At 39.2% G+C, this 288,358-nt stretch overlaps 6 protein-coding genes across 11 annotated transcripts; 3 read left to right on the top strand and 3 right to left on the bottom strand.

Annotated features, from left to right (window-relative positions):
- Nucleotides 1-86,163: 86,163 nt before the first annotated feature.
- On the bottom strand, nt 86,164-95,154 carry RAD51AP2 (RAD51 associated protein 2). Its single transcript, XM_048297209.1, has 3 exons — nt 91,662-95,154; nt 90,034-90,114; nt 86,164-87,349 (listed from the first exon to the last, which is right to left on the bottom strand). Exons 1-3 carry the CDS (start codon nt 94,684-94,686, stop codon nt 87,231-87,233), a joined length of 3,225 nt encoding a protein of 1,074 aa, XP_048153166.1. The 5' UTR covers nt 94,687-95,154; the 3' UTR covers nt 86,164-87,230.
- Nucleotides 95,155-97,076: 1,922 nt separating this feature from the next.
- On the bottom strand, nt 97,077-121,074 carry LOC125323643 (serine/arginine repetitive matrix protein 1-like). The gene is made up of 4 exons (XM_048298796.1): nt 120,978-121,074; nt 119,762-119,950; nt 117,830-118,445; nt 97,077-97,353 (listed from the first exon to the last, which is right to left on the bottom strand). Exons 1-4 carry the CDS (start codon nt 121,072-121,074, stop codon nt 97,077-97,079), a joined length of 1,179 nt encoding a protein of 392 aa, XP_048154753.1.
- VSNL1 (visinin like 1) lies at nt 117,932-204,765 on the top strand. 2 transcript variants are annotated; one of them, XM_048297213.1, is made up of 4 exons: nt 117,932-118,007; nt 157,702-157,868; nt 202,677-202,892; nt 203,785-204,765. In XM_048297213.1, the coding sequence occupies exons 2-4, from the start codon at nt 157,707-157,709 to the stop codon at nt 203,980-203,982; spliced, it is 576 nt and encodes a 191-aa protein (XP_048153170.1). In that variant the 5' UTR covers nt 117,932-118,007; nt 157,702-157,706; the 3' UTR covers nt 203,983-204,765. The 2 variants fall into 2 exon arrangements, with proteins under 2 accessions (XP_048153170.1, XP_048153171.1); XM_048297214.1 differs by lacking the exon at nt 117,932-118,007 and adding an exon at nt 118,793-118,902.
- Nucleotides 204,766-209,330: 4,565 nt separating this feature from the next.
- Nucleotides 209,331-250,262, bottom strand: SMC6 (structural maintenance of chromosomes 6). Of its 3 annotated transcripts, none has more exons than XM_048297205.1 (28): nt 250,179-250,262; nt 247,054-247,206; nt 244,402-244,550; nt 241,456-241,573; nt 239,415-239,520; nt 235,733-235,869; nt 235,115-235,176; nt 234,176-234,256; nt 232,340-232,441; nt 232,030-232,149; nt 231,845-231,940; nt 230,562-230,708; nt 230,109-230,197; nt 229,450-229,614; nt 228,560-228,738; nt 227,357-227,558; nt 227,123-227,237; nt 225,616-225,776; nt 224,485-224,620; nt 223,501-223,581; nt 222,657-222,827; nt 219,901-220,038; nt 219,005-219,150; nt 218,189-218,314; nt 215,789-215,894; nt 213,799-213,951; nt 212,005-212,102; nt 209,331-210,680 (listed from the first exon to the last, which is right to left on the bottom strand). In XM_048297205.1, exons 3-28 carry the CDS (start codon nt 244,543-244,545, stop codon nt 210,572-210,574), a joined length of 3,288 nt encoding a protein of 1,095 aa, XP_048153162.1. In that variant the 5' UTR covers nt 244,546-244,550; nt 247,054-247,206; nt 250,179-250,262; the 3' UTR covers nt 209,331-210,571. The 3 variants fall into 3 exon arrangements, with proteins under 3 accessions (XP_048153162.1, XP_048153165.1, XP_048153164.1); XM_048297208.1 differs by lacking the exon at nt 250,179-250,262 and adding an exon at nt 249,741-249,959; XM_048297207.1 differs by lacking the exon at nt 250,179-250,262 and adding an exon at nt 248,411-249,220.
- A 67-nt stretch (nt 250,263-250,329) lies between these two features.
- On the top strand, nt 250,330-270,165 carry GEN1 (GEN1 Holliday junction 5' flap endonuclease). 3 transcript variants are annotated; one of them, XM_048297210.1, is made up of 15 exons: nt 250,330-250,652; nt 253,341-253,462; nt 253,550-253,747; nt 254,906-255,092; nt 256,469-256,645; nt 257,779-257,889; nt 259,839-259,912; nt 260,402-260,493; nt 261,315-261,465; nt 261,583-261,619; nt 261,716-261,796; nt 262,586-262,716; nt 265,559-265,620; nt 266,152-266,295; nt 266,520-270,165. In XM_048297210.1, exons 3-15 carry the CDS (start codon nt 253,587-253,589, stop codon nt 267,917-267,919), a joined length of 2,808 nt encoding a protein of 935 aa, XP_048153167.1. In that variant the 5' UTR covers nt 250,330-250,652; nt 253,341-253,462; nt 253,550-253,586; the 3' UTR covers nt 267,920-270,165. The 3 variants fall into 3 exon arrangements, with proteins under 3 accessions (XP_048153167.1, XP_048153168.1, XP_048153169.1); XM_048297211.1 differs by lacking the exon at nt 253,341-253,462; XM_048297212.1 differs by lacking the exons at nt 250,330-250,652; nt 253,341-253,462 and having other exon boundaries at nt 253,671-253,747; nt 254,956-255,092.
- Nucleotides 270,166-285,111: 14,946 nt separating this feature from the next.
- Nucleotides 285,112-286,570, top strand: MSGN1 (mesogenin 1). Its single transcript, XM_048299522.1, has one exon. The coding sequence runs from the start codon at nt 285,299-285,301 to the stop codon at nt 285,812-285,814; it is 516 nt and encodes a 171-aa protein (XP_048155479.1). The 5' UTR covers nt 285,112-285,298; the 3' UTR covers nt 285,815-286,570.
- Nucleotides 286,571-288,358: the final 1,788 nt, after the last annotated feature.

Genomic DNA, 288,358 nt, shown 5'->3' with positions numbered 1-288,358 from the left:
TCATTGTCTCCTTTGCTTAGGATAGGTTTTTTTTCAGAAAATACCATGAAAAAATATCATACCTACTTTAATTTCCCCAGTTTAATCTCTTTAATCAATAACTGAATCACTTTATTGAAAACAATTTAAAATAGTAGATAGCTAATGTCAATCAATGGTTGTTCAGAAGCACCCTCACTGAATCAAATATACTTATTATGTAAAAATAGTAGTTGTTTCTCTAGCAAAAATGTCTGAAAAATATTCAGAAAAAAAGAAAACACGGCCCAAAAAAAAGTGTAGATACATCATATCACAGAATCCAAAGATAATACAAGGTACACTTAAAAGGAAGTACACATTTATTGCAACAATACTGAGGTTTCCAATACTCAAGTTTTCTGAAAAAATATGGCCATAACCTGTCTTTCTAGTGCCTGATTGTGGAAAAAAAATGTTAGTATGCAGGTCCTTTTCTGTGAAATAATCTAATTTTGGATATAGATTTGCTGTTATTTCCCGTTGTCAAAGAATATAGATGTCTAAGGGAAAAGCAGAGGCAACATGACAGGCAACGTCATGAGACCATATGGTCTACACAAACTATGAAAGTCAAACTGAGATCTGTTCCAGTATTTTAGGCTGAAAACAAGCTGTGTGCTGAGATTTCTAGCTATTTTCAAAATGATATCACATTTCAGCAAATGGAATTATGTTGTGAATAGAGTGATGAATCTGACTACACCATGAAAATCTGTGTAAGTGTGCAGGAAATGATGTGCTTTAGGTTATTTTGGGCCAACTTCTTTTCTCGGTTCTGGAATCAATGCAGTTTTATTGTACTTTCCCTAGCACACCTCATTTTTCCTTTAGGGTAGTTCAGGTGTTTTGAACAGAAGCAAAATTCGACATTCTTTGTAACCTGAAACAACTTTTCCCAGGGATGGATTGGGTGGGATTCACTGGATATTATCTAGATGTCACTAATGTAAACCTCTGTCTGAGATACACAGGCAGCTTCTAGAGAATGGCTCATGTCATGCTAAGATAGGCATTTAAAGAGGCCACGAGAATTGCAGAAAACTTAGTTATGCAGAGATGTGCCTTCCTCTCCTGGTTAATTACAAAGACAACCTAGATCATGGCTCACCTTTTGACACTGTACACGTTTATTATACAAGACAAATGAGAATCATTGCATCCATAATGCCTGGCACCTTAATGCAATCATGAATGGAGTTCTTAAAATGGAATGACTAGGTCAGACAGGAAAAAACCTGTGCTTTAAACATCTGTAATTAAGTGTGACTCATACAAGAATACTAAAATTTGGAAAAATTCTTAAAATAGGCAAATTAAATCCCAGCCTTAATATGCAAATGAGCACCAAAAATTGCTGTAGTATGAAATTGTAACTGAAGTGGAAGCCTCTGTGTAAGGACATTATCTTAGGTATATGTCCAGCCATCATAACTTCTTACTCCCAAGTGTGAGATCATCAACTTTTTTTCTTGACAAAACTAGAAAGAACTAAAGGTTTCCCATTACTGCCAATAGAAAATCACTGTGTGGAAATAATTAATTGTGCATTTTAGTCCAGAAAAGAGGCATTTCATATGTCATCTGTAAATAACAGAATCATTGTGGATAATTTGAAATAGTATCAATAATAAAGAGCTCTATGAATTCTTCTTATGAAACAGGGCAGCTTCTGGTTTTATTCTTATCAAAACTAAGGTGCACCCTTTATATGATGCCACTGACTTAATCCATCCATTTTAAACACCTCTTAATGGAATTTAGCAATGGAAACAAAATGGTATAAAGGCTTCTATAACTAATACACTTCACACAAGGTCACTAGTGGATCAAAACACACTGCTCAATTTGATAGATGAAAGACATTTAAAACACAACTACATATATATTTACATGCATGCAAAAATGTATGGCACGATTTTAAAAGTTCATAACTCAAAATTAATAGCTACACTGCAAAATATCAGAAAATTAAACTTGTGTTTGAAAGTACATCTCTAAGATCTGGGAGATAATTTCTAGTGGAGGCCACTAAAAATGATCTTGTGACATAAACTGCATGTGGGATCATTTATAGGGATATAAATGCTTAATAATGCTAATTTTTGGGTTATTTGCTCTGGGTCAATAGAAGGACAGAGCTAGCAAAACTTGTAAATGAGTAGATTAGTGAGAAATTGTCAAAATGTAAAAGAATCAAAATATCTGAGAAGAATTAGGTGTCAACAAAGAGAAAATGCAGTTAAAGTAGATGTGGCATGCAAAATTAATCAATTTACTCACAAATTAGTTGAGGGTGCAATTGCTCTCACCAAATACAGACATCTACAGTGTAGCATCCATAGCAGATCTCAGCTACTTAAGGTCCCTTAGGGTCCCTTAGAGAAATCCGGTGCAAAAATGTCTTGTCTTAAAGTAGACATCCAAAATAGGTCAAAGGAGTCATTCCCTCAAAGAGTGATTAGATCAAATACAGGCATCCACATTGTTGATATATAATATTAAGATGAATTGAACCTTTCAGTATTGCTTTAAACCTTATTTAGGATCAAAAGGCTGGGTGAAGAATAATATCTTCTTTCTAAGTTCTAAGCAGGTTTTATGCTATGACCTATTCCCTTGGGTCCTGGTATGCTTTATCTGGCAGTGAAGAGAATATTTGAATTTATGAACCTGCATTTTTTTTTTTTAATTGGTCATTTTTTGGTTTGATTTGGGTTTGGTGTTTTGTTTTGTTTGCAGTTGGGGGGTGGGGATTGAAAGAGGGGTTTGCTTTTCATGGAAGGCTTTAAAAAAATAACAGTTTCATAATGTGGAGCTATCAGTGTCACAATTAATCTGGAGTGAACAGATGGGCATTCAAATTCACATAACGGATGTTATGTGGATCAGTGCTCATATAATTATTTGTGTATCAGTGACTGGACATTAGGTCACTGGATAATTTTGCCCTCTGCCAGATCATTTGCCTGCTTTCAGAATGAGCATCAATCAAAAAACACTCATTCTGCTAAAAGGTATAAAAAGACTCCAATAGTCATCAGCTAATCTTTGAGTTGCAGAAATAATACTATTTTTTTTTTTCTTAAACAGTAGCAAAGAAATGAGTTGTTAGCTCTGCAAGGTTTTAGATGCTAATGTATGGCTGGGACAGAAGACTCCCTTTATCAAGGACCAGAAAACATCACCAGAGTGATGTTTTCACAAACACTAATTATAGGAAGAGTTCTCACCTCAGATGTCTGTCATCATCTTTTTCCACATATGAGGTAACGGTAAGAAATAAATCAGAGACAGTAGTGGTTTCCCCTAGTGCCAAACATGGACTCTATGAGAAAAAAGGAAAACACTCTTATGAAATTTCTTCTTTCCTTTCACAAGTTTCTTCTTGAGCCACTCTTTGCTTTTTGATCAGAAAAATAAATATATTCCCCACAACCCCTTCTGGTCCCCCTTTCTCCATTAAAAAAGCTTTCATTTGAGTTAATATTTCATGCAATTTTTGGGAAAATTCTTTCTTAGAGGAAGGACATTAGGTTCCCTTAACTGTGTCTGGCAATAACCCTTGGGAATGTCACAATCCTGGTCAGTAATATCCAGATGGGTTCTCAAGCATTAGCAGCATTTTCTAAATGGACATCCCAGGCCTCCAGCCTTGTCCCAGAAGAAAGGAGTCCCACAGGAGGCAGTTAGAGGACTGTCAGGAGCTTTAAGCAATGGAAGGTGACCTGGTGCAGGTCCTGGCAAGCAGCAGCTCTCTCGTGTGGCTTGGCACGTACTTTGCTTTTCCATAGTGGACAGTGACAAACAAACGTAATGTTGTGGAAACCCAGCAGTGTATCCAAACACCAGTCTTCATCCAAGGTGACTTTTCTTCCTCTGACCCCTCCTCTTTGCTGCATCAGTGGATAAATTCCTGCCTTCCACCTTCACCCAGACTGGGCCAAAAGTTGCCTGAAAACTCGATATTGCCCAGATAAATTCATGAATGGTCAAATTACAACATGGGCACTGGTTTTCAGTAGTCTTAAGGTTTTTCTGTACTATGACTACCAGTAAATTAACTACAGTCAGGATTCAAGCCCTTAAAACTTAGTTTGAGTGTAGGTTTAGTTTCAAATATGACATTAGCATTGCAGTTTCAGTATTGTAGATTGGATAATCCAAATATCTTCACAAAAAGTGAAGTACAAAGCCTAGGAGACAGACCCCTGCTCTCCTCTCAGGGATCCTTTGGAAAGTTTATTCGATATATAAATGCCTATTTTGTGTTTCCTGTCACTTTGCAGGCTGTAGCTGTCTCATGCTGTCCTTGTCTTCCATCAGCTACATTTCTTCCAAGGACTGTCAGAGTTTGCAGCATCATATTTAAAGGGGAATGAGTTCTTAGCAAACCTTCATCTGTTTGCAGCCCTGGGCTTTCAGTACTTCTTTACGGTCTTGCAGGTTCAAAAGATCACAGTAGCATCCAGGCTGAAACATTAGCACCCAATAGTAGCTCAAAAAATGTGCAGCTATTTCAGAGGCTTCTCTCTTAGTTACTAGTTGTTCTTTATATAAAATGCTCCTCTTCATACTTATTAGAAGCAATGTATTCTGTCAATACAGGATACTTTACAAAGTTCACATGTTCTCTCACATTATGCACTGTTATAACAGCATGTCTGTTCTTATAGAACAACTCCTTTGGAGATTATTTATATTTTTCTATTCTGATAAAATTAAATAGAATTTAATTTGACGTTTTCCTCTTTGTGCCAAGTTTCTAGTGGTATCAAATTTGATGAGGTGCTGTGTGTACTCCCTCTGGGGTTGTCCAGTCTTTGTGGGAATCCAGTGACTGCTGGATTATCAAACCACATGTCTGACCAAAGGCTACATTTTGGTATTGTTTTCTTATCTTAAAGACTTTGGTTTGAAATTAGACAATACTTAAAAATGGTACATAGAAACATGAAAGAGTCACAGTAAGTTCAAATTATTCTCATATTAAAACCCTTAAGAGGGTCTTAAGGTCTTAAGAACCAAGCTGTTCCCTTCCTCAAACAAATCTGCTCATCTTCAGTGTCAAACTAGCCCTAGCCCTGTGGGACACAAGTTCCATACCTACAGAAACACACATTTATTTGTTAACACTGAATGCAAACCTCTGCAGCAGTCCCTGGTATAGACATCCAAAGGTTTAATGCACCTATTTCTACTGAATTTGGGGGGAAGTTGATGTTTTAAAAACTTAAAATATCTGGCCTTCTTTCTTTTTATCCTCACTAGCAGAGATTTCAATTGCACACCCTCAAAACCTTGCTAATCCACAGATCAGATTAGGAAACAAGAGTTCTGAAAGAATAATACCTTCTCACACTTTGATTTTTAAGTTTACTCTATTTCACAAGCCTGGACCTGATAACTGTGTGTTCTGATCAGGAAGTGACAAATTAACACACTGCAAATAAGGCATACAGGGTTAGCTGGCAGTGAATAAAAGCTTCCTGAACTTGGCTGTCAATTAATCTTAAGAAGCAGAGGTCTTAACACAACAGGTAACTTTCTTGCTATCACATCCTGAATGATTTCTATTTTAAATTAGTAAGTAAAGCTTAAGCAGAGATAGGTGGAGATGGAAAGGATAGAAATGAACAGTAAGTATGGACAAAGATTTGCTTTTGTTCTAGCAAAACGGAAATGGAAAGACAAGAATATTTTGGGGTATTGTTTTTCACTCAAAGGTGCAACTTCCCTTTCAAAGTGAGCTTGTTTTTCTGAGATTCAGAGAGGAAAAAAAAAGAAGGTAAAATATTTTGTGGATTTTGCATCAGATGTGTGGCTGCTTTCCTCTCCTGAGAAAGCTTATCATGTCAGAATGAAATCTCCTAATCCCTGTGCTGCTTTGCCTGCACAGGGGAGCAACCATGCTGCTTACACTGTATTACCAATCCAACTGTATTACCTGGATCTTTGTTCTATCCCTGTTATAGCTTGCCAGGAACAGACCCCTAAGGCAGAATGTAAGGATAGGTTGGGCAAGTGCAATTTAGTACATTTGATTGGAATTGCTTTTAAGCAATTTTTCTGCTATACAAGTGTAACATTACCCCTTGAAAGGAAGAAAGAACTCACAGAAACTACTCTTACATATAATGTCACCTATTTTCTGAGTTATGGTTCCCAGGAGTATTCTTGAGGTTGTGTGATTTATGCTCAGGGCTGTACTTAAAGTTATCTGCAGAGGTACCTGCAGTGCAAAACTCTCCTTAGACTTGCCAGCTTATGCAGCTCTGTAAGTAATAACATCATGGTCCCTAAAGACATCGACACTCTCCACTTTATTACTTTTCAGGAGCTCTACCTCAGACAGGGGGTCTAAAGAATATCATAAACAGCTGTCTGAGAGAATGAATTGGTGGCAGTTTAAAAAACGCTGCAGGCAAAGAGGAAAGCTACTGGCCCTTTCAGACATCCTGTCTGCATGCCTTACATTGGTAAAGAAATCTTTGTTTCCTTGATCAAATTTTGTACATCTTCCCATGTAATAGTCATGGATGCCTCCCACACCTGGTATCATGAGGCTGAATTTTTCATGATTACCTGCAGAAGCATGGGAGAAACTGCAAACAAGGCAGAAAGGGGTACTGAGCTGTGAAGGCAATTTGCTTCAACATTGGTTACTTGATACTTTTCATTCATGAGTGGAGCAGGATAGAGTGTAAATATTTACTCCCTTTCCCTAGGTGGATATTCAATATAAAAAAAAATAAAATCCTTGGTGCTGTAAGACCATCATCTGTAAAGGAGTACTTTCTTGGGTTGACCCTTGCTTTTCATGGAGCATTTCTGCCCATCAGTTCACTCCATGTCCCCTCGTCCAGGGGAATTTCCCTGGCATCTCCCCACACAACCACGCATATTCCTGCTGCCTGAGGGATTACTGGCAGGAGGATGCCAACAGCTTTGTGTTTCTAGGCCAGATCTTTTCCACAGACTGCATCTACTAGAAGATTTGAAAAGATCACAGTCAAAGGGGAGGGAGAGTAAAGGAAGTAGAAAACTCATGCCCTTCACTTGCAACCAGAGGGGCTTGAATGTTCACAAAAATCCCCAACAGCTCCTGTGATCATTACACAGATAAATAAAAATTGTCAATTTTTTTAACTGTTGGGTTTGGTTTTTTTACAAACTGATTATTATTGACTTCCTGCTTCACCTATATAGAAAAATTAACTGGAAAAGTTGGCACAAGCTTTCCAGTGAGACTTCTGAGACTTTTCCTGGTGAAACTTAACCATTTCTAAAAATAGCTTGGTGATTGTGCTGGTGACCAGAGGATACCTGTGCAAATGGGTTCCTGGAGCAGGTACCACACATGTTACCTGCCATAAGGGTAGGGTAGGAGGTTACCTCTCCTCTTTCCTCAGGCTGGGTCACACCTGAACAAGCTCCAGCTTCACTCAGGTGAAATGCTTCCAGCTTGAAATGCCATGCAACGCTAAGATTATCAAAACATTATTTAAAAATTTTTTTAAATGCTTTCAGTGGGGCCTAATGCCTAAACTGATAGTTTTCTTAGATTTTGAAGAACACATGAACAAAACCATGATTTTTACTGCCATATCACACTTCCTAAATTTGCTCAGACACTTTGTGATCATTTGTTATGTAATTTTGTCACTGTATTTATGGTGATAAAATAATGTTTTCAGAGGTGAATATTAACCAGAACACATATGTTAAGTGTGCATTCTCATCACAGTGGCTAACTTTGCATGCAAAAAGGTCAGGATACTGGGTGACTCCAGTGATAAAGGTGTTGTCATAGGTTAGCAAGCATAGTCCCGGAAGGGATGTCCTTGCTAAGGGGTGCTTACAGTTTCCTCTGTGACCTGATAGAACCTATCAGCTGGCCAGTTTGAATATGGACAATTCTCTAAGCCACTTAAAGTTGTGATCACCTCTGTTATCCACATTTAAGAATAGACAAACTCCCCCCCCAAGCTCTCTCTCGTTTCCGGCGCTGGGACAGGTGGCTGCGGGGCCCATGCAGGGACCAGCGGGCCCGGCCCAGGCCCTGCTCGGGGCAGGCCGGGCCGAGCCCCGGCCATCCTGGAGCCGATGGACCTGTTCCAGCTGTAGAACCCCCCAACAGCCCTGCTGTGGGCAGCCGGAGTGGCTTGGCTCCCCCCCCTCCACTGTGATAAGCAACATTCCAGCTGCAAGGCCGAGGTGAGATTAACTCTTTTAGTGCTGTGAAGAGCTGAAAACCTGAGGGAAGAGAAAGAGGAGATGCTTAAAGCTGAAAGTCTGTTGTGAAGCTATGATATATCAGAGTATCCTGTTGTAATTTCATGAAGATATGGGGGGTGGAGTGTTCAACTTGTGAGCAAAAGCACCTGCACTGAGATAGGCAGATGCTGACGCAGCTGTAATTTCATGAGAAGTTTGGACAGGGAGAGATGGACCAGATGAGGACTTTTGCTCCAAATGGGAAAGGAGAAACCTCAGTTCCTAGAGATGCTCCCAGAGATAGTCCTAACGATGAAGATGATGAAGACCCTTTGCTCCCAGAGAAGAAGAAGGGCCTCTGTTTTTGTTTCTGAATGGCTCAACCTTAAAATTGTACCCCAAAAAACTTCAAGAGTGGACCCTCGAAAGCAGTTGCAGGAAAAGCTGCAAGTCGGGGGAAGGGACTCACACGCAGGCAGAGAGACTCCTCTTCCTAAATGGACTGAACAATATTTGGAAGTGGGCGGCTGTCTCGTTGTGATAATGTTTTCATAGCACGAGCAAGAAGAGACTTCTCTTTCTAAATGGACTGAACAAGGTTATTATGGAAGTGGTAAACAGACTGAACATCTCAAGGGTTGTCTTTTTACATTGTCAGTGGGAGAAGGGAGGAAGGTGGGGGGGAGGAGGAGAGTTCTGAAGGTATGGTATAATTTTTTTTTTTCCTCTTTTAGGTCTGTTAATAAACTTCTTTATATTCTTTCAAGTTTGGTGCCTGCTTTGTGTTTCTCCTAATTCTTATCTCACAGAAGATAAACAGTAATGAGTATTTTAGACCAAACCACTACACTAAATTGGTGTTTCCACCCGGTTACAAACCGAACCTGCGACAGGTGTGTAGTGCGAGTTGTTGAAAGGTGACATTTCTGCAACCTTTCTTGCACTGGCATATTGTTACATGCCCTGTGTCATAATGTTCTCTGTGCTTCAATTCATCATTCAAACAGGTCAGTGCAGCTCCTGACATTTGGAGCTACCTTCCATTATCCCACAGGTTCATTGATTTGTTAGCTCTTTTCTCAAAAAACCATCTTTCCCTCTTCTTTACATCTTCATTTCTCTCCCTTATATTGTGTTCTTCCTTTGATATTTTAATTCCATAATGTGTTTAACAATACTTTTTACAAAAAGGCGATAAAAGCAAGAATAAATAAACACTGTTGTATTGATTCAATTTTTAATTTTTCATTACACCATCCGTTTTGTTCCATTGATAGACACCAATGCTGTAATGTCATTCTGTGTACAACCTGCATGACCTAATGTATACCGTTTTAAAAATCCTAAAAATGGAATATTAGTCCTCACCCAGTTCATATCATCAGATCAGCATAAAGTCAGCACCTGAGACAAGGCAGGATTATTTAGAGATGTAGTCAGGTCAAACTTTGTACATAATGCTCCCAAAGAGAAAGGACATCTGAGTAAAAATCTGTGAAAGATCAGAAACAGGTGGGCAATGAAATGGAGTTTCAGGATTAACTTGTGTTATCCTTACTCACATAATCCATAGAGATGTTGAATCACAGTAACCTGCTATTATGCACCTAAAAATACAGCAATTCAGCAAATCTAGTTGCTCAGAAGGCACTACAAAGATAGCACTGGAAATAATTCAGACCTGATGTCATGAGAGTTTGTGCAAAGACTGTTGAAAATTTTCCACCAAATTGCAGGTCTTTTCCAAATAATCGTTTTTAGAAGAAAAAAAAAAAAAATTATTTTACAAATTAAAAATGAGATGAAAATGGAATTAGGTTATCTCTGGACTGATACCTCTGTTCAGTTTAGCTCAGGCCCTGTCCAGGCAGGGGTGGTGAAGCTGCCAGCCCATGCCCTTTCTGCACAGCACCAGGGCTGGTCATGGCCCAAGTTACTGCACCTGGAATTAACTCCTGAACAGGTTAACAGTGACAACCACAACCTCTCTGAAGCAGCATAGCAACACTTCAGAAAGGAAGTATTTAATCTTTGAGAACAGGAAAAGGAGATTCCCTCCCCACAAAAGCCTTAATGAGAAACTGGGACACAGGGAAAAAAATGAAGCATTTTCTTAAACAGCTCTCACACAGACTGTCCTTCAGCTTTCCCTAAAGATGGAACAAGTTCACTGCTCAGCTCTCCTTGTAGGAACTGCCCCAAATGCTGGAAGATATGAGGTCTTTGGCATTGTGATGAATTTCCAGCCTCTGCTCATACAGAACTGTGCATCAGTTTGGGCATCATCTAGGCACAGTGAGGGAAAACTGCAACAAGCTATGATTGTTTGCTATTTGGCATTTTTTTCTACCCAATTAACCACATATTGAAACACATGCTGTCCACACATTCAAATATTTTATAACATACAGAAAAATACTCGTCTCAGTTTTAGATGAACTCATCTTCTCATTCAGACTATAAACCTGTAATGTGACTTTGCTCACAGACATCAAAATGCAAAGTGCAGTTGTGAGACATAGTTCTCCTTCTGTTGTTACTGAATCTAAAGATAAAAATCTTATTGACTCTGTTGGAAAAGATTTGGGACAACTAAAATATTAACTCTTCCTCCTGATCATACAAAGAACAGAGTATGAGAATTAATGGGCTATAACACAGCGCTCATTTAAAAAACCTGCCAAATAAATAATCCTCCATCATTTAATAGCAAAGTGCTTAAGAGCTGTCCCAATATGTGGCAGCAAGTGAGGTTCAAGATGCTAGCACAAAGAAACCTGCCAAGGAACAAACATGTCAACGGGACAAGTGCCTTCCTCCAGTCCTGACCTCAAACACAGAGCAGCAACCCTCATGGACCCTCCCTTCCTTCGTACAGCCACACTTAGCAGCCCGAAGGGAGGAGATGAAGAAATTAATCAAATTTGTCTTAGATTCCTTCCTTGCTGTAATAAGTAAAGTGGCTTTCACTCTGTTTTAGAAAACAAAATAAATAAAACCATTTTACTGAATGAGTTCAGAGCGAGGTGTTGAAGCCTCTCAATAATTGGATATAAAGTGCTGAATTAATTTATATGTTTTTTCACAGAGTTTAATCCCAAAGCCACTTCTGCATGGTCTTGGTCATTACTGGTGCATATGCCTTGGTCTTCCTCAACTCCCACTTCATTTCAGAAAGATGAGATTGACAGAAACAGAGAAGCTGTGACAGTCAGCTCTTCACAGAATGCTGCTATCAACTCTTGCAGGCAGCACTGTGCTCCCCATGTTAGATTACATATGTAGCTACTGCAGAAATGACCAACAGATGCCTGATGCATAAGGACAGTCCTTAGCAACTACCAGAATACAGCTGTCCTCTCCCAGCACTGGAACACCTGCACCCCAGAGACAAAGGCTCGGTTCCAAGTTTAGAGCGGAATGTAAGTATCTGTGAGCACACTGGTGTAGTCTGGAGATCCAGTAAAGATTGAATTCATCTGCCACTGCAGGTGAATGAGAAGTTTACATGTGAAACAGTGACAGGACCCAAGGGAATGGGCTGAAGTTGTGTCAGGAGAGGTTTAGGTTGGATATCAGGAAAAGGTTCTACCTCCAGAGGGCAGCTGGGAACTGGAACAGACTCCCCAGGGAAGTGGTCACAGCACAAAACCTGGCAGAGTTCAAGAAGCATTTGGGCACATGGTGTGACTCTTGGGGATGGTCCTATGCAGGGGCGGGAGTTGAACTTGATGAGTCTTGTGGGTCCCTTCCAACTCAACATAGTCTTTGATTCCGTGATTCTGTGATCTCGACTCCTGTGTTTAACTGTCTGAATCTGCAGCTGAATCTCACCCAAAGTGTTCTGCAAGCATGTGGCAGAAAGACAATGATGCACCTGTATAACCCCTCATTCAACCCCTCCACTTTCCTGGATGGTTTTCTCATTTCTTTACTCCTTCTCCATCAGCTGCTCTCTTGAATCTGCAGAAACCAGCACAAGTCTTTCTCACCCCTTCTGAATGTGGAAGGTTTCACCTGTCTGTCATGAAACCATTCTGTGTGGCCACCTAAAATTCAAAAAATCCTTGCATGTTTTTGGTAGCTGGGAGAGTCTTTTGCTCTACACATCAAAGGTGTTACATCCAGGTACATTTAGAACTGTGCTTTGAAACAAGAAGATTGGCAAGATTGTATGAGTGGAAGACCAAATTCTCGTCTCTCCAAGAAGTTTAGTGTAAAGTGTCTCTTTTAGATAAATATCTGGCAGAGCCTTCAAATGTTTTTCTGTTGTGTTACATTGTACATTAGCCATGTCCAAGTAATTGGTTATGACAGTTTTTATTCAAATCATTTTATGTTCCATCAGTTATCTAGAGATAACTGGGAACCTGGAGGTTTCTCAGATGGCTCTTTAGCAATTATGAAAGAACTAATAGCAGCAAAGACAAACAAGTGCATGATCTTAATTATTTGAAATATTATTAAAACTTATTTCTCCATTTTATTTGAGGCTGTTATTCCTGATGCTAAATGTAAATTTCCTTTTGCCTCAGGCAAAAAAACTTTCAGCTACTTTCTGTAGCTCAAAGCAAAGGTCAAGACATAGGCATTAGGCATAAATAATTTCCCTAGAAAATAATTAAGCCACCTTTTTGGTTACTGTTACGCTTGACCTACCAAGAAAACATATTTTCATGCTATGAAATACGTGAATGCAGTGGCATAAAATTCACAGAATCGCAGAATGGTTGAGGTTGGAAGGGACTTTTGAAGGTCACTGTGTCCAACCTCTCCATTCAAGCAGGGCCACCCTCAGCCAGTTGCTCAGGACTGTCTGGATGGCTTTTTGTCTCTCTTCATGCAGCTGATCACAGGGCAAAGACACTACTTCAGCTCACGTGTTGCTGCACAAGATTCAGCAAAAGTGTCTTAAGGTTCACAGGCTTATTCTTTTTCTGGTTCCCTCCTGCTGACTCCTGAAAGACTGTGGCTGCATTAGTGAGGAGCAAAACTCCTCACACCAAATAAATCCCGCTGAAACGTGGGGTTTGTTAACTCCAGCTCAGTGGAACACTACTGATGTTTCACAGGCTCTGGCTGGCTCAAGGAATGAGCAAAGCAAGCTAACTTTGACTTGGAAAATACTGCTGGAGCCAAAGAAAAGAAGCTGGGAAGAGCTGTCCTAAAGACATGAATCTAAAAAAGTCTGGAGAAATGAAACTCAGATTTACCCATTTCTATGAAGTATTGTGTACGTAAAGAAAAGTGCAAGATAGGAAGGCATATGTGTAAATGAAAAAAAAAAATCTATAGAAAAATCCTGGCAAATCCATATTCTCATGCAGCCAGTAAATAAATTCCCTATTCAGTAGTAAAGGGAAAAAATTACTGTTTCTCTGCTTCTTCACCATAGTTATATATATACGTATAATGGAAAGGTTTTGTAGCTGTAACACTAAATAAAGAATATCAGGCCTATCTTTTTCAATGTTATGAATTTTTTTAATTTTTCTTTTTTAGTTTTGCACAGTTTTAGTCTGTATACATGTATTGGAAATATGAATTAAGAAAAAATTTGTTTTCTGGTACTACTTATAGAAAGGGCTAAACCTTCCTAACAACCTTTCAGACAGAGAAGGTATACAAAGAGTATTAAAACATAAACCTAACAATTAACTTCAGAGATGAATATTACTTGTTAAATGTTAGAAATGATGAGCCCACATGTGAGCAAGGTTCATGTGCAATGCAAATTCTACTTCCAAAGTAAATTGAAAGGAAAAGGTACAGGGAAGATCTTATTGCTGCATACTTTAGCATAACCCAGGAGATGAACACACACCATAGGATTTAATTGCCGTTCCTGTATGGAAAGCTTGCAGACAATGGAGAACACTGACACCGCCTCTGCAAGCACCTACCTTTGGTGCCCAGGTTCCCTCTACAGTCAGCAGAGAGAAGTGTGTGCTGCCACACAGGAATTAGGACACCCAAATTAGAGACCTAACTACTGTCAAATTTCGGCAGCCTGATGTACCTTCCAGAGGCCTCTCTGGACCATACAGGCAGCTTCATCCTTCACCTTAATATCATCTAAATTTAGGGATTTGGTTGGACGTGGAGGGGAAAGAATGTTCAGCTGTCAAAAAAGAGTGTAAGACAAAGTTTGGTTACTTCTGTCCACAGTCATAATCCAGAAAACATTTGCTTGGTTTTTGAATAATTTAGAGAGAACTTAAATTCACTAGGTACAACCCAGCTGAAATTGAAATTCTCCTCAGCATTGTTTCAGTCCTGCTCATGTCTAGGACTAATACACCCAAAGATGAAAAACTGAAGCAATATGAAGACAGCAGTGTGATACATGAAATAAACTCAGTTCACAACACATGAGGATTTCCAAGAATGCTATTGCAGATTAATTTTTTTTTTCAACAAGTCCATAGAACATACCTGTTCTTCACATATAGTTTTGGGATGATGCAGTTGACAACTGAGATATAAAGGGAGATTTGTCCTCAATGTCTCCTTAAAGAAATGAGATTCGCATACAGTCTCCAAGCAACTGCCCTCACCACTAAGTTGCCACATGGTTAACTGCCATCTTTCCCTTTTTGCTATTTTCCCTCCCTCTAAAGTTCCTTCAGAAAAGTATCATACACAGAAATACAGATAGCTACAAATACAAGAATATAGTAATTAAAAAATAGAAGGCATTCATGGCTCTGTTTTTCAAAGATACCTAGCATCTAGTATATATATAAAAGAAAAAGCTTCTCATAGATATGACATGAAGGAATCTCATGGGGAATAATCATGAGGAATTAATCTATTATTATACTTATATTTAATATATTTATAATAAATAATAGCCATAATTAATAAAGGTAATTTAAATTCCAAGCAAACCATCTCATATTGATTTTTGGAGCTTTACTTGCATATCAGCTTCCTCAGGGAAACGTTATTCTTCAAGAAGTGGTTCTGGATTAATGCACCTGTATTTCATTTGGGAAATAATTTTCTCTAGAAAAGTCTGAATTGAATACTATGAGTTGACAATTAAATAGTTGGCAGTCTTTCTGAAATGAGTACAGAGGCTTTCCAGAACTGATATAAACATGAGATCCTCAGGAAGAATGAGGGTCAGAGAGGTAGACGTATCAGAAAACCATGACTGCTGAGTTCTGTTAAGAACATTTTCCATGTATCTGGAAGCAAAATATTTGGTGCTTATATTTTCCAGCTCCATGTATCTGTAAGGCACCAAGTAAAATTTTTGCTACAAAAATATGATGCCAACAAATCACCAGCTACTATTAAAGTTACTAGAAATGTATCTTGGAAAATTAAATACTCAAAATTTCATGAAATATGGTTGTCATTTGAAGAATGAGGTATAATAATTGTACAATAAATGTTCACAGGTGTCACTTAAGATAGTTTCCTAAATATTTAGAGTTTTATTTGAGAGCACATAAGTTTTTTTGTCTTGATGCATTTTGCTTCTTTGAATTTAGTTACATTTGAAACAGAATTTCAGTTTCTACTTCTCCCTCCAAAGACTGAGAAGACACCTGAGGAAAAGGATTGCACAACACGTTAAAACTAACCATAAGGATAATGGTGGAAGGTTTCTTATCACAAGTACAAAAGCAATTACAACCCAGCTCTATATGAACAAACGAATATGCAGGCCATGAATACACAAAAGAACCTCCCATAGAGGTGTTTATTCAACTGCAGATGACAAGAGCCAGTATCTAAAACTAAACCACTTAAAGAGATGTAATCAATGTGGTCACACAGAGCCATGTGCAGCTCCTCCAGCAAAAAAATAGGAGCAGCAGCAACCAGCCTGCTCAGACTGTGCTCCCATCACCTCTGCTAACAATCCAGTGCTGTCACAAAGCCAGGTAACACAAGCAACATGCCAGTAGGAACAAGCGGCAGAACTGGATGCTCAGAAGTACTATTACAGCTCTGTGCTGCCTCATCCTATCGAGGCTTCTTTAACCTCAGCAAATGGATTTTGTAAAAGCACCACCAGCAGTCCAGATTTCAGGTTTTCCTGCAATAATTTTAAGGAGTTCTTGAAATGCTATTGACATTTAAAATACCAGCAGCTTTCCTTGTTAGCACCAGATTGGGTGGTTTCTATATTCCTGGAAAGAGAAGATTAATCATGATAAATAGAAGGAAATAGCAGAGTAATGGTGTTTTGAATGTTTGTAATGGTGGTTTGAATTTATGATTGTCAATCTTTAACACTTTGCCTGTGTCAAGGCCTCTTTTGAAAAGGTATTCTTTATGTTATAGGCTAAAAGGATTCTTCAGTTTCAAAATATCTAGGGTCAAGGTTATTTACATTTTATAGGTATTGAAGGTATTCGTGACAAAATATATGGATTTTTTTTTTAAGTCATAAGAATTTTTTCATAATGCCATATAAAAATCTCAATTTTGCATGGTTTTCACCTATAATGTCCTGAGGTAGGATTCTTCCTTTCATATGCGAAAAAATTTGCTTTCTCTTTTGTTCTGCATACCCACAGTTTAATATGGAAAATCCACTCCCAGTGAAAATTCTTTTTGAAAGTTGCACAGGGAAATACAGAAGAGATTCCTTCTGCCTTTATCATGGTCAAATATTTCCTTAACAAAGTCCTTAAAGTCATTTTACCCTGGTAGTCCATGAAGAGAAGTTGTTCTTTTGCAATAGAGGAAATTCTCTTGCCTAAGTTTACCTGGCCCTGAAGAGACTTTCTCTTCCTACACAAGAAAGTGAGGTACTTCAGGATTATTTTACCAGGCATATAAGAATTAGGAATAAATTAGATGATGCAGTGAAGTGGCATAAAAAGAGTGTTATTGGTTTAAGTCTTCCTTTCACTAATCCTTAATCTCTTTATCTAATGCAGGTGTAACAGAAGTGTCTTTCATTTCCCTTGTAAAAGAAATAAAAGAGAAACTTTAAAATAGCAGAAATTAAACAACACTGGAGGGGCCAAGATACATTTACCTTTAATTTCATCTGGGGATTTTCCAAATAAATGCCATAAAAGATGCTATTTCCCCAGAAACACTGAAAGAAATTAAGATAGAGGGCAGCTAATAGGTTCTAGGAATATCCATAGCAAAACAAGGAAAGAATCTCCAACTATTTTACTGTTTTCCTGTATCTCCTTTATCTGTATTAGAAGGAAATGATTTTTCTTTTTCAACCTCTAGAAAGCTGGAGAACTACCAGCTCATTTATCTGCACTGTAGTATTGTAGATAATGTATGTTGTACTGCAGGAAACATATTTCTGGTAAAGTACAAGAAGCAAGCATTCACAAAGCCATTTAACTAGACCAAGACATGGCTAGGATGTCTTGCCAAGGAATTTCAATATTTTGAAATATGTGCAAAGTGCTCACCCTGCAGTCCTGGCCAATCCCTACTTGCTGCTTGAACAGCCACCACGCTGCCATGGGCTGTGCTTGAAGGAATCAGCCAGGCCCCTCTGTGTCAGGTGGGGATGGGCCTGTGGGAGTGGAACTGTTGTAAGGCAATTTTTTAAGCTTTTCAGGAGTTCCCAAATTATATTGGAGAGGTAGTTTTGGATCTAGGGTTGTTGCAGTGCCAGAATGGAGACAGAGAGATGCCAGCTCTTTCTCAAGTAGGTATAAAAAGTTTTCAGGTAGATAAGAAAAGAGTTGCAGGGATAAAGGCATGGCCAGTAATTGTAGGGAGGAAGAAGTAGATCTCTTACTTACTCCCATAAACTAAGACCAAATTCCTGAGATTTTTATTTCCTAGAAGACAATGAATGGAGGCTAATGGCTTGGGCTGTATTCTGTGAGATTTGCGTGCTTCCCGTACACATGGATCCACATAAATTCCCCTCTAGCCAAACTCCTTATTTCAGGAGATTCAGCAGAAGTCTCAAGTTTATAGCCACAGGATAATCTACTTAACCTTTCTCCTTAAAAATGCATTTCTTCTCTGACAAATAGAAGATTTTTTTTTAAAATCTCAAGCGAAATATCCCAAGCCTCGAGCAAGAATTTTTCTCTGAAGAGATATAAAGTATTGCCAGATGCTCTCTAAAGTCTGCCAATGCCATATTAAAAAAAAAAATATATTCAAGATGCTTAAATGGATAGTGGTAAAAATTCTCAAAGAAGAATAATAATGAACTCTTTCCTCCTGGCTCTGTCATGTTCTATTTCTGACCAACACAACAGAGCTCCATTGCTTAGGAGGACAGCAAAAGGTTTTCTCTGGAATGGCTGTGCCATGCATTCATGCAAATTATCCATATTGTACCTTTTTCATTCTTTAATAGGCATGGATGCTACAACCACTCTTTTCTCTAAGATTCCCTGGGAACAGAGAGGGTTCAGTGGGGGTGAGCAGAGTGGTAAAGCCAAAAAGCACCAGTGGCAGAGAAGATATTCAAGGCTGCCTTGAGGTTTTATACTGATAATTTATTTTCCACTCAAAATGTGGAACCTGTGGGAGACTTAGATATCTTAGTCACTCCAGGCAGAGAGCTGAATGGACTCTGAAGTTAAAAGGGAGAGATGTAAAACGTAAGTTGTTGCTAACTGGGGAGATTACTCGAGGTGATGTGTGGGGCTATAATTAGGACGGAAGGAAATAGTACGCTGTCTATCAGGGAGCAAGCTGAGAAGTGTTAGACCAGAATATTCTACCCACAAATCAGATTGGAAAACCCTGGAAAACACATTGCACATAGTGTTACCATTTCCAAGACTCCTGTGCATGTCACTGTGCATGCTGGGTTTCTCACAGCACCAGCTCCTGGATCCCTATCGGGAGATCTCAGGCAACATCTGAGTGTTCATTTCCAAAATTGGCTTTAAGTAGCAGAGCACTGAGTGTTAATCAAAAAGTCTTGTACAGGCAAAGCAAATGAATGATCTCAACTCAAAAACAAGAAAACACAGATATTATTGTTAAATATATGATTTTTTAAACACCATCTATGATTGTTGTGAGTGCTGAGAATGTGGTGTCAGCAGTGCAGCGTGAGCAATTGTGCTGGGAGGACAGCCTCTAACAAGCTGGAAAAATCCATCCCCTTTTTCGTGAGGGCAAACTGCTCACGTAACTTGCCTCCCTGGGCAGAGAAAACCAAGTGAAGGAAATGATGCAGAGAGCTCAGCCTACAGCTTTATTTGGTTTTGCAGAAGTAAATAATGATACAGAATTTCTGATGGTTTAAAGAGTTAAGTGATTTGAATCATCATATTTAAATACAGATAACTGCAGGTTGCACACAGATGTTCCAGTAAGAAAATAGATGGTTAGAGCTGATTGAATTTTTTTTTAAAAATTTATTTTTAATAAAAATTTTCCTGGTCATTTCAATGCAAATGAAGTTTTAGAAAAGAGATTTCCAATACAGGCAGGGTTTTTTGTTTATTTTCATTTCATCTCAGTTCTAATAGATCTGTAAAATTGAGCTTGCATCAATTTTCTGCTGAAAAATTGTATAAACCATCATACTTTTTTACCTTCATGATGTTTCTCAGCAGTGAGTCTTCCACTTATCAGCTTCCTAAAAAAATTTCAAGTCAATGGAGCTGCACTGTATTTTATTATATAAATAGGTCTGCACTGTATTTTGTTATGGACTCAGACAGTTCATTAATCTGAATTGAATAAAAGATTTTCTCTATTTATCCAATATCCATCTTATCCAATAAGATCTCAGTCCCCAAATACAAGTAGATTTTTACCATGAACAAATGTTCTCTCCCTTTATTCAACAGGAAAGTCTGAATTCCACTCTCTATTTACTATAATGATAAACATAATTGAGATGTAGAACAGATTATTGAGTCAGGTTATAGAATATTATCATGGGTATACCATGATAATGGTATATGGTATATGGTATACCCATAATAATTATCATGGGTAATTGATAAATATTCAGTGAAAATATACTCAGTATTCCTCCACCATGAAGGTTGGACTGGAATGGACTTGAGGACCATGATAGGCCCTAAAGTGTAGATCACTCTTACCTGTAAGTTTTTACTTAAAAAAAAAAAACAAACTAACAAAAACAATCAAGGAAAAAACCCTCACGATAATTTCATATTTTGTAATGCTCCATTCATAGAACTTCCTATGCTCAAGGTCATTTATAACACTGAAACAAACTTCTCTTGATATGTGGTCTTTCACCCCGGAAAAAGGGAAGAGTAGAGATAGACACTTCTAAAATAAGAAATTAATTTTAAAATGAAAAAAACCCTGTAAGGGTTATTTTCAGGGACTAGAATTGTACTTACTTGATTTCACTGTTGGTAAATTATTCGACCTCACTTTGAATTCACTTATTACAGTGTTTCAAAATGAAAGGCAAAATTTTATAAGGTCAATATTGATCAAGGCTTCATTCTTAAATGAATGGCTGGAGAGAAATTTCCTTAAGTACCTAACTGCATAATCAAAATCTAAGAAGAAAAAGAATGCTTCTACACAGTATTAACTGAAGGTGTTCAGTGGTTATTGGTTTTAAAAGAGACCAATATTAGTTAAAGGTCAGTAGAAGAATTTTAGATTGAAAATGTGTTTAACAAAGATAAAAGATTTTTTAGACCTACAGTAAATTTCCTGATGTTTTCAATGTACGTATTTCAACATTCCTGATTCATCTCACAGCATCAAAAGACTTTGTAAAGGACTCAATTCTTCTAATTCTAGATCCTTTGAAGTTAAATATCTAACCAAAATTAACTATCTTGGGCTGATATTTGTCAGTCCTACTTGCAGATAATGTGGGATTGAAGCAGACTTAAGAGTGTGGGTTTGTACATTTGAAAAAATAATCCAAGGTTAACATTATAACTTCCTGTCTGGAAACAAATACTTTCTCAGTAAGATCCCCTCTATTCATACAGTAATGAAACACATTATTTTCAAAATCAGAACTTTCTAGTATTTCTATTACATGTTAAAATTCTTAAAAAGAAGGTATTTTTTCAAAGTCAAAAAATATTGTGTTTCTGGCTATTTTAAATACCAATTTTACCTGAGAAATAGGAATTCAACCTTTAAAGCAAGCTCTGGTACAGTCTATTGGTGCTTCATATCATGCTCACATATTCTTCCTATATTTTTCAGCTTGTCTTCCTCAATCTCACACTCAGGACACACTGCATGAGAATTCAGCTTTCAGTGAGAGAACAGTCATATGCTTGGTTTTATACAAAATATAGCATATACACCTATGTAAAAGATAAGTTAAGATCTGGGGGGTTGGGGAGAAGAGCTTTTATCCTAAACACAGAAAGAAAAAAAGAGTAATAGAATAATAATATTTTTTAAAAGATAAGGTAATAATATAATTAATGTACAAAAATAATAATATAATTAATATCAGTAATATGGTAGAAGAAGTGAATATATAATATGGCTTAAAATGTGAAGTCTTTATGACCATTTGGCAGGCAAAGCTAAGGAGCAGACTGGACCTTATTTCTTAAACACCAGAATACTCAACCATCTAAAAGCCAAAAGAATTCTTTTTCCTTCTTGAGACATTATGACAGATCTAATACTGGAGTTAAGCTGATGCTGATATTTGTTCAGCATAATATTAGCTCCTAGTTGTGTCTCACAGAGAAAATCTCTAGACATACTATTACAAAAAAATCACTTTGCTTTTTTTAATTTTCTGTATATTAAATAATTTTTTCTTTATGGTATTTTTCTTTTATTCAATCTTCTTTAAAAATACTTTCAATTTTCTAGATATTTTCATATGTTCTTGCTCACCTTTCCATGCTTTCCTTTGCTCTGACCTCATGTTTTCAGACTCCTGACTCAGAAAATCAGCTTTTCCCACTCCGAATAGGAAGTTAAGTAGCAGCAGGTCTGCTTGGGGTGCTGTGTTGCCTGTGTTAAACACCCAAATTGGCCACAGCTGCTTGTGAGCTTAGGTGCTCTCAATAACACTCCCATTTTGTTACATTTGTGAGGAAAAATTTCCAGCAATGTCCTGTGGGATTGAGGTGTAGAAGAGCTGCAGTGCTACCACTACTGTTTTTTTTAGTATCCATGGGTTTGGTGGTTTTGTGCAGCACACTGAATGGATGTAAAATATAGTAATATCATTAACTTCTCATGAGGTTATCTTTCTCCTTAAATGAACTGCCAGCTGATAAACCACTCTTCAACAAATGCAAGTGGGAGAAGGTCCAGTATATTATCTAAATGTGATTTGTGAATAAATCAGGACTCACAATCCCCCCTTACTCATCATATGCCTGGCTTAAATGTGCCCCAAACTTGTGCCTTTATTTTAGGACTTGAAAGTCACTGCATTGATGCCTGTTGTGCCACCAAAGGGAATCAGTCGTGAGGAATTACTTTTCATTTCTGTTCCATTCCCAGATGCCTTTAATCTTGCTATGTGGCAAATTGTCCAGATGGCCAGGGACCAGACTCCTTCCAAAAAGCAGGTGGTTTCTAACCCATGGTCTTGGCAGAGATTTCTAGGTATAAATAAAATACATCCTAGTTGGTAATAAAGATTCAAAATAACATATTACAAGGGTATAATGAAGTGTTTAACAATGCCTTTTACCTGCATACATGTGTGCTTAAAGCTACTTTTTAAGATGTCTGTTAGGAAAAAAATTATCTGTGTCTGATGCTGGATGGACATCCCAGAAATAGTGATTCTGCCTTGCTATTGTGGGAAGAGAAAGTAGAAGAAAGTAGCAAGTTTGCATTTCCATTGCATCATGAGGAACAGGGGGTTGGCAGAGCTTTCTGGACACGGCAGTTAAAGTGTGGATGTGCTTTAGTGGGGCTTTACTCTGATCCCAGCCCTACCTGTGACACAGCTGTGACCCCGATGATGCTGTGAAGTCAGGGTTCAGGTCATACAGCTATGCATCACTCTGATGCTCACAGATGCATTCTCAGATGCAAGCTCTTCCAGAAAACTTTGTACCAGAGTATAAGTTGAGAAGGGGGTTCAAGATGCCAACTTTGGAAATATTTTTAGACAGCAGTAGAAACCTCAGAGGTCAGGAGATGAAGACAACCCAGGTGCAAGGGTTTGATGTTTCTCTCTGCTGGTGATAGAACAGCAAGTACAACTTAGAGCAAGGGACAGCTTTAAAGCCTTGGGCTTTCGAGTCAGGCATGGATGAGGATCAGACTCCCTGCTTATGTGAAAGTCAAGAAGGTGAACCACTTGAAATCTATCTTTGGAGGTAATACCTCTGGAGTCCTCTGTATTGTCATTAATGTTGAAGGATTTCATTAGATGCTCAGTAGAGAAGGGTAGCCCAGCAGGTTTCATTTATAGTCTCCCTTACACAGTGTGAGAAACACAAAATGAATGCAATTTTAAAGCTCTCCTGAAGACTTGTTGCCAAAGAGAGCTGGGCTGGTTTTCTACTGTATTTGCTAGGCTTTAATTTCTGTCAGGCAAGAATGGTAGGTTGAGGTGGAATACTTTAACCACTGATCTTCTCCTGGAGTAAGTTGCCTGAGTTAAACCAGACCCTTCTTATGAAAGTAGGAAGACAGGCACTCTAAAGCCAGTGCAGTCACAGGAGCTTATAAAATAAAATTCAAGTCCAAGCACAGAGATATAAAAATCAGCTTCTCAAACCGAAAGCCTCATCCCCTCAGCCCTTCTACTTACATTATGACACATACCCAAAAAAGTCTTATTTCAACCAGTTTGGTTGGCTGATTTGCCAGCTGAGGGCTGAAGATCCCTATCACACAGAGCCCTACAGGTGGTATCACAAAATATTTTGAGTTAGAAGGGACCCACAAGGGGCACCAAGTCCAACACTTCAGTGAAGGGCCCATACAGGGATTGAGCCCACAACCTTGGCATTATTAGCACCCTGCTCTGTCCAGCTGAGCTGATCTCAGAGTCTGAGAGCAAATAGTCTGCTCTGAGAAACTGCTGAGGTTTTAGGTCAAGTTTCATGCAGTTTTTTGACATTGACAATAACAAGAATCCACTGTAAATGAGTTTAAAAGACTACAGTAAGTTTTAAATATTCTGCACAGGTGTTTAAAGTAGCAGTTTGGGCTGAATAAACAGCGGAACTTTTGTTCCTTTGAGCTCTAATTCCTTCTTTACAGTGAAGACTCCAAAAGCTGCAGATATTAAAGTTCAAAGACCATGGGTTTCCCATTTCCCTTTGGAAAAGGTTGTTTATTCATCTGTATTTGCTCATATAATTTAGCCAGGCTGCATCAACAAAGTTTGGGGATAAATAATGTATTACACTTATCTGTCAATTAATGATTAATGTCAATTCAAAATAAAGAAAAAGGTTATGTATCATCAAACTAATGTTTCAATTTAATTATAAATAATTCAATACCTATGTAAATCACACACTCTTTTTTGGAAAGCTTCCAGCAAGAAACAGAAGGCAAAACAACAACATTTTCTGGTTTCAAAAAGCCAAATATGATACATGTGCTTCCACTGGACACACCTGTAAACTCTATCCTGCTCCTTTGCTCCTCAGTTCAGTGACTGCACAGAGATTAGTTGTATTGAAATAAAGGCATAACCCACTGTGATATATACTTCATGTGTATGTCAGCTGATTGTTCCCCCCAAAAGCCAAGAAAATGACCAAGCTACACAAGCGAAGTGGATAATGTGATCTTCCCCTTACAGCCAGAAAACTGAATCAGGGAGCAAAATTAAAAGATTGTATAGAAACTTGATAATAGAGTTAGAAACTGAATCCATGTTTCTTGAATCCTACAATACTGTCTAAAAGTGACAACTTTCTGTGCAACTGGGGCAAATATACATAGTATTTTTTTAATAGAAGTTTTAATAAATTATAACATACATACATATATAAGAATATAAACAGCAGTTTATTTATACATGTTAGCATCCTTTTATGCTATTTGCATAAGGACTGGAATCAGAGGAAAAAGGCAAATCATAAAAACAGAAGATGGAACATAATTACGATGCCCTACTTCGGGCCATGAAAGCATTTTGGCAAATGTGAGCAAATGGTTGTAAAGGTTGTGCCTATAATGTTCAAATTAATTTTCAATAATAAAATGAAATCAATTTAAAAGGCATCTTGGGAGGTAGGTATGATAGCCAAAACCACACAAGAACAGCAACAGCTGAGTGGCTGCCAAGCTGTATGCCAGTGTGAAGTACAACAGAAATGTGTGAACAACAGATTTGGGAAAAAAGGTAGGAAAAAAGACACCTGTGATTATCATTCTAGCAAAAAGATAACAGCATAAGATATATGAAAAGACCTTGTTTGGCCTATTTCACTAAGTATAGAACACAGCTTTAATGATACTCACAGACCGTATAAAACCATGAAAGATTTCTTCTTTGTTCATAAAAAAAAAAAAAAAAAAAATTAGCAAGTTTTAGAACTGAGAAATAAACAGGTACAGTTTTACTGTCTTGTTTTGGCAGCAAATCATCTCCCTTTCACAGTGAACCAGCATGGATCTCTTTAAGCCCCCACTGCAACTGGAACTAATAAAACACCCAACAGAAAGCACATGAGAAACAAATTTTATTTAGAAATCAAGGAGAAACTACCATGGAGGGTTTGCTTTACCTAAATCCTGTGGGCTCAGCAGACTCCCAGCACATATCCCAACTTTGGAAGCTGTTTACTAGGAGAGACTTGTATCCCTCCAGAATCAGCTTGACTGGGCAATCTTACTCTTTTTTCTGCTCTTATCTGTGAAGATCATCTCCTTTTGAATGCTTGACAAATAACATGATTTCTCCCTTTGAACTGTTACTGGCTAGCAGCAAGTGGGAAATACATTTGAGTTATTGCTCATGCAAACAGTCTGGCTGTGGGTGGCATCAAGTCACTGGCCTCAGGAGAACATCAAGCAGAGTTAAAATCGATACTGGTGTTTTAAGAGAATCTCTCTTGAGGATTTCAGCGCTGTCTGCCAAGGCATGGGAACACAGCAACAACCCCACTTGCTTCTGGGACTGCAAAACATTTTCACAGAGCTGGTGATGGCTCAGGAACAGGCAGTAGTGTAGCTCAGCACCTACCTGCCTGCCAGACAGACTCACTGAATGGTGTCTGAGTGAGCTAGGCTGAAGCAAGGTCTAGCACAGTCCCGTGGCAATGCATTAGCCATAGCTATAGGCAGCTGCCCTGGAACCTTCTGATGACACCAAACTGAAGGCTGGGGTTGACACATCTGAGGATGCCATCCAGAAGGACCTGACAAGTTCAAAAAGTGGGCCCATGGGCATCTCATGAGGCTTAACAAGGTGCTGAACGTGGGGTGGGGCAGCATTCAGTACCAACACAGACTGGAGAATGAACAGATGCAGAGCAGCCCTGCCAAGAAGGACTTGGGGGTGCTGTGGGTGAGAGGCTGGACATGACCCAGCCATGTGCCCTTGCAGCCCAGAGTGCCAGTTGTGTCCTGGGCTGCATCCAAAGCAGCATGGGCAGCAAGGGGAGGGAGGGGATTCTGCCCCTCTGCTCTGCTCTGGTGAGACCCCACCTGCAGTGCTGCATCCAGATCTGGGGTCCCCAGAACAGGAAGGATATGGATCTGTTGGACTCCAGAGGAGGCCAAGATGATTAGAGGGATGGAGCATCTCTCCTATGAGGAAAGGCTGGGAGAATTGTTCAGCCTGGAGAAGGCTTAGGGGTGACCCAAATGTGGTCCTTCAGTACCTGAAGGATGCTTACAAGAAACATGAAGAGGGAGTTAATAGAAGAGCATGTAGCAACAGGAAAAGGGGGAATGGCTTTAAAATGAAGGAGGGCAGGTTTAGATTAGATATTAGGAAGAAATTCTTTACTCTGGGGGTGGTGAGACAATGAACAGGTTGCTCAGAGAAATTGTGGTTTGCAGGGATGCTTGCACATCCCTGCAAGTGTTCAAAGCCAGGTTGGATCAGGTCTTGAGCAACCAGGTCTAGTGGAAGGTGTCCATCTCCATGGCAGGGGGCTGGAATGAGATGATCTTTAAAATCCGTTCCAACCCAAGACATTCTACGATTTTATTGCAAGTGATAACAACCACCACACAAGTATTTGTCCAGCTCAGCCCCAAGTGACTATTCATTTACACGATTTGTGGGTAACAAGTAGCAGGGATTTGGTTATGACCATGAAACAGCTGGAATTCTTTCCTGTTACTTTGGTAGTACAGGCAATGGGAAACATCACAGAGCCTGCAATGTGCAAAAATGTCAAATGTGTATTTATGGCTCTTTAACTATTGAACGACACTAAAAACCATACCTAGGAACCAAAAATGGGGAAGGCATAGTACAATATAGTTCAATACTTCTGAAAAATTTTATTATTTTTATAGAAGTTCAAGTTTAATTAAATACTTAAGTGATTTTTTTTTTTTCATAATTTTGCAATTTCTTGCTTGGTTTCTCTTGGCTTAAACATAAGAGATATCTAAGATCCCCAGATGAGTATGTGAGATGAAAACAGGGAAGAACTGAGGTAGGTGCTGGGCTGCCTAGCGCTAAGTAACATCTGTGGAAAAGGTTCTTGCCATGTAAATTCCACCCATTTTTATCTACTTACAATTCAAAGCTCTGCAAAAGTTACGGAATTCTTCTGCAAACTTCATATATTACATTTGTAATGAATATCTCACTCTTCATACAGATCTGTTCGGAAGACAAATTTTGCCACTGTACTAAAAATTTTGCCTGTATTGAATGACTAGACTTTTATACTGAGGAAATTGTTTTCCAGTATCTTGATACTATTGATCTTGTTTCTGAAGTAGTTGTTTAAAACATCCTTGATTTCTACTGAGTTTTGAGTGCGCACAGTCTTAGTTTTCTTTGATCCTTTGCCCCCAAGCACTACATCTTCCATCTAGATCACATTAGCAAATCCCATTATACTCCCATAACTAAAACTCTCTGCTCTTCCTTCCAAAGGGCTGTGAACTCAGATAACTTCCCACTTTGCTCTCTGTGCATCCTCCCAGCCCTTCAGAGTAAAGGCCTAGATGGAGAACATTCATATTTCAGCTTAGCTTACAGCCCAATAGCTTGGACCATTTATGACACTGGTTTTGTTTTTCTGAATAAAAAAACATGAGTTTGAGTCCTTTGAATCTGTAGCGGGTTGGGTTTGTAACTGGGCGGAAACATCAGTTTAGTGTAGTGGTTTGGTCCAAAATACTCATTACTGTTTACCTTCTGTGAAATAAGAATTAGGAGAAACGCAAAGCAGGCACCAAACTTGAAAGAATATAAAGAAGTTTATTAACAGACCTAAAAGAAGAAAGAAAAAAAATCATACCACACCTTCAGAACACTTCTCCTCCCCCCACCTTTCTCCCTTCTCCCAGTGACAATGTAAAAAGACAACCCTTGAGATGTTCAGTCTGTTTACCACTTCCATAATAACCTTGTTCAGTCCTCTTAGGAAGAGGAGTCTCTCTTGCTCATGCTGTGGAGAAATTATCACGAGACAGCTGCCCGGGTTGGTTCTCTGCTCGCATGTGAGTCCCTTCCCACGACTTGCAGCTTTTCCCACAGCTGCTTTTGAGAGTCCACTCCTGAATTACTGGGGTAAAATTTTAAGGTTGAGCCATTCAGAAATAAAAGTTCTCTTCACCCATCTCTAGGAGCATTTCATCTCTAGGAACAGAGCCCTCTTCCTTCCCTGGGAGCAAAGGGTCCTCGTCATCTTCATCTCTAGGACTATCTCTGGGAGTATCTCTAGGAACTGAGGTTTTCTCCTTTTCTCTTTGGAGCAAAAGTCCTCATCGCTTCCATCTCTCCCTGTTCAAACTTCTCAATAAATTACAGCTGCTTCAGCATCTGCCTATCTCAGTGCAGGTGCTTTTGCTCACAAGTTGAACGCTCCACCCCCCATATCTTCATGAAATTACAACAGGTACTCTGATACATCATAACTTTACAACAGAATTTCAGCTTTAAGCATCTCCTCTCTCTCTTCCCTCAGGTTTTCAGCTCTTCACAGCACTAAAAGGGTTAATCTCACCCAGGCCTTGCAGCTGGAATTTCGCTTATCACTGTTGGTCACATGATCTCTGCTGGACAGCAGGACAGCTTCAGCTGAATCTTGGCTGCACTGGAGATGGGGAGCCGAGCCGCTCCGGCTGCCCTCAGCAGGGCTGGGGGGGGAGGTTTGGGGAGGGTCCGCGGGTGGAACGGGGCCCATCGGCTCCAGCATGGCCGTGGCCCAGCCCAGCCTGGCCCAAGCAGGGCCTGGCCGGGCCCGCTGGCCCCCGTACAGGGCCCGCAGCCACCTGTGCCAGCACCAGAAACAAGAGAGAGCTGGGCGGGGGGGGGGGGGGGGGAGGGGGCAGTTCTATTCTTAAGTGTGGACCACAGAGGCGGTCACAACTTTAAGTGGGTTAAAGAATTGTCCATATTCAAACTGGCCAGCTGATAGGTTCTATCAGGTCACAGAGGAAGCTGTAAGCACCCCTTTGCAAGAACATCATTTCCAGGACTATGCTTGCTAACCCATGACAGAATCTAAGACCTAAAACTCAGTTTCTGCACTTTTTTGGCTACTGCTTTAGCCCCTGTGAAGTGCAGGAGAGAAGGGCTTTCAGAAGCACTTCTCCCTTTTTCTATTTACAGTTTATAGGCTTAACTATCCTCATGCTCTACAGTTGTGCATCCTGACCCAGGGAACCCAGATAAATCTAGTTTCCATGCACGGCTTTTAGGCATGAAAGTTAACATGAAAGTTTGAATTTCCTGTTTTCTTTCTATAGCATCTGTTTAATCATGATGCTCCACTTAGCTGAACCTTTTTCAAGAGCTGCTCCTAACTGTGACTTTGTTTTGTACTATGTAATGATGATGATATATGACAAATATAATTTTCCTATGAAATTTCACAACAAGAATGATAATTACTTTCCTTTTTGTTTTTCAGCACAGCAGATCAAGAGTTGTTATGAGGAACAAACATCATAGTAATTATATCTCTGGATACTAGCTGTGAATGTAAAATTCAGTATTAGAGAATATTGATCTCTTAGAGATTTTAATTGTTTCCAAATTCCCCACAAAAATGAACTTCACGGGCTATTTCATATACTTTTTATCCTGTCTCGAATGTTCTGATACAGATCACAGCTCCCAGTATTGGTAATCCATACAAATATTCATCTTTGCTTCAAAGACAAAGGATTGATGGCTAATGTGAAAAAATAAGGGTAATTAATAGCAACAGAAGTGCCACTAATTTACAGCAGGCCTATAAAAGGAAAAATAAACAGAAGCAGGTAAAAACACCTGCTCTAAAATGCACCTTGCTCTAAAAGCTTCCTACCAGTACAGTGTCAGAAGTATGTATTTGCTGTGACCCTGAGGAAATGCAGGAACCTCTGCTCCTGTGTCCCCAGTAGCTGTAAGGACATGTCAGAAAAATGAAGATGCAACTGATGCAGGGACTGTTTCTGCACAGCCTGAAGCTGCACCGTGGCTGCTGCTGCCACACCACAGGTGTTCTGGGGGTGCTGTTGGTGAAATCCTCAAAAACTTGCAGAAAAGCAGGCATCTCAAGAAATATCCTGTGGTTCAGAACCACTGGCATGTGATTGAGAAAAGAGGCTATTGCACAGCATTGAACCCCCAAGATGGAGGTTTTGTATCAATGGATCTCTCTCTTTCCATACTAGGATATATGATTTGTGCCCAATATCATCCAATGCTAATTGCACCAATTTTGTAGAAAACAGAAAAAAATACAGGAGTAATACTATGTTCGAGCCTACACATAAAGAAATGTGTTTAAATATTCCTTTAGAGTGAATAGAACCCTTTTCCACTCTTTTTTTTTTTTTCAGCATTTGGAAGATTCTGTGGTTGATTTTTTAGATGATTTTTTTCCCTTTATGTTCATACTGTTCAGCTCTGGTAACATTCACTGTCCTGTAAGTATAAAGCCAATTAAGCAGACTGTCTGCTGTCAGCCCTTCTCTTTTCCCCTCTTTCCCTTTCCCACAACATCTTCGTTTCCCTGCCTTGCTGCCCACAAGCTGCAGGCTACCAGAGCCCATTCATTTCCAAATATACTCAGCCCTGGCCCTTAGTTTCTTCTTAAAGTGTTTCCACTTATACCAAATTTGTCATGTTTGACATCTCAAGTCTTTGTTTTCAACAGCCGCCATTGGCTGTGGGTCCCTGGAGAGGAGAGTAAGAAAGAATATCAAGGGTTGTTCAAGTCCTTTAAAACAGCAGTAGGATGTCCTTGGGTGCTACAGGGCTGAAGGACAATATAAGAACCCATACAGACTCAGCAAAGCACAGGCACATTTTCAGCAGCAGCAGCAGCAGTGTGCATTTCATTCCACATTCCAGGCCAAGGAACTCAGCTTACTCTACACCAGCCACAGAGTGCTCTTTACTGGTGGTAATGGGGTGACACACAAGAGTTCCTCAGTGAAGATTTGTGTTTTACTGCAACTACCTTAAATATTTTGGAGCTGGTTAAATCTTTGGGGTAAACAGTGCACATTAAAAAACACTAATTGCATAATTTAGTTTTAAATACATTGTAATTTTAAAGTATCCCAGAATTAGCATATTTAAATTATGTACTTTCATGAACTCTAGTAGATAATATGAATTTTAATTAGGAAATTTTTTTCTGTAATGAAAGAGAAAATACTTTTCAAAGGATGTAACTTTTTACTAATTTGTTTTCTTCATTCTGATTTCTCAGCTAAATAATGAACTATATTAGAAAAATACTTTATTACATATTCCCTCAAGAGACCTGAATGGTTCAATAAGAACTGCTTGTTCTTTCAGAGAATAGCCAAGCCAAGCTAATTAAATTCCAGGCTCAACTAGCTCATTCAGTTCAACTCCAGCTGAATTTCTTCTCAGAAGTTCATTAATTCTACTGATTCATCAATAATTTCCCATAAATATAATTACTTAACTCAATGACATGAGGCTGTTCCTTAAAATGCTGTGAAGAATATGAGTTCGGGTCCATCTGACAGATCCCACTACTAGACCTGGTCCAACCGAATTCCATGTTGATTGTAACAAAAGTCCTAGATGGCATCTCATCAGTTGTCTCCATGATAAAAGTGGGCAGAGCAGAGAAAAGCCTCCGGGAGCCTGACAGGAAACAAGCAATGACTCAAGGTCTGTTCTCACCTTAGGTGAGAGCAACACCATTTAGCACGGATGGTTTTCCACTCCTTTTGATTCCCTCCTGGGAAATAATGATTATTTGAATTCCTGAATGCCCTGGTCTCAAATGATAATCTTTCAGAATTAAGTTAAATACACATAATACAATAGTTTAAGGACTTGTATACCAGGATGCAAACAGCTCCAAAATATCTATGCCTAAACTCTGAAATATTTATTTTCATGTCTATGCTGGGTAAGTCCTGATTTCCAACTCCTGTAGCATCCTTTCCTTTCTCCTCCTCACACCAGAGATATATCCAGAGATGTAATTACTATGATGTTTGTTCCTCATAACAACTCTCGATCTGCTGTGCTGAAAAACAAAAAGGAAAGTAATTATCATTCTTGTTGTGAAATTTCATAGGAAAATTATATTTGTCATATATCATCATCATTACATAGTACAAAACAAAGTCACAGTTAGGAGCAGCTCTTGAAAAAGGTTCAGCTAAGTGGAGCATCATGATTAGGAGCATTCACAGTGTTAGCCAGAGGGAGTTCATCCAGGAAGGATGCAGTTGGCTGAGAAGAAGTCTGGGACTCCCAATAATACCATAACACAGCCTCTTAGCACAGTGTAGCCAATTGTGCTTAAGACAGTGTTTAAAGCTGTTCTGAACAAGGATTCTTAAATTTGTTGAGAAGGATTGCTAAGGGGCAAAATCAGTCTCTGCCTTCAAACTAACTTACTAAAAGGCAAATTCACAAAAGCTCAACTGGGCTGAGGCAACGAAGCATTCATTCCTGCAAGCTCTCACTTCATACAGCAATACTCGAAATGGCGATGAACTTTAAAAAGGATAAAAATAGTAAACTTAATGAACCTGGTGGCATTGGAGGTTTTGAGGAATGAGTATTACGAAAGGAACTTCAAGAACACTGCCCCTTGCTTTATGACTTCTGATTTCTGAGCAATATAGTTGCTGCATCATTAGTGTGACATAAATATCTCTTCAGTTGACCTGTGAGATTATCTACTGTGAGGATACACGCCATTTAGCACAGCAGCTGCAAGTCTGAATGTTTTGACCAGACTAAAGCAAAAACAAAACAAAAAAACCTCAAAATGACACTTTGGATTTTGCCTATTTAAATTCAGGATCTGGCACAATGTTCTAAATCAATGACAAAGCCCCAATTATCTTCTATCATGAAGCATCAAAGTCCTAAATTGTAGAAACTGTTAATAGGGTGGAAGAATCTCAATGTGTTGAGGTATGCGTTATACAAGCCAAGACATTTCTCTAAGTCTGATGCTGCTGAGCTTTTATCTTTTCAAAGTTTAAAATTCATAGTAATCAAGTTAAGCAATTTCTGGTTAAAAAATTAATGCTGTAGATGATTCATTGTGCTCTGAAAAGTCTTTCAAGAGAGAAGTACAGCCCTCTGAGCAGGACAACAGTAAAGATCTGTGTATGAAGACCAAATTTTTTAGACCATATTGTTGTGTCACGTGGAGTAGCATGGAGACTCCATTAGCTAGTTTCTATAGATTTCACGTTTTTATTACTACTGTGTCCCATTGATTAGATTCATTTTTGTTCTCTCAAAACAGAAAGCATACTGGACAGTTCTTGCAGCCTGATAAATGTTGCTTCTTATGTCATAATCATGTCATTAGGGGAGGAGTGGTGACCATAATTACATTATCTAGTCTGAGTATGTAAATGTTTCTAGAGAAAATCTTTACTAATTCCTATAGTGTTTAAAATAAAATTAGTAACCCTTTCTTTTAGTAATTAAAGTCAGATGAGATAAGAATTAATCCTTGATTTATATACAGGCAGAAGGGAGAAATGAAACTAGGCGAAGTTACAGTTCAACATAAAACATTGCTTTTAAGCTATTTATTTTCCTAAAAGTTTTATCCTCAAACATCTACTAATGCATCCAGCTCTCAGAGAGTAAACAGATATTGACATATGTGGTGGGTTGACCCTGGTTGGATGGCACCAAAGCCACTCTATCACTGCCCACCTTATCTGAGCAGGGGAGAGAAAATATAACAAAAGGCTCATGGGTCAAGATAAGGGCAGGGAGAGATCCCCCACCACTGACTGTCATGGGCAAACTGGACTCAATTTCAGAAAATTGAATTTATTGCCAATCAATTCAGAGTAGGGTAATGAGAAATACAAAACAAATCTTAAAACAACTTCTCCCCACCCCTCCCCTTTTCCCAGGTTTAGCTTCACTCCAATTCCTCTCCCTCCTGTCTCCTCATCCCCCCCAGCAACACAGGGGACAGGGAATGGGGGCTGTGGTCAGTTCATTACATGTCTCTGCCACTCCTTCCTTCTCAGGGGAGGACTCCTCACACTCTTCCACTGCCCTAATGTGCATCCCTCCCATGGGGTTCAGTCCCTCAGAACAGGCTGCTCCAGTGTGCGTCCCCCACAGGGTCACAGGGGCTGCCAGCAAACCTGCTCCAGTGTGGGCTCCTCTCTCCACAGGGCTACAGGTCCTGCCAGGAGCGTGCTCCAGCAGGGGCTTCCCACAGGGTCACAGCCTCCTTCAGACATCCACCAGCTCGGGGGTGGGGTTCTCCATGGGCTGCAGGTGGATCTCTGCTCTGCCGTGTGCCTCCATGGGCTGCAGGGGCACAGCTGCCTCACCGTGGGCTGCTGATGGATCTCTGCTCCAGTGCCTGGAGCACCTCCTGCTCCTCCTTCTGCACTGATCTTGAGATCTGAAGGGTCTCTTCTTTTGCAGTTGCACAGGGCTTTTTCCCTCCTTCTTAACTCTTTTATCCTGGAGGTGCTACCACCATTGCTGATGGTCTTGGCCTTGGCAAGCAGTGGGTCCATCTTGGAGCCATCTGGAATTGGCTTTATCAGACATGGGAAAGCTTCTGACAGATTCTCACAGAAGTCATCCCTGTAGCCCACCCTCTACCAAACCCTTGCCATGCAAACACAATTAAAAATACAACATAAGAAATTTGACAAAGAGTCTAGACAAGGTGCATGGACAGTTAGAACAATTCTTTTCCCTCAGCCATGCAGACAAATCTTCACCATAAACTGCTGGAAAACCTCAATGGTTATACCACTTTCAATTTAATAAATTACCAGATATATTCTTAGCAAAACTTGCCATCAATCTTCTGATTCACATGTATTAGTAAGCATTCATTTCATACATCCTCCTCCTGAGCACTGTTTTATTCTTGGCTTGTTCCAAGGTCCCATGGACTTCTGGCTGAATTTCTCACAGGAAAATTCAGCAAGAAAGGTTGCAGAACCAGGGTATCAGAATCCAGCCACAGAAAGAATAAGATTAAAATTAGCAAAACTATGGATAAAAGAAACTTCTTAGAAATTAAAATATTAGAGCTATGGTCTCAGTCTGTAATGTCTCTACAGATAGTTGTAAAAAATTCTTTCTACAACTTGGTAATGTGATATGTTATGCCATAAGATGTGTGTTCACCATGTTCCTTGAAGGTACTTTTTTTAGAACCTGATGGCACATGTTGTACAAGGACCACCCTGAGCAGCAAGAAATAGCTGGCAGCAGGTGAGACTCGTGCTCGGAAAAGCCATCTGTTCCTGTAACCTGCCTCAGCACTCCCCAAGCAGCATCCTCCTGACTCTGCAGCCAAAGGTGTGTGAGGTCTAATCCTCCACCAGAACACCTCCCCATGGAGAAGCTGTAAATGCCCTACCACCCATCTGCTTAATGATATCAGATCGTTCTTCCAAATTCACCAGTGATTGGTTATTTAGTTCTCTGAAGGATGAAAATAAACTAAAACTGCTTCATTCAGGAAGGGAGTATCTGTGGGTAAAAACCTGGTGCAACTTCACTGAAATATATTAACCTACTAATAATTATATGAATTCTTGAGAAGCAACTTTCATTTAGGATTCTTTTCAAAAAGAAAGGCACAGAATACAAATGAGGTGGTGAGAAAGGATAATGAACACTTGCACCCTCTCTGATATCAGAATGATGTAAGCGATCATGCCTAGATGTCATACTTTGGAAAATTTGAGCTGTTGACTTGATTTCGTCTATCATTCACCAGTAATAACAATTATATATGACAGTCACAAGCATCTTAATTGAAACTAATTATTGAAACTCAGGCATGTTTGAAGAATCCATGTTAGTCAATTATCAAGATCATTCAAGATAAAAAGAGTCCTGTACATGATTAATTCTTTTAAGAAGGTATTTTTAATTAAATTATATTCATGGTCTAATTAGCAAACACACTTATAAATCTCTTAAATTCTATTCTGTTCAAACGATAAGAGCTGTAATTTGGAGGATGCTATTGCACTCTGTGACTAGTAAAGACATTGAATGCTGTTCTTGCTTACAAAAAAATCAGAGCAACCTTGTAAACAGAGAAGCAGAGTCTCCCTAATAGTAAACACAGCACAGAGGTTGCATAACATTTGATCAGATGAATAGATATGTGTTACAATCTGACAGCATTACAATTACTGGAACACAGCAAACTTGTCACTTCATATTGCTCGAATATTTTGAAGCCCTGGAACTGGTGTTGTTTTATTCATTCTTTTTCCTTACCTTTTTTTTGGAGAAAACCGCATGAAATCACTATGGTTGCATCATATTCCTGTTTCTGTGATGCGTTACAAATGTCAAGTAGGAAATCTGAAGTTTATTAAGGACACTAGTCGAAGCCCAGATGTAAAAATTGGGTTGTCATACAGGCATGAACCACAGAAAGCCATGTCATGTAGCTTTAGGGAATGCAACATCCACAACTCAGGAAGAGAAATCTTTGAGCCGTCAGTGTCAGGTCTCCTGGTCTGTGTGCAGCAATAGCTGAAATGAGACAACAGAGCAGTGAGCAGTGTGAGGAAAGCTATTCAGATGAAAACATATATTGAATAAAACTGGGATGCCCATATCTTGATTATGGTGTGTAGTTCTGATTCTTTCCTTTTTTTTTTTTTTCCCTCAAGAAAGACAAAGTGGAATCATAGAAACTACAGAGAAAGGCACCTGAAATGTTTAAGCAGATGCCTTAGGAAGAGAGACAAGATATTTTGAAACTTCAATTTGCCAAGGGGAAGAATGGAGAGTATATGGTTAGGATTTACAAAAACCATGAATAGCACAATAACTTAAGATGGAAGATTAACTATATGGAGACCTCAGGAGATCACCACCTTCTGACCTCAGAAAGTCATCTGGTCCTACTTTCTGCTCATAGCAGGGCAACTTCAAATTTGGAAAGTTGTGTAGACTGAGTGCGGAACCAGCATTCACCTAGTCCAGCAATATTACAAATAAGGAGAACTGAAACTGATTGGCAACAAGTTAAAACAGATAAGAGAAAGTCCCTTTTTACATACAGAGTAATGAGAATTTCTGTTAAGGTGGGTTTTGGATACTGGTAATTTAAGCATGTTCAAAAACTGTTAGGCAAGTCAAGGACAACAGATGCACAGCCAGATTACTAAGGTGTATGAAGGAATGGACCTTGTAATATCCCTAATCTAATTCTGGGAAACAGCATGGGTGAAGGCCTGTAGAGAGTGGGGTTGCTCATGCTCTCTTCCCAAAAAGCATCTCCGACAGTCATTCCTGGGAATAGGATAGATGGAGCATTGAAGTCACATCACAGGTAATTCCCTATGTTCCTACGCTTCCTCAAACAGCTGAACAGCTCTGTTGAAAAGCTTATGTGCAAAACAGAAACTATTTTGTTTGGTTTTGTTGGTTTGGTTTGTTTTCTTTCTTGCCTGCCATGTCCTACTTTATGTCTGAATCACTATTTATCCTGGAGCTTTAGAAACAGAACAGGCTTGCACGGGACTGTAGCATCACAGGTCCATGTCCTTTCCCTGCATTGTTCAGGGCACCAAAAGCCATGAGGCTGGGATGATGTAATGCTGTGTTCTCAGCTGCAGGATGTGCAATGTCTCCCTGTCTTATGTAAGTTAGAAAAGACAGTGGATTCATCCCAGCTTTGCTATTTCTGTGACACACTCAAGTACCTGGCAGATTCTAATCCTAAATGAAAAGTGAATGGCTCTTCTGTAAAGATTGCCATTTCCTGTTATTTCCAAAATAATATCTTCACAATTACTTTCCTAGAGGATTCAGTGAATATTTCTTAATAGTATGAGATTTGTTCATTTCAATTTACGTACATAAACCAGATCTGCTCCTTTTGGTACAGCCTAATCCAGACTTGGACTGTCTTTTGCATATGCATTGTCTTGCATCTTGATCGATAAGATTAAAGAGCCTGTTTCTTGCCTTCTTGCAGAAAAATACTTAAAAATCTGTGATAAATGTTCTGTGTCTCAGACTAAAAATTACATCTCTCCTACATGCAGATAAACTATTTCCTAGGCAACTCACAAAAAATGTTACATACAGAGATATTGCTGAAGACTTTTAATCTCTTTAAGATATTCATGCTTTCTTTTAAGTACTCAAAACTTATTTTAATTACATATGGGGTAAAGAACCAATTAAAGGACAAACCTTGCAGGAATTCTCAATACTGGCATGTGATTTTTAATGTAGTTTTTTTTCCCAAATTGTTATGATGAGTTAAAGTCCACAGTACTTTGTGCTTAACATCATATGAGTAGAATCATTAAAATAATCACCTACTTACTAATAACTCTTTTTAACATGAGAAGCTAAGTTCAATTACTGGCTAATGAAACAACACTTCTATGCTGGCCAGGGGAATTGACAATTACTGTTTAGTGATCTCTTGGTAGATATCTTCAAAGGACACATGTACTCCTCAGAACACAGAATATATGGGCATTCCCTGAACGTTGGAATCTCTCCTTTCTCTTTTCTCTCCTTCCCTTGTTCTGCTGATCTTGCTGGAGAAGAGGAGCCTGTTGGTTACAGGAGTCTGCATTTGGGTTGCCAGTGACCTACTTGAAACAGATGGAGAGAGAACAGCCTATTCTTATCCTTGTGGTTGGTGTTCTCCTCTCTGTAATAGGCACTTTGAGTTCAAATCCTGCAAGTTCTGTGTATCAGACAAAAAAAGACTCAGACTCAAAAGTGGTCTCACATTCCAGTAAGTGCTTTCAATAGCAGGCTGCACACCCCCCTCTTGGCTGTCACCACCTTATAGGTACCTGTGGAAGTTCAAGCTGTGAATCCCACTTTCTCCTAAGCTCCCACTTCCAGGCTGCCGGCTGTCCAAGCCCAGCAGACAGCTGGGTGCCTGGCCACTTACCTCAGTCCTGCAATGCCTGCCAGACCTTTTAGCTTCAGTAGCTACCTCAACAGCACAAATTCTGCTCCCAGAGCTCTTAGCTGTCAAGTCTGAAGACTTTGCTACAACAGTGCCTACATCTCTGTTTGAATATAGCCCATGGGCTTTGTTGGTTTAAGTTCCCTTCTAAAACATCAGAATAACATCAGGTTCCTATCACTGAGATTAACTACACTAAAGATAGTGAGACATGCAGCCATTCCAGTCCATTCCTGCACAGTGATGTACATCCTCAAGCTAGGCTGCTGGTCCATTCCTTTCTTTTGTGTAAAAGCTACCAAAAAAGCCCTCAGTCCAGCTATGTGAGGCATCCTCAGGCACCTCTGTGAAAGAATAAGGAGCCCATTTTCTGCAGGAAAGCTTGTCACAGATGAAGCAAGAGGATGTGCTTTCTTCAGTGCTAGGCCAGCCATCTCCAGCAAGTTTTTAGCAAGCCCTGTGCTGCTGAAGGTGCCCTCTGGAATTACGTCATTGTTTAAATCATATTTCACGTGTTGCTCAGTGCTCATTTTTTGGGTCAGTATAATGCTGTGGGGTTGGGGATATTTTCCCCTCTGTTATATCTGTATTTTGAGTCCTCCTTTTATTCTTATTGGCTCAGCCTTACAAAGCCACAGTGTGCACTTTTATAGCTCTGCAGATGTTACATGATCCAATCTCCTCTTCTGCCTCCTACACTGCAGTTTCTACTCTGACCAACTGTTCTTGTTCAGTAATGTGTATCCTACAGCCCTATGACCAAAATCAAAGCAGTAACTCTGAGGTGGGGTGGCTGTTCAGTGAGTGCTGCATCTATGGTGGTGGTCTTCTCACCCTCTCTGCCATCTACCTAGGACTTGGGGAAGAATGATAAAGCTTCTCGTAACTTGATAAATCAATGATCTGGGAACTGGTTGTTACTTTGTATTTTTAATGTTCCATTGGGAAAAGGGGACATATTGTGGCCAGTTCTGCTTGTGTTCCCCTTTGATTTTTGTTCCCTTTGACCTCTGTCCCAACACAAAAGGTCACTCATAAAATATCAGAACAACTGAAGTTTTTCTTCTCTCAAGATAAGCAGAAATATATATATTTAGAGAGCCTGCAGTTTTTACCATATCACAGACGGCTTTTCATCTAGAAGCTCTGTTTGGACACCTGATATTTCTAGTCAGCAACTACTTATTCTGAAAAAAATTTATATGAATTAAAGATGAAACAATTCTGAAGTTTGGTACTATCTAATGTGAGGATAGAGAACACTGATCTCTGTTTTTACAAGAGCTTTCAGGGAAAGTCTTGAGATGGCTTCCTGGACTGCCTGAAAAGAGCCAAGGAAGCTATGCAGCAGAACTATCACCTTCCTTAGGTTTTATTCAGTTCATGTCACCAAAGAACCACCAACCCAGCCCATGTAAACTCTCCTGTGTGTCCTGAGGTACCTGCTCCTCCCAATGACTGGAGGGGCAGAGAAGCTGATGACAGAGTAGAACCTGAAGGGCCTAGAATTAAGAGAAGGGAATCCATGCCTTAAATTTCAGAAATATATTTAAAAAGATCTCTCAAACTTAATTTGCAATTCGAGGCTACATTCATTTGCAACTGCATGATTGAAATTTACTTGGCACTAATTCTACTTGAATGGCCAATATTTCAGAGCAGAGCCAAGGCAAGGAAAATGCTTCTTCTATTTCTCTAGGAAAAAAAAATAAATTAACATCCTTTCAACAGTTTTATGGAAAACACTTGAAAATATTTATGCTATGCAGCATGTTTGTTGCATTAGCCATGAAAAAAAAATGAAATCACTCTCAAAAGAAATCACTCTCAAAAGTTAGCCACAGAACAGAAACTGAAAAGAAACAGGAGAAAAGAGCTAAGCAAACTCAGTTGCTAATTGTATATTTCTTCCTTAAGGCCCAGGCATTAATTAATTCAAGAGATGAAACAGTTTCTGCAAATATGTTCCTGCCGAATTTTAAAATGAATAATAGCTGCTGCACTGGGAGAAACTACAAGTTCTGATTATGGAAACTTCAGCTGATTTGAAGGTCTTTCTGATTATCCCGGTGCCCTCTCTCATGAACAATGCTATATGTTAAAGAGGTTAAAAACTGGCTGTTCCTGGTCTTTGCCACTCTGAGCTCCTGCTGGTCTGGGCAGGTGGACTGTCCCCAAGGATGTCACTGCCCTCTGCCATCACTTAAAACACAACAGCAGCCAAATGGCTGCACTGAATTTCTGCAGGGCTCAAAGGAGGCATAGAGCCACTTCCACTCAGAAAGATTCATTTTTCTGCAGAAGAAACAGAGACCCTGTGCTTCTGCCTGCTAAAAACAGAGTCGGGGGTAGGCAAGGAGAGGAAAAAAGGACAGGAAGGTGTCGGGGGTAGGCAAGGAGAGGAAAAAAGGACAGGAAGGTGTTTCCTCAAACTGTCCCTTAGCTTTGCTGCAAAAGATTGCAAGGAAATTCATTGCTATACGGCAATTGGATAACCAGAGTCTTATTCTTTGTTCAGTCGAGTGAAAATTAGAAGCCCAGAGGCAAATGAGAAAGATAGCATCTGTCTTCTTCAGAAGCTTCAATTTCTGTAACCAGGACAAAGCTCTTCACAACTTTCTAGCATGGGGAGCCAGGACATTCAAACCAGCCAGGGCTTTGTAGGGTTTTGCTGTTCTCTTCAGCTGAAAATACAAAAATACAAAGAGAGCTATGAATTGCTGGTTCATGATTTATGACTTTTTTAAAGAGAGAAAAACCAAAGTAGGACAAACTACAAGAAAAAAGAAGTTTGAAAATAAACCTCTTCCTCTCTGCATCCTTGGAAGTTGTGTCTGTTTCTCCAGTATTCTGAGTACAGCAATTTTTGGAGGTTTCCTGACCTGCAAAGAATTTGACACAGCCCAATCTGTAGCCTTTGGAAAATCCCTGTGGTCTGTCTATGGCCACCCCCAGATCTTCTCAGAAGTTCCATGGTCTCTGTGTCCCAATCTATTTTTTCCTGTGAGCCATCCCACCCTCCTATCACTTGCTAAACAACAAAAGTTATTTGTTCTCTCTGCAGAACAGAGGTCCAAACCTTTGTTCAGCAAGTACAAGCCTGACATTGTAAAAGCTGGCAAACTGTTCCCAGTTTTATTCAGGATATCTGTCTCCTCACCTCATGGTTTATGAGCTTTTCCATGCAGATCTCTAGGTAAGTTTCACCTCATCAAAACACACATGCCGCAAAGAGATTTCCAAAGCACCAGATCTTACATGACATGAAGTGCCATCTTGAAGTGACTCTTCCTTTCCACTGACTATAGAGGGAGACACAGATAACCACACTTCTGGCCCAAGTGGTACACTGCTTTGTCTACCATTGGAGAAGACTAATTTGTGCCATATTACTTAAATATTTCATAAAGACACCTCAGCATTTTGTGCCATATCAGCTACCCATCCCTTAACCAGTCATTTTAAAGTCTGGAGATATTCTTCCAGATACATTTATTGTCTCAGAGGTTTAAGTAGAGGCATAATATCTCGGGGGGGTGGGGGGGGGAAGAAAGGGGAGGGAGGTTGTAGCATATGGCTTTGATTTGCACATCTTGCACGTATCCTTGAAAAATCCTGTCTAATCTTGAACAATGAGGTGTGAGGAATGTGGTAATTTGAGGGTACATATACAAGAATAACAATCTGTCGTGGCACCTGTCACTTCTCCTTTTGACCCATGCTACAAGGGCTGGTCCTCAGACCATGCAGAATGTGGAATGAAGGTTCACTACACAGGACAAATTATGGCACCATCACCAGTACAGGTACCTAATTTGGTCTGATGGTTACTCCCAGGGACAGAAATTGCATCTAATTCCTCACTGAGCAAATTCACTTTTCCTCAGGAGCAATGTGTCTTTGAAACTTGAGTTTTATGTCATCAGAATATTCTCCAGTAAGGCCAATTTTTTTAAGTCAGTAGAATACACCTGTAGGATGACCAGGATTAGTCTCTAAAGGCTAAGTCCAACAGGAATTTTAGTTCCTGATATGGAAAAAAAAGTATTTCAAAATTTGCACCTCAATGTAATCTTCCACTTGCAACTTTCCCAAGTGTTCCTGCTGCCTGTGTCTATGCTATAATCACAGACATAATTAATCTCGTTCTGGATTCTCCCTGTCCTATTCCCCTGAGAATCCAGATCAATTGGATTAAACTCCAATTAAACTCCTTAGATTAAACGTTTTGCAAAAGGTCTTGATGATTGACCTTCCAGGACCACAGCTGTGTCCATTTTACCCAGTTGCTAGACTTCTTACCTGGCAGGTAGGTTTTTATTCCTTTTCTTCCTGGTGGTTTCAAAACAGACACTTGGCCACACACATCAGAACAGGTTTCTAATTCTCCAAACTTTTTTTCCTGTGAAAATTACCCTGCATCTTTCATTTTTATATTATTTCAGTTAATTTCTTTATTATTGATAGAGCCAGAGAGAAAACTTGTTTTTTAGGGCTCTTAGTCTAAGTATTGTTAGAACTGAGAAAAAAAGAGTAAAATTCAAGTTGCTGTTCCAGGGTTTAATGAAATATCCAAAGCAGAGCAATTTCCATAGAGGTAGTGAGTGCTGCACATCTCTGCACTTACAGCACTTCCTTTAATATACTTTTTCCAGCTCTACAGAAAGTCTGTCCTTAATGTGCAGAGGTTTCTTCCCATCCCCCCTGAACTCCCTCACCACTAGCTGCGTACAGATTCTGCTTGAGGGAAGGTTTGTTTTCCTGTTTTCTGTTGTTTTTGTTTTCCCTGCTTTGAAAACTGAACTCTAGAAGAATCTTAAACAGCAGCACTAAGCAATTCTGGCCAATTTTCTCTCATTTTGTTGGTTTTATTTTGCCTAGACTTTTCTATGTGGAATCAGGCATCAGATGCTCATCAAGGTTTGCACAGTCAAGGGCTAAGCAATTTCAGCACTGAGCTCTGTAGCACTGAAGTTCTTTTACAGATTTATCTTCAGGCAGAGTGAACTCGAGTTCCCTACAGCCTTTTCTAAAAGGCTGTAAAGGACATGGAGTTTGTGAGATTCAGATAAACAAGAAAAGCTGTGTATTAAAACCTGAGCCATGAGGAAATATGAATGGAATGGGAATACCATTAAAAAATAAATCTAAGAAAAAAACCAAGCAGTTCTATAATGCTAAGATATATGTTCTCTCAACACAAATAAAACTTTTTTTTCAAAACTCTGGATATGTCTTTTCTCGGTCATGGTCTTCTGTAAGAAACACTTGAGAAATAATTACCACAAAAATTAGGTGGTCTCTGATGAGCCAGAATATGGAGATATTGGTCCCCTGCTCTAGACAGTCATGCTTTTAAATACACCTGCTCAAACAATTCTTTAGAGATAACAGTGTAAAAATTTTCCAGCAAGCTCTGTGATCAGCTAGAACAGATGGGACTGCACAGTGATTTTAGCTGATGCCACACAAAGGCACTGCTCCTGCTTCTCCTGAGCACAGAGCCCAGGCTGCTGCACAGCTTTGCTGATTTGGCTTCCAGGTGGAAGCGAGGAAATATTTCTCCCTCAGAAGAAATCCCAGCCACTCTCATTTCAAAACACTCATTAATAAGAAGATACAAAAAATCTCTTTGCAATGAGTTTTGGTGACTTTCCAAAAGAAATTCCCAAAACTTTGAGCAATGCCATTTGGTTTTTTTGCCTACTCTGAACAAAACAGCCGTACATTTTACTTTCAGACAGCACTGGACAGACAGACAAGGCACAAGTCAAAGCCAAATAACTTCTCAAATAATTTAGCTTCTGTGTTGCTACTGCTTGATGCAGAGGTCCCTCTGACCCCACTCCATTTTATCAGCTTATGGGGAACACACAGAGGAGAGGTGAAAAGAGAGGTCATGACCTAGGGGCTTCCCTCCACCCTGCCTCTGTTCTCATTCATTCCTCTGCAGAACTTTGTTCTGTCAATAATTTTTTCTATAAAAGAGATGAATCAAACTAAAATCCTTCCAGCTTGTCTCCTTCCCTCCCATTTTTGCATCCCAGATTTTTACATTTTGAAGGGACATCAAGAACAATCTTTCATTCGAGCTATACTTCAATTTTTAATGCTTTAACACCTATACTTCAGAACTTGAAAGAAAATATTTTGAATTAAAATGGAGGACTCAAAGCGAGTATTCCAGTGCTTGCTTCTCCTCCCATTTCTTTTGATGTGATTCAGGAATAATTCAAGGGGAATGGAACTGCATTTTATTAAAGTTAGCATAAAAAAGGTCAGAGTCAGAAGGTCTGAAACAAATGTATTGGTGCCTAAAGTGTCTGGGAGAAACTGTCCAATGGATTCAGGTTATTATAGCAGAAAGGCCTGTGATGACTGTAGATTGTTTGAAATAGAGAATCTGTCAGAATTCTGTGCCATGGTTTTAAAGTGTCATTCCTCTCTTTAGCCTCTACTTGTGTTCCAGCTGCCTCTCCAATCACACAAGTGTCCTCCTCACCACAACACACTAGGTAGTCAAATAGGTACCTTTATGTACTTCAAACTCTGGGACCAAACTCTCTACTGGAAGTCAGATTTTGTTGTAATAACATCCAATGTGAGAAAACACAGCGCAGCCACAAGGCTGGAAGGGCTCTGTGGCTTCAAGCCCTTCAGAACAAAACAAATCATTTCATTTACATGAGCTGAACTTGAATAAAACGACTCTTAATGGAAGGCTTATTTCCACACATCTCCAATTTGTGAGTTGATGATATATTTTCTGTAACAAAAGCCTGTTTCTTCAGATTTTTACTGTCATACATGCGTGAGATCAAAGGCAGAATCTGACCTTTAGATGTTGATTGACGTAACTGTAGGAATAGGCTGTGAAGAGATATTAATGAGCATCTCCTTTATTTCTTCTGCTACAAAGGGTAGGGCAGGCATGCAGAAACCTTTCTGCTAAATGCTGATTACTGATGACACTGAACAAGCTAATACACACCCAAGATAATTCTCATATCCCAGATGAAGCTTTTATTCATGGCTGTTATTTAGACCCTGAGGGTTCCTGGGTGGGGCTTTTTGTCCTGTTGAGACAGGACAAATCTGAACTCAGAAGTGCTGGTTATCTATCCAGGATTGAATTCTTAGTTACTTTTCACCTTGCTTGCAAGAAGTTTGAGATATCATACCTGCCTCAGGTCCCCTTACACAGGCAGGGATATTAAAGGCACCATAGAGTGAATATGAATCTAGTCTTCTTTTTTTAATTAGTGCATTCCTTCTCACAGAAAAGACATATTTAAGGCAGCTCAGACACACTTTGCTATGCCTGCCTCTCCAAATGCCTTCTTTTTCTCTTTCTCCTGCAAAGTTTCTAAATGCACTATAAATACCCGCTGCCTTTTCCTTTCTATTTCATCCCAGTGTCTCTCCAATCCATCTTATTCCAATAAAATTTGAATCAAATTATTACTGTCAATAGAATCTCCCTAAATATCTGTTTTTCAGGTGTGGTATGAGGTAGGTGTCTAAGTTCTCATTATAGACAATGAATCTAATTAGTACGGTTAGTGGAGCCTAGAGAGAAATTCAGCTGACAGGAAGCTTAATTCAGTTGACTAAAACATAGGTACTGAGTGCTATTTTAGATGCCCTAAGGAACCTGAGACATATTGTCATTAGGCTGTCAGATATGACAAAGTACCTACAAGATACCCTTTTATCCTTGAGCACAAGATGGGGAACAGGTAAGACACCATAGAGCATCTCAGATAGCCCTGTATTCCAACATCTAGGTAGCTTTACCTTGCCCTTGGTGTCTGTTTCACAGAGAAATATGTTTTTAAGCCATAATTACAATTGCAGTCCAACTTTTCAGTTTTCTTTTAGGAAAAAAATATTGCTGGTATTCTAATTGAATTTTTATGATATAATTTTGTAAGGAGGAATCCCTTCACATTAGTGAAGAGTTGACTGAAGGAGGCAGGAAGAAAATGTTTTTGCCAGGATAAAAACTAGAAAAATCCATCTCACATCAGTTATTCAGAAGAAGGAGAAAAGTTAGATATTGGATACCAAATGCAAACTCCAGGCAGATTTGTTCCAACACAGGACCGTGAGCACAGAACCATTTACATCTCTTCTGAAAAACAAAGCTGTGTCCTGCCTGGTCCTTTAACTTACTGATCCAGCATGATCATCCCCATAGAGTATCTTACCATGTATAGCAGGGTAACTCCCTCTAAAATATGGAGAAAGTTCCTGTACTGTGTTACTTTCCAAGTGATGCCTGAAACTGTGGGAGTTGCTGTCTGGCTGTCAAAACCAATCAGACACTAATGGTTTAAATGTGATCAGGTTCCTCTGTTTAACTGAATAGTGCTGATGTCCAAGGCATAAAAGGAACATTCAGAGATGACAAAACCGTTCCAAAGAATCCCACCAATTTTTGCCATAGAAGGAATTAGGTACATTCCTGCCTGGGAAACTTTGTGGGGGATGGAGGGACTGAGCAGTGAATTTCTGTGAAATTGAAGGAACAGAGGAAGTGAATATAAGTATACCAAATGAACTCAAATAATTCATCAAAACCACAGAGAATTCATTAGGGTATTTTAAAAGATCTGAAGGATGGAACAGCTGAACTACTGAAAGCTGTGTGTAAACTCTCACCTAAAACTTCCTTGAAAACTGAAAATGACGGTGAGCAAACAAGTGGCCAATCTTTAGAATTTTTGGAGAAAGTTGGGAAAACTATGTGCATGTTAGATGAGAATTTCTATTGAAAATCAATAATAATAATAATAATAATAACAAAAACTAAATAAAAACAGATGTGAAAAACCTCTTTGAATGAGTCAGCTGAGCTGGCACATGGATAAAGATGAATTATCTGAATTTCTTCAATCCTTTTGATAAAGTCTCTCATCCAAAGCTTTTAGAGAAATTAAGTAGTTACAACAGGAGTGAACAGTTGGTAGGGGAAGAAAAAATGTGCCAGCTATTTAGAATGGTTAAATAATCTGCTAAAAGGTAAGAAACTCTTAAGGTTTCTTAACAGTGAAGAGAGGTCAACAGTAATAGAAGGATGTGCTGTTTACTGTTTTATTTTAAAAAATGGAGAAACAAGTGAGCAGAGCCATGAAAAAAGTTTTGTGAAGTTGCAAAGTTATTCATGCTTGGAAGAACAGGATCTAATTGTGAAGAATTACATAGGCCTTGAAAAATGTACAAATAGAATTCAGTGTACACATGCATAAAACTCTGAACACAGAGAAAAACAATCCTAGATTCTCAGAAAAAAAATAACAGGCTTTGAGCTGAGCATTACTGCTCAGGAGTGAGACCTAGAGATTATGACAGATAGTTCCATTAAAACATCATCTCAGGACTTAGTGACAGCCCAAAAAAAAACAACCCAGACCAAAAAAAATCCTTCTCCCAGATGTTAAGAGTTACTAGAACAATGAATTACAAAAGAACAAATACAACTATGCTACTATACAAATCCATTACTCACTCACTGTGTGCGTTTCTGTCTTGTTAGTCCAAGGAAGGACATATCAAGACCAAACATTTCCAGAAAAATTAAAAAAGGATGATCAGCAGTGTGAAAGAGTATCCATGTGTAGAATAATGGAGCAGTCTGAGGGTCTTCAAACCTGGAAAAGAGATTACCTAGAAGCATATGACAGAGATGTACAAACCATACTTGGCATAGAAACAGGAGAGCTGAATTGGCTATTTAATATCTCTTCATACAGTGTTTAATTCCAAAAGAAACTCTGTCTTTTGGACTGAAAGATTATACTGTTTATATCAGACAAAAGAGTTAATCACTGTAAAAAGAGCTGCCTAATAGTCTTGATTTATTTTGTCTTTTTAGATCTCAATTTTGCAATACTAGAAGATGTCCATTTTATTTTTTGTGGAAAGATAAAATTAACATATAATCCTTTGCATATTCCTTTTACATATAGTCAAATATTGGGCACTAGGGATCATAAAATGTGCTACATCAAGCTTTTTTTATAATGGAGATCCACTGAGTTATATAGAGAAATGGGAATGGTGAAGAATTGTTGCTAATAGATAATAATAATTCTTCAACTTTTCATATCTCTGAAATAATTCTAAATGTAGAAATAAACCAGGAAGAAATATAATATTTGAGAAAGAAAAAGTACTGAAAAAATATGTAGTATAAGAAAAGAGGAAATAATATGTTGGTGAGTGTTCACATCTGCCTTTGTGGGTAGCTATAGCTCTGTTATTGCTGTTGTATAACTGTGTCACAGAGGGACTCTTGACAAGGCCATGCAGTGACAGGACAAGGGGAATGGCTCTAAATGGCTCTAAACAGAGAGAGGAGAGATTTTAATTCGTTTTTAGGGAGAGATTCTTTCCTGTGAGAGTGGTGAGGTGCTGGCACAGGCTGCCCAGAGAAGCTGTGGATGCCCCATTCTTGGAAGTGTTCAAGGCCAGGCTGGATGCGGCTTTGAGCAGCCTGATCCAGTGGAAGGTGTCCCTGCCCATGGCAGGGGGTTTGAACAAGACAATCTTTAAGGTCCTTTCCATCCCAAATCATTCTATGATTCTGCTGCTGTATCTGTGATGCTCCAGGATAAAATAATTACAGACAGACCTAATAGTTTTTATTCGACCAGCAGGTATGCTCAGGAAAAGTCAGAGAAGCTTTCAGGCACGTAAGACCTATGAATGCAAAAGAAGCAGACAGAAGTTGGTTTCCAATGCTTTAATAAAGCTTTGAATTCCTATGAGCTAAAATCCAGAGTCCAGCCAGACTTCTGTAGCTCAACTGATGTACACAAATGCATCTGGGGACAGATGCCCAGTGTGGTTATTTCCAAAGCCATAAGAAAATGTGAAGGTAAAAAGAATGATGATTTCATGAAATGGAAGGAGAATCAGACAAAAAATATTTCCTCAAGACCTCCCATCCTAAACTCATCCCTTCCATACTTTTTTTTCTAGCAGAAGGTATCTTTCATTTCCCAGTAATCTCTCCGAGATTGTCCTGGAGACGAGGGACACCCACTCTCTGCTCTTTCAAATATGACTCTGCTGGAGAGAACACAAGAAACCTGAACACTCTCTTAAACAAATTGCAGGGTGGCCAACCAGCAACCAAGTACCATGCAGGCACTTGGTCACTTCCCCAGCAGCAGCATTGAGGAAAGAATCCGAAGAGTAAGAGCTGGAAAACTCATGGGATGAGGAAAAAACAGTTTAATAGGGAAAGCAAAAGCCACATGTGCAAGTCAAGCAAAACAAGGGATTCTTTCATCAATTTCCATGGGCAGATAGGTGTTCAGCCTTCCCCAGGACAGCAGGGCCCCATCACATATAACGGGGACTTGGGAAGACAAACTCCATCAATCCAAATGTCCCCGCCTTCCTTCTTTACCCACCCTACCCCACCCCTCTCATTTTATATAGTGAGCATAACACCGTATGTTCTGAAATGTCCCTTTGGTCAGTTTGGGTCACCTGTCCTGGCTGTGTCTCCTCCCGCCCTCCCACGTGCCCCCAGCTTTCTCCCCAGCACGGCAGTGCAAAAACTAGAAAAGGCCTTGGCTCTGTCCAAGCCCTGCTCAGCAATGACAAAAACATCTTTGTATTATCAACCCTGTGTTCAGCACAAATCCTAAACATAGCCCTATGCCAGCCACTGTGAAGAAAATTAACTCTATTCCAGACCAAACCATCATACAGGGGGAAGAAAACCCAAAATACGGACAGGGGAAAAAAGGCAAAATAAAATGTATTTGTGCTCAAGAAGAACAACAGCTTCTGTACAACAGCTTGGGTTTTGTTACAAAGACAGTTGTAGATGAGGATTTAAAACTCACAAGTAGATCTGCAGGAAATCTTTTCAGACAACAAGCACCACTTCATGATTTTAATGTTCAGTTTTATATATTTCTGCTACAGAATTAAATTTTACTACTACAAGTAGTCATTATATTCACATTTCTAAAGCTAATCCTTTGATTTAACATAAAATGCATGAATGCACATTGTATACAAGCATGGAAACTCATACCAAAAAATGCTTGTCAGATGCCATGAGAAATAAACAAGAACATCATTATTTTAATACAGATATTCAGCACAATTCTTTTTCATAAGATTGTCAGGTGGGATGATGGTTATGTCACACTGATGGAAAGGGAAAAGCACCACCCCTGATCTGAGGAACTCACTCTAAGCACCACATTTTCACTGCAGATAAGTTGTTTCACATTTCACATCATTAAACTGTTGAAATTAACCTTTGAAGTTTCTTTGCACATATTTGTCCATAAGCTGCTTAAGCTGCTACAGCTCAATGCTGCAATGAAAGGCAGAACTGTTTTACTGTAATTTACTGTCAGCATTTCCACTTCATCTAATCCTGTAAGTTTTTGTTACCTTCCACCCATGTGAATAACAAAGATTTAGCCCTTTCAGAATTACATTATGATGTATAATAAAAGCCATGTACTAAAACCCAGACAGCAATACTTATTGATTTTTATTACTTTGATGCTTTCACTCAAAATACAAAATTTACATTATTCCAGATCAAGAAATTCTGGCACCAAAATGCAAGCCTGAGGAAATCTAGTCTTCATTTTTTGTGCCAGCTTACTCAACTCTGTTTCTTCAGCCAGATGGTGGAACAGGCTCCCCAGGAAAGTGGTCACAGCACCAAGCCTGCCGGAGTTCAAAAAGTGTTTGGAAAACAGTCTCAGGTACATGGTTTGATTCTTGGGGTGTCCTGTGCAGGGCCAGGAGTTGGACTTGATGGTCCTTAAGGGTCCCTTCCGACTCAGGACATTCTGTGACCCTATGATTCTATGATTCACGCAGATGAAGAGAGGATCTTCCCATAAGCATCATCTCTATACTACAAATGAAGACAGACTTCGAAAGAAGTCTGGAAAAGTAAAACTCTGCACACCACTTTTGATAAAAGTTGAAGCTCAACAGCTTTAAATAACTTGTCTGAGGTCAGAATGAACTGAATTTGGAAATAAGGCTAGTGAAATGTCAACCCTAATTAGGGGTTGTCATTAAAATAACAGCACCACAGATGAGAAGTCATATTGAAAGAGTTCAGTGATAAATACTAACCAGGAAAAATATATATGGATACTATGATGTTTTGATGATAGCATTTAGAGATAAATCTTGGAGAACAGCTGTTTTCAGAATAATTATCTTGAATATTAAGATTGTTTTGTGTAAGTACCACTAATGTCACAACAAAAGATAACACAGAAGATAAAGAGGCTTCTTGCTATGAGCAATTTGCATACTAAGTGCTAAAATTAATTTCTAAGTTTCCATTTTTCAATTATGAGTAAAATGAATATAGAAATAGTGAACAAGGGCACTGCCATATTTGTTTAAAAGCATTTTATTTTGTCTTGATTTTCAGAGCAGGCTAAGAAATTAAATCAACAAAACATTGCACAAAACCTCAAATGGCATTTTGTGTTGTTCTGTAAATGGATGCTTTCATAGTTTATTTTATTTTAGGGTTATTTCAAAGAAGAGTCATTGGTTAAATAATTGAATTACATGCTCTTGAATTATATGGCATATTTTTATCCTGGTTTTGTAATTGCCGATTTGTGTATATAGCTCAGGAGTACTTTTCTGAAAACTGAACCTGAAGTATCTAATTTGGTGCCCTGGATTAGCTGATAACCAAACTGTTTCCTCAAGCATCAAGTCTTCCTGAAACTTCTCATGCACCGCAGGTTCTTCCATTCATTTCAACGTTAATCTTCTTTCTCAAACCATGGGAAGAAATCTGGTTTTCAAGCTCACTGAGAAAATTTGGTGATCCAAGTATCCTCAACCACATACTTGGGGACAGAGCTACAAACTGTGAGGGTAATTGGGTGTGAAAAGGTGGTCACATCTCTCTGGAGCCTGGGTCACTTTGGGATGTCACACTCTAGCCCAGAGCCAGAGCACTGGATTAGTGAACACTGACAGTTGTTACTTAACAATGAGGGTTTTATAATCTGGGGGTGGGCACCAACAAATCAGCCACATGTTGGTGTTAGATTCTGTAAAGGACACTCTTTAACCTCCAGTTGCTGTAACATATTCCTCTTCCATTTAATGCAATGACTTGACTAAACTGCTTTTAAGGATAAAATTATTTGATAGTACAGACATGGGTTATTCTGTGCTGTCCTCAGTTGTTTAATTTCTTAATAAACTAATGATGTAGCCACAAGATCTGCTGCTCTCCCCTCCTCCACATCTTGATAGCTAGATGGTTATTTTTCTATACATTTAACTCCCTCCCCCTCATTCAAAATCTCTTCTGAAAGTTGTCAAAATGTGTCTTACCTGTTTAAAATAGCCTTGAGACCTGGACTCATCACACTGTGGTTAGTTTTCTTAAAATGGCAAAATGAGTATGAACCAGAGTGCAAGGAAATGAGCTCAATTGCTATTGTCATGAATGGTGTTATTTGAGACTGAGCAAATTAATCAGATTATGGGTAAAACTTGTGTGGAACAAGATAAACCTGAAAAGAGGTTATACTCTTTGTGCATTTCATTTGAATAAAATACACTATATTATCAATATGCATTGACAGCATTAATAATACATGTGCTATTAAGAGATGAGATTTGCATTAACATATTAAGCAATCCTTAATACTTTTAATGGGTTTTTTTCTCATTTGTTATTTTCTGGACTTAGAAAAATATAACATTATTATGATATAACATGCCTAAATTAACTACAAAAACATTTCAAAATTTGGGAACCATTTAAACAGCTGTACTAAGACATTTCTTGGAAGAAATATTTCAACGATCTCCAAAAGAGAAGAAACAGGATTTCATTGATCTAAACTCCATTGTGTTGTTAAATTCTTTAGGAAAAATCTTACATTGCTGGTGAAAGATAATCTACTACTTAGCAGATGGTTCTAGCTGTGGCTTACAGACAATCTCTCTTAAAATGCATATATTTTTCCAAGTCTGAAATTCTGCACCTAAAATTTCAGTGAGACGAGTTTGTTTTGCTTATTTTGTGTCTATTCCACAGTAAATTAAAATATTGAAATAATTAAGGCAAAACATACTTATGCCTGTTTTGGTGTCTGAGGTGTAAATCCAGATGCCAAAAATCCAGCTGTATAGATTCCTCTTGACACTAACAAAACCTACACCTGCAACTGGGAGAGTTGAGCTGAACCTTTGTGACAAGAGGAGAGAAACTGTATTGATATCTATATGAATTCATAGAATTATAGATTGGTTTGGGTTGGAAGGGACCTACCTTAAAGATCATCTTGTTCCCAACATCCCTTCCATGCCCAAGGACACCTTCCACTAGATCAAGTTGCTCAGTCCCATCCAACCTGGCCTTGAGCACTTCCAGGGATGGGGAATCCACAGTTTCTCTGTGCAACCTGTGCCAGTGTCTCACCACTCTGTGAGAAAAGAATATCTAATCTAAATCTCTCCCCTTTAAGTTTAAAACCATTCCCCCTTATCTTATCCCCATCTGTCCATGTAAAAATGCCCTGGCATGCAGCCTCCGTTCAAATGAGAAACAGAGGTTTTCATTTTCTAGCGCCTGTCAACCTTCCACAAACACAGATAATGCCTTTAAGGATAAAAAACTGAATTATATCATTTCAGATAATGCAATCAATAGCAATGCCCTAGTTCCAATCTTTCATCCTAAAATCCAAGTAATTTTTTTTGTAGTAAAAGACAATGAAAAAACCCCAAGTTGACTGTAAGAATTTTTTAGTCTTGTGGTTTGTTTTCTGACATTATTGACAGAAGAGAATGCCTTAGAAATATCACTGTAGCTGCTGGGCTTGCAGTTGTTTTCCAGATCACCTGGAAAATCAGTAATTGCAGAGCAAACTTCACAGAGAATTAATGGAGATGCTGGCGGTGATGGTGAGGCAGCTGCCAGATATCCACTGTAACCATAACGTATGGTAAGTGAAACTATTACTGATTATCTATTAATGTGCGTAACTGGCAACCAGTTTATTAGATTCAAATATCATAGATAGGAAAAAAAAATTTGATAGCCAGGTACAAATTTTTACTAGTTTCTTTCTCTAAAAGTTTGAAAATCTATAAGATACTAGCTAAAGAACTTCTTACTATGATCTATTGTAGTAAAAAGTTTGCAAAAACTTGTGGACAACTTATGGCCATTTTAAGTACATGTTTTCTAAAAAAAAAGGGAATCTGTAGTATCTTTTGCATTTCTATGCCCATCTTGCTTGGTAATATTTTTTGCAATTTCCATGGGAAAAAAAAGAAGAGAAAGCATTATCAGATAAAGCTGAGACCTTCATATCATGCTGGCATAGGGCAAACCAATATCCAAGAAAAAAATCAGAACTAGAGGTAAAGCTGGTAGGTTAACCTAGTTCACCCTTTTTCCTGTGCTACAGGGCAGGGGAAAGGAGAATGGGTGTGGGGGATGAGAGGGAATAGAAAGGAATGTTGCAAAAGCCAGGCAAAGGACTGTATATGCCAAACACCTGGATCTCAAACATGGATGCAAATAAACAATGTTGTGGGTCTTTTACAGCCTTCCTGAGCTCTAGTTAACAAAACCTTAAAAGCAAACCAAGAAGAGTTTTGACATTCCCAGTGCTTTTCCCTGATGTTAAACTGGAAGAGTTCTTTGAAAAGCTGAAATTTGATGAGGCAGGATCTTTTGAGTTTACACCATGGATGAGGAATTAGCACCTGGCTGTGTTTTTCACTTTTTAACATGCAATGATCAACGTATCATTTCTGCTTTAGTACAAGTGCAAATATATGATGAGTATAAACTGAGGTTTCAGAGCAGGAAACTAGTACTTACAGCAAAACTGGAGTGAGGGAGTAAGGTAATTCAAAAGCTTCAAATGATAACTCTACAGAAATTAAGAATGGGTATAAAACATAGCCTTTATAAAATCTCCCTGGTTTCACATCTTTTCATGATGTTTAAGAAGTAGTGAATATTTACATATATCTTCACCAAACTGGATTCCAGTATATAGATAACCAGAATGTATCACCATAATTTATTTAGCTGAATCAGTCTTTCTCAAATCACTCTTATCCAACTGCAAATCCCTAAGGACAGGGGCTGTGGTTTCTGCTCCTCATTTACTTCTGCAAGACATAAAATATAGTCCACACACACAATTCTACTACATTTCCTTTCTATTTAGTCTTTTCAGAGGACCACCAAGGTTTTCTTTCCCACTTGTGGTGGCTGTGCACTAATGTTATTTCCCTGGAGTTTGGTGAGTTCTGGGTTGCAGTGGAGTTAGCCAAAAGCCAGACCATTAATCCCAATGAACTGTTTGAGGGAATCATTTCTCATACGCTCAGACAGTTCCTTCCATTTTTAAAAGACACATTTTAAATGTCTCATGTAATATTTTATTTTCATGCAAAAGATGAAATTTCAGCAAATATAGAGGATCTAATGAAAACCTGCTCTAATTTAACTTAATACACCAAAAGCTCACTAAAAGTTAATTTACTTTTTATCTTAAAGTACTTAGAAGATTTTGGTGTGATTACATAGACGTACATAACGGAAAAAAAAAATCAAATTATATAAGTAAATTACATGTTTATTCTTGCATTTTAGCATACATTGAATCAAAAAAGCAGTTTAAAAGTTTTGGGCTTTTTTTCCAGAAAATACTGGTTTATTTGAAAAGAAACTTTTTTTGCTGGGTTTTTTTCAGCCCTTTCTTTAGGACAATTTTCACAAACAAAAATTTTCATTACACAGCTCACAACATAAAAACCTATACAACACTTAAATTTTTATTTAGTTGAACACTTTTTGGAAATGTTAGAAAATCCACCGTAAGTCAACTGCTGTTACATCTACATGAAAGAGGATTTGGGCATGGTGTCTCTTTTTTCCCTTTAACACAAAATGAAAATAACCTGGATTTAATCATAGTGAGGAACAGGACTCTTTTTGAAACACAAATATTTTGCCAGATGACTTTCCACTGAGACCAATAAGCAACATGAAAAGTTTTAAATAGGAAATTAATGATATTACAAAAATACACGTATCAATATGTGGAGTGTTTATACTGGGGGAGGATAAGTTTCTCATTCCCTTCACCCATGTAGTGTATTTGTTGTCCATGGAGGATAGTAAGCTAATTGGGATCTCACCACTCTTGCTGACTAGAGATTTTTCCCTTTTAGCCAAAGTTTAAAATGTATCATGGGAGCAAAAGCCTTAGACTTGGGAGTCTACATTTTTCATATATTCACAGTAAAATGGAAAACACTGTATACCTTCAGCTTGAGACAGGCAAATACTGATCAGGTTCTTCCTGTGTCTTTGAGTCAGAGAAGATTTCCACCTGTGCAACATGGAAGTTTCTTGCACTAGGAATGTCACCTCAGAATTTAAATACCCATGACATTGGTATAAATGTTTGAAGAACTTCAGCCAAAAAATTTTATTTCCCATTTTCAGGCTTCTAAAATACAAGTGATTATAGTAGACAGACAACTGAATAATTATTTTACAAACTTTTTGTGCACCTGGGATGCCTAACTACAGAAATTAAATGTATAGCTAAATCAAAGGGAAAATATGGGTTTGGTTTAAGGCTGTTTTCATCCTAACAGCATCAGTATATATCTTTTCTGTGCATTTTATTTACTGAACTGGGCAAAGAATTACCATGTAATGGTTGCTGGGCCATGCAGTCTCATACATACAGATCCATATATACTCTCCCACCTGCAATGGCCAGACCCAGGGCATTGCTTGATTTGCTTGCACAGACATGTCCCAGTCATTCTCAGGATCTCTGTTAGTGGTGAAAATAAAAGCCCAGTAGGTAGCTGTTCTATGCCAATAAGCGGTCTTTGACAGTCAGCACTGCTTTTGTTTAGAAAGATTCTACTCCAAAACTCTGTAGGGGAACAGAAGAGAAACAAATTTGAGCAGAAGCCAGGAGAGGGAACAGACTTCTGCCACCTACGCACACATTAACCTTGTTACAACTCTCTTCTGACTCACTGATAATTGACATGTCTTATCTTATATTCTAGGATTCCTTTATTACATGGAAATGCATGTCAGAGAAGTTTTTGGAAACAGAGGTCCAGCAAAAGCGCTGCTTTTATGTGTCTGTCCCTCTAGGGCCTCACTCAATACCCGCCTGATTACATTACACATCACATTAGCATGGCAGGTCCTTTCAGGTGAATTGGGATTCTTGCTGTTTACAAATAATTGCAGGAAACCAGGTAGTTCTTAACTTCAGAAGGAAAATAAAATCATCTATCTACCTCGAACATTTACTAATATTTTGCAGCCTCTTCAGAAATTACCTGATTAAAAACCAGGGTATGATAGATATGCCTTTCACCTTTTCATCAAAGTAATGTTCATTCATCCCTTTGAAATCTTCCAGCAGTCTCCTGAGTACAGTACTAGAAAATGAAGGATAGCAGCATGAATCACAGTCAATGTAATCTGAAAAAGACAGCACGGCAAGCTTAGGAATTTTCCTTTTGTTTCAAGCATTTGAACTTCATTTATCCAAAACACAAGGTGATGGACTTGCTGATTTCTTTCAAGGTCTCTTTCAAGGACAAAAGCAAAAGTAAGAGCTTCGGCCTTTAGAAAGGTGTTTATAGTGATACCCCCACCACCTACTTCTGGTGACCTTTTCAGGAAATTTTTAATCCTGCCTGACACTGATCATGCCGTAATCAAATCTCTCTCCTGGTGGGAGAGGGTTTTCAAAGTCCTTGCCAGGAATTCCAGAGACAAACGGGGACTCTCAGCCTTCGCTGCTTCTTGATAGTTGTTTATTAAGTCTTATTAGAGAAAAAGAGTCACTAGCGTGATCCAGACATAGTGCAAAGCAGAGAATGCAGGAGAAAGCCCCCTTATCAAGATTTACACTGCCTTTTAAAGATAAATTAACCAATGGTTACTAAAAATGTACATTATTTTTACTTTTCTGCAAATTATTTAGCAACACAGCCAGGAACTGCGGAATTCTTTGTCCAGTCATACCAAACTACTTTTACTGCAGAATATGGAGAAGTAGAAGAAGAAGAAGAAGGTTTGGAGAACAACAACAATCCTCCATTTTGATGTTTTTTGCTTTTATCTATTTACTACATTAAAAAACCCAAAACCTCTAAATTTTTCACCCTGTGACAATCTTACATAGTAGTCTATCACCTAATTTACACTAGTGTAGTTTCTAGTTCTTTTCTAAGAGTTGGCAGTTTTTTCCACGGACAGAGGTCAAAAGCTGTGTTGTTCAGGGGGGTGAAACCCCTCAAAATAGGCAGAGAAATATTCTCTGCACTCTGGGTTCCTACACTGCCCAGCCAGGAACTGCTGTGTTTTACATTCACTACCTGGACTTTCTACTTCTTTTTTGCACTGGAGGAATCAGAGCTTTTCTAGGAAGAGTGAGTTGCCACATTTCCATTTCTTTGATGATCATTTGGATGTTTTTCCTTCTCAATTTTCAATTATCTTTCCAGAACATTATTTTAAAAACAAAAGCAGCTTTGTGTGTCTGAAACAAGGGCATTCAAAACTTAAAACTTACTAATTTCTCAGAAGGAAAAATTATTATTAAAAAAATTATCTATTCAAGATTCTGGGTTTGAAGCAATTTTTTGAGTAACCATGATATTTTGTTTGGTACCAAATTCACAATAAAAGTGTATGCTTAGATATCAAGGGCATCATGCAAAATGAGAGGGCTTAATTGCTGCACCTTAGTGAAAGTGCATAATATGATGTACCCCAGGACATATGAAAACAAAAATTTCATTATTAAAGAGTGAATTCACTTTTCATCTCAGACATTTCCCATCCTTAAAAATAATCATTTGACCTCTTTGCTCTAATGCTCATCTCTAGCAACTTCATTTGGCATCCCATTGTATTCATTGCTTTTTTCTACAGGACCTCTATGGCTCTTTTTTCTCTGGCCCATTTTGCTCTGTCTCTAATGTAGTAGATAAAAAAGTAGTAAATAAAGATGGTAGGTTTTATTTTCTTGTTGCCTCTTCTGCCCCTTACTTCCATGCTGTGCTCTATTCCTGGGAATAATGATCAATGGTAGTGAGACAGGCTCTCCATTCAAACCCTGGCAATAATGTTTTGTTTATAGCAAAGCTTGCCAAACCCTAATTCATATAAATATCACCTCATCAATTACAATGTTTTCAACTAAGCCCTATAACTCTTCTCCAAGAGCTTTTCTAGTCCCTGATATAGGCAATGAATCTATATGTGTGCTCATGGTGTTATGCAGCTCACTGCCATTGCTTAAGAAATCCAAGTAATTGATAAAATGGATGAGTTAGACATTATATTTATCTCAGCTGGCTTTAGGCACTTGCAGTGGTTTAGTCAGGAGTTTGGATGCTATACATATCTCCTGAAGTCAACCAGGAAATATAGACATCACTGGAAGCAAATCAACTCAACTACAATTTGAATTATCCTCTGGAAACTCATTTCTGATTCAATGTCTAAATAAGATTGGATGGATCTGGATTTGTGAGACTGTTTGATATATTAATTGGCAAGTTTATTGGGAAAATAAATAAATGAAAGACTAGAGTTCCTCTGTCTCAGTTATTGAATCACCTTACTTTTTCTGAACGGGATGAGCAAACCCTCCGTGTCAGTGCTTGGGACTCAATGGAAACCTTCCTGACTTAATAAGCAAGAGGCACAGTTTAAAAAAAGAAACAAAGACAAGTTAGCAGCTAATTCTTGTGACAAATAACTTGCAAGGACATAAAAATCACTGAATTATTTATATAAATAATACAGATACATGATTTCACTATTGGATTGATGATTTCAAATACAGAAATAGTTTTATGTCTAGAAAATTCAGTGGGGGGATAATATGTCTAACATATTTTGCATTCAAAATAAATTGTATCTAATTGAAATATTTCACCAGACTTTATCAATTGCAGCCTAAACAAAACTAGACATAGAATATAGTAGACATCCTGCTTTTATGTTAGAGTTATCTACAGTTTTGCACGTATCCAGAACAGAAGTCTAAGGAAGTCCTGTTTCCCACCCAGGGTTGATTCAGAATTAGATTTGGTCCTGCCCTGCTGTAATGCAGCAGACATGATTATGTCCTGTTTAGAGCACATTTAACACATCTGCTCAATATTTAGGGTCTCAAAAATGAATGTATGGCCACTTAGCAAATAAAATCCAAAGAAAAAAACAGTCTGACTTTTTTTATAATGACTTCATTGTATTTGGAGCACTCATGTAAGATAAGCTCAGTTGCCACTTTATCCTAGGAATCTGAATCTCTCACACAACTCAGGCTCTGCTCATTCCTGGAGTCAAGAATGTGACACCATGCAGAAGAACCTGGACCAAAAAAAGTGCTTGTGAGCAGCAATATCACAGCACTCAACACAGAGTGTGATTTGGCTCCGATCCCAAATCAGGATACATTTCTCAAGTGAGCTCCTAATTTCCCAGCTGAGAGAATTTTTTCTTTATTTTTTTTCCTGCTCTGTTAAAGTGCAATTCGTTTCACTTAAAATCACAGTGGTTTCAGCAAGTAGCACCAATACCTGTCACTCCCAACAGAGTTTGTTCTGCAAATATGCATTTTTTTCTAGTGGTGGAAGTCAAATAGGTTGCAGCTGTAGAAGAGTGAAAAAGGAGAAACCCAGTTAGCAGGTCTTTCCTGAGAGTCAGGAGGACTCATCATCTCTGCTGCCATCACCAAGCCAATAGTGGTGTGTGGCAGCAGGAACACTTTTCTTCCTCTGCTCTACTTCAATTTAAACATATAAATATATAAACCAGCTATATGAAACATAATGACATAACACAGAAATCCAACATTGACTCCATCTGTACCCAGTTATGGTTTCAACACCCCACCTATAAAGAGACACCATTTTACAAGTTTAGAATGCTATCTGTGTAAGGGCATGAGAAGTTGTATCATCCAACTTGGACCCAGGGAAATGTATGGTGTAAGTGTCCCTGGGGTCTGTTGGCTGACTGCAAAGAGCTAGAAGGCTGTTCTGTGTGCTCAAAAGATATAAATACAGTTTATACATTCATAAGCAGAAAGATAAATTGTCCTGATGCCACAAACTCTGTGTTGGTTCTATCCCAACACCACCACTTATAAAATCCAATGAGAGTGACGACAGGATTGAATTCAGACTCAAGAGTTTAAAGGATGAAGTTGTGGTTTGGAAATAAAGGTTCCCTTATGTGGCAGAGCTGAGGACACCTGAGAGCAATTAACTCTTCTGAGCCAACTTTAATGTCAGAATGAACACATACCTTGGTATTTACTATGCCAGCACCTAAACGGGTCCCTGGTGGTGAGATAGCATTTACAGGAATCATAAAATGAAGTTTAATGATTCTCAACACTTCCAAGTTAACTGGATCACCTAAAAAAATTAATCTATTTGCAATACATATAACAATGCGATTTTAAAAAATTTCCTTGTATCTTTATGAGCCACGTATAATAAAGAAGGGGAGAGGGAGGAATTCAAGGTCTTTCCTTGCTCTCACAGCAAGGAAGAGTGACCAGCAGCTTATTTGCTCTCCTCACAAGTTCATTAATCCTCACTTGTAACTTCCTGAAGAGAAGGAAGATACACTGCTTTGGTGATGGGAAGCTACTGTCTTTACCATGTTCCTGAATATGAAGTATTGTGCTGCAGCCCACAGAACAACCTCAATTCAAAGATAATCCCTGTTAGAATTGGTCCAGAGGAGGCCATAAAAGTGATCAGAAGGGTAGAACACCTCTCCTGGGAAGACAGGCTGAGAGAGTGGTTCAGCATAAGGAGATGGCTGCAGGGAGACTTTATTGCAGATTTTCACTATACAAAGAGGCTTATAAGAAAGACAGAGACTTTACTTTTTACCAGAGTCTGTAGTGACAGGACAAGGGGCAACATTTTAAAACTGAAAGAAGTTAGATTTAGGTTGGACATAAAGAAGACATTTTTTTGTGATGAGGTTGTTGAAGCACTGGAACATGTTGCCCAGGGAAGTTGTGGATGCCCCATCCCTGGAGTTGTTCAAGGCCAGATTGGATGGGGCCCTGAGCAACCCTAGCTAATAAAAGATAAAAAATAATTATGACAGGGCATTACACTGGATGATCTTTAAGTACCCAAACCATTCTGTGATTCTATGGAAGATCACTGATGTTTATGCAAGTTATACTAGCCTTAGTACTCTTGGAGTGAAGCGTGTATTGCCACTCTGCATGATGGCCTGGAAAACTGCCCTCCTGCAGGGACAGGGATTGCAACACTCCCTCACACGCTGTCCTCTGTACCCCCTACAGGGAGGCCATCTCAGCTAACAGGGAGAAGATACACTTTAGTGGATGGAGTTTGTTCTCTGCTCCGCATGCTAAAACCACACCTTGTAGAGGGAAGATACTGAGGAAAGGCAACAAACACTTCCATCAGATCCATGGACTTGGTGCTTCTCTTCTGTCCCGGAGAAATTTCTTCTAAGGCTATGTGCTGCATCTGTTAAATATTTTTGATGTTTGCAAAGGGGCAAAGTCACTGTTAAGAGCCAAATGAGTGGTTTTGGGTCCTTCCGTTTTGTGGTTCTTCCTTCTTCTGTTCAATTCATTTGTCTAATGAATTCCCACCTGTAACTGCTCAAACCTCTCTCTGATGATGTACATCTGGTTGGAATTTGACCTGTGCTAACAGTTTCTTTTCGAACCAGGCAGTGAAATGTGAAACTCTCTTAGCAACTGAATACAAAACCCTGAATGTACAGCCTGGCAATAGGGGTGAAATGAGCCCCTCCCAGACCCATCATCCTGCCACAAAATGAGAGGTGCACCTGTCTTCCTCAGAGCATTTCTTTCAAATTTACCTGGATAAATACTCAAAACACAGGAGCAGCATTGTCTATACAAAATTTTTGCATTTAAAAAGGTATTTTGGTTACATTAACTAAATTAGAAATTTTTCCTGCAGTCAGCTGAGGAAAGTGAGGGACTCCTGCTCTGATTCAGTTTTCAGACCAGTAAAAAACCAGGAGTAATGTAATTCTGCTTATCTTTTGGGCATCAGAAGAGTGGTGATACAATGGCTGAGCCCAATGAAGTCAGAAGTGATCCTAGAAACCATTTGGTCTATTGATTTTAAATGGGCTTAAAGTATCTTTTTAAAAGGGCCTTCTGGATCACTTTCTAAGCAGAGCCAAATTGGAGAGGCCTGCCTGTGCTATTACTTGCAGCAGTCTTGAAGTCTAGTGCCAGGCATTTCAATTCTATCAGTTAAATAACACAGTATGTGCCTGAAATATGTCACTGAACTTATACAGGATGCCAAATAATTTGTGATCTTAAGCATCATCACATTACTACACTACTAATTACACACTACTATTGCTTTGGTGCATGGCAGTACTTTCCATAAATATAGCTGAAAGCCAGAGCTCTGAAGTACTCAGCTCAATGAGAATAAAAATTGCAAAATCAAAGATCAAACAAAGATGTTGTTTGCCTGGACTGAAGAGTGAGGTTTCTGACTAATTTCGAGGCAGTTAAAAAAAAATTATATACCTTAATCATACCATAAATAAGGTTAGATATCTGAAGAATTGTTCAGATCTGTACTGAATCTAAGTAGCTTCTAGGTTAATCTGCAGTTCTCCAGCTCCTAAGTTCTCAACAGAAGTCCCCAAAATAAGAATATAAAAACTCTGCTCAGAAGCGGGAGGAGCTATCACTCACAGCTCATAACTAAGTCAAGAGTGGTATTGGCCAAAAAGTCAGACCAAGTTATGGGCCTGATTTTTATTTATTTTTCTTAAAACTTGCCAGTAGTGTCATCATCTGAATAATGATGAATAGGATTGTTTTATCTAAGAGCTGTATCACCTGTGAGCAACCCTACCACTCCAGTGCAGCCTATGTCTGATTTTCTTACCATGCTGTTACCTAGAACATTCCTTGGACTATGGCTCCAGTTCTGTGACAGTCTGGGAATTCAATACTTGTTATTTCCCAGACATGCATTGGATACTTAAGAATATTAATAAGTGCTATACGAGAAGTACCTTAGTTCAGCCACTCTTCTTTCATGTCAGGAATAAAATGTTATAGTAAATCTGCAGATTCAATAAAGAAAGGATAACTTAAATTCCATACATCATAAAATTCATTTATGCTCTCCAGATATGTTTGGGATGATTTAAATAGTAACGACTTTACAATCTTAAAATACTCAGAGGTTTCACTTTGAATTCTGAGATCAATAAAAACGATGTATGGTGCCCCTATAGCCCACAAGCTTTTGAGACATAATCATCATTAAAAAAGGAAGTCAGAAGTTTACTGAAGGAACTTTAGTAAAACTGCCATATCTTACTAACGCAATCTGCTTATCAGCTTCTCACCAAGATTTTAATTTTCTAGAACAAACAAATGTATCAATTGCACAATTAATTTCATTTTGGTGATTTTAAATGGCAAGATTAAAACCCAGGCTCAAAGAGAAATCATTTGCAAATTTAACTGCAGAGAGTGAGTGTATCATTAGAGTGTCCTCTAGGCAAAAGAGTCTGTCTCATATCAGCATGATATATGATGCTAAATTGTTGGATTTCAGTTCACAGAAAGTATTCCTCACTTCATTGATGGGTCCTGAGACAAACAGGAGTTCAGTGCATGTTTCATTTTTAATTCTTCCTAGTAAGGATGTGAAACAAAATAAAACTCAATTATAACTCATAGAATGGGATCTTCCTTTTAAATTACCCCTTCCCACATTAACTGGAAGAGAAACAAGGTAATATGATGACTTCATTTAGAAGTACTTTTTGCTATCCAAAGCTTGTCTAGTCGCTGCCAATTCATGGTTGTTTCTGGAGTGACACTTGGTCACTGCTCTCTGCTATATGTTGAAAATGCGTACTCTGTGAGGATGACTTCGGCCTACGTGGGGCTTATGTTTGGGTTTTTTTTGTGAGGAACGAGACAACTCTTAAAAAAATTAAAATAATTTATTGAAACAGAAAAATTGAAAAATTATAAAAATCAAGAAAATATCAAAGTTTGGGATCCTAGTGGCTCTAGAGATATTCCCGGGAACGCAGGGATTGGAGATCTTTTGGCTTTTACAGCACTGGACCTCCAGTGGAAAACTTGCAGTGCTGGGCTGACTTTTGGCTAACCCAGAAGTCGGAGAAAAATTATTGAAGGCTCCTAAATAGGAGTAAGGCTTAAGTGCCCAGCACTGGCGCCCACCACAGCTAAATCTGCAGTGGTCTGCGCCTGCTCTGAGGCCGACTCACTATTTTATAGTTCCTTTGCTCCGCCCCAGTCCGCCCACAGACCGCCCATGGCACACCCCTTTGGTCCTAAGTGATTGGTGCTTCCCTTTTGACAGATTATCTCTGTCTACCAATAGCTCGTCGTTGTCAGGGGGGTAGTAGCAGCTGGAGTAAGAGTGGTAACATGCCCTTATTAAGATTCAGGTTGCCATGGATCTTACTTACAGACCAACGGCTAAAGGTCTAAAATTAGCTGTTGGCTGTTAGAAACTGGGGTTTGGAGCTGGTTCTGAGCAAGTTAGAAACCCCTAAAATAAATATTGAAATACATCCAACACATCTTAAAACATTTGCAAAAGTATACAGAGAACATGAGAAAAACAACTCTTTTTAAAGTTGGGAGGGGAATTTTAACTGGGACACTTTTAACTAGGGGATTTTAACTGGAACTGGTGCAGGTAAAACTGCTTTGAACAAGTGAAAGTACTAATAGCAGAACTTGGTATTTGTACCTGGACTGATGGGTGAACATTAACACTCAATTAAAGTTGTGTAACCCAAAATTAACTAATTAAAACACTTAACATGCAAAGACCAAGCTAATTAGGGAGTTCATGTATGACATTTTCCTTTTTAAATCTGTATCCAGGCACCAGTGTAAAATTTTCTTTACCCCCTGATGTTCTTAAATGCACATCCTTGTATCCTCTGCATTGCAGATGATTGCTGTAGGTATTATTGATTTTAGCTGATGCTGGTGGATTGGTCTGCCTTAGTTCCCAGTACAAGTTAGAGAAATGTCACCCACACCCTGAAAAATACTTGTCATAACATCTCTACATGCATAAATACAGGAAGAACAACTTTTATATCAGCAGTAGTATCAGAAAACACATTCTTCCTCCTCTTTTTTGTATTTTTTTTTTGTTGCCTCAGTTTTTGTTATCCTTCTTACCCAGTTTCACATATAACAGTTTCTTAATATGATAAGCCATGCCTAGCATTGAAGAAGTCTGCATTTCAATTAGTCTGCTGTTTAAAATGTTAACACTTTCAGCCTTTTGATTAGATTGGCTTTAGCAATTTTCTTGTGAGCCTGCTGCAACTGCTCATATCTTCAATTAGGAAAACCACTGATACCAGCTATAGCAAAGTGTCTTTTAAAATCTCAGCCAACTTTTCTCAAGGTAGAGGTACTATATATACTTGTGCTGGACATCTGCTTTACCTTGAATTACACTCAAAAGCACAGTTTCGTTTATTCACAGTCTTCATTTTAGATGCTGCTTATTCTTGAAAGAACGAGCAATGTGGGAAGTATGATGTCTCTCAGCATGTGAAACTGAATCAGACTGATCAGCCATTTCTTTCCATAAGAGCAGACGCATACATTTTAATTTTCTTTCCCAGCAGACCGTGCCAAATGCATTATTATTTTCAGATACCTCTAACTCTTAAGCGACCACAAAAATCTCTGCCACACTCAATGTAACTAGCACCTGACTCATGTCAGATATATGGGGCAGAATGCACTTTTCAAAATCCATTCTAAGAAGCTGGCTAAATCTAATCTCTTTTCTTTCTTTTTTTTTTTTTCTTTTCCCTCTAAGTGCTAAAAAAAGTACCTCTGTGCATGTCAAGCCACCCTACTGTGAGTAAGTGGATATCAGCTCAGGCCCAAGGTCTCAGAATGAACACACATAGCCCTGAGGGGCCTCTGGGATTTGATCAGCAAAGTTTCTCAGATCATATCGGATGCTGACAGAAGCAAACATCCTGCAAGACACATTTGTTACAGTACTATCTACCTTTTACTCTGCCTTTTCTGTTTAAAGTGGGATGAATTCTCTTTTCAGTAAGAAGTCAAATCTCCATCTCCTAACCACAACAGGTAGCTGTTCCTGAAGTTGAATGAGGATGGAGGATGATATCCTAGTCTTCCCCACTGAAACAGTCTCACCATGAGAAATCCACTCAGATTTCTATAGACCACAGTGTTAATAACATTAAGTAAAATTATGTCTAGGGGATTTGTTTGAAAGCAGACTTTTGTCCTGGTTTACCATCTTACAATTATTTGTGTATTTTTTAATTAAATATGAATCAATTCTAGGAACAAAAACTAGACCCAAAACCATCAGTGGGTCGCTTTGAGTTGAGTGCCTACTTATCAAATTACTTTAAAAATGATAATAACCATTGTAAAACCTTCCTTTCTGACCCAGCGAGCTCTGAGAGGAACCTGTCTTCCTACACATAAAAAGGAGCTCCTCAAGGCTGGGAAATCCTCACTGTTACAGTATTTTCAAGCAAGATGAGAAAAGCTGGTTTAAATCTAAGGCAAAAAACCAAATGGGAATGTTCTCATTATCTCAGTTCTGTATTTATGCAGGTGTATATATGCAAAGCTATGTGGCACCACATTTCAATTTACATTTATTGAGCTGGGAGGAAGGTAAGGGTTGGTCTCTGGGATCCTGTCAATGTACCATGACAGTGGTCATGAGCTGTACCTTTCCTCCTTCAGCCCTGCTGCCTACTTTGTGTGGATAAAATATTTGCTGCACGGCTGATTCCAGAAAAAAACTGTGAGAACCTTTTCCCAGGAATGGAACAAAATGGACAATGGTGTTGGGGTCCCTCCCCTGCCATGTAGCCCTGGGAGAGGGGCCCTGAGGGCACAGACACGGGGTTTCCCTGCCCCTGCTCAGCCTCGTTCCCATTGGTTGGTTTGTGTTCCCTGCGCGGGCAGAAGGACCCTTGGTCCCGTGACTGGAACAGTTCCTCAGCAGAGCTCCGGCCATGCGGCTGGAGAAATAAACATCTCTGAAACAGCTATCAAGAATCTGTCTGTCCATATATATTTCCTTTCCACGGGACTCCTGGTTTGATATATGTGTGTTGCAGGATCCCCACTGCAACAAATGGTAGAGAATTGAGAGCAGAACGATCCCCGATCCCTAAGCGACTGATTTGTGTGAGTAAACCCTGGAAACTTTGGATTCCTCTTCTTGGTTTTGCTTTGCTATTCCATATCTAAACTATGGAGGAACCGTGGGAAGACTCTTGGCTCTCAGAGCCGCATATGGACATTTATCTTAAACTTAAAATGATTCTTGAACAACGATTTGTAAATTTTAGCTTGATTCAAGCTCAAAAAGAACTGAAACACTTCCTGGCATGGTTGTTTAAGAACTTTTTCTATGTTTCTTGGGATTTAATTCTTACCAAGGGCTTTTGGAAAACCGTTTGGACACAGTTAATACTGGAGTCAAAATATATGCCGATGGAAGAATATTTTCGTGAATATTATTTAGTTACCGAGACTGTTGAGCAATGTCAGCTGTGTCCTGGCGAAGGGAAGCCTGGCGCAGGGACCGTGCGGCCCAGGCCACGTGCGCCGAGAGCTCTGCGAGCAGCAGCGAGGCAGTTCCCGCGCGCGGGCAGAGCCACGCGAGCCGCAGTGTCGGTGGCGGAGCGAGGCGCAGCGGGAGCGGCGGGACCCGGCGGTGCCCACCTGGCCCAGCGCAGCGCGTGGTGGAGCGAGCCCCGTGAATGCCCGACCGAGAGGGGCAGCGTGTGGGCGGCGGCTGGCAGCGGTGGCGGTGGAGCAGAGCCGCGCCCAGCCGAGACGCGCGCTGGAGCAGGGCGCGGGGGAGTCATCGCTCGGGGGCCCGGCCGAGACGTGGGTGCAGCGCCCAGCAGCAGCAGCGAAGCTGCGACCAGAGGAGGCGACGCACGGAGAACTGAGCAGCACGGCCCGGCCCGGCCCGCGCGGCCCCGAACGCGACCCCCGGGAAGAGCGCGCAGGCACCAGCAGCCCCGAGAATTCCAACATGGGAGCGACCGAAAGAGAGAGCAAAGACGCAGCGAGACAGAAAACAGCAGCCACTCGGAAAAAGGAAAAAATCATAGCAACTAAGACCTTAGGGATAGTAAAATGGTATAATGTTAAGCAAAATTATGGTTTTATAACAAGGTGTGACAACCAGCAAGACATATTCATGCATAGAACTGCTATTAAAAAGAATAACCCTGAAAAATGGATCCCAAGCTTGGGAGATGGAGAGGTGGTGGAATTTAATATTGTACTAGGGAGAAAAGGGTTACAAGCATCGCAGGTCACTGGGCCTGATGGTGTTCCTGTAAAAGGCAGTATATATGCAAAAAATCGTAGTCATGTTAGACAATATCTCCATTGTAAGCCCTCCCTACAGTTTCCCTTTCCTAATCCCACCTTTCCCTTTTACCCTATGTCCTATTACCCCCAGTGTATTCCCAATCCGTTTTTTCACCCATGGTTTCCCTCACAAAACCATGCTTTTGCCAATTGTTTCCCCAAAAATCCCTTTCCAATGCCGAGTGGGGGATGAAAAGGGGGAGGGAAGAAGTTAAACCCTCTCCTGCCTCAGTTTCCCCACAAAGCATGCTCAGAGAGTTCTGTCTCCCTTCTGTCAGCCTTAAGATGTTCCACAGAATCTGTTTGGACATTTAAAGACTCAGGAGGGTGGCTTGTTTTGTTTTGAAACTGTTCTTGTAATGTTTATCCAGTCATTTTCATTCTCCTTTTATTAAAATAAAACGGGTGAGGTGTTGGGGTCCCTCCCCTGCCATGTAGCCCTGGGAGAGGGGCCCTGAGGGCACAGACACGGGGTTTCCCTGCCCCTGCTCAGCCTCGTTCCCATTGGTTGGTTTGTGTTCCCTGCGCGGGCAGAAGGACCCTTGGTCCCGGGACTGGAACAGTTCCTGGGCAGAGCCCCGGCCATGCGGCTGGAGAAATAAACATCTCTGAAACAGCTATCAAGAATCTGTCTGTCCATATATATTTCCTTTCCACGGGACTCCTGGTTTGATATATGCGTGTTGCAGGATCCCCACTGCAACACAATGGTGGTCTGTAAAGCTATGTGAGACATGTGAAACCAAAAAAGAGGGCCAAGACCTTGTCAGCTTTTACTCGCCAGCTCCAGGTGGTTTTGCTTAGCATCATAACTGTTTTGAGTTTGTTCTAATGTAACATTTGACAGGAAACCAGATTTTCTCTGAAAAAAAGAATAACTAATTCTCTTTTGGGGGGAGTTTTTTTGAGGAACCAGGGCATTTGCAAGCCCAAAAAAACAGTTCTGACAAAAGAATATGATGATTCTCTGTAACTGTTAAGTTTCAAAACCTTTTACCTACCTGTCTTAAATTTCTTTCATTATGAGAGAGAATGGATTCAGCAGCACCCAGTGTCCCTGTGACACAGTGAGATTTCAGGCATCATTGCCAGTTCAGCCAGCAGCTCCTGGCATTTGACTAGCTTGGTTAGCAATTCCACAGCATTTACAGAAAAAAGGTAAGTCTGAATAAGCTGATTTGCAAACTTCAAGTCAGCCACCAAAGATATCAAGAAGTTCTGAATATCAGATGCTGTTTGATTCAAATGAAAATGATCACAAAATCACTTTCTAGATCCAGGACATTGCTCTGCCCAGTGAGAGTGATTAAAATAATAGCAAATTTTTCTCCTGTTCTTTTTGTCTTTCCTATCATTGTTCTTCGTGAATTGGGCATGACAAAACCCTCTGCAGTCTTAGGAAAATCTTCCTGCCAGAACCTTGAAGCCTGATCATGTGCCTGCTCTGCTAAGGAATCTCCCATCTTCTCCTGTGGCAGAATTTCTCCCAGTGTGGTCTCTGCCCCTTCCTCCCTCACCTTCACAAGTTTTTCCCATCCACAAACCCTCACTATCTCCCCAGGAAAGAGCAACCTCACCCGTCTAGGGAGCTCATTTTGAGGGTGAGAACCATGAAAAGATGAGCTGGAGTCTCCCCTTATATATATATATATATACCAGAGCAAATTATAAATAATGCCTAGGACAAAACTCCAACAAAAAGTAAAATACTATCCATTGCTCTTGGGGTGAAATAGTGATGATACACAAGCTTGAGTTAGCAATCCTTAATCGTCCCCTAGGGTTCAGCTTGAACTTTTAAGAAAAGCTTAAAAGCAGCAAGTTGTTCACCATAAATAATAATTTTCTCTTATTTTTAGCCTGAGTTGAAGCCATTCCTCATTATATAATGCTGACATACCCTTTGTGTGCAGAGGTTTCACTTTTTGGCTGAAATGTGAAGTCAGCACAACTTTCTTCCCTAATACTCTTCAATTCCTTGGTTCATTCATTAATTCCTTAATGTTCAAGTGCTACTCCTTTAAATGTAAGGAGTTTGCTGCAGTCTCCTGGCCAAACACCAATTTGGTGCTTGGAAAATTTTTCCCAACTCCACTGGAGTTTCTCTGTGACACAATTCCTTGCTGCCTCCAGCTGCGGCATGGTGCTCTCCACTGCGGCTCACAGTGGGCTGCTCTCCAGGTGTGCTGGTAATTCCTCACAGAAACATAAATTTACAACACTCTGGTGGGAATGTGGATGTGTGTCTGCAGAAGATACAAAGGTTCTAAAAGGTTGTCTTGAAATAAGAGATCTGACAGAGCCAGTAAATCCTACTGCAAATAAGTTTTACAGAAGTAGAAGAAAAAAAATCGGCTTTAATATGTACAGAAAGTTCAGAGGAAAGGTATTCAGTCTTGACACAATTACCTTTTGGCTGACCTTTGCTAGATTTTGGAGAATGAATATTAATGAACCTCCAGCACAAAAGTAATTTAATAAGAAGAACTTATTTAACACAGTATTTTACTTAACATTGGAAAGCTACTTCCTAGTTACCTCATAAACCTATTTGCTACATTTTAGAGGAAGACCACAAAAGTACATTTAAGGTTAAAATTATAGTGGGGTTTTTGTTTCAGATTATGATAAATTGGGAGCTTCAAATTGAAACAGACTTAAAAGAAATTAAAAATATTTCATTCAAACCCCAATATAGATTTTCATTAAGTTTGGTTTACAAATATTGTACCCTGTGGTCTTTGTAATTTCTAATATTGGTTTCATTTTCTCACTCAAAAAACCAAAATCATAGTATCCCCAAATAATTTTCCACTCAAGATATAATTAGGTGATTCTATTGTTTAAGTAGGAATTATCATTAAAAACTTCTGTCATTGTTTCATTATATATTTTTTGTTTTAATTAAAAGAAGAACTAAGAGTTTATAGTTTAATTGCAGCTAATGCTGATTTCAGTCTGTTACAAAATCAGTGAGTGAAGAACATGATGTCTAGAAAGAGGCATCAGTTATTCTGATTAAACATCAGAACAGATGCAAAGCACACAAACTAAACTAGTGGTGTCCTACTGACTTCAAGAGGCCTTGAGAAGACAATCAATAGTATCAATCAGAATTGGGAAGGAATAGCCAAATTAGTTGCTGAATCAAGAAATAGCATTTAAAACGTGTTTAGATGGTTACAGAAAAGTCAAACAATGCCAAGGAATTTGGTAGGTTAACATTTTGATGAGTTGTGTTCCTGTGCTAGAAAAAAACCCTTCTGGTTGTTTTATTTTGTTGATTTTAGAAAAAAAAAAATCTTTAAAATTGGAATAAATTTGTCTTCACTACATGGAGAAAGTGTAGAATTTAAAAGACACTTTACAAGAAATGTGTTGGAATTTCTATGGGTTTAAAAACAGTGGATACATTGTCGTACTGCAGACAAAATGATGATTTATACTGACTGTACTGATAAGATCCTTTTTCCTGGCATTTGCTTGTGTGTCCTCACATACTCTCAGAACAATTTCAGGTTCTCAACCTCCATATTACTTTTCAGGAGCAAAACTGAATTTATTCTTATCAAGTAGATTGCATTAGAGTATTAAAGCTGAAAACAAAAACAAGCTTTTTAATCTGCTGTAAAATAACATGTAAGCCACTCATTATCTATATGAAATTGAAAAAAAAATTACTTTCATCTTAAATTCAAGACTATTATATGACATAACAGGTGAAAATTTTGGTACAATAATCTGCTGGATGATACCAGCTACCTTCATCTGCTCAATACTATTCATTTCTTATTTTAAACATATGATTTCATGTGGCTGACATCTGAAGATTGCAGATCTGAGAAGAGTGCAGATCTGTGAACAGATGAATAATTGCAGAATATTCCTCTGTTTTTCTGGGTTTCAATGTTATGCAAAAAAATATTCCAAACACCGTAAGCAGCTTCACATCTGCTCTCAGTTGGGAAGCACAGCCTGACAGTCAGGCAGGACAGCACACTGCTCTCTTTGGCCAAAGAGTACACCCACAGAAAGCACATATCTTTTGGAAGTTTGGCAAATATGTTGAGTTTTACTCTTCAGGAAAGATTAATAAGAGCCTGCTTTTGAAATCATATTTGCCTGGTATTTGTTTTGCCCCCCTTCCTTTTTTTCAGACTAATTGTATGATTCCCTATTCCCAAATCTGTATTGAACAATCTCATCATCTTGTTATTCACAATTTTCAGACAATGTCATTATTCATGGCAGCAATCCTGTAACTGATATGAAGAAACAGATAAAAATACAGGGACTTCAGTACCCTAAGAAATACAAGTAAGAGCACGTATTCTGAAAGTTCGCCTTGGTGTGGGTGCCTGAGATAATGTTATGTAAATGTTATCACTATCATATTGTGTTGTGTTTCTCCCAAAGGAAGGATGATCCTCATTCAGAACACAGCCTTGGAGGGTGCCAACATTTCTGGGGCAAAGTCCAGAATTATCCACCTCAGCCTTCTTCAACAGGAGACTGAGGTCATCAGTACAAATAACCACTGTCAGTGATTTGGAGATCATTAAATAGACATCATGAATTCCTTGCTTTTATAGAAAAGAACACTTTCTCCTGGGGTGTCTTAGATTCTTAGATTCAGGAAATTAGCAGAAACATATGCTCTACATGACAAATAAATGAGAGAATAAATAAACCAGTCCATCTCCCTCAGTTTCTAAGGAAGGGTCCAGACTACGAAAGTGCTTATCAAGACATTCCAGCACAGCTAGGAAGTGCTGCAGGAACTGCAGTTGCTGACCCTTTCACCTGGATCATAGCCTGGCAGCTCTCCTAAAACTGGCTTATTAAACTGAGAAAATGACAGAGAAGTTTACAAGTTGTTGATAAAATTGACAGTAGGGATCTTGACAATCAGATCACTTTAATCCCAGTCTTCATAACAAAAAGAATGGTCTAAGACATGACCTTCTGTCTGAAAATAAACAAATTATAATAATTTCAGCAATTTCCAAAAGACCAGTTCAAAATCAGTACAGCTTTCAACTGTGGATACAAAAACATTTAATACAGGCAAAAGAATAAAAAAGAGTTTAAAAATGTTTTTAGTAAAAGTGAAATGAAAAGATAACATCCTTCTGGACAAAAATGATAACATAGAGTAAGAAATACAAGGAAGGGAAAAGAGAAGTTGAAGCCAATTTTCTAAATTAATTAAATATGAAGGCAGTGTGAGGGAGAAAGCTTATAATAGACTCAGTTAGTATGATTTCATAGAGGGATATAATCCCAAATGCTGTGGTTTATCACCTGATATTGCTGGACTAAATATAAAAAAGAGGACCTTTACTTCTTTAGACAGCTCAGCTCATGAGAGGGGCAGCTTAAATGAGAATTCTGCTTCAAAACACTCTTGACTAGAGGACTTACCTATCAATGCTAAATTTTTTTCCTGTCACTGAAAGGAAAAATAATGCTTCATAATGGGATTTGTTCAGCTGACCCTTCATCACCTTAGTCTAACCATTTGGGTGGGTAAGATGGTGCTGGAAGAAAGCTGTGGTTTGAGCAGTGAAAAAGTGTTGCCTGTGAAAATGGGTTGGACCACAAATTTCCCCACAGCTTGGGTTGTCAGAAGAAGCAGTTTGGGCAAATAACCTCAAGCAACAAATATCAGAGCATCATGACAGTGAGCAGAAATAGCATGGCTCAGAATATCATCCCCAGTTTAGTTATGGCTAAGCTTAAGAGTTTTTATTCATTTTTTCTACTATCAGACTGAAACAAGGAGAAAGTTTTGGAGACTCTCATTAGTTAAGAACCTATTGCAAACTTTTCAAAATGTTATGTGTCATTATGACACCAAAATCATAACTTTTCTAAGCATATACACTCGGATTTGCTTTCTCTGTGGGGTGGATTTCAGTGAAACTGAGACTGAGTACTTAGTTTCACATACTTCACTTACAATTGTCTAAGAACTGATCAGTCAGTAAGGAGTCAATTTTTTATTCAGGAGTCACAACTCATTACTAATATCATCATGTCAGAAACTAATCCTCCTTCAAGAACTGATGCTAACCTGAGATAAAGATGGAGAACAAATTCTCTTGGTACATGCACAGCTCCTGCTCCAGGGGTCACTGTACTCTCTGCACAGTCTGGAACTCAGTGACACAGGAATATAAAAACTACTTTATTACAAACAAAACTGTTTGGAATTATGTTCAACAAGGTCACATGGAGATAACAGCAGTTTCACAAGTGTGCACTTAAGAATAGGGATCTCAGAAACTGTATCTCAGAGCAAGGTACGTGACCGCTGCAGTGGCTGTAAAGTTTTCTCATGCAAGTGGTTCCAGTTTCTTCTTCTGCAGCTCTTTCATCTTGTGCAAATATTCATGAAGGAGGAGAATTCATAAGCTGAGAGTGATGTAACAGGTTACACACACACTTATTGAGAAGATAGAACAAGCAGCTGTCAGTTCCTATTAAAATAATTACACAAAGTGGAATGTCTGCAGTCAAATGACTGAGTAAAGATACACCCACACAATGTGACATCTAGAACATGCATCAGGCAGACAGAAGGTGAAGAAGTGATGTTTCTTGAGGGAGGATTTGAATGTAAGCCCTCCATATTCTGTGTAAATGTCCTGATTACTCACTGAGGGCAATATTCCTGGCCAGTTTTGCAACTGGTGCTTAACTTTTAGTGACATACTTCTGTTGTTTACTTTTGTTAGCACAATCTCCACTGGAAACAAAATGTTATTCTTGACATTGAATTAAATGTTTCCTTGATCCAGAATGGCTATTTTTCAGTCTTTCATTGCTATGAGAAAAACCTTAAAAATAAATAAATCTACTACAAAAAGAAAATCTTATAAAAACCCCAAAACAACAAAAATCCCTACAATACATACTTTTCAGGTTTGGCTCAGCCACCAATCAAAAAAATAACCTATTGCACAGTCTTAAGAGAGATCACTTTTCCTATAAGGAACCAGTATGACATAAACTGTCAGTAACTCACAGAAGCACTGTAAGAACTGCAACAGTACAAAGGGAGACAAGTGTGGGAGCAACAGATCCAGCATCCTGCCACGGATCCAAAGTCAGTGCCACAACAGACAGCCTGATAGTGTCAGGAGGCAATGGCAGGGTCAGCTTGACAAGCCAGCAGCAGCCCAGCAGCAGCAATGAGCACAGCAAGGATAGATGAGTGAGCAGGAAACAGAAGAAAATAGTAGTTTAAACTTTTAAAAACCCACTGTTTTTTTCAAAAGTAAAGCCAGAAGACAGCAAGCTGCTTACTAACATGGCAATCAAGGGGAATATTTGCAAGGTCATCACCTCCCTGAATTGCAGATGTTAGTGTCAGTGAAACAATATCAACTGTTATCAAATTGGGAAGCCAAGTCTCACCTCCTTTGGTAGTACAGACTAACTGATGATGATAGAAAACCTCTGATACCACAACTTTCCTGAACAAGTTGTTAAGATTTATGACAGATATCTACACCAGTATTGTCCAATAGTGTCCATCTGCTTTTACAGAGACATTCTTGAGCTGTTTGGAAGAGACTGCCAAGGGCAAAGCCACAAATGGCTCTGTACAGATTCTGGTGCAAACACTGACAGACTCCTACTACTCCTGTTTGTGATTGCCCAGGAAGCATCACATACTTCCCTGTCATATAGACAAGTATCTCCAGGAATCCATAAAGACCATGCCTAGGAATCAGGTTGATTTAGATTTTTTCCCAATATTTTCTTAGCCAGAGAAAAACAGTGTGATACAAAAATATACTAAAGATTTGGCCCTAAAATCGCTCAATAGCCAAACAACCTCCCATTTGACTTCACAATTTAAGAAATCATATTGAAGAGGGACTGTTTTCTCTCTCTTTGGCCCTGTTTTCCTCCCTCTCTTTCCTTGGAAGCTTCAGAAAAATAGGAGCTGTAATAAAATAAGTGGGACTGCATGAAGTATTGCTGTACTTGGGATTACTTTGTGCCCTTAATAACATAGTTCATGCAGGTAAAGATTCACTCTAGAGATAAAAGCAATTAAAATACAATTCCATGTTCAATATTATTAGTTCAGCATTTTAGTAAATGTTAAGATTCCCATAATGAGTCCTAACATTGAACTATTTTTATTCCCTGCATAATCTAATTCCATTAACTTATCTGGAAAATGCAGGAAATACATTATGCTGTTGTTATTGAATGTGAAAATACATTCAGCAGTGCGCAGATGGAAACTTGTTTGTATATATTTCTGGGGCAAAATGAAAGGTAGGTGGAGAATGAATATAGTGAAAGACCTGATACAAGATTGGACTGCTGATTTTTTTAATGGAAATTTTTTAATAGAAGAGCACAAACATGTATTTTTAAAAGCTGGATGAACAAATAGGAATAGCTCTGGGCAGATCTAATCTGCATGGCTTACACTTACAGTATGCATTAGAGTATTCAAGCTGACATTGACCTTGGCAGCACTTACAAAGGAAGAATTTTCACAAGGATGAACATGTTGTGCACTGTCTTCAGTTTTGTGAACAGTCTTGAAATTTTTTTCAAATGTTCATTTCTCATGGTTCCAATCTTTGTACCCTATAATTATTTTCAAGCAATAACATACTAAATATATGGGATAAAAGAAGAGCAGTGTAGTGTGGCATGCAAGCGTAATTCAAGCTTTCATCATCTTTTAAAAAAGATCCTCTTCTGAAAAATGTCAATACAGATCCTCTTCTGAAAATATGTCAAAACATATTTTTCTACAGCTTTCCCCCATCCCCCAAAAAATTTTTTTACATATATATTGATAATGGCAGGGATTTTTAAAAACAAATAATAAAATATACATGTAAAACAGAAACATACATGCAAAAAAGAAAATGAGCATAGAAATATTCACAGACACTTCATAGGAAGCAAAAGCAGAGCTATATTTTAATTCTCATAGCACTTGTCTTATGACTATGGCTGCAAAATCAATATCTTGTTCAAATTCCCTTGGCCATCACACCCCACAGGTCCTTGGGAAATGAAGATTTCTAACACTACTGTTTTTAAGAACCATTCCTGCTCACCATCTCAAAGTTGGGCAACTCAGCACCGCCAGTGTTAGCACAGGCTGACAGAAGCGTTGTGAGGGAAGCACAGTGAGACCATTCCACACCCATCCATGGCCAAGGAATCTCTGTCACAATGGAAGTATTGGACAAGACCAGTAGTTCATGACAGCTGCTCAGTTATAGTGCACGTCTGTGGCACAAGCAAGGTAAGTTCACAGCTTTGGCAAGCACAAGCAGGTAAGTTTTGCTGGAACTAGACTGATTGTGGGGAAGCCCAGCTCTATTTGCTTTCTACTGTAGTGGCAGAACCTCAGAAAATTCCAGCATAAAGAAAGTTATGGAGAGGGAAGAAAGTGAGGGGGGAAGAAAGTGAGGCACAAAGAACAAGCTGATATGTTGGATAAGGAACACAAAGAGCTGGCTCAAATGGCACATAAAACATTATTCATTTTCTCAATGAAAGGGTTTCTCCAAAAAGTGTGAGAATGTTTGGAATGGATGAGAAGAATCAAACTCAAGATCCATCACCACACTAATCTATAGGACACTGCATTTGCCATGGACAGTTCTCTGCCTGCTGCATCTCTTCACTCATGAATCCATCAACATCCTCCTCCAAATAAGCAGAAATATTTTAAAATTGAAAGATTCCTTCATCTATCATGTAGAAATAAACCAAAGATTGCTCTCTTTAAAAACATTTTATTTTCATTTTGCTTCCTTTAAATATCATAGTTACAGGCAATAACTAAAGGTACATTTACAAAATTAAAAAAATTAATTGTAAAACCTCTGGGACAGAAACCAAGTCTTTGTTGCAAGATTTTGCAGCAAACAGTGAGTTGTGAGCAGAGATCCTGGATGCTGTTTGAATACAAACCTAAGAATAACAGAATTTCAGTGCTAGAGAACACTTTAAACAGCCAACTCTTCCACCCTTAGCTCCAAGTAACAGATAAAAGAGATTTTTCAACCCTTGCAGTCTGTTGAGAACACTGACTGTGGCACAAGCTTGCCCTCAGTCTCCTCACTGATCAATGGAGAAAGACAGTTCTGTCCCAAAGGCAATTCAAGTTGCCTTAGGGCCTACCTTACTTTACTCACTGGGGTTTCCCAAGTCAATTCAATCTGTTTCCCATCTCTCCACACACATTCATAACCTCTGTTACAATTTCTGAAATCTATCATTGACATTATGGTAAGTTACAGGCTCCAAAATGGCATTGGTAATAAGCATATATTTTGATTGTACTTTAAACATGGTAGGTTATAAATGTGCATATACATACACATACACACATATATATCTATTTCCATGCTGATGAACTTATTTTTCACATTTATTTGGTAAGCTTTGCATATTTTTGTATATTTAAGCTTTGACAGAAAGTGCTTTAACAGAGCATTATTCTATGCATCTTTCTTAGTGCATACACTGAATTCATATTGAATTTTCACTATAGCTCCTGGCTAAAAATATTTTCATAATTGAAGGGGCCTTGTAGTGGGAAAATTTTAGATACTGGAGGACACACTTCCATGGTGGCTTTGGCTCAGATCAAATACCAAATGGTAGCATATATTTTATAAAATAATAGTCTCCTTAATTTTATTACCTCATCAGATCATGATAAACTAATTTTGCTCATGAAATTAACTATGTCAAATTATGTGAATGAATTAATTATGTGAAATTAACTCATTTGTCAATGGACAAATGTTGAAACTAGAGCCATTATTTACATTTTCACCTGAACCATTCTTGACAGAAATAATTTTGAACAAAATTAACTTCATATTCCCAGATATTTTTAAAATGTACTTCTACTTTACCTGAGACTCTGTTTAGAAATGCTCTGGCTCAGCAGGAATACAGCATGTAAAGCGTCCTCAGTGGCTTGGCTAGGTGACAACAGCAGGTACATTCTCCAGTATTCTGTGGGAATAACATGATGGCATGTCTGTGCTGAGAGCAGAGAATTAAAATCCAAACCTAATGTGAACTGTAAGAGCAAAAGTGGAGCTCCTTCCTGACCACATGAAGCTTCTTGGTAAAGTATATTCACAAAGTGTCGTGGCACCATCTTCCTTAATGCAGAGCCTTTTGATAGAAACAGTCATTCAAACCCTTTCTCCAAAGCCTTCCCTGAAATTTGGCATCTATTTTGGTTTTGAAACTGTCTTCCAACAGTAAAAGGAGAAGCAGGACTTAATTACCTGTTTCAACTCAATTCCCTGATAGAGAAAATAGCTATACTTCTATATACAGGTGCTGTAATTAAACTGGATTTTAACAATCTTGCATTTGTTCACTCATTAATCGCCCACATTTATCCAAAATACATTGAGAAGAGCAGTTTTAGTTTTGCATCCAGTCATTTGAAAGGCAGACGAAAAAAATTCATTCAATTACTATTTATTAAAAAATCACATGTATTGGTAGATATAATGGAATTCAAGGCTTTCAGTAGGCTATAATAGAATCCTTTTGTATTAAACAAGCCCAAGCTATATCTATTGTTCTAGCAGCTGACATACAATGATTCAGAAATTATATTTAAGCTTTTCTGCATAATTATTAAAGTATAATGACATTTAACATCTGCATTTCTGTTACAGTCAGCATTTGCAAGCTTAGCTAACTCAAAAAACATCACCAGATACCGTGTCTGCAATGGAAAAATTCAAAATCTATACATATTGCTTCGATCAGATATGCAAAGACATATGGCGGGATCTTTGCTTAGCATTTTCCCTTGCACATCCCAAAATCTATGGAATGGTGCCAGCTTCCATTGCTGCTCTGCACAGCTGAGTGCTCTTGTGCTGCTCCCCAGGAGAATGATGTACCTGAGCTTTTCCAGTTGATGGTAGATGGGGAAGCTGAAGCTGGCAGAAGGCCAGGCAGCATTCCCAGTGCCAACCCTTCCTCTGTTATTTAAGATGAGGGCATGTTGTTAGCAGCTCTCTCCAGATGAATGAGCGTCAGACATAAAGTTTACACAATATCTCAGCTGGACTATTCTACTTCTCTGCATGGTCCAATTTTTGTTGCTCTTTTTGACTTATTGGCTGGTTTTTTGTATTTGGATATTTTCCAGTATCTTTTCCAGGATATTTGGGGACATTCTTGCACAAACTACACCATTAAACACAAGGAAGTTTGCTATTGAGTATAAATTCAGTGAATTAAGACTTTATCTCTTGTCCTGAAAAAGTAGCCTGTGTACCTGTCTTCTGCAGACAAGAATATTGTAGTATTTTCTTATAAAAGCATCAGATAAAGAGGCATATTTTAAAAACAGGTGAGTTCATTGACTCAAAAATAGGCAAAAATATTCTTCAGTGGATAATGCACTGCATGTGTGTTTGTGAAGGGTTCAGCTTTGCTTTTCCCTGAAATGTCCCTGGCAAGGAATCATTCCAGTGGGTGCAGTATAGCACTCTGGCAAGCTTACTCCTTTCGCCCGCGTGGCTGTTTAGGCGAGGATCTCACACACACACACTCAAGCCAGACAGCTCAGCATTACCAGAGGCAAAGAGTCAGGAGGGCTCTCCTGCATGGCATTTCCACGGACGAGCTCTATTGCACCCCGCCCCGAAGGGAGGCCAGAGACAAAAAAGAGAAGACCATCCACGGTCCAGGGTTTTTATGCAGGAGCGGGGAGAGTATCAGAACCAATGGTCTGAGGGCATGGGAGCTCTGGGGGTATGTAAGGAGACAAGTCAATCAAACAGACCAAGTCTGCACACCACCACAAAGCATGACAGGAGAAGCTTTTCCTTTCTCACCATGAGGTCAGGGGGATTTTCTCAAACCTCAGAATCGGTCCACCAGCAGGCCCTTGCTATTTCGGGGCTCTTTGGCCCCTCTGCCATCATAGCTGCTGGCTCAGTGACCTCAACAAGTGGAAGGATGATTTGCTGTATAAATAATGTTGGGGTCATTTAATGGAATCTTTCCATGGTATTAGTTCCTGCAGATTTGAGACTAATCTGAGTTTCCAGGCATCCTAAAATGTAGTGTCAGGCAGAATAAAATTGTGTAGGTATTTCAAGGAAAAGTTTATTCTTCGGTTTCAGAATTACTTATGTGAATGTTCATTACAGGTACGCATTGGTGGGGTCACATCATCTCCATGCACGACTTTGTATTGATGTAACCAATGTCAGAATGACAAAGGCCATTTTCATGGGCCTGTTGGACATTATTAACTAGGAATCTGAGTTATGAAGCCTCCATACTGGGCATTTAAGGCCTTGACCCCTGGACACTACAAATTTGGATCAGTCTGTGGTGTGGAAGCTGGTGGTAGACACACATGCTCTGGTTGCCATCCTTGCCCTGATCTCTAAAGTTCTGTGTTTAGTGGCTTTTTAAGGTGGTTGAGACCTGGTAACACTGTGCTCTGAGCAGTGGGAGCACAGAAGTGCTAGGACAGATATGATATACCTATTTCCAAGCCATGGACACCAGAGCTGCCCCAGAATTATTAAAAATGCAATGTTTTAATCTGTTCCCTATGTCATTAATGATCACAGGCCAATGTCAGAAGAGGATATAGGAAAATCACTCTATGGGATAAAGATTGCTCTCTGTGGGGAATGACACAGAGAGCTTTCCCAAAGAATTCATAGAATGTGTTGTAAATACAGAATTATTACTCCCAAACTGTAAGAAATCCTCCTACTTTAAACATCAGCCTTTACAAATATGAGCTTAAGAAGCTATTGATGAGACATTGTGCCTGACAGCCAGTTCTCATCTGGCAGCACTCAAGAACTGTTCAGCCAACTGTGAGGACAGAACTCCAGGGGGGCATTCCAATGCCTATAGACCAGGTCTCCTTGCTCTGTCCCAGTACACAATAAACAACACTCAGCTAAAGGATTGTGATCAGTTGCTTCTTGCTGGGATCCAGAGAAACTTTAGCTGATGCTTCTTGCAGAGCACTGAGAAACCAGCATCCCTCTACTGACCCTCAGCTAACATTTAGGGGTTGCTATCATCCATAGGTCCTCAAGCTGCTCCAAAGTGTCACCCTGACCTGTGATGCTGTTACCCTGTCTGAGACAGAGACGTCTGCTACTGATGGTGAAGGTGCAACAAAGTCATCCATCCATGCATCCATGCATCCATGCATCCATGCATGCATGCAACCATGCACCCGTGCATCCATTCATCCATCCATCCATCCATCCATCCATCCATCCATCCATCCATCCATCCATCCATCCATCCTTCCATCCAGTACTGTTCAGCTGCTGTGTCATTTGCATACTCCCAAGGGAGTTGACTAATGGCTCTGCCCTCCTAGGAGCTGCTTCTGAATTTCTGTTCTAGTTATCCATTTTCTTAGCCCTTTAAAATTTTTCCATAAATTAGGTGTACTGATAAAGGAAGGATAATGTCTTGTCCAGAACTATGCTTTCCATTAGCATGGACAGTTTTACACTTGTGTCATCAAATTTTTAGTGGGAAAGTTAGCAACTTTTATTGATTAAAATTATTTTTAAACCAGGTGCACAGAATTTACTATAACTTTCAGACAACCTATGGTCAACAGATCAGTTTAGAAACTCTTATTTTAGAAGCAGCTGTGCCTAGAAACAAATTTTCATCTGAAATTCTTACTCTTTCATGCAAAAGGAATTATGAACCCAATTATAACTCTTTTTTTAGATTTTATTGTTTCATTGATTTCTCTTGATATTGTGGACTGAATTTGCTTCTCTTATTTAGATCCTTATAACATAAACATACTGAGATGCTTGCTATTACATATGATATATTCTGAATGTCACTGATAAAGAAATGAAACAGTGCAATTACTTAGTCTTTGCACTGTTGCCATAGATTCTATGGAATAATTTGTCTGCAGATAAATTCCCCATCAGTTCAGCTTGCTCAGTTTCCTTGTGTCAGCTGCAATCATGTATTATTATTTGTATTGGGATTTATCATTATTCCATCACTGTTCTGTAACACTTTTTATACTGGAATTCTCGTATCCACTGCAGGGTGAAATATGCTCTTTCTAAAAAGCTCTGTGCAATCACAGAGGGCTTAAAGCTTTCTTCTGTATACCTGTTATTAGATTACTCTTGTTCTGACACTTCAGGATTTTTTTTCAGACTTCACTCTGGTTTGTATCTTGCTGTGCTTTTATTCGGTTGAAACTGTCCCTATTCTTTACAACAAAAATATCAGTATAATAACAACTAAGAGATGTTCCTAACCAAGATCTGTATGCTCCAGAGCAGCCCAAGTGTCCCCATTTCTTGAGATACATAATCTCCAGAATTTATGTACTGTTATTTTGCATCCACTTATATACAATGGAATCACTACCCTCGGAATGAGACAATCTGTCTGTAGCCTTTATAGCTTTATTCCTTTCCAACTCTTTGTCTAATGGGACAAGTACATGGAACTGAAAGTACCTCAGAGGAAACAACCTCTGAAGCTGAAAACATAATCTTCTTTTAGCAATCTAAACTTAGCTTCCTGAAATTCTCTTGTACATCACTCTAAACATTTGTAACAAATCTCTTTAAAAATACTTACTGAGTTTTTAAAACTACACAAACACACAGAGGATTCTAAGGATGTGTGGATGTGACAGAAAATTTCAACTGTATATTTTAATAGATGAAAAATACATGACAGATTTTATTAATATTACATAAACTTTAGAAGGAATTCACCCTTCCATTAAAACTTCTACTAGTAAACATTCATTATAAATCCCTTTGCTATCAAGTATTCGCAGGAGTATTCCTAAATAAATCACTAGCAAATACTGCAATATTAATATCTAAAAACCCCTTAAACCACAGAGATCAAAGTACCAAAAAAAAAAAAAAAAAAATTAACATTAAAACATTTCAACAGTTTTCAAGTAGAGTGATCCCAGATGTGAAGGCTAGTAAAAGAATCCAGTAAGTCATTTCAGATAAGGATGAAGCTTCTTTGGCTGAGCCTTTCTTGACAGCCCAATCCTGATGGGGCCCTTGCACGTTTTCAGAGGCTGTACTCTTATGACATCACGAGACAGAAAGTATCCTATATTTAAAAGAAAGAATAAAAAATGAAAGCAGACCCATAATTCTGTATCATATAGACAAGAATTACATCCTGACAAGATAAAAAAATTAGACCAATATTCATTAAGCAATCCTTTACTACATCCTATCCCACCGCCATTTTGCTGCAGAGCATCTAATAGATTCTTCTGGGCTGAAAAGGAAATGCTCATGGCTCGGTCATATGCAGATTCCTTCTGATTCCTTCTGAATCCTCAACCCGAGACACTTTCCTAACAGACTGGCAAAGGCATACAAATTAATATTTCAGGACGGAGGGGACTTGGTGAGGTAGATACACTTTAATACTTACAGTTAGTATGAGCAGTTTAGATGCAAAAGTCAAAATTTTAGAGCCAGGCACCACTCTACTGGTGATAATAATCATGATGCCTTGCCCTGTGCCATTCATTTTACATAAAGCAGGATAAGAGGATGTCTATTTTCTGATTCACATTCTATTAGGTAAGGTATGCATCATGTAGTGATCTGAAGCATAATTCAGTTATCCTTTAGAAGCTGTTCTGTTTTGCATAAAATAATACTCACTGGGGCAGAATAGAAGACCATGACCTTGTTAACTAGAGATTAGGACAACGACTCATCTGGAAGAAGAGGGGGTCAAATTTCTCAAGACCTTTTCCAGTTCTATTTTGCATTATTCTATAAAATGATGATGCACTGAGCAATTAGCCAGGACATCAAATAGTGAGTGTATAAAAGAGTTATGTATTCAGCTGGTATCCTATGAAAGGGAGAGAAAAAAATTCTCTAAGACTTTTACAAGAATTTTAAACCATGGGATGAGAAAAAAATCCCAAAGTTCTGTTCTTAAGCCAATGATGAGACAGCTGTGCTGCTATGTCTTTTCTAAGACTCCTAAGAGCTAACTGGAAGAGGAATGGCATGCACTGAAAGTCAGTCAAGTGTTATGGGTTTATACATAGCTAGGAAAGCATGGTTGTTAGTCATGGTAAATTGTAAAGCTACTGGAGTATAAATTGTCTTGTCCCATCTAGGTACCTCCTTTCCAAAGCAGTCACAGATTCTGTGACAAGATGTGATGGCCCAGAATCCTACTGAAAAATAGAGAAAGTCACATACCCGCAAAACATCTGACATTAACTCCTATCAGTACAGAAAGTATGGTATTTCCACTGACAAAACCTGGTTTCACAATAACCTCCAAGGCAACATTCAGTGTAAATGGAAGAGAACTGTCTCTGCCAATGTACCTCCTTAAGGAAACACGATACTCAACAGTTTCCTATTCACTATCAACTGAGAAGGATGATGAGGGGAACATCCAATTTTTTCAGCTTCTTCTACTGTAAGAATATTAGGTTCCTGTTGATTCTGACAATACTCTGGAAATAAGGTATAAAATGCCCTAGAAATATGCCATTGTCCTAACAACCTGCAAAATTCCTCAGCAATCATGGGGGGAAAAAAGGAGTCTCACATTGCTAAGGTCTCTTCCCAAACATTTCTGGAAAAGCTCAGATGGGAATATAGAGAACACAGTGTAAGGAAGCAGTGTAAAGGAAATAGACATAACAGCAATGGAGAAAACATCTGATTTCCTTTGCCCTTGGCCCTGCAGCCCAAAACAGCAAGGTAAAGAAGAAAGGGAAAATGATCCAGGTTCAGGCATAGGAGGAACAATGTTCTACTTAGCAAGCTTCAATTTCATCTGAATAAAATTTCCAAGAAGATGTTAATATTAACCACTGTGGTCTGTTATGCACAGTACAGCATTCTGGAATCTGAATTTCCCTAAGCAATAACATTGTCTACTATGTAAGTCAGAAACTAGAATCCACGTCACAAAAAAATATAAAACAGAGTAATGAAAAAGAGAAAAGAAGTAGAGCAGAATTTTCTGCAACATTTTTGCATTTGGTATATGAAATATTATGACAAGATGACTTAACTTCAATAAATCGTAGGTGAAAAGAACAGCAGAGGTCATTTGTAACTGAGTATTTCAGTCTCATTATTTCCCAGAATGGCCTGAATGAAGGAAACAATTTTCTGAATTCTGAAACCAGAAAATTGTGTAACAGTTTTAAGAGATGCATTGGGGAATAAAAGTTGAAACATCAGTACATGATTTCACTAAGCAAAACAGAAGTTTATCAACAGACTTTTCATGACAAATTTTTATTATTTCATTTCAGAATAAACGAAATGCCTTGTTTTACTAAGCGTTTCCATATTTTGGAAAAAGTGCCAAAACGTGCTTTTTGAAATCCAATAGATCACAATATCCTTCTGAATTTCCTTCCACAATGTGTACAAAACTGCAAACCTTCAAAAAAAGTATAACGAATCATGTTCTCCCTGTAGCATAGCTTGGCTATATCACAATGATTGGAGGCGCAAAGATGTTTGTTCCAAATGGCTCCAAAAGAAGCAACAAAGGAAACTCCATGCTGTTAAAGTTCTTTTCTTCTCTCCAAAGAACAAAAATGCTCATCAGCATGACTTGTTCTGTGAACCAAGCTGAAGACAGGACACTTTTCTGGCAAGCTACAATTAAACCAAATGTGATTTCTATAGAGATAGAAATAAAAAAGGAAGAAAACAAATACAAATGTTTGAAAAATAAGTCTATTAGCACTGGGATTTGTGGTATAAATTGCAGAATAATATAAATATTACCTCCTTCTTTCTGTAAATTATAGCTTTGTTCCTTAAAAAGACTGCCTGGATCCCATGTGTATGGATTTCTATAGGCTGCACCTAAATAGTGTTAAAACAAAAACATAAATACAACATTTAAATTTTTTATTTGATTGCTATAAAAAAATAACTAAGTTTGTTTCATCTAGTTATTAATTTGTCGTTCTTGTGATTAAAACATGTATGTGCACACTAAAGGTAATATTAACAAAGCTACAAAGTCTCATTCTCAGGGGCTTGGCAAAAGCTATTTCTACATCTCATGAAGTTCTCCTTTGCATAGATGCAATAATGCAGGCTTTAATCCTCTGGTGACATATCAGTTGCTCCACTAGGATCTTCTTATTCCAGACTTAGGCAGATAAGTGACCACTTGCTGAGCCATTTACCCAGTATCTGTTAGGTTTTCATCCTCTGCAAGGCATTCAGGTGTAACTTGTAGCATGTTATATTGTTAAAGCTCTACTGAACAGAATTCCTTCTGGCGTTTTTCTGTGACACTTTAATAATATCTTCCCAAGCACTACTTACCTTCATAACCCCTCTGAAATGTTCACTTTATAAATTTAGAGCCAAATCACTGAGAAATTTAGCTCTGATGACAATTTTGAGATGGCTGTATTTTCATCAGATAATTTACCAAATGTGACCAAAGCATATCCCTTACCAATTTTATTTGCAGCTGTGAGAACTCATTACTTCTGCAAATTGAATTTCAGGTCCAAAATCTGACAAATACACTGTTTGAAGGGTGTCTTAATAATTTACTTATCACATTTGAGCAATTAATAAAAGAAGGTACACCATTCGACTGGTTTTCTTCCCAGTACCCTTCCTCTACTCATTAAATACCTCTTGATTATGCAGCAAATGGGGTAGGAGACAGAGTTTACAAATCAGATTTCCTCACATACTGTTTGAAGTGGGGATTGGGGTTCTCTAGGGAAAAATTTTAAAAGTGTTAAAACCAGCAGCATCTAAATTTTGAACAAACATAAATATAGTTATATAAGTTATATGGTTCATATAGTTATATTTAAGATCAGGTTGGACAGGGCTCTGAGCAACCTGATCTACTTGCAAATGACCCTGCTCACTGCAGGGGGTTGAATTTGATGACCTATGAAGATCCCTTCCAACCCAAACTATTCCATGACTCTGAGCTCATTACATCAATTGAAAGGAAACAGTAGTCTCCTTTGGAAACACTGTATTGAGTTTTAATTCTGGTTTTTTCAATGCAATGCATTGGTTCTTCGTTATGTTTTTGACTCTTTTAGGGAATTTAGGGCTCATTATGATGAAATCAAAGACAACATTAATAATCTGTAACAGAATGTGCATTAATACATGTTTGAGCAATCCTGCAGCTGACCAGCTGAATTCTGAGCTACATCTGCTACAGCACAGTGTGCAGGTGGCTGCAGTAGTGTGGGGGGGGTTTGCATCTGGCTGCTCATAGGCAAGTACATTTGTCCAACAAAATTTGAACTCCATGAAAACATGGGATTATTTGAGTTGAGAAATACAGCTTTAAATCAAATAAAATATTGCCTAAAATTTAAATTTTCTTAATTACGTAAGACAAAGTAATTCCATGTGATTACCTTCTGCAGGTGAATGCAACAATTCTTCCCTTGACCATCCTGAAGTAGAATATTCCTTAGATTCTTTCTGGTCTTCATTTTCATTTAATATCTTTTCATTTAATGAACTTTCATTAATGTCACTTATGTGTTTTCCTTTTGTGGTACCACAGATTGGAGAAGAAATACATATCTTCCTTTGAGAACCCCTTGCCACATTTTCATCTATTCCCTCAGCGTTATTTAATTCCGAATAAACGTTGGACAAGTTTGTTTCCAAACTAGATACGTTGTTTACATTTTCTGTGCTAATTTCATGAAACATATGTAGCTCTTCTAGTACTAAATCAAATTTTCTCTTCAGTTTGAATTCATCTGTGATTTTATCTTCTAAGGGTAAATACTTATCTTTTACATCTTCAAGGCATCCATTGTTCGTAGTGGATAAAGGCATTTTTAATTCCTCTTCTTCAGCAATGAATGTTTTAGCTTTATCTTCTGAATATGACATAATCAAGTAATTCATCACAGTCTCACATTGACTTTCATTAGTTACATGCATTTGTTCATAATTTCTCTCCTCCTGTTCTTTTACATATTCAAGATGTTTCAAAGTTCCTGGCTCTGAGCTGCCTGTCTTATTTGTCTGTTCATGTCGTCGCAAAGAAAACTGTGCTGTTTCTTTAGCCTGAAATTGCAAGTATGTATCTGTCATGGCAGGACTTCCCGTGGATGGATACTGTACCACGGCAGGAATTGTTTCACTTGCCTTTTGTTTGTCTGCACTTGAGGAACTCCTGCAGTGCCCATCTTCACTTATTTCTCTGTTGACAAAAGAGCTGCTGTCCAATGGCAAAGTGACAGACTGATAAATATTTGAGGAACTAGGAAATAAATTTTCAGAATTTAAATAAGTGTCTTGGTCTTCTACTTTTTTATTTGCTAAATGTGGGCTACAAGTATTTAAATCTTTGCAATTCTCATGTTTGTTTGTTTGTCTATCTAGCAACAGGAGAGAATTATATTTTTCTGTGGTTGCTTTTGGCTGCTCAGACAGAACTAAGACATCGTTTGATTTAATAGGCAAACACTGAATCTCTTTTGAACCAGTGACTGCACTTTCGTCACGAAACTTTTTTCTGATACAACTGTCTTGCTTTACAACTGGGATCTGGTCAAAGTCTTCAGGATCAGTAGCTAGGGGAATTTTTTCATATGTGTCAAATATGGAAAAGGATCTTTTAGAAAGAAAATTATGATGATTTATTTGCCACTCTTTTGTATTAACACATTTTTCATCAGCATTTATATAACTAGAGCTACCCAAATTTTTTTTCATGGTATATGTTACTTCATTAGTGACTTCATTTGTAGAAGTTATGCAAGTTCTATATCGAGTTGGTTTGTGTTTCTTATTTTCATATAAAACAAAAGGGAAATCTTTATTTAATTCTATATGAAAAGAACTATTAAGCCTTATGCTTGGCTTATTCTTCTCCTGCTTTACAGAAGTTACTGATATTTCCTGACTTGTGCTTTCCTTATTCACCTTTTCAGATTCCAGTTGGGAATGAGCAGGAAAGTAACTCCGATATCTAAGATTGGCTCCTATCAGATACTGTACTTTTGTGACATTGTAGCAGTAGATCTTGTGTAGTGAAGAACAGTTAGAAAAGCCCTGCAGCAAGATCAGGCATTTAGCAGCTAAAATTTGCTTTTTCATACTGTTTTTGTGACTGATTGACCTCAAATCAGTGCTAAACCCTTCACTCATTCTGGGCAAGAGATGATGTTTCCTGACAAGTCTTCTCTTACATAATCTGCTTTTTTGGTTATGAAAGAGGGCACCTCTTTGTAGGAAAGTGTACTCTTCTTCACCTAAAGTTCTAGAAAAGCATCTTCTCTTGCATCCATTATGTAACTCAAAATCAATGCTTTCCACAAATTTAGAACTTAAAAAGCCTGGATAAGTTTCATTTTCATTAAGAAATCCTGTGGTTTGCCTCAAAGACTCATCCGTGCATGAGTTTAACTGATTTTGCTTTCTGCCACATAAATACCATTTCTCCTCTTGCACAGACTTTCCCTCAGTTGTCAGTAAAGTATTTGTGCTACTGAAAAAGGAAGCAAGAATTGTCTCTAGTACCTCTACCTTCATATGCTTTGAAGTAACAGCCAACAAACACATGAATATTTTATTGTCGTGGTTCCTATTTATAGTGCTCTTTACCAACTCTTGAGCATCACACTGCTCATTTAATATGTCACAGCAATGAGACCAAGGTGTAACACTGTCCTCCTGATATGTGGGCATATCTTCATGGAAAGACTCAGTCCACATCCTGACCCATCCAAACAACATGTTTTGAAATGAAAATTTCAATTCAAACATTTTCTTCCCCCTAAATATATTGCAACTCTCTCTCTTATCTGGAAAATCCTGCACAACCTTGCAAGGACAATTACTTTCAAATGTAATATTTTTTGTTACATAACTTTGGAAATCAAGTATTTCCTTTGTGGAGAGTTTTGATTCTGCCTCATACAAACTAATATCTCTGTTGGAATCATGCACACCACAGTGTAGGTTTAACTTATTTTTCTCTAATGCTTCTGTTGTTACTGGAATACTCATCTGTACATTAAATGTTTCCGCATTCTCATTAGTGCTCTTCCTCCCCCTTCTCTGCAAAAGATCATTAGAGCTGACACATTTCTCATTCTGAGCATTTTTAGCACTAATGTAAATGTAAATCTTTGACTTCTGGTCATCATCACCCTCTGAATTCTCCAGCATTTTATCTTTGAAGTCATTTTCAGCAAATATTTTATTACATTCAATGTCAGTGCTGTTGCATCTGAAATAAGTTCCAGATATTTCTCCTTTTGCAAAAGTACTGTGCTCCTGTTTCTTATTTGCTGGGCTATTCTTTTCTTTAAATTCAGAACCAACAGTTGAAGCTCTTACACTTCTTTTATCATTTTTCATTTTTTGTTTCCCTATCTCAGACATTTTTTGCACGCCATGTGTCTGTTTAGATTGCATTAAAGATGGTGTGTTTTCAAAATTCTTCCAATCTGTCTCCCTAGAGTTAGTTGATGATTGTTTACTATTTATTTTATTTGAAATCCTAGGAAATTGAAAATTGGGGATTTCCAGTGGTTGTATACTTTTAAAAGGTTTCAATGCTGGAATAATATACAATGAATTTTTTTTTTCTTTATTGTCTCTTTCTGCCGTAGTTTCCTTGTCGCTACTGGAATAATTTTTATCCTCTGCAGAACATACATTTTCCAGAAAATTATTTTTTTTATTTTCTATGCATGGAAACACAGAATTGGTACCACTCAAAAATGGAATTTGAAAAAGCTGGTATTGTTGCCACCTTTTCTTGGAGACTGACTTTTGACTTAACAATTCAGTCTGAAACAAGTGTCTGTTTAAGGATGTACCTGAAGAATTTTGTTTGAGTTCATTATCCCCATTTCTTTTATTATTTTGTTCTGTACTGTTGTTCTGCTGCTCTTGGGGTCGGTTTAGTCCCTGTAGATTTTGACATGTGTCAGCAGCACTCATCACACTGAGCAGCTCTGTTTCAAGGGGCTGTCCACTTACATTCAGAGAAATGCCATCTTCTATAGGACTTTGGTGTTCATTTTCAGGATTCCATTTTTTGGTGCACGGTTCATTTTCTGATACTCTACATGCCAAGCCTTCCTTACTACAAGATTTAGAACAGAAAAACTTTCTCATACAAGTTTTTCTTGCTGTATCACAACTCTGCTTTTCTAACGCCCGGTTGTTTTGTCTTTCTGATAAATAGAGGAGTTCATGTGGTGATGTTTGGTAAATGCTTCCACAGTGTATGCTTTGTTCTAGCTTTTGTTGCTCCTCTTTCTCTCTGCTTTTGTGATCACTTTCTGCTTTAACTCGCTTTGCATACAGGTAATACTCAGTTTCATCTGGTGATGAGGATAAAAATCTTTCGGAATACGTACTTTTCATGGTCACAAAAAATAAGTACTATATTTGCTGAGACAGTCCTGAAAGTTAAAGAAATATTAAAGTTTTAAGCATAAATGATCTCTTAATGATTTCCAAACTGTGTAAGGAAAAGAAAATCAGTAATTCTATCATCTATACATTACCACATTGATATTTGGTCTGTATACATTACAGACCTGAGATAAAGGCAGGATCACTAAACAACGTTTAAAGCCAAGATCAAGAACTTAAGATAGAAGTGGTTTACCAAAGTTGTAGATATTTGCAAACATAGAATGGATGATATTTTTGATGTGTTAAAAAGTTAAGTAAATAATTACATTTTTAAATGCATTTGTTACAGAGTATTTTTGCCAAAACCCCCTGAATACTGAGAACAAATGTCAAGAAAGTAATGCCCACTGGTGAACTCCTGTAAATCTGAGAATGAATCCTTTAAATTGTTAAAATTTTAATTGTTAGAAGGAATTGCCAGTGTTGTCTTCACTCTGTGATAAGTTATAAAGTGCAACTGTAGGAAAGTTTATCGAAAGCCCTCAGGTGTGCCAAAACATTGTATCAGGTTTTATCCTCATATACAAAGAGGCAGTGGTGTTGCAGGCACGAATCTAGGCTGTTACATGTCCTGGTGCTGGTGATGTTTAGCGCATGTTTCTTCAAGCTAAGTGCACTCATCAGCTTCATTTTAAAAGTGATCTACCTCGTGTGAATAACATAATTTGAATAAAATTAAATTCTATATAGTGTTTGAGAGGATTTATCACACTTGTAGCAGCCCGGCTCACCAGTGTCTCTAAATAACCCAGTCGCAGTGCAGAGCTGATATCTGAGAGGCGACAGGAACATGTTCAAAACCTTTCATTAAGTACATAATTAAGATAATTAATTTTCTTAACCAGGATAATTAATTTTCTTAACCGTGATTCAGCAATCAAGTACTGTTCCTAACTTAACAGGTTTACTTTTTTAATGGCAGAGGAAAATCCACTTTGGCAATGAACACTCCTGTGATTGCGGGAAATACCTGTAAAATTAATCCTCGCGTTCGGGGCTTTTCCGCCTCTCTCAAGGCTTCTCTGACCCTGCTTGAGGTGCTCCCCCCTCGCTGCAGGTGACAGGACTCCCCTGTCCTGTCGCCGAGGTGATTTCTCTCTTGGCAGACACCCACTCTCCTCCCTCTTCTGGGAATTACATGTGAGGGCAGCAGCCTCTCCCTCTCGGTTTGTACAACCTCTTGTAAGTTTTCCTTTCAAGCCTTCCACAGTGATTGTTTATCCGAGAACCCCGATCCCGTACTGTGGCACTTCCTGGCGGAGTATCCCTCAGGGGCGAGGGGCTCCCCCGCAGCCAAGCTGCCTCCCCCCGCCTCCTCCGCCCTCTCCGGGGGTTGTCTTCTCCCGGGGGTCGCAGTGCCCAGCGTTCCCCTGCCTTCAGAGCACGGGGCGCTGGACTGACCCAGCTGGAAGCCGGGAGGCGCGGGGCAGGATCCTCCCGCCGCCCTCAGGGGGCTCCCGCCGCTGCCACCGCCCCAGGGCGGGAACAGCCTCGGAGGCGGGAAAATCCCGCCCGTCGTGAGGGGCGGCCCTGTCCCTCTGTCCCTGCGCCCGGGGAAGAGGCCGGCAGCTTCTCCTCGCCCCCGGGCAGCGAGCGGCCAGCTGGGATTCGTGTGCCAAAGGCCGCGAGTCGAGGCGCCTGGCTGCCAAGAGGCTGTGGTTTGGTTGGAAAATCTTTTATTTGTTACCTAAGCAAGGCGTGCCGCGGAGAGGAGCGGAGCATCCCGTCGCCGATTATTTCCACAAGCGAGATGTGTTTTTCCAAACTCCCTAATTCCAAAAGTATGAGATCTTGCGTGAGTAAAAGGTTATGCCTGCGTTCCTTTCCAGGGCAGCCATTGCTTCCCTGACCTTCCTTTTCACCGCAGCAAACGCTGATCCAGCCAAGGACTTTATTCCCAAAATAAACAGCATCCATATAGCTCCGGGCCTTTGAAACAGACATTTCCTCTCCAAACACTGGAATGCCCAAAACGTTATTTTTCAAAGTTTGTGCTAAACTAGCAGGTCACTGTAATACCATTACAGATGGGCAATAAAAATAGAAACATCCTGAGGGCCTGTTGCTGCAAATATATGGGGTTTTTTTAAGGTTTGTCATCCATACTACAGTGAACAAATCTACTGAAGCCAAACAGATCCATTGTTCCTGGAAGTGAATGTTACACACAGGAATTGTATAGAACTGAGCCTTAAAATAGCTTTCTCTTCAATATTGCTGCTTTTATAAGCAAGGATAGCCAAATAGCTGCTTCTAATACTTAAAAATATTACTAAGTAATCAATCTTTAGTTAACAAGATATAGTTCCTATTAAATCAAGTTTACTTACAAATCTTAAAATACTCAAAATACCATATGGAATGAAGGTCATTGTACAAACCAGAAATAGGATTTTAGGGCATGTAAGAGAAATTCACCCTGCCACTTATGTTTTCTACTCCTCAGCACTGGATTAGCATCTAGGAACTATTCCTGATGCAAAGTATTGTATTTCTCTGAACAGAAATCTTTTAGGTTTCACCACTGTTTCTAACATATTCTGAACTATTTCCCCCTCTCCCATCTGCCTACAGTCCCTTAGTACATTTGGTGGGTTGCAAGTTAACAGGAGCCAGTCTAAAATTACTCAAGTGTTTGACCAGTTAAACCAACCAGAATCACATGAAAATAAAGAAAACTGCCTTTTCTTGCATCTACACAGCTATTAATCAAGATTGTTTATTAAACCCAATCCAGCTGTTCCACATCCATGGCTTACTTTGTAGTATATAACTTAGATATCCAGCATAAACTGACAGACTTCCACTGGAGCATATCCTACATGCTCTGCACTTTCCAATTTGCAACTCATGAAGATTTATTTGTAACACTTGTTTACTGATAATACAAATTGGATGCAGCATATTTTTGGTAATGGAGTAGAAAAAAGGACATAATTGCTTTCCCCACTACTTGGTTCAATAATATATTAATAGGATGTAAACACCATGTTTTCATTGTAGAATTTTGCTATTTTCCAACTGTTAGTTTCTTTCAACTCTTATACTGCGTTTGCAAGTTGATGAAATGGGTTGTAGAGCAGTCTCTTGACAAAGTCATCAAAGAAGTTTTGGATACTGATGCAGCAACCAATTCTCAGAACTATTCCTCCTCTTCAACCCATAATTTAAAACTCTTACAAAAGGTTTTGCAGCTCTCATTATTTTTTTAATTCTTTTTTCTTTTTATTGAAAACTAGAAGAGAAAAAACATTGCAAAATAGTTAAAAAGAAAGGTCAGGAATAAATTTTGTTAAATTAATTTAAATATCCACAAAGACAGCACCAAAATGAATTATGGTATTCAATGTGACCCATAAGACACTAAAATCTGACAATCTTGATTTGTCAAGTGAAACAGTGCAATTTGGCTCAAGTCCTTTGTCTCAGTTTAGCTGTGCTGGCTTAATGACTGCAGCCTTGTGCTTAGAATTCCTTGTGAGTAAACTGCCTTTTCAGAACCTGAAATTTCAAGGCTGAAAGACTGTTGTAATCCATCATGTTTGTATCCTGCACTGTAATGCTAATATTTCCACCCTGAAAGTAGCTCACCTCATAACACTGATTCATCAAAGGTCATAATTAATATTCTAAAGGGAATTTACTGTTTGACTAGGAAAAGTTTCAATTTGATACTAGTCTTATGAACAGGATATTGGTCATTAACCATATGAAGTTGCATTTTACAAATTACCTTTTTGGTCATCTTACTGATATGTCACACAACCACCATTATTATTAAGTAATTATTAAAAGTATTCATTAAAAATTTGGGGTGTGAAAATACTTTCAATCATTTCTATCACAACTGCTCTGTCTGCAGCCTTAATGCACATATTTCCTATGTATCCATGTAATTCTGAAATAGCTTAAATAAAAGCTTCAGTCCTTCCTTTTGTCCCAGAGTATTCCATATTGTCCCCAACAACTAATACTGACAAACATATTTATTGCTAATAAACTTTTTATTTGGTATAATAAAGGTAAAACCTCAACTTTACCCAATGTACTTTAAATCATAAGGGAGCTAATTTTTTTCTGTATGAATTGCATGTATTAATTGCATATTCCCAACAGAGTACCCATACTGATTAAGAAAGAAAAAACATCATGCAGAAGGTACTCAGTGTTATGATCAGCTTCTATGTGTATGCAAGAAACAGTCCTGGAGTGAGTCAGTGATAAGTTAATCTTTCCAAGCTGGGCCTGGAATAAAACTGCCCTGAGAATCACAGACTCTCTGAAAAGTTATTTAGTACAAGATTACTAAGAGCTCAGTAACATTTCTCGAGATGCTATTATTTTAATATTTCGTCCCCTTTTCGTTTTTGCTCCTGCCTTTATAAACTCTTTTATAACCAACACAAAGTAGCTCTCATGAAAGAAGGAAGCTGCTCCATAAATCTTTTTTTTTCTTGTAGCCCCATACAGAGCTAAATTGAAAGAAAAATACTGTTGTAAAACAAAGAGGTTTTAAAATTATGTAAAATATGATTTAAAAGGTGAAGATAGGACGAGATTTTCCCCCATGCAGCATTTTACATTATTCCATTTGAATTTTAACTTCCAATTTATTGTCCTATCTCACAAGATCTTCCTACAGTTTTTCCGTTGTTGTTTTTCTTCCTGTAGTTCTCATTTTTACTCCTCTCAGTAAGTCCGTATCATCAGCAAACTTTGTGGTCTTGCTATGAATTCCCCTTTCCCAATAATTTTTGGATGCGTTGAATTCCCTTCTGGACTAGAACTGGGACATACAAATAAAATTACTCTTCCAGAAGCTTGACACAACCAAAGTACAGTACTTTTTCTATATTGAATTATGGAACAAAGGGTATGAAGAGATTCAGAAGGCACTGTGTCTAAAGCTGAGAGTAACAGGGAAGTACAAGACAAAGCCCCCTCTTCAACTTTCCAGAAAGGGGCCAGCACCTTCTTCTCCCTGCACTGGTCTTCACTGTTGCCTGACTACCACGATGACCAGCTCTGATTTCCACTGGGAACAGACTTTTGTGTTGCTTTCAAAGGGAGTTCTTTTACATCTTAATAGATATGAAAAGAACATGTTTAAAAGGTGTTTAGGAACTTAAGCCAGTTCTATTTAACTGTAGGGTGAATCATACCCCTCCATGACCCCTTTATTTTGTCCACTGCAGTGAAGTCACTGCTTGACTGCCTTGTCCTACTCATTTGACAGCTGACAAGTTGAATAAAAACTGCTGTTTATTGAACTTGATATTTTGGACACATTGTCTTTCACCTGATACACTGCTTGATCATACCACTCCATTGCTGTCACCATATCATTCTCTGTTATATTGAGTCCCTGTACATCTCAAAGTTGTTTTCATTTTCCAGCTGAAATACCTTGTTTGTAGTTTAGTTCCAAAACAGAAGAAGCAAAAAAAGGCTATTTGTATACAGAGCACTAAACAGAGAGATACAAATGTTCTGCATCAAATTTTATCTGTTACTATCCATCTTCTTCATAAAGGGCAGTGAAAATAGTTCTGCCTGCCAGACAGTTCAAAACCTCTTTGTTGAAAATCTGCAGTGCTGCTGAATTCAGGTCACACACATCTAAAGGCACTGAGATGTAGTGTTCTTTTTTTCATGCTAGCAGGGCAATTAACTCAGTCCGTATGATCCCTAATCCTATTTTACTTTTGCTCTAGATACTGCATAGAACATACAGGCTTGTTCATAGAGCCACAGAAAAAAAATTCATTTGGACAGGACCTCTGGAGATCATCTGGACCCCTCTGCTCAGAGCAGAGCCAGGTTTCAAGTTGCATCTAACTTCAGTCCTTCATCAGGCTGCTCGGGGCTTTTCTAGTCAAGATCTGAATATTTCTAGGGTTAGAGATTCCTCAGTGCCTCTGGAGTGCTTGCTAGAAAAAGCTGGTTATAGTGATAAATTTTAAGTAATCTGTCTTCCCTTTTCTACTGTTGCTGTCTTCTTTTACTCTATGCTGATCACATATAGAGTAACTAAACCATGTGTAATACGAGTGACACACGTAGCTCTTCACTCAGTCTTATAGAATTACATATTTCTGATAAAAAAGTTTCAGAATAACAGATTGCATTTTAAAAATAGCTCCTTTTCTTTAAACATGTAATGAAGATGTAAAATATCTGGACTTCTTATTTTTCTCTTCAATACTCTTTACAGCTAAGAAGTTATGTTTCAGAATGAAATAGTAAAGCTCAGTGTTAGCCATATCTGCTTATCAGTAGTTTTTCATCCCCTTGGAAATAAGCCTGGTTAACAACAAACACAGTGCCGCTTCCACCATTGCTAACCCAGGTGTACTGTAGAAGTTGTAGGGCTTAGCTGCTCAAGCAACTTCTCAGACAAGTGGAAGCATTTAAGAGGTGATACAGTAATGCAGAAACTCTCAGGAAGTACAGTTTATGTTGAGAGGTCTGCAGTGTAAAAGCTAAGTATGAGCTGTACCCACAAAACGTTCCTCCAAGGCATATAATCACAGTGCAAAATATCCATGGGACAGCGGAGTAGTTTCACAAAGTACTCTTCCTCACATCCATCGACCTCAGTTTCTGTATAAGAAAAGGACAATGAACATAGATACTCTACTGCCTTAAGGCAGTAAAAGCATTGCAGGTTAATGACTTGGGTCCCTGAACTCTCACAAAAAGGTATTTGGCAAAAGTGTATTATGTATCATTTCATGCTAGTTTGGGGCTGTATCAAAAGCAGGAAAATAATAAACTCTTCTAGTTCTCTTATCAGGGGAATTCTGAAGTCTTGTTCAGCCACTTCCCATCTAGCTTCTTAAAATTATCCAGATTATAATACCTGCTTTGTTGGCAAGAACAGATGAAAATTAAGTGTGCAAGATGAAAGTGCCTTTTGAAGGAGAATATAAAAAAATGAAGTGCACTTTTGAGGTGTGTGTATTTAGTTTACCTTTGAGCATCAAACTTCATATGAAAACAAACTGATGAGCTTGACAAAGCCTTTATCTGTTCTCTCACTGACGTTACAAACTCAATGCCCATTATACAGGTTGAATATCAACCCTTCTTTAAATCTTTTAAAGATTTTTGAATGAGTTCTTCCTGGCCTTTTTGATCACTCCTGTTTGAAATTTCCTCAAAAATTTCTCTCTTCAGTGACAAAAAGAAGATATGTCGATCTTTCAGCAGACAGAACAGCACAATGGTACATTTTGTTCTCATGATAGAAAGTTTTGACTTTCAAAACAATTGGCTGGAATTTGAAGAGCACGCTACTCCCTGGAAATGTTTCAGTGGGAGCTTTCATTACATATTAGCATCCCACAAGTTCTTCAAAATTAAAATCTCTTATTTGGACTACAGAAGCTGTTTCCTGTAATGGGATTACAATTGAAGAAATTGTTTTTCTTACCAAAATCTCTACTCCCATTTATTCACATCCATAGTCCATGGCTAAAGCTCTCCTCCAGACACATGTTCCTTTGTTCCTATATATTAGCAATGACAAATATGTTCTGAATTCTTTAATTTGGTGCTTACACTGTAAGGGAACAGGCACATTTTAACTGATAGATGCATTATTTTTCTTTTTTATTTTCCCACAGCTTCCTGATATAATACAGAGTATTAGTTGTGGGCATAAAATGTGAGCATAAAACACATTCAGTAAAGTACATCTTTTAATGAATTTAATATGGAACCATTGGAAATATATTATGGCCTGCTGGAATAAATTATCTACTGCATTTAAAATTATGACTAAAAGATGAATGATGCAAATGAAATTGACAAAGTTGAAACTCCCTTAACTTCCATAAGCAGGAATACTGTTGATAGTATTTGAGGAAACTGTAGGTTATAATGATGAAATACTCTAAATGGCTCAAAATCAAAATCCAAATATTTTTCCCTGTGAAAGCACAATTCAAAAATAATCTGTCAATAATAAAATTTTGACCTCTTGTGCAGGATTAGTAAGGTGAAACCAAATGACTTGAAACATTTTTTCCAGATCAATTTTAGACATAGTGAATGGCACTTTTCTCTTAGCATCTTTTAAAGTTATCTTGATATGAATAAGATTGTCTGATTATAATAACATATATAAAAATATTTTAGATCAAAATGCATATTTTAATTTGTTAGTATGCAAGACTGAAAAGTCTAGGTGTCTTTGGGTGACACCAGAACACTAGGAAAAATTAATAACATGGTACATTAAAGAATGGGAATGATGATAAAGATTGCTATGTGACCATTAATATGAGAAATCCTTTACCTGTTGAAAACAAATACAAAATAAATAAAAATAAATAAAATCTATTTTCATTTTTAGGAAGTGAATAGTGTAAAATACTGGTGATACAACATAAAAAAAATCCATGATTCTTTGGTTTGATTTCTTTAAAGCAATCTTTTCAACAACCAGACAATAGGTTGTTATAAAAAAAAAATCACTGCCTCTTTCTCATTATCTTGAAAAAATAGAAGCCCTTTGTTCTTGTGTTTTCATGTAGAAGATGCTTTCCTATATATATACCATGAAATCACAGTGCAGCTACAGTGTTAATTTACACACATCTCTTTATTTACAAAGATCTTCTCCACAAACACAGAAAAACACTGGAAGACAGAAAAAGTTGCTGAACTAGACAAAGACAGGGATAAAATGTCCGGTCATCACCACTCAGTTCTGCTCATCTGTTGAGCAGGCTGGTTAGGAGTATAGTTTCCAAAGGGAGTATACTTTCCTGTGATCCCAGGCATTCCTGGCACTGCTGTAAATTGCCAGAGCATTGTGTCTCTCTTCAGCAAGTCCCAGGAATCAGGTGGCACGTACAGGTAGGTAGGCTGCTCCTCTCCACTCTTTCACAGCATGCAGTGATTTGATACAGCTGAAGGTCAACACTATAAATGAGACATCCTAGCAACCGGTAAATGGCTTCCACACTGACTGCCTGCTAAAACAACTGCTACACTACTTTGATTTAATAAGCAGTTCACTTTTAAATTCAGCAATTATTCTTTCTAATCTATTTTAATCTATTCAGGTGCTGCTAGTTTGAAAGAGACAAAATTTCATTAATACTCATGGTATGAATAGAGATCTGTTAATTATGTAAAATAGAATCTCCCTTTTAAATGTTTTTCATGGTCTCAGGAAAAAAAAAATGGGTGGAGGAAACACAGGAAGAATTTAATGTTCTTTTTTCAAGTATATGAATCAGAAATTTATTTGTTGAATAAAAGCGTTAGGGGGATAAAATGCTTTAAGAACATGGAACTTTTTCTCGGGGTTCATACTGAACAACTGCAAAATGAAATAGCTTCTGGCTCCTGCTTGGCTCAGTCTTAAACATGGTCAACTGTTAACATCAGAAAGACTGTAGGCATTTTTTCTAAAGTATCTTGTAAACTGATCATCACTGGTCTCACATAAAAGATTGACCAATTACATATATGCTGGCTTTATACCTGTATGAAATTATCATATCTATTTTTGTATATCACAGTCATGTACATTTATACAATTTTATATGAGGCATTCTTATGTGTAAACACAGGTATACATTAAAAATGACACTTCAGTAAGTCTTTACAAAACCTCCATTTCAACCGTGGATAGAAATTAAGAAGACTCAACATGAGGAAAGAAAGCTGATTAAATATCTATGAAATAGCTCAAATGTCCTTTAAAGCATCTGTGAAACAGCTCAGATATTTTGTTAAACATCAACAAATTGGTAAAAGAGACCAATCCACAGGAAAGCTAATTCCAAATACTCAGCTGCCTAAGAACAACTAAGAGGCAGGTAAGTAGTCAATTAAAAAATTTCTAAACAAATTTTGTAAAGAAGACAAATCATTTAACACATTAAATTTGGCAGTAAATAATGTAGCTTTAATGTGTATGTGTGTGTGTGTGTGTGTGTGTGTAGTTGCATATACACACAAAAATTATGTATATACATTAACCCACATTTAAACAGCTTGGCATATTTTGTGATTCCACGATTCTCTGAACTCATGAGACAAATTTCTCAAGAGAAGCAACAGAATCTCAGTTACAGTACTGCTCATATTAAATCAAATGGGACAAAACACTTCCTAGGACTTTCATTAGTTTGAAATGGCATCAGAGTTAAGGATCATGAATGCATTTGCTTTGTAAAGACAAATAATCTAGAACACCATATGACATTAAAACCTAACCCACCACTTTCTTACGACATTGCCACTGAAAGGGATCATTCTGATACTAAGCAAAGCTGTAAACTCTGGGCCCTTTCACTGTGTAGCTAATTATCACCTCACTTCTGTAATTTAAAAGTTAAATGTCCAATGTGGGAGATTCTCATCTCGGTGGTGATTCCTCTAAGACTCTGAGACTGAAAAGATACATTGACTTGTGGTGATATGTCCCCAGCTACAGAGAAAATGTAAAATGACTTGCAGTAATGGCAATCTCTTTATAATAAAGATTAAATTAAGTACAATTATATTCACCTAAACTTCTGAAATATCAACATGCTGTAGGTCCAATAGGTAAAACTTCATTTCAACTATTATCCATTTCTTACTAAGTTTATCTAAAATTTAAGATTAAAACCAGAGTACTGATTAAGAGATTATTAGATTCAAATGTTGGCACATGGATTGGATCTCCCTATGTGTTCTAAAATACATTATGGCTGCAGAAGATGAAATATAATCTAAATTAATGCAAATCCAACAGTGAAACAACTGGGTCAATGGTGTAGGTCCCACAGATTTGAGCACCAGGACTGCCATTTTTACAATTAACAATATTTCTTGTCAGTCTGAAAACTACAGGGTGCTTTTCATGTAACCTAATTTAGGACATCTGCATCTGAGCTAACCACTCAAGGTTCCCTTTATAGCCAGTGGGAAAAAATAAGCACTTCTGGGCTGACATTAAATATCAAGTGATTTAAATATTAAGACTGAGATAAAAGATTAAAAATGCCTGTTTGTTTCAACTGACTATCCTGGCAAGACAGTGTGTCTAAATGAAAATGCAGAGGGCTACTCCAATGTCTAAATGTCTAAATTCAGCTAAGTGAATCTTAGCCAAGGTACCTGCAATTAGATGGTAATCATTCAAGAAATTGGTAAACTTGCTTCAGAAAAGGCTGAAGAGAAAATAATGTGAGAAAAGATGGTGCAATGAACTGCATTGCAGAATTCGAGGTCATGAACTTTTAAAAAATTTGCATATAGGAAGCTGTTGGATCAGGCGCTAAATAAATTTGGACTCAGGCATGCATTAGCATGACTATACTATTGCTGGAACCTAAGTAAACTCATTCAGGATGAGGTGTCTGTCTGGAATAACATTACGGAGCACAGACATGTCTTCATACAACAATAGAATGGTTTGTGTTGGAAGACACCTAAAAGGTCACCTAGTTCCAATCCGTCTGCCATGAGTGGGGACACCGTCTACTAGACGAGGTTGCTCAGAGCTGCATCCAACCTGGCCTTGAACAGTTCCAGGGATGGGGAACTCACAGCTTCTCTGGCAATATCTACCAGTGCCTCAACACCCTCATAGTATAGTATCTCTTCCTAATTTAAATCAAAACCGAAATCAAAATCGAAATCAAAATCTTTCCTCTTTTAGTTTAAAAACTGTTCTTGCCTGTCCTTTCACTATTTGCCTGTGTAAAAAGTCACTCTCCCTCTTTTTTATAAGTCCCCTTTAAGTACTAGAAGCCCACAGTGAGGTGTCCCTGGAGCCTCGCCGAGCCGAGCCTCGCCTCGCCGAGCCGAGCCTCGCCTCGCCTCGCCTCGCCTCCCCTCCCCTCCCCATTCATTTATTGACTGCTAACCAAAAGTTAAGCTGTCACTTTTCCAGTACGCAAGCTCAGCAGGATCACAAGGGGAAACGTTATCTTCACTGAGACTAACGCTTCCAACATACCTTTAGGCTGAGCCACCCAGGCTTCCTCTTGAGTTTCCAGATTGTGTATGCCTGCAGAATCACTCAACTCAGAAATGAGAGCAGAACATGCTCTGCATTTATTAGTGGACAGCTCTTCAGAGCAAAAGGAATGAGGAACTGCATCCCTCCTCTATCTTGTGCCTTCTTAAGACTAGTTAGGAGCACAGGAATTGTACGTTGCAATCAGCTTCTGGAAAGCTCATGATTAAGATACTGAAGAAAGGTGAAGATGGGATCTCTTACCATGAGTGCCACATGAGCACATACACATCCATGTGTGTGTGCATACAGCCTAACAATTTATTGCAAACTACAGTAAAATAAAAAGAACAGATTTAAATTGCTTTGCTGTGTTCACAGATCTACTCAGTTCTTCTTGTCTAGTTATTTCAAAATTATTTGCACTCTCAGATTATTAACTGGGAAGATACTAGCTCTTCTAACTTAGAACAGCATTCCAGGTAAACCATTCTGTTTATCAAATTATTTTTTAAATTACCCAAGGTGAGGGATGACAAGCTTATTATAAAGATATTTTTCAGCTACTCATCCAATACTTCTGATCTGGAGAGACAAATTACTGCTCAAAAACTCAGGACTGTTGAGTCTAAGGAACCTGAAGGTGCCCAAGTCCATAAAATCTGATGAGATGCATCCACAGATCTGGAGAGAACTGGTGGCTGAAGTGGCTAAGCATCTTATTTGAGAAGTGGTGACAGTCCAGTGAAGTTCCCACTGACTGGGAAAGGGAAAGCCATAAACCCCTTTTCTAAAGAGCAGGGGGAAAGGAAGGGACAGGCAAAATCAAAGCATTTGACTCTTTCCTGCATGACATTGTGTCTCTAAATTGGGCACACGTGGATTTTATAGATAGACCACTTGGTAGAACTGGATGGATGGTCACACTATAAGAGCTGTCATCAATGGCTCAGTGTCCAAGTGGACACCAATGGAGGAGAGGAACAAGTGGTGTTCCCAAGGGATCAGTATTGGGACCACTGCTCTTTAATGTTTTTGTCAGCAAGATGGACAGTGGGATTGAGTGCAGCCTCAGCCAGTTTGCCAATGACACCAGGATGCGTGGTGTGATCAACACATTGGAGGGAAGGGATGCCATCCAGAGGGGCCCTGACATGCTTGAGAACTGGGCCTGTGCAAAACATATGAAGTTCAACAAGGCCAAGTGCAAGGTCCTGTATCTGGTTTGGGGCAATCCCAAGCACAAATATGGGCTGAGTGGAGAATGGATTTAGAGCAGCCTTGAGGAGAAGGACTTGAGGGTGTTAGTGGATGAGAAGTTTGACATGATGCAAGAATGTGCACTTGCAGCCCAGAAAGCCAAATGTGTCTTGGGTTGCATCAAAACATCACGGGCAGCAGGGTGAGGAGGTGATTCTCACCCTGTATTCTGCTATTGTGAGATCCCACCTGGAGTACCATGTCCAGTTCTGGGGCATAAGAAGGACATAGATCTGTTGAAGTGAGTCCAGAGGAGACCATGAAGATGCTCAGAGGAGCACCTCTTCTATGGAGACAGGTTGAGAGAGTTGGGGCTGTTCAACTTGGAGAAGAGAAGGTTCTGGAGTGAACTTAGGGCACCTTCCAGTACCCAAAGGATGCTCCCTACAAGGGAGTTGAAGAGGTACTTTTTACCAGGGCATGTAGTGATAGGACAAGGGGGAATAGCTTTAAACTGAAAGAGAACAGGTTTGCATTAGTTAAAAGCAAGAAATTCTTTGCTCTGTTGGTGGTGAGGCACTGGAACAGGTTGCCCAGAGAGGTTGTGGACTCTTCCCATCCCTGGAAGTGTTCAAGGCCAGGCTGGATGGGGCTTTGAGCAACCTCATCTAGTGGAAGGTGTCCTCCCATGGCAGAGGTGAGGTCCCTTCCAGTCCACACCTTTCTCTGATTCTATGATTACCTGAAGTAAAGTACACTCAACATTTCCCAAGACCCTGTTATATCTGATTAAAAGACATTGTAAATAATGGTAAATTAAAATACCTAGTCTAAGGCCTTTATTAGTTTCTAGATTTATTAAAATTCATCCAACTCAACATGCTTTCAATTTTTTGCTGTTCCTGCTGTGATACAGTGTTGTGTTACAATGTACTTCCCAGTTAGCAGCAGCCTGCAATCATATAATAGAGAACTAGGGGCAATCTTATTTTCACAGTGAGTTGATTTCAAACTAATGTAACTAACTCAATGATTTTTGGTTCACTTCTGTCCTGGGGTGACATTATGCAGCCGCTGTATTCCTTAACCGTCTGCTCAATGCCCAAGGATGCTGTGCCTTTCGGATGGACCTGGGGGGCGGAGCCACGGCACTGAGTGCGGGGCAGTTGAACGGCTCAGCCCAAGGGCTCGGGGCTCTGGGGGGTCTGGGCAGGGCTCGGGAGGGAGTGTGCCAGGAGCGCTGTGCTGCTTTTCTGGGTTTCTTTTGTGTTCCAGCTAGCTGGGAAAAGGTTCTGTTGGGTTTTTTTTCTTGTTCTTTTTTCCCTTCCATTCCCCTTGCCTCACTGCCTCCCTTCCCTCCTCGCTGGTCCGGGGAGTCTGCGGGTGCAGCCCCGGCGGGCCCGCGGAATGGCCCCGGCTGGTCCGAGCCTGGGGGTCTGTTCCCTCTCTGGGAATCTGTTGTATTTTGAGGGGTTCTTTTTATCCTGTTCTACCCTGTTTTGTTTGCGTTAATAAACAGTTTGGTTTCTTTTTCCCACTTTCACTTCTTGTGATCCGTTTGTCTCATTGACGGAGGAAAAGGGGAAGCCCTTTTCCCTTCGGAGGAGACTCTCACTCTGGAGTGTTTCCTCCTGAAGTTTTGCCTCAAAAATGAGACAACTTCCCAAAATACAGACACTGATGGGCTCATTATTGAACAAAACAGCACCTGAGAATGACTTGAAGTATGATGACCAGAACATTAGATACAACATAGAAAATAATTATGGGGACAAAAATCATGATCATTCAGAGTCTGAAAATTGGAGGAAAATTATTCATACAGTGTACAGTGCTATAAAACATGAAATAAACTACCAATTTTTTAAAAAAATAAGTAAATAGCCATGTTGAAAATTAAAGAAAAATACGCACACAGCAAACATTTATTATTGCTATATTATACCTAATTTGGATAACCTAGCAAGTGTGTGACTATTTTTCAATAACCTCCAGAGACACAGATATCTCAGACAGCCACAGACTAATAAATATAACTAGAGGAGTTTAGAATGCTTATTTGAGACAGCAGTTTTGTAAAGTATCTGCTACATTTGTTTAAAATGTTCTGTCTTGCTACATATTTATTTGTTTATGACAGCCACACCAGACTGTTCCTCCTTTCGCTTTGTTTACTTTTCCATCAGTGCTGAACAAGTCACAAGAGCAAGTAAAAATATTAAAATTCTCTTTCTCTTACATGATAAGATACATACATAAGACAATAATCCATATAGTAAATTTAAAATATAATGTGTACGCAGCTACCCTTTCTTACTTTTTGGTAGAATCATCCTCTGGGAGTAAGCAGCTGTTCTGGAAGAGGGTAAGTACCCCTGGTAAGGGGCTGCTCAGTGCAGCAGAGAGCATGGGACATTCCAGGGATGAAGCAGTAAATAGTCATGCAGGATGGTCAGACAGGGACCTGAGGCAAATATCAGAATGGATGGAAATGTAACAATAAGGGCTACCCACAGGGCTTCAAAAGGGAATAGGAGTTATTCAGGAAGGCCCAGGGAAGAAGAAACACTTCAGACAGAGTCTGATGTTTGGCTAAACCATCTAGGATGGTTCTCACAGGTAAATGATCTTCAAGCACATCAAGCTTTAGGAGGTTGGTTCTGAGAACACCAACACTCCTCATCTTCCCCTCTTCATCCTCCCACATCAAATAAATAAATCAATACCCAGGTGCTCCCTGAGGTCTGACTTTGGGGAAAGGCCCATGAATTCTGTAACAAGTATACATGGTGACAGGATATGCTACAGAACACTTGTTTTTAAGCTTAACTTTTTTTTTAATCCAATAGAAAAGAATTAGTACAGTTAGCTCAGTATTAATATCTTATATTTTTATATTATGTATTTTAATAAATATTTATAAATTATCATTTTCAATGTTACTTCAAATTAATATGCTGATATTACACAGCTCTGTTTTAGTGTGGCAGTACATTTTTCACCACTGAATGTGAAAAATGGGTTCTAGACAAATGATATGGGTAAATATTTTTTTCACATATCTAAAACTTAGTTAAATGTAGAACTCACTTCAACAGGAAGTTACGGAAATCACAGATATAAATTCCTTAATAATGACAAACTCATTACTAAGTAATTCATCGGTACCTATTAAGCGTCGTGATCCAAACGTGTACTCCAGCTCTGCATGTTCCTTAACTTGAAACTACTACAAAGAGAGGGGTTCTTGTAAAAGAAACATTGTGTAACTGCTTTGCTTTTGATAAGATTTTCTTAAGCTGATATCTCTGATACCTGCTACAAGACTGGAGGCTGTATTTTGGGGAGACAAGCAGCAGCAGGATTTTGACAAATAGAGATGTTGGCAATTAGAAAGGTGTGGGCAGAGGACTTATGTTAGGGGTTAACAGATGCAGAAAAAGATGCCCTAGCATTAGAGATGGAGAGATTTCATTGCAACGGGAATTATGAAATAAGTTTTCAATGTTTTGTTTAACATCTATTTTCTCTGATGGTTCTTTTCTGTCTGTTGGTTCTGAACTGATTTTATGTCCAGTAGCCCACTTTCTGAGATGCATCTCCACTCTTAGCAGTACATCCTGCTCTTGCGATTATGGTCCAAGAGTGCTGATTCACTGCTGTTTTCTCAAACCAAATCATATTAAAAAGTATTACCTCTGAAATAAAGACTATTATACAAAGTCATCATGTCTCACAGTGCAGTTTAATTACACAAACTACTTATGTATCCACCAAGTTGTGAGTATATTTTGTCCATAAGCAAGTAAACAGTCTGCTTATTCTCCATCTACCCTTCCCACCATTTTTTCGTAGAAAATACACTCATACCACAGCACTGAAGTGTATTATTAATCATACAGATCTGTATGACAAACATTAATAATAAAAATAATAACACAAATGACAAGCTGAGTAAGATAATCAAAAAAGAAAGGTTAGGTAGCATCTTGTTTGCTTTGATACGTGCTGCTTAAACTAAGAATTCCATTATTAATAAATCTGCTAACCTAGCTGCAATTTGTGGCTTTTTCCTCTGTTTTTATTTCATGATTTGCTATTATTTCTACAGTTGTGTTCCAATTTGTCCATGTCAACATTATAATATTTTAGCTAAGAACAATTACTCGCAGATCAAATAAGCAAACGAAGCCCTGTTGGAACATCTCAAGAGCACATGACCAGCGTGACTTCACAGGAATTATTTTGTGTATGTAAAAGTTCTGCCTTGAGCTAAATGGCAGAGGAAGGCTATGTTTAGGACATTTGCAGAAAATGAAATGCTTCTAAGTTTTGTCATTCCTATCCTTCTAAACACCCATTATTTACTTGAAGCTTATATTTCTCAGGTCCAGAATATCAACCTTTTATTTCTGCTTGAGCAAATGCCTCACTTAAGAAGAACAACTGGAACAGCTTCTGTGGGAAGCAGCCTACTAGAATGAAACTTGGCCTCACGCCATTTAGCTTTAGACATTTCATTTAGGCGCCTGAACTTACATATTTCTTTTCTTGACTCTTGCTAGCCAGGTTCCCAGCCTGAATCACCCTATAACAGCTTCTTTGTATTTTCATTGACATGAAAGGAAATGCAAGCAAATAGACAAGTATTTAGCTATCAAATGTAGGATCTAAAGTTAGGCATTGCACACACTCCCCAGTTGTGACTGTATTATACAACATTGGAGATGATGTTACATAAATGGTATTTTCTTTGCATTTCATTCCATGAGCCTAAGAAATTGAAGAGTAATAAATGCTCCCATTAATGAAAAGACTGAATTATAATTTATTTGGTTTGACACAAACAAAGGTGATCTCCACATAAGAAATCAATACACTTCATAAAGAAGAAAAATTGCATTTTTTAGTAAAGTACATTTTGTTTTATCTATATTCTTAGGGGCATTATTTAAAAATGAATGAGAGATGAAAGTGAAAGATAATACACATATAAAAATGTCATTTTCATATAATTATATATAGCACATTAAAGAAGCAAGACAATCTATAGTCATTTTGAAAGTGATAAAATCATCCATGCTCATTGTTTGCTGTTGAGCATCAAGAATCTCACCCTTTTCTAACTGCAGTGTGTTGCAGCAGCTTCGTTTAATCACAGAGCCTTGAAGCAGCTCCCTTCTGCCAATCCCTGCAGCCGCATTGCTGCTTTCAGCTCCCCATCTAACAGACAAGTACATCTCAGTGTGCAAAAACTGCACCAGGGGAACACAGAAGGGAAAAAGGAAATCATTCCTTCAAAAGGCCTGGCAGAACATAAAGCATACAGCTAGAGATATAGATATAGACTCAAATTCCTTCTAATTATATTTTTTCTGCTGTTGATTCTCGTAAAATATATACATAAATATATTCTTAGCAAGTATTGAGCATAAAAGAGAGAGGGGAAAATGCAAACCCCAGAATGGTATTCTGCATTTAAATTGGTGTCTGCAAAACAGGAGATCATGCTAAATTAAAAAAAAACAAAAACAACAACTCATTACCAGTAAGCCACCTGCTGAGATAGTGAGTCCTCTCAGAGACTACTGTATCTTTTATTATTGAATTTTCTACTCTGGAGCAAAGAAGGGAGAGAAAAAAGGAGATGAGGATCCTCAATTTCATTAGATTTTGAATTTCCCTCTGGAGATGCCTATCTATCTCCCTTGACAAGATCAGAGTCTTAGGGCCTCACTTGGCTTCTTTCAAAGGTATAAGCAGAACGTTTAGGAGATTCAAAGCCTAAAGGAGACCCATGCAAGCCATGGAAGACTGTAAAAGGAGCAACTACCCACATTGTTATGCTATTCATTCATAAGCTAAGAATTCTTATATTTACACTGTTCATTCTGATGGTAAAATAAAACATATACACTTTCAATAGAAAACTTTGGGTCAGACCTCAACTTGTTTTACATTGCTGTAGCTTCATTTTGAGAATCATGTTATTTAGATTAAAAAATCATCTGAAGTCGTAACAATTAGTTGGCAACAATTAGTTTCATTGGAAGAATCCAAAGAACTGTATAGCAAGAAAATGGAAAATTCTACCATTATCTATCTTGAGAAGCAAGTGTAGTGAATGTAATTTTCCACAGTCTAAAATACAATATCATTTGCATAGATAAAAAGTGAATGCTAAGAGGCTGAAAATGCCAGTGATCTGAACTGGTAAATTTTACACCCAGCTTACAAAAGCCCTCAGGAATTGCATGCAGTGTAGGACAGCACAGTGTAAGATGTCATAATAGCACACTCACTGGTAATGTCATTACCTTTCCAGTGATAACCTCATGAATGGAATCAGAGGTAACTCTTATTAAATTGTTGATCTACACCAGGGCCATTTTTGACAAAGCACTAATAATACAAGTGGAGAGGTTTTATATGTATATAAACTTCTCAAATGGGATTTTGTATTGCATTGTTTCTGTGTTGTAGTACATGTAAAATTTAGTCAGTTTTCTAGAATAATACTGTAGAGTACCTCTTTTTTCGGATGAACATCATGTTTTCAAATGCCTTTGAAAACACAGTCTAAGTAAGCTGATTTGAGATGGAATTACCTAAATGTAGACAGGGAAAGTCTTACATGAAAACACACTACATACTATCTTCTGCTTAATCTACACATTTTTTGTAGCTGATGGGAATTATGCCACTGAATTAGATAAAACATACTATGACATAGAAAGTCCTATTTAAATGTGTTTTAGCCACTTTTTAAAAAATTCAACCTATAATTTCTGCTTTTTGAGGGTAAGCAAATGTTCAGCTTTTTGCCAAAGATGGCCCTGAATGAATGACAAGGAAAGGGGTATCATCTCTAAGTCCCAGTCAGCCAGCAGAAATTCAAGCCTAAGGTAGCTTTCTACCAGCTGCCTGAGATATTGCTACCTGGGCAGCTGTGGAAGAAGATAGCAAAACCCAACTAAGACACCAAGTAAATACCTGGGTTTAGAGCCACCATAGAGCTCTGCACTCCCCTAGCTATGCTGCTGCCACTAGAAGAGTTACGAAGATGAGATGAAGTCATGCAGTAACTGCAATATGGACAAAATCAAAATAGGTCACACAGAATTAATGTTGGACTGTGATGGTAAGAGACAAACTTACAAAGAACTGAGCAAGAGACAGAAAATATGAGGGACCAATGTGCTTAAAACTTAGAAGCAGATGTTACAGCACTCTAACTTTCATGCTAGAGATGATTATTAATGATCTGGCAGGCCAAGAAAGCAATGAGGTAGCAAAATATGAAGATGACAGAAAATAATTTAAATTAATCAGAACAAATAAAACATTAATTTCAGAGATACCCAGTGAAGTGTATCACGTCATGTTTCTTTCTGCTAAGCCTGGAATGTAACTAAATTTTTAGCATTTTCAGGCTGTATTTTTACACATCTAGAAAATAAAAACATGAACTGAAGACAGGGGCGCACTGAGAAATTTAAAAAAAAAAAAAAAAGCATAAAATCATAAAATTGCTGCCTTACACAAAAAAAGTAATTCTGGGAGAAAAATTGGTCCATATTTCCAATCACACGAAGACAACTTATGAGTTCAGTTGTCTACATTAGCAAACTGAAAATACTGTCACTTCCTGTACATTTGTACACATCAGCCTGTGTTATAATTTAATTCTTTGGGCATTTCAACAGTAAATGAAGAATTATTTCCATCTATCACTTATTACACAACCTTCATGCTTTTATCTTTCCTTCTGAAATAATGAGCAGATAGTTAAAAACAGGCACGGCGTAATTTACTCTTTTTTATATATGTCATTATTTTGCCTTCCTTTCACCTCCTTGCTGTATCCATCTGCTTTCTGCAATGTTGTGTTTAGGACATGCTAAATATGCTTAATTTATGTAAACAGTCAGTGACAGAACTTGCCATGCATGAAAGTAAACACTAATGTATGTCTCTGCCTTAAAAAGGACCTACAGTTAGTTACATGCTGTGCAGTATCTTGTGAAGGAGCCCTGATCTTTTACTCCTACCACAACAGCAACTACTACAGAGACAGCGACAAAAGCGAGGGCACGGCAGCATCAGCTGGGCTTTATACCGAAGGGCAAGATGAGTTGAATTTCACATGGAAGGGTTGAACGATGTTTTAAATCTAAACTATATAGCATTAACTTCCACGATAGTATGAGAAGCTTGTGGACAAGAGCCACGGTGGAAGCGTGGCTTGCAATGGAAGGTGACGCCTACGCACACGTGTGACAGCTACAGGAGGCTCCGTGCATGGGGCACCAGTGCCATCAACTTGTGCATGAAAGGAGCCATGGGGATCAGCCTCTCCTCCCAGGCAACTGGACATGGGACGACATAGTGTTAAGCTGTGCTAGGGGATGTTTAGGTTGGGCATTAGGAAGAAAATCTTCACAGAAAGGGTGATCAGATATCCGAACGGACTGCTCAGGGAGGTGGTGGAGTCACCATCCCTGGAGGTGTTAAAGAAAAGACGACGTGGCGCTCAGTGCCATGGTCTGGTTGACAAGGTGGTGTTTGGTCAAAGGTTGGACTCTATGATCTCAGACGTCTTTTCCAACCTAACTGATTCTGTGATCGCCCCGCGCCGCCCGCACTGCCGGCGCTATCCCCGCACGCAGGGCGCACCATGGTTCCACCAGTGGAGCGAAGGAGCCGCCGAGCGAAGCGCAGCCCGCCGGGCAAGGCACGGACGACGCCGGGTACAGGGAGCCTGCGCTCCATTGCGAGTGTGGCCGAGGCGGCCGCGGTGCCAGCGCCGACCCCCGCCGGGCTCTGCCCCTCTGCCCGCGCCCCCCGCGGGTCCCGGCCCCGCGCCCCGCCCGCCCCGGGGCTTCCCCCGCTCCCGCCCGCGCTCCCCGGCCCCGCGCGCATGCTCGGAGCGCGGGGCGGCGCGCGGGGCGGCGGTCCTGCAGTGCGGGGCGGCGGCGGGCGGCGCGCGGGGCGGAGCGGGGGCGCGCACAGGAGCTGCGGCGCGAGCGGCGGCGGGCGCGCACCGAGGCGGCGCCGCGTGTCCCTCCGGCCCCAGCACCGCGGCGGGACCCCGGGCCCTGCGCCCTCCTCCGCACCGCGGACAGACCCCGCGCCCGCAGTAAGTGCGGGGAGGGACCGGAGGGGGAAATGGGGGGGGGGGGGCTGTTCTGGGCTCCGCACCCGCGAGGTGCGGGCGAGAACCGTCTGCCGGGCTGCCCCGCGCGGGGCTTTTGCTCCAGGGAAGGCGGCGGGATAGAGGCGCAGCGGGGCTGAGGCGAGGGCTGCGCGGCCTCGGCGCTGCTCAGCGCTCGGGGGTCATCCTCACCGGGAAAGTTGGTGTGCGCGGTCCGTGTGCGGGAGTTGTTCCACTGGCGAGATGGAGGGAAATCGTACCCGGAGCGATTTGCGGTTAACTCTTGAGAGATGAGAGACCGAATCCCCCACCGATCCGGATATAAACACTGACAGCATCCAAAGGAAGAGCTGAGCTGTCGCGTAACAATTTGCGCTTGGAAACGCTTTGGTGGAAGCGGTAGTCTTTGGCGTTCGTGTTCCTCTGAAAAGCGATAGCGAAAAGGGCGTGATTTTTTTTCCAGTAGGGAAAGGGGAGGAAAAAAAAAAGGGGGGGGGGGAAAAAAAGACCGTCCGAAACCAAGCGCCAGACCAGCTCTCGCAAGGTCATCACACCACGGGGGAGGCAAAAGTGCTCCCGATCCATGCGGTCGCTTTATCGCTTTTCTTAATGCCTGTAAGGGATGTTTTTATTTTATCATTTAATTTATTTAACACGCGAGGTGTTTGCAGGTGGGAGCGAGGTAGGTGCGGGGCGGAGGTGCCGCGCTCCTGCTATTTACTAGGGCATCAATCGGAGTGAAGATGGAGGTGGGAGGAGATAACAAAAGCTGGTGTGCGATCCTGGGCATCTCCCACACGAAGGCGTGAGAAGGAGGAGGGAAAGGAGACGGCAGGAGAGAGAATTTCATTTCCAAAGATCAAAACAAAAGGAGGAGCAGGTTGAGGCAGATCGTGAGCAGCCGGGGCGGAAAGCGAGGGAGGAGATTTCCGCGCTGACCCGAGCGGAGCGGAGTGCGGGGGCTCTGCGGGGGCCGGGATGTGCGCGGCCGCGGAGGGAGGGAGGGAGCGCGGGCGGGGGCTGCCCGACCGGCGCAACTTTGCGCGCCAGCATCGCTTGGAAACGAGCTGCTCGCTCCCGGAGAGACGTGCTGTGTGTGTGGGGCGAGGGGAGGAACGCCTGCCGGTATGCTGAGCGCTTCTTCGCCCTCCTTTTCCAGCCCCCCGCCGGGAAGGACTGGATCCTGGCCGCGGGGTGTGGGGGCAGCGCGGTGCCCAGAGCTGCGGCGGGGACGCCCGGGGTGCCGCCCCGGGACACGGCGGCTCAGCGCCGTGCGGGCCGCTGCGGGTTTCCGTGCGGCGGCTGCCAGAAGGGTCCCCAGCACTGCCGCCCTCCCGCACAGCCCGGTCCCCGGGCACCGCGAGTCCCTCGGTCCCCGCCGCTCGTTGCCCTTCGCGGGGCTGCCCGTGCCGCCGGCTCCCCCGGTGCGAGGCTTCCCCCCGCCCGCCCGGGGGTGTCCCCACCCCCCGGAGTCCCCCGCTCTCCCCACTGCCCCCACAAGGGAACGCCTCCCTCCTCCCACCCCAGCCGGGCGGTCCCCTTCCTGCATGAAGCCACTTTCAAGGTTCCCCCCACCCCAGCTTCGCATCCTGTCCCCAATGCCATTAGCCTTTCCTCTGCTGGGTGATCCCCCGGCACCTCCCTGACTTGCCCCAGCCCGGGCTGGCTGCTCCGGGCTCTGGCGTGCGGAGAAACCGTCGGAGATTGGGAGGGGAAGGGGGGGGTTCATCTTACGCAACTGCAGACCCTCCACTTCCCCGCCCCTGGAGGAGCCTGTTCAGGGGCTTTTCGGAGGTGGGTCGGGGCTCTCCGCCTTCCTCGGGCGAGGGGCAGCTGGAGCCGGAGCGGGCGGAGCTCCCGCCGCTGCTCAGGTACCGCGCTCCCGAGTCCCGCGCGACCCGGAGCAGTGCAGCAAGGCGGGGAGGGGCCTTACCTGCACCGCCGGGCTTTTCGGCTGACAAGGAAACGTGCAGATAACAGGGCGATGAAAACACCTGCCCTTTTCATTAAAATTGAAAGGTGATTACTTGGGCATTTGAGCTGTAGCTAATTATTAAAAGGCCAAATATATGAATAAATTCCGTGTTCTTGTACAGAAGATGTTAATGTAACAGATGGGTTTAAGAGATACAGGTGCTTCTCCCAACAATTCTGCTGGCAAAATATTTTTAGCAATTTTTTATTAGTGTGCCTGTGGATAGCCATTCTCTTCCTTTATACATTGGAAAGTTCAGATCTCAGAGGTATCACCATCTCTTTATGAAGAGTGAAAAGGTGTACATATTTTATAACCAGAATATGATATGCAACAGATTAATCACAGAGAAAAATAAGTGTATATGGAAGCTCAGTCTTTGTAAATACGTAATCACTGTCCCTTTCAGAATGTGTGCTTACTAGTGATTGTTTTTGTGACACGTTTTCGGAGTCATTAGTTTTCACTACTACCCTATTACTTGACAGAGTGCCTTTCCTTTTTAAAGAACATAGTTCATTTAAGAACATCAGTTCGCTTGAAAGATCTTCTGGTACAGTGTTCAAGCAGCACAATCCATTTCAGGTTTGTGGACTGTAATCAATTCTAATTAAAACTTTAATTATGTTTTTCTCCATTCAAACAAAGCGTGAAGTAGTCTGGGCTAATGTTGCTGTCAAGGAAAAGTAAGGAAACGTGTTCTTCATCTTGGTTATGTGTTATCCCTGCATTTTAATTAAGGACTGAATCCTTAATCTTGTTATTTAGCCACAAACTTTTATGACATAGGGCTGCAATATTGTACCAGTTTTCTAGGTTTCCCTGTCTTCTTGCCCCATACAAAAGTATACTTGCACACAGAATTACACCACTGATTTTTCAACGTGCTCCCTGTTCTGGAACATCCAGCTATTGCCAGCACATCAGCTGTGTCGTCAGGCAACATCTACTTTGGAGTATCACAGCGTTATGTAACCCACAACACAGAGCAAATGCCACAGATGTCTCCGCTGTTCTTGGTCCCGTTGTGCGGTTCCCTCTGTGCCTTCTCCTGGTGTATTGTGCCAGAAGAGTCATAGCTGATACAACCCCCCACAGCACTAGCTGGAAGGAAAACTGTGCTCTGGCCAGAATGATGAGGCCAAGTCCACCTGGGATGTGATGGGGCAGGGTAGGGCAGAGCAGAGCAGAGGAAATTAGGCTGGCTGTGCAGGATGGAAGCGGTGCAATGCTGCTGGCTTTAGTGCTCTTTGGAAAGGGTGCCACATGTCCCAGGGTGCAACATCCTGCTGACTGCAGCATGTCTGGGATCTGGGGGGATCCCGACGTGCCTTCCAGTAGGGTCCTGCTTGGGGATTGCAGCACGATTGTGGTGCTGCAGGCCTCTTGACTTTTCTTTCCATATATACACTCATTATAGCTGCAGGAAGGTTCTAAATCTAAGAATATATATTCCCTTAACAAACACATGAACATGGTGAACTTTGTTGTGGGTGGTTCTGTAATTGTTTACATTTCAAGCTGTTGTCCTGCTTCTGTTTTTCAGATTTGGAATTGTAATGTTATGTCTGTCTGCAAAATGGATTCCTAAAATTTTTGTATTGTATCTGTGCCTGATGCTCCCATTTTAGGTACTCAGTTCTGTCAACTTTTGCAGATTATCGTGGATTTCCAGAACTTTATGTCACTTGGCCAAAAAGTGCTGGCTCATCCTCTAATTGTGAATCAAGCAGCAATGTACACTAATTGAAGATAGAGTTAGAAAATTTAAAATATGGGACACATATTTGGTTTTAAAGTCCTAGGAATTGAAACACAAAGAACTTACCCTGAGCAGCTGTGCTCCTTGTCTGTGATGTTAAACATTGTCAGCACCGGTCTTCCTCCTTTTGTTTTCAATACGTATTGTTTAACAGTGTGCTTTGGGGCTAAATACTCATTGGAGTGGTCTGTAAAGAAGCTTGTTTCTAGGTGGGTTTGATTGCCCATGGATTCTTTGTTTTCCTTTAATTTTGTCTTATATTAATAGAGAAAAGCAACTGTGTGATCTTCCTGTGTTATTTCTCATGCCTAATTTTGATTCAGACTACTCTGTAATGAGCCTAGACCATTTCATCTGTCTCCATTTTCTTTTGGGTCACTATTACCTGCATTTGCACACCTTTTGCCGTTCTCTACATGTTTGGGATATTTTTTCTTCCTTCGGAGTGTAGTTTTGTTCCGTGTTTTTGTGTGTGTCTTCGGCCTTACCAATTATCTTCTTTGCGGTTTATTTCTTTCTTGGGAAAGACCATGGTTTGCTCCATATCTTCTCTCCATGGCACTGCTGAAAGCACTGTGTGGTACAGGAATGCAGGACCAACAGGGAAGGCTGTGAGCGTTTGCTGTGCTGGAAGATGTAAGGATCCACATGGGCTCCCATCACAGGGCGGCGCTTTCTTACCTCAGCTCCAGCTACTTGTCTTTATTCATAGAGAGAGAATCTTATCTTTTGAATTTTATGCTATTGGTCTGAGAGTAATAGCTATACACCTTTTCAAAGGAAACTAAACAGATGATAAAAGGATACTTTTTCATGGAATACAAAATCTCGGGGTAGTGCTGCAAATCCATATTGCTTTTTAAGTTATAAAGTGTGAAGAATATATATGTGTTCTTTCTTTTTTAACTATGTGGATGTTATCCACAGGGTCTCTGCTTTCAAGAGCTTTTCCACATTTGGATGTGAATGTGACTCAAAGGACAATAATACACATGTAGGAAATTAGGGCAGATTATTAGAAATGGTCTCATAGATGAAAGTTGAAAAAAGTAAGTAGTTTCAAGGAGACAGTTGAAGGAGAAAAAGATAAAAATCACTTGATAGACAAATTCACTGATGTGTTTATAAAAATATCAAGCTGTTTTTCTTTGTGATTATTCCCCTGAGGAAAATAAGGAACAGAATATGTTCTGTAAAATAACTTGTAAAACCACAGCTAATTGAAATAAATAGTGCTCCTTGGGAGTGAAAGGACAACTGCACTTTTGTTGGACTAAGCATGATGTGTTCTAAAATTATGATATCAAGGACAAAGGAATAAGCATTACAGATACTATTGAAGATTTTCTCCCTGAAATAAACCCCATGAAGTCTTATTTTCAATCCCAGACTGTAAAAATGTAATGGAATGTATTATAACTTTCTCGGTTTCACTCTTCTGAAAAAGCAGGAGTTTGCTATGAGTTTGTCAACAACCTACAAGCTTTGAAGTAATGAGAAGTGATAATTTGAGATTACCAAGTGAATCTTTTAAGATAATTATAATAAAATAATTTGTTAATAGGAAAATAAAGAATTTTAAATTCTTTATCATCACAAAACCATTTGAGGAAGACTGTCTATACAATCCACATTAAAAATGTCTGAATTGATGTGCAGGAAAAAAGATGTAATGGTGATTCTTACAGCTTTTACACTAATGTATATATGAGATACTAAACTTTTTTGTTAAAATGACCTTTAATCACTTTTGGCTTAAAGTAGTTTTAATTTTAAATAATTGATGATTTCAGAGAAGCATCATTGTTTTTATGCAGCACTATTTAATACCAGAAAAAATAATTTTTCTTATTTCTTGTTCACTAACTTAGACTTTCTTGAAGTTCATTTATGAAAAGATTTCAAAACTGACATCCATAATGGTAAGACTTACAAGTGGTGTTGAAATTTTTTTTTGGTCCTGTCAAGGTATTTTCATACAGTACTTAGGCATAAAAAATAGCATAGTTTTGTTTTAACTCCTAATGAGTCAAATTGACCAATATAATAACCAATGGGATTACTTTGGTTGTTCAGACTTTGACTGTACGAGTCAAAATGTATACTCAGGAAGAAAAGAAGTTGTGACAGTAATTTATAGAGTTTTTAGACTAATAAATATAAGGCTTTAAAATTTTTGATGAAAATTACTTTTATTAGTTTTAACTTCTAGATAAATAGAAAGTTGTATGTTAGAGATGAAAGCCCTTAGATTCATAAATGTTTAAATCTGCAAGGGAGATTAATGAACATTTTAATCATGTCTAGTAGAGGCCATAGCGTTTGACTCAGCGATGCCTCTACTCTCCTGTTCACGAAACACATACAAATTTTGGAGGGGAAAAGAAAATCAGTCTTGATTTAAAGACCATGGAGAATGGAAAATGTAGCTCTGTTCTCTCTGTGCTTTTTAGTAGTTAGTTATCCTTGGTCTTAAAATGTCTTGGTTCTGGACTTCACTACAAGTTCTTGAACCAATCAATCCCCAAAGTAGTTGAAAAAAAAAATCTTAACTAGATCAACTGTTCAGCCAGGTGTGTGTAGAGTACCTATGACTAGATTTTAATATCTAAAAATAATTTCACAAAGATAATATATCACTGATTTTTTTAAATTAAAGTTTAGTGTTCTACTTCATATAAAACATTTTTACTCAAAAGTAGATATTAAATCATTCACTGTAAGATGGAATCAAATAGTGAGGAGACGTGAATATGATCCTTTTTGTGGACTACATTTGAGAGTATATGTGATTTAATTAGACTTTATTCAGAATGGAGTAGTCTAAAATTAGAAAATCTTGTTTATAAAAGCTCTTACAATACAGCATATTTCTCTGTACTCTTATCTGCTATATTTAGAAATACAAAGTAACTAAAGACTCTTAGAGAATGAAATCTGAGACATTAGTTAGTAGTTAGAATTAAAATGCTTTTGTTTTTTAGTAGAAGTTGGTACATGTAGAGGAAAAAGTTAAGATTTTCTAAAGTTAGTGAAAGTGAACTTTTAACAAGTTTTTAGCACTGAAAATAAAATCAGCTTATATAATGAATAATGCTGCAAAAAGTTATTTGTGCAAGTATTAACATCCAGCACATATCCAGTAAATTTCACTATAGTCGATGTTCTTTCATTACACCAGAATATATACTGTATTTTTTAAGCAGTTATTTTTCCTTTCAAGTATACATTTTTTTAAATCATTCAAATGAATACCAACATTAATGAACGTTCTTGAAATTCATGTTTTGAATGGCATAGAAGGCTTTCTGTTTGGAAGTTTGATAGCCTGAAAAGGGATTTTAGTTTGATGCATGAAACATGTGATGATACTAATGATTTTTGAAAACCAGACTGACTTATACAAAAGAACTGCATCTTCAAATGTCCAGCAAAGTTTGACCTTGTATTTTCTGCCTCTTTTATTTTCTTTTTTTTTTTTTTTTGATTGGGCCTTTGTTGTCGTGTTGGGGGTTTTTTGTTTGTTGTTTTAATCTGGCTTGGATATGTCTCGTCAACCACAAGTAAGGTTGAACAATGCTCTACAAAGAGCTCCAATGGACTTGGAATCTGGTCCCTGCCATCCATGCAGAAGGAGAAAATTTAGAAGAATAGTATGAAATCAGTATGTTACGTGTTTAACATTGTTAAAACTTTATATCATGCATCGTTAAATAAAGAGTCAAATAATCACAAACTGTTTTTTCCATATGCATAAATATTCTTGCCTCCTTCTGTCTGTGAAATCCTAACAATACACCAGTATTATTGAAATGCTGAAGTACTTAACAGAAGTAGCTTCTAAGACTCCATTTTCCTCCTCAGTTATGGTAAGAAGACCACAAAGTAGCCTTGATCATTCTTCATAAATAGGTTTTGTTTGCAAGAGTTGTCCCCCACACTGGGTGAGTTCTTAGCTATTTAGTTCAATGGCTATTGTTTGCTCATTTTAATTCCTGTTTCGGAAAATAGGATGGTTGGAAGGGGCTATGATGTTTTTACATTTTTCTCAAGTGTCTGCCACAAAGAGGTGCTACTGGAACACAGATCAGTAAGTAACACTTTTTTCTACGTGGTTTAAGAGGTGAACATTACTCAGTCAGGCTTCCCACTCTGTTATATGAGAATGTAATCCTGAAGTGTCAACAGGTACTAACTGCCTCATGTCTTATCCGTAGCTTTTACTGATCCCTTTTTTCTTCCCTCTCTGGCTCTGCTTCCTGTCTTTGATTCTTCTCCAGAGGTCTCCTGTTGCCTGAGAGCCTCCCTCTCCCTGATGATACTGGCTATGTGTGTTTAACCATGGTGGATGCCTCCTTCATCTTGCATTTTAGCTGTGGTTTTGTTTTGTTTTTTAAACTGTGAGCTTTATAAAACAAGGATCTGGCCTTTGTATGTGTTCTAGAAAGTACAGCTGTATGTACAGTGCTATAAGGGTAAATACTTTAATTAAAATTCTAACAACATACAAGATATATACTGTACCTACAACCTGTGCAAAAAGATGAGGTGCACGTACAGGGATTTCATAGAGGGACTTTGAGCCAATCCATGTCTGATAGCAGCCACTGGGTTTGCCTCCTGCAGAGCTAATTAGGATACATTCATACACGTTCTGCTTCTGCCCAGTGGGGCTGTTCACAGTGACAAAGCCAGAGAGTTGGAAGCTGGCTGAAGCACACACTGTTCTCCAGCTGTTGGGCTGTAGTGTAGATACATCCTAGAATATGTCCTGAACAGCTGGGTTTGTATCTGGATATCTCTAGATATGTACCAGGTGTCTGGTATTTTCAAAAAGAAGTCTATAAGAAGTCACAGCACAATGTAAACAGATGTTGAGTACAGCTGTGTTCTTTCTGTGTGTCTGTCTGCTTTTTTGGTTGAGTTGCTCCCTTCAGTGCCTTAACGCTGTATCGTATTGCAAGACCCAAGATGTTCTTGTGAATCTGCAGAGTAGAAACACAGCTAATGTATTTCTTTTTCTTTTTTTTTTTGTTTTTTTCCTGGGTTGTGGAATGTTGGGGTAGGAAGATTCAATATAGGAGACTGAAAATGTTACAATAATTTAGCAAAACATGCTCTGTGGTTTTTATTCCTGCACAGTGCTGTAAATAGTTCTATTGTATATACCGGTCATCTAATGCCATAACATCTACGTTGTCAATTTGCTTAACAAAATCTATCAGTGCAAGTCCTTCAGTTACAAAGCAGTTTGCTTTCTTTAGATGAAAATGAGCTAGAGAACTGTTGGTAAGTTACTTCTATTGTTCGTGAGATACATTATTTTAGATTATTACCTCCTTCAAATATTTGTAACCAACTGTAGATTTTTTAATAATGTGCAACTATAAATAAATGAAAGCAATGTAACAAGGTTCTGAATTGTTGCATGAGAAATCCATGGTAAATGTAAAATTCAAGAGTAATTTTTATTTCAGTGTCAAACAGTCCTATCATTACTTTGTAATGCTGTTTTACTGTTGGTGAAATGCAGCTAGTCAATTTAAATAAAAAAATAACCCTGGAACTTTGTGTGCTTCAAATATATGCAAAATAACTGTCTGACTATGACTTGAGTTTTAGTGGGTGTCTTGCATTGCACAGTCGGCTGAGGAGGAGACAGAGATATTTTTAAAATTGCTCTTTCTTCCATATAAATTGCAAGGTCTTGCAATATGTGACTCATTTCAGCTGCTAACATCTCCCTGTTGCCAACAGGAGTGTATTAGTGAAAACCAATAACAATATATCAATGTCAGCTCATCTCCAGATAAAAGAAAGAGTTCATGAAATGTTTAAGGTTGTTCTGGTGTTATATATAACAGAGATAGCTGGAGATCGTAATTCTTGTATTGCCCAGTAAACCCCACCATTTACTGTTGACAGCATTGATACATTCAGAAGGTCATCAACATCTGAAGCTATGTGAGACAACTAACATATTCCCTTATTTTTGCAACTCTGCATTTTGTCACTCAGTAACTTACAAGGTTCTCAATTCTACAAAGACCTACACAGCAGCTTGCAGCCATTTCAGTCTTGTACTTCTGTTTTCCTTTGAAAATACCTTCAAGAAGACTGCAGAAATTAGCATTTTTTGTTTGTTCTGAAGGAACAGAGTTAGTGGTATTGCTCTGGACACTTGACTAATGAGGTACTCTTGCATAAACAATGAATCTGTGAGAAAGAAACAAACAAAAGCTATCAAATTCATTCAGCTTATAGGAGCAAAGTCACTGTCTGACAATTGTGCTATGCTAGCTTGCCATGCTTCAAAAATTGAATTACAGTAAAAGTGGTTAGACGTGGTTGTACAGTGAAATGTGTGCCATCAGTGGGCAGTGGTGATGCCATGATGATTTTTTGCCTTTTCTTTTATACTCCTGTTACACCTTTTTAGAACTTCTGTATTCTTAGTGCTTTTTGCCTACATTCTTGGACTTGTTTGTTCAGCTAGGAGACTAAACATTTTAGAACTTCGTAGGTAGGGATCAGTGTGCCCCAGACCCCAAAGTCCTCTCCAGAACACATTCTGTAAACCAAGATAGAACCGTCCAGGGGAAGGTTCCTTGGGGAGGGGGGGGACTCATTCAAGCCTCTCATTGGGGAATCTTTGATAGATATGCTAAGTAGTAAGACCTATAATGTTAGACCAGATGTATTGTGGGTGTGCATTGTGGTGTGCATTAAGGTGCATTCGACCTGGATGTAGTGCACCTAAGGATCCTTAAAATAAATACCAAGGTAAAATCCTTTTTCCCCTTCTAACCATGTTTGACTCTCAATTTTAAGACCAGGAAAAGGCATCAGTGGCATTAGCAGAGCTGTTGACAAACACTGACATCAGGAAATCTTTAGGAACACATGGAAGGATGGCTTGATGGTCATTATTAAAAATTCCCATTGAGTTAAATGTGAAATGGCGATTTCTGGATCAATCCCATCCTGAAGTAGCTGGACCAAAGTCCAAGGCCATACAAATGTAAGGACTCATTCTGTGAGCTGATCACTGTGATCCCTACTGGAAAAAATTGAATCAAGGAATGGATTTGAATAGTACAAAGTACATACTGAACCACCAAAACACGTCTGTGAGTGACTAGATTTAAATACATGGGGAAATCTGTTGCTTTGAACACGCAGAGTTGACTAGAAATGTAGGTGTTAGTGTTTAGTAAGCTCATAGTCTAAGGAAGATGAGACTCAGGGAAAAGGAGAAGGTGTGATCATGAATCATGTCAAATGCAGGCAAGATCAGATCTGTGAGGATTTCAGTGCTAGGGAGATTAATCAGGAAGAGGGGAGCGAGGAAAAGGAGTAGGATAACACTTGAAGATAGCAGAAGGCAAAGGTGTCAACATCTAGGAAAGAATGAGGAGTGGAGTCTCACAAAAAGGGTGATTAATATGAAAAGTACTAACAGATTCACCACTTTTTGTGATTTTTTTTAGGTGTTGTGAGAAAACTTTGCAGGGAAAATTTGAATTTGCAGGAAATATTAAATTTAACGATAAATCCATCTGATTCTTGCCACTTTTCTCTGAACTGCTTCTTCAGATGCAATGACAGACAAGCTGTATCAGAACTGTACTAGGGCAGCAGCATCTGAGTTAGGTGCTCAGAGGAAGCCCCTACTGAGCTGCCAGTGACCACCTGAGCTGAGATAACTTACATTGTGTGTCAGATGGGTGGTAGATGTAACTGTTGGAGAAGGGGGAAGAGAATTGAGATGATTTTAAGTCACTTACAAGTCCTAAAAATGACCACAGAAACACCCCCAATTGCAGGCTCTCTCTGGCAGTGAGCTCTGTGTGGGTGCAGGGGAATTTGCTCATCCGAAGGCATTTGTGACATGAAACTAAGTGGGGAGAAGGATTCAAAAATAAAATGTGAAGTATTTGCATAAGACTTTATATGTTCTTTCATCATATGATTCATTGATCTTATGACTGAACAGCTGCTCTTAAAAATTCTGCTTTTCTGAAGTAAAAACCTGTTTGGAGAGCTGATTTTGAAGTATTTATGTGGTAAGTTGCTCATTGTTTTGCATTTGTATTTATGTGCCATGTAATTTTTCACTGCTGATGTCAGTTTTGAATGGGATCTGACAACTACAGTACTGGCAGATTTATAGAATTTAAGATTATTTCATTCACTTAGTATTACATGATGATGCAGAAGGCAGAAACATACCTTGTCCAAGAGCTTTTAGAGAGTTGATGGCAAAGCAGAGGATGGAATCCCAAACCCTTATTCTCAGAGAACTGTAGACCCTTTTTTACCCATGTGCTTGACCACAGTGCTACAAATGAAGTTCCTATCATGGGAGGAGCTCAGTTAGCACAGATAAATTGAAAGTTGTTGTACAAAGCCTCACAAACTTTGTAGTTACAAGCCAAAGTAAAAAATATTTCACAAATGTGTACATTTTTCACCATCAAGTATTTCAGTGCCAGACATTGGTTAACACCAGTCTCTGCCTCAAAAGACTTGTCCATAGACTTCTGATATCATTCCCATATTGATGATTGTCTTCGGTCAGAGAGACAAGAAGTTCAAGGCTTGCTGGGAGAGTGACCACATCTGGGGTTTTGAAAGAATGAAGATGCAGGACTAGAAATTTGGATGAAAGCAGTGTCTCATTGGACTTCTGGTGTGGCACTGGTCTACCTTGAGTGAAATATGATGTCTGATTGCCCCAGCACCAGGTGATCTACAGTCCTGGCAGCAGGAAGGGGACCATGGGACCATCTTGAGCTGAGCTCGCCATCCAGCCCTACCCAGCCTTTCCTGGCAGGGCTCTATGGTCACATCTGCTAGAAAGGGAAGTTTTCGCTGCTGCCTCACTTTCCTATTACCCTTCCTATTTTTTTTTTTTTTTGTGGTTTACCTCACACAAATGACCCTTTTTTCTTTTTCTGGGTGAAGAGGCAAGACCAGTTTTTTCTTATCTACCTTGCACGTGGCCACACAAATCCCGGGATATACATAAGACATTAGGCAAGGAGTTCTTTCCAAAAATGAATGTGGCTCTTTGGAGAGTGTAACCTTTTTTGGCAGCAGAACTGGATGGTGTCAGATTAAAATCAGTGTGTAATCATCCCATGGTGCAATGGGAGCAATACAGAGCTGTGATTGTTGTCTGCCTGTGACCTGTTCCTGAGGCTTGTCTTTCCTCTTGGCTCTCTGAGGTACTTGGTAGGAAGTTAAACATTGCAGTTTAACAATATTGGCAAACCTTATAAATTCTTACAGGAGAAAGTGATTGTGTGTTGTTGATGAAATAAAAATTTAACAACAGTATTAAATCATTAATAATAGGTAATAAAAGTAATAAATATGTATAACTTAAATCTTTAGTATCAGCACCAGTTTAACTTTGGAATATTTATAAAGTGGAAATAAGAAGGTATTTACATGTCTCCCAGTTTCCCATGCTTTTGCTGGTGAGATCTGTTGGGTGGTGGTGTGATAATGATGATCCACTTGGACTAAAGCTGATGAGGAATGAACTGCAGAGCATGGACTGGGCTCATTAAGTAGATAGTGAGGAGGTGCACCTCTCCATTATCTCTGGGTTTTAATTACATTGGATTAATTATATTGTATTATTGTATTTACATACATTTGTATGTATTTACATACAGTTCTTATGTCAGTTTTAATTATTAGTTTAGTCATAGTCCTTGAAATATTTTTCCTTTTTAGGTTTTTGCATTAAAAAATGCAGGTGTCAGCATGCTCATTGCACATGCACACAGGGTTGTCAAAGTAGTATGAACAAAAAGTCCGACCAGTTTCTCATTTGGATTTGAAGTTATCCTTTAGAAAGAGGCATGAGACTGACCCCTGTGCTTTGCACCATACTAAATGGCAAAGCTCTCCTATAATGTACAGCCAAATTCCATTTTAGACAGGCTTTGTAGCTTTTCCCCTTGGACATGTGAAGCATTACCTGGAAATCACTTTGAGTATGAATGAACAGAAATGTGAAGATTTCTCAGTCCAGTGCAGAGAACAGGCATAACCGGTTCCATTCTGCTAATCCACGGGCTGTGCCTGAGATTTGTCGCTGCAGTAAGCGTTGGCAGGAGTGGCTGTTACCTGCTCTTGCTTGTTTCAGAGGGGCATGGGTGTGACAATGTAAAGACCAAGACCTGGTAAAAATAGTGTTTTTAGAAGTACTAGAGCAGAAGAAAATAAAAGGTATGTATTTTGTGTGGAATGGTCCATAAGCTGTGTGCTTCCTGTTTTTCCTTTGAAAAATCCCTTATTTCTTTGGTCAACTGTAGGTGATCATTACTTCCCATTTATGATTATGGCAAAATATTTAAAAATGGAATCATCTGAGCACCAGTCATGCTGGATATAAGCCAATTCAACTCCATCAGGCTCCATCAAGTTGTTAGTAAGTGCTGTCAGCCAAGTCCACATTATGGAAGACAAGAGAAGAAAATCTGCCATGTGTAAGAGTTGGTTGTACAATTTTTTTTCAGCACATCAAGACTCAGGAGCTCGTACAGCAAATTTTCCACCCTAGGTGTGTAGTCTAGAAGTAGAACTGAAAATTCTGGTTATTTTTCAACAAACTAACTTGCCAGTTTTATTCTGCTCCTGTACCTTCAGACTGTTCAATGGGACTTCTTATCACTCTAAATGAAAAATTTAAATGTATGCTTCAGCTGTGGTGGGACTTTGCTTTGGCTGGAGCAGCCCTGCATCCCATGGCTAGCTGAAAGGGCTCAGTCACTTGATACTTCACTTATTTTTTCTGCCAGAAGCACTTTGACAGCACATGCCTTAATGTGTCACTGCAGTATAACTTGTTCCCAGGGGAGCAGATGAACAAGCAGGGAGGAAATGATCATCCTGCCTCTCTTCCCAGGCAGCTTACATCGATTAGTAGGCAAGGCTGCTCCCTGCACTCTGCCATTCCTGCAAGGATTTTCCATATCTATCTTCCACTCAGCCAAAATCAAAACAAGCTGCAAGTAGTGGAGAGGCAGAGTACGGCTGGTGGGAAGTGGCAAGCAGCCCTTCCTATGGTGAGCAGATGAAGTAGCTTTTAAAAAAGATTATGATAGGAATATATTCACTAGCATGAAGCTTACCCAACCTGTCTCAATTTTTTCTCTTATCAGATGGTTTCTTCTAGTTTTGTGTCAGGTATAATCTCCTGTGCATCTGCATTGCATATATTACCTTATGTCTAGACTGCTTTCGACTGGAATAAATATTTTCTTGGCTGGGGAGTAGGTGGTGTGGAGTGAAGCACAGAGGATGCTGCTGAGGTCCTGTTTCTGCATCTGGTGTGGGCACAGCCAGCCAGCATCAGGTGTCTGCCTTGGGCAGGCAGGAGAGGGCTGTCCTGGGGACAAGCCCAGGAGCTGGGGCAGTCCCAAAATCCAGTGCACAGCTCACCTCAGCACCCACCATTTAGTGACAACTGGCACCTGCCATGAAGATACTCCAAGAGAATGGAAACTTGAAGACAGCACAGACAGGTTGAATGATGACCCATTTTTTTCTAAGATGTAAACAACCCACATCGGTCACAAATTATGCCCAGGTCACAAATTTAACCTTGCATTTCCCCAAGGTCTTTGTGAACCTTGGAGGGAAAGTTTTGTGCTCCTCTGAGTCATACACAGGCTATTGTGCCATTACCTCTGCTCTGTAAGTTGGCTCTGGGAGAGCCTAATGTACATTTACCTACTCTATTCATGAAGGAATTTGCAAATCTACCTCCTACATCTGTGCTGAACTTCCATATGGTATAGTATGGAGTATATAAGTTTATGAAGTATTCAGCACCAGTGTGCATAGCTTGTGCGGGGATTTAGGGATCTGTGGGGATTCTTTTAAAGTAGATTTAATTTAATTTAATTTAATTTAAATATTATTTAAAGGATTCTACAGCTCACTGCAGAATCTTTAACTCTTTTCATTATTTTTATGTGGAAATTCTCCTTCCAGTGTGGAATGGTTTGGAGTGGAGCAGACTTTTCCACTAGACCAGGTTTCTCAAAGTCCCATGCAGCCTGGTCTTGAATTCTTCTAGGGATGGGACATCCACAACTTCTCTGAGCAACCTGTTTCAGTGCTTCACGACCCTCACAGTAAAGAATTCTGCTACTGGTTATCCATTATAAGAATTAATAAATAATATGAATTTTATTACTGTTAGAATCTAGGTCCATGTATCTTATACCTTCTATAAGGGAGACCTTATAGCAGCCTTCCAGTACCAAAAGGGGTAAAGCTGGAGAAGGAAGTTTTTACAAGGCATGGGGTGATAGGACAAAGGGTAATACTTTAAACTGAAGGAGGGCAGATTTAGATTAGATATTAGCAAGAAATTTTTCACTGTGAGCATGGTAAGAAGATGTAACGTGTTGCCCAGAGAAGTTGTAGATGCCGCCTCCCAGGAAATGTTCAAGGCCAATCTGGATGGGGCTTTGAGCAACCTGATCTAGTGAAGGTTGTCCCTGCCTGTGGCAGGGGTGGGAACTGGATAATCTTTAAGGTCCTTTCCAAGCCAAATTATATGATTCCATGAAAAATGAGAGCCCCCATTTTTGTAGTAAAGTAAATAGCAAAGAGAAGTTCTTCTGTTCCTGATGTTCTTTGGGAAATGCTATTCCAAAATAGTTCTATGTATAAGTACTCTTAGTCGAGGGAATTAACTGGAAACATAACTGTATTAACAAGATGCTTTTCTGAAGAATAAGGAAGGAATGAGAAAGTTATCACCTTGAATTTCTCAGGAATGCCTTTTGTAATTCATATCCACTACCGATTTTAATTTGAACTATTGTTCAAGTATAGGCATGTTCATAATGATTGAATCATTTGATGTTGGGGGGAATTACAGAATTACAGAAACTTGAAAAATGCCAGTTACCAAGGCAGTAAAAGTAGTTCTCTATATGTAAGAATAGAAAGCTAAGCATGAGACTGAAACCACAGCTCCATAAATGGTCTTGCTGCACATCATGTTCCTACCCACAAAATCCAGGATGCAATTACCTGGCTTTATTAGGCACAAAAGAAGGGCTGTCCCAGGAAGAAATTACCTCATCCTGAGGCTGGAACTAGGACAAAACTCCCCGATCCTGAGAAAGGTGTATTTACCTTTCTCAGGGTTTCCTTGCTGCTCCTGAGGCAATTGGTGGTTAATTGGTGGTTAACATCTCCATTTTGTCTCAGTGGCGCAATCAGCCTCCGTTCTTTTTCCAAAAGCTCAGCTTTGTCTGAAATGCCACCGTGTGACCCATGGAGCTGGCTGCTGGTAAGTGAAGCTTGATGGACAGCCTACGCTGTTTCCAGGGTATAGGAAACATTAGGAAATACTGACAACATCAGTGTGATGAAGTAAATAGTATTCTCCAGCTGCTCTTCGTCTTTGAAAACATTACTTTTTATGGCCACAGATTTTTCAGTGGGAAACACTGAATACAGTTCAGGACCAGGCTTTATCTAGGCTTCCACTGGTCCTAACTCCAATAAACTATTTGGCTCCTTGCGCTGTAACAATGTTAGAATTAATTCTAGTTTCTGACAGAAAATCACCCCGGAGTTAGTGCCTAAGTCTCCTGCATTAGAGATCCACATCAGCATTTTTGGTGCAAAAATAACTGTTGCATTACATCTGTATCTAATATCCTATCTCACGTGTAGCATTTGTGGCACATTTAATGGTATTTGGTTATCTAAAAAGTGCTCTGTCAGAGCATACCACAGGTATCTAGGTGGTGGATGTAGTGTTGCTATTTATATCATAGTGCTCTACAAATATTAATAACACTGTGCTTCAGAGTGAGCTATAGCCATAAACCTGTAAAATAGCTCCCCACAGTTCATCTTGATAGTCTGTTGAAATTGGGCTGCTCTGACTATACCCCCTTCAGGCTGACTGCCAATCTCATATTTTATCCTGAAATTCCTCAAGGAGACACTCAAAATAAACACAATACTAGCAACTGCTTGAATTATACTTAAGGCAATAGCAAGCATCGTTTCATAGGTTTCACTTTAGCCTCTCTGTGGCTTTCTTGAAAATCCTTGAAGTTTGACCTTTTGAATACATTTTGCTCTTATTTATCCCCCTGTTGACTACAGTAGGAACTGAATGAGCATAGCTGAGAAGGGAATGGGTATCTCATAGATGCTAACCTGTTAGGACTAAATTATCCCTGTTAGTCCCACATTGCCCAGCACCAGGAGCTTTATACAGTGCATATCTCCTCACTAGCTTGCTTTCAGCAAAAATACAGCTATTAGATTTGCTTTTGAGTTTCCATAGGAGTGGGGGGAAAAAAAAAAAAAGCAAGCTAGAAATTACAGTATTATTCCAGGCACCATTTCAGAGATGTTCAGCTTTTTGTTCTGCAAATGCTTTTTCTTTGCTTCTTTTGAAAATAGCTGATCTTGTAATTCACTCTTAAGGACTAAAGGTGATCAAAATAGCCCATCACCAAGGTCAGTGTACCCTTGAATCAGACAGGTTTGCTAATTTTAAACTTCAGTGTTTTTCAGAATGTAGAATGTTTAGCAAGAATAAAAGAGGTAGAATGTGGGATTGGGACAATATGAATGTTCACACACCGCTGCCAATGAAAGCAAAGCTTACAGGTCTAATTTTAGGCTTTTCAGCCTTGGTATTGTTCCTTACAGCACAGTTATTTTCCATATGATACAAAGCACTCCTTTTTTTACAAGTTTTATAAACTGCTTTAGAGAACAAAAGCAAGGACAAAGTGAGTATATGTCATGGTTGAAAGCAAATCAAAGAAGCTTAAGTAAGGCTGAAGTTAGCGATGGTTGTATGCCAGTTCTATATTCAGAGGACAATTCTTTAAGAAAAACAAGAATCTAGAGAAACGTCGCAAAACCTGGAAGTAGAGGTACACGGTATCTGAACTGGGACCCTTGGCTGTGACTGGATGTGCTTCAACCCATTTATTTAATTTACACTGTGCTCAGATGCCTAGTAAGTTAGTCCTCTTAAAAAATGTCAAAATGACCTGTGCTGTTTGGAGAAGTAGGACTTTCAGGATACTTACCTATCTCTCAGTGCTCCAAACTACACATTGTAGATGCAGTGAGGATGCTACAACTAATTCTTTATGCAACACCAGATAGATAGTGTTTTCTATAGTTAACTTTTACTGATGCATTAGTACAAAACTATTTTATAGAATTATAGAAATAAATTACTGTAGAAATGGTTGTATTCTTTCCTGTAAATTAATTACCAAGGACTGGAACCAGTTGATATTAAGTCATTCCCCATGGAAGTGTCGTCAGCAATGGTATTAACCTGTCAAAAAGACCTTTAAAAATAATTAGGTTAACAAAGTCCCCATTTTTCATCTAAGAGAAGCTTATTAATGGAATGAATATATGACATGGTTCAGAGAAATCGGAGAACATAAAACTCTGTCATTTTTGTTAGTTAATCTGCTGTTTGAAACTGGTTGATAACTGTCTATATTGGCAGAAAGAGTTCCTTGGGAATAGTCTGTGCAGGGGCTGCTGTAATGCTGAGCAGGTATTTTGTCCCAAAAGTTCAGCAAAGGTCCACTGCCTCCTTACTGGGCTTCACCAGGCAGGCAGTGCTGAGGCTGGGGTCATGAGGCTTGGAGCACAGTTTGGCTGAAGGCTCTGCAGTTGTCCCCGAACTGGGAGAGTCATCTCAGTCTGAGCTCTGGGGGTAGAATACTTCTTCATGCCATTCTAGCTGTCTAGGAGTTAAATGTTTAGTCTAAACTAATTGTGTTGACTTTTTTTCTTAATCAAAAAAGAGTAGGCATTTCCAGAGAGCAATTAATCCCAGCCACCTTTTATATATACTTTTAGCATGGAATGAATTACCTCTTGCTGAATTGGGTGCCTGTTTCTCTCCATTGCACACTGGAGCCTTGATGACTAGTTTAGATTAGATATCCAGCTTCTAGTGGCTACCACCCAGGTAGAAATAACCTGGATTAATCAAGTTCCCTGCTACTGACTATAATAACTTCCCTGTTATTATTCTGTGTATGATTTATGGATGCTGTGTTAGAGGAGAAGAATCTTCTCTTGTTTTTCTTTGCAGTAATTTCAAATGGTTTGTAATTAATAGTACAGTTGCTCAGTTTTCTGTTGTTCCTGGTCATATGAATGTTTTAAAAATTGTGACTTTTTTTTATTTACTGTAATCATTAATAATATTTAAAAAAGCACTTTAATTGATTTTCGTGATGGAACAGGTTAAATTAAAGGCTGGCATTTGGTTGGTTTTCTGGATTCTGGCCAGCTTCTTGGAGTCATAAATCAATGTAACTCTTTTCAAGTTAAAGAAAAAAATGCTTCTAAGAAAGTTGGAACACAGATACTGGAATAGGGTGGGAGTGTGACATTAGTGAAGAATAAGCTGATTGTCACATGGCTTTATTTGGAGGCAGGCACTAATTTGATGGAAACTTCAAGATGGTAATTATTCCTCAGGACTTTCCCATGCATGTCAGATCTAAGATTTTTTTCCCCTTTTTTTTTTTTTTTTTTTTTTTTTGGAACCACACCTATATGGCAAACAGAGCAGAGGAATAAATTGATAAATTGATTGCTCCTCTTAACACTAAAAAAGGTTTTTCCTAGATGTTCTGAAAGTGATTTTTTGAGAAGTATAGCTAGCTTTTAAAAGAGAGAGTACAAATGCTAGTGACATGACATCTCTGGCCTCAATGCATTTTCCGTTTTCATTACATCCTTTGGTCAGGGGTGGACTGGCATCAGCAACAGTCAGGTTCATTTCTGCATTTGTTCCGGGAAAAACAACCAAAACCAGTAAAAACCTCTACCTCAGCTCTCTCCTTGAGTGTTTTCTCCTCTGACCAGTCTGTGGGGCTTTGGGGTAGTTGGGGATTGCCCGAGTGTGAGGGCAACATTTGTATCAGTCTTGTCCTCCCTGTTGCATCTGCGCCCCCCACCTGTCAATCATGGTGTTCCTTTCATGGCTGTCTTGGGTTTCTTAGGCTTTACACAACATAATTATAAGCTGCATAATTCACTTAGCTTTACAATCTGTTTTTTAGCATAAAATGCTCTCCAATATCTTACAGTTTTCAGCATCGTTTAAACATGCTGTGTCCTGCTGCCATGCCTCCCATTCAGCCTCTGCCTCTCTGAATGATGCTGACAGCCCTGCTGGCAGCCTGGGCATGCATCCCTCTCTGTTCTTTGGGAGTGGCTGTGTTATCTTTGTGCCTGGAGATGCCAAGACTGTTTAAATGTCAACAAGATGTTGCCCAGATGAATTCCTCTGTAGTTTAAACAAGCATACCTCTGGTTTTTTTCCATTGTGTATCCACCTTGCATGCTACGAACATCACTGTTCTCGTTGCTTTTGCTGATGAAAAGTCAGATAAGGAAAAGACAGGGTACAGACAAAACACCAGGGGTGATGAGAATTGGCATTGGGTGGGGAGTAAGAACCAGATAGGAAGGAAGGAGGAAAGGGAAGTGGGAGAAAGAGTCAGGAGAAACTGGTAGAGATTTAGTGGGACTGGCTTGGCAAGCCAGGGAGCCAAAAGTACAGGGTAAAGATGGACAAGGTAGAAAGAAGAGGGACAACATGGGCCTGAGATTTACAATCGATTTGCTGTTACCTAAGTGTCTGTCTCCCAGCAGAGCCATGGTAATTCTGTGTAGACATTCTTAATGCTAAGCACGTCTGCATAATAAAACCAGCTTAACCTATATTTATTGTGTGTGTACATCTCTATATGTGGTGTTGTTTCTCAGCAACACTTATATTATGAGCCGTACCCTACTCTGTTAATGTGCACTCACAGCTTGGCACTCACAGTCACCCAGGACTAACACTGATATAATACAGGATCATTCACAGTCCTGGCTTTTCTTATGAAGAATCAAATGCCAACCTGAATTTTCACAGGTTCACAGTGGCAGTGTGCAAGAAATTGGGACCTTCAGAATATTAAGAAGTGGTACCACATGAGACAAGGCATGCATTCACAGCCTTATGAAGTTCAGTATGTGGCCTGCTTTGTATGCTGGTGTTGTATTCTTAGAAAGTAAAGGTGACAGAGTTTAAGTTGCATTTTGAGCAGGGAATGCAGCAACTAAATACTTGAGATGAGATTTGCATAGCTATTTAGGTACCTGGTGAGAGTTCTGAAGAGCACTCAAGCTGCCAGAGGGATGCTTGATACATTTACACTGAATATCACCTTGATTTACTTGAACAGAAATGAACCAAGGCAATTAGACAACAGTACCTACATTAGCCAGTAGTCCATACCCATAGAAGCACTTACATGTTTTTGTAAAGCTGGCTCCTTATACCACTTGCCTTGAAGTCTGCATTTTTCCTTTCCAAGATACGCACATTTCTCACCAAAAAAAAAAAAGAATCTCAGATTTTTGTCAGATTTTTGTCAGATTTTTATAAGTGAGAAAAGAGATTTTTGTTCCCTTTTCTTGAATCTATTTCTTGACACACACCCACTCTCCTCCCTCTTTGCTTGGTCGTAGTAACAGGGCTACTCTGATCAGGAAAGATAAAGATTGTTTTTCACCATGAAAAAGCTGAATACCTGAATACCATTTGTTCTGTACTCTCTTTTGCCTTGGAGATTGAAAAATATTGCTATCAGAAGCCCATCATTTGGAGCCTTGTTCACTTCCAGAGGGCATTCTGTAACAGGTTCTTTTCATACTAAGTCTTTTGGAAGTAGTTCAGGAGAAAAAAGAAAGAAAGGAAAAGAAAAGAAACCCCAAACGCTTCTACAAGTATAACCACCTCAAACAGTTCTTTGCCTTCTGGCAGGGAATATTTCTTATATCATGTCCTCTGATTTGATTTAGTAGGTGTCCCAAACTCCTGGAAAGTGCCACAATAATTTTTAACATTACTTTGTTTTGTGATGCTGGATTCTGGGGATTTGGGGATTTTTTTGTTACTGTTATCTTTTATTCTGATGTTTATCTTTTACCTAAACTGCAGCCTTAATTTCCTTTAACTTTTCTCCTGTGTTGTCACACCAGAGAGAATTAACAGCTCTACCAGCACAGCATTTAATGTAAGCAGGGCCTGATCCAACTGCAAACCTGGTAGATTATCTCTTGCTTTCAAACTTTGAATCAAGACCAGGTGCCTATCCAAAAATTGTATTTTTGTTCAATGACAAATATCAGAGATTAATAAGGAATTTGTGTGTGAAATCGTACTTTTTCTGCCCTAAATGATCGCAACACTTCTTCCTAAGTTGTTAAAATATGGGACTCTATGAAATATTTATCAAGTTTTTAGCCTTTAATGATAACAACGTTTAAGGCATTTTCTGTCTAGTTTTGAATTTTCCAAGTTATTTGTAGTACTTACATACCCATAATATGGTAAAAGGTAATAGACTTAAAAACAGTTATCATACCTTTTTGCACGTGATGGAGAATGGGAAAAAAAAATGAAAAGTATTCATAAATGATTTGTGGAATTGATTAGTGAAGTGAGAAGGTTTGTGTATGATTTGAGATTACCCATAACAATTGGATTTGAATCTGACTATAAATTGCTGCAGCATGATTATGTAATACTGAATATCGGGAATATAAAATATCAGGTGGATTTACTGGCAATAAGAGGAAGGCAATGCCTGTGGGACATTGATGACTATACTCTAACTAATAGAAAGTGGGAGAGGAAATGGAAATTAATGATGATAGATCTCTGAAATTACCAGTTCATATCAAATAGCAGTTAAAATATCTAGGGACTAGTAGGACAGTAGAAACATATTCTGTTTTATAAGTGTGTGGAGCATTCCATCTGTAATTATAGTCACTTGCATGATAAAGAATTAGTAAATTTGTAAAAAGCCTAGAAATAGGGAGTAAAGTTGTTTAGAAATGTGGCGCATAGGCTGGGCAGAGTCTGGCTATTTCATGCCTGATGAGGAGCAGGTGAATAAGAAATAGTCACTGTTCCTCACAGTGCCAGAAAGAGGGTCACCATTGAAATTATTGTATAACGTTTAATTAAATTATGAAACTGGTTTACACAGGATGTTGTGGAGACCAAGATATAAATGTGGCCAAAAAGGGATCAGACAAATTCAGGAAAGCTTATTTGATCAGTGATTATTAGGCATGATAGTCTGGAGAATCAGTGGAGAGAGAACAGCACCTCCAAAGTATGACTCATCCCATCCTAGAAGTATCTTAAATGAACTTGCTGAGTCTCTACCTGGAGATGACTGTGTCTCTGTTGGTCTAAATTACTAGCTTAGTACATACACCAAAATTTGAGAGCATTAAAGCAAGCTGATTTAAATCCCACTGTAGAGGTTATTTTCCTATACTAAAGATATGGGGCATTTTTGCAATTAAAAAAGCTGTGGGTGCAATTCAGTGGTGAAAAGGGTGTTTGATTATAAAGAAGTTATTTTCCTATTTGTCAGACATACTTTTGTTCTTTCTTAGCATCAGTTTAATTTGTGTGCTTTATTGCAGAAGTATAATAAATATGAAAGAGATTATATCATCCCCAAAGAGACTATGTCATTCCCAGCCTCTGGAATCATTAGAGAGCACAACCATTTTTATCTTAAACCTTTTTGCCTCCACATTCTCCAGTGATGAGTGAAGTAATCATGAGGTAATGCCAAGGAAGGCAGTGTTTGATATTTCTAGCTTTCCAGATTCTACTGATTTAAATAGTCCAGGGTAGCTGCCAGTGCAGTTCCTGCTTAGTATCATGGTTGAGAATAAAAATATTTCACCCACTGCTGTCTCCTGTCACCTGGGATCGCAGCTGCTGTGAAAGGCACAGCCATGTGAAGGCTGTCCAGGCTCTTTGCACTTGCCTGTTACCTCCAACAATTCCCCCTCAATCTGGAGAAATCCTCCTTGATTTGCTTTGGCAAGAGCCTCGAAGTTGTGTCTGCAAATGCAGCTCTGCTATAAAATGAAAGTGTCTTTTTATGGTTACTTTTCCTTTTTTATCCAGCACCTTTGTAGTTCAGTTCCACAGACCTCAACTATTCCCATGGACAATTCAGCGACACACAGCCCTAAGTTAGGAAAAAACATCCGGTTCCTTGAGAATTAGAGTTATATGTCATGCTTTCCAGGATTTGTAGCCTACAATAATGTCTTTTTCTTGCTAGGTTTTCTAATATAGTTTCTTCAGTGGGTCCTTATCTACCATAGGTGGACAGTGAATCAGAACAAAATTATATTTTCCTAGACAATTTAATGGAACTGTAGGCTCATATTTTAGATTTGCAATTTTGAGACCTTTGGAAAGATTTCTGAGTCAGCTTGTCTGTGCTTAGCAACTTCGATCAATTGCTTTATCCTGGTGGTTGCTAACCTGAAGGGATTCAGGCAACGTTTTTTGTGAATTTCATAATAATTTAAGTATTTATATAGCTTTCATTTGTTTTCCTCCATATTTTTATCTGACTCACCATTGCTTTTTTTTCTGTTTTGTCGAATTTATTACTATGGCCTGTCCCAGAGCTGTTCCTTTGTAGCAGCTTTACAAGTACTTTGCTGAAGGAGTTCTGCATGCACTGATACATCCAAATCAAAAATGTTGCTTGCCTTTTTATGTCATCACTAAAAATATAACTCCTGAACTGTGTGTCCTAGAAAAATAAGCATTTTAGAAAGTGGTCTGAAAAGTAGGCATCTCTTTAAACTAAAAAAGCCCAAAATACAATAAACTTGCTGTCCTTTGCAGGATGAGGCATGGAAGTTGTGTGAAGATGGACAATGTTGTACTACAAATGTGTGGTGTGTTGTATTGGTCTCTTCTCCTCTTTCTTCAGTATAGATTTTATAATTCTTGGCCATGGTAAATGTTACTGAAATTTAGACTGTGTCTCTCTCTCTTTTTTCTTTTTGTATACATTTTGTTATTTCACCAGAAAAAAGCATGTTTGCACACACATGGATTCAGCTGAACAATTTATCAGTTTTATTAGCACAGTGACAGCAACCTGTTTTTATAAAAATTTATTCCAGTAGAGCTTTCATTGAAAAACAGTTGGAAGAAATTTTTCCAATTACTTTTAATGTATGAAATGATGAAACTGTGCTGTCCTTTAGCATGGAGGCTTTCTCTCTCTCCCTCTGGCATCTTTTAATAGAAAGACCATATGCTGTGATTCATATTTGAGACCCATGGAATGTTGTATGTTTTACCTTGCTGTCTCGCAGAACTGTTGTCCTGTATAAATGAAGGCAAAACTAGAAGAAACAGCTAACAGCTTTCAGTTGCTGCATAGCTGAGATTTACTGGGTTGTGTTTGTAATTAGTCTTTAGTTATGAAGGACGTACACGAGGCTCAGGGGCTTGCCATTAAGGTCATGAAATAATAATGAGGTTCCTGTACTGGGACATAGAGTCTCCTCTGAGACAGCCAGCATTCCTTTTGCTTTGTCCTTTTTGCTCATTTTGCAGTTTCTATCAATATTAATGTCAGTGCATTCTTTTTTCCTTTCAATAACCTTGCTAGTAACTCTGTCATCTGTAAAATTACTTACATTTTTCCAGAAAGAAGGGTTTGTGAGGCTCATCTATATTATCTATGAGTGATTTCAAAATGTTACTACCATTAATTAATGGGGAAACACCAGGTAATGGTTATATGCATTATTGCTTTTTGATGCTGGGCTTGCCCATGTAATAGAGTCAGTCTGCACTAAAGAACTCATGTTCTCAGTCTGCATTAAAGTCATATTAAAAGTTTAATCAATTTTGTGCTTTATGACAGAAATTGGATTGGCAGCTCTGGAAAGGGGATCTCCTAGAGGAGGAAGCACAGTTGTCAGTGAATACTCCTAAATTCAGTCCTGGTAGGACCAGTTCAGTTTCACACATTCCCAGCTTTGACCTTTTTGCTCCAATATCCATTAAGGATACCAGTCAAGGTTGAAAAATGAGTTCAGCTGTGATTTGAACCTCTTGTGCATTATTCTATGAAATAGCAGAGGGGACTTGGCAGTGCTGGGTTAATGGCTGGACTCAATGTTCTTAAAGATCTTTTCCAACCTGAATGATTCCGTGGTTCTGCAGTTGGATCTATGCACAGGCACAAAGAGCAGGTGAGTTGGCAGCTCTGCTTTGGGCACTGCTGACACAGCAGCTGGCTGCAGGTGCCCTCTTTGCTGGTTGCGAGTGTGCTTGCTCGAGTGGGCAGGGAGGCTCACAGCTTGTTGTGTCACACAGCAGGGCACAGCAGAGTCAGTGTGTTAAGCGACATCAGAGACACCTTATTTCCCTCCCAACTCTCAGGTGCTGCCTGCATAGCATAAGTGGGGATTAAGGGAAGGCAGGCATTTTTCATGGACTCAGAGGGACACCCTACAAATAGAAGCTTGATGAATTCATTTCAGTGAGGAAGGTTTCTCTGCAATGATTTTCTCTGCTATAGAAGCAGGGCACTGCGGCCTTCAACTGGTTTGTTAGGTTCACGTTGGTGGTGGGAGTCGGTCCCTTCTCCCAGGTAACAAGTGACAGGGTGAGAGGAAATGGCCTCAAGTTGCATTAGAAGTTTAGATTGGATATGAAGAAAAGTTTCTTCACTCAAAGGGCATCAGACATTGGAATAGGCTGTTCAGGGAAGTAGTGGTGTCACCATTCCTGTAAGTATTCTAAAGGCACAGGGATATGTCACTTGGGGATATGGTTTAGTGGTGAACACAGTGGTGCTGGGGTAACAGTTGGAATTGATCTTAGAGGTTTTTTCCAAGCTAAAGATTCTATGATTCTAAGTTAGCTGCTGAAAGTCTGGACGGTAAGATCTCATTTGGCTGATCCGTCTGCTTAAGCAGAGGTGTCTAGTGCCACCTGAAAGGACCTAAGCTCTCTGAGACACCCACATGGGACACCCTGTGTCTCAGCAGCTGAGTCGAGTGGAGTGGCTTAAGTCATACCAGTGGGTACTTATTAGGGCATCTCGTCCTTGTTACCAACCTGCCTGCTTATAGAGCTAGATTGAAGAAACCAAAATATTATTTCAAATGAGCCATTCAACCGATCTAAGTAAATTTTTTACATTTATTCTAAACATAATATCAAAAGTGATGGAAAAACCTTGCATTTCATAGCAGTGCAAAGAAAGAATTTTTATTTGAAAGTTCTACCTTAGGAAGGCATTTTCAGGTTTTCTTCTGTCTTTCTTTCATAGTCAGTGGTACTTCTGATCGAATTTTAAGTACATTTTCCCTGTTCAAGCTGTGTACGTGATTCATCTGTTCACTCGTTTGTATGAGTAACATTTTTGATCAACCCTCAGTGTCCAACTCAAAGGTGTAAAGCCATTGATTTCATTCTGCAGAATTATGATTCATCTTCTCAGTAATATATTTCCTCTGCATTAAATCAGGCTCCATCTGAAGCAGTCACAAGGGACAGTTCTGACGATTCATTTATAATGAATTTGGGGCGAGCGTTGCGCCAATGGATCACTAGCCACAATGATACAAACACTTTATTTTGACTTTGAAAGGTTTTTAGTAAAATAAAAAGCTGTAATCTGCTTTCCTGCTAACCACTCCTGTTAACGTTGGCCATAAGAGAGACGTGGTTTTTAGTAATGTAGTGTTTAGCCCATAGGTCAAAATGATCTGTTGAAATTAGCTCATGCACAATAGTCAGGGGTGTGCAAAAGCCAGCTAACACTGGAGTCTGGGGTGCTCCTTTTCATGCAGAAATGGAGTGGAAACAAAGGTTTAAGGTGTGCCTGTATGTGTTAGCTTATATTTATTTCAGTTATCACAACACTATTTATAGACCATGTGCTGATATCACTGCTCAGAGTTTTACTCCATCCTTTGCGAGTCTCAGTTGTCATCACAGGACACAGGAGAACGAACTAGAAGAAGAAGAGACCCTCTCACTGCTGTGTGAGTTGAGAACAGAGAGAAAGCAGTCTGAGCACTGATCTTGGCTGCTGTTATTCCCAGTAGAGACTGGAGGAGGGCCACACCGTGCTCACCATACCTGCTTCTCCCTGAGAATCCAGAGCAGTGAGACAGGGCCTTGCACCCCTGGACATGGCTGCTAAAGGGACTCTGTTGGGTAAATAGGGAGCTGGACATTAGAGATGAGTTGGAGAAATTAATATAGCATTTAGAGGGTCAGAGTGAAATTTGTTGCAAAAGAATATTGTATTTAATAATAATAAAAAATATTTTTCTTAGAGACCAGGACTTTACTTGGTTAAGAACTATAATGAGGGAAAATCAGGAAATGACAAGGGCATAATGAAACAATCCTGAACAGTTTGGTCTCTGCAGTTCAGCTATTTAAAACCATTTTCGTTTGTGGGGGCCTGGAAAAGAGTGGGAAAGAGTTTTTCCACTGCTTTGATGGAAGTAAATAGCATTTTAGGAAGGACTGCATTTGGTACACCAGCATGTTGCACTTATAATGACATTAATCACGCCTGAGTAAGTGTTGTGATGCATAGGAATAACAATCAACTTTGGCAAATGTATGTTTTTCCTAGCGAGTTCAGGAACAATGTTAGGTTATCCACTGCCAATGGGCAAGGTGGGATTTTTCTTGCATCACTTTAAGCATTTAGAAATGCAGTTTCACATCTAAGGAAGTTTACAGGGCTGCCTCTACAAGTGGCAGAGAGAAGGAGACGCTTGCTGATTCATTTTGTCTTAAAATATGCATGCATATATTCATACTGCCTCTTTCAGACATCTCTCTCTGCATGGGGTGATTCACCGACATTTCTGACCATCTCCATTGACTGCAGAGGGACCAAAGAAAACTGACTTTTTAAAAAGCAAAGATTTGATTAATCTACCTTGGCAGAAGGCAGGGCAGTAATTGTTTAAGAGTTGTGATGAGGAATATGGATATAAATGTACTATTAAGTAAAGCCAATGACTTATGAGTTAGAAATGCGATCCTAAAAAGGCACCTGATGGATCCAAACTCAAATTAAAATGAGGCTGGAAGGTGAACAGTGAAAATACTTCTTGGTAAGCATGCTGGCTTAGGGAATTGGGCTTTGCACATATCAAACAGAGGAGTACAGTGACATTTCAAACTAACAATAAAAAAAACTGATAGCAAATAAGAAGACATCCTGTAATTCAAGGGGAGAGAAAGCACACATTAATTTTTTATAGCATTATGAAAGAATAAATGAATATTTATTTACAAACAAATGGAAACTAAGAAAAAGAAATTGCACATATATGTAAATGAAGTCAAGGCAACAGCTAAAGTCTAAAAAACCTTATCCCCAAGCGTAAACATTCGATAATCTTTATCTCAAAGAAAAGCAGCATTTTAGTTGACGCTAGAATTGACACTAGTCTCTACAAATTGACAAAAAAACCTGTGTCTCAGGCAGAGGAAATGTTGATACAGTTTGGCATAACAAAACTAGATGGATGTTTGCAGTCTACACAAATGCTGTCCCATGGTTCCAGAACACTGGAACATGCTCAGGCAAGCTATAATATTCAGGCATGCCTTGTCAGTCTTCCCCCCAGAAAGAGATATTTCCAGCAACTATCCCAGAAAAGGTGCAGTACTGAATATTGGATAGATCTCTGAAATACCTAAAATTGTATAAACCACTGTTTCGAAATCCAAGGCTCAGAAAGTGACCTTTGTATAATGCTGATGTGTAATTTGTTCCAGGGGCCACTTTGAAGTAGTAGTGTCCAGGAGGTTACAGATTTCTCATCTCCTGAGGGAAAGCCTATTGGAAACCATATTCTAGAATAAAACCTCAGAGAAAGCAATCAAAAACTCTTATATTTCATATAAGGTACAAAACAAATTTGTCACAGCAATCAAGGCTCTGATGTTGGAGCATTCTAGACAATTAGGTGATTGCAATGGTGTTCATCATATGAATTATTAGAGAAAGGTAAATGTTTTGCAGGTATTTTAAGATCATTATTTACAAGGACAAAATTTACTGGACAACAGTCCAGTGAAGAAAATACTCATTCCACTGCTGAAAAACGAGTCTTCCTCCTCAAATCACACCTCCTTGTTACTTACTGATCACCACTGTCAATAGACACTGGACCAATAGCAAAATGAAACTATGGCAACAGATGTACTCACGTATGTGTCTGACATTCAGCATTAATAAACTGATTATTCTCATCAGAAACTAATCACTAAATTCTCTAGAACGTATAAATCACAAAATTCTATTGAAATACTGGAAAATAAGTGGGCTTGGAAAAAAATAAACCACAAACAACTTTGAGTTATGACATATCAAAGCAAAATAACTGAGATAAGGAGGAAGCAAAAATTTTCTCAAGGACAGCTGATCATTCAGAACCTAAGCTTTCTCCAGAAATATGGAGACTCCTCCATGTGATCTAAAAGAGCCTGAGAGAAAGAACAAGCAAAGGAAGGATTTTGTCCCTGTCTTTCCAAGTCTAAAACTAGGTGGTAGAGCCTGGAAGCTCTTCTGAGCACTTGTGTCTTGTTGAACAACTCAAGTAAGTCTCAGCTTTACACTATGTCTTGTCATCTGTGTCTGCTTGCAAAGGAGTAAAGGCAGCTATGGCTTTTTGTAAGCAACTTCCCAATCCAAATGAGAAAAGGGGGCAGAAATAAGACCCTGCCATGTCGTTCAGAGCATGTGTCTCCAGGTTTGTTTCTACCAAAGCTGCTGGCTTCAGCACTGGGCTTTGAATAGAGCCCTAGTGTGACTCACAGGGCTGCATCAATGGTGGAGCTACTTGTGGGTCTGGTATTGCCCTTGATTTTCATGTTGAAAATGTAGAGAACACCCTTTTGCTTTATTCCAGACTTACCAGAAAACTAGCACATACTTTTAATGAAATAAACCCAATGTTAACTTTCTAGTCACCTAGAGAAAAAAACCCCTATATATCAGCCATTGTTATGTTAGAGCATCTTCCTGCAAAGGTTTTACCCTTTCAAATGTTTTTTTTATTGCTGGAATCTAATTGAATATCCATCTCATTTCAAATAAAATATAAAAATATATCTCCCTTCTTCTGCTTGAACGTCTTTTCTCCATTTATTATTCAATTTGGTTTGATAATTGCATTCCTTAATGCCATTACTCTCATTTTCCTCCATTTCTTTTACACAGAGAGATTACAGGCCTGAATCTGATATTTGGTAAAGCTAGTAAAGTAATCTGAAATCACTGGATTTATGCCAGTTTTTGTTGTAGTGCCACATAAATCAGAACCTAGCCTATTTTTTTCATCCATAGTTCGAGGTTTATGTTACCAGCAGTAAATCATGACTGCTTCTAATTTCAGTATGGTGTTACACAAATACAGAATCACAGAATGGGTCAGTTTGGAAGGGACCACAGTGGGTCACCTGGTCCTGCTCAAGCAGGGTCATCCCAGAGCACATGGCACAGGATTGTGTCCAGATGGTTCTTGAATATCTCCAGTGAGGGATACTCCACAGCCTCTGGGCAGTCTGTTCCAGTGCTTGGTCACCTGTACAATAAAGAAGTTCTCCTCATACACACATATATGTAAATCCTTATTTTTTGGTCATGGCTGGTTAAAAACCTAGAATAGACCCCTAAGTTTTGTGTGAAGGAGGAAGCATATTAGCTTAGGGTCAGTTTTGTTTCTGGGTAAAGGGAACAACATGGTCCTGAGGTCACTGATGGGCAATATAATAATATGAAACTATATTAACTCTACCTATACCTGATGATCAATTTTCTCCCACAATTACTACTGAAAAGATGCCTGCGTTCATGAATCTCAGAACTGTGGAGGTTGGCAGGGACCTCTGAAGACTGTGTAGTGCTCAGCCCTGCTTAGCAGGGTCAGCTAGAGCAGGGCTGCAGTGCTTGGCATTGCCCAGCCCCGTTTGGCTGTCACTGTTTTGGGTACCTTCAGCCCCTGGTACCTCTGCCAGTGTCTGGCATGCTGCTCTTTGCCTGGCCTTTCTGTCCTGACAGCGGACACCTGGAGGTGGATTGCTTTCATCTTCCACTCCTACAGGTTGTTGTTGCTGCTTTTCTTTCTTGTGGGCAAAGTGCAGGTGTGGAGCTGCTCTGTGTGTGGATGCAGGGGTTCTGAGAAAGGAGTCAGAAGATGGGACTGAGCTGAGTGAGGGAGTTCTTGTCCTGCAGGAGTTTGGAGATCTGCAGATGCCATGACATCATGAAGTAAAGGCCACTGAGGAGGATCAAGTTGGCTGGCCTACAGGAGAGATAATGAAGGGAGAAAGTCCCTTCTAAGCTGACTGACCCTTTTTTCAGAAGGTTTAATCATAGTGTAGGACTTATATCTTGTCAGAATCTTAAGAGCTGGTATCATGCCACAGTGCCAGAACCTCCTCTAAAATATCTTCATCTTTTGCATGTATTGGGAGAAAAAAAGGCTTTCCCGAGTAGTTCTACTATGCAAGGTATAGGACAGGCCTCAGCACCATCCCTGTTTCATTGCAAGCTGACTTAAAAATTGTGTTGACAACTGATGTGAAGAAGTGCTTCACTAATTGCCTAAGGAAAATATAATTGTATAGCAATTTGGGGTGGAAGGGAACTTAAAGCTCATCCAGTTCCAGGCCCCTGCCATGGTCAAGGAACCTTCCCTAGAACAGGTTGCCCATAGCCCCATCAAACCTGGCTTTGAACGCTTTCAGGGACGGGATGTCCACAACTTCTCTGAACAACCTGTTCCAGTGCCCCACCACCATTACTGTAAAAAATGTCTTCCTTATATCCAGGGTAAATCTACCTTCTTTGAATTGAAAACCATTGCCCCTTGTCATGTCATTACAGCCCCTGGTAAAGAATCCCTCACCATGGGGATGGGAAAATTCCTCTTATTTTCCACACATATAGTTCCTTGGATACTTATTTCCATGGGGCTTTGGGTATGAGGCTGTTGTTTGTTTTGTGCATGAAAGACAGACTTTAGCTCTAAATAACTTCTTCTGTGAAATGATAAATGTATTTGAAGGAAAGAGGCATCTGTGTGGCTTGATAGCCTTTCTATCTATCCTTCATGCTGACATTAGTAGAGAAAAGCAGTATCTGAAATAGCCTGAAGAGAAAGTAACAATGCTGGGAGTTGTTAGGAGTTATAGTTATCAGCACAAGGCTGGAAATTTGATAAACAGCCTGCTTAAAAATCATGTGAAAATTATTCTGCTATTATAGATTATAGACATAGGTCTCTGCTTTCCCCAGCATTAATTGTTTGGGGTTTTGTTACCTCTATATACGTGTGTATGTTGGAGTCTAAACACTGATGTGCCGTTTATAGATTTGCATGGTGTCAAAGATTGCAAAGACGCCCACCATGCTTGCTTGCTCAACGCCTGGATTTCACATGTCGTCCCCAGGAGTCAGCATGTTCCTGTGGGAGATTGTGGGCTGGGAGTGGGCAGAGGGGTGGGGATGAACCACAGTTTTCCTTCCAGCCTAATGAGTGCCTGCCAGCACAGCTGAGCTGGCAAAGTGAATGTTATCATTTGCTTCTGGCATAGTCCACACGAGTCATTCCCACTTCCCAAAGCCAGGGAAGACCAAGAAAAACATGTACCATAATAAAAGGTAATTCATTTCATAATAAAGGGAATTCATTTAATGCCCAGACTTCATAAGGGTGCAGAGGTATTGGTTGACTACCAGCTACTTCAGCTCCTGCAGAAATCCTGGGACAGGGAGCCTGTGAACATGGGCAGGTGTCAAAGCAGCCAGAGTGCATGGGAATAAGCTGGGGTAGCCCAAATCACTTTGGTGCTTGTGCCCAGTGAATCTTTCTGCACTTCTGGAATAAGTGAGGGGAGGGAGGTGGCTTCAGTCACCAGTACCTCTTCTCCAAATGTTCCCTTGGAGGAGCACTTTTTCTCTCAGCTACACATGGGGGAATTTAGTGGAATTAGGCAGCTACTGTGGATATCAAAAATAGGTGGTGTGACTGCCCCATTTCCCCATGCTTCACAGAATGACAGAATCACCAAGATTGGAGGGGGCCTCCAAAGATGTTCAAGTCCAAGTCCCTTCTCAAGCATGGTCAACTACAGATGATTGCTCAGAGCTGTGTCCAGTTGGGTTTTAAATATCTTCAAGTACAGAGACTCCACAACCTTTCTAGGTAACGTTTCAGTGTTAGATCATCTGCACAGTAAAGAAGTGTTCTCTTACATCAAGACAGAATTTCCTGAATTTGCATTTGTGCCCATTGCCTCTTGTCTCTCTGGGCATCTCTGAGAGGAATCTGGCTCTACCATCTTTGCTCCCCTCATTGAGTATTTAGACCCACATCGATAAGACCCATGAGGCTTCTCTTCTCCAGGCTGAACAGCCCAGCCCTCTCAGACTTCCTTTGTATGACCTTTGTGGCCCTTTGCTGGACTCCAGTAAGTCCATGTCTGTCTGGCACGGGAGGCCCAGCACTGGGCACAGTGATATGGGGACGGGTGAGAGAGAGGTGTCTCAGCAGTGCTGAGCAGAGGGGAAGGGTCACCTCCCTCAATCTGCTGGCAACACTTTTCCTAATGCAACTTGGAAAGAGAGTGGGTTTATGTAACTGGGGAAAGTAAGCAAAACAACACAGAGCTGGGTTTTAGGGATGTTGTTGAGCATTGTTGGTGCAGTCTTCTCAGTGGAATTTGGGTGCCTTTTCAGCACAAATAGGAGATCTTTGGCAGCACTCAGTATACTCTTCCTTAGGAGCAGCCAGAGTTCCATTTGTTTGCACTTGGTCCCATTGAACACTGAGCACATGCCAAGGAGGCTGAAGGGGAATGAGAGGAGCGGAAAGAAGAAGGCTGGGAATGGAGCTGTGTAAGCAACAGTTTGGGGACTCTTTTGAAATCATTAAACAGCAAACAAGATTCAGTAAGTCATGTTTTGCTATTGAAATCAAACTTTTTTTTCTTAGGTCTTTAAATTTTGTTTTATAAAACTGTGTTTATACTGGCAGTTTACTACTGGCAAGCCAATTTGGAGAGGCAGACCTGATAAACCTGTATGGGAATTGCTGTGAAATATTCTAGGGAAAAAACCTTGCCATTGGCCAGGAGGTTTGGATGATGATCGAGTAGAGAGTGGAGAGCTTTTGAAACAGGACAAACCTGTGGAACACATGATAGCATTGCAGGAAATATATGAAACAAACAATACCAAGTCTTAAAACGAGGAGCTGTCTGGCGTGGGCCTCCTGAGGTCCAGCAGGGCAAAGAGCAGTCAGATCCATCCTCATATTGCCCCTGCCTGCTGCTGGCATATCCTGGACTCCTTCAGGTTGGGGATTGGCTGTTTAATAAAATTCCATCTTTTAAATCTGACTTTCCTATGGACCTGTAAAAGCAGCAATTAAGGTGTTAATTAGTGAAGTACTGGAATAGCCCTAATAAGTATTTCTGAAAAGCAATTTTGTCTGGATAGCTGAGGCCTTTTCAGGCATTTCAGAAAAGGAATGTGTTTTTAAACTCAGCCTTCATTGCTCTTGCTACTAGTTGCACAACAATAGAGTTTTAGTGCTTTTCTTGATCTCTAATTTGGATTGTGTTGCCCTTGCTAGTGTTAATAAGCATTCTCCTGCCAGAGCAACTCACTGGGAACAGATACCTTATTGATGCTATGTGGCACCCATGTACCTGGTTCCTTGGATCATGAATCTCTCCCCCACAATGGTTTGGAATTGAAGCCTGTTGCCTTTTTTTTTTTTTCCTTTCATTATTTTTTTGCCAGAAAACATAACCAAATATGAATAGCAGTGCTTGGATTGTCACATTGCATGATTGGAAATATGGCAGTTGGCAAATTTATAGTTGAAAATGATAAAATTTACTAAACAAAAAAATGCTTGCAGAGTGATCTTTCCTCCTCTTGAAACTTAGTGATTGTGCATCTGTTCTCTCCTGTCTTTTCCTAAGGCATATTTGTAGATTTTCACAAGGAAAAAGCATGGTTGGGGAACTGTGATTGTAAGTTAATTAAAATAGTTTTCATTTTAGAAAACAAAATGTGTTGTCAATAGCATACTCATTGCTAATGAGTGATTGTACTTTTTCAACAATAATAAGAGAGTCAATGAAGCTCTAGAAGATGTTAGGATATGATTAACTAGATAATCTATGTATTTGAGTTTTTATTCCCAAATAAGATGGATCTCCCAGAGCCAGAAGTGTGAGTTTATATTTGATAATTATATGAGACTCTTGAGCTTTCTTGCAGATTGTAATTCAATTCCATAAGAAAAGAGCTTTAAAACATGAAGAAAGAATGAGTGCTTCTAATTCCAGGAAAGAAAGCATTGTGACCAGCTTGGTCAGTCTGCTCACTCTGTCCCAAACAGAACCCAGCAGATTATGGATCATGCTGTGCTGGAGCAGCAAATAAGAGTACAGAACCCAGCAGTCACAAATTATACCTTTCTCAAATTCTGGTTTGGTTCTGTGGAAAAAATAGTTTCTGAGAGTGTTTATCAAAATGTCAACTGTGGTTTCCTTTACTAGAGGTTATTCTGTGGTGAGGTACGTCAGAAACGGATGAAAAGTGTTTGGCACGTACTGGACAACCTGTGGCAGACAAGCAACTGCCCAAAATTAGGGATCTGGACCACAGAGGCAAAAAGGTGGTTTCTCTGATTCTGATGACGGGTTATGTGTGGATATGTGTGTCTTTATTCATGTATTCTTACACACATGCAGACCCACTCCGTGCTCTGTAGATGTGCTACAGTGGATTATGTTCACATTACTGAAAACAACATAGGCAACTTTGGCAGATAGGGCAGAGATTCACAGTTCTGTTCCACCTCTCTGTAGAGGCAGGTCCAAGGGCTGTAAAGCTAACATGGATAAAGATTAAAAAGCTGCTATAACAGAAAAATGCTCGGTCAAAATCACCTGATTTTTGCATATTGAGAATGCTTTTTTTTAATCTGTAAATGTTGTTATGGAGATAGGAATACAGGTGAAGAGTCAAGTAAAAGCATATTTGGCTAAATTAGGAGAGAAAAAATATACCTTTTGAATCTACCTAGGATAGTTACTATAACTGCTGAGTATCTTTAGGGTTTTCTGGGTCCTAAGCAAAGCACCTTATTACTGCAAAAGGTAACAGAATGTAAATAAAAAAGAAAAAAGGGGAAGTAAACATGCCCCATAAAGAATAAAATAAATTTTAAAAAGCATTGTTTCTTGTAAAAGCTGAGTTGGAGCTAACTGCATTCGTATACTTTAGTCTCCATGGGATTTAAATTCAGATTATGCCAAACTGGATCAGTGTCATACGTGAAAAGATGGGGACTTCAGAGATAAGGCTGGGGTAGCTGTTCAGAATACCATAAATTACAAACTCATCATTGAGTCAAAGCAGCAGATTTATGGGCATTTGCGTGCACAGTTTCACCTGTGGCAATTAACTGGAAGATTAAACTCTCACGTATTTGTGCTAAGTTTTCCAAAATGTGTGGATGGGAGCTTGGCAGAGCCTCCAAGTAAGTTTAGAGCATGGAGTAAGTTTAGATCAGGGAGGACCATGGCCAAGAGGGAGGGGAGCCATGAGGTGTTTTAGGAACAGACCTGCTGCTGCTGGCAGTACAGCACCAGGGAACGTGTTGGCCACACACAGAGACCAAGAAGAATTTTTAACTTGCACCTGCTCAAGGAATGTTCCCATAAAGGAAATTATATAAATATATTGATTTATTGGAACAGAACAAAGTATGTCCTTCTGAGGAGAAAGAAACTTCTGCTTTGAAATAGGGGAAGATGCCAAAAGCAATAAATTAAAAGGAGGAATGGGTGGTGATATGGACTAGAAATCAATGCATTCAGTGTGGTGCAATCATTAGACACAGATGCTATACTGGAGATAAAAATAAAAATGCAAAACTAGGCTCAGGAAAGAAATTATTCATCGCTTTGCAGTTCTCTACAGGACAGTTAAGTGCTGTCTGTCATCTGATTAAAAAGTAACTGAAAGACATCTGTCATGAAAGAAACTGTAGCAAAATGGGAAAAAGTTAAAGATTAGGTTTTCTCTAAAGTTCTCTCAAAGGATGTCTTTGGTCAAATGTCAAAGAACCTGAAAGTATCTCAAAGGGCCAACATGAGTAGTACTGAAATTACTATTTATCTATACATGCACGCAAATTTTGTGTTTCTGTCTGGTTTATATTTAATACGTTTAAGTGTATACCAAATGTATATAACAAATGCAGTGAATATCTTCAGAGCTAACAGTGATGAAATGTAAGCAGTGATGAAATGTAAACCATCTAATGTTTATCAACTGTGCATTAAATATATAAATATGCATCTATTTATACATATGTCTGTGTATACATGCATATGTACAAATATATAAGAATTAAATTTATTTTTCCAGTTTGGTTTCATCATTTTTTGTGATCAAGTTTGTGGACTCTTGCATTGCTTCCTCCCAGTGGAATACCTAGCGCTGTATGTTACCAGCCTGTCTGTCCACAGCCTTGGACATGTGAGGAGTAGCTGCTAATGTGGCTGTCATATCAGAAGATATTTTCAAGATGAAGATAAGGAAGAATTCTGTGGACATCCCTGAATCTGTGAATTTTTTTTGTTACATTCAAATAAAATAAAAGTAATCTTTTTCAATCTTACTGTAAAGAAAAGCTGTAAAGTGCCTAATTTTAAGGCAAATGAGTAGTCTGTCTCTAGGCCTTAAGATTCCTAAATGAAAGAAGAATCTTGCCTTTTTGACTATTTTCAGCCTCCAATATTCAAGCATAACTTAGGTGCATGTTCACCAGCGAATCTGTGAAGTTGTGTTTGACTGAAAGCAGCAGTGAATACAAAACAAGTGTTAAGTTCCAGTTACATGGCTAATTCCAGTTTAAAATGTTCACATGTGGCTAATTGTATTCATTTATTTCTTCTTAAGGCAAAATGGGGAAACAAAATAGTAAGCTGGCCCCTGAGGTGATGGAGGATCTGGTGAAGAGCACGGAGTTCAATGAACACGAGCTAAAACAGTGGTACAAAGGATTTCTAAAGGACTGTCCAAGTGGTAGACTGAACCTTGAGGAGTTTCAGCAGCTCTACGTAAAAGTAAGTTGTTTACATTTGCTAAGTTATTTGTTAACTTAAAAGTAAGTTATTTGGCTGTAGAAAAAGTTATGAAGTAATATAAAGCAAACATATGGTCCAGAGCTGCTGGTCATTTAGACTAAGGAATAACTTTGCTGGGAGAAGCAATGGTGAAGATGAGGAGATGAGTGGGAAGTGTTACCCTCATCACACCAGTGATTCATGTAACTATAGTGACCAGAACCAAAAGTTTAGAAAAAAAGATGTGATTTATTCACAAGAAATATAATATATTCTCTGCACTCTGAAATTCATGGACCTCGTTCACCTTCAAAGGATGGCCATGGTCCTGTTCAATAAACCATGATTGCTGGACACAATTACAAAAGTGGTGAAGTTTCATGATAGTATGACCTGCAGATAAATTATGCACTGTGCACAAAGGATTTCTTCCATAAATTGTAGGTATTGCCTTTATTTTTTTCCCTGCTGTCACTTCATTCCGGTTTTATTGGGAAAGTAGGCTGATCAGTTTATTTTCTTCTTATTTTTCATTACTTTACCAAGTTCAATGCAGTCTTTTCCTTACATTTATTATGTATCTATTCTGTAACAAGAAGGACATGGGGTAGCATAAAAAGTGTATTCATGTTACAAAGATAATTATATTTTAATTCAAAATTGAGTGTCTGCCTAAAGGTCAGAGACTTCAAAGTAATGTTAATTAGGAGAAATATTGAATGGCAATGATGAGCTGTAGGATCAGAACAGCTCGTAAATACAATGTGAGGTTGAATAAAAATAAAGCAGCCTTTCAAATGTAAGTAGTTCATATTGAGCACAATGACAGTTTTTGCAGATGAGTGGGACTGTCGTTTCCCTCATGTATGCTACTGTTCTTTCCTAAATTTCTTCAGCCTTGAACCAGATCACTTTGCAAATTATTACCTAGACCCTTTTTCTTTCTAATGAACAGTTCTAGCAAAAACGTCTAACTGAGCTTACATAAATAAGTTTCTGTCTTCATATTTTAATATTTATTGCTGAAGATGTTGCCTAGCAATCATTCTCTTAAGAAACAAATGAGTTTGTAATGAATTATATTTTCAGATGAAAGAATTTGTAGAGCCTCAGGTATTGTGGTTGTTATTGACTGATAATTTATAAGTCCCATTTTAAACAGTACTCACTGCGCATTTGGCAAGAGCAGACATCCTGTCATTTCTCATACATGTTTCTGGGAAAAGTAAAAGGTCTTTACAAAATTTGTAATAAAGTATGTCAACTCTTCAGAAATCATTGTTTCTTTTTGGAAAATCAAGAGTAAAGGTTTTTTTGTTTGCTTGTTTTTTTGGGGGTTTTTTGTTTGGTTTTTTTTGGTTGATTGGTTTCTTTGTGGTTTTTTTTGTTTGGTTTTTTTTTTGGGTGGTTTTTTTGGGTTGTGGTTTTTTGTTTGTTTGGTTTGGGGTTTTTTTGTTTGTTTGTTTGTTTGTTTGTTTGTTGTTGGGGTTTTTTAATGAATTTGTGTGCTGTGAGAAAAAATATCTTCTGAAAACACGCCAGAACTGCCAGGACTTCCTTCCTTCAAAGGGATGTTTGGAGCGTTCATAGATATTTCACAAGATACTTTACTCATGAAGACATATCAGAGAGTAAATTCAGTATCATGTTTGCAGAGATGGTAGTGCAAAAAATAACATGAAGAGTGCAAGCAGTATTTTGCTCTTGAAATTTGAAGACAGCTTTGTAATCTTACTGAGCTGCAGTATCCGGCTTTTAGCTTTACAGCCTCGTGTATCTTTAGATACGGACATCGAAAACGATTCTGTCCCTTACTTTGGTAGTTGTGGGGTTTCATTTTTGCGCTGTAATGGCACCACCATATATTTAGTCCCTTTTATTGTCATCCTATATTTAATGTTTATACAGGGTAAAATACTTATTTTGCAGAGGAGAAATATGATTAGCTGTTGTAAATCCAGAGCTTTACTTCTCTCTGTGTCGCAGAAATGCTTGTAAAATAATGTCTCTGAGGAGCTCATAGTCTGAGTGTTGGCCTGGTGGCGGCTTCTCTTGTTTAGGACATTCTGTCTGCCCCAGCTGCTGGCTGCAGATAAACCCCCAGATGTGAATTTGATGTTTCCAGGATGAGCCACCAGCAGGAGACCTAAATCATTATGATTACATTTATAGCATTTCAGTTCCCTTAAAGTATATTCAGGGTGAAAATACATGAAGCATGTATTGATTCATAATTCCTCTGCATGAACTTATTTGGAATGATGACATTTATCTGTTGTTCTGAACTGGATTTTATTGAAGAAGATTTCCATAGATCAATATATTTTGAAAAAAAAATACAAGACTTTCCTTCATTTCCAATTTACGTTGACCTAAGATGACACTGTTTCTTTGTTCGTGAGAGCTGTGTGGTGCATTTTCGTGTGTGTTGATAAAAAGGTGTTGGTCACCTAACTTAGAGGCAAAGAAAACTTTTCTTTTTACTTACTCCCAGTAGAAAATATCCTCAGCTTAAAGATCCAAAACATCTTATATTAGCAAGACTTTGAGGTGAATTTCCTGGTTATCTCCACTTCTCTTCCATCAGAATTGCAGAGTGGGGTGCACAATCTTAGGGCATAGAAACTGTTTGGGTTTTTTTTTAATGAAATGTAACTAGATATGTCCTGGGATCACACCTAATGTGTTACTGTATCTAATGCCTGCTAAAAAGCTTGAGTTGGTCTGAAATGGAACCTCCAGAGCATATGTGATGTGGATGTCAGGTCCTCAACATGAACCCTTCCAACTCTACATATTTGCATCAATTGTGCTGTGCTGTTTACTGATGTAGATGAAGACTGTATTGACTAAAGGGGGAGTTACTCTAGTTTGGCTTGGAAACATTTGCTATTGAAATTTCCATTATGAATACTAATCATCCAGTGCTTAAAATAAATAGCAGTTACACAAATGGACTTTACAGAAAAATTATTTGCAACACTTTTAGTGGAAGTGTCTATAAAAATATTTAGTCAAGAACACCCCTTTTAAATAAGCATCTAATAGGCAGAAATATACTTTATACTATTGCATATTTAATGATTTCTGCAATATCATAGGTTCATTAAAAATACTGGTCCATTTTTGGGTAGATAGATTCTTCTTGGGATACAAAATATGTGGCAAACTGTTAGGGCTTATGTTTCCCTCCATGGTGCTGAATGAAGTGAATGCTTCAGCAGTTTTTGGAGTAGTTTATTGAAGAGTTGGTTATATACTGCAAGCCCAGAGCCACAAAGAGACCTAAGTACTGAAACACTGAATTAGCTGTCCTGACAGTCTGCACAGAGCATGGGAGGGGGACAAATCTGTGGATAACCTTCTGAGGAAGCTAAAACTCAAGCCAACATTTTGTAAACAAATGTGCAAAACCACAAGGTATTGCTCAGCATAGCAGCTGGTGCTAAATTCTAAGTTTCTCTGGGGTATATGCATCTATTTTCATATGAGAGTTGCATCTTTCTACTGCAGAAAACTATGTAGAACAGTAGAAAAGGCAAAATCAACTGACTGGAGTCCTTTCACTTTCTCTCTTAAGTGACAAAAATAGTGTAATTGTCTTACCTTTATCACAGAAGTTTAAGTACTCCTTAAGCCGTAGAAAACGGAATCAATTAGAGGAAGAGCATTGCCAGCAGGTCGAGGGAGGTGACTGTACCCCTCTTCTCAGCCCTGGTAAGGTGCATCTCTGGAGAGCTGTGTCCATTTCTGGGCTCCTCAGGACAAGAGAGAGCTGGAGCTCCTGAAGAGGGTCCAGCAGAGGGTGACAAAGATGATGAAGGGACTGAAGCATCTCTGTTATGAGGAAAGGCTGAGGGAGCTGGGCCTGTTCAGCTTTGAGAAGAAATAACTGAGAGGGGACCTCATCAATGTCTATCAGTATCTGAGGGGATGTGTCATGAGGATGGACCAGGCTCTGCTTCCTGGTACCCAGAAACAGGACAAGAGGCAGAAACTGATGCACAGGAAGTTCCACCTGAATATGAGGAAGAAATTCCTTACTGTGCAGTGACCACACACTGGAACAGATTTCCCAGAGAGGCTGGGGAGTCTCCCTCACCGGAGATATTCCAGAACTCTCTGGATGCAGTTCTGTGCCATGTGCTCTGGGATGACCCTGCTTGAGTGGAGAGGTTGGACCAGATGACCTACTGGTGTCTTCCAACTTTACCCATTCTGTGAATTATCATGTCTCTGTTTGAATCTGCACTGCCTGCCCTCTCATTTATCTACCTGTGATGAGATATGACCTTCTGGGCTGCTGGAAATATCCCAATTAACCTCTTTTTCTGTAGGAAATAGCATCAGACAAGCTGGAACCTAGAATTTCCTTCTTCAAAGAGAATATCCTAACTGTTAAGCTTAATCCTTACTGGCTGTCTTAATTTTCCTTTTTTGTCTCCTAAAAAGTCCTTAATTCTTTTATCTTGCATAAAGCTACATTAGCATTGTGGGCAGAGAGCTAAGGAATTAATATACAAAACTGTCATTAAAATAAAATATACAAATAAAAAACTCGTGAGTGTTCCTATCATTCTTCAGGGTTTCTTGCAGTCTAGAGGGCCAAACACATTTTCCTTCAGATCTTTTGAATTCCCTGGGTTTAGATGAATATTCCCTAGAGTGTGTAAGCGTGCATAATCAGTGCTAATATTCACAGGAATTATACATGTTTATTAAGTGGAAAATAGGCTTCTATATTGTGATACTTCTTGGAACTGGGTCACTGAACATGAGAAGCATATCTCTGCATTAATAGAAACAAGCACCAATGGTCCTTTAACTGGAAGGGTACGGTTAGGAGTGATCGTGATATAATGCTAACATTAAATGAAGTAACTTACTTTGTGAATTTATTGCACCTATATTATTTAGCTATGTTTTGGAGTCTTAGAGACAACTTTTAAATGAAGAAAAAAAAAAAAAAATGCTATTTCATTAATTAGAATCAAATGTTTGTCATATTTTTTGCTTCTATCTCACATTTCCGGCCTTGAAGGGAATTGATTTCTAGTCCTTCATTTTAATATGTGTAGAACAAAAGAATCTCAAAAATCTATTGAAATTTAAGTGGGTGTGTTTGCAGCCTCTTTCAAGACAGATTAGCATCTTTCTAAAGATGGCACAGAGCTCCTCAAAATATCAGGTTAGAGCTGGATTTCAGGCTTTCAGTGGCTGTAAAAAAGTAGGATTCCAGAATGGCACAGCTGTGTTTACAGATGTCCCAAATACAGATGCTGCTGTACTGGCAGAAACTGATGTTTCCTGGGATCATTTCTTAACTTGGTGGAGCTGTGCTGGTTTTGTGAGTATGCTTTGGCCACTTAAGCTCTCCCTATAAAAGGAATATTTCTAAGGTATGTTATACCAGTGTTAGGTATATGATGCCAAATATAATTAATATGTTTAGCATATTATACCAATCCTGTGTTACTGTGGAACTACAGTGTGTCTTGAAATAATGTATAAATATGATATATAATTATAAAAAATACTTATCTACCCACACAATGACTTTAGCCTTGTTTCTACCTTCCAAATCACATCTGGTATGCCAGCAGTATTTCTGGACAGTATGACAGGATATTTTCTGGATGTATGACCTGAATTTAACTGCAAAGAAAACATCATATGTATTTATTTATAAAAATGACTCTAAAATTTTTTAAAGTTGGTTAATATTACTGCTGTGTTTCTGAATCTTTCAAACTGATACAGAATAATAAAACTAATACTGTTATTTTAGAAATGTTTGATGCAAACAAATAGAGCAACAAATAGCACTGGTCTGGGGACATCACAATGTGGCTCTGTAAGTGCATATCTAGATAGGGAAATAGGGGCTGGACAGGAATGACAGTAATGTTACTGGCCTCAGTAGAAGTTTTGCTTGTGGGGATTGTAAAACAGTTGATGAGGTAGAGATTCTTAATGCATTCCTTAAGCACTTCATACAAATCTGCACATCTGATACAATTACTGTAAATCATTAGAAAGAAATTCTCTTTTTCATGAGAAGTTCAATGAAGTTCCTATGAAAAGAAAATTAATATAGCAGAATCTAAACAGCAGTGTGCTGAAAAGCAACTGTGCTTGTGGTCCAGCACTATCACTGGGGAGTGCTTTTCAGGATGAGCAATGTGCTTGGTGCTCCAAAGCTGTATTAAAACTGGGCTCTGATAACTTTAAAACCAAAAGAGATTGCAATTGCTTTTCAAACAGAACTTGGCTAAAAAAAAAAGGGCATGGTCTTGTTGCCTGGATGTTTTCCATACAAAACTGCTTTTGGCATTATTCATTTTCTTCTCCTTATAGATATGAATAAGCAGGTGCTGTGCCAAAATGCAGGTCTACTCCTAAACCACATAAAAGGCTTATTATATATTTCAAACAGAAGCTGAGATTGTGCTCCATGAATTTTAAAACAAAGGGCCAGAATGCTTCTTACTTTTAAAACCAAAATCAAACAAACCCCCAAGGCAGCGTTAACTTTGAAGCTGACTGAGCAATTCAGGGAAGGGGAGGATACTGGTAATGTTCCTTTCTGCTGCATTTCTGTCTCTGTGCTTATCCCAGGAAAAATAATGTCTGGACTTAATATCATTTTGTGGAACAGATTTTAAAATCTGTCTTTAGTAAACAGAGCTTTAAAGATCAGCAACCATATTGAAGAACAAAATAGAGTAAATAAACACGGATTCTCATTTAAGCTGCAAAGCAAATTGAAAACAGTAATTTCCAGAAGAGAACCAGCATGCTGGGTAGCAAACAGTTCTGAAAATATGGCTGTAAATCACAACACTGGATACTAAGAGCCTTTAACAATGTGGAATGGAGTCAGTTTAGATTGAAACACTAATCTCAGTGAAGCTAATGGGAATTTTCATTCCTGATCCTTACTTAAGCTCTTAGGACTGTACTGAGCTCCCAAAATTGTTTATCGTTGTGACACCCGAGTGCAGTGAAGTCTGGCGCAAGCTCCATTAACCATTAGTGTCCAGTCCTACAAGCTGGATCTGGAGTCTGGAGAGCTCCTCTCATCACGTGCGAAGAATGTGCACACTGGGACCTCTCATTTAAAGGCAACAGTGGTTTAAAAACTAAGTCTGGGGTGGGGGGAAGGGATGAAAGTAAGGGTCCTGAAGCTGGTCAAAGAAGTTTCAGAAGCAAAGAAGGACAAGTCCTTTTCTACTCGCAGTATTATGGCTAGTGGCTAATTTTAAAGGCTAAAATACTTTTTCTTTTTTTTTTTTTGCTTCTGTTGCAGAGCATATAATGGCCCATATCCTCCAGACAATCTCCTCTGGAGACTGTAAATCTGGAAAATGAGGAAATCAGACAAATTTAAGAGATGAAATCTAAACAGCTACATCTTAATTGCTCCAAATAGTAGCTTGTGGAGTATCCTGGCTAGTGGAAAGAATCTTCCTAATGCTTGAACAAATCAGTAACATATGCTGACACTGTGTCTGGAAGAGGCAGGAATCATGGTCACATGAATCCAAAAAGCAGTCCAACTGTCTAATGGCATCTCCAGGGCTTACAGAGTCAGCAGATGTGTGGGAATGCAAAGGTTTAGTCCAAACCTCTGATTATTACCAAGTATTGAATCTAACTGTAACTCTGTGGCTATATGTGGTTCTTAGAGGCACTCAAAACTGCCTTGCAATGCATTGAAGAGAGTACATCCAGACAGGACAAGATGATCCAGCCTGGAATGCTTAAAAATATCACCATGTACATGCATGCCCTAGTTTCCACCATAGTCTGATAAAAGAATGCAGGCTGGGTAAGTTTTCCAACAATAACATGCAAATTACTTTCACTTTATCTTTTGTTTTGAAGGAAGATCACCAGTTTCCAAAACTGTCATGCATTTTTATAAGAGACCTTGTTCCTTTACAGCTCAACTTTGATCTATGTTGTACTCCTCCGAGAAATCAAAACAATGAATTTGGGATACTGTGATTATTTCTGAAGCAAAACACTGAATTTATTAATAAGGTTATCTGAAGGGTAGTAAAGGAGTGCTGCAGCTTGGATGGAGAGAGCCACTGCTAACACAAAGAACAAAAGTGCTCCAAGAAAAAAAACTGAACTGTCAGCACCAAGTCCCATAGCTGTTATCGTGTTCAGACCTACTATTTGTTGTAACAATGCTTATTTTACCACTGTTACATAGTCCTCACAGCAGCTATCAAGACTGATCAGTGGTTCACAACCTCTATACAATCCATTGCAAAAGTCAAGTGTTTCAGACATTTTTCATCCTGAAACTTCTGCTTCCTACCTCCCTTCATCCTGTCTCAGTGCTTTCCTTCTCATTACAAGGAAGAGTATTCAAAAAATCAGTGAAAAATCCTTGAGGATGTGCAGGAGAGAGAGAGAATATTGACTGTCTTCTTTCAGAGATCTTCCCTTCTCTTGCAATCAAATAAGATCATCATGAATGGAGCACATAAAATCTCTATATTATGTATGAACAGTTGAAGTGCAAAAAGGTTAAACTGTTTGCTTGATGTTTTTTGCAAAGTCAGGGTTGAAATTACTTCATGGATCAAAATATAAATGTCCTTTACTTCAATTCTTTGTTCTTTTTTCCTACAGAATGTCTTGTCAATGCCTTCCTGGAGTCATACACACACATATCAGTATGGCACTTCTGGCCAGATGTTAAATATCTACTCTAGATCTACACAGGTTTCTGTGCTCTACAGTTAAACTGTGACCATGTCTTAGTGGAAACCTGTATTTTAGATAAAGGATTTTGGATTTTGAGATGGAGATCATCCTTTTAGGATGATACCAGCCTTATTCTGAAGGCTAGTAAGCATGTGTTTTTGTTACTTGAGAGAAAGTGAACTAGGGTCTTTCAGGGATTTCTTCTTGTCACATTTCTTGAACTATAAACATTTCTGTTGGTTTAATATATTAAAAAAAAAGCTGTTTAGTATTACAGGGTTCCTGAAGGAAGCATTAAACCAGGGCACTTCATTTCAGCACTGGAGTGAATTATTGTGATGTAAAGTTTTTTGGTTTTAAATATTGAAGTGCTTTCCTCTAGTATCAAAGTGTGTTTTCAATATCTCACTTGTGCACAAGGCCTGGAGCTGAAAAGAGCATTCTTATTTCATAAGGTATGGGCAGGAACTTGGTGCTCTGAACCGCATTCCTTCACCCCACTGCACCGTCTCTGACTCCATGCCTCACCTTCTCCTTCCTCTCTCTTCACAGGAAACTCATCGGTCCTGCAGAAAGTTAATTTACCTTACTAATATGTACTTGGTGGACAGCTGTGGGTCACTGTAGCTGGGTATGAATCTCTCAAAAATTAAAGGGATGCATTAGAGTGAACCACGGCACTCACAGCCAGGCATTGCTTGTGTCAGCCTGCTCCATCTGCCTGTGGTGTGCTGAGATGGCAAATCACTGTTACCACTGCAACACATGCTGCTGTGGGAAGCTATAGCTGTGCAGGCAATGAAACATCAAGTGCTTTTTCAGGGTACTGTGATATGGAAAAGTCTTTGGGAGCTCAGTGAGTTACCAAGTTAAACACAGTTTTTATTAGCATGTAGACATTAGTTGACATTACAGTCAGATTTCTACTACTAGTAGCCTGAATGTTTCCAGTACCTTGGGATATCAACTTTCTTTTTCTTCAATGAGAGTAAATTTCCATCTTTTCATGTTTAATTAAGGCTCACAGGAATAGACTGTTTGCACTGACAAACCCAATGATTGCTGAATTGAGATGACTTACTGCTACCTGGCATGAGAATTAGGTAGCTATCCTATTTTTATATTCAATCACAAACAAAGCAAAATGAGAAAAACATATGGCTTGGAAGATAAAGTAATAAACACAAGGAAAATCAGACAGGAGAAGATTTTGCCATTTTACTAAAATACATATGAAACGTTCTCAGAGAAGTGTGGTGTGAAATCCACCAGGTTAAGGAGTTGTGAAGGTTGGCTGTCTGGTTGCATGTATAGCCCAGAACTTACCATGCAGCTCTAAATAAAATCTCCCTGTAGTCCAGTGAAAGAGCGGTATATACAAAAGCGTAAATCAATACTGCAGTTCGCCTCAAAGTGACTATCAATTGGGGATTATTTCCATGTTAACGAAAAAAGGAATTAAAGTTCTTACATCATTAATTGAAATAAAATTGTATATGGACCTTATCAGCAGCTTTCAGAAGAAATATATTGTTGTAATGCTAGGTTTAGTTTAGCAAGCTGCAGCTTTCCCTGAGCTCAGTGGAGCTGCTTAGGGCAGTGTGAGCATTGTTGCACTCCCGTAGTCCATTCCGGACGGCCCCGCACTCTTGCTCCGGTAGCTGCCAGCCTTACAGCACAGTGACGGCGAAGGAGGCGAGAAGGGTCCCTCCCTGAGGGTTTCAGAGGACTTTTAAACACATCTTGTCCTGGTGATCCCCAGAGGCAGAGAGACCTTGTGGTCCCTGCACAGGGGGGTTTTCTCAGGGGCTCAGGGGTGATACATGGGTGGAGTTGGGGTACAGGAACCGATAGGGAGAACCCGAGGGAGTGGCCAGAGCTAGGGGCAGGGGAATGTGGGGAGGAACAATGTGAAAGGCATTTAATAAATGAATCAGTGGGAAATACAACACCACAGTATATTAAATTATGAAGTTATTTCTAGATGGCTCTAGAGGTCCCCTTTCTATCTAGAGGTAGGATATACCCTAGGACTGCTGTTATCCCTTACTAGGAGATTACACACCTCTGAGCGTTCTTATGACTCTTCACAGCTTTCTTTGACAGATACTGTCTAGTTTGCTCCTCCCTGTCAAACCCATTAGGAGATGGATGAAGCCCTATTCCAAGATATATGAATTCTGGCTGTGTGATTCCTGTCCCTGGTGCTAACACCAGATGCACAGGGACTGATCAAAAGGAGCAGTCCTTGAATTTGCTTTTGTGTTTGCAGGCTCCAGCTACTACTACTACTCGTGTCCATGTTGGCTGTATCTGTGTCCCTCTTCTAAATACCTTTTCAGTTCTGAAAAACTTTGATTGTGTTGGTGTTTATTACTGCAGCAATTACAGTGCCTAAATTTATGTGTCAGTGCAGATAATTACAGCTTATATCATTTAACTGAAATGATGGAGTTGTTTAAGAATGGATCAACTAAAACAAGAAATTGTGTTGTGAAAGCCTCACAGGCCATCACAGGTCTGCAGATGAATTTAGGGGATGTACCTCCTCCTAGCATGGATCTGTTTTCACCAGAATAAACTCCAGCCGGCTGTTTTTCATCCAGCTGCTCAGTGCTGGTCTCTGGAAGGTGATGCTGTTTGGATGTGGTCCTGGTGAACTGCAGATGTTCTTAGCTTCCTTCTGAGTCCTTCTATCCACACACACATGCCTTTGCCCTGGCAGGAAAGGATGGAGCTGTTTCTTCTTTGAAATCGCTGCTTCCCACCTACCCTCTGCTTCCCACTTACCTCTCACCCACACCTTGGCAGGTCAGGTGCTGTTCCCTGTGCTCAGTTAGCAATCCTAATTTCATTCAGGAGGAAAACACAAATCCTTCCCTCAGGGTCCAATTTCTACATTTCAGTACAAAGCATCTTCAGCACATTGAGTCATACATTACGTGTGGGTCGGTACACTCGGAACAAACATTATGTACACACATTAAACTTCTTGAGTAGGACAAGTGATTTAGGTGGCAATCACTTCTGAGCTCACAGTTGCTTAGTGGTGACCAAATCCCACAGTTTTCTTGGAGGAATACAGTCACACCATCTCATGTGTATCTAGAGCCACAGAAAGGTACAGCTGAGCATCAGCTTCACAGTAATGATATTGCACAATTGTTTTCATCTCATCTCTTCTGTTGCACATTTGTACAGAGCAAGGGACGTCTTAATACTCTATTTATTACTCTTAGAAGTCAAACTTCCCAATATTTTATATTTAAATATTTTAGATATTTATTTATTTTAAAATATAATTTCCATGCATGACATTTGTTTGGTTGTTTGTGTTTTTTGAAAACAAGATAATACTTCAGATAACACCTGGCCTGGGAAAGGTACATTTTCTGGGTTCTGCTACACTGTGGTTCTTAAGAGCCCAGCAAGAAAACTGGGGTTAAAGCCTAGAACATGGTGCTGAAAATTGCAGTTTATAATAGTAATAGTAATATTTAATTGTAAAGTTGCTATATTAGTCCTGGCTTGAAGAAGCAATTATTTATCTGTCGATTAGTTCTTGCTACAATTAAATACAGTATATGACAAGGGAAACCCAACAAATTAGTGGCCTTGAGTTAGAATTGCTTTCTCTGTGCCGCAAATTAGCCCCTGTGGTGTATTAGTCTATCCACTCATTTATTTTTAAGATTATTTTCCCCAGGAGTTTTTCTGTATAGCAGGAAAATAATGTTTAATGGACCTGAGGTTATTTTCCCAGAGACATAAATTCTGGGATTATTCCAATGCACGGCCAAGAATTGTAGGAGTAAAGATATTTCTGCTTCCTGTATCTACTATCCTGGGGTGTCTTTGAAACATGAAAAATCATGAGAAAGAGCACATGCTCTGAAACAACCTGAAAGGAGACCCTATTTTCTTTCTCAGAAAATTTAGTTTCTCATACAGAAAATCACCAGCAGGCCCACAGAAATATAACTGAGTAATAAAATACTGCTAACAAAAGGTAGATGCTGGTCTTTGTACCCAGCAGTTTCTTTTAAAGCGATGTACCTCGTTGTTACTTGTCTGTAAGAATAATGACATTTTGCCAAAGAAATGAAATCTCTTTCCAAAGGATGGATTGAACACATTCAGTATAAAAATTACATTAACTGGTAGCAAAATTTGTTAAAGATACAAGATTCAAAATCACTAATTTGGCACACAAGCTTCTAATAATCCTATAGAAGTGGACTATCTCTGGGAAATTAGCTCTTGAGCTCTATCCATCAGGCAATTATCAGTGGGAGAGAAAAAAACAGCTGTATTCTGGCTCTCCAAGGTTGGAATTTTTTTCTTCACAGGCACAATAAATAGTTTTTGCTAGAAATAAAGAGACTGCCAAATCAACCTATCTGAATAAAAAGTATGTCGTGCTTTACACATGGGAAAAGTGCTCCAGAACAGTTAATCCCTATGAAAACATTATCCCTGGATTATCACCAGTGGTACTTGCCTTCAGGCAGTTTTCAGTTATTTGTTTCCATTTTCTATACATGTACCCAGTGTTTTTATTTCCACATGACTGTTCATCTCAATCATTTTCTTTGCTCTCATCTATTCTGGGCTCATGCGTGTGCATTTTACATGTTGCCAGAGTACTTTGGGCTATATTTATGTTTCCAGATTCATAGAAGTGTTGTTCCACATATAATGCTGTGAAAGCCAGTTTGTATTCCTAAGAGGACCACTGATTTCTGTGGAGTGGCCCATGTCACTGCAAAGTACATCAGTGGATGAGAATATTTTGTGTCTTTTCTCCTTCCCTTTTATGTAGACACGATGTAAAAATTCCGTGGTAGTCCTGTATGAGGGTGGTGTGAGTGAGTTCACGTAGCTTGCTGGCTGAAGAAGCCTCACACAGGTTTTATTGCCAGCGTGTTGGTGTAATAGCTGGGTCAAGGGACAGCTGAAGTCGTGTTGCTATGCAGACAGGATGTCTTGGAGCCAAAAGAAAAACAAAGGGAGAAAGAAACTCTTTACAAGAAATGCAGTCCATAGTTACTGTGTGGATCACTTACTGTATAACCAAAGGGAGTGGTAACAGTGCATGTCACACTTACACTGAAGTGGAAACACTATGGTGGAGGGTAAGAGTTTGACCAAAGGGAGGATAGTTCTTTGATATAATCTATAATGGATTAAAAATGTACTTTTTTAAATTACCAGAACTCATTTATTGCATTAAAGCCTCAATTCTTGCTGTCTTGCTATCCTAAATTCAAGAAATGCAATATAATGAAAAAATGTTTTCCTCCTCAAGGAACAAAGTGCCCTCCTTCTTCCAGAAGATGCAGCCTTGTCATCTCCAAACTCCTATACAATCCTGGCTGTCAGGCATGTGGAATCTTCAGATACATTCCCATTTTTTTCTTAACCAAAATGTCCTTTTCTTTCCTTCTCAGCCAGCTCCTATCCTCCTTCCCTAGGGCCCTGGCTAGATGAGTGGTGAAGCCTGGTGAGATGTCTGTATCTCTGTCCTTTTCTTCTCCAGCTTTTGAGCTTCTGCAGACTCGGCTTTGTGTCTTCAGCATAATGAGAAGCTTGCTGTTAGTTGTGCTCATTCAGCCTATGATTGGGGCTTGGTCATTTTATTTTAATTTGTCTCTCTCCTTACTTCAAGACAATATCAATCCAATATCAGAAGGCTAACCCAATCCTTTATGCAAAGGAGAACCTTATAGCTGGAAACTTTCCTAACATATAAGTTTCCAGACACTGGCAAGATACTGCAGAGCAAGGCAAAATGAATGGGCATAATTAAGTGTTTGTTATTCATTGTTAATGGTGCTGAGAAACACTTCAAGAAAAGGAACTATACAGACTTTTTACTTGACCTAAAATGAAATGTCTCCAGAAAGATTTTTGAAATGCCTTCCTTTTAATCTTTAAACATATAAATTTCTAATTCCATAGGTTGGGGGGGGGGGGGGAATCCTTTGTAAATTTTTAATTTTTTAAACTTTTTTTGCAGTAATGCAAGTTATATACATGGTGATATCAAACAGTACAGGCTTGAGAAATGAAAGTAAATTTAAAAGAGAACAAATTGAGGTTGGGTAAATGTAAACTTGCTGTAGACTTTGGAAGATTTAAAATTACATTTATTTTTATAAACCGAAGGGTCTTAAAAATTAAGACAGGTGCTGAAGATAATGTTGGCAGGGGGACATTATATAGACAAGCCATTCCATGTTTAAGGTTATACATCTATAATAAAACACATAGTTGTGAGAAGACTTGCACTGCAGAGTTTAGATAAGGTTGTAAATAAACAGATTGAATAACCAATGGTTCTTTTCAAATCCATGGGAGACCTGACACCTGTGGACTAAGGTTTGGCTTGCATTTTACCAGTTTCTTGTTTTATAACATATGAAACACTGCAAAAGAATGACAGATGGCCTTATGACTATTTTTTTTTGTGATGAAAATATGATCACCTCTTTTTGTCTCTTGTATGGAAATTTCTTCTCTCTTGGTAACTCTCACAAGCAAATAATCCATTATCAAGCTGTTCCTGAAGTGATAAACATGGTATCTGGAAGCACAGAGGAGAAGATGCTGGATTGGGCACTCCTGGGAACTCCCATTCAAGTCATTGTGGGTTTTTCAGCTCATTGGCCAAACAAATCAGATTACCACAACTGTTTAGCCAGATGGTCTTTCTAGTGTCATGAAGCAAGTGCAATCAAAATATTATCTATAACTAGCACAAGGATTGTATTGGCAACTTGATGCAGAAAAGGAGTTGCATTGCAGAAAACCCCTATTGATGGCATTTGATGACAATTTCCTTTTCTAACAGGCAAATGATCTGAGCACCATCTCCAGCCATGGTTTGGGTAGGTGGAAGCCTATCAGGCTGAGTAGAGCTATGGTTGGTTTCTAGATTGCAAGGTGGGAACACTAATCTATTAATATTAGAACCATAGAATCATGGAACTGGTTGAGTTGGAAGGAATCTTGAAGATCATGCAGTTCCAACCTGCCTGCCATGGGTAGGGATGCCATTCACTAGACCAGGTTGCTCAAAGCGTCATCCAACCTGTCCTTGAACACTGCCAGCGATGAGACATCCACAGCTTCTCTGGGCAGCCTGTGCCAGTGCCTCACCACCCTCACAGTAAAGAATTTTTTCCTAACATCTAATCTAAATCTGTTCTTTTTCGGCTTAAAACCATTGTGCCTGTCCTGTCACTATCTGCCCATATAAAAAGTCCTTCTCCCTCCTTTCTATAAGCCTCCTTTAAGGTACTGAAAGGCTGCTATAAGGTCTCCCCAGCATCTTCTCTTCTTCAGGCTGAACAACCCCAATTCTCTTAGCTTGTCCAGCACTCTGACAACCTTTGTGGCCTCCTGTGGACTTGCTGTTAACACATCCACGTCCTTCCTGTTCTGGAGACCCCAGAGCTGGAAGCAGCACTGCAGGTGGGGTCTCATGAGAGCAGAGCAGAGGGGCAGAATCCCCTCCCTTGCCCTGCTGCCCATGGGGCTTTGGATGCAGCCCAGGACACAACTGGCTTTCTGGGCTGTGGGGTCATGTCCAGCTTTTCACATACAAGAACCCCTAAGTTCTTCTCCACAGGGCTGCTCTCAAGGAGTTCTTCTCCTAATCTCTATTCATATCAAGGATTGCCCCAACCCCTGTGCAGCACCTTGCACTTGACCTTAATGAACTTCGTGATGTTCTTTTGGGCCCACTTCTCAAGTTTGTCCAGCCCCCTCTGGATGGCATCCCATCCCTCTGTTGTGTCTTCTATTAATCTTGGCTTGACATGCTTGATATATTATCAAATCTTTATTGGTTTATTTATTTTTCCAGCACTTGCCAACAAAAGAGTATTGTGTATATTTTGGGTTCATTAGACTACTTCTCTTTCTTCTCTCCTGCTGGATCCACTCTACAAACATTATTATTATTAGGTCTATCCTACAAAATAAAAAAAGAAGGAAACTATATTTCCAGCTAAAAAGAAACTGCATGAGATCCTTTTCCAAATTATCATTTGGTTGATTATGGCCTTGTAAGGAAGATTCTCCCAGAGGATGATCAAGCTGTGGTTCACTTCTAAGAATTTGCAGTGACTAGGTATTATGATGGAGCCAATTGAACATTCAAATGTTGTATGACAGTTTTGTATGGTTGATAAAGTGGATTTTATCCCTATAGATCTTGAAAATTCCAGTATTGTAGGAGAAATGCATGGGACTTGGCTACTAGTGGAGAGTAAAGGCACTTTCAGAGGGAAATTATCTCATTACGAGATAGATGTATGAGAGACATGGCAGAAATCATTCTTGGAAAGAACTTACCTACCTGTGTCTAAAGGGTGCCAGTGAGCTGTTAGATGTCTGGAATTGGGGAGAGAAATACAGACCTTGGTAAGAGGTATTTGAGAGAAAAGCAATTTTGCATAATAACAATAATAACTAAAAATTAGTCCCAATTGCAAAATATCATACAGATTTTATAATGTTGTTTGGAACATATAAGCATGTTTTATATCAAGATCTCATAATGTTTTATGAGAATGGTAAAAATCACAGAGATAATCTTACTTCACGCATTCTTTATCTTTTTGTTGTTGTTAAATTCAAGGATCCATTGTGATCATTGAAAAGATTTTTCTTCCCCTTTGGTGGAAACAAAATCAAATCCTGTGGACTCAATGGACAAAGGGAAAATGGAAGCTGAGATACATGGAAAAAAGTGTGCTTTTAGGCATTTGTAAACTATTTATTTGCTTAGCTTATAGCATATTCATACTGAAAAAAAATATTGTTTCTGACTTTTTATTAGTTTTGTGATAATTATAATAATTACTTTAAAAGTCAAAACCCAGAAAATTCTAAATGAGACAGTATAATTATAATATATAACCATAATAATGCTTCCTTCCATTCCTCACTTGGGTATTGTGAGGCTTAATTAGTTAATGTTTGTACAGCAGTAAAATGCAAAACACCGTAAAAATATTAAGCATTTTTCCTGTTTCAGTTCTTCAGTATAACCAATTATCTTTCATAAGGTTTTTAAAGGGAATAATTTAAAAAGATCTATGTAAACCAAACTGCATTTTATATCTGTCTTGCTGGGAGATGGAGTGGCAAATCAGTGTTTAATTGCATCAGTATTTCACATGAGCCTGCTGACACTGTGACAATGGATTTGGCCTAGAAATATTTGTTGATTATCATATTTCTGGGCCATGCAACAAAATTAAAGTGTTCTCATAGGAGCCAGAGACACAGCTGATGAAAATGAATAGAAAATGAGTGTCACAAGCTGACAAACCATCATACTTAGAAGGGAGAAAAAAATCACGAATAAATAACATTCAGTGGAAATAAATAAAACCTTTTGTGAAATATTTAGAATAGGAAAATCTGTTATTTCTCCCTTTTCCTGAACAGAGTTCAGTGAAGAAAAACAATCTTGTGCCATGTATAAATATGCAATGTAAAAACAACAAATGGAGCTAGAACTCAGGGAATGTGGCACTGTAGAGTAAAATATCGGGTTTAAAATTATCTTTAGGTCAAAGAAGTCCTGAACAAGATCTGTGTATCAAAATAACTGTTTTACAGACTGTAAGAATCAGTCTGGGTTGGAGGTGGAAATAGACATAAATTAATCTTCAGGAGATTATTTGCACCTCTGGGGATGATATTCGGGGTCTGTCAGTTAAAATCCAGGGCATTCTCCCACAGATTGTTGATTATTTAGTCACCCTCATCTCTGCCATTGAGTTTCTGCAAAGAGTCAGGGGTTGGGATTAATTGTGCCATCTGAAGGCCAGTTTGTTATTTAGGCTGCGCTAGAGTCAATGGAAAGACAGAGGTAGTTCCTTGGGATTATTCATTTTGTCTGCTTTATACAGAACCACCTTTGTTTCTTTAATAGCTGATGGACCAAAGGAGAGCTCTCAAAGGAATTAATCTGACCATAAACCTTTATTTTTCAAAGAAATTAATGATGCTATGGAAGTGCCATTCTCCTTTCACTATAGAGGGATTCTCATCTTTCATAGCCATCTTTCAGATTTGGACAAATTAGATGCAAATTAGCTAAATTGCATGAGGAGTATGGGCTCACCCCTCAACATGTTACATGCCAGCAATGCAGAAGATGCTGAAGTACATGTAGAAAGGGACCACTCTCATCATTGTCTGTGGTCATTCTCAAGTTCATTTGTTTCAGCTTGGAGACCTTTCTGCTGATGGTACCGTAGAATTAGAAAGCTTGAGTTGTAATCTGCATGTTTCTGTCAGCATAAGGATCTGTCAAATGCAGATTAAAACGAGTATTTTTTTGAGCAAAGGTGGAGTGCTAAGCAGTTGGCTTTGGATCCACATTGACACTTGGTTCAATGCTTTTTAAAATAAGATTTAATGAAAACAGATTTAGATAACAACAAATCCCAGTTCTATAAAGGCGGTGAAAGTTTTGCGGTTGTCTTTCATTAATCCATTCTTTCACCCATTAAATGAAATGGAGAGTGGCCTATTTTACAGGTAATCATATGATGGTTAAAATACTGGAGTAGTCAATATATAAAAGCAATCATAATTAAATACTGACTCTTGCTTTTTTAGCCTCAGTCTCTATTACTTGTGTCAGGCCAATTGGATTTGTATTCAAAACTGTATTTTGCTGGAAAGAATTTTTCTAATCTAATAGTGCCACTTACTCCACTCCCAGACGATTTATAAACATCCGCTTTTAGCAGGCAAAGGCTTTCCACTTTTGTAACCGCGAGAATTTCCATTATTGCATTTACATGTGGCTCAGCTGCTGCTAAGCAACGGGGCTGAGTTACCTGCCAAAGCTTGGAGTTAAATCCCAGATCTGTAAAGAGGATGGATAGAAATACAGATGTATAAGATACTTAAAATAACTAGTGAGGAATGTGTTTTTGGAAATATGTAGAAATGTGGCAGTATAAGAAGAATACAATTCCATTCTAGAAACATGTGAATAAGGGTGATATAATATGTTAGAGAAAGTTTAGAAAATCAATCAATTGATTATATTTTGGTGATGTTTTCTTGAAAACACACTGTGGTCAGATTGGTTTTGCTTTGCCAAACCTTACCAAGAAGTGTTAGGTATATATGCAATGTTGGATAATGGGGAGTAAGGAATAGGGAGAACATCACCAAGAAAATTTAATTTAATGCACATAGTATTTCTACATCACAGAATCATAGAATGGCCTGGGTTGGAAGGGATCTTAAAGATCATCTAGTTCCAACCAAGTTTGGTTCATTGTATGTTGCATAGTGATGTTGCTTCTTCTTTTAGAGACAAATGTATTTATATTTGGGTAAGAAAGGAGTCAGTCTCAAGTGCTTTTCGAAGGCTTGATTGGCTTTCTTTTCCATCGGTGTTTCTGGTCTCGGCTTTGGCTCAGTTGGGTGGGACTGTTTCTAAGAAATGGTTTGGATGTTAGAAATGCTGTTGCAGTTAATGGCTTTAGCATTTTTAAGTCGAAGGGTGCATGATCAGTAGTGTTGTACCAACACAAGGCATACAGATTGTCTTTACCCTGCAAAATAGTCTGCACTGGAGGAGGAGGTGGTGCATGCAGGTGAACGGACCATGAGAATAAATGTGAAGAGTGAAACAGCACCAAGAGCCCCAGAAACCTCAACCAGAGTTCCAGCTGCCTAATTGTCAAGCCTTGGGTAGCAACAGGCAGACTTCAAGGAGACATTTTGAAAAGGAGGAACTGTCCTGCAGTGGGAAGAACACGTAACACTGCTTTCTCCAAAACTGTAATTGGTAACAGGCAAAATCCACTGCTTGAAGTGAAGACCCAGTCTGCATTTGTGCCTTGGTACAATGAAGAAAGAGGTACCATGAAGGCTGCAGGACAACTGACAGGCAAATGAATTCTGCAGCAGTGCTGGCATGATGCTAACAGTGGGAAGACAAATTTTTGTAGGACAGAGAAAGTTTTCAACGAGCAAGTTCAAACTGTTTGAGCAGAGAAAGTGACAGATTTTCATTATGTTCAACAGAAGCAGAAGTTCTTTATTCTCCTCTAAAATCTGTTCATATGTTTCCCTAGTTTTGAAGGCATTTTATAATTCCTTAAAGCATTCTTTCCTCTAGGATAACACTGTATGCCAAGTAACACATTTAACTGTCTTTATTAAAGCATTTAAGGGAAGTTTCCTACAAAATGGTTACACTTTTCTGCACTTCAGGACACAGTTTGATGAGAATATAAACATCATAAAGTGTCATTTTAGCCAGGCAGCTTATGCAATAAATTCCTAATTCTTTAGTTCCCTTGGTTGTCTTGAAACCAACGTATATACATGCAATCCCTCAGCAATACTGTTGCAAGAGACAAAGCATTTTCACATGTATTGTTTGTACTTTGGTACACACTGTTTTACTAACAAAACTGTTGAAATGAGGCAACAAAACTGTTGTGACATTTGGGGCAAAATATTTAGACTGTGAAAAACAATGAAACAAAATGCTATGCAGAAATAAAAAAGAGACGCATTTATGGCTGTGCACAATAGGAATAGAACAACTGGATTTGTAGCAGAATTTTTTAAAAATAGGATTAGTTTATTTTTTTGTAATAAAACCACACTGTATTTTTAGAAAAATAAATGGCAAATGACATGGAACAAGTGACATGCAAAAATTCAGATTAAATCAATGGGTTAGTCTGACTGAACAATTTTTTTTCTTCAGCACTCAGGTAACCCTGTCCAATTTAACTATATTTCCCCTGTCAGCATCACTAGAATGAAGTCTGAAATGTATCCATTGCTATTAATGTATTTACAGTCTGCTGGGTGAGAGTCAACACTGTGAATTCATTCCTTACCTTTTAGAGTTGTCTGATGGGGTAGGTGGACATCTGTGTACAGATAATCTGGTTGATACCATTTCCTTGACTTTCCAAAGAATATAGCAAAGCCCTTCACCAGATTAAAATTAATGTCCCCTAGATTTTTTATGGAAAAGTTATTGAAACGAGATACGAATTCTCCCTAGAACCACCAAGAACAAGGATATCTCTACTGAGTGCAGAGGAACTTTGAGAAACAAGTACACCTCAGATAAGCCCAGCCTTTCAACTGCTCATTTTAACATCCGTACAGGGTCTCTAACTGGATTTTCTGGATTCCTGTGCCTTATAATACTTCATTTTTTTTTTTACTATATTATGTTGATGCTGTTTTGAAGGGCAATGTATTCTTAGCCTTAACTGTTTTTTTTTTTCCTAAGGATATGTTTAAAGCTGTAAGGAGAAGCAATCTCATTTGAAAATCTTACTGCTGTTCTCAGAGCAGTAACTGCTATCTCACAGAATATGGCTACCTTTTTCTTTTCTCATCTGTATTATGATTCATAAAGGAGGATTACCTTTTTCTTTTCTCATCTGTATTATGATTCATAAAGGAGGATAACATTACTTCTTGAATGGCAGCGCCTGAAGGCGCCAACCTGAAGTGCTTGGAATAAAGAGATTGTGTCATCAGCACCAGTGGAGAAAAACCATGGGATGAAAAATAAACCTCTAAATATTTTGATTATTCCTCATGCCAGCACTTCCAATGAATGTTCTCACTCCCATGTTTTAACTTAACTGAAGGAATTTGAGCTAATGTATCCAGGGAGAAGGTGAAATACAAGATGGGGCTGAGGATAAATAGGATCATGGGTCAAAAATAAAAGACTTTTAAGTAAAAAAAAGACAAAAACAAAAGAGCCAAAAGTCATGTAGACGTAGTGCTTAGGGATGTGATTTAGTCATGGTCTTGCAGATTCAGGTTAATGGTTGGACTCAATGATCTTAAGGGTTTTTCCCCACCTAAACGATTCTATGATTCTAAAAAAAACCACATCTGGATGACATCAGTCAAGGCAACAACTAATCATTCTTTCCAGTAGTACTGTTGCAAATGGAGGAACTGTGTCCTTGGGTTAACATCCAAGAGAATGAATCTGTTAATCCCCCTGATTTTGGATGAGAGCAGACCCTGTATTGCACCTGCTCTGACAGTGGGAAGTTGTGTTTGCCAATGGTTGTGCTGGCAGCTGTGCTCACCATGACCCCAGCTGGGACTCCTCGGGGGACAGGGATTATGTTGTCACTTCTGAACCAGCAGCTTTTGAAGCTGGGACCATAGGGCAGATCCAGAAAAAGCAAGTAGTCTTTATTCCTTTCCTCTTTGAGCTGTCACCCAAAAGTGTCCTTGCAAATTGCTGTTCTGTTTTGAGGGAGTGAGGAACAGAGCTGTGAAGCTGGCAATGCTGCTTCACCTACAGAGAAAATAGGAGCAACCTCCTGCTAAAATAGTCCACTGGTAAAATGGGAGCCATCTACAAATACAAGGAGAAGCCAGAGTCAGATGGACAGTTTTGGTAACAGTCAGACTGGAGGAAACAGTCCAAAATCTGAGATGGTTTCAACTGCCAAAGCAGTCTTTAATTCCTCTGGAGAACCAACCATCACTAGATTAAGATGAAATAAATGATTGGCTGGTCTTCTGAGGCAAATTTTTAACTTATTAAGGATGTCTTCCTCTCACTGGCTTAGTCTTTAAAAGAGATCTTCCTCTTGTGTATAAGAGAACCTTTCTGGCAAAAAGACTTATTGATGTCAGTGAGCTATCCCTCCACCATGGTGTGCAACCAAGAAAATGTAGTTGTTATTTTCCTTTCCACTGCTAGTGGAGGGCTCAACAGGCTGTGTGTAGTCAATAAACTATGTGAGCAGTGGCTGTTCTGCATGGCAAGCCTTATTTTTTACAAGTCAGAGTCCAGTTTATTACAGCATCTGTGCTTAGGTTTGATTTCTTCTCTCAGCATGAGAGAAGATCATTCTTTGTCTGCCTTTGCCAAGAAAGAGGGACCCAGGATGGATGATTCAGTGGTAAGGTCTATGAGTTAAGCATCCCTCTGTTAGACTTCAGAAGTGAAATCCAGGTGTTGACAGTCTGTCTCAAAGAAATGAAGCACTTCCACAGCAAGAGCTGTGAATTGCTCTGGTGGGCTAATTTGGGAAAAGGAGTGTGACCAGCCTGTATAGATGAAGAGCACTTTTGGGAAGAATTTGTGCAACCAGCGTGTCCACAAGAGATCCTGGGTGTACCAGCATAATAGAGATGTTAAAGAAACAAAAAGTGTACAATTAACCTAACTGGACAAATTCAAGAGGAAATATTTTTTTCCTTTTTTCTTCACAGAAGGTGTGTTTCTGGGTGCCTGCTCAGTGGGAGGGTGAGCTCAGTCACTTGAGCCAATATTTTCAGGAGAGAGCTGATTCTCCAATGAAGAATGTCCAGGAAGGTGGGAGGTTTAGATTTAATAGTGCTCCCAGGAAGCATCTGATGACCTGGGCTGAAGATGGCTGTGTCTGTCAGTTTTTGATTCCCGGGATGGAGAACCCTTCCTGGAGATGGGCACCAAAGCAAAATCAAACCTTTCCACAAAAGCCATGTTTCTGTCTCCTCTACAGTCCATAAAGTAGTGCCTTGAAGTGCTGGGGGTTGAGATGCAATCTTACCACCACTGGAAAGTATTATTTCAACTTAGTTTTCTAAGCTCCCATGAAGGTCCCCTTGACACTTGGTATTGATGTGGCTTTGTCAGTCTCTCTCAACCTCATCTCTCTTATGCTGAGCAAAGGGAGCAATGCTGGGCTGTGCTGTGTCACAGCTGCTGGCCAAGGTCACTGGTTGGCCCTAGAGCTGGTCTGTCATATCTGTCTGGGCAGTATTTGCTGTCTTCTTTCTTTAGGAAATAAAGATCATGTGATTGAGCTGTGTGCATGTTTGCATCTGTCTTTCTGTCTTCCCCTAATGAGTTTTCAGTCTCTGTCCCTGATTCATACAATTAAGACAGAGGACTAAAAGTCTCAAAAAAAAAAATCTATGAGTTTTATGTAAAAAATATCCACATAATACTCTCACGGAGGAAAGACACCACCATGCACTGAAACCTTCTGATGTATCAGATAATTCACATGGGCACTCAATAAGATGCAATGATGAGTTTCTCTGAGCCTGATGCTCAAGAGGTTATCTGTCCCCTGTTAGCAAGTTTAATAGCTTGTTCAATATCATACTTAATAATGAGACTAAATTATTAATGATTTCAATAAAGTACTTGATATTAACCAATTAAGATTATGAAGCCTATGGAAGCAATCAAATACTTTTTTCTCTCCCATTATATTAATAATTTAAAACAAGATAAAATGTATTACATTATTTTTGTCTTATCATTATAATTTTAAATTTATTGCTCAAACTATAGTAGGTTATGATTAGTAGCCTTACAAACAGATCGTGAGAAACCTCCACATCTATTATAAGTTTGTAATTCAAGGCTTCAGGTATGCCCTGCAGACTATTTTCATGGCTTTTTAGTTGTGATATATCCTGCAACTCTCCAGTGATGTGATACAGTGATTATGTTCATTGCTTCCAGTCACGAAGCAACAGATGAAGTCCAGTGACTTCTCTCCCCAGTATTCTCCATCGGTGATATCTCGAGCAGCATCACTCGGTTCACTCCCTGATGAACCATATAGCTTATCTTAGAAAAAAACTGCTTATAAAAGCAGTAGAATGAGGGCTTAAATAGAAATAGTACTGGCAGGTAATAGCAATAATCACTAGAAACCATGAGCTTGCTAAATGACTTTTGTTGCATGACACCTGAGTTTAATAGGTGCTTTACTACAACACATCAGTTTTTATTAGCAGAGAATAATCCTTTTGCCTTGAATTGACAGACCAACTCTGTCAGTCTCCATGTAAATTCAAGTGGTTGAAAGATTGTGATGAAGGGGACTGGACTCTTTACTGCATCACTTGTCCATTACTGTCACATCACAAGTGTACTTCCCTCTTTTGTAAAACTACCCGAATGATCTTTTCTCAGGTTAGATCACTGAAATAATCTTCTTTGTTTCTAATATGGGATGATAAGCTTTAAATGAGGTTTGGGGTGGTAGGGCTTACCATTTGCCTGCTTTTACCAGGTACTGGTGATTGTATTGGAATTAAAAGTCTCTAGAGTTAAGATGTTAATGCCATAAATGATTGATTTATTATCACTCTTTGGAAATGAGTTTGTCATGCAAGGGAGCTGAAATCTCTCCATTGTAGAGTGAAGGGGACAGGTTCTCAGTTAAAAAAAATATAAACCCAAAACAAAAAAAAAAAACCAAAATAACAACCACAAAAAAGAACAAACAAACAAAAAACCCCAAAACAAAACAAAAAACCCAACCTAAAATGAAGCCTACAAATGAGGGAGGAATAATGCCAAGTCTTGGTGCAGGCGGCAGAACAGCTCTCCGAGGGGAATGACAGCTGCAGAGGTCCCAGCTACTCCCTGTGGGAAGGTTTTCCTCCTTCCCCGTTCCCTCAGCATTCCTGTGGTTGGCTGTGCAGGACTGATTTTAATATTCCTGTTAACATCTAAAATGCCATGTTGCTGTTTCACATCAGGTTGGAGTGAGGACTTTTGAGGAAGATAAGTTGTTTTCAGAAAAAACTCCTCAACATGGAGGAGCTCTTGACTACACAGCCTCCCTCTGCTCAGGGACTGGGTGCTCTGGGGACAAGGTTTGCAGAATGAGCTGTATAATCTAGGTCCATATCAGCAGCACAAGTCAGAACGGGGCTGCCAGTTGTAGCACCTTTCAAAATGAAGCACTTTTAAAATGCAAAATGCAAGAAATTTATATACAGGAGACGCTAGATTAAAGTATACTTGAAGTAGTTCCACTTAATGCTGAAAAAGCCTTTGGGATATAATCCCATTTCATCCAACCTGTTTGCAAATTAATTATGCTAAGCAGGCTTTTTAATTACATTGCTTGAAGGAAGAGCAGCAGAACATGTAAATTCCATAAGAGAGAAAGCAAAAAGGTTTCCACTGCCGATTAAGGACCTAAATTCGACAAAGGCAGCTGTAGCATGATGGGGCAGAGTGTGATTATTTTAAATGAAGTCTGGAGAAACTCCCGCATTCCTCATTTTTGTTTTTGTCAATGTCCTGCAGCGTTCAGTTGTTTCACACCGGGCACAAAATTTTTCCAAAGTTTTAAGACTTTCCATTATGCAGCTTTTGACAGTGATACAACAGCCTGTATCAAGTTAAAGCACTTGGCTCCTGCTTGGGGTGCAACCCAGGATAATGTCTGATTTACAGCACAGTGGAGGTCTGCACGGTGTGCCCAAGTGTTTCTTGTGAGAAAGCCAACCAAGAAATGCCAGGTACCCCATGTGTGGCATCCACCACCACCATCTAGTGGTTACCTTCCAGCCTGATGGATAGCTGTTTGGAGAGTACTATGAAGAGTTAGCCTGGAAAGTGGGGACTCACCTGGGGGGGGTTATTCTACCTCAATACATTTCTGCATCGTTTATTTTTTCACTCAGTGAAAATATTCAATGAAAAAAACCAGTTCTGTTAGGAAGTCTGTCCCTGTGTCACTGCTGGAGAGGCCATGTGAGTGATCAGTATAGAATGTACAATGTGATATGAAAGAGCACTGTTTTTTATAAGATATTGCTGAATGCAAATACTTGCAAATGTGACTCTTGAATGTCATGTACACAGTTCCAAAAGCAAGTGGAGGAGTTTTAAAAAGAAAACACTTTAAAAAAATCCAAACAAAACCCATGACTCCCTTTTTGGCATGTTTCTTATTCTGAGCAGTTTAAACAGCACTGGTAACTGTGAAGAAGCAGCATATACACCCATCATTTTTAGCTCTCTACTATTCTTTTTCAACACATATTTGATGTGTCATTTTCACAAGCAACCTTCAGACAATCTGACTATTACTTGTGAAAGTACTATGCTTTATATAATAGCATCAAGAGCACACTGGTCAAGACAGAGCCCAAAATATCCATTCAAAATATCCATAAAATGCTTGAAGAGTCCCTCCAGGTTACAAAAGATTGTGGTCAACTTATTTAACTTTGTCATGTTGGAGTCTAAACTAGGTATACCTTGGGCATCTCCAGCAACCACCACCTGAGAGGAGAGTTCATCCTACCTATTCCAAACATCCTCCTAGTTTAAGAAGAATAATCTCCTGTTGGAGGTGACTGCTTCTCTTCAGTCACTGTTGAGAGAAGCTTGATAGCTAGCTGAGGTGGGACACCTGGGTTTGGGACAGATAAAGTGAGATAAAGTTTGTCCAAAAAACAAAGGCATTAGTGAAAAAGAGAAAAAAATCACAATTTGCTCTTACGAATCAAAGTTGAATTTTTAAACCTGGTCTTTACTAAAAAAACCCACAAAACTAAATAATATTATTTTTTTAGTTAAACATAGAAATCATAGCTTTCTGTTTTGATATGCAATTGGGCAGATTTGTCTTGCAAGCTGTAAAATAATCTCTTCTCTCATTTCCTGAGGTGAATGTTATGTATTTCACATGGGCTTTGGAAATTCAGACCTTTCTCTTACTGTAAAGAAAAGGCTTTGAAAAGGCAGCAATAAAGACTTCTGTTTACTCATCATTTATGGCTGGACCCTTTATTCCAATCATGTGAATTTCAACTTCAACCTCTCCCCACACTATGCTTCTTGACTGGCAAGTTGCTGTGACTCTGACAGGGACCCTGGGCTGAGGGGTGGGTCAGTGATATGTGGCCAGGCTGTTTTCTGCAGCTCCTGGTGTCCTCTGTAACCCCTTTGAGAGACAGAGTGGGACCAACAGTGCACATCCTAAATTCTTACTGGACCGAGATGTGAAAACTAGTTCCATGTGGGTCCATACTAAGGTCATCTTCTGCACTGTTATCCTCTAGGTTTGTTCAGAGCACCTTCTTCCTTCTCAGTCTCTTTTTTGTGGCCATGGTTTGCTCTCTTCTCTCGTTCCCTGGCTCCATGTGTCTGCCCTCGCATCTGCTGGTCCTGGCTTTGTGCTGCTCTTGTTGGAAGGAGCAGGAAGCAGGCCTGGGCCAGTGTGGACTGGTGGTGTGCTGGCACTTCAGTGGAACCACCAGCTGGGGAGCTGGGCCTTGGTCTGAGTTCAAGGCAGCAGAGTTACCACAGCTCTCTTTGAACTGTTTTTTGCTCTCTTTATCCTCTGTTCACCCACAAAGATTTATTACCCTTGAGATATATCAGATTGACACAAATAGGAAATGAAGCTTTTTGGTAAGGGGGTAGAGATCCTCTGTCAAAGCCCAGTCAGTCCTTGACCTTCCTGCTTAGACTTTTCACAGCATTGCAGTTCTGTTGATATGTTATATTTTGCAGATACCAGTAGCAATTAAACAAAGACCACCATCTCATTCTACATGGCTGCCAGACAGCTGTCAGATATTAATGACTGGAGTTTGCTATGAGCAGAGCTGCATTAAAAGTGGTGACCTACATGTGAAAGACTTTGTATCTCATTTCCTCTAGCTATTCACCCCTAGACTTCTTTGAAATGTAATGCTGTTTCCTGGCTTGCTCTTATTAATCATGTTTACCAGTGTCTGCCTACTTTAGTTGGTGAAATGTCTGGGATCGGTGTTTCATGGTTCTCTTTCTTATATCACACACAGTTTCTGCCCATCCTAATTTTTATTCACTCTGGTTATTCTGGTTATCTAGAAACTGGATAAGAAACCAGGAGATCAAAGTTTTCTATATCTAGGTCACTACCAAACATCCAGTGGTGGTCATTAGAGCATACACTTAGCAGCCGATGTAAATTCTTTCAACCCCTTTCCTTGTGGTCACAAAATAAAATGTGCCTTTATTTGATTGGCACTTTTGGTGATTTCAGAGGGTGTTTGCCTAATTAAGAACAAATCTGTGAGCAAGGCATCTATTCAGGATTTGACTCTGGTTTAGTAAGCTGCTTGGTGACTGCTATTGTTTCTGTAAGATGGGAACCAAATAAAGAATCCAGTGTTGAAAAATTAAGATGCTCCAGGCTGTCAGTACAGTTTAGACCCTGCTTCCATTCTGGGGGGAGATTGCTGGTGTGGGGGTCCTACAGAACGCCTGCAGCTGCTGCATGTTTCCAGAGAATACTGAAGAAATAAAGGTTCTAGGCAGAGATCCAAAGCAGGGATGTTGCCAGAGTTCAGTTGCGTTTCAATCCGCTAGCATACAAATTTTCCAGACAGACTGGTTCAGCAATTCAGATGGTCCCACCCCAGCTCCCGGACAAAGCGAGTGAGACACATGACACATACACGTGTAAGAGGCAGCTCTCTGTGCTGCATAGATACTGCCAGATGCCAAACGCCGTGAAGGAACAGAGAAATGCTTTGAATTTTGTCATGCATGCTTTTGGAGGGAGAGTGATGTTATTAGCAGCGAGGTTGTCTCCTGAAATGGAAATACATAATTCAGTTTGTGGTTCAGTTAGTTCTATTAAAACTTTGTCTTTATTTCTGCTGTCAAAATATATTTAGAAAAAAACCTTCAAGATGAACACAGGAAAGATTAAATTGCTTTTATCATTTCAAGTTAAACTGAAAAGAGATGGTAGTGGAAGGGGCTTTTGAAGGTACAGCCGTGCTGTAGCCTCCTTGCATCCGCTCGCCAGGCGGGGGAGGACATGCCCACAGAATTTTGATGCAAGCTAAGGAACATGGGGGAACCTTCCTTCCTGTGTTGTAACTGTTTCCAGTGAAAATGGTCACTATTTGCAGGGCCCCAGAGCTCTGCCAATTCCCTGAAGCTTCTTGGGATGCTGCCTAGCTTTTAGCAGCCCAGAAGTGTTGAGCAGCATCAGATGCTGAGATGGTATGAAACTGGCCCCCCACTGTGAGAGCTCCTGGAAGGTCCTTCACACTTGATACTCTTCCTCACCTTCGGACAATATTTAAGTAAAGCTGAAAATCTGGCATTAAACAGTGCAATAGAAAGCAACGAGTGGCACAGTATTCAAATGTAAATGACTAAGTAAGTGGCTGGGACTTGTTCAGAAACATAACACAGACATAAAAGCCTCTTAGCTCATCAGTTGGCCTTGGTGTTTGTTTCTAATGCCTAAAACCAAAAACCAACCTTTCCATGGAGAATTTGGAAGAAGATCAGATGCATGATCCAAAGTATTTGGAAACCAAGATCTCACCTGCTTGACATGGAAACTGTAATTCCTGGGCTATTCAGAGCAGCCAGAAATTTGCCTGCCCTCTCAGTATTGTGCTATTTACTTTCATGGCTTGAGAGCTGTAGATGATTCAGATGTGATAATTCTTTCCAATATCCAAATTCAAAAAAATGCTGTTTCTTGTAGTTGTGTTTGGACTTCTCAGTAGTCTTCCTGGGGAGAGTTACGTGCTTCCACACCACTCAGTGTGAATAACAGGTGGCTCCTCCCAATGTCTGTCTGTTGTGTAACTGATGTCTGTGTGTTGCATAACTGATTTGTACTGAAACAATGAGCTTTGCACCTTCTGGCATCAGTGCTGGGCATATTGTTCATGTGCTGTTTGATAGCAACACATGGGCAGCCACCCTGGTGTTCCTGGTATGTGTTACACAGGCTGTGCTTCGCTGGAGACTCAGTCTGCAAATGCAGGATGATCCTTTATCTGGGAATTTGAGTTTTCCTAAACCCTATGTAAAACTAATTCCATGCTGTTTTCACCTGATAGCCCCAAGCAGAGGGACCCAAAAAGTAATAAGGTGATAGGTCAGGTATAAAAGCTGGTAGATGGCTTATTTATGTGTGATCTCACAAGCTCGTTTGTTTTGTTGCTTGGCTTTGCAGGTTCTCTGGTGTCCACCCATGTGTGCAGGCTGTGGGATTAGATTGATGCCAGCAAAGCACTTTGGGATCACTCAGAGTTCTGTAGGTGTGAAAACAGCTCTTTTTTAAATTGAAAACCTGTTATTAAGTACACATCTTACAAATTGGTATAGCTGGCTGCATCTGCAGATTGTTGTCTCTCCTGAGACAATGGGAATGTTGGTATCTGTCAGGGGAAAAGCACAAACGGGTTTGCTGTGACTAGAAAATGTACATTGCCCTCTTGTGAAAACACAACTCTGCTGCAGCAAGAGAAACAGCCAAGGATACATTTCAGTTGAAAAGTCAACACATTTTTCCACTCCATAATTATAGCTCATGTTAGTTGTTGCTTTAGACTGACATCTCAGTGTTCTCACAGGACAACACAACCAGATCTTTCCTATTTATGCACACAGGGTAGGAAAAAACCAGCTTTTTTTCCCCTTGGCTCGGCAGTCGTCCTGGATTTTAGTCACTTCATGAGCATGCTGAATTGTGCTGTCATTGCATTGCTGTGACAGCTTCACTTGTATTTCAGCTTCATGACAGGTCTCAAACACATGATGCTGTGGCCTCAAATTGGCATGCCAATCGAGCTTCAGCACCACACTATCCCTTTCTCTGCCTGTAATTTTAGATCAGCACTTGGAGTAGGTAGTTGTAAATTGCAGATATTTATGCATGTTACTGGACATGCAACAGGACTGTCTTGTTTATTGGTAAATCTGGAAGGGCTATAGGTACATCATCAGTTTAAGACAGAATGAGGAAACAGCACTTTATATTTCAGTTGAGAATTACAATCTTACACTTCACTGAGATATTCATCTATTCAGCCCAAGAAATCACAAAGTTCTCACCTGGAATGGGATTTGGGTCATGCCTGCTGTTGGGCTTTATTACCCACCTTGGGATTTATCACCCCACTAAATTGCAGCATCTCTCTCCACTGAGCAATGAGCATTGAATTGGTGTTTGTTGGGCTAAATGGGACAAACCATTTAAACACATCAACTCACAAAAATATTTTTTTGGCAAACAGTGCTACCAGAAGAAAAGATGGTATATTCCCAGATGAGGGTAGGTCCTGTGGCACCAGTTGGATATAAGGACTTTTCCACAGCTGAGAGGGTGTCATAAATGTAGTGAATACGAGAAGCCAGATATAACATTTTTTAGGGTAGGGCTGGAAAAAGTATTGATGCTGACAGCAGGTAGAAGTGATTAAATTTGAGACCTTCTCTCTCTGCCAGTGGGGCTTTATTTAGATTGAATTTAGACAATTTTCTTCATTAATAATCCAGACAGCTGTGAAAAATCTACCTTTTTCAGTGCTTGCTTTGAGTGTACGCTCACTGTTTCCCAAATGATGAGAGCCAAAACCTTGACACAAGGAGTCTCCAGCTGGCAGACTTCTGTGAAAATATCATTCAGCTCTGGGAGCTTCCAAAGAGTTGGCAGTCTGCTCATATTCTAAGAGGAGAGACTAAGCTAGTGGAGGTGCAGGCTCTTGCCAACACCTTGTAAGAAAAGAAGAGCAGAGTTACCTCAGAAAGCACTCCCTGATTGACATTCATAAATTTCAGAGAATTCTCTCTCCAGTGTACTTGAACAACCCAAAATACTGCTCCTAACTGCTAATGGTGTCTTCTTGGATGAGTGCTTAAAATGTTGAATTTGAGAGCTCTGGAGCTGTGGTTTAGGATTTTGCCTTCTTTCTCATGCACTGTCTCTTCCCAGGGTTATAGCAGATGATGCTGCTCAATCTGCCCTGACAGCTGGACTAGGTATCCTCTGAGCTCCATCCCAGGTGCAGTAGGAAGTGCCAGTGTTGTGATTTCTAGTTGGACCCTAGACCCCAGCCTGGCAGATAAGCTTGTCTGTATTTTGACAGCACTAAAAAGGATTGGCACCCACCAGCTTGGTAGGCTATTGTTTTTCTCTAGGCATGTCCTGTCCATATTTAAAGTTTCTTCTCTCCTATTGTTTAACATGGACTGGACACAATTCTCCTGTGTTTCTTGTTCAGTCAGTATTTGTTACTTCCTCAGAGACTGGCTGGTTTGTAGAAGGTCATTTCCTGGGCATATGTCACCCTCAGGTGTTTGAATGTCACTGAAGAAAGATAAAAAGAATTTTGGGATTTCTTTACGAGGCAATCTGCTTGTAACTTTAGTTATGAAGATGTTGCCACCTCTCCATAAAGATCTCATGCTATAAGAAGGGGGAGCTTGCCCTATTTTTATAAGAACATGATCTCTAAAGGAGTTGAAGTGCCAGCCCTGTCATATATTTTTAAAGATGTCGCAGGGTGTCTCTGTGAAACTCGTTGCAATCTAGAGACAGCTGCCATAAGAGAGTGGTTGTTCATTGAATGCCTCTTGCAAATGGATTATTAAATGTTTAGAGTCTTTGACCTCTAAAATCCTTTGATCATCAAGAAAACTCTTAGATAGGAGTGTGTTGAGAAAGGAATGCAATAGAGGAGGAAATTCAGAAAAGTCCCTATGCTGGAGAAGAGGCCTACCTGTTACCTCTGTGGTAACAGCAGACAATTGAGAGAATGCTTTCTTGTTTAATTCTCATCTTCTTGTGACTTTGGTTTTGATATTTTTCATTTGTTTGAGAATTTAACACCTTACTAGAATTAGCCCATTATATTTTATCCTTAATTACATCTGGTGCGAAATGTGAGTCTATCAAGTAAATATAAAATCTGTGTTGTTACTGTGCCTCTAGAAACAACTTGTCTCTAGAGAGCATTATATGCAATCAACTCACGGAGGAGATATGAAAGAACTTGTGGATGCTGGGAACTGGCCTGTATCCCCCAGCTGTAAACTTTAAAAGGACGCTTTGGGAACTGGCTTCACCAAGAACAGTGTTCCTGGGAGGCTCCCTCTTGGCAAGCACAAACTAGAATCCTTTTGGAAAGCAGTTGGTAGTGTAATAGGTTGGCCACAATTACACAGTTTATTGTTCAACTATTAATGTCTATACACCATTTTAATCATCTTTGTTGACTCTGGGGTACAAGAATATTAAGAATGATACAGGGTACTGCTCTCACAAGATAAGAGAATGAACTTCTCTGAAGGCACATGTGACTAATCAAACCTCCTTTGAGTTCTCACCTCACTACTGTACTGTTTTTGCCATTATTATTTTTATTGTATTCTTGTGTGCTTGCTAAGGACTGATTAGCTGTTGTTGTGTATTCATGAAACCCTGCAATCTGATTTATTTAACACGTTTACCAGAACACTTGGTGGTGGTGGGGGGGGAACTCAGATCTATTACTCATATTCGTTAATTAGCATGAAAAAGTAAAAGTTGCTCCCCAGTGTGAGATAGTTACTATAATTACAGTGCTGGGCAGTTCAAATTGCATCACTCTACATTTTTGAGCATGTTTTTGAGGTAATGTTCGTTAATGGGAAACGTTGATTATGATACATCCCTCTAGTTACGCTTTGCCATACCTATGAATAGATCTTGTATTTTGCTACTTGCAATTTTATTTAGTTGGACTTCTAAGATTTTAGAGATTTTTTTTTTTTGTAGCTGATGGGAAAATGTTATATAGATCTGATGTTGAAATGAAATTTCATTCACCACTCCAGTGAAGATGTCAGTTTTACATTTGTCAGGCTCAGAATTTTATGCACAACTGAAGTGGTGTGGGGGTCTTCAGCTGGTCTGGTGCACAGAGGGAAACTTAATCCAAAGGAAAACATGTAGCTACACTAAGCTTCTGTGATAAATAAAGCAGCAAAGAATCAACATCAGGGAAGTGTACTGCTTAAGTGCTTTTTGTTGTGTCTCCTTTCAGATGACTCCTAATTGTGTTATTGAAACTTCAGTCACTGTAATGATGTCAAATAGTGCATGCCATGAGATATCCTGGTGTTGGAAGAATGGGCATGGATAGTGGCTTTCTTTTAAGCATGCATATTGATGCTTTTTTTGTGAGCATAGTTTTTCTCACTTTTTAGAAAAAGATAATTTTTAATTGAAGGTAACTCATTCTCTAAAGATTTTAGAATTTATCTTTTACTATCCCTTTTTATGGTCTTACTGCATTCTAGTGTTAAGTTTCTTGCAGACTAAGTATATGAATAATTACAAGATTTTGAAGGAACCAAGAGGCAGGTAAGCCCATAACTGGTTGACTTTTCTGTAACAGAAAAGGTTACTCTACTCATAGTTTTTTTCCATCAGTGGTAGTTTAATCATGGGAAAAAGGAGCTGAAATTCAAAGTTACCATGCACTGAAGGATTTAAGGTTACATCAGTAGGCAAATGCAGGAGAGGAGGCAATCTTGCCTCTCACTTGCAGTGCTTTAAGCCAAAAGGCAGCATGTTCCAGTTTATAGTAATAGGTTTATGGATTTCCCTAAAATGAGCCCTTGTGATTGTGTCTGATAACTGGAAGAGGGGCTAAACCCATAGAAAACCCACTGGAAGGAGATAATACAAAGTTACCCTTCCAAGGAAACAGAATATGTGGGTAATTTTCCCTCTCCAAAGATCCAGTTAATGGAATATCACAAAAATCTGCATCCCCCAAGAGCTGATTGGAGTTGATTGGGATAAAATCTGGGAGGAACTCGATTCTGTGTGATGATATTGTCTTTATTATCTGGCCTTTTCCCTAAAAAGGAGACACCTTTGGGAACCATCTAGTACTGAGTATCACTAGTATCAATACCCACTTTTGTCTCCACTGGCTGACCACAGCCAGTACCAGCCCAGCAACAGCATGTGCAGGGAGATGGCATCTCTGTGTGAAAGCAGGTGTCCATATGGCCCAAAGGGAGGTTCTCTACATCTCTTTCTACAAGAGAGAAAAGAACACAACTGATAGAAAAAATAAATTGTATATGATGAGGATTTTCCCTTCTTGCACCATTTTAGACAAGGAACAAGAGAGTGATGCTCCTTTTTATTATTTCAGACATCCTTTGAAGGTCTTTGTTCAAGACCCCTTCCCATTAGGGGATCTGCTCTGTGAGTCTGAAGCCAAGGAGGCAGTGTACCTCGGAGCTGCAATTGTTTGAATCCCTGTGATTTGTTCTAGACCTGCCTGTACAGCTTCTTAATTCCCAGAAGGTGACCCAATGGGTTGCACCATTCCTGTCTTCTTTCCCACCCTTGTGAAAATCCTTTCTAGTCACAAATAAAAGTCTTCCAGCCTCCTTGCTCTGTCTTTTCCTCTTTCTTACATGTTGAGGTTTAGGTGTTGTCCAAATGCTGCTCAACCAAGATTCCCAGATACTGTGACTATCAATAACAGCAATAATAGTAGTTATCCATGGGGAACTGCAAATGTGCACAATGCTTCACGTAAATAAAAGTGGGTTTTTTGGACATCAGTGAGTTCAACAGTATTGTCTCATTTCTAAATAAGAACTCATTTAGTCCACCCCCTTGAGGAATGTTTCTCTATATACAGATATAGATTCTCTAGGTATATATAGATATATGTATCTATAGATGCATGATTCTTTGCACCAGAAGGCTGGTATTTCAAGGTTTTTGTATCCTGTTGGGCTTGTAAGTCTTGGCACTGACCTTTGAAAGGGTTTATGTTATTAGAGAAGGATAGATATGGAAGAAAATACATTATCTTTGAAAGCTGTCTTCTTAAAACTGTACTGTGGTAAAAGAGTCTTTTTTTTATAAGTATCAATAAGAACAGAATTGGAAGAGTTACAGAGGGATGAATCTCATAGGTAAGGCTGTACAGAATTTTCAGAAGGATGCCTGCAAACCTGTCTGCTCTCAGCTTCATTGCAGAGGAAAAGCTTTGAGACAGACCTCGGAGCAGTTTAAAATGCAGGCCTGATTTTAAATGATTCAAAACCTCATTTCAGTACAGCTCCTCTGTGAGCTGCTGGATTGCTTTCAAACTCAGCACTGAAAATAAAAGTCAGTAGGATATACCTAGGGACAGCAGGGAAAAAATGACCACACCAAGATGTTGCCCACCTGCCTCTTCTCTATTATATCAACTACTGCCACTATTGCTGCCATCCTTCCCAACTCTCCCCTTTGACTTCGGGGTCCGTTCCATTCCCTTACCTCTCCTCCCTTTTGGGAAGTATCAGTTCTCTGAAAGGCCCAGCTACAGCCATTTTCCTTCTCTTTCTGCATTTTCCTTTCTGAAGTACCGGGCTATAACAACTCCATATGTAGATGAATTTTAGGAGTACACATTACATAAGTATATGAGACAATCAGATATTTCAGGCACAAGTATTTTTTCTGCAGTTCCATCTGTATATTCATGAGATGGTTGTCTCAGACTTTAGTGACTGGTGTTTCAAATCCCTTTTTGGCTGGAAATGGCACTTACTGATGCTTCTGTAGTCCTGTTCTTTTGGGAAATTTGCACTAAGGGCTTCACAACACAGCAGGCATAGCATTCAAGTTAATACTCTGAACCTTGGGAACTAAAACTCAATGGGAAAATAAAGTCTCTTTCAGAAATGAGAAGAAGTCAGATGATCTTTACTAGAGCAAGAAAAAAAAGGAGGGGAAAAAACCAAGGAAACATCCCAGTGTATTCTGCATTTGGTATGTTCCCAGATTCCTAGAGAGATAACACAGTGTCAAGGAAAAGGAAGCTGTAATTAGGCCGGGACATAGCCACAATACAGCAGGATCCTGATAGCCCTGTGCTGTCGCTGACCTTGGGGTAGTGGAAGACTGTGCCAAACTGAAAATAAATAAAGTGTTCCAGTGCTGCTGCTCAGTTAAGGAAGATAAAAAAGAAATAACATTTAATCAGTGATAGTTGTGGCGTTAAGCACTAGCAATACTAATTGTTTTGACATGAACTCTCCCTGATTTTTTTTTTTTTTTTATTGTTAGCACTGAGTAATAGCTGAGCTGCTAGTGTCTTGACCTATAGCACTACCACAGCTCAATTAAGTTTCTTATTGTCCAAATCTAATCAGAGAAAAGCTGGGATTGAAAATCGATTCATTTCCTGCTAGTTAATGACTAATTCCCCACAAATGTGAATATAAAGATTAACTTTTCAAGTTGAATGTTTTTTTAGAGGTAGACTCTGCCAGATGGGTGTTTGTGAAGAAGAAGCATGGATTCTATTTTCCTATCCATCTTCCTCCAATCTCTTGGTTTATTCTTGATTTTTAGTCTCCATTTATCTTAGTCTGTGGTTGTGCTTGTTCTCTGGTCTCTTAATTCATGCCTCATGCAATTGCCAGGAACTGGTATTGATAATTCATGGTCAGCTCCTAAATTCTCAAATATTACTTCTCCATGTTCTTCAAATTAGCATTTCTATGGTGTTTAGAAACACCTGCAGGACAGAGCAGTTTAGTCCTTAACCATAATATAAGGGCTAGTTGCAGTCTTTGGAGGTCTGGGTGAGACACAAACTCTTTGCTGATCCCACTTCAGCCTGTACAAGTTGTGAATTTTACAGGTGAACAGAAGAATTTACATTTCTTGCCTCATCTAAATACTTTTTCTTTATGTAAAGAACTAAGCTGTTTATAAGCCTCCCCATGTGTCTCTGCATGCACACGTGTTCACAGCATTAAAGCTGCTGAGCAGACATGAGCAAACATCCATGAGGTTTGGCAGCTCTCCCCAGTTCTTGCCAGCTCTGTGACTTCCACTGCTGCAGCATCTGAAATTATCACAAAGCTTCTGTATTTATCCTCCCAGTGCACCTCTGAGGTGGGGACAGCTCACAGATTTACACATTGAGACCCAAGTCCTGGATCCAAAGAGACATTTAGACTGGTCTTTGGTAGTTCACAAGGTTATCTTCTCCACAGACTCAGCCCCGTGGCTCAGCTGCTGCTAGACCTACAGACCCACATCTGTGGATGGTGCCCACTCCTTGGGACCCTCTGGCAGGCTGAAGCCAGGCGGCTGGAGGCAGTTTCCTATGTGGGCTATTTCTACCTTACACTGCAGATGTGCTGGAGAGTGCAGCAGTCAGATCTCTTCCAGAACAAGGACAGATGCGTGGCTGTGTGTTTTTGTGCTGCCCTGGTTATGTCCTTGTTACATTAGTTTTCATTTTTTAACAAAGAGGTGGTGGCAGGGACAGGCTACAGCCCTGCAGGTCACCCTGGTACCAGAGTGGCACAGCCTTCCTGACAGGTCCTGACAGTCACAGCCTGGACACCTCTTCTCCTTCTCATGCCATAACATATGAAGTACTAGAGTACAGTGCATTGTAGTAACTTTCAATTATTTTATTTCTAAAGGAGACAACTAAAGAGTAATCTTTTTCCTTATCCCATCAACTTCTGTGTTTGTGCTGCTGGCAGGAACCCAGAACTTCATCTTCTTGGAAAATCAAGGAGCAACTTGCTCCCCATCATCACAGGCATCCTCCCCAGTGACCTTGGTTCTGAGGAGCTGTAAGACCAGGCTAGACTAGCAGCTATCAGCATCTGGGTTCAACTTTAAGAGTTTGCTATTAAAAAATACCTGTCTGAGCTTCCAAAAGCAGCCAAACATTCTTATTCTCAAAGTGCTCATGTTCTCCATTGACAAACTTAACCTGGATGCCTAGCAGACTTATAAAATAAAACCCTAATAAAGCAGGTAAGAAGGGTAAGTAAATCCTTCCTAAAGCCTAACAGCATCAATTGTTTAATGCTTGGCTTGTTTTTATTTGCTGCCCCTTGACAACACTTGTGCTGCTTCTTGCACTGGCTGTGCCCCCTCATTCCCTTCTCTCCTTCAGGAGCTGGTAGTGCTGAGCCCCAAAGGGGGCATCTCCTCTGACAGGGGAATCAGCAGCTGCTTCTTCCCTCTTCTCCAAGCCTGAGATTAAGAAGCCCTGTGCCATCTTCTGCTTTCCCACTTCCTGTTCTGTGCTCCAGCTCCCATCCCAGCTCTGGAAGCTGTGACCTTACATCAGTGACCAAGTTGTCACCTGGGCATGTGTAGGCAGTGTGCCCTGCTTTCTGTACACTAGTGTAATTCTGCTTTTCTCTATTTTATAGCAGAATTTCTGTTTTAATAGAAATGCATCTCAATATCCCATGATAAAATATCACATGGAAAACAAAGCACCACTCAGGCCAGTCTATAGGTTCACTCCACCCCATCCTATGGGGCTGGATGGAGAGATCTTTTGTTTCCCAACCCCTCCCAATCACTGGGGAATTTTGGGGAAGTTGATTTTGCATTTTTTTTCTTTATGTTTTAGCCATATGGTAAAGTTTTAGCCATATGCTTTAGCATATGCTTTATGCTTTTGCAATAATTCCCTCCCAAAGATGATCTGAATTAATTGATCACTGAGTTGCCTGTGAACAGCATCACTTCAAAGAGGCTAAAGCAGCTGCAGCCAAGTAGATAAATATTTCCAGGTATTTGACCAGTTTCTCTGAGGATTATGTACAATTTGTAGGTGTTATTCGCTAGATATTCTGATTCCAGGATTGCTTGAATGATAATCCTCTCATACAAAATTTAGAAGCAGATTAAGGGAATTTTTTTAATCTTCCTTTTTCATTTCCTAATTGGCAGCTGACTGCAGAGATAACATTTTGTCCACACCCCAGCATATTGATCTAACTGGTTAGAAAATACACAGACCAAGCAAGAGATTAATCCTAGAATGGTTTGGGTTGAAAGGGACCTTAAAGATCATCTAGTTCCAACCTCCTGGATTGGGCAGGTATGCCTTTCTCTAGACCAGAGAGACCTTTCACTAGATGAGACTAGAGAAGCAGAAACAAAGGAATGAACAGTGTTGGGTCACCTATGGAACTGGCTGGTATATTTTGTCTTGATTTTTAGATGAAAAGGGTAAATCAGGAGACGATGCTGGTGCATAGTGTCCTTTTCAGTGGTAGGTTGTTGCTTTCATATGTAGGTTGATCACCTGGTCAAGGGTTTGCAGAGAACACTGAAGGCTGAAGGCGTACCTGAAAATCCCAGTTGTGTTTCTTTACTTTTTTCTGAAATATTCACTGAGCTCATGCCAGAGGCAGACTAAACCACCCTCCTCATATTCCCTCTGACAAAAAGTGGGTGTTTGTCTTCCAGAGATCCCTGTCTCCCATTGCCACTTTGTTACACCACTTGGCTTAGACTGCTCTGAAAGTAGTTAAAGCCTGTGCCTTTATACTTGGCTAAGGCCTCACTGTATTTCAATAGTCAAAAAATGTTTTACCAGAGCTGGCTTCTTTTGCTCTGTAATTGTTTTAGTTTTCTTTTACTTCATGTCTTATTTATTAATAGTTTCAAAACAGGCCAATGGAAATCTTCAAGTAGGTTCTTAAACAAGTTTTGACAATGTTTTTGAGTTGTTCTGAGCTAAAAATAATACAAATCAGCAGGTACAGACTGGAGAACAGTGCCTTCAGTCCCTAAATGACCTTTTACTGCTTTTGCTCCCTACAGAAAGACAAATAGAAAAAAAAAAATTTAAGAAAAGGTAACAGTTCCGTATGAGGCTGTAAAGGCCAAGGCTTAGCTCTGAGCAGTGCCACTGTCTTCTTCACCTCAGAAGAGAAAAAATCATGGACTTGTCTGTGATAAAAAAATTAGAAGGATATTTTTTTCCCTGCTACATGAGGCTAATGGTGTGACCAGCAAAGAGGTAGTCACAGCTTGCTGATGCTTCTCCAGTGGGAGACCAAAAAATATGTTCCAGAATAACTTAAAAATGGTCTTCATCATCTCCAGCCACTAACCCATCCCAATTCCCCTCTTTGTTTTTGGACTCTTACATGTTTTTGGGTGTCTGACACTTCTTCCCTTTTTGGGTAGGTGTGCTTTTTCATTGTAATTTAGTTCTTTGGTCTCACCAGTATGTTTGCACCATTCACCTGTGTTTTGGCTTTATGGGCAGTGAAAAGAAGAGTCCCAGTTCCCTCCAGCTATTTACCTTTCTTTTACAGAGACTGTAGAGTGACAGTCATAGGAACAGAGATCAGGCAGCATCCTCAGCAACAGTCAGCTCCAAGCAAAAATACTTGGAAGACCGTAAAATTTTGAAGTGTTTCATTCTGTAACACGTACATCACAGGATAGTCATCAGCACCGATTTAAAAAGCAAAAGATTTGTCCTTTCAGCTTTGAACAGCCAGCAGACTCTCAAGAATAAAAGGTGGGGGACATGGAATTCATGGTGAAATACAGGCCATGAGAGCCATTTCTTAACCTCTCAGCAGTGGATTGGAGAAGTGTACATTGATTTATACATACACATAAAATTAAATATCACCTATGTTAACATTTGCAGCTGGTACACGAGTTGGAGGGGGAGGTAGATCACGGAGAAGAGGAAGCAGTGAGGATTTTTGATAACATGCAAATAACATTCAAGTTTTGGATAACATTCACAATCTTTGTTCTGACCCTGAATGCAGGGCTATGAGCCCAAGGAGTCTTCCCATGGAGGGAGCTCTCTTTGCTTTGACAAAAAGTTGAGGCTGTCACTAGAAGAACAATTGAGCAAAGTCTGGTAACTGCAGTCACTTCAATCCTGAGTTGTATCAGAGAACCCAAATATCTTTGTATCTGTTGATGAGCCCAATCATGATCATATTTAAAGACCAAAGAGCAGAAAGTACAGAAGGCTGCAGCAGTATCTCGAGGTATTTACAGCTCCATCAGTTTTGATTATTAAAACAGAAACAGGGCTAGGGTTGAGTACAGGCACAGAGGTTACATTTTCAGGAGGAGACAATACCAAATGCTCTTTCAGCTATTGGAGAAGGGGTGTAGAAGCAGTGGGCAGATGCTCACCCTTACAAAGCCAAGTGAGAAAATCACAACTTCAACAGAGATATTAACCTGAATAAATTACCATTGGAGTGGGTGCGGCATCCTGCTCACTTGATGCCTCCACAGCATATTCAAATATCTTCCCAAAAAGGTACTTGGGAAGTGAGACAGGCATATTTGATACCACTTCTGGGATAATACAGCAATTTGTACCCCTTTAGGAGTAATTAACAACAGGGAAATATTGTGAATGGATGGAGTTGGGCAAAATTTAACCCTGCTCTCTCTTTTGGGGTGAAAAGGAGGATTTTGCAATGACTGTAATGCTACTGAGCCAGAGAAGCAATTCTAGCACTCCTATTCAGCAACGCAAATGCTATCTACAATGGTATCTGAAAAGCTGGTATCAAGGAAAACAGAAAGTTGAAAGAACACTTTCAGGTTGGGACCCCTGTGGCAACACAGCAGTGGCTCCTGACATGACCCACACAGCCACATAGTGCAAGCAGCTGGCTGAGCTCTCAGTTTTGCATTTTAAAGCCAAGACACAGCTCTGGATGGGGAAATGGAAAATTGTAAAATGCAGCCCCACTTAAGCTGCCACTGAAGACCTTCCTTCAAACTTACATTATAAATGCAGTACTTACTAAGAATTGGAATTTTTAAAAGCACAAAATAAGCTGGCTCTCCCATGAGGAGTAACACGTTTATATTTTAGGAGCAGGAAAACCTCCATGAAGTTTTGCTGGGAATATAGAAACAAACATTGTTTGTGTATGGTCACGGCACTGCAATAGGACTTCAGCACTGGTTTAAAACCCCCTTTCTTTAGGGGTGTGTTTTCTTGAGCCTGGCCCACAGAAAGAACAACTACCGGCTCAAATGTCTTAAACCATATACTTCCTGAGGGGAAAATATATCAGCTGAAAACCTACATGTTATGGTCATTTCAAATATTTTGTGAAGCTACAGTCAGTTAGTGTTCACTGCTAATGGATATTAAACATGAAAAGCATTGCACTGTATCGTTTAACTGAGTCTCTCTTCTCATGTACTTGAGTGTTGGTTGGCAGAACAGAACATATGTTCATAAGGGGTTTTTATGTTATGTGTGGCTTTTTTTTTTTTTTTTTTAATAAATGAAGTTATATAACAACAATCCCACGCATATACTTGGTTGCAACATGTCAAGGGCTAGTTAAAATTCTCTTAGAATGCACCCTGGCTGCTGTATTTCATAGTCAGAGAACATTACACACAATCTGCCATTTACAACCAGCTTAAGATTCACCTAGTTAATTTAGCTTTCAAGCAGCTTTATATATATTTCTGTTATGGCTTGTGGAAACCTGAGAGATTTTTGTAGAAATAAGTTTTTAATAATTATTCCAGTGTAACTGTTAGGGAACCTTACACTGCAGATCCTCAGTTTCCCACAAAGCTCATCAGCCACTCTTCATAAATGTCTCACTTTGGTGTTTTGCAGGCAGGTATACAGCTCTCTCCTTTGCATTTACACAGTTCTATATATTATTTTATTTTGCAGTTCTTTCCATATGGAGATGCTTCTAAGTTTGCCCAGCATGCCTTCCGAACCTTTGATAAAAACGGAGATGGGACTATCGACTTCAGAGAGTTCATTTGTGCCCTGTCCATCACCTCACGAGGCAGTTTTGAGCAAAAGCTGAACTGGGCCTTCAACATGTACGACTTGGATGGTGATGGTAAAATTACAAGAGTGGAAATGCTGGAAATTATAGAGGTGAGATCCATATGACATTCAAAAACATCACAACATTAATAAAATTTGATTCCTTCTTCACACAGAGTTGAGATTTTAGGCTCACCAGAGGCTGTACAGTACATTAAATGCACATTGCACACATTAATCCTGCACTGACTGGTGCCCAAGTGGTACAAGCACACTAACATGTTAATAGATGTAATCTTGGAGAATTGCAAAGAGTACATATGTGCATATAAGCTTTTAAATATCCAGAGATTTTTTTTTTTCCCTGATGAATGGATTAACCATAAGAACAGCCTGGCACAGGATTTACAAAGCCAATCTCAAAGTCATTTGACACCCATGAAATTACTGGACTGTAGCTCAAGTCGCTGAAGCCTTACTGGAGATTAACTTCAGATGATTACAGAAATTTACAGGGATAACAACACACTATTTTAAGTGTGCTCTCACAGATGGGCTTTAAGATGACCACAACATATAAGAGGAAGGATAAAGTTCACCTCCTTCATCATCTGCTGGCAACTTGACACAGTAGTTAACATCAGATTGTGCCCACATGTACACACAGAAACCTATTTAAAGGTGATGACTTCTAAAATTAATTATTCAGAATTTATGTGAAATATTTCAACTAAACAATTGATCGAGAGAGTAAGTCACAAGAGTTTTACAGGAAGACAAAGAAATTCATTCTGGGCTGCAAAATGTAAGCAAAATAAACCTACATCTAAACAAAGTAAAATATATTCCTCCTTGTTTTAAGTCTCTGGACACTGGATTTTGAAAAAAACCCCCAAAAAAAAACAACCAAAAAAATCTTTGCAATCATTTTGTTGTTAGAATATCACATAAAAAAATTAGATTGAATTTCATGCTGAATTTTCCATTTGGTTTCTTTCCAAAGGCCATCTACAAAATGGTGGGCACTGTGATAATGATGAAAATGAATGAGGATGGTCTGACGCCTGAGCAGCGGGTAGACAAGATCTTCAGTAAGATGGATAAGAACAAAGACGATCAGATCACACTGGATGAGTTCAAAGAAGCTGCAAAGAGTGATCCGTCCATTGTATTACTCCTGCAGTGTGACATTCAAAAATGAGCTGATGTACGACGCGTCATAGACTGCACAGAAGTTTAATGTTCCATTCAGTTTGCAGCTATTTCCACACACACAAAAATTTGCTTGGACTACCTATAAATGGACTTGCTTCTTGTGTTTGAAACACTTGTGTGCATGAGAATGTCATTTGCTAAAGAATTTTAAAAGTATATATTATAAAAATAAACTGCCACAACGTGATGTGTGCAATGTCATTTCATAACAATCCTCTTCCTCTGAAGCCTGTGCAGCAGGCCTGTGCTGCAGTGAATTATATTATTTATTGTTCATGTTTTACTGATGCTAGCTCTGTGTCTCCTAGACTGAGTAATGTTAGTGACACTGAATTCCCATGGTAATGTTAACTGTTTATTATAAATCATGTCACCATTCTGCTGTAAAGTAGTACTGGACAGACAGAAGTGAAGAGCTCCTCAGCTCCCGAGTCTGATCCACACGTGCTTGTATTGTCAGTGGATATAAATGTACTTCATTTGCATGCCTTTTAGGTTTGCCTTAATTCTTACCTCATTTGCATCCCTTCAATCTGGAAAGAGCTATGTCAGAGGAATGCAGTATATTAAAAAAAAGAAAATCCTGATAAAATTAACCCTTTAATTAAGAATATATATAAATATATATATATATAATGTTTAAAATATTGTTTTATTGCAAGTTTAAAGGTTTTATTGGAAGTGTATTGATCTTTGCCAGAATTTTCAAAAGCTTCCACAGAGGTTGCAATATATATGTCACAAAATAAATTTATAACATTTGACCTTTTCCCCTAATTCTTATTTCATGTCTTCAGCATGGTAATAAAAAAAAAAAAAAAGTTAAATCTCTTTAATTATCTTTCACTGTACACTGGGAAATATGTATTTCATTATTGAAGCATGAAGAAAAAAACTACTTTGCACTCACTCACTAGAAGAGTCATATTATACAAAACCAAAAGTTGTAGTTCTTGTATTTAGGGATGGAGCAGCTGTTGATGCTGTAAGATGCTATTGCTAAGATTTACCAGCACACCTACTAGACCCGTGCTGCTTTTTAAGCTGTGCAGGTCAAATACAGCTTATTTTCTTGGCCTAAACCTGGTTTTTAAGTGTTTTTCCCTCCTGAAGTAAGAGACTTTCCTCTTACCATATGACACTAAACTACTCTGTGTTTAATATAAACAGACGTTGTTAAAAATCACTACTGATAAATTAAGCATGAAGTATGATGATAAAGGAGGGATAGTGAGGAGAATCAAATTCCTCCACAATTCTATGTGCACAAATCAAGTTTCTCTCTATCCTGTGACAAGTTCTACACACCCTTGGGAAAGACTGAAGAACTATCAGACTGCAGAAATTGCAGATAAAACTTTCCTATGCCCCATTTCCCTGACGCTTTAAACAGTTAGTTGCTTGCTGGATTTAAAAAAAAAAAAAAGCAATCTGAACATCCTACAATTGCATGTTTGATATTTCTTTCTTACCTTATGAAGAAATGAGACCGTACTTTTAATAGCTAAAAATCAAACAATAAAACATGACACAAACCAAATCATTCTCTGTATTTTCAAATTTAAAAAGTGAAGCTCATCTTAAAATTAAAGGGAAAAGAAAACAAGCAACAAAAAACAGTTTTACACAGTTTGCTAAGAGCTGTTGTGGGGAGGATCATAGAATCAATTGCTGCCACAACCACAGCCATCCTCTCATTTTTGCTTCGTATTCCAAACAAACAGCAAAAGCAGAAATATCAACTGCATTTTCTAATACCAGAATTCTACTTAGACTACACAGGTCTTAGCAAATTAGGGAGGGATATAATTCATGCATTTGGCCGTAACTTAAAACACACATTCTAGAAACTACATACTTCTGAGAATGATATGCCCACAATGAATACTTCTCAGATTTGCTGCCTCTGGTTTACATGTATGAGAAGCAATACCTCATTCGATGTTTCCCTGAACCTTGAAGTTATGGACAGGCTGGACAGGCTCCATTTACTTCAGTGCAGCATTAAGCAATGCACTGCCATCCAAAATGGCTGACAACTCAAACACAGTCAAATTCAAAAACTTAATGTCAGCACTGCAATCTTCTCTCTAGGTAGCCCCTATAGCAAACTCTATATTAAAAGAACCAGGCATATGATAGTTTTGAGACCTTAGTAGGATCACTGCAAAAATAAGTGCATCCATGCAAGGGCTTCAGTAATTGCTTATTCAGAATTAATCCTCCACCATGAAAATATGCTGACAATAATTATACAGTCAGGAACATATCCTCATCAAGTACAGGGTAGATTAGATACAATGTACTGATTTGAACCAAAGACCAGAATTGTTGCCACCTCCTCCAGTATTTCAAGTAGGTCTGTAAAACCTTGGGAGAAAGCTGAAGTGTTAGCTCAGTAGGAATGCACTAATTTTCCTTAAGCTTTTTTCTCCACACAACTCATTATAGAAGTACTAATGAGGATAAATGCTTTACTCTTTACTGCCTCTGCACTCTTGCTTTTTTTTTTTTTTTTTGGATGCTGAAGAAAATCAGGATAAATAATGCAATGCCATTCTATCATCTGTCTGAAAAATACTCCAAATTCATCATAAAATCAAGTCAAGCTAAACATGTGGCTCATGATCATGTCCTAGAATCAAAGAATGGTTTAGGTTGGAAGGGACCTTAAAGATGATCCAGTTCCAGCCCCCCTGCAGGGACACCTTCTACTAAAACAGGTTGCCCAGGGCCTCATCCCGCCTGATCTTGAGCACTTCCAGAGATGGGATGTCCATAACTTCTTTGGGCAACCTATTCCAGCATCTCATCACCTTCACAATAAAGAATTTATTCCTAATATCTAATCTAAATCTATTATCTGTCAGTTTAAAGTTGCTCATCCTTGTCCTGTCACACCAAACCTTGCAGAATGTCCCCCTTCAGCTCTCTTGTAGCCCCTTTAAGTACTGGAAGGTGCTATGAGGTCTTTCTGGAGCCTTCTCCAGGCTCAACAGACACAACTCTCAGTTTGTCTCCACAGCAGAGGTGCTCCAGCCCTCGGAGCATCTTTGTGGCCTCCTCTGAACCTGCTCCAACAGGTCCATGCACTTGCTACGCTGAGGACACCAGACATGGATGCAGTACTCCAGCTGGGATCTCACAACTGCAGAGTGGTAGAATCACGTCCCTTGACCTGCTGGTTCCAGACAAGTTTTGCCAAGTATGCAATTTACAAGGTGCCCCCCAGTATCTTCACATAAGTCTAAAGGTGTAAGTACCTTGAATTACAGGATTATAGAATTGTTCATGTTGGTAAGGAACTTCCTAGATCTCTTGCCCAGCTTCCTGCTTGAAGGAGATGCAGGAGTCTATTCAATAGACTCCAAAAACTTCCAAGGACACAGATTTTACAGCCTGTTTGCCTAACATGCTCAAATGCCTCTTATCTTCATCATGAACAATCCCTCCTCCTGGTTAACTCAGCCAGAACCTCCCCACTTCAGTCAGTGGCCACTGTTTCTTGCACCACACACATCAGCAAAAATCCCACGTCCTCTTTTGTCAGTAACCTCCTCACAGCTGCCAGGAGTCTGCCTGTTACCCTGGGTGTTCCGAGGTCTGCCAATAGAGGCAAACAGAGTCAGCATCTGATGAAGAGCACAAAAAGATCCCTTCAGCCCCAGAAGGTGTGCTGTGGTTGAGGAGCTGTGTCCAGGTGAAGGGGCTACAGGAGGAAGTGAACAGGCTGCGTAGTATTTGAGTGAAAAAGCAAGAGATAGGTTATTTACAGAGATGCCACAGTCTCAAGATTCTCAGGAGTCTCAAACCTCCATTGTAGTGGAGAAGCAGGTGGACTCAGAACCCTGCACAGTAATTAGTGAAGGGGTTTTAGTCAAGGGTCTGTCCAAGACGAAGGCTGGAAGCAGGTCACTCCACATACCAGGAGGAGGTTCCTCCTCCTTCTGAAAACAAGTAGGACTGGAACTTTCTACAACAGGCATGAGGCTCTGGAAAAAGGCCAGACAATTGATGAGGTGGGCGAAGGTCCTTCTGAGACAGAGGGGCCTCCTAAAGCAACACCTCCTGCACACCACATCAAGACCTCCTCTGTTAACAGGAAAAGAAGGGTAGCTGTAATAGGAAACTCCCTTTTAAGGGGAATGGAGGGCCTGATATGCAGACCAGACTCACCTCACAGGGAATTCTGATGACTTCCAGGGGCACAAATAAGAAACATTACTGGAAAACTCTGCAGTCTATTAAGGCCCTCTGATTACCATACACTATTGGTTGTTCTAAGTGGCAGTGACAAAACAACAAAGAGAATTCTGAGGGCAATCAAAAGAGACTTAAGGGCCTTGGGTTGAAAGTTGAAGGATCAGAAGCACATGTAGCAATTCCCACAATCCTTTTGGTAACAAGGAATAATATTGACAGGAATAGGCAGATCCACCAGGTCCACACATGGCTCCAAGGCTGATGTAAGCAAAAACAAAATTGGTTTTTTTACCATGGGATGATCTATTCAACACCTGCTCTACAGACACCTGATGAGATGCACCTGTCTCAGAGAGGAAACTAGCACAGGAGCCACCAGGGCTCACTGACAGAACTTTAAACCAGCTTGGAAGGGGGAAAGGGACAAAACCAGGCTTACCAGTGGGGAGCAATGGGATGGTGTGCCAGAACTTGAGAAAATGAGCACTAACGGGATCCCTCCATCTCCTTCAGGTTTGTTGGCTGCAAAGCACCACACCCAAAATGTTTCTACACTAATGCACACAGCATGAGGAACAAACAAGACCATCTCAAGCCTTTGGCCCAGTCCCAGAGATTTGATATCACTAAGTGACACTGTGTGGGATAAGTCCTACGATTGGAGTGCTCTGTTGGATGGTTACAGGTTCAGAGGGATGGGCAGGGCAGATGTGGAATGGGGTAGCATTGTACGTCACGGAAGGGATGTAATGTATGGAGCCCACAGCTGGCAATGGCACCATTGAAAGTCTCTAAGTAAGAATCAAAGGACACACAAAAAATGTAGGTGTCATCTTAGGAGTCTACTACAGACCTCCTGGCCAGGATGATGACACTGACAAATGGTTCTCTGAGGAACTAAGGGACACTTCCAGCTTAACTGCTGTTCTCCTTATGAGGGACTTCAACTTGCCAGAGATCAACTGGGAACATCATCGAGCTGATGGGTCCCTTCCAACTCACCATTTTTTATGGTTCTATGATTCTACGAAGCGTATTTCCTTCAACTCTTACCTAGCTTCCATATTTTAAAGAAACACAGAAGTTTAATACTGTGCTGTGACTGAAAACAAATTAAGGTACAAAGTCAAGTTAAAACTTACACTGTAATAAGGTTTTATTGAGGAACTTCTATTCACTAAAAAAGTGCAGAAACTGCTGAATGTTTTTCTCTGAGTAGTCTCAATGGCTTTTGTAGCTGCGTAACATCAAACAACAATAAAAAATCCTCCAAAACAACAACAAAAAAGAAAAGCAGCTGGACTCTAAAAAATGATTTTTTTTGAAGAGCTGCCAACAATTTCAAGTTCCTGGAGAAAAAAAGAACAGGAGAGAAAAAAAGGTTAATTTGAGGGACTTTGAAAAATCTGGTTCTTCTTTCTCCCTCTTATCCCCAGTAAATGCTTGCAATATCTAAATATATCAAGTTTAAGTGCTCTAGTCCCCCGGAGATGTGGGAGGGGAGGAAAGGCAGGGAGACCCAACAAAACACAGGGCTACAATGCTGTACAAAAGTTACCATATTATTTCCCAAAATTCTTATTCTACTTCCTTCCCATATATTGGAAAGACTTGTGTCTATTTAGTTTATCATAATAAAATGAACATTTAGAGACTTATTCTATACCTTGGAACTCAAGAGTGTGCAAGAACTAGTCTACTGGAACTAAGAAACTAGGTTTATAATGACACAGCTTGCTAGGTTTTGTAAGCTCATGTCCAAAGACACTCATACTCTTTAGGAAAGGAATGAAAGGACTTTTTTTCCCACCAAGATAACATACTACAAATAAATTTTTCCCTTTTCTAATTATGAAACTATAAGTTCTAATAGTTTCTCATGTTCAGCTACTGTGGTTTCACTGGAAAATAAATGAAACACATTTTACTGCATGTATTAATTAGCACACATTTAAGAAATAAAGCATAGCTAGGAAGAAGATATTTTTAACTTAATGCTAATTTAAGTGTGTAGAGACACTAAAACATTACCACAAGTATTAGTTCAAACGGTTTATTAAAATATTACTTCATAGTTATACAAAATATATTTCATTTTTCAAGAAGAAAAAACAGAGTAACAGATAAAAAAATTCTATAGTTGGTAGCTAAAAATATCAACAGAACATTCAAAATTTTCTCCTCATCCAAACTGTGCTTATTCTTGTTCTGTGCACACAGTAATCCTTTAAAAAATTATTAATAACAATACAGAAATATCTTCCTGAGACTATCTAACAAATCATCATCTTTTTCAGCATCAGGAAGCAATAATTTTACACATATTATTCTACATTTGTCTTCAATATTATACCATATTCATACAGAGATACTTATTGATCTTCATCTCTGTTATTCCTATTTTGGAAATTCAATGTTCTTTGGTCTCTTGGAGGGTCTGGCATGCGGAGGATTCGAATATGGGGACTCATAGGCAGAGAACTAAAAATAAAGGATGCATCATTTAAACAGTGTTTCTTCTCCACAAATTTTAGTATTTCCATTTAATTCTTTACATTACATATTTTCCTTTGAATAACTCCATCTTTTTCCTTTGACAGTCTTAAAAAACAGTAACATGGGGCGAAGTTTGGACTTCACTGAACTGATCCTGGACCCTGACTTCAGTAAAAGCTTGAGGTAAAGACAAGCAGTCATTTCAATCATGTGATTTCTAACAATTAGACAGCCTTAATTAGAGAAAATGTTCTTTTATGAAAACCTCCAAATGAACATATGATGGAATACAAATAAGGACTTGCCTTACAGATCCTGAAGTAGCACACACTATACACACATGTAATCAATCACAATGTACTAAGAATGAGCAAAGTTATTAAGCACACATTTAGTCAGGCTTCTTCACTGATTATCCTAAATGGATTTTTCCTGAAGTTGCTCCCGTATTTTTGTTAAATTAAGTGTTTGCTGAACATGAAACATGTAACAATATAACAAAACCAAACTGAACTTGAATTATTAAATTTTTCAACAGTAGCCATACAAAAAGTCCTGTATGTTTATCGGTTTCAGAAAATCTCCACAGAACCATTTCCACTGAAGTAACAACAGATACCACTACTCTACTTTTTATATACTGTAGTGAGGGAAGACAATTAGGAATAAATCAATCAAGTTCATTTTGAAGACTGCTTTAATTACCCTCTTCAGACTTCACTGGTTACTGGGTTAATAGAGAGGAGCTGGCTGCACAAGGTTAGACACATGACTGTCCCCTTAAGCTGGGAGTGGCTCTACCAGGGATTTATATGGGGGTTTTGAAAGAATTTTGAACCACTACATCAAATGTTCAAAAAATGGTGCAAGTTATGAGTCTCTAGATCGGCAATATTAAAATCAATAAAATAAAATCAACTCAAAAGACAAACACCTTGAAAGTATTGTAGCATTAATAGAAAAAAATTATAAGTCTTTTGTTATATTTGGAAGGGGAAAGGGACATACAGGGCTCTAAGCTAAGAAGCTCCTGTTTAACAAAATAAAACATTTCAAAATGTTGTTTTATTTCAGATAAACTGATTCAAGTCCCACTGAATTACAATAATGTAAGCAAGGGTAAAAAAAAACCTATTTAAAAAATCCTTTAAATTCACAGAACCATCAGTAATTAACTACTTAATTGTTTATGTTCTACTGCTACAAACAGCAGAATTTCTTTCTCCTCGTACTTAACTTTTTCAAGTTACACTCCTTGCAAGAGAACTCCCTTGCAATTCTTGTATCCTGAAATAAAACACAGTATTACCTCATGGTCAGGGGGGTGAACAAAATGAACTGTCGATGCCTCTGAAAGTCAGCCCTCTCCAGAATCATGTCAATGGCAATTCTTCTGTTAACCATGTCCTAAAGACAAAACATTTGTCAGGTAGTGATACTGACAGCAATAAATACACTAGAAAATATGATTCTAGAAAACCTACCAGAATTAATTGCTATACAGTCAAGGTTAGCTACAGAAAAATAACCAAATAATACTAATAAAAGCTAAGAAAAACTGGGTAAACATAAGAGTTAAATTCTAAAGGCTACAAATTATAGTCTGGGAAGTTCTTAAACTGTACTTTTAAGTATACATGGGCAATGGAAGGCTCCTATCAGAGCAATCACACACTCATCTACTCACAGTGTTTTTCTATCAGCTTTGATGTACATACAGTACTTCTTTACTGAGTATGCTGAGATGAACTTATTTTAGCAGAATAATGTTTCCTGTAAAATCCTGACTCAAAAATCACCTGAAAGAATTTCGGGGCTCCATGAAACCTCTGCTATGATATCATGGAGCTTGTTTTTATTAGGATTATTACTGTTACTATCATTATTGCTATTTTGAATGTAACCTTACACATTAGGCTTACTGAGAAGGATGTGCAACAGGAAGCTTTTATTAGCAAGGACTAACAAAGTTCTGATGATGTGCAGTGTTCCTCATGAAACCAGAGATCTCCCACAAAAATACACCGTGGAGTCCTCGTGTGGTGGGGATCTGTGATTACGCCAAGAGTAACTACAGAACGTGTGGACAGTAAGGCTGCACTTACTGCCACTGCGGTGGACAGACAAATTGTGTGGAATTATTTATGGAACAGATGGCATGCAAGTTCTTTGCAAGGCCTACAATTCTGAGTATCCACCCTTTTCAGGAAAGATGGGTAAATTTCTTCACAACTAACTTTTTTTAAAAGAGGATCTATGATTTGAAAGTCGGCTGAAAAATGACTGCTTCACTACCTTCACTACCTACTGTCCTTTTTGCAATTCTTTAATATAAACTATATTATCTTTGTTCCCTTTAGGTGAATCCTAGCAAATAAATGATTGATGAGGAAGGGACAGTGAGGCAAAATTAAATAAGCCAGTATCAAATCTTTGTCTCATAGAAATAAATGTTTTCTCAAACTCGTACCACCCTGCATATTAATAAGTAGGAAATAAATCTTAAAAAAAAAAAGAAAATAAATTTCAGAATGGCTTAGTGGCCTGTACAGGGAAGCTGTACACAAAGGTATTATTTATCAGTTTTAGATAACCTTAGTATTTATTGTTCATTATTCTGCATTTCAGCATCTTGGAAACATGCTACTAGCTGAAGTCTGTTTCTATAAAATGAGTAGCAACAGTGAACTCAATTGCTGCATTTGCTCTGAAAAAACCCCACACTGATCTCAAAATTGGCAGAAATCAAAGCACATGCCAAGCCCAGACTGTCACAGCAATATGCAGAGTCAACCTCTGACAAACACAGTAATAGCTGATTTATTATTTTTGTGCTGAACAAAGGTTTGAGCACGTAAATTAACAGAAATGCTCCTATTTCTCCATACCAACTTCAGAAACAAAGTAAGCTTCAAAAGTCACCAAAGTCAACAAGATCCCTAACAGATTTTGTTTTGGGGATTTTGATTTTGGTTTGGGGGCTTTTTATACTTTACAGTTAACTACAGTGGTTTTAAATCTAAGCAAATCAAGTAACAACCCAACGATTTCACTAATTTATACACATCAGAATGGGAGACGTAGTTTTAAGTTTAAACTATACCATGTAGACATCAAATTCATCCATGCATCTGAAAGGAGATTCAGAAATGTTCCACAGAGAAAGAATGAAACAAACTGTGGAGAAGGAACGTTCACCTCCTGATAGGGATCTCAGATCACTACGGGAAGCTTTTTCTTCTTCTCGAGGCTGAACCTTGAAATAAAAATATTGGAGCAATTTTTAAATCTGAGATGAAGCCATACTAACAGAATCATAATTCTAACAGCAAACACATTAGAAATGAACAGATAGAGATCACTTGAAAACCATTTTCTGCATTTCACTGCAACTGCCATTCCGGAATGCAATGGCTCCTAACCATTTAGTAACACATTTCTAGGATGACTGAAACTTCCTCTACCACAGTCATACACACTGAACAGATTGAATGACTCTCTCAGTGTTTTGTTATACAAATCTCTATTTTCAATAGCTCTTAAACGATGTTTAATAAATGTCAACCAGTGTAGTTACATTACAGTAAAATCCAGTGGTTACCAGCTACAGTAAAAAAGCAGGTGATTGATTTACAGCAGAATTTTAAAGGAGGAAGAGATTTTTTTATGTGGAATACATGAAACATTGTGAACAGCCATTTGGTTACATTGATTATGATGACATCTTGTGGCACTCCTTCTGTAACATGCAACTTGGGCATTTTCTTGCCCTGCTAATTACGTTACCTTTAACAAGTTAAGCAGGCAAATAAGGATTATTTTGAAGAGGGATCTTTTTTTGCAGGGAACCGTTTTCTTTTTACAACTTACATTCCTTGACTAAATACAGATCCTTGCTGTGAGATACCTGAGACATCAGCTGTTAAAAAAATATATATTCTGATAAAGTCAAGTAATGACTTGATATTTTATGGACTGAATTTAGTTCTTCAGATACATGTGCTTCACCTGTCTAGTTAGGACTGCAACATGTATTTATGTTGTCACTGCACATTTTTCCTCTTAATCCCTAAAACGAAGTCTCCCACAGAAAAAAAGCTAATAAATCCATGACAAAACTTTTTGGGATGTGTGTTAAAAGGTACACAGAAAAAAACCGTATCGAAACTTTCATGCATAAAGTTGTTCAAATAACAGCTAGAGCCACTATACAATCACACAAATACTGGTGAACTTCCTATCAATGAAACAGGAGTGAGTTATTTTGAAAGACTGACTAGGATGACTCACTACTTAAGTTCTTATTATTGGCATAAAACAACAACCCACATTTTTTCTTTGTAATCTAGCAACCTGCCCATTTAAAATGGCAATGTTTCTGTTCTTCCTTGTTTTCAACAACATCCTACTGTCACCAAACAGGACAAAAGAAACTTATCCAACACTGATTTGATGTGAATAAGCAGACACTTCTTCGTTCAGGCTTTTGGAAACTCCTCCAATGTGTTCCGCTCAACAGATGAAATCTAGCCATTTTTATATACTTTTTCTTCTGAATCATTGTTACATAAGTACTTTTACATACTATGCATAATATGCCTGCTCCTTAAATTTAACCTTTACAATGACTGGTTTTGTTAGTCATATAACTTCATCAATATTCTTATCCTAAAACAATCATTGGTCGTCTCTACTGTGGTCCACCGATTGGAATCCTTGATATTCAAACCAAGATAGGAAGGGTAGGGGGGTTTCCAACCAGCATAACGTGTGCATGATGGTCTCCATAATGTCTTGACCAAAACATAGGAAGTCCAGTAACTTCTTGGTGAGGTTCTTGTGGTTGCATATTTCAAACACAACACTCCTAACATTTCTATACCTTATACTTCACAATTTTCTACTTGTAATCATAACTAACTCTTTTATATGATTGATTACTTGATCAGAATATTTGTAACACTACAATTAAGCTATCACATTTTGGAGAGGGAATTATTCTATCATTTGCAATGCATTTCTAGCATCTGAGACTAAAACAAATAATAATTCATTATGTATTATGGTAATTGAAGTAATATAAAATAACTTACTGTTATGGAAAGTGTCTCATTCTTGTGATCAAAAATTATATTTCCAGAGCAACCTCGAACACGTAGTAAGTGCTCAAAATGGAGTTTGCATTGCATAGAAAGGCTCCTTAAATCAAGCAAATAAACATTAGGGCAGCAAGATTAAAAATACATGAAAAAGCAACAACAGGTTTTCATCAACAGTCCCACATCATTAAGTATTAAGCCCTGCTCCACTAACGACATTCTCCCAAAATCAATTATGCTCTCAAGTGGGTGACATTAAACATACTGGAGAGAATCACTGACACAAAGTAAGAATGTAAGAAATCCAGATGTACAGCTTTGAATTTTCTAAAATTTTATTTTAACAGATTGGTATGAGAGACTGAAATGGTCAACAGTTTAAACATTCCTACAATCACTGAAAGGACTTTTGCCCACTGTAGCAAATTGCAGAGAAACAGCTGTTCATGTGCGACCACCAAAGCCCAAGTATACCTACTAACAGGAATTCAAACTGTGATGGGAACCTGAGATAAGATAAAGGGGATAACATTGTCCAGCCAACCCCGGTGTGGGGAGAAGAATGTATCCACAAGTGATACTGGAAGAGAGACTCAGATGCTGATGGTTCAAACATTCAGGGGCCAAGCTGCTGATGTGCAAACTACCCAGAGGGCAAGCACAGCCCACCTCAGGCTACAGCTGGTGTTGAAGGAGGTAAGGAAAGAGGCAAATCCTGGAGGCGGGTCCTGTCTTTTTGTCCTTACTCAGGTGAACTCAGCTGTGATTACTTCCCTGCCAGAAGTACTGGGCCATCCACAGTAGCCTGAAGGCGGTTAATCTCTGCTGATGGGCCATACTGGACTCAACTGCACTGACATCATAGACAGCTGTATCATCCTAGAAGGTGTCAAAGACTCCCAAAGTGCCCTGTGATCCACAACACTACATCATCCAGTCTGAAACTCCCCACCCCAGGGGAGGTATCTGGACATTCCCAGCTGAGCCTGGGTGAATATAAACCCAAGACAGTCTGTGTTCTGGGCATTTCTTTCACCATCTGACAGACCCAGTCTGTAACAGCAGCTTCAACCAACACTGAAGTTGCAAAAACCAAATCTTGTTGTAAAGCCTATGGGTTGGGTGATCTTCCTGTTCTTATCCTTTCCTTCTCTTTCTTATACATTTTCTTAAGCAATATTTTTATGCTTTTATGTTGTCATAATACTATGGATTGCAACAACCAAAATGGCTATATACCCGTTTTTTGCCATGCAACCAAATTTTTCTAAAAATAAATGCTACATATATATATAGAGATATATACAGACAAACACCAATTCAGTGTTGTTTCACTCCAATGTGCCCCAAGGGATCTATCAACAAGAACCTAGGCTACCCTCGCCTTCTGGGGTGGGTTGTAACAAGTGGGAGCTTTCTACAGAGCCTCAACAGAAAATTACCACATTCCACTGCTTCCCTATTCAGTACTAGGAGTGCACAGTAACAAGTTGGCATGGCCTTTACTAGATTCTGGGAATTAAAGAATATTGTGTATTAATTTCTCTGTCCACCCCCCTCCTCCTCAATTCTAGCATATCCTAGACCATACACGACAGTTCCTTCAAGAAAGAACTATGGTTCTTTAACATGTCCGAAGGTGGAATTCATTCTTAAACTTGGCCACTAGGACTAAGATTCAATGTGACATATGTGGGAACCAAAAGGCAAGCATTGGATTTGGAAGGTAAATCTTGCCCACTATTATATCTGTACTTCTATCTGCAAAGGTTGGGATTCTCCTCATCATCACCATTTGTCACGATCATACTGGGACCTCCCCCAAATGCACATCAAAAAGTACAAAAAGCAGAGACAATCAAAATATCCTGCAATTTCTGTTAAAGGAAATAATAAAGTGCTGCAATAGAAAACAGACCAGTCCTTCTGAAGGAAGGCAACAACAAAATCTTCATGGATAGGTATAGGATACTAAGGGACTGAAGCAAGACAGAAGGGGTGTACACCCACTAATGGAGAAGAAGACGTCGAATTACAGAATCTGAATCAGGATCTTCAAATTTTTTTCATCATAGGGCGGAGGAAAAGTATTTGGCCCACAATGAAATTATAGGAGCTCAGCACCACTAATTATAATCAATTAAAATGAGTAACAGCCCAGATTATTTCAAGTCCATGTATGTTGCTGGTATTTTACTGACCAAAACCAGCACTCAAACACAACTGCCTTGGATGAAGGCAACACAATTGAGGCCTTTGGGTTGAAGCAAAATACACCACACTGCTTTTCCAGCTGTCAGTCCAGGCTGCCTCTAAACTGCCAGGCATGGTAATATTGAAACTGGGAGCAAGCTTAAGTTAAAAAGATTGTTGTGAACACAGCCTTAAACCCACCTTAAGAATTGACGATACACTTTGAGCCTCTCTGTCATTACTTCATCCAGCACTGCAATAAATCTCTTCAAATTCTTTACTTTATTGCTTGCATCCTCGTATCTTTCCCTTGCATAACGAAATTGCCTGTTTTAATTAACAGAAAAGTTAGGAGCCATATGCATTACATTAAAACTGAGCTATTGTTGTAAATGCTGAGAATAATTTTGATAATCAAAATATTCAAATGAAAACTTTCTTGTGATGATTTATGTTAAAGCTAAAAGCATTTGATGAATCAAGTAAGACACTGCTGACAATTAAAATGTGGACAAAAATTAAATCTTAATTCTATTTATAATTCTTTTGAAAATAAACTCTTTCACCAAGGAGAATGAATGACCGGGTTCCCCATGTTCACAAATATCTGAGGGGAGTGCTTCCTTGACATCCACTGAAGTCAAAACCTCAAGGAACTGCCTAACTTGTGCATTAGTTATTCAAACTAGAATTATGCTTAATACTCAATGCATCACAAAACAATGGCAAGTTAAATTTGTGTAGTCATAACTGGGATACTTCAAGAGAGTATCTGATTATTGGTAACATCATATACATAGCACAGATGCTGCTTAAAATCACTGGAAGGTGTTTCAGGACTCCTAAATCTGTTCAGTACTGGTTGGCTGAGGATTAGTACAACACATTTCCACACCTTCATACATAGCTTAAGTACTAAAAACACACATAAATACATAGTGAGTCAGTAAGAAAACTCTTCTTTCCCCTCTCTTTCCCAACCTACCTGAACTGTTTTAGACAGTAAAGATGACTTACTGTATTATTTCTTCTCTGTTTCCACGGTGACTGCTTTCTGAATTTATCTTCTCTCTCAAGCGATTCATTTCTGCATCGAGACTTTTAACAGTTCTGGTGACCATGATGCGCTCTGAGAAGATTTGCCTTGCTTTTGCCATTTTTTCCTAAAGGAATGTTTGAAACTCAAAGAATTGTCATATTTTTAAAAAATCTGTTTAGTCTTCACAACAAATATTTTATGCTACAGAAGAACATGGACTACAAGCAAGAACAGCATTTTTGTGTTGTTCTTTCTGTTTTCATTACAGCAAACCCAGTTAACAATTTTATTGACAACACTTATACATGGGTAGTTATTTCAGTGCCAAGAACTGAAATATTCAAGATTTTTATACAATCACAGTTATTTAGCTAACGCAGATAAATAAGGAACCAAAATCACCATATTTAAATAGGGCAGTCTTCCAAAAGTCTTTGCAGATGTGATTTCAGAGCTGGTTAATAAAGCTTGATTGGGTAAGTCTTCAAAAGATCAGATATGGGGTCTGTACAAGGAAAAACCTACCATCCAAGAAACCAAAACAATATTGTTCAATTTAGCTTAAACCCAAAATTTCAACTGATTTTAATTTTCTCATTGCAAAAGATGGAAGAAATGGTCCTAGATGGATGAACCCTAATTTATCTGTCAAGACAGAAATGGTGTCCTGTCAGAAAAAAAGAGGCCTCAATTCACTTACACAAAATTACTTTACTTGCTTTACATAGTCAAACACAGCTGAGAGAATACTCACTGTAGCTGAGTATATTAATACGGTCTGTATGTTATACAAGTGGAATGAATTATTATTAAATATTAGAAGAATCAGGACCATCTGACTTCAATAGCTAAAAAAAACCTCCACCACACGTACCTCTAATTCATTTCCTTTGGCAACTAGCAAATCTTTGTGCTTATTTATGCAAGCCACGTGCTCTCTCTGTTTGTCTTCATAGTGCTGCAAACGCCGTTTACTGTTTTCCACTTCTGACTCAGCCTGGTTTAATTCAGCCTGTTTGGAACAAATCACGATGTGAGCTGGTTGGGGTGGATTCCTGAGAATCTCTCTAGTGTTTACTGACATACCACAGGTTGCTCTAACTTAGCTTGCTTTCAGTAACACTAATCCTCCTAGAGTCTGGGATTCTTAACAGCAGTTTATTGAGAAAGTCTATGCTCAATTCTGACAAGAAATAAATACATGCAATCATTTTAGGAATTATATCCTGAGGTGATATTTTCATTTTTAAAAAAAAGCTATGCTTTCTCCTAAAGCTCAGAAAACTGCATTTACTTTTTACACTACATTCTATCTGGAACTTCTGATGCCTGTGTGACATCAGCCAGAACTGCATTTCTGTGTGAAAATTCAGTGTCTGCTATACCTATAATATAAAATCATAGGTTGGAACAGACCTTTAAGAACATTAAGTCCAACCATCAACCCAACACCACCACCATATACACCACTAAACCATGTCCTCCAGTACAACACCCATACATTTTTTGAATGCTTCCAGGGATGGTGATAAAACCACTTGCCTGGGAAGTTTGTTCCAATGGTTTACAACCCTTTCCATGAATTTTTTTTTTCCCAATATCTAAACTAAACCTCCTCTGGTGCAATTTGAAGCCATTTCCTCTCCTCCTGTCTCTTGTCGTCTGGGAGAAGAGACTAAGCCCTAACCTTACTACAACCTCTTTTCAGGTAGTTGTAGAGACTGGTAAGACCCCCATTGAGCCTCCTTTTCTCCAGGCTAAACAGCTCCAGCTCCCTCAGCTGCTCCTCACAGGAATTGTGCTCCAGACCCTTCACCACCAATCTCTATACTATGTAAGTATTGATAGTATTGAAGTGATGTATCTTTCCAGAGAAGCAAAGAGGTATAAAGAATGACACGAATTAGGACATAATTTTCTTCCTCATCCCTGTCAACTAGATGGCTTGTCTAAATGATGCCATGAAGATTTTTGCCTTTTCTTTTATACCTGTTATACCTTTTACAACTTCTGTATTCCTGGTGCTTTTTGCCTACATTCTTGGACTTGTTTGTCAAGCTAAGAGACTAAACATTTTAGAAGCTTCGTAGCTAGGGATCAGTGTGCCCCAGACCCCAAGGTCCTCTCCAGAACATATTCTGTAAACCAAGATAGAACCATCCAGGGGAAGGTTCCTTGGGGAGGGGGGGCTCACTTGAGCCTCTCATTGGGGAATCTTTGATAGATATGCTAATTAGTAAAACCTATAATGTTATACCCAATGTTGGGGGGGAGGAAGAGAGACACAGAGACACAGGGAAAGAGAGAGATAGACTCGGCGGGGTGCATCTCGATGCATATGACCTGGACGTGTACACCTAAGGATCCTTAAAAATAAATACCAAGGTAAAATCTCTTTTCCCCGTCTAACCGTGTATGCCTCTTGATTTTAAGACCAGGAAAAGGCATTATCAACAAAGGAAAATAAAAACCACCAAATCAAACAGAAAAAAACCCAACAAAAAAAACCTCAAAACCCCCAAAACAACAAACAAGAAAACCAAAAATCACCAACAGTAACAGATGCTCTTACTTTTTTCTAGTCCTATATTAAAACCACAAATTGATGTGTATCAGCAGCTCATTAAACAACTGTAGAACACTTAACACATCTGATTTAAAACCTTTGCAGAAATTTCAGTGCTGCCCTCGATTGTGTTCAGTACTCTAAATAACAAGCAATAATGTTTTCATATTCTGAATAATCTATTCTCTTTCCTTGCACAGTGGTTGTTTTAAAATAGATAATTATCTCTAGAACTTCCATATAAGATACATTAGAACTAACACATTCATCTGTTGCTTTCCTGACCTATTTAATTACTCTTTTTGTTTGCTCTTTTAGTTTGGGCTGACTACATAGCAATATACAGTTTAAGTGAGACATGTAAGAGATTCCCATATCTTTTTTCTTCATTTCATCATTCTAGAAGTTTACAATACTATAAACATCCTGGACTCTTATTTCTGTTTTCTATGTTCAAACTATGAGTTCTTCTTGCCAATGTGAGACTGTCTTCCTTTTGCCAATACCAAATTTTGCATGTCACCATTCTGCTATTTATCTTAAGTCTTGCTATTTCTCTGCCATTTCCAGGTGCCTTTTGTAGTCTTGAATAATTAAAACTACGTACTGGTACCTTCTGTGATTACGTAACTTCATAGAATAACAACCACTTCATATAGAACTTCAAATGCTATTTTGAGAAATGAACAGTTATGAACATTCTTAGCCAAGGTTTCTTAGAAACAAACAAGTAAAAACAACAAATGTGATGCACGAGAAAGGAAAGTAAAGGAAACTGTTTTTCCTTCCTTTTCAGTCCATGACTAAAGATACCTGGAGATGAACTCTCTTTAAACATAAAATACTACAGTGACTACACTTAACAATCAATATCACCTTCAAAATATTGCCAAGCTTATTTTCCAATATGCATTAGATGAAATTCTCCATTTCCATTTTATAGGTAGACCTTAAGTGTATCAGGAAACAGCAAGTTCCTTTCTCCTGCCTCACCTCTTCTTAACCTCATTCACCTTGACACACAAATGAAACAAATCAAAAATACAATATGAAATTATTGTTACCTTAATTGGGCCAGCAATTTCTTCTACTTGATGAATTTTTTCTTTCACTTCTTCTAATTGTTTTTCAGCTGCTTGGAGACTATTTTCCAGTTCTTCCATTTTTCTGCTTTGCAGCTGCATGTCTTGTTTTACAGATTCCATCCTACTCTTATTTTCTTCAACTTCATCTTGCTGTCAAAATGTATTAAAGTTAAGAATAATAAAAGGAGACACATTTGTAAACTACTGTACCAGATTTTTGTTTTACTATCACTGTTAGGGTACGGTATTACATGAAGTACTCTATAACTCTAGTAAGAATAGGAGCAGCTCAATGTAATTGTCACTAAAGCCCAAAGGAAGAGACTGATAGATCTTGTAGGATCTAAATCAAACTGCAAAATAAAAGTGAAACTTCATATTTATGTGACTGAAAATTAAGAGGATTTTATTTGGGAGTTGTGATGAAAAGACTGAAAAAGAACAAGGTAACTTCCCTCTGGATTTGTGGCCCATATACATCCAATACACAATGGAATTCAGGAAGAATAAGTGGATTGTGGTTGTCTCCTAGAAAATGACACCATTCCTAATGAATTATCATCATAAATACTTTCTGATTCAAAAAGAAAAATATTGCAAAACCTGGGGAAAATTTTTTTAAATCACTTAAATCACTAATTAAATCAAATACAAATAAATAAACACTACAAATAAATAAAATCATTCCATTTACAGAAATGTTTAGAATTATGGATAGTGTTACATTCTTCACTATTCAACTTTGCTTATTTCAAAACATTGCTAACATTAAAAGACATTATTTCATATGCTGATTAGACATAATTGGATAATCTATTCTTACTAATATATGGACGTCTGCTGACTGGTGTTCTTCTATGTTTTCAAGATCTGCTATTTCTGCATTTGCTGTTCTTACTTTTATCTGAGAAGAAAAAGAAAATACATGTTCTGAAGCTTAACTAAAGAGAAAAGTTCACATTTGCTCATTTAGGTCATCACAGGAAAGAAGATACTTGTATCTTTTAGTTTTGTTAATGACTAACGAGACACAACTCTTCACACCCACCTATGGAATTCATTTTCATAAGCTATAACTTCCTCTGAAAGTCATGCACTTTAATGAATTAAGTTGCTGTATTTCCATTCGAAATGTCAATTGAATAAAATACATTTTATTTTTTCTTCTCATATTTATCTTCTGCATTTCAGACCACATGCCAGGTTTTTTGCTGCTTCTTACTTGTAATTGACTGAATATAACCTTATATAGCATGTATTAGCTTACCCTGTCTACCTGGAGCACCACTGCCCACCACAAATATATATACCAGAGACCACAGAAAGGAGGCTAACAGTTGTAAAGTGGTTTATAAAGAAATTAAGAATACTTAACGAAGAAATATTCAGCATATCAAGATTGGTTAAGAATATACAGGAAGAGCATGAAGATAAACAAGATTCTGGGAGTGAAGAGGCAAGGCTCAACAGAAATAAAGGAGGGAAAGCATTTCATGATGCAAGTGTCTCTTCTGTGCAACAACTTACTACTAGTGTCAAAAAAAGCAGTAGAAATTAGTAAGATTTAGCACAAGGTGAGAGAAAGATACCAAAGAGAAACAACAGCATATGCTAGGATTGATGTGGTCTCTATCATTCTGTCCTCAATTGTAAGAGTATACTACAAAAATAAATAACACGAAAGCAAACAACAAAAGTAAGGACAAACATTAAAAACTATCAGGCATTCCAAACAGATTGCAGAAGTCAAAGTAAAATAGGGAAAGACTGAGGAGTTTCTACAAACTAACACTGTACCTATTTTTACCTGTAGCTGTTTTTGGTGTCGTCGATGACCATAGAGATGATCTTCATTTTGCCTAATCTCATTTTCAATGGAATATAAACGTTGCTGAGATGCTGTCAACTGTGCCCTTTTGTTTTCAATTTCTCCATCCAAGTGACTTTATAAACAAAGTGATATTGAGATATTACATACTACACAGATATTATTTGTGACACACATACAGAAATACACAAATAGAAATTACATGCATGACAAGACAAAGGGTAAAAATGTACTCCTTTTTAACTAGCCTACATCATTGCCCCATAGCAAAATTGGTAATGGAATGCCTGTAACACTTTGAAAGTTAAAATAATCTTTGAGTGAAGTTCATTATATATTGACATGAACCACGTACACTTAACTGACATATTTAAAACTTTTGAGTTTATAGAAATAAACTTTAACATTCAATTCAGTTTATACTATCAGCTATTAATACTAAAATTACTTAGTATGTCTCTAATATAATCTGGGCCTCAAAATGAACGTATTCTACTGTCATGAATTTCCTTGGTGACAGTTCAAGTTTGTAATCTTTGAAGTGCATTTTGCTTTTTATCTGCCGTTTTGAAAGCAAGTAGAGAAAAAAGCCCTAAAATTATAAAAGGTGAGGGAATTCTCAGAGATACCTACCATGAATGAAATCAAAAGCCTGAGGAAATACAGATGCAAAGTTTGAAACCAGTAGGAGGAGGATGTGTGCTAACAACTTCGGTTTGAATAGTCAGGCTTCCCTTGCAGTAAACTATGACACCACTGTTCAAGTATTGTATTTTTAAAGAAACAGCTTTGACTCCATACTCTTTTTCACCAAGCATAAACTAAAAAAGAAAGTAGCTGGATTTCATCGAGCATTGAGCACAGAAAATCCCTACTTGGTGACTAAGATCTACATGCCACAAGCTAACTAGATACAATGAAAGTTTGTCCCTGTCACAGAAAGGCACTGAAATTAAAGAGATTTTCTGGAGTTCTCAAAAAAGGAAGTGTAAATCTCAGAAAGAAAACTGAGAGACTAGAGTAGTGTAAATGCAACTAGACAAATAAGCAGTTCCACTATTCATGCCAACAAGTGCACTTTTTACAAACACAACATTGCAAGATGCTAACCTGATTTCTGCTTCAACATCTTGACTTAGGAACCTGGGTCTAACAAAACTGGAAGAGTAATAGCGTCTTTCAAACACTTGATCACCTTCAGCAGTGAAAGCTTCTCTGCAGTTTTTTGGGGGCTGATTGCACTGCATGACTTCACGAGCCTTACGGCTATTCTGAAAAACACAAGGGCCTTATAATACCAGCAGAAAAGCAACCATAATTAAAGATAAGAATTCAAAAGTTGTCTGGTTGTTTTCACCCAGAAATAATTCCATTTCTAAATGAAAAGAAATACAGTAATGAAAGAATGTGAAAATTATCTATAATGTCAAGAATCTACTTTTCTTAGTTGTGTAAGACACTTATGTTCTCAAGAACTCACTAAGTTTAGTTGGTCATTTAGTTGTGAAGTCTGTAGTCTAATCAGTCCCTTATAATTTGCCTTGCGGAAAAAAAATCACTAACCAGAAGGCTGCTATGCACAGGTATATTCAACTGTCAAAATCAGAATAAACATACAGGAAACAAGCTTCCAAAGCAAGGTATGAAGTACATCAAACACTATTCAGTTAAAGTTCAGGGAAACATATTGGCAAAAAACCCCCAACACTGACAGTGCCAGACTAAGTGGTCACAAGTGGCTTTGTCCAAGGTAACTATGTTATCCATTCCAAAGTTTCAATTTTTCCACAGAATACCTCTTTCAGATTCAGTTGAAATTGTTCAGGTAGGGCTCAAAGACAGTAACATTATGAAAATCACTGCTTAGTTCAGGCAGAGGGGGAAGAACGATCCTGACATTCCTGCCATGAGAAAAGCCTATGAAGTTCAGCTGTTATGTAACCCATTCAGTGACAGCCATGCTTGATAAACAGTCAGCTCTGGATTAGACAGAGCATGAACTGCCTCTTTCCAGTAGGAATGTCAGAGGATAAACTGGAACAAGAGATTTTGGAGAAAAATAAAATTCACAAAAAGTAAGCATCATTAGTTCTGCTTGCTTAGACAATACCCTGCCTTCTCTGTATAAAAACATATACACCTTATTTTTATCTTTGAACATTTTACCTGTAATCTTATCTGCAGGAGCTGGTATCTTCAGTACTAACAAAAAATCAAAAATCAATTAAGATCAGAAATCAGATAGTGTCAGAAAACTTGGCTACCAGCTGCTAGGTACGACCGGTAGGGGCTGTTTGCAAATTTTGCTAACACCCAGACTACCCAAAACTGACACATCCTGAACCCACCAATTAACAGAGACATGAGAGAGAGCCAGCAGTCAGGAGGCTGATTACACACACATGGACTATCTAGACTGGGAAACGAAACCACTAGAGGCCCAGAAAGGTAGTGGCAAACAATCCAGAAACAAACAGGAAAGGTCCTGAAACACATTGGGCAAAGAGCAGAGCGAAACTCACTCTATTTCTTTTATCCATTACAGACACTACCATTGAAGGTGTCATATATGCTCCACATGTTTCTTTAAAGATCAACAGGGAGCATAAAGCCTTACTTTAATCAGCAGGATTGTTTCTATACCCCTCATATCGATCAAACAATTGGCAACCACTGGATCATCTATTTCCAAAGCTGTCAGAACTGATGGGAATTCTGGATGACGAACAGCTCTGAAGAAAAAAAAAACACCATTCATAAAACTCACATGAGATTCTCCAAAACAAAAAAATTTACAAATAGTTCTTTTCAACCATCAAGACTACGCAATACAATTCAAAACATAACTTACCTCTGACTAGTATCATAAATTTTATTCTGAAATTTATTTACAATTATTTGAGGTCTATGTCCATGGGCAAAATACTTTGACATCAGAAACTGAAGAGTTCTTTCATCACTATGATTATCACAGCAAAATGCTTGAAGTAGGCCTTTTAAACAGGATTCGATAGCCAAGATCAGTTCAGGATCTTTTGGATGAATCAAAGCACCTAAATAAACATAAGAGGCAAGGCTTTAGGTGCTGTGTTCCATGACAAAACATTCAGTAGAGCACTTTTACCACTCAAGGTTCTTGTTTTGTTGTATTGCAGGTTTTTCTAAGAGTCTAAAGTAAACCTTTCTTACAGGTAGAAAAAAAATTAAGAAGTTGACTGTAAGTTAAAAGACTCTACAACAGACCTGAGAACACAAACATGTAATTTCTCTGCCTAGAGACACCTACACATGGTTGGAGGCCTATATTTTCTTCCATTAGGGTACCAATTTTACGGCAGCTTAGCAGAATTGTATCAGGGCAAAGATAGCTTATCAACAATTTAGTTCTTTAAGGATGAAGGCAGTGGAACAACTATACTGAAAATAAAACAGACATGAAGATTTCCATTATATCACCTGTCTTCAGTAGCATGTGTTGGCACATTCTTACCCTGCAGTAAATGCTGTGTACTTTACATCCAGAATATGCTGAAACCTTTCCTTCCATTCACAAACTGAAAATAGCAGCCACTGTCAGAGCTGGACAAAAGACAAATAAAAGCCACCTTTCCAAGAAAATCTCAATTGGGTCTGTCTTGAGTTGCCCCACACAAAACATCTCAAGTTTGACAAACCTACAAGTCAGCCACTGGACATTTCGAACATAATCTGTCCATGACATGGACAGTGCTTGAGGAACAAGCAGTCAAAGCACAGTAGTCTGATGCTTTGAGGGTGTGGGGGAGTCAGAGGGATGCACTGAAAGTTTACCATTGTAAAATACCTCAACAAAAACAGCTGGAAAATGGGGAAAGCCAGTACCCGTTACTGAGTGCATGACAGTAGCATGACAAAGATAACCTACCAGGATAAAACCTATAGTCCAGGAAGTACAGAAGAAAAAAGTACATCTGAAGCTCCTTAAAGAACAAAGTTTTCCTAAAAGACCACTATTTACATTAGCAGCCATACAAAAAAATCCCATGAGAAAATATGTTTCAGCAGTTATGCCTACCTAAAGGTCCAAGAGGTTTCTTTTTAAAGCGTCCTTGCTTATGGGCCATTTCAATTGCTTCAAGAAATGCTGGTATATGGGGTCCAAATCTTTTCAAAGTATTTGTTTTACTGTCTTTCAGGTCTCTCAGCTGTTTCTGCTTGGCATCCAGTGCTTGTTGCACATCACTGTTTTCTCTCCTAAGATAACAGATTTTTTTTCTGTAGTTATAGAGCCTTAAGTGCACTAAAATAATTATAAAGCCTTGTTTTTCAGTTACTAATAGCATAGTGTATCGATATGTCAGTAGTTCAATAAAAAGCTAGGTACACACATGCAATACTTTTATAGTTTCAAGAAACGTAAGACAAAAATCCAAGAGAGAAAATTACTACTTTGCAACAGTTTTACAAGACTTCTTTATTTCTAACAAATCATAGTAAATTTATTTTATTTCTAATTATGTGCTTCAATTTCACTGTCTTCCAAGATCTTCAACAAAACACACAGTAAGCATTAGTTACAATAATTGATAAAAGGCATTTAAACTAATACATCAGGCGCAATAAGGAAGAATTCTCACATTCTTTAAGACAATAAATGACATTGCCATAATCCCCTCTGGTAATCATTGTTCAGGTTTCCAAATCAAAGTCAGAGTCCTTTGTTTTTCTATCTTGGGTATGGGCTAAATTGGTATTTGAACCACTTTGCCTCAAAACCTCTGTGAATCTGCCTCAACTATAGAAGCAATAATTACTCCTAAGTGTATCTATTCTCTATCATGTGAAAAAGAAACTGGAGCCTAATACCTCAGGGATCACAGGTACATAAGAAGCGATACATACAAGAAGGGATTCTCTCTAACCTGAAACAGAGGTAAACAATTACATTCAAAAAGCACAACTTACTTGAGTCTAGAATGTTCTTCCCTACACTTAGATATAGCCTGCTGAAACTGATCCACCTGCTGATCAATCATTATTTCTTCATCATGGAATGCCTTTAACTGTTCCCTTAAGTATGCAATTCTCCTTTGTCTTTCCAATTTTTCAGGCTCTGAAACCTGATTAGCACTAGAAAAGAACATACTTCCATGTTTTAAAACCATACTGATGATTTACAAGTGACATGAACTTTATTATTTGAAGATTTACACATCAGTTACATTTAAGATTCTGTTAACTTGCAAGATCTACATAAAAATAATGCCCATTTTATTTTCTCTTTTAAAATTTTCTAATCACATGTAACTCTTCCCAGTTACATTCCTATTGCATTTAGTTTAAGACATATTTGGTTTGCACTATCATGGAAGATAGAGAATGTCTATTAACACAAAAAAAAAAAAAAAAAAGCACTTTTGCTACCCAATTGCCTCTTTACATTCTAGCCAAAATCTTGGTATGCAAAGATGCAGATCAGAAATATTCAAATATTTAACTGGCCCTGCTAAAGACTAAATAAGTATTTTCTATTACTGCAGGTTTTCTCATTAATCAGAAAAGCTCACTTCTTTTTTACCTGCACCTTAATAAACATACACCATAATCACTGTATCTGTATTTACCAGCTTTTCAGTTCTTCAATTCGTTTACATAGCTGTTCATTGTCTTTTCCCAGACGTTTTAACTCTGTTTTGGAACGATTATAAACTATCTATGAAGAAAATAGGATACATTAGTTTAAAAAATAGAAGAAATAATTTCCAAAAGAACTACAGTTTTGAGCAAATACTGAACTGCACCAAACCAGAGAAACATAACTTGATTTACAATAATTACATAAATGTATTTACTTTAACCTAAGCTTAAACTTAACACTGTTTAGTAACTAAGTAAAGATACAAATGCCAGGCCCTCGAACAGACACTACTTCCAGACAGGCAGGAAATTGCACTTGTTTTGAACTCCACTATGGACTCAAAAAGCCAAGATACAGGTGTAGAAGTACAGATGGGTAGAGCATGGACAAGTTTAAAGCCTTAAATTGGTATGAACTTTGAAAGGCTTTTTTTGCCTACCTCAGTTTCATTGACTGCTTTTCTTTTTGCCTGCACTTCAGCCTTCAAAGAAATACACTGAGGATGAAGGGCTTGTGCTTCTTCACTTACGGTTATCAATTTGTCTTGTATTGCTTTGTACTTTTTTTCTGCTTCATTCACTTTTACCTTTGGTGAAAAAACAAAATGATACACAAGTAGTAATAAAACAAAATTTTCTCCAAAACCTCTTAATGTTACAAGACAAATATCTCTCAAAAGAATCCATCTGACATGTCTCAGTTGTTGGAGTTTTGTTGGGTTTAAAAAAATAAAGCAAGTCACTGCCACTATGGATATTCTAAGATGAAAACTCATAAATGTTCATTTTTGGGAAATCAAGAGACTACCAAATCTGTGAATTAGCAACCTTTTTTTTCTATCTCAATGTTTACTCAAACACAGGACTCTTAACACAATAGGGCCAAGCACCACGATATCAAAAGAAGTGAAATCAGCATCTGGACAATGTTCCTTCACCTCTACATAGACATGTTGACCATAAAGCAAAAATGCCTCAATTGCAAAACAAGTATTTCTTAAAATAAAGAAAAAAAACCATAAAAACATTTTTTAAAAAACAAAAATGAGTGCTAACAAAGGAAGTTTGGAGGAGTTTTAATGGATTGAAAAGTTTTGGGGCTGTTCAGCCTAGAGAAGTGAAAGTTGCACAAAGACCTCACAGCAGCCTTCCAGTATCTGAAGGGGAGCCTACAAGGAAGCTGGAGAGGGACTCTTCATTATCTGTGCTGATAGGACAGGGAATAATGGGTTTAAACTGAAAGAGAGGAAATTAGGTTAGATACATGGAATGAATTCTTTCCTGTGAGGGTGGTGAGGCACTGGCACAGGTTGCCCAGAGAAGCTGTTGATGCCTCCTCACCCCTGGGAGTGTTCAGTGCCAGGTGGGATGGGGCTTTGAGCAGTCTGATCCAGTGGAAGGTGTCCCTGCCCACATCAGGGAGGTTGGAACTGGATGACTTTAAGGCCTCCTCCAACCCAAACTATTCTATGAGTCTAGATTCAAAATAATGATGACCGTTACTCTGCAAAAAATCTTTCATATGCAACTCTGAATGTATGACAAAATTATTCTTTCTTGCTACCTACAGAAGTCCTAAGAACTATCCCAAAACTTCCAGAGGTCTGCTGAAATTATTGATCTTTTCTAAAGTCAATGATACCCAAGAAAACCTACACGACAGAGCTCTGACTTGGGAGGTGACTACAACTAGAGCGATACATAGTTTAGCCCATATACATACCTGCCATTCTTCTACCTTCTGAAGGAACTCTGTATTTCCTTCTTCAGCTCTGACACCTTCTTTAAGCAGCTCTATTTCTTTTTCCATCTCACTCACCTAAAGAGAAGCCTATATTAGCATGTCCACAGCAGACTGGGAATGAAGTACATTTCATATGAACAAACACATTTTAGTAAGACATTTACCACTGCCCACGCCATCTGATGTTTCAAATCTTTGAGACGACTTTGCATGTCATTCACGAATGCAATGCTTTTGAAAATTTCCTTCTTTTCCAAATAAACCTGCTTAAGTTCTTCAAGACGCTTAAAAAAGAAAACAGGGGTTCAATCATTACTGCAAAAAGCTGCGATAAAATATGAAATTTTGGAAAGATTTGGGTTTTTTGAAATTTAATGCCACTGAGACTTAATAAAACCAAAACTATGCCATTTAACTCCTATACTTCCTTCAGTGCTCAGATCTGTTTTAAGAATTACTTAAATTTTTACATACCTCTTCCCCTTGTTCTATCTGAACACGGGTATTTTTTTTAGTTTTCCCAATAAATGAATAATCTTCTTTCATTTGTTCCAGCTGAGTTGCCTTCATAAAAAACTAAAAAGGAATAAAAAGATGCAGATGTGAGATTAGCACCTTATCTAAGTGGACTTTGAATAATTATGACAGAAAGACCATTCATCCCAACATCTCTGCATGCTGAATGATACCCAAAGTGAAAAACTGGTCAGGTTGTGGTGGTACAACTTCCACCCCCTCCTTGGGCCACAATATGATATTTGAAATGTGTGTTAGGCCCCAGCCTTGACAAACAGAAGCTGGGCTCTGCTTCTCTCCAGCTTATCAGAAACACTCTCTGCTCCCAGGAACTTAAAATGTCTGACCCAGAGTCTGCTGTGAGAGACTGACCCCCACCCCAGGGGGACATGGCCGGACATGCCCACCCAGCCTGAGCATGTACACCCGTGGGACTCTGTGCCTTCTGGGGGGACCTTCACCACCGAGAGACCAGCTGGAGAGGAGCAACCAACATCGTTGGGATCCACGGAGTGGTGATAGTTTCCTTATTCTGTCCCTGTCACTCTTTCTGTCACCCCCACCAATTTTCTACTTCTTTCTTTTTCTTTCTTTCTTTCTTTCTTTTCTTTCTTTCTTTTCCTTCTTTCTTTTCTTTTCTTTCCTTTCTTTTTCTTTCTTTCTTTCTTTCTTTCTTTTTCTTTCTTTCTTTCTTTTCTTTCTTTCTTTCTGTCTTTCTTTCTTTCTGTCTCTCTCTCTCTCATATTTACCATCAAATAAAACCCTTACTATTGTCACTGGCATATGGTCTCGTTTGCACCTTAATTTGGGCAGAGGCATTTCTAAGAACCTTAAAACTGGATTTTAACAGATGGGGAAGAGAATCAGAAAAGTAAAAGCAAGAAAACACATGGGTTGAGATAAAAAGTTTAATAAAGCAAAAGCAGCACACACAAGCCAAGCAAAACAAGGAATTCATTCATCACTTCCCGGGGCAGGCAGGTGTTCAGCCATCCCCAGGAAAGCAGGGCCTCATCATGCCTAACAGTGACTTAGGAAGACAAATGCATCACTCAAGAAGTCCCCAAATTCCTTCTTTTTCCCCCAGCTCTATATGCTGAGCATGATGCCATATGGACTGGGATACCCTTCTGTCAGTTGGGGTCATCTGTCCTGGATGTGACCCCTCCCAGCTCCCTGTGCACCCCCAGTCTCCTTGATGGTGGGGTGGAAAAAGAAGCAGAAAAAGCCTTGACTCTGTGTAAGCCCTGCTCAGCAGTTACAAACCCCGCAGTAATGAAAATATCTCCACATTATCAATACTGTTTTCAGCACAAATACATAACATAACCCTATATAAGCTGCCATGAAGAAAATTTACTCTAACCCAGCCCAAACCAGCAGAGTCATGCTCAGAAATAAAAACAGGGAAGAGAGGGTTTAGGGGGATTAGCCACCTTTTTCTTTGGAACTGGTTGGGTGTCAGTCCAGCAATGGAGGTGGTGAGTGATTGCCTTTGCATCTCTTACTTAGTTTCACTTTCTTTCTCCCTCCTTCCAGTTTCCCTTCAGTTTTTAAACAATTTTTATCTCATTCCTCTAATTTTTTTTTTACTTTTACTCTTCATTTCCCATTCACCCATCCCAAGCTTGGGGGCAGCACAGAAGGGAAGTGAGCATGTGGTTGTGCAGTATTTAGCTGCTTACTTGAGTTAGCCTAAAACAGGTTATTAAAATTAAGGAATTTGAATTTTTTTTTCCAAATACCCTAAAAATCAGTACTTTCATGTTTTCTATGTTAAATTGTTTTTCTTACCTTGTACTTGTCACCTTCATTTTTAGTCTGTAAAAACTGTTTACTCATCTCTTGGGTTAAAACAGACACAGGATTATCTACCTGCAAAAAGAAATCATTTTCATTTTATTTTAATTACAACTTATCATGTAACTGCAAATCCATGAAAGTAAGCACTCTTTTCCAGTCTTGCAACTTAGTAATAAGCTAAGGTTCAGAAATCAAACTTTCTAATTCTCTCCCATCTTCAAAAAAACCAAAACATAACAAACAAAACCAGTAACAAACAGAAAATTTAAAAATCCAATTATATCAACTACATAATAGAACCACAGCAAGGACAACTAAAGAACTGCTTCCAAGAGGATATGTGACTTCTATAAAAACAGTACCTGTAAGTTCCATTTATTTTAAAAAATCAGCATTAGAAATTCTTGTTGTATCAAAGTATGGCAATAAATGCAATGAATTGACCCATATATTCTTACAGACATTGTCACAAAATAAAATCAATACATACTAACCGAAGTTTATATTATTTGACATTCTAAGTATGTTGAATATTTTAAACTTCACATGCACTACCTGATCTTTTATTGATCACTCAGTAGTAAAATCACATTCAAATTTCTGAAACAGCTAGACCTGAAATAATGAGCAGAAAAAACTCTCCAGATAAAAAAGAAACCTATATATGTCAAGACTTTTATCAACAGGACACACGACTCACAGCTCACAGATGACAGCAAACACTTATCTGTCTGGGACAGAATCCTATTCTGCATTGTATGAGGTACAAATTTCAATTTTCCTTTTGCTGATGCATTTGATTTAAATAACATAGAAGAGGTAAAACTCTCTCCTTTAAGGAATGGCACATTTCTTTTTAATTCAAAAATTATAATATCACATGCCAATATCTTCTTAAATTGCACAGAATTTAAACACTACAAAAACTACCTGTATATTAAAGTGATCCAGTATTCCTATGAGTTCCTCTTTCTTTGAAGAAATTATGGCCCCTAGTGGTAAAAAAAGAAAGGAAAAATATCAATAGATTGAAAGTAAAGAGACATACAGTGCCCCACTCTTTTGTTCAATGTGGAAAATGTAAAAAATGAGATTAATATTTTTGTAACAGACTTAGTCCTAAATGAGAAACACTGGTTAGAGGTTTTCTTCATTATTTTTTCTATGTATTTGCATTTGAACATGAAGACTTCTAATTGAAGTCCTTCTTTGACTCATAAACCCCCTGTGACAGAATTTAGACCTATCAGCAAATTCAATAAACCTCAAAAAAGACTAAAAACTATGTTCAGCCTCATCACACAAGCAGATTTTTGTAAAAACAAATACATAATGTAAAACCTGACATGCTAAATAATACATATCAATAAATACATAATGCTTTTGACATACTAAAATGTTCTTAGTCTGGGATAAAGACAAAAAAATGGACATCATCATCATCCTTGAATGATTTTATGAAATTACTTTACTAACACCAAGGCATTCAAAGCCATGAACACGTTTAGAGAACTTCTAAGACTGAGAACAAAGCAAACTATCACCAACCACATTTGCTTTTCAGTTTGTAAGTTCTGCTTCCATCCTGATTAATGTGCTGATTCACAGTAATAGAGGCACCATACGATTCTGGTTTAAATGCATCTCTACCTTGGTTCCGCAAAGTTATGGAAATATCTGCAGAACTAAAAAAAACCAAAAAATAATAAAAAAGACAACTGAAATTAATTTCAAATCTATAAACAACAACAAAAATCAGAACGTTTTAATTTTCCATACAAATTGTCATGTGTCCTAAAGGTCACAAATGCAAGTCAGTCATTGTACCAGTCAGAAGAACACATATTTATCTGGTTTGAGCCAAAACAGCATTAGAAACTTTGCTGGTTTAAAACCCAGCAGGAAAAGTAAACCCACTCAAGCTACCTTTTTTTCTCCACCCCCTTCCCACAGTGGAGGAATCAATAGGAGAGATTATAAAAAGGAATCACAATTTACTGCAAAATCTCAAAACCAAAACAATATTAATAAGAGTGTACAAAACAGAGTGCTTTACCCACAGAAGGGTATTCACCACCAAACAAACAAAAATGCTTCCCCAAGACAGCGCCTGGCATGGTTTCCTGACAAACACAAAATGGCAACTGGTCCCTTGCTGGGCCATGTGGTGCATGAGAAAACAACAGCACCTATGTCTGGGATGCTCATGGCTTAACTTTCCCCTTCCCTAGCCCAAAAACAATGGAAAAACAAAAGCTGGTGAGACCTGACAGGTCTCTGAAACAGGTCAGGGGACCCTTTTCCTGAGCCTGACTGTGCAAGAGCAGGCCTGGAGTGCTCGGCGGTTCCGGCAGCGGTGGTGCTGCACTGCTGCTGCAGCGGCTGCAGTGGCTCCGGTGGCTGCCGCAGTCATGGCAGCTGTGGCTGGGGCTCCACACAGCTTGGCTGGGCTCCACTCCGTGCCGCTGCTGTTCCCTCCCTTTTCTTCTTCTCCAAGTGGCATCTCGGGCTTGCCAGCGCTGTCTTTCAGCACCAAACCAGAAAAGCTGTGGCTCGGAGGAACAGGAAGGGACTGTGTCTTGGGGTGATTTTATGATGACACTCGACTCCTGATCGTCTGCTTTATGCCCAGAAATGGCTGCTGCATCTTTAAGGTGGGTCCGGGGGAGGGCCGGGAGCCTTGCGGCCTCCTCTGCGGCCTTGGTTCAAAGTCTCACTCCCGGCGTGCTCAGTGCAGGGAGATCGGCGGTTACTTTCATGCTTAGCTAACTCGCAGATTAAGTAGATTTTTAGTAGATTAAGCAAGCAGTTTCCTTTTTTCTCCCTCTCTACCTTTCCCTGGACTGAAGCAGCAATCCTCTGGTGGGTTTTTTTTTTTTGGTTTGTTTTTATTCTTGAACTGTTTTGTCTTGGTTTTGGTACGACATCAGATAATCACTGAGACCAGCAGGGACCACTCCGGCCAGCCTGAGACCTCAGGAAAAGCTGAACCAACAAGATAAAGGACACCAAAACCCAGCAGTTTCACCTGGTGTGAGGAGGAGACCAATGGCAGAGGTTCAACTGGTTCCCATCTGTTTTGAATGAGCTGCTGAATGAAATCTTTTTTTCCCTGCCCTGAGACAAAAGCCATCCGCCATTTTGTCCCCCCTTTGCCACATGGCCAGCCTGTTTATTTCCTCCCCTGGCACTGTGAGGTTTTTTTGTTCTGCTGTGGGTGGGTTGTGTATGTGTGTGTGTGGGTTAAGGTTCTGAAAGTTCAATATCTAGTATTTATTCAATTTTTTTTTAGTGCCATGTGGGCACTTTGTTAATAAACAAGGTTTTTTTCACTTTCACCCACTGGTATTCATTTTTCTCACTGGGAAAAGGGATTACTGAAGTCCTTCTCTTTAGAAGAGACACTCATTCCAGAGTGTTTTCTCCTAAACCTGTCTCTAAACTGAGACAGACTGCCAGTGGCAGAGACGGGCAAAGTCTGCCAGGCTGACCCTGAAACCTACACACCCCCTGTCTCAAGCCCGGCAAATACAAAAGCTGGTGGCTGTTCCACATTTGGTCCCAGCTCCCTCGTGCTGACACCATGGCCCTGCCATGACGTGGGTGGTATGGAATCAGACATTGCCAGAAACTCCAGCCCTTCTCTCCACAACCATGACAGACATACTGCTGCCATACAGTGACTGCTTGCTCCTCCTATGCTTCAGCTATATCATGAGCCAAAAGCAAGTATTTGTGAGGGATTTCCTCCACCTTCCCTTCCCATCTGAGTGCCCTCCTTTTACATCGCAGAATCAAACTGCTTTTCGGTAGTTCTCCTTTTTTCAAACTGGGTTCTGAATAAAACAGTTGCCTGGCTTCTACAGCCTAACCAAAGTAATCTACAGCAGAACGCTTAAGGGATTCTTCTAGAAAAGAGGAGATATGATTTCAGTTCCAAATTCTAACTTCCTGTTTCTCAAGTGAGTGCTGAAACATTAACTTAATATACATAAGGCAAGTACTGCCAACAATTTTACTCTAAGCACCTCTGAAAGTAAAAGCCTGGGACTCTGAATAACAGCTTTATGTAAATGTAAACTCCTAAACCTCCTATCTTTTTACTGGTTTCTCTAAACATGTTACCCCACTCTCACAGCAGACATTAATCCATTTCTTGCATGTTTAAGTTCCCAGCCATCGGTCAAGGTCTTTATATTGTATATTCACTCATGACACCAGAAAGACTGAAAAATAATTAATCTCACTGCTTGCAAAACAATGATAACTAGTTCCCTATAATTTTTTTCTAGTGCACTCCATCTTTCTGTAGGATATCCAATGACACAGTTGAAGTAAGACATGAGAGCAGGCAATACAGAGGACATCACACTGTGTTAGCTAGTTCAGTGTCCCAGTTTCAAGGGACAGAATTAATTTTCTTGCCATTACTGTGAGGGGCAGAGCCTGGAGCCATGTGAGTGCTGTTATTCTATGCCTCACACATCAGCACTGGGGGCACAGCTTCAGCTGGAAGAGAAGGGGAACACGAAGTGGAACTGCCACCATTCTGTTCCTTTTGTCCCGGGAAAGTGGGCAGTGAAGGAAACAGTGGGGTGGCTCCAGTCCCACCATGGGCTTTGTGCATCATGGTTTTTCTTGTCTCGGGCTTGGGGAGGGAGTGTGGGTGCAGATGATTTGTCCATCATTGTTTCTTCTTTTCACAACACGGGCATGGACACTTCCATTCGCCATTTTCTTCTTTGTCTCAGGAGCTACATGGATCAGGCTGTGGTGCAGCCACCTTGAGTCAGACTCAGTGAGTATTTTTGCATGTAATCACCCTCTTTTATACATTGTTGTTACCAGTATTGTTGCTGTGTTTGTTTTCCTTATCTCATTGCTGACTTTATTCAGCAAATTTTTATCTCAACCCATAACCTCTACCTTTATCCCTCTCTTACTGGAGTGGAAAGAGAGCAGCTGTTTGGAGTTTAATTTCCAGTTGGTTTCAAACCACAACATTCAGAAATAATGGTATACTACTAGTAAAACTTCTAAGGCTTTTTGTTTTCAGGGTTTGGGGATTTTTTTGTGAGGGGAGCATATTGTTTAAATATGGTCTCTTCAATGTTATGCTTTTTATTCAAGTCCAGTGGCAGAAGAGGCAGAAAATTAGGGTAAACAGAAAACTCAGCTAACCTGAATGACAATCACTGAACTACAAATGCAACTTTAAAGTTTTACTTACGTCTCTCCTTTTTGAATAAACATTTTTAATGAGGAGCCTCTGTTAGTTGCAGTGGCTTTTCCACCAAGTCCAACAATTAGTGCAGTTAATACAGAACTTTTCCCACCTGTAATCGAAGCATTGAACTTGTTTAAAGAGAAGCTATTGTAACTTTTACTCCAGTTCACCTGTATTACAGTTTTTTGACTTCTTATATATTCATGCATTAGAAGTCCAAATTCAGTCCTTATTGAACATATAAAAGAACAATAATGCTAGAAAAGTATCTGTCATTTTCAAGGCTCTTCCTAAAAAAAACCCAACATGCTGAGCCAAACTTCTGTTATTGCTATTTAGCAATTTGCATTCAACAACATGTCCTAGGTCAGAAGGAAGGAATTTCCTTTTCTTTATAAGCATACTGAAAACATGTATACAACAAAAGAAATCAATCACACATTACCATTTCTCTAACTATCTATTTTAAGCTCTCTTTCAAAATTTATGTTTAATTTTTTTAATTCTTTCTCCAGAGGAAGGGAGCTTGTATAAATAGGTATGACTTCTTTTTTCTGTAACAGTTTCTATGTGCCATACTGTCCTGGGTTACCTGCAATAGAGTTCCTTTTCTTCTTAGTAGCTTGTACAGGTCTGTGTTTTGGGCTCATCAGGAGAATAACGCTGGTAACAGGCACATGTTTTGGTTGTTCCTAAGTAGGACTTATCAATGTCTCATGCTCTGCCAGTGATGTGCACAAGAAGACAGGAGGGAGCATGGCCAGGAGAGCTGACCCAAACTGGCCGAAGGGATATTCCATACAATAGCATGTCATGCCCAGTGCATAAACTGGGGGAAGCTGTCCAGGAGCCACTGATTGCTGCCCAGGGATGGGCTGGTTGTGAGCAACTCTATTATGCATAACTTGTTTCTCCGGGGTTTTACTCCTCTCTTTCCTTCTGCTTTTCATTATAATTATTATTATATTTTATTTTATTTCAATTATTAAACTGTTCTTACCCCAAATCACGGATTTTACCTTCTTCTGGTTCTCCTTACCATCCCATTGGGGCACACGGGGAAGTGAGTGGCTGTACAGTATTTAGTTGCCAAAAGGGATTAAATGACAACAGTCCTTTCCAGCACCCAATGGGGGGCTCTAAGGGTTGAGGTAATTGACCAGAGTACATTAAAACAAACTTGCTGTAAGCATTCATTATATTAGTTTAATAGCTGCTGATCACAATGCTGATTTATTTGCTCTCAGAGTTGTGCTGGTTCTCAGAGCTGCATTATGTAACATCTTCCTTGTAGCACACGCTCCCTGTTTTTGTGTTTATCACCTTTGGGGCCTGGGCTAAAGGTTATCATTTTGAAGTACTCTGTAATGCTGGCTGATATATGACATGACATGACAGGACAAGACAGGACACGGCAGGACCGCTGGCCGCGGAACTCGCCGGGTCCGCGCACTCGGCGCCACCGTCACCGCTGGGCTGCCGGAGCCATCTAGCGGCAACTGCTCACAATTACACCTTGTACCCCTCCTCCTTCCGGAGACAACCTACTACAGAGACATCCTCCCCTTCTTCTCCAGGTTAACTACAACAGCTTTTGAAAACCGTGAATATCCTTGGAAGCAGGATGTTGCTGAATGTGGTTCAGATGTCATTTAGAATTAAGCAACTATTAGCAGGACTTCAACCCCCCATTACAAGCACTGTGGTTCCTCCAAACTCAGTGATGGGAACTGCAGGCACTTGGACAATTACTGCGCATTTAATAATAAACATAGAAGTACATTTAGTTCAAATAAAAAATTATGTATTATTTAGCTATGACAATATTTATATTCACATAATCTTTTGCAAAAATCTCCAAATTTAAGACCTAACTCACCAGCCTTTAACTACTAGGATAGACCTGTGTGGTACCTAATTTCAAAAGTGAATCCTTGTCCATGCCTAAAAGATTGCTAGCGGCTCTTTTTCAAATAAAAATAACATCTTCTGTATTATTAACAGAAGTGTTCTTTGACAAAAACACTATGCAATTAATACTTACTTCCATTGGTTCCAATAACAAAATTGAGATTTGATCCAAACTGAAACGGCCCCAAATTTGAATGGCACATGAAGTTCTTCAGCTGGATACTTTCAATTATCCCAACTTCACCGTCAGGCTAAAGAATGAGCAATTAAAACTCAAGTTATGTATGCATTTTAATGAGATTAAATTAATATATTTTAAATGCAAAGAGCATTAAAATGACAGTATGATATAAAACATCAGTTGCTACAAGCCACAAGGAAGCAGAAGGGTTTCATGACACTGTGTAAAGTTGCTTGCTATAGAGCAGTTATGCAGAAAAAATACAAAGAAAACAGTTACCAAAGCTCATCCCTCACACAGAGTAACTTCCAGTTCTCCCTATTACTAACTTATCATCAATACAATATAAAATATTAAGAGAATAGATCTACACAGTTGGCTGATCAAGTTAAAGCATGTTATTAAGGGCATTGTCCAAATGTCTCGTAAATACTGACAGGCTTGGGGCACCAATCACCTCTCTAGGAAGCTGTACTGCCTTTGGGTGGCAAGGTTATGGTAGCAGGGGCAGGAAGCTACAGGGGTGGCTTCTGTTATTTTATGATCGGCTATTATAACCTGCCAGAAGCTTCCCTGTGTCTGACAGAGCCAATCTCAGCCACCCCCAAGACAGACCCACTGCTGGCCAAGGTTGAGCCCATCTGCAACAGTGGTAGTGCCTCTGGGCTAGGAGTTAGGAAAGGGAAATTGCAATTTCAGCAAGCACAGCCAGAGAAGAGAGGAGGGAGAATATGTGAGAGGAACAGCTCTGCAGACACCAAGGTCAGTGAAGGAGGGGCAGGAGGTGCTCCAGGCATCAGAGCAGAGAGCCACCTGCAGCCTGCGGAGAGCACCATGCTGGAGCAAGTGGATTCCCAAAGGAGGCTGTGACTCTGCGGGAAGCCTACACTGGAGCAGGCCTCTGGCAGGATATGTGGCATATGGAGAGAAGAGCCCACACTGGAGCAGGCTTGCTGGCAGGACTTGTGACCCCATGGGGGACCCACACTGGAGCAGGCTGTTCCTGAGGGACTGTATCCTGAGGAAGGGATGCACACTGGAGCACAGAACAAGTGGGAGTCCTCCCTCTTCAGAAGAAGGAATGGCAGAGACAACATGTAATGAGCTGACTGCAGCCCCCATCCCCAGTCCTCCTGTGCTGCTGCAGGGAGGAGGTAAATTGGGAGCGAAGATGAGCCAAGAAGGGGTAGAGGGAAGGTGTTTTAAGATTTGGGTTTATTTCTCATTATCTCTCAAATCCTGATTTGATTGTTAATAAATTAATTTAATTTTCCCAAGCTGAGTGAGTCTGTTTTGCCCATGACAATCACTGGGAAGTGATCTCTCCCTGCCCTTAGCAATGAGCTTTTTCTTCTATTTTCTCTCCCCTGCTGTAAGAGACGGTCTGACGACCCCTTATCTGCCTCATGATCATCACCAAGGACAGAGACTGAACACAGGAGTCCTGGCCTGGCTGAGGTGGGATGTCTGCCCACTGTTGCCTGCAGGTGAGCCCGCTGGGAACTGGCACCCAGTTCCTGAGGAAATTAGTGCGGGTCACGGTGGACTGCGCCGTTCTTGCTGCCCAGGCAGGAAGGACTGTGCTGAAGCGGAAAGGAATGACCTGTCCTGTACACCTGTCCTGTACCTGTTTCCCAAAGCAACGGGCCTCATAACACTGGCTGTAGATTTCCCCACCTCTTGGGGAAAAGGGGGAGATGCGGAGATACAGCTAGAAAGCAGAAGCGAGAGCACTGCTAAACTCATGCCAGAAGTAGACCCGCTAACGCTGCTAGGCTGCAAACCATGGCAGGCAGTACTGCCTATGAAAGGCATGCTTGGTATGTACCTGTGATAGTCAGTGCTAGCTTCTAGTTTCGCAATGTTATTACAAAACATAGATATGGTCTTCGCCAGTTGCCCCTCGCTTCTGAAAAGGACTATAAAGGGACTTTCTGAAATAACTGAGGTGAGGTCTCCCCACAGAAAGAAGACAAATCTATTGGCAGAAGGCCACGAGGACTTTGTCTCATCCGTTGGTAGCTATTCCCACCCCCCCAGCTTCTTCCTCTCTACTCTTTTACTTTTTCTTTATCTCTCTGACTCTTTCTCTCCTCTATCGCATTGCCGTGTTGTGGGCACTTAATAAAGGTGCACTGTTTTGATTAAGACTGAAATTCCTTGTGTCCTTTTGCACTCTGAGGTCTATAAATGAACCAGCATGACCCTCGCTTGTATTAGCAGATCGTGACAGCTGCCCAGGTGAGGAGGGCAGTGACAGAGTGGTTTTGGTGAACACACGGCATCCAGAAAGGTTCAACGCCCAGAGAAGCCTGGTCCAGTGTCTTTACCACTAGTAAAGAAACATAAATACACAGGACAGTATTTGCAATTTCAAAAATTATTTTTTAAAAATCCTCCATCAAATTAAAATTCAACTACTAAAAGAAAAGCAGAAAAAAATAATATTCCTGTTTTCAAGTTTCTTTTCCATCAAAATTTGCATTTCAAACACTAGATTTTTTTAGACATCTAAAAGTGTCAGCTATGCAAAACAAACAAGTATTTGGCACTTCTTTTAGTAAATAATTAGTTTTCTAAATATTTTCTCAGCTTTTACTACAAGCATAAATTAAATACACCATAGTTCTATCAAAATCCATTTCCTTCATTTACTTGACAACTTCAGTAGTATTCCTTGTACAAAGCCAGAATATTGTTATTTTATGATCGACTATTATAACTAGATGACACAGAAGAAATAAGTTAAGAATAACCTCATGCAGAAGTCCTCATCGCAGATAGTATCCCTAGTTTCTTTTATCTTTGTTCTACTGAAGCCTACATCCAAGACATTTATTTCAATAAGGACAGAACTTTTCTTGTATCCTCATCCCTGTGACTCTGTAAACTACTTACCGACTGTGAAGAGGCACTACCACTAGCTGAGAACTCTAAAGTTTCTTCTTCGTTAGGCTCATCACTAAGTCTATGTGTGTATTCTTTTCTCTGCCTTTTCTGGGATCCACGATTTGAAACACTTTCTTCCTTTCTCTTACCCATGAGTACTGAAAAACGAAAGTAATGAAATACTATGTTTCAGTCTTCTAGGTGACAACATACTTACAGGTAATAGCACTGACACACCAAAATATTTACTTTGGTAAAACAATTATTAAAATCACAGCAAACTTTGCAACAAATACTTTTCCAGAACTGAAATCTCGGTAATTTAAGCCTATGCTTACCATGAAAAGAGTTGCATCAAAACAAAAGAAACACAGCTTCATTATTCTAATCAAGTTGAATTTGCTGATTAAAAATAAAATCAACCTTGATTCTGTTTTCCTTAGTACATTAGACTTTGGAATACTTGCTAGAATTGTTTTCGGTTAGCAATGGACTTGAAGATTAGTGGTAAAAAGTACCTAACTAACATAGTATGATCAGCAGCATCAATACAGGTTTCATTGAAGTCAGCTGCACAGGCAAAAAGAAAGTGTATTAATTATTTGTGGTTGAAAAAAGCCAAGAAAATTAATATGCAGAACACATAAAAGTAGACTAAAGGAAAATTCAGATTCATAGCACTGTGCTGTTTCTTACACACAAGGTAGTATAATGTGATCACAGTAAACAAAATGCTCCTAATAAAGGATAACTATTCTCTCTACATAGAGGACATACGTATAAATTTCCTCCACAAATCAATAAATAACACACAGACTTCTGCACTAATAGGACTGGTCCGAAACAAATCTTGCAGAAGTAACAAGCCTTACTAAAAACATATAAAAATCTCGTATTTTCTGTAACCGTAAGCTTATGGCATGGTTTTTATTCCCTTGGAAGTACATACTACATTCTTCATACCGAGACGCAAAGCCCCACACAAAACACAGAGCTTGACATACTTATCCAAAGCAGAAGCAAGGTGCTATTTATACAAATGCAATACACAATCCTTTTATTTGTTAGTAGTTAAGTCAGCTACTGGTAAGTATCCAAAACAGGCTAAAACTGACATCTGTTGCACGGTTTTCCAACATCCACACTTTTCTGAAATGGATTATGTTCTCCTACTCAACTTTGTTTACTGGAATTTAATCTAGAACCCCCTTCTAAGAAAGATGGCAACCAACTTTAATGCACATCACCAGTTTGAGCAAAATTCAGAGGCATTAAATGTACTTAACATTCACTTCTATAGAAAGATCACTGCATGACACATGGCCTAAGAATAGGTTGCTTATTTTTAAAAATAAATTAGTAAAAATATAATTTTTTTTAAAAAGTGTGTGGGGTGCAGGAAAGATTGACCAGCACTAGAGACATAGCATGCCCAAAGTTCGTAACACATGTCTAAATACACTGGGGGTTTGGAGACCAGAACACTCCTAATCATGGATACAAGTGATGATAACAAGCAAGCACTCCGTGTCCCACAGGACAGATGGGATGATCCAGGAGAGAAGACATACAGGTCAGCCTAACTGCTCCTAACACAATCTGCTGGATCCCAGAGGGAGGTGACACGGTCTGTGAGAAAGCTGGGTGGGTCAGCACAGCGGGTCCAGCTGTGCAGTTCACAGCCTCAGGACCCTGTGGGGCCCCCTTGTTAAAGCCCTCAGGCCCTCCTGGAGCTTCTAAGTGGGTCTTGCTCCACATTCTCTCCGTAAATGTTTTACAATTAGTTACTTGGAGAATCTACAGAGAGCTCAATTAAATAAAGACTGCTGAAGTACAACTTTAGTCATAAGAACTCATGCTGCAATGGAGGGGAGCAGTGCTTCTTCCCTCTGTCTCACCCCCCGAGTCCAAGCACCTCTTTACACAACAAAATAATAAATCATCTCAAGGCTCTGAGTCTATCAAAAAGTAATGCAGGAAAAAACTTCTTTCTTTTAATGTTAGTTAGGTGAGTTCCCTAACCACTTCACCATGCAGATCTGCATGCTTGGGTCATTGTGGAGAAAAAGATGCTTCTCTGAGAAGTTTCCTTGTGTCAGCCTAGTCTTCTGGTCAATCTGTTGCCTGATTTCAACTGATGGGAGGTCAGACAGCTCATACTACCAAGAGTCACAGAGAAGAGTATTTATTATAAGAGATACAAGAGACATTAAAATTTCCTACATCCTTACAAAGAATATCTAATTTCTATTCTATATATTTGTTGACTGCTTTATAAAAGACAGTGTTTTATGATCCCCTCATTAATTTTCTATGACACAGCATCTAAAAGATAAAAAAAAATCAGTATTAATCCCTTTCCATTATGTGCAATGAACAAAATTCAAAGCAAATGCAGAAATGCAGTAAACTTCCCATCTGACACTGTCACAATAATTTTGCATGGCAGGGATTTCTTTATCAAATATTAGAGGAGGAAGAGGAGGAGGACAATGATGATTATTACTGGTGATGATGATTATTATTATTACTATTTCTATTACAATGATGATGCCTGTAAAGTATTTACAGCAGAACTGTCATATCCACTTTATGTTACGTAGTTCAATATCACACATAGAAATCAAGGAGCAAATACACTTCATGATTCAGCTTACATACCTTTTTCTATACTACTCTTGGTTTACTATAAAAACATGCCTTCATGCCCAAATTACTCAGACCAGCAAACAGTCACTTGCAAGCTCTTGGCATCCATCACTCAAATATGAAGACAAGTATTCATCGAATCTGCTGTTCCATTAAAATCTTTCTCTAAAAAGAAGGGAAAACATAAGCTTTTAATGTTGTAATTAATAACATCCAAACTAAAGATGAGGGCTCTGAGTTCCATTGCTATACTACTTGAATATTTAAGGAAAAGGGAGTATAAGAGTAGAAAACAGAATGAAATAATCTCATGTAATCTAACTGTGAAGAAGGCAAAAGAGAGAACAGTCTGCACCTCAGAACTCCTGAAGAGCTAGTACTGCAAACAAAACTTAACTACAAGCAAACTGTAGTAAGTAGCCTCAGAAATTAGGACAAATATCAGTGGATGCAACACCTTCCCTGAGTACAAAAAAGCCAAAAGGAGCAAGAAACTGACCACAGCCACAAGGAACCCATTAATAATATTTTACAAGAAACAAGGGTTTAAAAGGCACAGGAAGAAATAATCAACCTTTAAAAAATAAATACACCGAAAATGACACATATTTGAATTTTACTTTTGAATCATCTTAATATTTTTGACAAGAAAATTCCTTTTTTTACATTAACTGCTCCCACAACTCTTGCAGCAAGACACCCCTAATTTCCTTCATTAACTTTTTAACTGACAAAATCGTTGCTTTCAGTCTCAGCACTACTCACCCTAATTTTAACAGTCTGGGAATAACTATTCAAGGCAAGGAAAAGCAGCTGATCCAACCTATCTGACGGTTATTAAAGTATGCAATACTATACTGGAAACAATTAAACTGGCAAAAACATACATCAATGCATATTAAAATATGTAATAGATTACTAAGAAGCCAACAATGGTCATTATTGACAAATGTTAACAAAGGATTTTTTTAACGGACCAGGCATCATATTTAAAAACTGAAGTATAAAATATACTTCAGTATATTGCAATAAAAAGTAGGACTATGTTAACAGAAATTTGTGATGACAGAGTCAATAATTCAAACTAGAATCCAACTGTCACTCAGGAAGAGAAATCAAGAGTACTGATTTAATAAAGAAAATAAACTTCACTATCATGGAACATAAGAGAATACAGTTAGGAATAAAAACTGTTCCTATAATTGGGAGCAAATAAAGGCAAGACATTCAATTACAAAAACAATCAAAGAATCCCTGCAAATTATGACAAATTATGCATATAATGAGAGCACGAAAGAAAAATGCAAGCCCCAAATGTTCTGTATAAAACTACAAAGACTGCTGCATGTTATAGTAGAAAAGTACTTACCCTGTACACATGAAAAGATAGGAAGGCAGAGGCTGCATCCACTGATGTTCACCCATGTTCCAACTTTATCAATGGCCTATCTTTCCACAGTATTCACTGCAATGGAGTTCCACAACTGTTTCCCTTTTCCCCACCTGGCTGGTCACAGCTGGCCTCATCCAGAGGTGACAGATCCAACCTGCTGTCACCAAACCCATACCAATGGCTTTCTAGCAGCCTTCACTGGCCTGGTGTAAGGTAAGAAGGTGTCCCCATCTTGAGGGACATCCATTTTAAACACCCTGGACTGAGCCCAGCTATAACCCTGCCTTTCATCCAGCTGGCAAAACAGAGGTAAAGCAAAGACACCAGAACAGACCTATGGCAGGATGAACACAAGGTATAGGAAGAAGCAAAGGGTAGAAGAGGAAGAAAATACTTGAGATCTTTAGCTGATGTATAGCACGCTACATTTAACAATCACAAAAATTTCAATAAAATTACAAATTAACACTAGCAGTTAATAATAATGAAAGCAGTACAACACTATCTGTTGTACTTAAAGGGGAGATATTCCAGAGGGCTGAAGTCAGAAGCCCAGCCTCATACACAGGCGTGGGGCGCTCTACATTTTTTGGGACTATCCAAGCCAGATGTTCCACATTAGGCTACATGTCCGACGTTCACGACTCCTCTCCTAATATACTTGCAGCCAGTGCATAAGCCTATACAATCCCATCTAAACACTGGAAAAGCACTGCCTGACCCACAGCATCACAGAATGGGTAAGGCTGGAAGGAAGTACAGGGGGTCATCTGGTCCAACCTCCCTGCTCAAGCAGGGTCATCCCAGAGTACGTGGCACAGGATTGTGTCCAGGCAGTTCTTGAGTATCTCCAGTAAGGGAGACTCCACAGGCTCTCTGGGCAATCTGTTCCAGTTCATGGTCACCTGCACGGTAAAGATATTCCTCCTCATGTTCAAGTGGAACTTTCTGTACATCAGTTTCTGCCTGTTGCCCCTTGTCTTATTGCTCGGCACCACCAAGGAGAGCCTGGTCCATCCTCTTGACACGCTCCCTTTACTTAGAGAGATTGAGGTCCCCTCTCAGTAATCTTTTCTCGAAGCTGAACAGGCCTAACTCCCTCACCCTTTTCCTCATAAGAGACATGATTCAGTCCCTTAATCATCTCTCACAGCCCTCCACTGGACCCGCTCCAGGAGCTCCATCACTCCATCTCTCCCTTGTACTGAAGAGCCCAGAACTGCACTGCGGCACAGAGGGCAGCTCCGCCTCCTCTACGGACAACGAAAACGAAAGAGGGGCAGAAATCCCCCGAGTCCACGATTACCTGTTGCTTTTACCAACACCGCACGGCCCGGAAGGATCCCCCACCCCCTAGAAAAGAGACACGGGTCCCTTGGCGGCGGGGACGCCCGGGCGGCCGCCGCTCCTGCTCTCCGCCGGCAGAGGTGGGCACCCGGGGGGAGCGCTCACACCCGGTGGGGCACCCAAGCTAGGCAGCGGGTGACAAACGCCAGCTCCGGCGGCTAACTGGCCCCGCAGAGCCACCTGCGACAGCAACCCTGGCGCCGGGCCGGGAGCAGCGGGAGGAGCGGGTGGCAGCCGTTGCTCCGCCTTGCGGCCGCCAGGCCGCCCCCTCTCCCTCCCAGCTGTCCAGACAGCGGGTGCGCGCCCGGACAGCGCCCGCCAGGACGCTCGCCCGGCACGGGTCACCCGTCCCTTCTCTCCCCTCCCTTCGCCCCTCGCCTGCTCCGCGCCGCGTTACCTGGGACAGCTCCCGATCCCTGCACCGCGGGGCGAACGGGGCGGGACGAGCCGCAACGGGCGGAAGAGCGGCCGCCGCGAGCGCGGCGCCTGCGCGCTCCGGTCCCGCGGGGCCCGTTTCCGTGCGCGCGCCATTTTCGGGTGTGGGGGGGCGGAGCCGTCGCTCCTGTAGAGCGGGTCCGACCGAGCTCGGCGGCCTCGCACCGGGCTGTGAGTCCCGGCTCGTCCCAGCGGAGGCGGACCCGCTCCCGAGCCGAGGCTGAGCACCCCGCGGGGAGCTCGGGCACGCCTGTTCCTGTGGGCGCGGTGCGCGGGGAGCGCTGGCGCAGCGGGGCGGGAGCTTCAAACGCTGCGCGCGGGGAGCCCGCGCGTCCGGGCGCTTCGTGCTCGGGCTTGTGTTCATCCAGCGGGAAAAATCCGTAGGCGTTTGAGGAGGAAGCTGCAGATGCTGGAGCACGCCACTGCTGTCCTTTGGGTGCGCAGGTTTATTGGCAAAGCTGTGCTGGGGTAGCGCCGAAAGAAAGAGGAGGAGAGTTGGTAAAAACGTCTGGGCTTTCGTGTTTCCTCAGCCGTGTTTTTCCTTCTCCTCTTCTCTTTTCCTCCGCCTGTTTTTCCTCCTTTTTAAAGGCCTCCGAGTGAGACGTAAAGCATATGCATGGCGGTCTTTGCAAATTACCTTGGCAATGTGTGAAAGTATCTTTGTATGAATTGAATTTCAGCGTTAAATGCTTTCTGTAGTTATTTTTAAGTAACTGGCTTTTCTGGCTGTGTAAAAAACTTAGTAGAGCAGAATGTAGTCCTAAAACACGATATAAAACATAAAAGCTTTATAGCTTTAGCACATTCTGATCTAAAGAGACATTGAGAAGGTTTTGTAGGGGGGTGTTAATGTTTACTGTTAATGATCTTCAGTAATTTCTAATTATATGAAAATAAATCAAGTTCAGTCTTGCTTCTGTGGAAGTTGGCATCTCTTTGGGGTTGGAGGCTTGTGGTGAACGAAGTTCGTAAATAAAGTCCGAGTACACAGATCATTCATATTAAGAGTAGTTGAGCTATTTGTATTCAGAATCCGAATTTAAGTATTTTACAAAATAGACTCAGAGATAGCAAAGACTGGTAGGTCTTGGCAGGCTTTCATAACTCACCCTTAGATATATATTCAATGGGATATGAGAAACTTAAATCTTCAAATAGCTATACTTTATTACAACGAAAAAGTCAGCCATTTTTTTTTTTTTTCAACTTACGTACTTTTTTAAAATTTGTAATCTAATGGAATGTAGGGTGTTTGCAGTGTATTTGTCTATCCCATTAACTGCCATGTGACACTCCATAACAATATTTAGAAACTAAAACTAACACAGTTGTTTTTTAAGAAATTGTATTGATGCAGACTGGCAGAAACCAAATGATAACACCAAAAAGGCAACTCCCTTTTTTGTTAGGTGTTCTCCTAGTGAAGCTGAGTCTTCTTCTTATTATTGTCTTCTTCTTATTGTGCTTGCCTTTTGGGAAGGTTTGGATGGGTATCTCCCCTGTGCATCAGGGAAATTGCTCATCCTGGACTTCAAGAAATTGTATTTGTATGCTTACTTTGTATTTTTAACTTATTGTATGGCTTGACGTATAACAACAAAAGCAATCCATTATGCTCTGTATGCATACAACTACAATGAGGTTGAGTGATTGTAGTAAAGAAATGGATTAGAGGCCTAAATTCTGTTGAAAGTAAATCTTAGCATGAGGACTTGGTTTAAAAACAACCTGGAATTGAATAGCTGCCTTGCTTTAAAGCCAAATTAGAGTATTAAAGAATGCGCCCTCCAAAGGCTGGCTGTTCTGACAGACTGTGGTGTTAAATATGAGCGACCACACAGTGGATTAGCTCCTCATGTGTCTTGAGCAGATCTCTGAGAGCAGGTATGTCATCTAGTCTGATTTATTCAAAGGAGCATTTTAGTTTATCTGAGTATACAGTAGTGTCAAAATCACAAAGAAAAAACATTCCATGTTTTGTTTGATTTTTATATTCTAGTTTTGGGGGAGAAGAGAGAAAATAAATAAGCATGAGACAAACTTTGTACAGTAAGACAATGCAGGAATTAATTGGTATTGTGAGGGGAGAAAGCAGAGTATATACTAGAGGCCTTGTGTAAAACCGGCAAGGTGTGAAAACCAGAAGAGTAAGGAAAACAGAAGAAATTGAGTGCATTAATGGGGTACCATGGAGAGTGGAGCTGTATAAGTAAAGTTAAGTAAGGTAAAGAAATATACTGCGTAGTGGGTGTATGTTTTCAACTAGCATGCATTATAGGTAGGGCTAGTTGCACGATACCAAAATTGACACAATAAAACATAGGCACTGGTGTTTCTCTCCAATCACAGTGTTACAAATGTCAAAACTTCTGTTGGAAGGGACAGTCAGAGGTCATCATGTTGTGTTGGCCCAATCCTGTTTAAGGGCTCTGTGATTGCCTGAAGTAGTAAATTTGGGTTCTGTGCCTGCCTTAAGTATATAATTTGTTCAGAAACATAACAATTTTCTGATGAATGTTGATATCCCTGGATAAGAAAGAGGTGCGCCATCCTTGAGCCAGGCGTGCATGTTGGGTTTGTTGGGCGGAGCTATTCCCCAGGCATCCAGGGCCAGAATAAAGTAATGCCTTCTTACTGGTACTGCGTTGGAGTTCTCGTCCCAAATTTCAGTGCCAATCACTGCTGATTCCCTGCTCAGAGAGGCTTCCACCAGCATTGAATTAAAGCACTAGGACAGTATGCCAGCTGGATGCTAAAAATGTCTGCAACCTGTGAGCAGCCACTGCAATACCATCATTCTTTTCTGAACTCCGGCTTGAATTTCCCCAGCCAGAATCTCTGGGTCTTGGCCCTTCTTGTGTCATCTTGGAATGCAAGGAAAGTTTAAATTCTGTTGTCATTGTAAATATTCCTCAAATAGCTGTAAGCTACTTCTGTTTGAACAGAAAATTTTAATGTGAATCCTACCTCAAATCAGGAAGTAATTCCTTCAAGAATCCAGTGTTTTTTAAATTAAACTTGGGTTGTGTGTATGTAAGGGACACATGGAACTTGGAAATTAGTATTTCTTCATTGTTTATTTTTTTTCTTTTCCTCAACCGAGTTTTTTTTTTTTTCTGTTCAGCTTACTAGTAATGCAACTGTTCAATCCAAAGAAGGTATTTAGTAATAAACTATCTGTGAACTGGAGTCACTACACTTAGAAGACTTGGTTGCAAGTGTTCTTGGATAATAAAAGTAGAACTGGTAATGACAAACATATTTATTTTCAGAACCTCGCATTCATAATACTTCATGTCATATTCTGAAACTTATTTTGTTTGGTCTTCACAGCTAAAATCTGCATTCTGACAACAAGGAAGCTGAAACTATGGGAGTGACTTATCTGTGGCAAATCCTTGAGCCTGTGAGACAGCCTGTCAACCTGAGTAGTCTCAGAGGGAAAACACTTGCTGTTGATTTAAGCTTGTGGGTTTGTGAAGCACAGACTGTTAAAAAGATGATTGGAGTAGTTACCAAGCCACATCTCAGGTATGATATCCATATAAATTTTTCGAGCCAAAAGTCTTGGAGGTGTATATTTTAAATATGCTACTTACTCGAAAGAGTTCTAAGAGTAGCTCTGAAATTCAGATGACTGGTGTTTTGATTCAGTTATTACTTATGCTACATATGTAAAGGGTTTGAAGTTCATTCTGAGTTGACTGCCATGTTGAATTAAATATGTTTAAGTCATTCTTCAGGCATTTGACCAATCTTGAAGAAAATGTATATTTTTAATTTAAATTACTCACCCAAGGAATGAGCATATCTAAGCATCTATAACTTCAACTGCTGTTTTCCACATACAGTGCTGACAAAAATGAAAATATACATCAATTTTCATCAGTGCATTTTTTTTGAGAATTTGTGTTTTCGAGTAACTTAGTGTATGGATTGATTTTTTACATCATTTGTGAAAATAGAACTAACCTCAAAAGACCAGCTTACTGTTTTTTGCCAGTAGTAACTGTAAAATTAAATCTAGAGTAATCGTCTCTCTGTGTTAGTCAAAGAGATATAAATGTTTGATCTACTCCTTTTGAAAGGGTGATACTGGAATTACTGGTGAAAGCATATGCTGTTTGATATGACTTCTGTTAATTTTACTGTTGTAGTCCAAATATTTATTACTGCAGCCTTGTAAAATCCCACCCATCAGTGGTGCTGTTTTGCATATGAAATAAATTGGCATGGTAATGGTATCTGTAAGTCTGTCCAATACCACAGCATTCAGGCACCCCTTCAGATGTACCTGTATTGATAGATTTGGGATTAATATTTGATATAAAAGAATCAATGTAAATATGTGTTTGGAAGCAGATTTTGGATATTGAATGTTTTTTTATTAAGCCTTTTAAGTTTGCTTACATCTTTATGCCCAGAAAAGATCTTTCCTGTCCTTTAGTGGTATTTTCTTGGGATTTTGTAAAGCTGCTAGAATTTCATAGTATGACAACTTCAACCAAAGACAGGAATATAGATCAAGGCTTTGTTTAGCTTGGGGGTGAGAAAACCATAAGAGGTGAAGACAATGCTAGGATTTTTCCAGAGGTAGGCTCAGGAAAATATAAGGGATATAAGGAAAATGTCTGAAGAAATCAGGCTTTACAAATAGTACAGCTTATGGAACACTTTGCTTTATTGCAGAAACCTATTTTTTCGGTTCTCTTTCTTTACATCAATGGGAATTAAACTAGTGTTTGTCATGGAAGGAGAGGCCCCCAGGTTGAAAGCAGACACCATGAGCAAGAGGAATGAGATGCGCTATGGACCTTCAAAGAAAGTTGGAGCTGCAAGAACAGGGAGATCTTTATTTAAAGCCATGTTAAAAGAGGTGAGGAACTGAGTGTTTAAGTATTTTTATTGTGATAGAAAGAAATCTTAACCAAATTAAATACAGGAACCTGAAATAATTAGTAGCATTTGTTACAACCCATCCCTGAAGGCCAGGTAACTGAGGTTCTTGTTAATAGATCCCGATCCTTTGGGGCAGATTAGGGTGAAATGACACTGAAAGACTGGTCTGTACATCTTTTACGTTAAGCCAGTTGTGTAAGGGAGGAAATCAGAACGATAAAAAGCATTATCCCACCTCACAGGATCTATTTATTTTTGGCCTCACCCAGCTCAAAAACCAGCTTGTTGCTAAACAAAGGTTGGTTTGTTGTGGTCATCCTCCCGTGGTGGGTGTGCCCCCCTTCTGTCATACTGGATCAGAGATTTCACCAGCACACACCCGAAAACTCTCCTCTTCAGCTGGGGGGTGCAAACCTGGCCTCAGCACAGCACCTGCTGCTTTTGCAAATGGCCAATTGTTTGAGTCATTAACCCCTAACGTTTCGGTCTCTCACAGCTTTATTCACAGCAAATGTAAACAATATTTTGAGGTTTGAAGGAATGTGCACCTTTGAAGGCAGGCCTCACAGTATCTATTAAGTGTTGTAGAAGAGAAACAGTGTCAGAATAATTTTCTCATTCAACATGTTCCCATGCATGTTGTGCTGTTGTGACTGACAACCATAATTGAGCATTTATTGCAAAATTTAACTTTACTGTTCTTTTATGGTGTTGATATCCATACTTCTTTGTATCCTCCCACTTCCATTAACCATTTTTGTCTATTCAGAATTTTATGAAGTGGAATTTATGGATATTCAGGGCTTCACTACACTGTATATACCAATTCATGTTTATTCTTAAATTCTAAAAAAATATTTTCTCTGAAATTTGTAAGTATGTATTGATGTGTCTTATACAGTGCCCCAGTCTTGGTAGGATGACAGCATCATACTTTAGTGCTTGATATTCTTGGGGAGTTTGGCACCTGTTGGAAGATGTCTGTTCTGGCTCAGCATTACTTCTTGACTGAGCAGCATTGCTTCACAAAGATAAATACTCCTTTGCTACACTTCTTCTGAAAACATCCTGAATATCTATTTACAATGAAAAGGTTTTTGTGAAGGGGTGCCCATTAATGATGCTGTGTTCAAGTCCTGTAGTTAATACTTAGCTCTTTGTGCACATTTACTTTTCATTGTTATAAGAAACTAAACTATTTTTGCTGAATTTGTGCTTTCATTGATGTAGTGTTACATAGGCAGTGCAACACTAGCAGTTTTTATATGCACTTGTGTCTGAGAAAATGCATGCTAATAACTGAATTTAATAGCTCAGCATTCAGTGTCTTTCCTTTTGTCTTCCTTCTTTTAGTGTCTTGAACTGCTGGAGTGTTTAGGTGTCCCTTGGGTTCAAGCAGCTGGAGAAGCAGAGGCAATGTGTGCATACCTAAATGCAAAAGGACTTGTTGATGGCTGCATTACCAATGATGGAGATGTTTTCTTGTATGGAGCTCAAACAGTTTATAGGAACTTTGCCATGAATGCTAAGGTAATGTACCTCACCCTGTTCCCGTCCTTGCTATAGACTCATTATAGAAACATAAACAGAAAGAAAGGGACTTGAAAAAAAATGCTTAGATGTTATTAAACTTACCTTACAGTAGCTGGGTTTGTTTAAAATAAATTTGATTATTGGTAATTCTTGTATTGGCTAGGAGAGCAAAACGACCGAGACCAGGGTAATATTGCCTGTGTTTGTAGTACCCTGTGGTGTCTCTCATAAAGCTAAATAGCAAACTTTTCCTGTTTCCTTCTTTACAGTGGAGAAGTTGAGTGAAGTAGTTGCTTCTTAGAAATTTTACCCTTAGGTCATATGGGAGTGGTCAGCCTCCTGGGTCTAATTAATGTTCCCATACTTGCATCTTACAGGTTCATTTTAATATGAATATACTTGTAATTAATTCTGTTCATCCCTATTGAACATGAATAGGGTAGGGATTGTACATCAATTGTTGTGGTCATTCAAAAACCTAAATAATTTATGGCCTTGAGCTGAAGTGTTCATTTGTTAAGAATACAATTTTCCAGAACTGGTGAAAGGCTAGCCCAAATTTCTGTAATTTATAGTGTTCATCTAAAAGACTTGTTGAGAAAATACTTCAGAGATATGAGAAAATCAATAGAACAAAAGAAGTGCACTACAAATTTTTAAAAAAACTACTAACTCTTTAAAAAATGGTTAAAGTTGATGGAAGGTTATTTGCTTTAGAGACACCATGTTTGAGTTCTTCCTTGACGTGGTTCCTTCATTCCGCCTCTTTGCAATTTATCACCAACAATGAAGGCAAGCACAGTCTTTCAGCTGTACTTAGTTACTTATATAAATAAGCATAAAACAATAATTTGTGTGTGCCTGTCAGGGTCATCTGTTCTGGAAAAATGGATCACTTTGGGTTGTTGGTTTGTGTGGGGATTTTTTTTGTCATTTTTGAGGAAGAGGCGATGGCCTATGTTTTGATTCATGTTAATCAAGTTTTCATTTTGGTTTTGAGTCCCTCTACCCTTCAAAGATTCCTTTGGTGTGCGTGAATAGGGGTGAGTAAGCAATCACAACTGAACGTGACTCAGGGCAGTTCCTTCCCTGATGTAACAGAAATAACGTGCAATAAATTTCTCTTGCAGGATCCGCATCTTGACTGTTACACAATGTCCTCTATTAAGGAGAAACTTGGTTGTGACAGAGAATCTTTGATTGGGCTAGCAGTTCTTCTGGGCTGTGATTATCTTCCAAAGGTAAGCAATATAATTATTTTTTATTAGGTGCTTACACTGTCTTGAAAAACAACAAAGTGTATCAAGGGGGATGCGTATGCTGGCAAAGCTGTATGCAATGCCAGATTACTGAGATCCAGTAGAATATGTGTAGTAAGTCGCTGTAAATTCTATTTGTGAAAGGCTAAAGATATTCAAAATGGTTCATGAACATCAGTCTTTCTAAGACTGTTTTGTATTGTTCCAAACCTTTCTTATAATGGAAGTGAAGGCAAAAGTTCAGATGCTGATTACATTGAGCCAGAGTGTGAGAACTCCATTGTTTGTGAGGATGCTTTGTAACAAATCATATACAAGTGCATCCCTGGCAGAGTAGCCATGGAAAATGAGAAAAAATGGCTTTGTCTGTGCTGTTTGGAGGACTTAGTAGTGATGGTTTTGAGCTATAGTTATTAGTAAAGGCGGTTCTGGATGCAGTTTGGATGTATTCCTGTTCCGTTGTTTGTAAATATATAATTTACGAACAATTAGAAGTCATCTTTGAAAGTCTCTCTAATTAATCGAGAGGAATCTCACTCATTACTTCTCCCCTTTTTTCTTTCTTTCTTTCCTGTAAACTCTTGAATTCTTTTTTGAGACTTTGAACAGAAGCTATTGTAATGCTATTTGAAAGGGAAAAGAAGTGGGATGAAACTTGATTTCCGTACACTTTATCATGTAGTGACTTCAGGCAGTGGTTGCTCCCAGTCAGGCTTACAGTGGATATCTAGTTATTCTTAAGTAATTGTGTCCCAGTTTGATAAAACTGTCCTTTAAACAACTGATACTGCTGGAAAAACACACACCTTTCATTATTTTTGCAGGGACGTTTGTTTTGGGGTTTTTTTTTTAAATTTTGCTTCTGTTATAGGAATCTTTAAATAGTTTGTTACTACTGTGTAAAGAGAGGGAGTAAAAAAAAACAGTGGATAATCAGTGGTTATTGTGCCAAAGCTGCTCCTGGAATGCCAGGTTCTTATATAGTCCTAAAGTGTCACAATTATGTCAGATAGGTCCTTTGAGTTATTGCAGCTCAGCAAAGTAGATGAAGACAAAAACTTATAAGGAAAGCTGAATTACAGGAGTGCTTTGGGAATGGAGACTGGAAGAACAGGTAAATGAGAATATCATGCTATAATTGCACTTATTTTGTTGAAAATACATCAAAACAATGCTTTCCTTGCAGAAGCTGAATATCTGATTCTACTTGAATGACTGACTGTAGTCCAATGAGGACTTGGTTTGGAATGTAGATTTATTTTCTATGGTTGCATGCATTCAGTTCTGCCATTACAGCTGAACAAGTATAGATCTATTTGTAATGATGATGTAGGAAGTACACTCAATACAATCTTTATATATACTGTAATATATATGCTTTACTGATTCTTGGCAAAATAGGGTAAAGATGGAAAGAAGAACTGGAAAGCAGTATGTGTGTTTTACATCATAGACTGAATTTGGGTCAGAAGGCACCTCTGAAATTCACTTAGTCCAACTCCCCTGTACTGAGCAGGGACATCTTCAGTTAAACCAGGTCACTCAGAGCCCCATTCCAACCTGACCTTTGAATGTTTCCAGAATGGGTTATCCACCACCTGTCTGGGCAGCCTGTGCCAGTGTTTCACCACTTCACTGTAACTTCTCTAGTCTGAATCTTCTATTTTATTACTACTTTCTCCTTCTTTCTTTGCCTTGTTTTATCTAGGGTGCTATTGAGCATAAGAACAGCTTGTGTGTTACACTGGCAGTACAACTGTAATTTGTCGCCTTCTCTGCCCTTAGAACTTGGTCAAAAATATTTTTCTCAATTTATTTTCAACATCTGGAATCACTTTTTGTCATTTCTCTACATAACATTATAAAGATGTTTTTTGTGCAAATATGTATATTTTGTTTGTAATTAAATAATGTTTTGTGTTTCTCTGTAGGGGGTTCCAGGAGTTGGGAAGGAACAAGCTTTAAAGTTAATTGAAACTCTGCGAGGTCAAAACTTACTGCAAAGGTAAAATGGAAAGTTACGTAAGTACATTTTTATTTAAAGACTAAGTAGTATGTACTTCAGCTCCAGGACAATATTTGTAATACTTTAATTTAAGGGTGATATTACCACATTCCTTACCTTGTGTTTGCTAAAGGAGTTGGGTGTTTTGCTCAGCAAGTCTTTCATTTGTTTTAAACATCAGCTGGCTCCTAGCTCTTTACCTAGCAGGTATATGTTGATATATTGGAGTGAAAGTTGTAGGGACTGATGAGAGACTTTTAATTGGGTTGTGAATAAGGATTTGAGATACCAAGTGCTTTCTGTGTTTGTTATCATAATGTGTGTGTCAATACTAGAAATCCAATATAATGTACTTAAAAGAACCCTGTTTCATAGGTTGGAAAACTGTTTCTTGGATAGATGCTTGAGAAGGATAAAGAGATTATTTTTCAGTGTTTCAAATGTGAAAGTTAAAAATATTTCTTGATCCTTTTAACATCATCCTTTTAGGTTTGAGCAGTGGAAGGAACAATTTCAGTGTGATGATAATCCACCTTTGGTTGTTAAAAGGGTAATTCACTGTTCAGAGTGCCATCATCCAGGTCAGTGTGAAAAGAGTTGAGTTGTACTTTTAGCCTAATTGTTTACTTTTTGTTATAGGGTGAGGGTGATGGATTTTCTTTGTTTTATTGGGTTGTGGGGTTTTTTACTACTAGAAATAAAAATGCTTTTCAGCTTCCATCTTCACATTTTCAATGTTGTATATGTGTACCCTTATATTAACACTTTTAAGGCTTGGGTCTACTTTTTTTCAAATGTGAAACTAGTTGGCAGCAGATGGAACGTTATCACAATGCTGTTGTGGGATCCCAGATATTTACCTTCTTAATATAATCAGTAAAGAAAGCATGTTATACTCTATACTGCTCAGCAGCTATTTCTTTTGTTGCCTGAATTGGTCCTACATCAAGAGAACCTAATCTCATTAGCATTGATGAGGTTTGCAGCAGTGTTTTCTTAAAAAGAAATTAATCCCAAGGGCCTTCATTTTGGTATCATCTCTTTGATCAGTGAACTCATTCAAACCCATCATTTGGCAAAGGAGAAGCGTGATTCAAATATATTACTTACATGTGTTTTCCAGGTTATCACACGTTACTTCTGTAGTTTTTAGATAATAACTTGTCAGCTTAAGATCTGGAACTGTTGAGGGAAAAAGTCTTCAGAAAAATAGAAGCCTGCATGTCGTTTTCAGTTTTTACTGTAGATCCATAAATGCAGCTAATGCACTCAGATCTGCTTACAACTGCTATTCACATCGGATTCATACGTGTTCTGAGCTTTATATTTGTGATACTGACTTTATAGGTTTGGAGATTTTGGAAAGCCCTTTTCTCCTCACTTCGTGTGTCTGTTGCTACAGGATCTTACAAGGAACATGAGCACAATGGATGTAAATTCTGTGAAACTGTGAGATGCTGCAAACCCAGTGACTCCAAACACTGCTGCCCTTGTGCATGGCATCAGTTGGAGCGAGTGAAACAAGCAAATGCAGTGGAGGACAGTATCAGAAAGTAGGAATGGCCTGAAAATTTAACTGCTTTTCCCTGCATTTGTGTGCAGGGTGAGCATTTATATTCTACATTTTTCCCATTTGCCTTCAGTACCTAACACATTTGTTTTACCTGCAGAAAAGCCAAGAGTTGTGAGGGCTTTCCATTCTCTGAGGTAACAAACAAGCCTACTTAAATTTTTTTAATCGATTAGTTGAAATTTCAGTTTTCTTCCCTTTCCTAAGCTGTCTCTTTTATGTTTTATCTCAAGGTTATCCAAGAGTTTCTTGTAAACAAGAACAAATTGATCAGCATAAAGGAATGTCGAAGGCCAAATTTATTGTCCTTTCAGGTATATAACAAAATATTGGATATTCTGCTTTGTAGCCTTTTGTTTATTACTAAGGAAGGCATCTGTGATAATTGTGATATTCATTGGTAATTTTACTTTAAATAAGAATTAAAGAATCTTGCTACAACATCTTAGTATACCTCACTGTTCTGAAAGCCTAAAATTGAAGACTTTGGAAAAAATCAGTTGCTGTAAATAGGTGGATAGAAAAGTGGAATGAAGAGAAAGCTCATTTGTGTTTGTTTTTCATTGTCCAATATATTACTAGAAGGGGGTGAGGGTATTAATATATGCACATTAGCATTGTTTTCTAGGAAGACTTTTTACTTGGTTTTATTGGCAAAATCAGATCCCTTACGGTGTTTCATTTTTTGGGATTGGTGGCAGTGTAAGAGTTATGGGTAGTATAGTAGACCACAGTTAAACAATGTGGCTTTAATGAGAGTCCATGTTCATTCTCTCACATGTGAAATCTCTAACTTTCACAGCTCCTTGCAGAGCTGATGTGAGTCTGACAAGGTGTTTAACAACTGTCTTATCCCTTCTGCTGCCACCACACAACTGTTCCCTTGGCTTGTTACTGACAGCTGATGAATGTGCCCTGGTAGGGATGGCTGTTCCCTCCCTTGGCAGTGAGGTATCATTGGGCATTACACTAATGTATAAAAGCACCCCAGGTATTTTAATTATTTATTCTGGTGTCCCAACTACATAACTGTCTAAGCATGATATCTAACAAAATAAAGAAAGGTTTAAAGTTTGTTTTTGGGTTTTTTTGTATATGAACAGATATTTGCTTCAGAAAAAATGGAATGGACCAAACATTATGCTTGTAAGAAGCTGTTAGGACTGTTGACATGTTACGATATGATCCAGAGAAAATCTGGATACGTTGACTCAAAGCAGCTGCAGGCAATACGGTAATGTAGCTTGATTACTTGAACTTAATATGTTTACTTCTGCTGACAGAGCAAAACCACAAGGTTTTTTTCCATCTTTGTTTCAAACTTTCTGCTTGTTTTGAATAGAGGTTAAAAATTCACATCAGTGCACCAATCCTACTACTGCTGCACAAAGTAATAAATACATAGAGAAGTTTCCTTTCATTCTAACTGGCAGTGCTTGTGTTCTATGCTTGCTCCTTGTTCCTCTTCCTTGGATCTGCCTAGGTCCTCTGCTCAGGTTCTTAGCAGAAGTTTAATTCAATTCTGTGTCTCAAAGTAAGAGCTCAGGCTTAGAAATGAGCATCTGCAGATTCAGTCATAGTCTCTGATTGCTTATCAGACCTACCAGCTGTCATTGTATTATGTGTCAAAAACAACATTTCATTGAGGACTGCTGCATTTAGGAATGTAAAAATGGCCAAGTATACTGTTACTAAAAATGGACATGCAGGGGAAAAAAGCAAGATAAGCATGTAATTATGTTCTCCCAGAATAATAATTCCCACCATCCAGGTTTCTGTTACTCAGGAATTTTCTGAGTTGTAATTAGTATTTTCTTATTCTATCAGCCCTCAATGTAATTTATTTTTTTAATGATCTAATCTTTTCTTAAACTTAAGTAAACTTCTAGAATCTATAGTATCTCTTAGCAGATCTGAACTTCACTGTGTGAAGGGAATTGTGACTTTAACTTTATCTGATGGTTTCATTTCTCAAATGAAACCCAAATTCCCTCTGCTCCCCTAATTCTTTTGTTGGAACAAGGTTAGTAGTTTTTCCATGCTGGTCAAGATTTTTAGACATTAATTGTAGGAGGACAGGAGGACAGTCAATAGTGGTGTGATAGTATCTCTTCTGGGTTGATGCATCATAGTCTTGAATTATTACTTCCAGAGATGCTGTTCTATTCAGCGTTACCTTTCAAAAGAATGGGGAGACTGGTTGGGGGATGCTTTTTAAATAGATTGGCAAGATAAATTACCAGCATTTACCTTGATGAATGAACTCATTGGCATTCTCTGTTTATAACACTTTTTAGTGTCTCAAGAGTTTAAAAGACAATACGTACTCTCAAAGATTTCTTTTGTTAACAAGTGTTTAAAAATGCAGTAAGGGTTCAGCAGGATCAGCATGATCCTACTCTTCACACACAGGAACCTACTAAACTGGGATGTAGATAGTCTTTAGAAAAATCTCATAGTGGCTGTTCCTGGTCAGTTCAAGTTCTCTCTCTCCTCATGTTCTCACACAAAAGATATAAATGACCCTTTCTGGTCATTCAAAAAATTACTGTCCAGGGCCACAGCTTTCTCTGCCATTAGTATCTTAAAATCAGAGAATCATTTAATTTGGAGAAGTCCAACCATTAACCTGACACTGACAAGTCCATCACTAAACCATGTCCCTCAGTGCCACATCTACACATCTCTGGGGATGGTGGTTCAACCACTTCCCTGGGCAGTTTGTTCCAATGTTTGACAGCCCTCTCCGTGAAGAAATTTTTCTTACTATCCAATCCAGTCCTCCCCTGGTACAGCTTAGGCTGTTTCCTTTGTCTTATCACTTGTACTTGAGAGAAGAGACTGACCCCCACCTGGCTGCAACCTCCTGTCAGGCAGTTGCAGAGAGCCGTAAGGTGCCCCTGGACTAAACACCTCCAGCTTCCTCAGCTGCTCCTTTCATACTTGTGCTCCAGACCCTTTATCACTTCCATTGTCCTTCCCTGCATGCACTTCAGCCCCTCCAGTACCACCCCTTCTTGTGGTGAGGGGCCCAGAAATGGACACAGGATTTGAGGTGTGGCCTCACCAGTGCCACCAAGTACAGGGGGACTGTCACTGCCCTGGTCCCGCTGGCCACACTATTGCTGATATAGGCCAGGTGCCATTGGCCTTCTTGGCCACCTCGGCACACCTGGCTTGTGTTCAGCTGCTGTTGACCAACACCTCCAGATCCTTTTCCTCTTGGTCACTTGCCAGCCACTCTTCCCCAGCCTGTAGCACTGCAGGGGTTGTTGTGACCCAAGGGTGAGACCTGGCACTCGGCCTTGTTGAACCTCACACCATTGGCCTCAGCATCAATGCAGCCTGTCCAGATCCTTCTGCAGACCCTTCCTGCCCTCCAGCAGGTCAACACTCCCACTCAACCTGGTGTCATCTGTGAACTGGCTGAGGGTGACCTTGATCCCCTCATCCAGATCGCTGATAAAGACATTAAATAAGACTGGCCCCAGTATTGAGCCCTGGGGAGCCCCATCAGTGATTGGCCTCCAGCTGGAGGTAACTCCACTCACCACCCTTCTCTGGGCCTTACCATCCAAACAGTTCTTAACCCAGTGCACCTATCCCAGCCATGAGCAGCCAGTTTCCTCCGGAGAAAGCTGTGGGAAATGGCATCAAATGTTTTACTAAAGTCTAGGCAGATGACATCCACAGCCTTTCCCTTATCCCCTTGAGTGGGTCACCCAGTCAAAGAAGGAGATCAGGTTGGTCAAGCAGGATCTGCGTTTCAGGCAGGTCAGCTGAAGATACTAAACCTGATGTTTGTAGAAGTCTGCATTATGTTTGTCTGTTACAGAAGCGCTTTTTTATTTTGTGTAAATGGTCTTATGAGTGTTAAAAGAAATAAAAATGTTTCAGTGCTCAAGTCTGTAGTCCAAATTTCACTGTATACAGAGTAGTGTATTTTTTTAAAAGGTGTAGTAATCTCAGTTTCACGAGAAGATTTTTTTCTCTGAATCATTCCAAATTAGAATATTGAAATATGTTTGTATTCAAGTCTAGATTTCGATCATTTCATGGACTTTCTCTTCTTACAGGATTGTTAAGACACGTATTAAAAATGGAATTCCTTGTTTTGAAATTGAATGGCAAAAACCAGGTGGGTCTGATTTCTGTGTACATTATGGGACAAAACAGTTCATAGAAAAAGGTAAAATCAAGCTTTAAAGAGGACAAGAGTTTGGCAGCACTCTGAGGCAGTAAAATGTGGGTGAGATTGGAAACTGTTCTCTGGAAACAACAGAAAATGTGCATCAAATTTCACATACCCTGAAAGTAAAAGCAATGCTTTAAAGAGGAAAAAAAAGCACCTAGAAAGCAAGGGTCTCAGTCGTCAGCTACTTTTTCTGGTACATGTTAATAAGATCTGAACTGTGTATTTCATACTTTACTTCACTATTTACCTGAAGCTGTCACTATTTACTAGCTAGAAAATTTTCTATGCTGCCAGACTCCTCCCTGTAGTGTGTCCATTTGTACCAGGACACTGGCAGGAAGAAAAAGACTTCACTTGTAGGTAAATCTCAATTATCATACTATTCTTTGTACTCAAATCTGTGCTGTTTGGTTTTTCATTCCCTGCTTTGATGTGTGTATATTCATATCAAAAGTACATTCATTATTTTTTCAGAACATTATGTTGATCCAGAAGATGAGCCTGTGGAGTTGTTTGTAGTCACAGTAGAAGAAGAGTCTTTGTTTCAGGCTGCTTATCCTGATATTGTTGCCCTCTATCAAGAGGAAAAGTCAGAAGTTCTTCAGAAGAAACAGAAAAGTAAGTCCAGAAGCTTATTTCTTATGAATTTTTGGGTCTTGCCAGAATGCAAAAAAGCAGAAAACATTTCTTCCACTCCTGAACAATATCCTGCCAAAACAAGATGAGGTCGTGATACCTTGCAAGGACTATGCTTTAATCTTACTATTCTATACTTTAGCACTAAGAAACTTGAACTGTGATTTATGTGCTATTCAAAGTGCACTTTTTATTTTTTTTTTCAGAAAGGAAAAACAGACCAGAAGGAAAGGAATTACCAAATGCTTGTGATGAAGTTACCAATCTTCTGTCTCAAATTAATTTAAAGCCGACAAACAGAATTCTTCCTGTGAAACACTCCATGTCAAATACAAAAGCTCCCTCAGAAGACCAGACCCAGCAGAGAAGTACTGGATCAAAAGATGCAGCATTAGCTGCAGCTTCCTGCCTAACAGCAGTTCACATGCCAGCATCAGCTGCTCTTGCTGACTCATCTGTGCCCTCACAAAGCACTAAATATTCAGAGATATCATCCTCTGTACCAGCTGGTCTGCAGCTGAGCAGTACTGATGGGAAAGGAACCTCCTTCAGCACTTCACCAGCCCGTGGGGGTGATGACCGTGATCCAGCAGTTGACTTAACCACATGCATAAAACACTCACATCCACTAGGTCATGAAACAGTAAGAAATAGCTCAGAATATTCTGATGTTACACAGTCTGATATGCATTCAGGTAGTGAAGATGATTGGTTTTCAAATGATGCTATGGGACAACTTCAGGAGTGGTCTTTAAGTGAGCGAATACTGAAGAAGGCTCCCATTCCCTCACAGCCTTTGTCTGAAGATGTAACGCAACTGGAGTCTTTGAAATGTTTTAAACAAACAAAAGAAACATTGCATCTGGGTAGGAATTACGTCTCTTCCTCATGTCAGTTAAATAAACCAGTGCAGGAAAGTAAAAATGTTCTCTCAGAAAACTCTGCAAGTGAATCCAGCGTGCATATCTATCCAGATGAGTACAAAAAAGCTGACATCCTGGCTGAAATGGTGCAAAAAGGCCCTTACATAAGCAGTTCAACATCTCTAGCCTTCAGTGGGCGAACAACAGAGACACTTCTTCCTGGGTGTGACATGCTTCCAGCATCTCAAAAGCCAGCAGATGCAACTGGCTGTCACATTAAAGAAGCTTGTATTGAAACTACTTGGAAAGCTTCTTCTAAAAAGAGTGTCTGTCAGAACAGATGCTCTTCTAGCGAAGACAGTGATGAGGGGCACGTGGATAAAATCCTGATTTATGAGCAGCAGAAAAGGCAACTGAACCCTGCCCAGTTTAAAAAATGTTTTACAAAGAAATGGAGTAGTGTTGTTACTAGCAAAAGGACAAACAGTGACTCAGCCCTTACAATTAAGGGGAAGAAGAAAACTACCAGTTTAAAGAAAGATGTTAATAGCTTCTCAGTTCAGGTATCTCCAAAACCATCCTCTGTACAGGAAGTTAATTGTTCCCAAAGTCCAGAGCAACCAGTTGAGAGATTGGTTTCTGGTCCCACACAGCAAGACAAAAGGGCTGTTCTGAATTATGCATGGGCAGACAGTCCCCTTCCCCTGTCTGAAAGACTGAAAGGAAGAATCAAAATCAATTAGGCTTTCCATAAAATAGATTATGATTACAATTAATTATCAGTTAACTATCGGTTAACTGTCAGTTCTTGAAGAGTTCTTTCCTGAAGTTTCTGCAGTATGCTCTATCAATTTTATGTGGACACAGTTTTGATGAATAGGAAGTGCTGTCACTGGAGCTGAAGTTTGAAACTATCATGTTAACAAGAGTACCAAACAGTTGATTGTAGGCAAGTAGCAGTTATTCTGGCCGTATTTACATTCTGAACTTGATACATAAGCATCAGGATACAATATGCAAGGATGAGGGAGATTTATTTAAGAAATAAGGGTGTTTTTCCCAACCAATTGTGAGGATTTTGTGTACAGCTATTAGTCTTGCTTATAAACACACTTGCTAGAATAGTGCCTACAGTGCTGTTGGATACTCTAAATAAGACAAAGTGATGCAGCATTTTTAACTGAAATTCTCCATTCTGCTCCACTAACTTAATTTTTGCAAATTTTGAAATGGGTTTTGAAATCCTGTGTTTCTGGTTGTGTTGACAATCTCTGAAGAACCAAATAGAGACACACAGCAGATGTGCCTTGCACAGTAGCTAAATTTGCATCTCCCATGCCCCATAATAAGCTGTTCTTTGGGGGTGTGCCTCTTCCAAAGGGTGGAATAAACCATGAAAAGATACTCTGGTTTTATAGCTATCATATCTAAGGAGATCTGATGACTGTTTTAATTAATCAGTTACAGTTTAAGGCATTTTTTCTTAAAGAAGGTTGAAATCCCATCTAACTTGCTCTTCAATTCATAACAGAGTGAAAGTTAAGTTACAGAAAAATCTAATTATCATATTGCAAATTCTTTGAATAATATCATGTAAATGTTTGGGGTTTTTTTAAAAGAGGAGACCTGAGTACAATTATAGTTTTGAAGGTGCTCTTCCTGCCTCTTTATTATAGAAGCAATCTCTGTTCATACACCAAAAAAAGTTGTCTTCAACTGCCTGTTGAAGGAATGCCTCCTTGTCTATATTTCTTTGTAACTCTTTCTGTGCACCAGCCAGAAGGAAGATGGCTCTTGCCAAGATATATTGTTAACAAGAGAAAAAGTATTGGAAACTTATTTTCAGTTTTGGAGATGGTCTTTCGTTTGTGGAGACTCTAAAGCACCCAGCTGGAAGAATAGTATTGTGAAGGAGAGTAAGAGTCACCTGGGAACTGGAAATAGAGAGATTCATAGCATGACAGAATGGTTTGGGTTGGAAGGGACCTGAAAATCATCTAGTTCCAACCCCCATGCCATGGGCAGGGAGCCATTCCTTATCAGAGAGATCTGAGTGGGGGGTATTTTGTGGAAAAGCATTGTTCTCAGTTATGTATAATTTTTTTTTTCTTGCTGATGATTTTGAATACTGAAAGTTGAAATCAAGAGTTTAAATTTTCATTAATAAAGATGCCAACATCACATGAACAACCTAAATTTTGTTCCGTCCCAGGGTATGGGAATGTGCTCTTTTGTTGGGGGATCATTCAATTTCACCCACAATGTGGAGATATCTGTGGTTTAGAGCTTTCTTTAGAACTGGGGAGCGAAAGTAGTTTTTGGAGGGAATTTTCTTTGCTTTCCAAATCTGCTTGGGATGACTGCTTTAAAGGATGAGGAGATGAAAATACTGTGCCAGAATTACGACTAGTTCATATTTTGTGGATGATTGAAGTCAGAAATGAGATATAAGATATTAAGGACTGCAGAGGAAAAAATGTTATGTTGCTGATTTTTCCTACTAATTAATCTGGTTTCACAAGTCCAGTTCAAGCATGAAAAGCAGAAAATTTTTAATTTTTTTCATATGGAATGCATCCAAATTTTGTGCCAGTTTCCTGCCACTAGAGAAGCAGCAACAGATGTGAAAAAACAACTGTGTATGATGCTCCCTCTATTTAGGCTGTAGCTACTCATTGCAGAAAATAAAAACATTTATCATTGGGGGTGACTATTGCTTGAATTAAACTTGTGATTCATTACAGAAGGGTAATTAAAGTTTTTAAAGTGTTTTGGTTTCTCATCTTTATGTAATTTACTCAGTCTAAGGATTAGGGATGATTTTTCTTTGGAGCTTTTTACTCTGCTGACTGCTTTGCAACATCTCACACTTGTGAGAATGATGTTTAAATAAATTGAGGGGGTTTAAGGTAACTTTCTTCTGCAGGGAATATTTCTACAGGATTATGTTAAACTGCCTGTAAGAATAAATCAATTGATGCATCAACCTCATGAGCCTGAACAGATTTTCATTTATCATCTTTCCTGATCTGTCTGAATTGACTTTACCAGGTGCTTCATAAAAAGGAATAAAAGTGTACCTACTATGGAGGTGAGGCAGGTAAGGGGCTCATCGTTCTTGAAGTAGTTTTCTGAAAGGTTTTCTGCACAACTACTGTCCCAGCCCGAGTACTTTACCTGATTTGTCACTCCACATGCCGGCATCCCTCTAGCTTGAATGATGCTCACAGAGATACAGAGCAGAGCTGTAGGTTCTATCTTAGTGGTATAAATACCATTATTTCCACTTATAAACAGTATTAAACATTAAATGCAGCTCATTTGTTTAGCATATCTTGACAAAGACAACTGTTTACTTGGCTTTGTTTAGGATTGTAGCTCACTATTTCAGGTCCACAATCACCAAGAAAGGAAAATAAATGCTGTTTACATGGAATACATACATAGAGAGCTAGGAAAAAAAAAATTAAAAGACCATCTCTCGATGTCTCTGTATCCCACTCACATTTTCCCATTGGTAGAGAGTACTGAAATACTTATCCACGTGTGAACCTGCTTAACAAACACAAAAATTTGACAAATGCAATAAATCTTTTGCTAGTTAGCCAAGAAATTTCCTAATTTGAGAAGGGGATTATTTAACTTTTAGGATCTGCACAGCTTTGGCTCTTATTTAAAGGAAGACGCTTGGAAATGGAGTGGCAAAAGAGACTAATGGCAGCTGTTAGTTGAGACAAGATACTCTTTTCATGTCTAAAAAGGTGTCAGGCCCTGCCATATTATAACAGCAGATAAAAGGAAACTGCAGTTTGAATATTACTGGGAGTTGTTGTAAACCCAAGTGCTACTGACAAAACCGTAAACTCGGTGCTAGATTTAGCGCTTTTTCCTTCAGGAAACAAAACACTTTAACTGTTTCAAGAAAACAAAATTACAATGGGTGACAGAACCACTCTGCACAGTTCTGCTCATGAATCCTGCACTGTAGCTACTATCAGTACTGAATTTAAGATTAATCCACATATGAAACTTTAAAAGCTCTTTAAACCCAAGCCTTGTCTCCACCCCTGCCCCAATTTCCCTTGACCAAGTTCAGAGGTTTTGTCACCTCAGAGACTGAGCATAACTGAAGAAAGGGACCTACCTTTGAAAATCTTGTTCATTAAAAACAGCTACCCCTACTAAAATACCTAATGGATATTTGATTTTCATTACCTGCCTGAATAAAAATCAATTAAGGAGAAGTTGTTAATCAGGAATATTTTTAATGCTAACATAGTGTAGAAGTAAATCTACATTAGTATTTGTTATTTTAATATCTTATTTTAAAATGCAATTTGCTCTGCTAGAGCACCTCTGCAGCCAAGCTTGAAGCCCAGTTAGCTGTCCCACCAAATATTTTTAACAAAGGTTGGATCTGTGGTAAATTTTGGGTGTTCTTTGGCACATGGTAGAAGGAACTGTGAGTGTGGTCTGGTTTGGATAATTTCCTGGGCAAACTAGATGAACTCTTACATGCTGGCTTCTTCCCCCATCCCAACGTCCCAGTGTTGGCCTGGCAGTGACACCACATAATAACAGACAGACAGGATAAGCCCAACCCTAGAAACAGTCCCAGTTTTATCTGCTGCAAGAACATGAAATTTTTGGCCCCGTTTGAGGATGAGTTCAGGCTGTCTTCTAGTCCAGCAGAAATGCCAGGTCCCAGAGCAGCTTTAGCCTTTAAGCCTCTTTGTCTCTCAGCCCACTGCAATGAGCTGTAAACATTTTCTTTGAACCTTCTGCACTACAGAGTTAAATTTGCTGCTTGATCTACATCTGTGTGGGAAAGAGCCCTGAACTTGGTCTCAGAATCCCCAAAACCTGGGGTTTAATGGAACAAAGGGCTTCAAGAGTGACAGCCACATGCATACCTACTGTATAGGTATAGGGGCTGTATAGGACTATATCTCCAGACTAATGTACTGCTAGTTTTTCTAATTATTGAATGGCTTCTTTGCCAAATCAGACCTGCCAGTTAGAAATGTGGAATATAGTCTGATTTCTGCTAATTAGTGCCATGCCTTCCTGATGGAAAGAAATTGCCAGTGGCTCTGCTAACAGTCTGCTGGGCAGCCAGCTCACATGGGCTTCCCTGAGCTGTGATGTGGGTTGTCTTTGGCTGTCAGTCACACCAAACAATACGGTGGGTGCAGGAGGGGTACGTGAGTATGTAAAAGTGTTGCCTTCTCAAAAAACTGAGAAAGGTGATGCTGATATTGCAGAGAAGTTTAGGAAATACAGCAGAAGAGCAGGAAATACTACAGTGGGGTGGCATAGGGCATATATGAATCCTGAATTCCCGAGCACTTGTGTTGCCAGATTTGGTACAACTCCCTGGGAAAGCCTAAGGCATGCAGATCAGCAGCTCTGCCTTTGTACAAACCCAGCCAAACTGTTGTCCTCCCTGTGTATGGCTCCTACAACAATTTTTAGTGCAGCATGCACAGCCCAACATCTACTCCTGCTTTTCTATTGCCTTTTAACCTGAAAAATACGAGCTTTTACAGCATGGTTTCTGTATTTATTATTTATCATGAGATGTGTGAGATTTGTAGGTGTCCTTCCTATCAAGTCCAAGGGAAGGTGATGGGTTTGTGCTCACACATCTCCAAGCAGAAATACACCTTTGTTCTGGTGTCTACTGAAATGCCATCATCAAAGAGGATGTCCCTTCGTTTCCATTCCTAAAAATCCCTAATCTTCTTGCAGATTGCTTAGAATTTGCAAGAAAGATATTTAGGAAAAATTGTAGCCTCATGATTTTTGTTTGTTATTTGTAAAGAAATACTGTTTTCAGTTGATGGCATATTATTATTTTCCCCCAGTATTACAGTCAGTTGCTACCTGTTATGGCTTTTGGTATGGTAATGGTAAAACTCATAGAATATGTTGTTCTGCTATTCTGTTTAAGAATATTCGTTTTAGCAATACCAGAAGAAAAAACTACAATAATCACATAGATAAGAGGTTATCGTGGTTTGACGCAGAGATTCTGAGAAATAATAATGAAAGCAAGCAGAATGAACAGTGGCATTTTCTATTTGGGGTTGGTGGTGGACTTTTTCAGCTTCAAAGGCCAAGTTTCTATTTACCAAACAAACCTTTATCCAGAACCTTCTACTCCAGAACCTTCCACGTAATCTCTGGTGTTAGTGGTTTGGAAAGTGGACTGAAAACTATTTTGTAATAATCCATTGATTTCTGTATAACAACCTAGCATATTTAATAAAAATTTTTTAAAAGGCCACTAATTCTTTGCTTGTTCTGTTATCTACAGCTCACCACTGAGGTCTTACAGACAGAATGTTCCTCTCCCAACGATGATAAGCTGAAGAATATAACTGTAAAATGGGCATGTGGCTCTGGCATTGAAAATGTTTGAATTTTTACAGAGAACTGAACAAATCCATCAAGAATATTATATTTCTTCAAATAATAGTGGTGTGTATCTTGCAAAAACTTCTTTGTCATAACATATCTACCTTGTAAGATAACAGCAATTTAAGTGTGGGATTTTTTTTCTTTTCTATTACAAAACCAAACAGTTTGTGCTGGGAAGCCATAAGTTACAGATTCAGAAAAAAATGCTATCAACAGTCATTAGTGTCTTACAATGGCCAGGCTACTCTCACCACAGAAGCCAAAGACTTGGAACTGCGTTGAGATGTCAGTGAACAGGGAGATTTCAAAGCTGTAGGGTCCTCAACCATTGTGAGAAAGAAACAAGCCTGACACTGCAGAAAATTCCTGGGCAGCACAGAAGAAAGTAGATTACACACTATCTAAGAACAGGAAAGGCATCCCATTTCTTCGAAGCCTGCAAACCTTGAGGAAACTCACAAACTGTCAGGCCGACGGATTTATTACAGGCCTGCAACCGGGTTGCATGTGAAGGACTGAACAGAGATTCTCACACTAATATAAGTACTGTCTTAACTCTGCAATAAACAGATTCATTTTGCTCTCAGCTTGTGAGTCTTGCATTCATATGTCACAATCCATGTGGGTGTCCATATGACCTTGTACAGCCCTCTTGTATGGAAATCTTACAACCTTGTTACTCACCCTGGGGAAAAGACCTGAGTTTGTATCTGTGATTAACTGCTGTTATAACTTAGAATATAACCCATGTAAGTGACTGTGGCAGGATGAATGTGTCAGAGGGGGAATATATTAAAAATCTGACCAACAGAAGAGCCAGTGAGGTACAAAGTGCCGATGGTGGAGGATAGAAGTTACCAGCACAGATTTCTGGGAAGTCTCACCAGACCCACACGAGGACACCTTCTGAAAACACCTACAGAGCTCAGGGTCCCCAGCCAGCTCCCCTCAGACACTACCTTGTCCAACCCAATCAAGAGCTTTCTGAAAGCAGCCTATCCTCTTTCAAGTTCCAAATAAAGTTCCCTTAACAAAGCCTCTCTGCAGATGATCATTTAAGAAAATACAGTGCTAGGATTTTCTCTTATAAAGTATATTGCGATTTATAAACTCTGGGGTTTATAACTCTTGCTCTTCTAGTCAATTAGATTGTTCAAATATTCTATTACATCACTGAAACTATCCATAAAAAAACCCCAAGACAGAGTACCTCTTAGGAAAGTAATTATGTTTGCAGAATGACAGCCAAAAGTAAAGATGGGTACAGCATCTATCTGGAGAACACACAGTTTAGGAAGTGCACATTAAAAAATTCCCCTAAATGAGATTCAAGTTGAGAAGCCAGTTGATAATTGCTATTATATCAATCACAGTAGCTCATAGTTTGGCAATGAAAAGGAGTGGTTTATTGTAAGTGCTCTTTTATTAATCTATTGTCACAGATCTCACTTTAATAGCAACATTTCGTGATCACATATTTTATTTATGGATAATTTGAAGAATCTGTTATGCAGATATTCGGATTAGTGGGCTATCAAACCATTAGCCAAATAAATCTAAAGGTAATAAAACTCACAGGAAGATAGATGGCTTTCTTTTTCTTGTTCTTTTCAGCTAATTCAGGCTAATTTAAGCCTTTCACAGAATGGTGATAATGAAGGATTTGTTCTCAGCAGCGTTATGGAAGGTGATTTACATTTGAAAGTTTGACACATTTATAGGCCTTTGATCTTTTCCCCTCAGTGCTTGTGCCCCTGGCCAGACACCTACATGCACATTTTGCCAGGTGGAAGATCTTGGAGCAAAAGCAGCTCTGAGAGTCACTCTGAAGATGTACACTAGAAAAAAATAACTAAACTATTTGTGTCCAAAAAGTATTTTATTGCTGAATTTGAGTTGTCTTTATATAACACTAGAAATAAATACATTGAGACATCTTTTATTAGAGTTTATTTTAAATTAGAGAAAGTCCTAATGGAAAATTTTAAAGAATACAGTCTGATGGCCCACTAGCTATTAAGATTGGCTTCTTCTATAGGTTTGAATTTATTATTGAAAGGACCTTCTTGCTGCAGGACACTTGAAGAATTTTGATGCCAAGTAAACCCGAGAAAAGACTGTGGCAGCCATGGATCCACTTATTAAATATTATTTATATTTTTGTTTTGCTGAAAACGCCCAAAAAATTAACTCTCTGGTCAAGAGAGCTATCTTTGGGTTGAAAGAGGAAGCCTTGAAAAAAAAATCAGGGTGTTACTGGCACCATGAGCATGTGCAAGCATAATCAAACACACAACCCTAGGATACATAAAATATGTTCTTAATATTTACTATTTGACCCGAAAATAAATAGGGAGTCTAAGGATTCAGTAGGAATATAGCTGAGTATTTGAAACAGGGCTATTGTATTCCTCATGATTCTTTAAAATTCCATGTAACTTGCTGATTCTTCTGCTGGATCATAATGATGAATTCCAGGTGTGTGAGCCAGTGCCTCATTTCATTCTCGTCTCAGATTTGATTCCTCAAGTAGTCTGAGTTCACTAATTAAAAATCCCCTGGATGAAATTCCTTCCTGTGCCATTAGCAAATGATATTTCTACAGATTGAGGTTTTCCTCTGAAAGAATATAAGGCTTGGTAGGTTCCTTGGAGGAGGACAGCCAGTCCGATCTCAGGAAAACTCCAAGGATGGAGGTGTCTGGCCAAATAGCCTCAGGCTCTGGGTTTTATTTGGGAGGATGCGGCTCACCACCCCAGAATACTCGGTCTTTTGAAAGCTGTGTAATGAGTATTGATTAGCCATTGTCTGGAGTACACTGGAAGCAGCAGGGACTATGTAAATGTTAGCTTACTTTGGATGCACATCAGTAGGGAAGCCCCAATAGCCCTTCTGAGACCCTGGGGATTTTTTTTTCCTCCCTCTCCTTTAAAAGATGCTCCTTCAATCTAAGAGTTAACTTCACGCTGAATGTACTTGAAAATTCAGTTCCCGGTACATTTTGTTCTTCAAAAGAGAACGCCATCCATCTGTGTTACTTTGCTTTCAACTCATCACAGAATGTCAGATAAGAGCCGAGAGACTGATGAATGCGCGTCCCAGCCTGACAGGGCAGGTCAATGTCAGGGAAATCAACGTTTTCCTCTTTTTTTCTTTTTTTTTCCTTTTTTTTTTTTTTTTCTTCTTTGTTTTTATTTTTGCTACAACCCATTTGCCACTATTTACTATAGAGAATCACTTCTCTGGAAGCCCAACTGGTTTTAAGCAGTATCAACTGGAGAATTTAGATTTAATTGCTTGCTATTTCCGTCTCCATTTTATACAGTCTTTAAGCTGACCGCTGTGGTGGGCACTATAGAGATCTCTGCAGAGAGGTAATCCCTGACCTGACACAGCCTGGATCCGATGAAGGGAGAGATTTGGGGGAGCAAGAGCAGAAGACAGAGTCTCTTTGTGATCATGCAGCTCAGTGGCAGGGCTAGAAGGGGACACTGGTGACCTGATTTCCTGTCCTGATTGCGCTGTCTCTACAGACAGTGCTTTACTGTTTTCCCTGGATTGCAGCAAACTGGATCCTAAGAGAGTGGAGTTGCAGCCAGGACCAGCTGCCTCCTGGATTTGCATACCTGCTGTTGTGAGATCTACCTGCTTATTCATGCATGCACCGCTTTTACACATCCCAATTACCATTAACTAAGCAGGAACTCAGGCAGGGTGCAAAACAGATGTCTGTGTTTCTTCACAGTGATGGGGACAGCAGCACACAGCTAAATGGGCTCTCAAAATGAAGGCAATCTAAGGGTTTGATTGGTAATCCTTTTTTCCCTCTAGTTCTGCATTTTACTTTCTTTTTGTTTGACCTGATAGATTCGTAAGTTTGACTTAATGGCCCATACATAAGTATTCCTGGTAGGAGTTTAGGTTTTTTACTTTCTTTTGTGTTTAAAAATAGAAATAAAAATAATATAATAGTTTTCTGAACAGCAATGACCTAAAGTAAATTTTTTTTTTTCAAATTTACAACCTTAACTGAGTCCCTATCTGTAAGTATATACTATAATTATATAACTACTTGATAAGCTGTGCTTAGAACTGCCTGAAAAACCTGTTTCAAGTGGATAATTATTTCCTTCTTCTACCGTTGACTATATCCATGCAACTGAGTAGATACAGATGTATGATTTATATGAGCAGGGGATGTCAAGAAAAGGCATTGTTTTCTACTGCCGATACCAAGAAGAATCAAAAAGAGTGAGATGCAGAAAATGAAGTGGATGAAACCTTAAAGAAAGAGAGAGAGTGAGAGAGAGAGAGAGAAATTAAATGATAAAGAAGAAAAGGAATAATATTTAGTGATAGATGGGACAAGCTAGGGGTAGAAAAATTGATAAGAGTTGGAAAATAAAAGTTGATAATGAGGTAGAGAGAAGGAGCAGGGTCTTCAGTGGTAGAGAACACAGACCTCTGCACTATGACCTTGTAACCCAAACACAACTGTCCAAAAATCTAATCAAGCAGGAAAAATATCTGTGTCTTCTATCACCAGCAGGAAACCTATAGAGCATCACTGAAAGGTCAAAGGATTTTAAGACTCAGAAATTGTGTTTGCTGCCTCTTTCTTTCAGTGTGAACTCCTGCAAAGAGCTTGGTTACTCTTCTTTTCACCTCCTATCAGGTAGTTGCAGGCAGTGATAAGGCCTGCCCTGGGCAGACCCAGCTCCCTTGCCCTCTGCCCACACACCATATTCACTGGTCCCCTGGCCAGCTTGGTGACCCTTCCCTGGACTTGCTCCAGTGTTTCAACCCACCAGACTTCCCCAGTCTTCTGAGAAGCTGCCTCCTGGATTATCTCCCTGAGCCTGTGCTGCTCAGGGAGATTATCCCCACAGCACAGGGATCTGCCTTTGCTTTCTTTGCACATCCCAAGGCTGCTCCCAGATAATTTTCTCCAGTCCCTCTGATGAAAGCTCTGCTCTCCAAGAGATTAACCACTACCCACATTTCAATACCATTTGAAAACCTTTGCATATGCAGCATTACCTATAAAAAATGTGAACAATTTTACTCAAATATATTCATGGGACTGTTTTAAGACTGAGTGTAATTCAGTAGGCAAAATTAATGGACGCATCCTGAGCAAATGCAAAAAAAAATCCCCAAATTAACACCCCTTTCAGATTCTGCCTGAAGGACAGACTTGGTATTTTTTGATGGGATTGAATGTGATGAAAATTAAGATTTAGCAACTTGCCAAGAAATTTGTGATTGCAGTTTGAAGTCAATGGCCCCCACCTGCTGGCTAACCACGTGCCCTGAAAGGTGCTCAAACAGACACACAGGATTTTATTTCAGAATGTAAAATATGTAAGTGCTAAATAAAATGTTTAATCTAACACTTGTATGTTGTCTCTTATCCAGACTATTGATCCATTTTATAATTATTAAACTGAACTGCAGGCTGTGCCCAGAGCATAACTTCATTTAGCACGGAGATGAAACATGGCTTCTGTCAGCAGCACAGAGAAATTCAGCACATCAGTGCTAGGATGTGGGGGAGGAAGAAATGAGCAGTTACTGATGAGGAGGTTCAGTGGACAAAAAGCAACAGCCTGAGCTGAAGTATAATCAAAGCAACTGAAAAATAGCTCCCTTCACAAACAGCCAGCTTCAGCTCTGCAACTCGACTACAAATAGTCACAACTGAGCTTTTAATGCAATTTTCCTGGCTATTGGAATTTCTTATAAGATTTACCTAGTTTTGGAAAATTCGCCATGTTGCAAAATGAATGCATGAAAACCCATTTTAATATCTGAAAAGCAAGAGTACAAACCTTAGGTGCTATTGCAGTTTTTTAATAAGGCCTGTGAAACCACTGTTACACATGGTTCATCCCACCGTCCATGGGACAGAAGAAGAAACACTTGGGGATAAAATATATTGTACTTCACAATTTATTAAATTTGAATGTATGCTTTTGGATAGGGAAGGAGGCATTGCTGATCTTGAAATATTTGCAACAGGTAACCCTCCACATCTCCCATGAAAAACTGAGATATATCCACTCCATTACAGCAGACAGCAGTTTTTAAAACTAAAAGTGAAAGCTGATATAATTAAGCTGCACTAAGTGATGATAGAGTTCTCCTGCAGAAACAGCTTCTGTTATTTTGATAATATCTGTTACTTCTCATTTCTGAGCAAAATGAATCTTATTAGGCTCTCCTTCCCCCCCCAGCTTTGCCCTTTCCTTCTGGCTGAAGTAGCCAGTGGACATTAAAGACCAACCACACAGTCAAACCTCCTTTCAACTTCTGTTAACAGGGGTATTAAAAAGACATTCCTAAATATCAGCTGAAAACCACTAGGTAATAAACTCTCTACTTAAAAGGTGGGTAGGTGTAAATTCCACATGTAGGGCTTTTCATCTGGGAAGCCAGTTGCTTTGGAGATCAGATGTTTTAAATGAATTGCAGACCTGATGTCACTTGTCAGTCGATGGAGGCTGACACTATTTGGAGGATCAAATACCTTACATTTGAGGATGTAAAGCAAATAGATAAGTCTGATCCTGCCAGGCTAACACACCAGAGAGATGCTTGTTCACTATGCAAAGCTCTGAAGAAATCAGTGATACTCACTTGACTGTTTCTTCTTCATGAGCAGGGTCCAGTCTGGACATTTTGGAGTTGAGAACATTGAAGGTTTTAAATGTTTATGGCAGGATTTTTTAACAGCACTAGAACCAGCCTAATTCTGGTCTTACTAGAAATTGATAAAAATATTATCTCTTGTGCTAGCCACAGGTTTGCTTGGCCAAAGATGGTCTAATTGTTTAATAACAATTAGACATCCAATTTACACTTCATTTTTAATGATTGTAGTAAGGGTTTTGGGCTCCTTCTCTTAGGGCTGGACTAAGAAATTGTCCTTGTTCTCTTACTGCCTTCCTTCTGTCTGGGAATTGTAAGTGGCTATGCATCTGCATTCTTTGGCATATTGACCTCAAAAACCCCCAAAGATATGGATTTGTTGACCAGCTTGCTTATTTAGAAGTATTATTTGTTTCAGTTGAGGTTAGACCCGGATTAAATGTTCTTCCACAAGTAGGAAGGAAGCTTCAAAGTCTAAAAATTCTAAAAAAAAAATTCTTCTTTCCAAATTGAGGCAAAACCTTAAAAAGGAGAGAATCATTGTCTGGTGGTTAATGTGACTCTGGATAACAAATGTGGTGGATCCTTTCCTTCCTTTATTGCTGGCTTGGGTGTAAACAGAGGTGTTCAACACTGTTTTTCAGAAGTGTCGAACACCTGCTGCGTCTGCTGAAGTTAGTGAGACCTGCAGCTGCTTGCCCACATTTTATATGTGGCGATTGACTCCTTGTCCAGGATGGCCACAGCCACCTCTGCAGCGAGCAGGCAGCTTTGCAGCCAATACTTGGGAAACCTCTTGTAAAGTAGGAGGTGAAGTGACTTTAAAAGCTTTTGGGAGATGTATTTTTTTTTTTCACTTTCCAAGCTTTAAGATGAGGCTGTATCATCCAAGCGCTCTACAAGGATATTACTGAGCTGCTTCTTGTAAAAAATAAGCCTAGACTTCTGTCCTAATTATAAAGGAGGCTGATTGTGATGGGATTAGTGTTATTTAAACACATTTATCCATGTTTACTCTGTTTCAGCCTGCATTCTTCCCAGCTAACATAATTTTTTTTGCTCACTGTCTGTTTCTCCTACCAAAATCACACTCTGGTGGAAATACATTCTAATACAGAAAGAAAGATTAGATCAGTTGTAAATTACTGTACACAAAAATGCGTTTTTTTACCATACGTAGTTGTGGCATATTATCTGGATTTCTTACTTTAAAAATTTAAAAATTTTCTATGCCATGGGTAGTTTGAGTTTTTTCAAATGGAAATTTTTTTTCTCCTTTTATGCATCTATGTTCCTGTAATGGATTCAAAAATATGAGCAGGGAACATTTAATTCTAAAGGAGATGAAGATTGAGATGTTAGCCTTTGTACTGCAGAATAGATTATTGAAATGGAAATCCAAACTACTGGTCAAGAAGAAAATGCCTTATCCTTTTTTGCCAGTTCATATTTCATTGGTGTTAGCCTTGTATCTCACTTTCCTTCAATGTTGTGACATTATTAATGGACAAAAAGGAAATTCCTAAAATTTGCAGGAGGCAGAATAAAATAAAGATCGCAAAACTTCTTTTTTCTTTCTTTTGCTGTGAATTTACTGTCTAAGAAGAGGCCACCTGAAATACTAGACTTTCTTAGCACTTTAATGAGAGCACCCAATTGTCATAGGGTATAGAAAAATAAACCTGGTATCCAGCCTGTAGCCTTGCATTCCTCTGTATGATACTTTTTAAAGTGTTATAACACTAAGAACTGTTCTCATTGATTTTTGCCGGTTATAATTGTCTCTACTTTGCCAGATAATTTCCTAAGTGAGAATTCTCATACTTGTGGGTGCAAATGTCCAAATCTAACTAATCCAAGAATAGCTACATACCATGACACTCTACTGACTTATGCAGGCTGTGGATCGCACCAGGATCATGGAGAGATATTACACAGCTTCCCAATTCAGCCAAAACTGAGGCACACTTCATTTGAGTTTGTTTAGGGAACCGGGGGCCTGTGGCTAGAAATGGGTGGCAAGTTTTCCAAACAGAACCTCTGTCTGCATCTCCAACAGCAGAGCAAACAGGGCCACAGCCCCTTCTTTTGCTCTGAAGAGGTGTTGTGGCAACTCTTGCTTTAGCCTGGGGAAACCCTTTGCCCACCCCTGTGCCCTCGGTGGCCTCTCCTGGACCACAGTCAGGCAGTGTTTGGGGCATAAATAGGTGTGTCCAAGCTAAAACAGTGTCAGGGAGCACGATGGTCATAAAAAGGATGCACAACAACTGCAAGGCATTAACCCCATATTATCTATTAATATAGAAAAGCCTGTAATTTTCTCTTGCTTGTGTAACAGTTTACGAGAGCATAAGCTTATAAGAGCCAGTGATTTTTCATGCAACAAGAGCAGTCGTCTACATATTCTCATATCCTGCCTTGGTTGCTCTAAATATTTACTCATAAGATATAAGAAAAGATATAGCTATTGCTATAATTTGCATTCCTCTTCCCTGCCTAACCTCATCTGAATCCCAATATATAAAAGAACATAGAGATGAAATCAGAATGTGTTCATCTGCCATTCACAGCAAAAATCTGTACAAAATCTTGGACATGCACAAAATCTTTTCCTCCCTTGGTGTCTGAGCAACACTTTCTATGATTTACCCAGAAATTAACTGGTGAAGTACATTATTTACAGTCAGCAAACAAGTGACTTGTTGAAGTTTTTGCTTCTAAATATGACTGCATTAAATTACCATTTTGTTCCAAAATGAAAATTGCTGTGCAGAACAGTTTTATATGTGCTCACTATGAGTATTTTTAATATATTTATATATTATACATACATTATGTACATGTAGACATGTATATATACATATATACAGACATATATTTGGAAGCTTCTTTTTTCTTTTCACACCCTGACAAAAGTTCTTCCTCTTCCAGCTCCACCCCCTGATATTTTTCTATTTGTAGTCTTTTAACTGCTGTGATAACAGGAAAAACAGAAAAAAGACTGACATGAAATAAGAGCAGGAGACCTGACAAATGGAAAAGACACTATAAACAGAAATATGGGCAGGAAAAAGGAAAAAGAGTGGGACAGAGCAAGTTCCCTATTTATGCAAAATTAGACCTTGTGTCTAACTTATGACATTGTGACCATTGTCTTGGTACTCAATGAAACCATTCAGATCACTGAAGTCACAGAAAATACCTGTCCTTCATATTTCTTAATTTTAGTTTTTAGTAGACATCTCTGCTTCTTAGGACTGTTTCAGGTCATTTTCCTTAAAGAAGGACCAAAGAAGAGCTCAGAAAATGATGGGGTAACCATAAAACAGAAAGCAATTGTGTCTGTGGGAGTTGTGCCCTGAGTTCTTGTGGGAGGTAGATGTCATAATAGTCAAACTATCTCAGTCCAGGCTGAAATGCAAAAATCCTTTATTTTTTGGTACTTTTTCAGAATAAAATCAGTAAGCGTCCCATAAGCTGCCTCTTAACGTTTTGATAACAAACTCATAAAAACTCACAAAAGCTTTCCAGTAACTATGCTGAGTATTGGATTGGGTTTTTTCTGTGTGGTTGTAGTGAGGATTTCACAAAAAGAAGTGGCATGTTCCAGAAAATCTCAGCATGCTTTGGCTCTGTGCCATTCAGAGGCATTCCCTGCCTTTATTTGGAGTGGATTATGGAGCACACAGAGATCGTTACACAGGAGGAAACTCTAAAATAAATCCTGCTTTGATTTTTCCCCTAGGTTGACACTTTCTCACCTTCTTTTTATTATGTATTAGATTTTGCTTCCATTATGTGTCAACACAAAGTCATGGCTGGGAGCTGAGCTGCTCAACAGCTGCAGAGCTCAGGAGTTTTGGACAGTTTTCCTGGCTCTCCTAATGCTTTGTTGTGTGATTTGGGGAAAGGTCCTCCTTGCCTCCACTTATCCATTTTCCCCACAGTAATAGAGAACATTAGTCATCACTGTGAGCTGTACTGAAGTATAGAGATAAAAAGTGCTTGTTATTAATGATATTAATTTATTAAGTTACACATTTTCACTTGAACTGTGTAACATACAACACGGTTGCATTGAGTCAGGCTGGAAAAGGGGTTTTTTTGGCAGAAGAACAGATTCCTAGAAGTAGAAAATTTTACAGAAGTAGCTTCTAGTCTTCTCTAACACATATATAATCTGTATATTACTTTGAATTAAATTTCTATGTAAAACATTTATCTCGACCCAAATCTTATACACTGCATATTTGATTTCTTAAATCTTTCTTTTTAATTACATTTTCTTATTTTTTAATGGGACTTTGATCTTGTTTACAATTACAAATTTCCTTTTTGATTTCCTTTTTTGATGTTTTAAAGTAGCAAATAGAGCTACAAACTGCACAGGAATGCATTGCAGTTCTTTCCTCCTTTCACGTGTTGAAAACCAAAATGATCCTGTTGCATTCTCATGAGAAGGGAAATCCACAGAGCCACAACACTCACAAAATCCAAACAAACCATCTTTGACTTTCACAATTAAGATGCAGATAAGAGACTACCTCAGCAGCAGTGAGCATGGATCACATATTCACTGCTGTAGTGCCATCACATTCAGTTACCCAGAAATCAGGGCTTGACAGCGTAAATTTAAGGTTTGTCTCAGCAACCTATAAATTCTAGATCTGTAAATTGTTTTGTAAAATGGTTAATTTTCTTTTTCCTCTCTCACCACTTTTATCCCCAGTGCAACACTCAATGTAGATGCACCGCCTTAATTGGTTTAGTTGCAAGAAGATAATCTTTTTTTCTCCCTTTCTTGCTGTTGCCTGTTAGCTTAAAGGCTTTTTAGCTGAAGGTTGATAATTATCACTGAGAAGAAACTAGCACATCAGGAGTTCATTTTCTATCTTAGCACTTCTGGTGCTCCTTTGAACTCCTCGCACCAAACCCGTGTTCCCACTCTGTCACTTTCCTCCCTCCATCATAAAAAGGTCTCGGCAGCCGGCGGCTCCAGCCTTTGCTGGTGGACAGAGGGCATCGCTTCTCCCCAGTGCTCCTCCAGCATGGACAAATTGCACGAGACATTGATAAACATGGAAGATGCTTTGGGTTCGGAACACTCCGCCTGCTTATCATCCTGGGACTGGAAAAGCTCTGCTGGGTCTTTCGAGCTGCACCCCATCTCGCCCCCGCACAGCTTGTCCCCGACGCCCTCCTTCGAGTCCTACTCCTCGTCCCCTTGTCCGGCGGCAGCAGAGACCCCCTATGGCAGCGGCGGCAGCGGCCTGGTGGGATACGGCCTGGTGGACTTCCCCCCCGCCTACCTGCCCAGCCCCGGGCAGGCCCGGCTGCCCAAGGGCACCAAGGTGCGGATGTCTGCCCAGCGCAGGAGGAAGGCCAGCGAGAGGGAGAAGCTGCGCATGAGGACCTTGGCCGACGCGCTCCACACGCTGCGCAATTATCTGCCCCCCATCTACAGCCAGCGGGGCCAGCCCCTCACCAAAATCCAGACCCTGAAGTACACCATCAAGTACATCAGCGAACTGACCGAGCTCCTCAACAGCGTCAAGCGGGTGTAGAGCCCGCTGGGAGCAGCCGCCGTGGCACGCTCAGGGTCTTTACAAACAAAAAACCATCGAAATTTCTTCCTCGTCGTGCAGTGGGGCAGGGTGTGAGAGAAGGACAGCGCAAGGGAAGGGGAGCCACCGCTGTACGTGGGACGCAATGCTGGAAGGTGATGTAGGATTGCCTGAAAACCTGAGCTGCAGGTTGCTGAGACAGAAGCCTTGCTCTTTGCCGTTTTTTTATTTTACTTTTTTTTTTAAAATAAGCTTTTGAGAAATATTAAACCTAGTCTGATACAAAAGTAAAAAAAAAGCCAACTGATCTTCCTAGGATTTACATATCACTGTTCTGACTGATCTTATTTTATAAGGACAATAGTAAATCCATAGGTGTTAAACTGCATTTTAAAAAAATGACAACTTTGTAAGAATACTAAGTGTATTGATTTGTAGGCACTTTAATAATAGGATAAGGAAGAACATGTATTTAGTTCAAGTATTGTCTATTTATCCATGTTTCCACTGTACCTAGAAATCAAGAAAATAACTAATAGTGAGAACATCTTTGCATGTAAACAAATAAATATCAGTGTCATAGTCTGTATCCTGTATTATAAATCTGATTGATAGATAAGTAAAATCTAGTGATGACTGCTAAATATTGCAAATGGAATATAAGCAAACTGACATTTTGTATAAATAAATTGCTGTTAACTCCTCTCTTTATTAATATATACAGAAGTATATAATTTTTCTGTATTTAATGTGTAAAAAAACCCTTCTTCGATGGTGATAAATGATGAAAGGCATTTGTACATCAAATTTCTTGAAGAAATAAGAGTAGGTTGAGATATCCTACTCTGACATTAAATAAATTGATTCAGGTTTCACAAAGATGTAAAGTTTTATTCTCAAGGTGTACTGAAATCTAGGAGGGCTCTGGTAATCATGCCATTTTATTAAACCTGTTATTTTATTTAGTCATCAGAGCAGCTGTTTCCTGCAGCCAGTCCCAGTCCTGTAACACACACACACACACAAAACACTTCCAAAAAAAAAAAGAACCAAAACAACTGAAGATGTAGTTTTGATCTTTAATTACTTTGACTTTCAGCTGATAGGCACCACAGCACCAGAACTATGTACTGCTTTGCAAATCTCATTGCCTGACTGATTCATAAGACTTAAGCTATGAAGCAAACCAGAGAGGAGCAAACCTCAGTCGTGGGGAGCTAATTAAGTCATATTAACGTTTTCTGCTGGGGAAGATGTAAGGCATAAATACAGCAGCAGCTAGAAGGTAACAGATTTGTCTCCCCACAGATCACCATGTCTGTGTGGGGCAAATGGTTTAAGTTTGTGTATAAATCCTGTAGCAGAGCATTGCAAAGCTAAAACTTTATTGCATCCTCTTTTTTTTTTTACCTTCCCTCTGTTTGTTGGAAAAATACAATCATCTTTGTACATTTTTTCTTCCAAGGATCAGCCTAAGCTGATTCAGTGCTCCTCTCACATGGTATGTGCATATTGGGGCAATGAGAATGAAATCCAGCACTATCCCAAAAAAGCAACTACCCTCAAATTTATGCAACTAGCACTGACACTCAGACGTAACCACATTTAAGCCTATCCTATATGCTTCTGTTTGTACTTAACCCATGTTAGATTTGTTACAGGCTTTAGTGTTTCAGCAAGAATAGAAACAGAAAAATCTTTTAAAGACCTATAAAATTGTCAAATTCAAGATATGAGGTGGCAACACTAATGTCAGCAGAGCATTCCTCAGTGTAAGTCTGTGCAGCTGATCCAGATTTGAGCAGATTTGCCACATAGCGAAGGTCAATCTGGATCTATTTTGCAAAGGATTGACACAATACCCATGGGACTTTGCACAGAACCATAACTGAAAGCTTGCTCCTGCATTCTTTCTCAAAGACCCAAAAGTCTATTTGTGGGAAGACTTTTAACCTTGTGCTTTAAATGTTCCACACCTGAAACTACAGGTAGAGACTATGATCTGCAGCTATGGCAACCCACAGCATCATGAGTAAAGCAGAGAAACAAGGAGTTAAAAGGATCTGCTTTCATTGTTACTTTATTTATGACCTTGGCTGGTCATCCAGCATTGCTGCCTCAGTTTACCCATCTGCAAACAAAAACTGATAACTGATCTTCTGCTGACAAAGCTGAGCACTGCTGTATGGAGAAAGTGTCCCAGGAGCTGGTACGCTGCACCTTTGAGGAGTGGCTCAGTCAGAATTTCCCATCACCCCCATAAAAGAGGGAGGTAAAGACTCTGAGCTAGCTAGGCTGTAACTTTTTAGGTGCTGGGGGAGTTCCTCTGTCTCCTTGCAAGTCCAAGGTGGAGCTCTAGGTAATCACCAAGGCAAGGCTGTGAGTCTCAGAAGAACATTGTACTGCCTTTGTGTCAGTGAACCAGACCGTGGCTGTGCCTACTCCCTGGCCCCAGCATTCCAGGGGCCACTGCCCCAGGCTGTGGTAAGACAGGGCTGCCTCACAGCTGACCTTGGGGAAAGAGCTGCACTAAATCACTGTGCC

Source organism: Corvus hawaiiensis, chromosome 3 (genome assembly GCF_020740725.1).
Source record: "Corvus hawaiiensis isolate bCorHaw1 chromosome 3, bCorHaw1.pri.cur, whole genome shotgun sequence".
NCBI lineage: Eukaryota > Metazoa > Chordata > Aves > Passeriformes > Corvidae > Corvus > Corvus hawaiiensis.
The sequence above is the reverse complement of the archived record's forward strand: the minus strand, read 5'-3'. Positions and strand labels throughout refer to the sequence as shown.

Coding starts and splice junctions, on each gene's coding strand:
- GEN1 (XM_048297211.1), top strand. CDS start 253,587: ATGGGAGTGACTTATCTGTGGCAAATCCTTGAGCCTGTGAGACAGCCT. Junction 259,913..260,401: donor GGTCAAAACTTACTGCAAAG/GTAAAATGGAAA, acceptor TCATCCTTTTAG/GTTTGAGCAGTGGAAGGAAC. Junction 265,621..266,151: donor AATTGAATGGCAAAAACCAG/GTGGGTCTGATT, acceptor TTATTTTTTCAG/AACATTATGTTGATCCAGAA.
- VSNL1 (XM_048297213.1), top strand. CDS start 157,707: ATGGGGAAACAAAATAGTAAGCTGGCCCCTGAGGTGATGGAGGATCTG. Junction 157,869..202,676: donor TTCAGCAGCTCTACGTAAAA/GTAAGTTGTTTA, acceptor TTTATTTTGCAG/TTCTTTCCATATGGAGATGC. Junction 202,893..203,784: donor AAATGCTGGAAATTATAGAG/GTGAGATCCATA, acceptor TTCTTTCCAAAG/GCCATCTACAAAATGGTGGG.
- LOC125323643 (XM_048298796.1), bottom strand. CDS start 121,074: ATGACTCTTCTGGCACAATACACCAGGAGAAGGCACAGAGGGAACCGC. Junction 119,951..120,977: donor TGTGGCATTTGCTCTGTGTT/GTGGGTTACATA, acceptor GGTGCAGGTAAG/GCCCCTCCCCGCCTTGCTGC. Junction 97,354..117,829: donor GCCCGCCGCCGCCCCGCACT/GCAGGACCGCCG, acceptor ACCAAACCACAG/CCTCTTGGCAGCCAGGCGCC.
- MSGN1 (XM_048299522.1), top strand. CDS start 285,299: ATGGACAAATTGCACGAGACATTGATAAACATGGAAGATGCTTTGGGT.
- RAD51AP2 (XM_048297209.1), bottom strand. CDS start 94,686: ATGCAATCTAAACAGACACATGGCGTGCAAAAAATGTCTGAGATAGGG. Junction 90,115..91,661: donor GTTGCATTCACCTGCAGAAG/GTAATCACATGG, acceptor AACACTATTTAG/GTGCAGCCTATAGAAATCCA. Junction 87,350..90,033: donor TAATTTACAGAAAGAAGGAG/GTAATATTTATA, acceptor TTTTAAATATAG/GATACTTTCTGTCTCGTGAT.
- SMC6 (XM_048297205.1), bottom strand. CDS start 244,545: ATGGGTAAGAGAAAGGAAGAAAGTGTTTCAAATCGTGGATCCCAGAAA. Junction 234,257..235,114: donor TGGATCACTTTAATATACAG/GTAGTTTTTGTA, acceptor TTCTTTTTGCAG/GTAGATAATCCTGTGTCTGT. Junction 222,828..223,500: donor CAGCAGACGTCCATATATTA/GTAAGAATAGAT, acceptor ACATTTTGACAG/CAAGATGAAGTTGAAGAAAA.